The 228955-nt window shown below is 48.9% G+C and overlaps 10 protein-coding genes, 3 long non-coding RNA genes and 2 pseudogenes across 25 annotated transcripts; 10 read left to right on the forward strand and 5 right to left on the reverse strand.

The window, feature by feature from the left end:
* Positions 1–8634: 8634 nt before the first annotated feature.
* Positions 8635–10152, reverse strand: LOC133055619 (protein INCA1-like; annotated as a pseudogene).
* A 17119-nt stretch (positions 10153–27271) lies between these two features.
* Positions 27272–29039, forward strand: HOXB13 (homeobox B13). The gene is made up of 2 exons (XM_061141115.1): positions 27272–27875; positions 28786–29039. The coding sequence occupies exons 1-2, from the start codon at positions 27272–27274 to the stop codon at positions 29037–29039; spliced, it is 858 nt and encodes a 285-aa protein (XP_060997098.1).
* Positions 29040–91689: 62650 nt separating this feature from the next.
* LOC133057369 (uncharacterized) lies at positions 91690–95971 on the reverse strand. The gene is made up of 3 exons (XR_009693009.1): positions 93744–95971; positions 92141–93057; positions 91690–91818 (listed from the first exon to the last, which is right to left on the reverse strand). It is a non-coding gene; the product is annotated as an uncharacterized LOC133057369 (long non-coding RNA).
* Positions 95972–98561: 2590 nt separating this feature from the next.
* On the forward strand, positions 98562–102063 carry HOXB9 (homeobox B9). The gene is made up of 2 exons (XM_061143810.1): positions 98562–99164; positions 101816–102063. Exons 1-2 carry the CDS (start codon positions 98648–98650, stop codon positions 102049–102051), a joined length of 753 nt encoding a protein of 250 aa, XP_060999793.1. The 5' UTR covers positions 98562–98647; the 3' UTR covers positions 102052–102063.
* Positions 99121–112634, forward strand: HOXB8 (homeobox B8). Of its 4 annotated transcripts, XM_061143812.1 has the most exons (4): positions 99121–99164; positions 109777–109945; positions 110225–110696; positions 111480–112634. In XM_061143812.1, exons 3-4 carry the CDS (start codon positions 110273–110275, stop codon positions 111785–111787), a joined length of 732 nt encoding a protein of 243 aa, XP_060999795.1. In that variant the 5' UTR covers positions 99121–99164; positions 109777–109945; positions 110225–110272; the 3' UTR covers positions 111788–112634. The 4 variants fall into 4 exon arrangements, with proteins under 4 accessions (XP_060999795.1, XP_060999794.1, XP_060999797.1 ...); XM_061143811.1 differs by having other exon boundaries at positions 109777–110696; XM_061143814.1 differs by having other exon boundaries at positions 109777–110696; positions 111483–112634.
* On the reverse strand, positions 103255–105223 carry LOC133057368 (uncharacterized). 2 transcript variants are annotated; one of them, XR_009693007.1, is made up of 4 exons: positions 104521–105223; positions 104315–104414; positions 103796–103976; positions 103255–103389 (listed from the first exon to the last, which is right to left on the reverse strand). It is a non-coding gene; the product is annotated as an uncharacterized LOC133057368 (long non-coding RNA). The 2 variants fall into 2 exon arrangements; XR_009693008.1 differs by lacking the exon at positions 104315–104414.
* Positions 112635–113989: 1355 nt separating the features above from the next.
* HOXB7 (homeobox B7) lies at positions 113990–117023 on the forward strand. Of its 2 annotated transcripts, none has more exons than XM_061143816.1 (2): positions 113990–114468; positions 116223–117023. In XM_061143816.1, the coding sequence occupies exons 1-2, from the start codon at positions 114069–114071 to the stop codon at positions 116474–116476; spliced, it is 654 nt and encodes a 217-aa protein (XP_060999799.1). In that variant the 5' UTR covers positions 113990–114068; the 3' UTR covers positions 116477–117023. The 2 variants fall into 2 exon arrangements, with proteins under 2 accessions (XP_060999799.1, XP_060999800.1); XM_061143817.1 differs by having other exon boundaries at positions 113990–114575; positions 116223–116358.
* Positions 117024–119695: 2672 nt separating this feature from the next.
* HOXB6 (homeobox B6) lies at positions 119696–129018 on the forward strand. Of its 2 annotated transcripts, none has more exons than XM_061143825.1 (3): positions 119696–119834; positions 125654–126432; positions 127462–129018. In XM_061143825.1, exons 2-3 carry the CDS (start codon positions 126018–126020, stop codon positions 127719–127721), a joined length of 675 nt encoding a protein of 224 aa, XP_060999808.1. In that variant the 5' UTR covers positions 119696–119834; positions 125654–126017; the 3' UTR covers positions 127722–129018. The 2 variants fall into 2 exon arrangements, with proteins under 2 accessions (XP_060999808.1, XP_060999809.1); XM_061143826.1 differs by having other exon boundaries at positions 119699–119834; positions 125675–126432.
* Positions 119713–174128, forward strand: HOXB3 (homeobox B3). 5 transcript variants are annotated; one of them, XM_061143821.1, is made up of 5 exons: positions 119713–119834; positions 149852–150029; positions 167346–167433; positions 170365–170962; positions 171800–174128. In XM_061143821.1, exons 4-5 carry the CDS (start codon positions 170515–170517, stop codon positions 172630–172632), a joined length of 1281 nt encoding a protein of 426 aa, XP_060999804.1. In that variant the 5' UTR covers positions 119713–119834; positions 149852–150029; positions 167346–167433; positions 170365–170514; the 3' UTR covers positions 172633–174128. The 5 variants fall into 5 exon arrangements, with proteins under 5 accessions (XP_060999804.1, XP_060999805.1, XP_060999803.1 ...); XM_061143820.1 differs by lacking the exon at positions 119713–119834 and adding an exon at positions 147644–147783; XM_061143819.1 differs by lacking the exon at positions 119713–119834 and adding an exon at positions 148686–148825.
* HOXB5 (homeobox B5) lies at positions 129148–132850 on the forward strand. Its single transcript, XM_061143818.1, has 2 exons — positions 129148–130954; positions 131635–132850. The coding sequence occupies exons 1-2, from the start codon at positions 130396–130398 to the stop codon at positions 131880–131882; spliced, it is 807 nt and encodes a 268-aa protein (XP_060999801.1). The 5' UTR covers positions 129148–130395; the 3' UTR covers positions 131883–132850.
* Positions 145407–148752, forward strand: HOXB4 (homeobox B4). Its single transcript, XM_061143824.1, has 2 exons — positions 145407–146067; positions 146892–148752. Exons 1-2 carry the CDS (start codon positions 145611–145613, stop codon positions 147188–147190), a joined length of 756 nt encoding a protein of 251 aa, XP_060999807.1. The 5' UTR covers positions 145407–145610; the 3' UTR covers positions 147191–148752.
* On the reverse strand, positions 171899–176472 carry LOC133057376 (uncharacterized). 3 transcript variants are annotated; one of them, XR_009693010.1, is made up of 6 exons: positions 176302–176471; positions 174834–174996; positions 174566–174637; positions 173039–173099; positions 172576–172626; positions 171899–172037 (listed from the first exon to the last, which is right to left on the reverse strand). It is a non-coding gene; the product is annotated as an uncharacterized LOC133057376 (long non-coding RNA). The 3 variants fall into 3 exon arrangements; XR_009693012.1 differs by having other exon boundaries at positions 171913–172037; positions 172564–172626; positions 176302–176472; XR_009693011.1 differs by lacking the exon at positions 174566–174637 and having other exon boundaries at positions 176302–176470.
* Positions 176473–177798: 1326 nt separating this feature from the next.
* On the forward strand, positions 177799–181146 carry HOXB2 (homeobox B2). The gene is made up of 2 exons (XM_061143828.1): positions 177799–178460; positions 179222–181146. The coding sequence occupies exons 1-2, from the start codon at positions 178088–178090 to the stop codon at positions 179902–179904; spliced, it is 1056 nt and encodes a 351-aa protein (XP_060999811.1). The 5' UTR covers positions 177799–178087; the 3' UTR covers positions 179905–181146.
* Positions 181147–189561: 8415 nt separating this feature from the next.
* On the forward strand, positions 189562–190926 carry HOXB1 (homeobox B1). The gene is made up of 2 exons (XM_061141116.1): positions 189562–190141; positions 190598–190926. Exons 1-2 carry the CDS (start codon positions 189562–189564, stop codon positions 190924–190926), a joined length of 909 nt encoding a protein of 302 aa, XP_060997099.1.
* A 15334-nt stretch (positions 190927–206260) lies between these two features.
* On the reverse strand, positions 206261–207485 carry LOC133056030 (dnaJ homolog subfamily A member 2-like; annotated as a pseudogene).
* Positions 207486–228955: the final 21470 nt, after the last annotated feature.

The raw sequence follows: 228955 nt of genomic DNA on the forward strand, positions 1-228955 counted from the left end.
CTATTTAGCCAACCTTCCTTCCCTCTGGTGGTTACCAGTTTGTTCTTTGTATCTGTGAGTCTGTTTCTGTTTTGTTTGTTCATTTGTTTTGTTTTTTAGTCCACATATAAGTGAAATAATATGGTATTTGTCTTTCTGCGTCTAACTTACTTCACTTAGCATGACACTCTCTAGAACTATCCATGTTGTCACAAATGGCAAGATTTCATTCTTTTTATGGCTAAGGAATATTCCATGGTGTATGTAGAGACTACATCTTCTTCATCTATTTATCTATCAAAGGACACTTATGTTACTTCCATAACTGGGCTATTGTAAATGATGTTGCAATGAACATAGGGGGTGTATATACCTTTCCTAATTAGTGTTTTGATTTTCTTTGGATAAATACCCAAAAGTAGAATTTCTGGATCATTTGGTTAGTTCTATTTTTAATTTTTTTAGGAACCTCTATACTATTTTCCATAGTAGCTGCACCAATTTGCCTTCCCACCAACAGTACATGAGGATTCCCTTTTCTCCACATCCTCACCAACACTCGTTGCCTGTTACTCCCTGATAATTAGTTATGTTGAGCATCTTTTCATGTGTTGACCAGCTATATGTCTTTTTTTTTTTTTTTAATGTCTGTTCAGGCCTTCTGCTCATTTTTTATTGGATTGTTTGGCTTTTTAAAAAAATCACTATTGAGTTTTGTGAGTTCTTTATATATTTTAGATGTTAACCCTTTACTGTCATTTTATGTCATTTATAAATATCTTCTCCATATAAACAGGGTTTTTAAAAGTGAATATGAGGTGTGGGACTGAGGAATAAAGTTCTGGAAGAAAATATAAACAACCCGGGACATGATCAAGAAGTAAAGTCTAGTCCAATTTGGCTGGATCAGAAAGGATAACTGGGAGATGACATTGGAAAGATAGTTTAAAAGAGGGCCTTGGAGACCCAGCTGTTCTTTGTTTCATTATCCTACATTTCATGATGGTGAACTTGTTTGTGGCTGTCTCTCCACTGGACTGTACCATGTCTGTGCTTCTTTGTATCCCCTGCTTTCAGCCTGGTGCTTAGGACCAAACTGTGATTCAGTAAATACTTGCCAAATGAATGGATGTAGTGGAGAGTCTAAAATGTTTTCCTGGGAAATGTTAACCTAATTTAATGGGCAGTAGGAAACCACTAAAGGTTTTTGAATGGGATAGGTTTTATTTAGTGTTAGAAAGGTGAATCTCATCGTAGATGGTAGAATGGATGACTAGCAAAGGGGAGAGAACGAAGCTGGAAGAGAGGTTAGGAGGCTCATACAATGATCCAAGTTTTAAGCCCTTGCAGCCGCTATCAGGATGGCTGACTGTGGGAAAGAAACGGAGACAGGAGAGACAAACATTGTAGAGCTGGGACACAGCAGCTGAATGAATGGAGGGGGAAAAGAAAAGGGAACAAGAAAGATGGCCTCAAAAGAACTGAGTCCCGTGAAAGAAAATAGGAACTTTGGAGCTCTGGGGGATGGAGATCAGGGTATTTGTTTCATAAAGCAGATGGATGAGTTCCTGTCTCCAGATGGATTTAAAAGAGCAGCACTGAAGGACACGTTTCCAAATACAAAAATGATTTCCTGAAAACAAAGCTGTTAAATGCAGCCATGTTGGATCAGGCAGGTTCTCTAGGCTCAAAACTATCTGGGCAGCTTAAAAAAACTATCTGGTGCCTCCACTCCCTCAGACGAAATTAGTCAACTTGGCTGGGGTTATTGGCCTGGATTTAGAAATCTCCCTCAGAGGGTCCTGATACATAGTGAAGTTCGGGAGCCACTCATCTGACTCATCCCACTGGACAGCCGTGGCCACCTCAAACAGGCAAGCTAGCTCTCCCTAGCCTTAAAAGGGCCATTTCAGAATCAGTCCAGTTTTCCCTCCACCCTGGCAGGGAGTGTGAGGCGGGCAGACTGGCAGCTGTTCCAAGTGTCCTCCCCCACCCATGCTGGATGATTACATGAGCCAAATGTAATCATTCACAAGCCTTGTCTTTACAGCTGGTGTGTCACTTAGCTTAATTACAGCACACAGTAGCATTTCAACTCAAGGAATCTAAAAAAGCAATAAAATGGGTTTTGCAAATTGTTAGAAAGGCAATGAAGACCTTGAAACTGCAATTTACTAAGCATTGCTTTCAATTATTTTCCATTCTCCAGGCATGACTCTAAGTTATTAACTGGCAGCCTAGGAAAGCCAATCGGCAATGTGTCCTGCGGAGGATATTCCACGACTCCTGAGAGCACACTCTGTGCTGGGGAGGTGGTGAGAGGCTCCAGGAGCTGCCCTGAGGTGGGAAGGGATCGTTCTGAGCGTGTGTTTTCCCCACCATGCACCTGCTAATCCTGCTTCTGCCATGACTTTTCTGAACCATGGGCCATGACTGGTCTGGGGTGGCCTCAGTAAGCCTCTTCCTTTTTACTCCTGAACATCTACTGTTCTGAAAAAGCCTGAGGGAAAAAAGCAAAACTTAGGACTTAATTTTTTTTTTTATTTAGATTTTGTGCTTGGTGTCTTCAGCTCTCTGATTTCTTTTGCTATTTCCTGGTTCCTTTTAATTCTTGAGTACTTACTCTTTGGGCAGCCATTTGAAAGGGAAAGACTGTGGTATCTCTCTACCACCCTGCTTTCCTGAGCCTAGGAGTCTTAGGAATGATAATAAAAAGAGACTCCACCCATCTGAGAAGGGGGAGGAAGCAGCAGGGAGTCACAGCATCCCCTTGCTGTGAGCAACATTGGTCAGCATGACAATCAGGAGCAGAGTGCCAGCTGCCTCTGCAGTCATGCCAGGCAGGAGAGCAAACACCGAAATCCTGTTGGCAAACCCAGCAGGGCCATCACAACGTGGCCAAAGTAAACAGGGGCTGGGGCAGCCTGCTGAGATGGACTCTCACTTTCCCTTGGATCTGGTAGACGGTGAGACGGAGCCAGCTGAGCTCAGGGGTCAGGGCATCAAATAGCCACAGGGACACTCATACCCATCCCTGGGTTGGGGCAAAACCTGGACCCTTGCTATTCTTGCCATGATCCCCTTTGAATTAGGCACAGGCCAAGGAACATATGATGATGATCAAGCATGTTCCCATGTATTATTGTTTATTCTTCACAGCAGGCTTATAGATCAGTATTATCCCCATCTTGCAGATGAGAAAACTGAGGCAAGGAGACATTAAAGACACAGAGCCAGGACTTTGTCTCAGGGCCTCTGACTCAGTGTCTGCTGCACTTCTCTTCCCCTCTGCCCTTCCACTCTCCACTCCAAGCTCTCCCCTGTCAGTTCCCACAGTCCTTCCACTGGCAGAGCTCTCACACTCTAAAGCGGACTTGAGTTCTTTCTGTTTCTTAGCACAGCGTGCGTGTGTGCTAAGTCACTTCAGTCGTGTCCGACTCTCTGAGACCCTATGGACTACAGCCTGCCGGGCTTCTCTGTCCATGGGATTCTCTAGGCAAGAATATTGCAGTGGGTTGTCATGCCTTCCTCCATGGGATCTTCCCAACCCAGGTATTGAACCCACGTCTCTTATGTCTTCAGCATTGGTAGGTGGGTTCTTTACCACTAGTGCCATCTGGGAAGCTCAAAGGAGGGGGAGGGGTTATCAGGAAACAGCTAGTGGACCCCTGATTCTGTGTGTCACACCCACCAACACAAACAGAGACCCAGTGAGAAGAATTTGTTTACAAATATTTTCAATTATTTGGATATTTCACCAGTGCTTCTTACCCTCACCCCTTATTTAAACAGGAAAGATCTGAATCAAGAGCCCTGCTTTTCATGTTATAATTTCGTTCTGTTTGGACGCCGTCTGAAAAGACCCTCTTCTGACCTGCGGCCTCTCGGTGTCCCTAGGGCCCAGTGAAAATTCACATCCCTTGCTGCCTGGTTGGGAAATATATGTTTCACGGACAGCCACACAGAAGCTATATTCATATCTAATGGAGGGACTAGGCTCCTATTGAAAACAGAAAAGCCAGTTCTTGGGTTGGCTGTTCCCTTCTGGGTCCCCATTTCTCAGCAGATTTCCTGGTTATTTGAAATTTTCTGATTATTTTTCCAACATGACTGAGGAGAAGGAGGGACAGAACCAGTACTTTTCCTCCAACATTTTCATTTGCTCTGTTTCTGGAGACCTTGCAGGGAAAAAGCCATTGTCAGAAGGAGCCTGGGAAAGAGGAGGTGAAGGGCGCGCTTGGAGCAAGTCCTCCAGTCCCTGTCTCTGGAGAGAGGATTTAGAAGGCAGAGTGGGCTGCGGGTCCCCGGGAAAGAGAGAGGCCTGTGCGGAGCTGGTTTGGAACTTCTGTTGGAGAAGATGCCGCCCGGCAAAAGCGCATGGGGGGAATTTGCCTGTTGTTGGAGATTGGGACGTGAGCAGTAAAAACCTCGCTCCCCACCACCCAGGCCCGAAGTGCGGTTCCAAGCCACCCAGGGAGTAGGCTGGCTCGGGGCGCTGAGTCCAGGGGAGAAATGTCCCTGGTGGACCATTTCTGGCTGCCCGCTTCCCAGACACCGCGCCTCACACGCACTGTCCCGCCCAGCGCATCCCGGCTCCGGCGCCTCGGCCACGGGCGAAAAGGCTCCCCGTAGAGAGGCCAGGCTTTCGCCCCAGCGGGGTCGGGGGACGATGGGTCCGGGTTGGAAGTAGGACAGAGGTTGGCCCGGCTGCGCCTGAGATTCCGCTAAGAATTCTCAGGCCAGGGCCAGACCGCCGGTTACCAAGCGCTTCCCCCTCGCTCCTCTCTCGGCTTCTCCCCACAAAGCCTCTGAGGTAACGTCGGGACGTGAAATTGGCTTCCTCCGGTATGGACCAGAGAATCCGTAGGCATCGCTGCTGTTTATTCAGCAATTATCATGTTCCAGGTACTGGGGCAAAGCGCATAACGAGCTTTATTATACCCTCACCTCATGAGGGGGCTGCTATACCCATTTACAGAGGAAGACTGAGCCTGAGAAGCGGAGTAAACCAATACGTGTCAGTTCAAGACTGAACAGTCCATGTCTCCAAACCCAGGGGAGACCTGGGACGCCTGGACCTCGGTTGCTTGAACTTACACTTCGTGCTTGGAGTTAGTTTCTAGTGTTTAGGTCAGTGTAAGGCTAGTCAGGGAGCAGAGCTGTGCATTTCAGCATGGTCACCTCCGTTCCCTGGCTGCTTCTGTAAGGAACTCCCGTGAAGACAGGGTGGGAATGGTGGCAACTCCAGTCTTACAGAACTGAACTCAGCAATGAACGTCCAAGTCGTAGACAGTTTAAAGCAGTTTCAAGGAAGATCTTCTGATGTCCAAGAAGAGTTTTCAGCCTGGCTGTTTTCTTGAATTATTCTCATCCTTGGAGTAAAACACCAGCTGTTAGGGGTGTCTCTGCACTTGGTAGCTTTGATTTAATAGCATCTGCCTCTTCCCAGAGCTATTGATTCTCTTGGTGTGGTGGTGGGCTACAACCTGGACACCTGAAGAAAGGGAACTGAGCTCTCGCCCTTTCCCTCCCTCCCTCCTATCCTTCCTTCCTCCCTTCCACCTACCTTTTCCCTTCCTTCCTTCCTTCTTCTCTGGGGTCTGTGGAGAAGAGTGGAATTTGGTGTTACTTTATTTTTAATTCACTTCTCAGTCACTCTAGTCACTTGGCTGTAATTGGGTGGAGGCAAGTGCCTGAGAATTTTTCTGGGACATGTGTCATTAGGGCCTTAAGAAGGTCTGAGAGGCAGCTGAGGCTGGTGGGACATTTTTGCTGACACGAAGTCCTGGGCTATACACACCGTAACTGTTAGTATTATCCCCCTTTTACAGGCAAGGAGGCTATGCTCAGGGAGACGAAACTGGTGAAGCGGTGAGGAGAGGGATCCAGGTCTATGCTGGGTCTGTTTGATCTCACAGCTTCTTCATACTCCATCCAGGGCCCAAAAATGACTTTGAATTGAGAGTCAAAACAGGCTCCCTTTACGTCATATTCAACATTAAAAATGATAGCCATAGTAACTATGTTCTTAAGGTTTAGTAACCAAGTTTGTCCCCAAGAAATGAGAATTTCCTCTTGTCCTGCCTGTGCCCCTAACCCTTCACAGATGCCCTCTGTCCCTCCAGAGGGATGTCCTTTAGCTGCTTCTGAGGGAATCAGAATCGAGCTGAGACCTGACAGTCCTTTCCCCCATCCCCCAACGCTGGGGTCATTTTCAAAGTCTCATTTCTGAGGCTCTAGAAAACTGATTTTTTTATCTAGCTAGAGAGAAACATCGACAGCGGGATGCTCCTTCTTCGTCCTCCAGGCTGCCCTAATATTCCTGGCAGGAAAAAGAGGATTTCAGAACCTCCTCTCCTCTAAGCCTCTCTCCTTTCCTCCCTCCCTCTCCCAGCCACCCCCTTGCTTTCTTGTCCCACCAGTTTTCAAAGTGCAGAGGATGTTTACCCTCCGGAGCAAGGCCGGAATGGTGCTGAGGTCAGAAGCCTGATTCACCACTGGGAGGCACCCGAACCCGGCCCCTGCCCAACGGCCTCGAATGCAGAGGCGAGGCGATCCAGCCTTGGAAACCCCAGGCTGCCTTGCCAGTAATCGCCTCTGGGACTCCCCAGCCTCCCAGGCATCCCTCCTGAGCCCGCCTGCCAAGCCAGGAAGCACACTCAACCACGGGAAAACTGTGAGGGGGCCCTGGGCGCTCTCCCTCCCCAGGCGCCATCAGAATCGAGGGACGGGAAAAGGGTTTTCATATCCCGCCCCGCCTGACCTCCAATTCACTTTAAGACCTTCCTGGCTTATCTGGTGCATCTTTGTCTAATGCCTAAAGATTTCTGCTCACCCTCTCCCCGCTCCCACTCCCGCACCAGGCCAAGACACTCTTTGCCCTTGGGGAGGAGGAGCAAGGAGGTAGAGGAAAATCGAGAACTTGAACCTTCCCAGAGGCCACGGGTTGAGAACTGAAAGGGTTTGGATCTTAGATGCAGAGAGGAAGGGGTAGCAGCCTCCGGGCTCTTCTAGTCCATGACCTCTGAGGAGTGGTTCCCCCTTCAGAACCCGGGGTGGGGGAGGGGGGGTTAATATTTCACCAGCTACCCCCTTCCTTCCTCCCAGAAGCTCCTAAGTGGACTGTCCCCAGTCCAGCTGCCACGTGGTCCCATGTTGAGTCAGCCTCCTCACCTGTGCAGCCCCGACCCGGGCCCTGTCTGCCGGAGCTTGTTGCCTCGGCCCCCGCCTGACCCCGACACACCGATAAGCCCCCAGACGGCCAAACATCGTTAACTTCTTTGCGTTTCTAGACTTCTCTGCCTGTCCTTTCCATGACCCCAGCTGAGGGGTCGCCCGGTGTGAGCCTGCACTTCCCCCAGGGGCCGGACTCTGGTGGGACGAGCAAGCTTGCCTCGTCCCCATCCCCTCCCCCATTCTCATGCTTCAGGATGGGGAGTCAACTTTCTGTGAAAGCTGGTTGGTCTAAAACAGTGTTCCCTCACTCTCTGTCCTGCCACAACTCACCTTGCCTGTGTGGTTTGTCTTAGAAGAGCTCCAGGAAACAGTAAAAATTGAGAGAGTGAAAGGAGAAATTAACACAGAGAATGTCAACCACAATTTCAGAAACTGGAGCTTAAAATCCCTCTCAGCTCAACCTTAAATATGTGGGGTGGGGCATGAAAAGGACTGGATTGTCCACTGGGTCTAGTAACCACCATATAATGTTCTTGCTTTCTTAATTCCCTTTCACTTTTTGAAGTGCTGCTCACACACACCCTAAAAGGGGATCACACTAAATAGGAGACTGTCTACATCAAAAACAACCAGTTGTTGCAAAACGGGATGCTGGTGGTTTCCCCCAAAACCCACGGGGATCATAGCCTCAGGTTCACAGACCATCTGTCCAGGGTGGAGGGAACCACCATTAGAAACCTGGTTCTTTTCACCCTGGTCACTTGCTTCAAGCACCCTCGCTGCCACCAGGGACACTGGTTCTGCCCTCAAATCCTTGTCTCTCCATTCCTCCTGAGAAAGAGACGACTTCTGGAAAAAAACACCCCAGGAAGACAGGCTCTGGCCAAAGAGGGAGCTGGGGGTGTGGAGAAGGCATCCACAGTGGAGGACAGAGGGTCTCTGGAGTGGGGATGGGGAGCTCTTCTTCCTAGAGGAGCCCCCTCCCTTTCTGGACAGGAGCTGAGCTCTTCAACCCAAGTATGTGGTCTACACTCATTCAAGCAATTGTTTGGATAAATTGGAAAATTTTCTCACCCGAAGTAATGCAATAATGGGACCAAGAAGTTAAAAAAGTCCTTTGATCAGAAATCAAATAAGAAAGCGCCCCCCCCCCAAAAAGAAAGAAAGCCCCTTAGACCTCTCCTGGGAAAGAGGTCTTTTGACTAAGAAATAGATAATGTTATAATCTAATTTTGGGGGGGGGGGCTCCACTTGCTTACTTTTTAATAACAGAAGAAGAAGAGAATAGTGGCAGGGAGCCTTGGGGAGGTTCCTCTGATGGAGAGGGGAAGCCATTGGCACTGTTCGTGCCTAGTTTAGAGGTGGGGACAGGAAGATGGCCAAGGAAAGGATGTTCCAAATACCGGAGATTCCAACTCCCAATCCTGGGCCCCTAAGGCACGGCCAGCGTCTTGGGCTTGGACGGTTTCTCCCGGCTGCTCAGACTAGTTCCGCCCCCCAAGGATGGTAAAAGGGGTTCCTAGTGGCTGTGACAGTGCTGAAGGGACCCATAGAGCCCAGCTGCCTGGAGAGACAAGACCCCTCCTGGCCCAGGGGACTCCAGGGAGACCAAAGCAGCTGGGCCCTGCCAGAAGGAGGAAGTGGTCCTCCTCCTGTGAATAGTCTGCCCTCTCCTCTTCCCGATCAGGGTGTTCGGTGGTGCTGGGAAAGCCACAGCCATCACTGTCAACCAGCAGAGGCCCAGACGCAGCCCCAGAGCTGCCCCACTGGGCCTTCTTCAGCCTGTGGAGACTTAAGGTCATTGATGATTCTCTGTAGCCTCCTTAGATCCTCCAAGTGATGAGTGACCGCCCTTACCCGGGCTGGGATGCCCCCAGATCCCTGCTGCATTCCTCCTGAATGTGGCCTCCTCCTCTTTCTTCTGCAGAGCACCTCAGGAGGTGGGAGTCCCTCAGGGCCATACTGGCCAGGCTGGGAGCAACCAGTGGCTCTCAGCAGGGGTGGGGTGTACTGTTCCTCCATCCAGGTGGGGCTGGGCCTTTGACTAAGACTCTCCCCAGAAGGTGTCTCCATAGCGCTGGGGCGTCAGTCTGAGGCTTTGGCAAAAGAGATAAGGTTGTCTGCATCTTCCTGTACTTGCATGACTGGACTGCTTTGAGATGTTGGATTGAGTCTCCTCATTGGTGCGAGGCGTGAGGAGCTGCTAAGCCTGAAGGCACAATTTGGGGGCTGAGGAGTTGATGTGGCTTCCAGGTGGTGGGCCCTGCGGGGCTGAGGCCTGCTGGGGCCAGGCTGGGCAGGCAGGGGTGGCCTGGGCCGGCACTGCGGGCCCAGTCGAACTTTTCCCGGCTTTTCTGGCGCTGGCCTCCCGAGTCCCGGCGTCCGGGTCGCCCTTCCGCGTCCGCAACTCAGTTCCCCTGTCTCCGCCTGGTGGGTCCCTCAATCCCGGGGACGTTGCCCCTTTAACAGCTGTCCGGATCGCTCCCGGGCTATTCTCGCGGCGGCGGCGCGCGCCCGCCCTCCCATCCGCGCGAGCGCGCCCACGCGCCCGCCGGTCCCCCGCCCCCCGCTCCCGCCCCAGCTCGCGCTGCCCGGGCGGGCGCCGGCTGCTGGCGCCGCTACTGCGGCGAGGGACGGGGGCAGCCCCGGCCACGGATCGCCCCCGCTGCGGTCTCACGCTTCCCGGAAAGTTTGTCCCTTTGCACTCTGCCCAGCCGCTCCGGGAGCCCCGCCGCGACCTAATCTAATTTTAGCACTACCCTGAGGCATTTGACTGGCTTGAAATTCCCCCCAATTTCAAGTCAGGTCAGTTTGGGCACACAGGAAGTGCTCAGTAAGTGTTGGCAGCCACATCCTCTCTCGTGTATATCCGGCTCCTGATGCTGAAACTCTGCAGGGCCCGAATTCTCTCTGGATCTTTTCTCTAACGTTCGGCCTCATGTTTTGGGGGCCCGATTTCTTTTTACAGCGCCCAGGTAGGATCAAGGCGCAAACCATTCTGCCTTCCGAAGAATTTCTGAAAGTGGTGGCAATGAGCGGAATGAGGATTACTTCCCAGAAAAGCGCTGCAAAGGCTGCTTTTGAGCCCGCGGAATATCCAGGGCTTTAGAAAGAGGCTGTGTCTGCGACCTGAGACAGGGGAACCCGCCTGGAGTTTTGCGAGGCGGGATGCGGGGCGGTTGGCTCATTGCGAGGATCCCACCGCTGATGGGGGCCTCTGGAGAGAGCGGTACGCGCGGCCTGTGCGGCTCCTCCGTTCCCTAATACCTCCTAGTCCTCGCTGGCCTCCCTCGTCCCCCAACTTCAGCCCCGCCGCCTCTCCCCAGCCCACGTCAGTCCCTGCTGGTCCAGGTGTCCTCTGGGGATAAATAAGTGCGTGGAGATCACTAGGTCCCTAGAGGGAGCGGCTTTCTCTCATTATCCAGAGAACCGAGGCCGAGTCGACAGACCGTCCTCCCCCCCGTTCAGAACCGAAGGGCCGAATCTCCAAAGGCCCATCTGCCAGGTGTTTGGAGCAGCCGTATCTTAGACTCTACCTCAATTTTCTAGTGTTTTGTAAGTTCTTAAGCGAGAGTCTGCTGACCTGTGGAGGGGTTTGCCTCGGGCTGAGGCTTCGGGGGAAGGAAACAGTGAGTCTGGCCTGTTTCAGCTCTGCCGCAGCAGCGCTGTAGCGGTTTCAGTGAGTCCAACGTGGGACTTTTCGGTGTCTTGTAATCTTAAGGAGAGTCGAAGAAGAAAAGGAGATGATTAAGAAAAGCCAAATCTATCCAATAAAAATGCAGCTCTGCAAGAGAAAATAAAAATGGGCAATAGTCTGAAATCTACACTCCATTTCTTCCAGAAAAGGAAAAAATGGTCGAGAAAACTCTAATACATATAAACTTCAAATCCTCAGTCACAAGTATAATTCTATTGACAAAAAAAAACCATGACCTCACGTTTTAATAAAATATAAAAAACAAATTAGTTAGAAATTAGATTAACAAAAGACAATAGAAAAATAGGACAAGAAAAGACATTTTTCTGAGAAAGGACATACAAATTGCTTTAACACTGTGAGATTAGGTTCAGCTTCCGTGAATATAAAAAATGCACAAAACCTTTGATACAACCCGTTTTTTAAGACCATACCATACACATATACTTGCATAAATACACAGAGTAGTGTATTTTGGTAAGATAGGGGAAAAAGGAAGAGAAAATTGGAAACATTTTATCAATAGTCACCTGGTTGAATAAATTGTGGCACATTCATACAATAAAATGGAACCATTAAAAAGACATTAGTAAAGACACAAAACCATCATTAACACTTTCCTAAAAAAATAAAAGACAAAATGCAAAGCTATATACATATGGTGTGCTGCCACTTTTGTTAAAGGTGCTTGTAAGGATACCAAGGACTCTGGGAATAGTGCTTCTGGCCAGAAGTGATCAAAGAACTACTTTTCTGGTATTTATTATTATTATAAATCTGGTATTTGTTATTTTAATAGTGTACATTATAAATTTTATAGAGGATAAATTTTATCATGAAAAATTGAAAACAGAAAAATTAAAAATGAATTACATTTCTGCTTATAAGATCTGCTTAATGCAATCTTTGTAACAACTAAAATGTAGACTCCACTCAGACACTTAGAACTCCTAAAAACCAGACCGTTAACTTACTCGTTGTAAAAAATATAAGCAAAGGTTTTTTGGTTTTGTTTTCCATAGCAAGTTTGCAGAAAACTATACTAAAGCAGGCACTTAGCTGGTAGTCTGAGTAAAAAGGTTTATTTGGGGATGGGGGGAGTAGGAACTAACTTTTAGCCCCCTGACTAGGTCTATACCTCTGAGATCTCCGACAGAAGAGTGAAAAGGAGACATTATTTGCACCATTCAGAGCAAAAATCAAACCAAACTCTAGCTCTTCAATTTTAAGTTGAAACATAGGTACTGTTGCGGAACTTTCCGCCTTCTCCGGGGTTGGCTTGGCTCTGTTTTAGATCTTCGAACCTTATCGCCCTGGGACCCCCCGCCCCCACCCCGGGCCGCTCTAGGAGATGTTGTTTCGGCGGCCATTCGGCTGAGAGTCGGCGGGCGAGGCAAGCTGGGGCTGCCCGGGTGAATCTGGGGATGCAGACCGGGCAGAGCCAGGGGCACCCTCCTCTGATGCGAGTAAATGCTCCGGGAGGGAAATGCCTTGCTCTGTCCCGCTCGCGGCCTCCCCAGCCGGCCCAGGCAGACGTGAGGGCCAGGACCCAGGAGCGCCTGGTTTCCCAACCAACTTTGACCGCCCGCTTCGGGCAATCTCCCTATGTTGGACGGGCTCCCTCGCCTCGTTCAAAAGAAGGCTGGCCCTTCGGGCAGGTTATCCGAGGGTAAGCCAGCGGGCGAGGTTCTGCCGATCCTTGCACTGATCTGAGGGCCGGGAGTGGGGTGGGGGACGTGGGGCGAGAGCCGGGCGGCTTCTGGGGCGCCTATGGGTCCGTGTCCCTGAAGCGACCAGCGACTGACTCCAATCCGTGCAGGAGAAACATGCATCTGGGGCCCAAATCCCCCTTCCCTAGACCAGCGCCTCGGCTCTCTTCCTGACCTTCCTTGCTAAAATATATGGACACTGAGGCCCAGAAAGATTAAAAGACATCTGCTGGAGCTGGGTCAAGGAGGAGATATTGGGGACGGCTTCTTGGTCAGCAGGATCCTTGGCAAACCCAGAGAATGAATTGTGTGAGGGGGAAAGGACCAGTAAGGGAGGTAGGAGTGGGAGGTGGGGACCATCTGGGTCAGGAGAGGGGTTGCTGAAGGAGGATGAGATCCCACCCTCCTGGAGACCCTACAGGGATTTTGACTTAAGAGACAGCAAGCCAATTCCACCACCACCCCACCACCCCCAGCCAAGTCTCCTCAAAGAGCAGCTGTGCAGAGGCTGAAATGGTCCAAACATGGAAATTATAAATTGATTGGATTTAGCCCCAAACCATTAATTTCCTCTATTTCCTCTTTTTTTTCTCTTCCTGGGGATTCTGTTACCCATTTTCAGTCCTCTCTGAAGGCGCTTCTAAATGAAGGAAAGATCAGAGTCGGCCAGGCAGGGCCCTTGAAATCTTGTTCATCTGTCACATCCTCCCCCATTTGACTGGCCTGGCCAAAATGGAATGGGGGCTTGGAATCTGAATATTTGCCTAAATGCTCCAGCTTTCTTTGTGTAAATGTGGCTGTGACTCTGTCACACCAGGTAAGAGATGACCACGAATAAGACTAAAAATAAAGTAAAAACTTACAGGCTTTGGGGGTCTTGAAAATCATTGGTGGGTCTTTAGTCCTATTTGGTCCTGCTTCTGACTTATATAACCTGATCAAAGAAATAAATACAATTGGAACTGATACAACTTCAGGACCACTCGAGGTTGTTTTGTTTATACACAACCAAAGCATGTCCTTTCCAATACTGAACCGGGAGAGGTGACAGATTTCCCCCCTGGGGAGTGGGGGAGTCTGTTCTTAGATTAGAGCGGAAGTGGCCTGATCACCTCCCTTCAGGAGTTAACAGCTCAGGGAAAGTGAAAAATCCAGCCAATCAATGATTGCTTGGTTGGAGAAAAGCCAAATAATGGCTCTGGCTGATTTCTTCCAGCATTGTCTGAGCTGGCTGGTCCTTAGAAGGCCAACCTAGCCTGAACTGGGAGATCAGTATCTGTGTCAGTACAGGTTCTGGAAGGTCCCAGCCCCCGCTGCTCTCCTATCCAACTCTCTAGGATGTCTCCTCTGCTTTGATGCACTGAAATGTCCTAATTTCGCTCCAGTTTCTATCCCTATTCTTTTCTCTATATGTGCTCCCATCTGGCCCTCTGTCCGTCTCTCTGTCATAGACTACTTTCATTTCTCTAGGGGGCTTTTGCTTTAGAGCTTGTGGGTACCGTCTAGCATGCTTCATGGACTGGACACCTTGTCTTCATGGGGAGGGTGACTCACCTACCTATGTTTATTATAATCCCACATACTTCAACATGATTTCAAAATTTTTTTCCTTCTGAAACCGACAATTTGACTAAGGCAGAGAGGGAAGACGATTTTGATTCAGTTTGGAGTCTCCTTCTCTTGGTCATGTGTGGAAAAAAATTCCAGGCCAAGATTCCAGCCGAAACAGATTTTCCTCGCTATTGGAAAGGACCCCACTTAAGGGGTCAGCCAGGACAGCTTTCTGGGGTCCAGAGGGAACTGAGTGGTGTTTGAAGCCCACCTTCCCTTTTCCTAAAAAAATAAATTCTGGCATCCAAATCAAGGAGGAAAATTAAAGGAGGCAAAAAAGGAAAAGAAAACCAGAACGAAAACAAACTGGAGGAGGCCTCTGAGACAGATCTGGCTCAGTCCAGGTCCCCTGGCAGAGCCTCCACACCCAACTCAGGGGCCAGACCAAGACTAAGAGAAAACACTTCATCCTGCTCTTCTTTTAAAAGTCTCCCCACCAGGGCAGGAATCCAGACACAATGCCAGAATTTCCCACCTCTTCTCTGTGGGTGGGGATGCTTAAAGTCACCTTGGACTCCTGCCCCTCTTCCCTTCTCCCCGCCTCCCACTAGTACTGCCTTGATCTGGGTAAAGTGTTAAAGTGTTAGTTTCTCAGGCTTGTCCCACTCTTTGCGACCCCATGGACTGAAGCCCTCCAGGCTCCTCTGTCCATGGCATTTTCCAGGCAAGTATACTGGAGTGGAGGTGCCGTTCCCTCCTCTGGGGGCTCTTCCTGAAGTAGGGATCTAACCCTGGGTCTTCTGCTTTGCCGGCAGATTCTTTACTGTCTGAGCCACCAGGGGGAGGAGCCTAGCCATCGGGTATCACTGCTCAAAGTAGCCAGACTGCTCCCAGACCCACTGTACCTCCAGACTCTTTTCAAATGAACACATTCAACCCAATCCCTCAAAAAGGTCTAAACAATGTAGACTCCCTGATGGTATAGACCCGCCCTGCAGTGCTAATGGCTCTACAGAGATCCCACACTCCTTGGAAGGAGCCTGCTTTGTAGGTGTCCGGCTTGGAGTTAAGAACTTTTAAGTTAAGTAGAAAGGAGAGTAAATCCTAGATAGCAGCAATTCCATGCTTGCACAGCAGAGATCTTGTGATGTGCAGCAAACATGAATCTTGGAAGATAAACATCAAATTTCAGAGGCCCCAGCGGTGGGAAGACCTGCAGCTGCCAGGTTGGCTGAAGCAAAATTCAGCATGCATTTCTAGTCTGCAATGAGATGGCTTCCCATATCCTTTGCAGACATTGCACAACAAGTGATTAATATATATAAGTGTACATGCGTGCACAAAACACCAGATTTTCTAAGGAAAAAACCCTGTCAGATAAGCAGTTGGGAAAACAAGACTAAATCTCTTAGTACTGCTGGCTGGCTGAGGAAGCTCTCTTTAAGCCAAAGTCACACCTTTATTTCACCCCAAGACCTTCAAAGGATAAATATGAGTTTTGTGTAAATCTCTGGAGAGGATCACAAGCTGCTTGTTACTCAAAATGGATTATGTGAGATTCAGTTTACGAGGGCAAACTGTATTTCACACATGAGTCACCTTGAATAACCCAATAATTAATTAAAACCACGTTCTGCAGTGGAGAATTTATTACATTCGCCGGCTTTTTATGAGCTAGGTGTAGTTTGGAAATGGAAAATGTGAGGACTCTTCAGTATGTCTGTGGTGCATTCTGCACTGGCTCACAGTGACTCCCTCTCTCCGGGTCCCAGAGAGCAGAGTCAGGGGTGTGGGACCTCAGTTGGGAAGGGTAGAGCCCAATTATTGCAGCTGAGTTGGACTCTCTTTCAGTTTTTGTAACCAGGGCCTGGGCCAGTGTTTCTTGGACTTCCTCTTGGAGATAAGTTGGGGCTTTGGGGGTGGTTGAGGGATCCCTGGAAAGAGGAAAGTGGTGTGACCAATAGAGAAGGGGCAATGGGGAGAGGGACGAGACAAAATCCTGACTTGTGCCAGGCTGCTTGGCAATTCCTGGGAAAGAGGAGTGGGCACTGTGGTACTTTTCTCCATGACAAGGAGGTCATAGCTTCTTTGACTGGATACCACCAAGTCCAGATCTTAGTTTGGAAGGAGGTGCTTTTTGTGTACCCAGCCAAAGAAGCTATGTGAGGAGGTGCTTTTCCATAGATATAGGACCAGAACAAGCTTGTAGGTTGGTTCTCTTCCCCTAGTAGAAATCCCACATTCATCTTAGGCACTACCAACTCAGAGCTGCAACTGGTTGGTTATAGGTATGTTGTAATCTTTATACAGCAACTCCACTTCCCTCATCTTTATTGTCTCCAAGCAGCCCTGTGCAGAAGGCTGGGCAGAGACAATCACTCCCACTTTACAGATGGCAAGACAGAGGGCTGGAGAGAGATGGCCAGCTCAAGGACATACAGCTAGCAACATGTGTCAGAGCAGGGAGAGAAATTCCAGCTCTCTGTGTCAATAATCCCTGAAGGGCAGGAAGGAATAAGAGATGGCAAAGCTAGTCTGGCCACTGCACCTTGGAAATAGACGATGCTCTTTAGTTCTCTTGGGAAGCATGGTGGCCTCTGGGGGCACCTCCAAGGAAGGGACTGGACAGTCCGCCCCAGTGGCAGTACTCTTGCCTCTAGATCTGAAGCTGAGTATCAGTCTTTGACACTCTTTGAAACCTGGATGATTCAAAGACTCATCAGAGGGTCCCATTCTTGACTGCCTGGGAGGGGAAGAGAGAGAGAGAGGTCCAAGGGCAATAAGGGAACCAAAGGAAGGCAGAATGTGGTCTGTGGAGGGAGGGGCATTGCCTGGCCCAGCTCCACTTTCTTTGGGAGAAGACACAGGAAACTGTGTAGTTTTCCTGTCCATGGCCGGCTCCCTGGACAGTGGAGCAAAACCTGTAACAATAAGTTTTTTGGTCTAACATAGAACAATAATCTTCCTTGAATATGACCAATACTTTTGGGGCTTCCCTGGTGGCTCAAAGGTAAAGAATGCACCTGCCAGTGCCTGCCAGTGCACAAGAGTCCCTGGAGAAGGAAATGGCAACTCACTCCAGTATTTTTGCCTGGGAAATTCCATGTGCAGAGGTGACTGCTGGGCTATAATCCGTGGGGTCGCAGAGTCTGAAAGGACTTAGTGACTAAACAACAAAATATCTCTGGGAATTGGGTTGACTCAGGTTTTTAAATAAACAAATGGTGTGAAAAAAAGGAGACAAGGAAACTGCTATAAGAAACTTGAGACATGTCAACTAAATGTAATGTGTGACTTTATTTCGATTATGATTTGAGCAAACTAATTGTAAAAAGACAATTTTGGGACAACTGAGGAAACTGAGACATGGATAGTATTAAAAGATTATTGTTAATTTTGTTACGTGTGATAATCACATGAAGGAACAGTTAAAAAAAAAAAGAAGTCTTTATCTGTGAAGGATTCAAACAAAGTATTTTTGGATGAAATGCTGCCTGTGACTTGCTTTAAAATACTCCAGAAAAAAACCTGAAATATGATTGGTTTTGAGTTGATAAGGGTTGACACTGAGTGATGAGTTTAAGGAGTTATTATACTCTTCTGTATGTATGAAATTTCATTTTTACTGTTTTCTGTGTATGTGAAGTTTGCCACTAGAAAACAAATCAACAAGGCTGTGGATCCACATCCCCCAAATCCACACACACACTCAATATCAAGGAGTGTGTCTTTGAGAACCCTCATGGAATCAAGTTCAGAATGTTTAGGCTCATCAAACTCCCATTTTTCCCCAGGGAGAGAGCAGGGTTGGAAAGTATTTTAGCACCAGACTGACTCCATCGTTTTCTTTCTCTGCAGTGCTATAGGGCCATGAGACGCCGAGGAGTTTGAGTCTCAGAGGATTCAGCTACAGGTGAATATTTCCAGGCATAGCTCCCTCCTTGCTCTAATGGACAAAGCTCCAAAATGAAACAGGGTGGCAAGGGTATGGACAAGTGAGTTGAGTTCAGCCCATAACTTTATGGTTTTACATCAACTATGCCTCGATTTCTTTAAATGCTACGTGTTAAAGGAATCCTTTTATTTTGGAGTCAATATTTTCCCCAAATCCATTTGTTTCCTCCTTTTCCCTTTAGTAACTTCCCAAATATCTCATCTATTTGTATAAGGTAGTACTTTTAAATGGGATTCCTTTCCATTTTAAAAGTTGGAAACGACTTGGACTTGGTGTTTAAATAGGAAGAGAACGTGAAATGGTCAGAGCCTGGATTTGGTGCCACAAAGACCAGTGTTGGAGTTCGGACTTCATTATTCATCAGTCTCTAGAAGTTGAACGAATTAATCTCCTAAACCTCAGTTTTCTGATCTACAAAACGGGAGTAACAATTGCCCTTTACGCAGTTCTCTTGCTGTGAGGATTAAAGGAAAGGCACATACGGGGCGCTTACAGTCCCTGACATCCACACACGGGTTACGAAGACGTTGACATTTCTGAAGGGCCGCCCCAAGAAGCCGGAGGAGCAGGGCAGGACCGTTGGGGCGTGAGAAGCTGGCCAAAGCGGTGTCCGGGAGGCTGAGAAGCAAACCGCGAGGGCAGACGCCAGCGCTCCTCCCTCCGATGCTCTAAGCGGGTTTTGGTCCAGCGGGAACTTCCGCCCTGAGGTCAACCTCCGCCTGAGGATGCGGGATTCCTGGAGGGCAAGGTGCACTTAGCGAGGTAGAGGAGGTCTCCGGTGGGTGGGAGAAAGAGAGGGCTCCCCTGCTCTCCAGCTGTGCCTTTGCGGTTAGAGACCTCACCCGCCGGCGGGGCCGCTTTGCCACACACCAGCGGGCGCACAAACCTCGCTGGGTGCGGTGCCTTCCGTTGCATTACTGAAAAATCTGCCCTACCAGGCGTTTACACAAGGGCAAGGAAGGGAATTAAGGCTCTTGGACAAAAGCGGGGAAGTCCTCAGGCCCCCCTCGTCTTGAGTGGGTTCCTTGGGAGCCTCCTAGCCCGCCTAACTTGCACTGATCTCAGGCCAGGAAGGGCCCCTCAGGACAAGATTGCCGTTCATTTGCACCTCCCCGGGTTCAAGGCTTGGCCTGCATCTCTGGGACAGACGATTCCTGAGGCTAGAAAACCATGTCGATGGGGCAAGCTGAGGGTAAATGAACCCAAAAGTAGGCTAATGTGAGGGATTCCAAGGACAGAGAGCACCCCCAATCTGTCTGCATCACCCCCTAAATACACACACACACACACACACACACACACACACACACACACACAACTACAGAGCTGGATTGGGCCTGCAGTGGATCCTGGAGGGGATGGAAATATGCGGTCTGTTTCCCATGACTCTTCCTCAGGCCCCCATCTGGGCCTCTGGGGCTAAGCTCTGTTCATATGAAAGTTTCCAGGCTGATCTCAGGAATAAGTAACTGGAATCCTGGTCTTGTCTAGAGTAGCTGCAACAGTCAGACAAGCAATGCTTCAGCCTGGGAGGGGGTGCTCTTGTAACCAAGCTTTGACCCCCTAGGACCTGGTAGATAAGGAGCTGAGACTTGAAAACCACTCTGAACTTGTGAAGCTTCTACACAGTCACTCAAAAGTCCCTGTCTGACCTTGGGACTCCCTGGGAGAGGCATGGAGATGGATAGTCAGGTATCACTGGAAGTTCCAATGTTACATCCAGCCACCGTAACTGACTACTGAAGGTAGACATCCCTCTCCTGCTCCCACTATGGCAGCACAGAGCTGCCTGGAGTCACAGAATTGGCTGTGGATTTCCTGAGGTCGAGTCATTTTGACTTGGGCAAGACAGCTTCTTTTCCTCAGCATCTGCCACCCAGCCACTGAAGCACATAGCTAACTAGAATTGAATGATCTCTAAGGATCCTCCAAATTCCAAATGCCAACTTCCTAGTTTGGGTAAGTAAGGAATTTGAGGCTTCCTATTCTAACCTTCTAGATCCTTAGCTTCTAATTTAGCTTCTATACCTAGAGCTTCTAAGATTGGAATCTCCTCCCAAGCCCTACCCTGGCCACATAAGCAATGTGAGGGGAAAGTAAAGATCTTCATGTCTCTAGGGAAAAGATTTTTGGCATCTGGGGACAATAACAGCCACAATCCTTTCAAATCATGGATAAGTCTGTGGACTCAATGGAGACCAAATAATAAAACAATTTTTTTTTTTCCTAGTGGGTGATTTTCTCGTTTAAAGTGAAAGGCATTTCATATAGCTTCTCAGAACTCTTAGAAAATCTCTGGCGGAGAGTAGAGGGGAAGAAGTCCTAGTTTAAGTCCAAGTGATCAAGAGGTGAGCAGATTATGAGCCCAGAGCTCTGCTCCAATCCCTATCCTCACTTTGATGGAGTTCCTTATGTGTGGCCAAATATCAGCTCTGGACATCTAGGGTCCCATTGTAGACAATTGGATAGATTCCTCCAGGCTTATAAGGTATCAGGGTCTGAGGTAAATGGCCAGATCAGAACCTTGGGGGCCTGGCTGAGATGGGAGTCCTTAGGTGGTAACTAGGGCAGAGTCCTTAGGTGGTAACCAGGAACTACCTCATATTCATCTCAGGTTGGGATTCAGAAAGGTAGATGGGGTGTGTGTGTGTGTGTGTGTGTGTGTGTGTGTGTGTGTGTGTGTGTGTGTGTGTGTGTGTAGCCAGACACTCTGGGATGCAGGAGGGTTATTTTCAAACCTTAAATGAATTATAAGAAGGTAATCTTTGTGGCATTTTCCCCTCCCATCTTGGTTGTGCTTCTTCAAAGACAGGAACCGATGAGCAACATGGACAGGATAGCTGTTAGAAAAACGGCCATTTTCTTTGGTCCGTGTGTGTGTGTGTGTGTGTGTGTGAGTGTGTGTGTGAAATGCTTGCCTTTCTCCTCTCCCAGCTTTGTTTCTTGGAACATATAATTCAGAGGAAAAGGGAAAAACTCTTGCTGTGGTGGTGGATGGAAGAGGATGACAAGATGGTCTGGTTCTGGGCCATTGGAAGGGTCTCAGATCTCTCAGCCAGGGGAATGGGGGAATCAGAGCAAGAAATCAAATCTATCAAACTGTACTTTCCCCTAAACTTCAAACCTACAGCTCCACTTCAGGCCAAATAGGTGGGTTTGGGACTGGTGGGGCCAGAGCCTCCATGTTGGCAGTCCTCTTGATTTCAGGAGTGAAAACTTAGTGTTTGCCTCTAGCAGAGTCTATATGTGAGTAGCCAGAATTTATCCTAATAATTATCACTTACATCCAACATTCTCTGAGGGGGAAAAAACAAGGTGAAGATGGGGATAGGGGAGTTGTAAGAGACTCAGACTGCTTTCTTGAATTTGCAGGTAGGATTCTTGATATATTCCCCATTCCTGAGCCCATCCAGGATCCTAGGGGCTGAAACAGAGGAAGCTGAGTTTCTGAGGGCCCTGGAAGCATCTACAAACCCCAAAGGCATTGGCTGTGGGCTCCCATTTGAGGAACTCACCCTTGTGAGTGTGTGTAGGCGGTGGGAAGGCTGGAGGGCTCCGGGGAAATACAGGGTGAGGGTTGGAGGAGGTGATCTCCAGCACCAGTTATGTCCCATTTAATGGGCTACTGAGGAGTTTACACCCTGGGGCTGAGTGTCCCAACTAAGTCAGTACATGTCAGTTGCCTCACAGAGGCTAGGTCGCAGGGCTGGGGCTCCCTCAAGGACCTAATAGCTGTGCCGTGCCCTAGACCCGTGCAGAATAATCAGTGGTGAGCCTAGAAGCCTCTTGCTGACTCCCTCCATGACTCGCCTCCTCACTAACGCCCTCAACCTCCAGTAATCTGTCCCTTCCCTGTTCCTGCCTGCGCACCACCCTTGTGTCCAAAGTGAACAGTGACCGCAGACTAAAAGGGAAGCTGATCCAGCCCTTCCCTCCTTACACAGGGCAGATAGGAAAATGGAGGCGCAGAGAGGGGAGATGACATTGCCCACCATGCCAAGCGAGATTAGACCCTTACCTGAGCCTTGTGCTCCCCACTCCTGATGGTTGGGGCCAGATGCCACCGGGCTTTTCTGGGTTGGGGTTGTGGGCAGGTGACCTGGTCGGCCTCCCAGCAAAGCGTACTTCCTGCAAGGAGGCTGGGGCCCCTCCGCGGTGGGCCTTTCAACCTGGCACGCACACGTATGGCAGGCAGGATCAGTCGGCGGGCTTGCCCCGGAGAGCTGCTCTGTTCAGCACCCCCACAGCTTTACTCCCATCCCCCTTCTCGCTCTCTGCCTCCCTCCCTTGGCTCTTGGCCCCACTCACGGTTCCTGACTCAATGCTTCTCTGGTTTCTGGGCGCCATCAGGACCGCGGCAGCGATGTGGCTGGCACTAGCTTCTCCCCTTAGCAGATAGTCTTTGATTGCTCCTCAGATCCACTTGCTGGGTGGTGAAGGCCTAATAGGCTCTAATTTCTGGATCCTCAGCCTCAGCTTCTGAAGCACTTGCGTTTGTCCTGAGAGGGTCCTAATCCCAAGGATGTCGCAGGGCTGACAGGGTGAGAGGGACATGGAGGTGAGAGTGGCCTCCTCCTGACCAGCCAGGCCTCCACTCTTGTAGCTGGAGTGGAGCTCCACTCTTGTAGTTCTTGTAGCTCCCAGACTCTGCCGTCATTTTGTCCAAAACATTTTCCTGTGAGGCCTGGCCAGAGCCTGCCTGATTTCACAGAGAAGGGCCCCAGTTCAGGCTGGCTGGAGATCGGGCTGCAGGACCGCCCTACAAGGTGCCTGCCAAGGTCAGACTGTGGTGGTGGGGAGCCCCCGGCAGGCTCTATGCCGCCCTCAGAGAACAATGGAAAATTGAGAGGGCCAGGAAAGGGGTAGAGAAAAGTGAAAAGGGAAATAAGAGGGGGGGAAATAGAAAAAAATAAAATAGATGAGAGGGAAAGACAGAAAAGGAGGAGGGAAGGAAAAAGGAGAAAATGAAAGAAAGAAAAGTGAGAGGATGAAGAAGCAAACAAGCGAAAAGCAGTGTACGCGAGTTGGAGAACTAGAAAGTAACCAAGGAAAAAACAAAGGTAATCGGCGGTGGGGTGGGGAGAAAGTAAGCAGTAAAGACGGAAAGAAAGAAAATAAGAATGTCCCCAAAGCAAGATAACCAAAATTGAAGGAGAGAAAGGCAGAAAGAAGAACACAAATATAAAAAGGAAAGAAAGATACTGAAAGACTAAAGACAGATTAAGGAACATAGAGACAGAAAGAAAGGAACATAGAGACAGAAAGAAAGGATGGAAGAAAAGCCCAAAGAGAGGCATGCACCCTGTTAGCCCATTTTCATGAGATCAACCTCCTCAAGCAGTTCCACCAGGCCCGCGCAGTCTAGCCGGCCAGCGGAGCCCCGACCTTTCCAGAATCGCTGCGAATTCTTGTTTTTCATCACAACCGACTGAAAGCTGCAGGACCTCGTATATTCCTCCAGGTGGGAGAACGAAAAATAAACCATAATTTAACAAATGCCCCAAGCGGGGCGGGTTGGCTTCTCTCGCCCCCTCCCCCTAGTCGGCTGTCCAGAGCCCCAGCTCCACGGGCGCAGACAAGGAGGTGCCCACCGGCTGGAACCCCTGCGGCCGCGCTCAAAGGCCTGGCTGTAAAGGTCAAAGGCGGTCTGTGGGGCCGCTCTGAATGGGCTCCCGGAGGTAAACAGACTCTTAACTTTCAACTTGGCCTTGACCTTCCTGGAGGTGTCTGGCCCGTATGTAAAGGAGCAGCTGAGGCTTTTCTGTGAGTTTGGCTGGGTCAGTAAACCGGGTTGGGGGTCGGGGAGGCTCAGGGATCCTGAGGGTCTGTCTGGAGGCTCCCAGCAGGACAAAAAGGAATCTGTGGGGCTGGGGGAAGGGCTGGCTCAGCCCAGGCGGGTGGGAGGTCACGATGCCTTGGTTGTTCTAAATTCCGCCCTCAACTCTAGAGGTCAGGGAGGATACTGAGGTGCTGAGCCTCAGGTTCTGTACGTGGGAACTGCAGGCGAGTAGGCTGAACGAGGCAAGTGAGAAGGGACCAATCAATACTTGTTAGGGAAACTGTTCTTTTCTTTTCAAATAAAAACAGGTGGTTTGTAGTTCATTAGAAACGGAAACACATACAGAAACACAAATAGAACCCATTTATTCGGCTTATGAAATGCTTTCATGTGCAAAAAAATCTTCACAGCATTTCTGAGGGGTAGAAATTACTGTGCCTTTGAGAAGACATAATTTTACAGATAAGACTTACTCTGCCTTACTTGACTCCAGTTGAGGTCTATGACAGGTCATAGATGTTTGCAAATACATAAACATGTACAGAAAATGGGAGCACATGCACATATATTAATGTGATATTTGGAACTGTTCCCTAGAATCTACTAGATGCTAAATAAATTGTAGAGTAAAACAGAAACAACCCCCCACCCCGTAGTATTTATTTGTATTGAATTGTATCTGTTTACTTAGAGGTCTCCAGCAAAGTTGGTGAGCTTCTCCAGGGCAAGGTTTGAGTTGCTCTTCTCTGCATTCTACAATGATGCAGAGTTACATGCATTCAGCTGCTTATTTCTGTAAGACATAGACAAGAACATTAATATCCAAAAAGCACAATGGCAGGCAATATTGCTATGAATCTTGAAATTTTTGTATTTAATTATTTTCCTTCTAAAAAATAGAGATAAGCTGATGTAATGTGAAGAAATATCCCATGAACATCTGGAATTTTTACAGTGAACATACCCATGTAACTAGCATATAGATAGAGATCTGAGATCCAGAACATTTCCAGCCTTATGTCACCTACTAGTCAGAAGCTCCCCTCCCCAGGGCAATCTATTCTGACTTCTATCACCATAGATTTGATTTTCGCTATTCTTGGTTGAACTGCATAGAAATAGAATCATACAAAATTTACTCTTTTGTGTAGCTTCTTTTACCCACCTATCGGTGCAATTTATCTATGTTGTGTGTAGCAGTGTTTTTTAAAATTGCTGTGTAGCACTATTGATGAACATTTGGGTTGTTTCTATTTTTGAGCTACAATAAATAAATCTGCTTTAGATATTTTAGTACTTGCCTATTGATGGATATAAACATTCATTTCTTTTGGGTATATTCCCGGGAATGGAATTGATTTATCTATTTATAAAATTTAGGGATCTAGTCATGCCTGTGTTTTCATCTACCAAGCAAAAAGCAGTAAAAAATTCTTAGTCGTTAGGTAAAAATCCTGGTATTTCTGCCTTTCATAATCAGATAAGCAAGAGGCCATAGTAAAAACTGGAAAGCACCAAAGAGACATCGCCTCCCTTTTCTCTTCTGTTGTTTTCAAATACAACAAAATCCAGTGAGGATTTCATGCTTAGTGTCTTCAATTATCAGCAATGATCACTGAAAGTAAGCTATACTCTTCCCTACAGCCCTGCAACTTGGAGCAATTCCGGTTGCATGGGCCGTTTCCTGAAAGATAGCTCAAGTTCAGACTCAGGTTGGTGAGGGGGTATGGCCAAGCCCACCTAGAGTGCAGGGTAGTTTGTTCTATAAAATTGCCATGACCTTGGTGTAGAATCCAAAACTTCCTGTCTTCTCCAGAAAACCTGCGAGTTCTAGAAAAAGTGAACCCAGAAGATTTGATTTGGGAGGGGTAGTGATGGAAAATCTCTGAAGACAGATCTGTGGGGGAAAAAAAATGGTTTGGGGCTTCTGCCTTGCACTGCACAATAGTTCCCAACAGATGGGTCTCAGATAATTCCTCCAGTGGTTGAGATTCCCTCTCTCATGCCCTTTTCCTTCTTAGGAAAGGGAAAGCCTGGAGGAAGCACATAGGGGTCCTGGGTTTTCTGGTCCTAGGCTTGGATTGGGAGCATGCCACGACCAGGGTGAGTTTTCTGGGCCCCGAGGAATGTAGGGGAAGACAGAGAGACTGGGTACTTCATAAAGGCCAGACTTGTGTATTCTTGGGGTCCAGATTCCCCCGAACTAGTTCTTTGCCAGCTAGCCAGGCCTGGTTTTCTGGAAATAATCTTAGATCCCAGAAAAGGGGGGAAGGGTTTATCTTTTCTGACTGGTACTTCAGGATTTTATAACATTCTATCTCAAACCCGTCCTTCAACTTCTCTTCCTTACTGTGTCTCTGGATCACATTTTCCTGGCTCTCTCTCTGAATAAACAGGTCGTATGTGACATCTTTCCGTATTTCTTTCCCCATCCTAAAACGGAAATCCAAACCCCCTTTTACAGGCCAATTCCAGAAGCTCCACTTCCGCGTCAGGTCTGAACCTTTAGCGTCTGCAGTTCTCATGTCTCCTTCGGAGTCCGTGTCCCGCTCCCTCTGCTTTCCACCCCTCTTCGAATCCCGAGCTTTATAGGCTATGCGCGGTATCCTAGGCACTTCCCGAGGTCCAGGAGTAGCTTATTACTGCGCATCCAGAATGGGAGGGGCACCTGGAGTGAACTGGGATGCTAGTACTGGGACCCCCAAGCAAGGAGCTTCCAGAAATACTCCTTAACTCCCATTTTCTAGCCCCTTCTGGCTCAGACGCATTCCTGGGTTTTTCCTTTCAGGCTCAGAGAGGCCTCTAGGCCCCACCCTCAACTCCCCTTCCCCCCGCGAGATGGACACTTTATAGGGAGAGCTTTTTATTCTCTCGTTAAACCTGCCAAAGCACAGGAGACAGAGAGCCAGGGAGCGAGAGGAGGCGACCGAGGTGGGGCTGGCTCCGTCTCTCCTCTCCCGCCTCCCCACCCCCGACGTAGCTGGGTTGTTCCAAACCGGAAAGCGGCGGGAAGACACCCCGTCTCTTTTCTCTCATTTTCAAATGCAATTAAAAAAAGAAAAAAGCTGAGAGAAAGAGAGGAGGGAGGAGAGTGAGAAGGAGGAAGGCGGGGAGAGAAGGAAGGAGGAGGGAGGGAGCGAGGGAGGGTGAGGGGGGGAAAGAGAGAAAGCGCGGGTAAAGTATTTTCGCAATTTCTGCAGAGAAGATTTTATGAGCTTCTCTTCTCCAGGCCGCAGCCAATCAGCCCGCGTGCCCGGGCACCTGCGGCTCCTGCGTCACGACGGCCTGGCTGAGCGAATGCAGGCACCCAGCGAGCTGCCAGCGATTTAAAACGCTTTGGATTCCCCGGGCCTGGGTGGGGAGAGCGAGCTGGGTGCCCCCTGTACCCCCCACCCCCAGCGCCTCATGAGCCGATCCTCGGCCCCATGGAGCCCGGCACTTATACCACTTTGGACGGCGCCAAGGAGATCGAAGGCTTGCTGGGAGCTGGAGGGAGTCGGAACCTGGTCACCCACTCCCCACTGACCAGCCATCCAGCGGCGGCCCCTACGCTGATGCCTGCTGTCAACTATGCCCCGCTGGATCTGCCAGGCTCTGCGGAACCGCCAAAGCAGTGCCACCCATGCCCCGGGGTGCCCCAGGGGGCGTCCCCAGCTCCAGTGCCTTACGGCTACTTTGGAGGCGGGTACTACTCCTGTCGAGTGTCCCGAAGCTCGCTGAAGCCCTGTGCCCAGGCGGCCACTCTGGCTGCCTACCCTGCGGAAACTCCTGCGTCCGGGGAGGAGTACCCCAGCCGCCCCACCGAGTTTGCCTTCTACCCGGGATACCCGGGACCCTACCAGCCTGTGGCCAGTTACCTGGATGTGTCGGTGGTGCAGACATTGGGTGCCCCGGGGGAGCCTCGCCACGACGCCCTGCTGCCTGTGGACAGTTACCAGCCCTGGGCCCTCACCAGTGGCTGGAACAGCCAGATGTGTTGCCAGGGAGAACAGAACCCCCCAGGTCCTTTCTGGAAGGCAGCATTTGCAGGTAAGCTGCTCTGGATGCCCTTGGTGCTGAGTGTGGCGTTCTAGACCCTGCCTGGATGGGTCTTGGGGCTGGTGAGGAGGAGCTTGGTTCTCCTTGGTTGGCTATGAGGGCTCTGAAGGAGGGTGCAGGCATTAGAGAGCCTGGGTGAAGGCCTCAGAGGGTCAGTGTGAGGGGCCTGAGCTGGGTGCTATTTGAAGCCTGAGGCCCACCAGGTCCCTGATCTCCCTGGGAGGCCATGGGACCAGTCTTTCAATATGTCGGAGTGCTTGACTCTCTTTGCTGTTGTTTGGGACTTAGGGTGTTCCTGCCCATCAGGACCCCAGTTTAAATCCTCTCAATTCATTGAGTGTGGGGGTGCAGCTGGGTGGGGACAGAGAAATTGGTTGTTCTGTAACCCCTTTCTCTCAGATGAGTTTTTCAGTTTCCAAAGGGAAGTGTAGATTTCCTGCAGCCATAACTCAGGTGTGTGCATTGGTGCGTGTGTGTGTGTGTGTGTGTGTGTGTGTGTGTTGGGAGTAGGGGCAGAAATGTGTTCCCTCCTGTACAGAATTTGCTTGTAGTATCTTTAAGAGTGGCCAAGAGTTGGAAAATGCATATGAGGGTGGACAAATATAGACGGTGGGCAAAGGTCTGGCCGTATGTGATGGGTGTGTTTGCAGACTGCAGGCGTGAAGGCAGTGATGAGTGAGGGTGGCCTGCAGAACTCTCCTCTTTCCAAGGCTGGGTGGATCAGGAAACCAACCAGCCGGAAGCGGAGGTGTCCTCTTGTGCTTTGGGGAAATGGCAGTGCCTGAATGGTAACCTGAGTGCTCCTGTAGGATGACCTAGGTTGTGGGGCCTGGGTCAGACCCTGGGCTTGCGCCAGGCCGTGGTCTGAGCATGTCTCTCTCTCCCTCCCTCTCCTGCATAGACTCAAGCGTGCAGCATCCGCCTGACGGCTGCGCCTTCCGCCGAGGTCGCAAGAAGCGCATTCCCTACAGCAAGGGGCAGTTGCGGGAACTGGAGCGCGAGTATTCAGCTAACAAGTTCATCACCAAGGACAAGAGGCGCAAGATCTCGGCTGCCACCAGCCTCTCAGAGCGCCAGATCACCATCTGGTTTCAGAATCGCCGGGTCAAGGAGAAGAAGGTCCTCGCCAAGGTCAAAACCAGTGCTACTCCATGAGGGAGCTCCCTGGCTCTGGCTGGGAGGGGGAAGGGGGGAGTTGGGGTATCCTGGTGAGACCAGGAGCCTGCCTCGGCCAAGCTGGGGCCCAGGACTCTGCTGAGAGGCCCCCAGAAGTGACACTCTTCCCAGGCCAATGTTCCTGGGCTGTTCTTCAGGGACAGTCTGGATACCCCATGGATCACAGAGAGCCAGCAAGGCCCAGAGTTACAGCCCAGTCCACCAGGTAACACTACCCAAATGACCTTGTCCCAGTCATAATCATTCATTCTGGCAGTTGCAATAATCACCATAACCAGTACTAGTTGCCATGATAATTAGTATCATATTTTCTATGTAGAGCTCTGTAGAGCACTTTTAGAAACTGCTTTTGTGGATTGAGCTGATCATGAATAAACTTGGAAGGAGACCGGTGACAGGACAGCTTCCTCTGGAACCTCTTCCATTTCCAAAGCCTGTCCACGTTCCAGTGAAGGCAGAGGAGACAAGAAATGGCAGATTTACCCCTGGAACTACATTTCCCATTGCCTCTTTAGCATTTTTTTTTCTAAGATGACAGCTAGGCAGGTTGGCCAATGCTGGAGGGTACCTCTCCCTCCCTCCACTGTACCCCCTGGTCTCAGAAGTCCACATGCCTAACTCTTCAGTTTCCACCCTGTGTGAAAATGAAGCCAATGGACTGCCCTCCAGGGTCTGTTCTTTCTTCCAGAGAAATGGGGTTTGAGAAAGTGCCTGGATAATTCACCACTTCCTCTCCAAAACTTTCCAAGCCTTCCCTTAATGTTTCTGGTGGTTCTGACCAAAGGTGGTAGGTCATGGTTCATTGGGCATTTGGGAGCTGTATGAAATAGACATTTGTGGCCTTGTAGACAGAGCCCCTCTTACGCACAAACGGTTGCAGAATGAGGGGACTGGTAGCCTATCCGTGGCAGGCACATCCCAAACACACTTGTATAGCCTAGAAGGAGAAAACATGAATATGGCTCGTTCACTGCCCATTTCTCCTCTGCTTGCCTGCGGGTGACACCAAGGAGCTTCGGAGTCTCAGGCCTTGGAGTCTCAGGCCGATTCTTTACCGAGTGAAAAACCTAGCAGTGGCAGAAACTCCCAAAAGCCAGTGTCAGAATGGGGAACCGCAGGCCGCCAGGACAATAGTGGAAACAGAACTGTTCCCTTTCACTTTGTGCTGGTTCAGTTCACATACACTGATTCTGGGGGAGTGGAGGGCAGTTTGGCGCCAACCGTGTTTTCCACAACCACGTAGACAATATGCGAATAGTGCGGAGTTCCAGAAACCTGGGGCAGACCGGCTGTTCGCAGAGCCGGGGGAACCTGAAGTCGTGTATCTAGGCCGGGACCAGATGCGATCTTGTCTGCGCGGAACATCAGCCGGGCTGAGCTGGATCTTCCCGCAGCCCGGGCTGGCGGGTTCTGGCAGTCTTCCGGCGATCGAGAGCACAGGAGTGAAGTGGAGAGGAAGGGCCGCCAGACCCACGTTCCGAAGCCTCCCCGCAGCTGGCAGTCGGGAGGCGAGCTCCGGAAGGGGCCCCGGCCGCGTCTCGACGGCCCCTCCATCTCAGAGCGGACTCCTCCTTATCCAGGAAACCAACCGCCTGAGTTTCCTGGAAACAGCCGCAGCCGAGCAATTCGAGTCGTGTGGCATCGCAGTCCTGCCTCTTCTCGGAAGGAAGACTCTTCTAAGTCTTCCAATTTTTTCTTTCTTTCTTTTTTTAACCAAAGAGCATTCTAAAGCTGAGGGGGAAAAAAGGCCCCGACTGGCAGTGCCCTCCCTCCCTGGGTCTTCTTAGATAGTGAGTGTGCTTGGGGAAGGGGAAGATGTCAATTTCGTGATTCACACAGTCTTTCTAAGCCCCGTGGTCCAGTTTAAGCTCCCTGGTATCGCGCCTCGCCCAGAGAAAGTTACTTTCAGCTTTCTACGTTCTCCTTCAAGCGAAGTCCCAATCTTTAGTAATTTTTAATACCGCGGACTCCGAAGGTTAGTGGGTGCAGCCCCCTCCCTTGCCACTTCTGAAATTGAGAGACTTCAGGACAGATAGGCCTATGGGTAGGTGGCGTGTGGGACAAACGAGGGAAACCGCCGTGGTGCTTGCTTCCTACAGAGGGAGGGGAAAGGCTTTAGGTTACCACTCGGAATTCCCGAGGTGACTTCGGAAGGCCTGCAGTCAGGGGCCTCGAGACTCTGGACTCCCGGGGCTCTAATGCCTCCATTCCGTTATCAAGGACTTAAAGTTTCCGGGCTCCTCTGTTATGCTCTCGCAACAATTTTAGAACAAACAAGATGTGGGATTTTAGATTTATTTCTCTACTAACGTGAGTTTGGCCTATTAAAAGGACAAGGGCGCCCCCTTCCGGCAGAATCTCGCCATTTCAGAGAAACTCGCCGGTCGGCTCGGCTTTTTAACAGCTCTTCAACTGAGCCTCTGGCTTCCGAAAGCCTGGGGACTCAGGCCTCCGGGGTTGGAGAATTCGTAGCCGCGTGTGAGAGCGCCCGGACCCGGAGTCGCCTGAAACTGGGCCAGGGTACTGGCAAATGTATCAGCCCAGCGGCGGAGAGACCCAGGAGGAAGGCTAGGAGGGCAGCACAAGAGATCTGTAATAGAGAAAAAACAGGGTGGCCAGGGCTCCCAGAGCAAGGCTGCGGCGCCATCAGCCCTCGGTCCAGGTCTTCATTCCACTGGAGTATTTAATTTATCTTCCTCGCCAGAACAATTCGCGGCAAACCCCTCTCCCCCGCTTCCCCCCGCCCTGAGTAATTTACTTGTATGGAATCTGTGCAAAAAAAAAAAAAAAAATTTCAATTTCGCTTTGTGTTAAACCGTTTTATGGAAGCTCTTTCCAAACACCGATGTTACTACCGAGGCGAATTATATCCCTTTCCACCGAGACCATTTAAAAATCTTTCACTAATTTGTGTCTAAACTACAACAAAATCTATGAATCTACATTTACTTGCCTGCAGCTATTTGCTTTTTAAATAGGGCCACTTTAAGCTATTAATACAAGAAAGAGTGTTTTGCTAAAATTTAGATTGAAATGCGTGAATACAACGTCCTCAAATAGGTAAATTCAGACATTTTCATGGACAAATAAACGCCTAGGCGCACAGACACACAACGGAGGAAACACACCGGGTGTCTTTTCACCAACGAGGCGTGATTTTACTCCGGGCCGCCCTCTGCGCCCTCTCCGTTTCTCTGAGCGGAACTTCGCCGGCTCAGTCTCGGCAAACGTCGAAACAGGGTTGGAGGGTGGCGTCTACGCTGCGCCAGGACCGAAATCACTTCCAATTCCAAATCAGGCGGATTTTATTAGGCCTCGAGAGGACGGATTAGGCGGTAATGGTGGGAAAAAACCATTGACAGGACCTCGGGAAGCTCTTTGCGAATCTAGGTTCTCGAAGCAGCCCCGCGGACAGCGAACCCGGGGCCCCAGCTCCGGGGTCCCTTACTGGCAAGCGGGTCCCTAGAACTCGCGAGGCCGCAGCAGGCGACTGTTGACACCGCCGTGACCCCCGTCCCAGCCGCCCCCCACCCCCAGTTCTCCCTCCTTTCCCAGCTAGCCACCCCTGCTCTGAGTGATTCGAGGACCAGTAGCTGCCTTGCGGCAGAAGAAAGGCCCAAATCAAGACACCCCCCCCCCCAGTTGTCCGAACGGCGCGGCCCCCCTCCTCCAACGCGGAGCTGACGGCCCTCCGCTCCTCCAGCCCCATTGCTCCCCCTTATTAAAGTTTTACTCAAGGGCCTAAGTGCTGCACTTGAATTAGGCTTCCTTGGGGGAACCCTCTATGCCGAGCCCCCTTCCGGTCTAATAGAAACACAGGAGCTTCAAACGTGATTTACACGAACCTGTTACCGTAAACTGGCAATAAAGCGCGGAGGCAACTGCTGCGGAGGGGGCAAAAGGAGAGGTTCCGTTGTTTTTGAAAGAAATTTATAAAGTACATTCTCTCCCACCTGAATACTCCTTCTCGGGGAAAGAGGGGGAGAAAGCAGAGGGGCGGCCCTCGGCCCCTCACCCAGCGGGGCCAGCCCGCCCCTCCCCGCAGGCGCTGGCCTGGGCCGGGGGCGAGATTTGAAAACATCCAATGCGGAACTGATGCCAGCCTTTCTTCCTTTCTCGGCTACCAGTTACTGTCGAGTAGAAAGCGGGTGGGGGTGGTCGGAGCAAACGGAGAAGGAGTCCCTTCCTCCACGGGTCCCCCTCCCCTAAGTGCCTCCAAAATGACGGAGAGGCCAGCGTTCAGTCACCCTCGGGACGATGGGGAGGGAAAGGCCGCGTCTGCCGGCGGACTTGGCCGTTGAACTTGAAGTTTCTGGCCAGTTTCTTTATGGGAAGATGGAGGAAGGTGAGGGAAGGGGTCCCATTTTGGCCTTGGGAAGGAGGGAGGAGGCCCAGCGGCGCTGGCTGAGCCAGAGCGACCGGAAGACTGTCGCGAGACGCCGGGTTGGGGAGGCGAGGAGGCTGCAGCGGAGAGTGGGCACTCCAGCCACGAGGTGGGGACCCGGGGGCTGTGCACCCTCTCCTTGAGCCCCGCCCCAGGCTCTGCTGGGAGGGGGCCCCTTGTGCGGCGCTGCGATCCTTCCTCCTCTAGCCCGAGGTGCGTGAGCAGAGCCCTGCGCCACTCTGAGGTCGGCGCCGGCCCAGCTCCGAGCCTTGGAGCCCACCGAATTCCAGCCCTGGCCTTGGCAGAGAGAGCAAGAGTGTTATGCTCCCATTTCTCAGAGCAAGACCCACTCATTTTGCTACTTTCAAGAATGCGCTTCTCTCTAAAAAGGTAAACCTGCTGATTCGTGGGCCATGGACCTTAAGCTCTTTTCGTCTGGGGACCTGCTGAAGGAGCCGTCGGGGAATGGGGGTGGGGGGTCGTCCCCGGACTCTGGGGGACTCCGCGGTCGCAGCGGGCAGGGAAGGGTGGGTGTCAGGCTCTCAAAGAGGCCATTCAGCTCGTTGTTTCCTAAAAAGGCTGGCAGCCGCCTGGGCAAAATGGGACCAAGAAAGCTGCTTCGCAGCACGCGGGACGCGAGCGCGGCCTCAGAGGGGGAGAGTCTGGCTTGGGAGAGCAAGGCCCGCCCATAGGACCTTGTGTTTGTCTCCGACTGGATGGAATCTTGGTACAGACGAATTTTATTGTTAATGTTCTTATTTAAACTGTGATACTTTACAAAACATTTACTTTGAAAACTGGGTGAAAATTAACCCTGATGATAATGATTTATTAATGCACCCTTAAGGGAGAGGCTGTGGCCCTTTAAAACTAAATCAGTGCGGCTTAGTCTCACACGGCTGCCTTCCTTCTGCCATTCCTATGCCCTGTTGAGCTCTTTGAGTTCTGGCATCTGAGGAGCAACTAGAGGGGCTGCCCAGGGCTGGTAGCCCTGTATTCTGCCCAGGGACTCAGAACTTGCACACAAGCAGCGGGGGGCCACTACCACTGCTGGCTTGTTGGTCTCGGGTGGGGGCGGGGAACCAGGTAATCTACAGATGCACTCCGGACTCACCTAACCCTCCCTGCCCCCGCTGGTTCCTGCCCATGCCCTCTCAGAGCTACTGCTCCCACACAGACAAAACCCACTTCATAAAATGAGGACGTTGAGGCTAAGCCTTAGTTACTTGATCAGCGTCACAGTCTAAGCAGAGCCCCCCAAAGCAGGAGTTCTAAGGGCTAAGCTCTGTGGTCATCAGCGCAAGAGAACAGCAAGCCAAGTCTCTCCCCCACTCCCAACATACCTCTTCTCACAAGGTCTCTCTAGACACAGTTTCTATCTGGAGCCATCCTTTGAGGTCACCGAGCTGCACTCGAACCCCCCCCCCCCCCCAGTTTGGATAAGTGCAACCACAGGGGATTAAACACAAGTAGAAATTTAGTTCAATCCATCACTCATTTATTGAGTGCCTGCTGCACGCAAAACCATCCCTTGAAGTGGAAGGCTGGAGGAGATACAGTGGAAATACTATCTCCCTTCCTACCGATCGCTCTCTGGCGGTCTGCCTCTCACTCGCTGGCAGATCTTGGGTCTGTCGTTTCTTCATATGTGACCCGAAGCTGGGAGACTTGTATTCTGTGATTTCTGACATTGTAAGGTGGGTCAAACGCCTATTCAGGGGGGAACGGAGACCGAGAACGATTCACCCTCAGGGCATATGGAGAGGCTTTCCGGAACGACCTATGCTGGAGGACTTGAAAGATGCTTAGAATACCAAACCGGGGTAGGAAGATGTGAGCAAAACTCGGGAGAGGGTGCAGAAGAGGCAGGTCTCTGAGGGAGAGAGTTCTGGACCCCGACTCTTGTTGGGGTAGAGCTGGGAGGGAAGAGAGCAAGGGCGTCCTCACTGGGTCCTGGACGCTAGGCGAAGCCTGTGAGGTACCCATTCAGACTGTGAGCGCCCGGCTCCCACCCAGGCGCGCACGCACCGAGTGTTCGCGCCGGCGCTACGGGCCGCCCAACGCAGGCTCCAGGCCGAGCCAGCTCTCGAGGAGAGAAATAGGTACCCGGCGTGGACACTCAGCGCCCCATCTTAAAAGGGTTCAGCCTGTCGCCCCCGCCCGAGACCTGAGCTCGGTCTTTGTCTGGTTAAGTTCTTCGCCCTTCCCCCTCCAGGCAGAGTTCTGCCGTTGAACTTGAGCCAGGCCATAAACATTCCTTGGGGGCGGAAGAGGATTGTGGAAGGATCCGGAACGCCGGAGACCCGGCCTTCTCCCACTCAAGCTTGCATTGCTTTTTTAGCCACGGGTTTTGGCTTTTTGTGTTCCGCGGAAACGTCGCCAGATCTGCATTTTAAAAATCCGATTATTGAGGACTTATGGAAAGTTAGACCAATACTTTAGTCAGAATCAATGTATTGTTACTTTTCATTTTCATTCATGTATAATTCATGCTGTCCTATTTTTTGACAGTAAAATTAACCACATTAAAAAAAAAAAAAAAGAAGACCTGGAAAGGCAAATGCGTAAAGAGCAAACGAATAGCTACAGCAGAGGAATTATTAGAGAAGATTGAAGTAGGTCATCCCTAGGCCGTCCCCTCCATATTTTGAAAGCGCCCCTCCTTGGGCAGCACAACTCCAGCCCGCGGCCGACAAGCCCCGCGGGGCCCTGTGTCCTCCCACGATCCGGAAGCTTAGGCTTGGTAAATGGGGCGCCCCCCATCCTTGGCCTGGGGAGCGGTCCGAGGGACCCAGGACTCCTGGCGCGTGCTTCCCTGGCGCCGGCGGAGGCTGCGCAGAGCGGCCTGCTGAGACGGTGTTAGTGTTTTTGTTTGCTCTTTTTCAGAATTCAGGATCCCTAAACGAGGGAGGATAAAAGACTCGATCCCGGGGTCTTTTCCTGGCTCAAAAAGGGGTACTGGGCGCGCTGGGCTTCCCTCCCCGCGAGGAGCCGGGGCAGCGCGGCGAGCGGCAGAGAAGGCTCCAAACCCCGGCGAGCCTACGACAAGCTCCCGGCCTCCGAACCTCAGGCCAGATCAAGTGCTCGGAGGCAGGTCCTCACCGGCAAACCGGAAGAGGGGCGTGAGACAGCTGCCAGAGCACTGGTCTCCGCGTTCAACCGCAGCTCCCCCCCGCGCCCCCACTTGGCTTGAACCAGTCGGAGGACTCGGACCGAGGAGGGGTTTTGTCTCATTCTCCTCCCCAGCCTTCGATCCCCAGGTCTAAGGGGCCCTGAAGGGAACTCAGCCAACCCCTCTCCTTTTTTCTGACTTTTGGAGGAAAGAAGCTTGGACGCCTCGGTCAAGTTCACGGATCTGGCCGGCGTCTCTTAGGACGAGTGGGGCCACCGATGTCATCCGGATCAGGAGGGTCCTAAACAGTCGGGATTGGGGGTGGGGGGTGCGGGGACGAAGCTTCCAGAAAGCCTTTTGGTGTTTAGTCTGCTGTTCGGTTCTCACATTCCCGCCTGCCCATCCCCTCAGCTCTGTAGAGGAAAAATAACTCCATCTGAAAAGAAGCCGTTTATTTGGAAAAATAATTGGCGAAGGCCTCATGGAGTGTGCTCAGAATGGTCTTAAGTCTTTGGCACTTGGGTAATTTTTCGTTAGTTCTGTTCCGGCATTTATGAAAGTTAAGGGTTTACAGTGTTTATTTGGTACAACCTTTTCTTCGGAATCTGATTTAGAGTAAAAGCAGCCACATCTACACTGCGCCCAGATTAAACACGTTGAAATAATTACCCCCAACATTTCAGCCCTTTAAAAAAAAAAAAAGAAAAAAGAAAAAAATCTCGAAGTGGGAAATAAAAAAACCTATTCAGGTGCAGAAAATAGAACATAGGGCTTTAAATACACACAAACTGTAAAAACTCTTAATAAACAACCTTCTGAATTTTTCCTCATTTTGCATTCCAGATCTCATGTTTTATAATTTGCAACCACTGTGATTTGTTACTTTTGTCTTTCCACTCCCCAACTTAGATGTATATATGTATATTCTATCTTGAGTCTAAAAACACACTATACATTTACTATGCTACAAGCAATTCCCCAAGTTATTGCAGTCTTCTAAATGCCACTTAAAGTGCATAACATGAAACGAAATGAGTTGTCATCATTTAGCATTTCCCTAATGCTAGTCATTTAGGTTGTCCCCACATTTAAAAAGAAAACTATTTTTTTTCCTGGTTAGAAAAGTAACACATTTTCATTGTCAAGGATTTTTAAAATATTTAAAAAGTAGTATAAAGAAAATAAAACCACCCCGTATCTTACTATCCAAAATTTACCAAAGTGAATCTTTTGTTGTACTTTCTTTAGTTTTTTTCCTTGCAAATATGTGTAATTTCAAAATTCAGATTCCTTGTGAACATTTTTGAACTTTGCCTTTTAACTTAATATTAGAAGAACTTTTCCCAGTGTCATTAACCATTCTTCAAAAACATCATTTTAATGATCGCATAGTATCCAGTGCTTCTTCATTTAGATAAGCATTTCTCTAATTATTGATCTTTTCCAAGTTTACTGTTTAAAATAATTCATAAGAAAGAGAACATTGTTATGACCCTACGTGTGTTTGGTAGGAAGATAAGCGTTGAATCTCTCTTAAATAAGACTGTTTCAAAAATTTTAGGTTAAAATTTCCCCCTCCTAGGTATCAGGCGAGAGGGAGTGAAACTGGGCCTGCTAGAGTGCTGGAAATATTGTTTTGATTAAGATGGTGGTTCCACGGGTGTGTAGTCATGTAAAAGAATCATTTGGCTGAACATTTAAGATTTGTGCAATTTACTTTTTAATTTTAACATTCCCCCCACTCCTGAGAGCCTATATCTTTTTACATAGAAAAGGAACAATGCAGAAAATAGGTAGGCAGAGGAAGTGAGAAAGGAGTGGGGACCAACTCAAACTGGGACCGTTCACCCTGTGCTGGGATATTTTCTTTAGTTCATAGAAACATGAAGTCAATATTGAAAAGCTAGTGATGAGGAGAAAACAAACAAAAGAAGAACCTGGCCCTTTCCCCGACCCCATGTTAGGTAAAGACTTTTCAATTATACTTTGTGGCTTTGAATTTTCCTTGCAAATAGAAGGTACTAATAAAAATAGGCTAGAAAAGGTTTATAAAGGCAGTTAAAATTAATGCGTAAATAACCAACTTGGCTAACATGGTCATGTGAAATAGAAGTGGGGTGCTTTACATATAATGAAATAAAAAGTTGAATTTCAGAAAGATTCATTTTGGATCTATTTTTGTAATCCACATTTTCACTTTATTTTATTTTTTTAATGTTTAAAGAGAACTTTATTATGACAGTGAGTTTTGACTTGAAAATCATTCCGTGAAGTGGAAGTGAAAGTGGCTCAGACGTGTCTGATTCTTTAAGACCCCTTGGACTGTAGCCTTCCAGGCTCCTCTGCCCATGGGATTCTCCAGGCAAGAATAATGGAGTGGGTTGCCATTTCCTTCTCCACACATTTTCACCTTAAAAGCTGAACTTGGAGGCTGCAGGGACAACTGCTCCCCCAAGGAGGATCTGAGAGGGAGTAGAGTGGTGTCTGGTCTGGTTTTATTGGCACGATCTTGTGTGATGCTGTGTGCTGACCAGAACATATGCTTCATCCTTGGGATGCTAGAGGAGAAGAAAAAACCCTTCAAACTATTTGTCACCACAGTTGCTTCCTGATGTGCTCCAGCTAGAAGACTGCTACAATCACTGCACACTGTTTAGCAGTGATTTTAATTTTTTGAACTGTTTTTTCACTTGGGATAAAGTTGGATTTTTAATATCTGATGAAGAAAGACATCACAGATATTTTTTCATGTTAGAGGAATATACTATGGGTATTTTGGCTCTCCCTGATTTTTTGAGGTATAGCATAATTCAGTAAAGTGCATTAATCTTAAGTGTGTTGCTCAGGGAATAATCACCCAAGTAACCACTGTTCAGAACAAGATATAGAACATTTGTGGCACCTCTGTGGGTTCCCTCCTGCCCCTTTCCAGTATAATATTACAGAGAGAGTTGCTATTCTGGTTTTTGTTGCTACGGATTAGTTTTGCCTGTTCTTGAACTTAACATAAAGAGGCATACACTACAGAGTACAGACCTCTTTTGTGTCTGGTTTATGTCACTCAACAAAATGTGCAATTAATCTGTGTTGTAGTGTGTATCAGCATTTTATTCTTTTACATTGCTCTATGCTATTCCATTTCATTCACCTCTTGATGGACATTTGAGTTGTTTCTATTTTGGGCTATTATGAATATTCTTGAACAGGTCTTTTGGTGGATAAATTGATTCATTTCCTATAGAATTTCTGGATTACAGGGTAGATATATGTTTAAATTTACCAGCTATGTGGTATTTTAAAAAATCAAATTATTGGGAATTCCCTGGTGGTCCAGCAATTAGGACTTTGTGCTTTCATTGCCGCGGGCGAAGGTGGGGGAACTAAGATCCTGCAAGCCACACAGCGCAGCCAAATAAATAAATTAAATTAAATTATCATGGACCAGGCTTCCCTTGTGGCTCAGCTGGTAAAGAATCCGCCTGCAATGCAGGAGACCTGGGTTCCATCCCTGGATTGGGCAGATCCCCTGAAGAAGGGAAAGGTTACCCACTCCAGTATTCTGCCCTGGAGAATTCCATGGACTGTATAGTCCATGGGGTCGCAAAGAGTTGGACACAACTGAGCAACTTTCACTTCACGTCACTTTATCCATGGACCAGTCCCAGTTCCCCACAACCAGTACAAGTAGTGGGGCTTCCCAGGTGGCTCAGTGGTAAAGAATCCATCTGCCAGTGCAGGAGACCCAGATTTGACCCCTGGGTCAGGAGGATCCACTGGAGAAGGAAATGGTGACCCACTCCATTATTCTTTCCTGGAAAATTCCATGGACAGAGGGTCCTGGTTGCAAAAGAGTAGGACTTAGCGACTAAACAACAAGTACAAGCGGTCAGATTTAAGAGCAAGAAAATCTAACGTTAATGGAGTGGATATGATTACTTTTGCTTGAATTTCTAGAAAGAGCTTATTTTGACGTCTTGATGACCTGGATCCTTGGGACAGAAGAGATTTGAATTTGCTGACAGAAGCACATCAAAACTCATGGCTCTGGTTCTTCCTGTAGCCTCCCTCCACTGATCCAGTCACATCTGCAAGTTTTGCCTACGTGGATGTCAACAAACTCCCCCCAAATGCAAGTGCAGTGAGTCAGGGCAAAGAACTATGACTGAGGTCAATGGTCAGGATCAGCAGGGCCCAGGGGTTAGTGCTAGAAGATGGAAGTGATTCTCTTGAGTCCTGATTTGGATGCTGAGTTATGACTTGGGAAATTTACAGCCCTGTGGTCTTTTAACAAGAAGCAATCTATCTTCCCAGGCAGAACTTCCATTACTGGTGACAGGTGCCCGGAGCCAGCTTATTAAAAACCATCATTTCAACCCCCAAAGTGAACGTGCCACAGTTGTGTTGGGACAGAATACTAATTTCCAGCTCCACATCCTAATCTTGGGCATAGAGAGAACACTATAAGACATATTAATATTAAAGAGAAAGGAAACCCAACACTATTTCTGCAGCGACACCCTGAGCCCAGGATCAGAGAGCGTGAGGATCTGCCTGTATTTCCTGGGTCACATGCCCCCATCCCAGCAGGTCAACACAGCTCAGAGGCTCTCACCTACTGCCTTGGGATGGCCCTGTTGTGGCCCCGAGACAGAGCTTACCTTGATGCTCAGCGGCTGTGGTAGAGTGGAGTGAGCACTGGATTCAAGTCCCAGCTGTGGTGGAGGAACAAGGCCTCTTACGTTTATAAGGTGCTTTTTAATTCTTCCAAGTATGTGCATCTTCCTAAAGATGTGCATTCACATCTTTTATCTCATGTGGTTCAGTGATGTACAAAGAAAGGGAAAGAATCTGCTCATTTTACAGAGGAAGTAAATGAATACCCTGGAGGCGGCACTTGTTGTTTTTGAGGTGAGAGGATCCTCTACTCATTGGCTTTTTCCTCTAACTCTCTCTTGTGCAGCTTTTCTTTCTTTTTTTTTTAAATTTTTGCCTGACCACACACATGGGATCTTAGTTCTCCAACCAGGGGTGGAACTCAGGCTTCCCTGCTGTGGAAGCACAGAGTCTTACCACTGGACCCAGGGAACTCCCTCTCCTGTGCAGCTTTGAGAACAACTCTGAGAAATTTGAATGGCAGAAGGGGAGATATTTCACAGTGATCTCTCAGGGTCGAGCCAGTTTTTATGCCCCCACAGAGTTTCTCTACCCCCATCCAATATCCTGGATGATCTTCCTGACTGAGCTATCCACTTATCAATGAACTTTCTCTCCTGCAGAACTGGGTGTGATCTGGCCAAGTCAAAGGGACACTTAAGGACATGGTCTGAATGGTTGAGTCAAGAATTAGCCATGAAGTGAACCAAGTACAGTTACTTGTACAGGAGAGCCTGCCAGAAGAGATCTCATCTAAATGTTTGGAGTTGGGGGCATGGGGGTTGGGGGACCTGGTACTTAGACATGGGAGGGATCTCCCCCAGAGGTGAAGTTGAAGGTTCATTTTCAGCTGCAAAAAATATAAAAAAAAATTTCTGAGTTTTGGTTTCTATCTTAACACCTAACATGAATTTTGCATAGTTGCCATGAAATAGATGTTTTACAACTCTTTTGTGGCTGATTTCATGTAGTGTCACAATTTATATCACTTATATAAAACTGCCCCAGAGTTCCTCTGGGAAATTGGGGGGCATGTGCTGTGTCCATCTTTCTGTCTCTTCTTACTCTGACACTCCACCTGAGACCTTATTTTCTTCAGACTCCTTCAAAATGAGCACATCTAAAATTTCTGTTGTTTTAATATCTCAGGGCCCAAAAGAAAATGATGCCATTGTGTCTAATTGAATTTTTCATTACATGTCTGGCCATGTGGTCTGAGGCATGGGAGATCTGAAAACTTGCCACTGCAGACTCTTGTGAAGTGTGTGTATAGGTGACAATCAAACCAGTTTCATCTCCTTGTCAGCATGGTCCAAGATGGGGCATTCTTGGCCTTACAGACAGAACTACTTCCTAAGCCTTGGATTTAGGAATCAGCTGTCTCCCTTCCTAATGGCACATTCCCGGACATTAAGCCTTGGCTTTAAAACAAAGGATTCCCCATTCATGTGCAAAACAAGTATTTCTCTAGGGGAGCTTCTCCTTTAACCCAATTGTCAGTAACCAGAAAGCCTGATTGCTGTTTCATTTTAGAGATGATTTAGATGATCAATATAAGCTCTTCCTCAACAAAAACATTTTGTCCTTGAGAAAGTTTCCTTGGAAGTGTCTCAATATGCCTCATTTACTATTTTACTGAATGTTTCTGTGGCCCCAAAATTTTTGGCAAAGTTCTCGGGTGAAAGTGTGACTCCAAGCTGGGAAGTCTGCCACCACATTGCCAAAGGGTTTTCTAGCGGTAGTGCTGAAGGGGGCCACCTCTGCCACCCTGACTCATTAAAGAGGCTGATGAGGTTTGCCCTGGGTTTTATACCACACCTCAATCCATATCCTCTGATCTGTAAAAGCAGAAAACTGCAAAGCTGCTGGAACATCTGGGGAGAAAGGAAGTGGGAATGAAGCATTCTCCCCTAGTCTTGAATCTTCAAAAGGAGAACCAGGTATTGATACATCACCAAATCCCAGTTACCTGGAAAAGAATTCTCTGTCCTGGGCTTCACTTGGCTAATCTTACGATCTAAAGTCAGTCCTGAATATTCATTGGAAGGACTGATGCTGAAGCTGAAACTACAGTACTTTGACCACCTGATGCAAAGAACTGACTCATTGGAAAAGATCCTGATGCTTATAAAGATTGAAGGCAGGAGGAGAAGGGGATGACAGAGGATGAGATGGTTGGATGGCATCACCGACTCGATGGACGAGTTTGAGCAAACCCCAGGAGTTGGTGATGGACAGGGAAGCCTGGCGTGCTGCGGTCCGTGGGGTCGAAAGGAGTTGGACATGACTGAGCAACTGAACTGATGCTGTTGGCGCCATCACTTCACCTCTTAACCTGACACTTCTGCGGTCCTCAGTCCTGCTTTGGTTGATCCTTTCTGGCTGCAGGAAGCTAGAAATTCAAGAAAGATGTGAGCACTGTTGACCTTGCGATTCAAGGAAGAGGATGGCTTCTTTCCGGTTTTGGGTTTGCCTTCCCTTCCACGATGTTCCAGAGAGACAGTGGGACAGAACTAAGAGGCTGTGGAACTCAGACCCTCTTCACTCACTTCTCACAGCATAGCTTGATAACTTGACTTCAGGGTCACAAGTCCCAATTCTTGGTAGGTGTTGGATAAATGTTGGTTGAATGGATAAATACAGAAGGGATGAATAAATCAATATATTCAAGGACACTCACAGTTACACATGATACAATGGACTCGGCATTCAAAAGTAAACTGTTGTTCAGTCGCTCAGTTGTGTCCGACTCTTTGAGACTCCATGGACTGCAGCATGCCAGGCTTCCCTGTCCTTCATCATCTCCCAGAGTTTGCTCAAACTATCTTTATAATTAAGTAAAACTTCATTTGATATGTGGTTGCCTTTCATTGGTAACAGAAGATTTTGACCCCACCTTGCAGCACTTAATGGAACACCTGTCCTGCCACTGTTGCTCTTTTTCTCCTCACTCCTGGAAGTCTCTTCTTCATCCCAAACTCTTCAGTGTTCCCTTTTTTAAGGTCTTTGGAATAAAGCCAAATTCTGCCTTATTCCCTGTCTTCTCCTCAGCCCATTTAAGATCAAATTCCTGTTTACCTTTGTAGCCATAACAGTTCACACTGTATAGTCCTTAATTTTTTACAGCATTCTCATTAATATTGCCTCATTTAATCCTTCTAATTTTGCTGGGAGATAATACTTTTTGTTCCCACTTTACAGATGAAGAACCTATTAGCTCACAGTGGCAGAGTCAGGACTTGAACCCAAGTTGTTAAGCCCACATTCTCTATGCTTCCCATGAATACACTACCTCTCCCAGCCCCCTAAGCTGCTACTTTTTACTTCCTTTTCGGTGTCTGATCTTTGACCGCATGGAACCCCACCCTCAACACTGTCCACTTTTCAAAGGTCAGCTCAGATTCTCCCTCTCCCCTGAGTGGTCCTCACTCCTTTGTGCTCTCATTGCCCCTGACTTTGCTGATTTTAAACATTCGGCTTTAAGATACAGTATGGCTGTTTAAAATACACTTCAGCAACCTAATCTAAGGCACAGTGTGGTTATTTGTGGATGAGTCTGCCAGGCTGCATCACTAAAGTGGCAAGATCCTTGAATATATTAGGGGTGGGTCTTACTCACCTGTTTTATGTCCCCCAAGAGCCCAGCAGGTTGTCTGGCACCTGATAATTACTCAATAAACACTTATTAGTAAAATCATGATTTTTATATTATTGTCAAAAAGGGGGTAAATAAGACTATATTACCATGGTAATTTTCATTTGCATAAACACAATCTGGAAGGACGGGTAAGAGATAATCACAGCAGTTTCCTCTAAGGGGACAGACAGGGCTACGGTGAGAATGGGGAGATGGAGACACTGTGGGAGGGAGATTTTTCACTTTATACATTTTTATAGTTTTTTAAAAAACTATGTGAATGTATTTCTCTTAAAAAATCAGAAAGGTTGCTGAAGTGATTTAGCCACTGGGGACTATTCCTGATTCTGTCCCTGCATTGATGAGGTGGCAACATCCACAAGCTGTCATCAGCCCATCACCTCTAGGGCCAGTGGCAGGGCTGCCCTGCAGAAGGTTATAAAACTCCACTTGATATATGGAAGGCCAGGGGTGGGAGGGTAGGAAGAAGAAAAAAAGGGATAAAAAAAGGGATTTTCTTTTCAACCAGCAAATGGCAACTCTGTTTTACTTAAGGCATGTTTGCATTATGTACAAAAATTTTAAATGAAAATCTAGAAGGAATATATAGAAGTCTTTTGCAGGAAGAATTTAACTGACCACTAGCAATGCAAATTTAAGGTCACCCGAACAATTACTCCACTGGACCAATGCCTCATTTGTCAAAGAGAATCAGCTCTGAGAAGAAACTATGTGTTTTGGAGATCATAGGAAAATGAGGGAATAGAGAGAGAGGACAGAGAAAGGATGGGAGAGAGCTAAAGAAAGAGAAGAGACAGGAAAAGGATGGAGGATACCAGAAAGGAGAAAGAAAGCAGATTTTAAAAGATAGAAAAAAGGAGACAGAGTGAAAGCCAGAAAGAGAAAGAGAGACAGAGAGAGGCAGAGAGGGTATGTGCCTGGGAGAGGCTTGGAGGGGAACTCCCAAACCAGGCCAGCAAAGGAATTGTGCACCAAGGAATTGTGAGACCAAGCCATGCGTCAGGGCCCGCTGTGGTCTGAGATCAGGAGGCTCCATGTTCCTGGAGCAGAGAATTTCATCAGAGGTTTGGTCCTGGGCTCCCCTCTAAGTGTGTATACCACCTCCACAGCATGAAGCGATGGAAGGAAGTGGTTTTCCAGGCTTCCTTGGATCTTTTCAGGGCAAATACCCATTTACTTCCAGGAGCTGAATTCCCAAGGGTGGGTACCCCCGACAGCCTGAATTGTGCAGCCTCTGGGGATAATGTAGTCTGAGGGGAACCCGTCCGTCCTGCTCTTGGTTGCAGTTGTGAGACAGTCCAGCGTCCAGCTTCAACTCCCTCCTTAACAACTTGGGGAGGAGTGGCCGGTGCAGCCTTGATTCAGATTCCCCCTCCCTAAGTGGGGAGGGTTCTGGAAAGGGATGGAGGAGGTTAGAGCAGGAGTTAAAGCTAGTGGTGGAGGAACTCTGACCTTGAGTTTAGCTGTGAACCCACAAATCCAGCCAGAGATGAGAGTATAGATGTCCAATTCCAACACGATGATGCTCTCCCCCACTCTGAACTGCTTCCACACCACTGGCAGAACATCTACAAAAGAAAGGAATTCAATAGCATCTTGTAAAAGGAGGAGAAAAACTGCAATCTTTTTTCCAGGGTATCTTTCCTAATTAAAAACAGTTGGGTGAGGATGTTCTATTCCGTGGCCCACTACCTGGGTGAGTCACTTACTTTTCCTGTGCCTGATTTCTATCCCCCTATTTTACCTATTTCTCTCATTTAAAGTCCTATCCACAGGCTTCAACTAGACAGAAAATCAACAAAAGTATGGAAGAATTCAATACCACCATCAAGCAGTAGGACCTAATAGATATCGACAGAAGTGTGCTAAGTCGCTTAAGTCGTGTATGACTCTTTGCAACCCAAAGGACTGTAGCCCGCCAGGCAAGGCAAGAATACTGGAATACTGGAGTGGGTTGCCATGCCCTTCTTCAGGGGATCATCCCAACTCAGGGATCAAACCCACACCTCTTATGTCTCCTGCATTGGCAGGCAGTTTCTTTACTGCTGGCGCCACTTGGGAAGCCCTATTAACAGAAACTTCCATGCAATAACAGCAGATCCTCATTGTTTTTTAGTGTCCATAGAATATATACCAAGATAAATCACATTATTGGCCATAAAACAAATTTCAATAAATTTAAAACAATTGAAATCATACCGAATGTGTTCTCCGACCATAATGGAACCAAAATAGAAATCAGTAACAAAAAGGTAACAGCAAAATCGCCAAATACTTGGAAACTGAACAACATACTTCTAAATAATATATGAGTCAAAGAGGGAATTCTCAAATGAAACTTGAAAGTATAATGAACTGAGTGAAAATGAAAATACAGTTTCAAAACACCACAGAGAAAGAAGTTTATAACACTAAATGAATATATTTTTTTAGAGTAAAATTAGAGGGAAAGTCTCAAATCAATAATCAAAGCTCTCAACTCAAGAACCTAGGGAAAAAAAAGGAAGAGTAAAATTAATCCAAAGCAAGTGGAAATAATAAAGAGCATAAATTCATAAAATTGAAAGCAAAAAAGAGGACAATAGAATGAAACAGGAGATATCACTCCAAACCCTGGTAGACCTGAAAAGAGTAATCAAGGGATAGTATGTAGTAGGCTGAATAATGGCCTATGAAAATATTAGGAACCTGAAAATATTACCTCATTTAGAAAATATGTGAGCATGATTAAGTAAGGATTTTGAGGTGAGGGGGATTACCATGGTAGGCCCTAACTGCAATCACAAGTGTCCTTATAAGAGAGAGACAGAGGGACATTTGACATATAATGAAGAGAAGAAGGTAATGTGACACTGGAAGGAGAAGTTGAAGCAATGTGACCACAAACAAGGAATACTGGCTGCCACTGGAAGGTGGAAAAGGCAAGGAATGGATGCTTCCTCCAGGGAAGTCTTTCCGACACCTTGATTTCACTTCATTAATACTGTTTTGAATTTCTGGACTTCAGAAATGTGAGATAATAAATTTATATTGTTTTAAGCCATTATGTTATATTAATTTGTTAGAGCAGTCATAGGAAACAAATACAGTATGAACAACTCTACACACATAAATTTGACAGTTTAAATGAAATGGACCAATTCCTCAAAAAACGCTAACTACTGCAACTCATCTGGTATGAAAGAGGGTGTTTGTTTTAATAATTCTATAACTATTAAGAAAACTGAATTTATAATCAAAACCCCCTACTTCCTCCATTTCCAAGCCTAGATAGTTTTGCTGGAGAATTCCACCAAACATTTAAAGAAGAATTATATTCTACATAGTCTCTTCCAGAAAAAGGAAGAGGAAGACTACTTACCAATTCATTTTATGAAGTTAATATTACCCTAATACTAAGATAAAGACAGTACCCAAACACAAACACAGAGCTATGGATCAAAGTCCCTAATGAATATAAATGCATAAATTTTTAACAAAATATTAGCAAATAGTATTCAGTAAAATATAAAGAGAAATATACAACATGAACATGAGAAGTTTTTTTTTTTTTAAAGTATTTATTTATTTTTGGCTGCATCAGGTCTTCGTTGTGCAAGCAAGATCTCCTGGCTCAGGAGTTGGGGTGCTAAGGATAGATCCCTGGAGGTATGTGGGATCTTAGTTTCCCGACCAGGGATTGAACCCCTTATCTTCCGCATTGGAAGGCAGACTCTTAACCACTAGACCACCAGGGAAATCCTGAACATGAGAAGTTTATTTCAGGGATGGGAGGCTGATTCAATATTCAAAAATCAAACAATATAATCCACCATCTTAACAGTATAAAGAATAAAAACCACATGATATTATCGATTGATGCCGAAAAAACATTTGACAAAATTCAACATCAATTTTATAATTAAGCAAAAACTTCTCATAAAAAATAGGAGTAGAAGGGAATATTCTCAACTTGATAATGAACACCTATAAAATCCAACTAACAGGGATTTCCCTGGTGGTCCAATAGCTAAGACTTGGAGCTCTGGATACAGGGAGCCTAGGTTTGGTCCCTGGTCAGGGAACTAGACTCCAAGTGCCGCAAGTAAAGATCCTGCATGGCCATCTATTCAATGCATGAAGCAGGGCACGTAAAGCCGGTGCTCTGGGACAACTCAGAGGGACAGGGTGGAGAGGGAGACGGGAGGGGTATTCAGGATAGGGGGGACACATATATACCTGTGGCCAATTCATTTGGGGGTTGGGGAAACAGAACTTAATCAAATATATCGACACTTCTGCAACAAAACCCATTAATATTCATTCTAGATGAGTTAAATAAAGCCTATAACTTGTCTCTATAGATGCCTCATGTCATTTCAAGTCAGATTGTACCACCAAATGAGTTTGCATGAAACTTCAGTAAAAGCTTTTGATTTTTCAGAACTTGCTGAGATTCCAGAACTTGCAGATAAGGGGTCGTGGAACTATTACAGAGTTGAAAAGTAATTCATCGCTGCTCCACTGAAGACATATTTCCAGACCCCTTTTTAAGTAAGTGTGGCCATGTGTTCTAACAGAATGTGAGTACAAGTGAGGTGAGCCACTTGGGGTCTGAACTTTAAGACACTGGGCTTGTGCTTTTCCATAGTTCCTTTCCTCCTCTCCTGCAAGCTGGAATGCAGAAGAGCCATCAAAATGAGAAAAACATTCTCATTTGGTGAACAGAGGAATAAACTTCTATTCTTCTTTAAATAACTGATTTTTGAGCCTCCAGCCCACTTAGTCTTGAACTAATTAATGTGAGAGACAAATGTTGGGCATATAAAGTAAAGATGGACGCTATAGTCCCTACTCTCAAGGGGGCTCTAGTTTAAGTAAGGAAAATCATTCATTTACAGATAATTCCCCTAAACTGTGCCATGCTGATAAAGCCACTGTGGAAACACACAGGCTCACCTAGGGGCCTTGGGGAAAACTTTTTCAGAAAAATAATGCCTCGGCTGAAGTACGAAGGTTGGAGAGAAGTCGTTCAGGTAAAAAAATGGGAAAAGGTATGTTATGGGCTGAACTGTGTCATCCTAAGAGAAATATTAAAGTCCTAACCCCCAGTGCTTCAGAATATGACCTTATTTGGAAACAGTCATTGTAGCTGTACTTAGTTAAGATGAGGTCAGGCTAGAGTAAGGGAGCCTCTTGAAAGGAGGGAAATTTGGACCCATTGACAAGACACTCAGGGTGAACACCATGTGAGCACATGGACACACAGACACAGGGGCAGACAGCTGTATGAAGACAAAGACAAGGACTGGATTATGCCGTACAAGCCAAGGAAAGCCTGGGGCCACCCAGAAGCTGAAAGAGGCAAGGAAAGATTCTCTCCTAGACGTTTTGGAAGATTGATGGCCCTGCCAACACCTTGATTTAAGACTTCCAGCTTTCAGGACTGTAAGAGAATACATTTCTATTCTTTCAAGCCACCCAGTTTGTGGTGCTTTGTTACTTTAGCCCTAGGAAACTAGCACAGGGTTTAGGGTTTAGGGCACAAAGGCAGAGAGCTGGAACAGCATGGTATGTGCAAGGAAACTGTAAACAATTCCCTATTTATAAAGCATAGTGTTCAAGGCAGGATGTGGCCTGTGACATATATATCTCACAAATGATATACATATATATCTCATAGATCAAAAGTATTGAATATATATTTAAATGAATAAAGAAATGCAAAAAATAACAATTATCAACATAACAGCATAGTTATCTTATGGCAGTCAAATTTCAGGCAATGTTTACATTATTCTGTATTGATTGGTACTTTAAATGATCATACTTTAAAATTTTTTTTTAAGTTTTTTTTTTTAATGTGGACCTTTTCTAAAGTTTTTATTAAATTTGTTACAATATTGCCTCTTTTTTATGTTTTGTTTTTTTGGCTGAGAGGCATGTGAGATTTTAACTCCCCAATCAGGAATCGAACTGGTAACTCTTATACTGGAAGGCAAAGTCTTAACCACTGGAGTAAGTAAGTAACCACCAGGTAAGTCCCCATACACTTTTAATATAATCAGAAAATAATCTATTTCATTCAGGAAAACAAAGGCTATCAATAAGGAGAGTTGAATGAGTAGGGGGCAAGACTAGGAGCAGAGATCAACTAAGAAATTATTGCAATAGGTCAGATGCAGGAGGAGGGCCTGAGCTCAGAAAGTGGTAGTAGGATGGAGAAGTGAAATATTCAGAAGGTAGAATCAGACTTGGTGAGTGATTAGATGTATTGGGGTTGGTGATAGAGAAGGAGGATTCTAGAATGACAGAGCTATATCTGGGGTGACTTGGTGAATGGTGGCTTCATTCACTGAGGTTAGAAGAACAGGAGGATATTCAGGTTTCTAGGGGAAGATGAGGAAATACCAATAGGAGTATTCGAATTAGAAGGTCCTCAACTGGTAGCTGTAAGTGTTGTCTGTCCAGCACTCCACTCTAGACTTAACCCGGTAAAAGCCTCCTTCGCCTACTCCACCTCTGTGATGCTAATAGTTGTTCTGTTTATAGACAGCACCAGACAAGTACAATTGATTGGTCAAAGATGGAGGCATGGCCCAAAGTTCTTTTTTAAGTTTTGTGTTTTTTTTTGGAATCACCCCATATAGGTAGCAGTTAGATCCAAAAATGAATGAGACTTCCTCTTAAGAAACCTGTATGCAAGTCAAGAAGCAACAGTTAGAACTGGACATGGAATAATGGACTGGTCCCAAGTTGGGAAAGGAGTTCCCATCAAGGCTGTATATTGTCACCTTGCTTATTTAACTTACATGCAGAGTACATCATGTGAAATCCCAGGCTGGATGAAGCACAAGCTGGAATCAAGATTGCTGGGAGAACAATCAACAACTTCAGATATGTAGATGATACCACTCTAATGACAGAAAATGAAGAGGAACTAAAGAGCCTCTTGATGAGGGTGAAAGAGGAGAGTGAAAAAGGTGGGTTAAAACTCAACATTCAAAAAACAGATCATGGCTTCAGCCCCATCACTTCATGGCAAACAGAAAGGGGAAAAGTGGAAACAGTGACAGATTTTATTTTCTTGGGTTCCAAAATGACTGCGGACGATGACTGCAGCCAAGAACTTAAAAGATGCTCACTTTTTGGAAGGAAAGCTGTGACAAACCTAGACAGCATATTAAAAAGTAGAGACATCACTTTGCCTTCAAAGGTCTGTATAGTCAAAGCTGTGGTTTATCTGGGCTTTTTCCTGTTGGCTCAGATGGTAAAGAATCTGTCTACAATGTAGAAGACCCAGGTTCGATCCCTGGGTGGAGAAGATCCCCTGGAGAAGGAAATGGCAACCCACTCCAGTATTCTTGCCTGGGAGATCCCATGGCTGACTACAGTCCATGGGGTCGCAAAGAGTCAGACACGACTGAGTAACTAGCACACACATGGTTTTTCCAGTAGCCATGTACGGATGTGAGAGTTGAACCATAAAGAAAGCTGAGCGCCAAAGAATTAATGCTTCCTAACTGTGGTGCTGGAGAAGATTCTTGAGAATCCCTTGGATTGCAAGGAGATCAAACCAGTCAATTCTAAAGGAAATGAACTCTGAATATTCATTAGAAAGACTGGTGCTGAAGCTGAAGCTCCAATACTTTGGCCACCTGATGTGAGAAGCCAATTCACTGGAAAAGACTCTGAGCTGGGAAAGATTGAGGGCAGGAGGAGAAGGGAGTGACAGGGGGTGAAATGGTTGCACACCAACTCAATGGACATGAGTCTGGGCAAACTCCGGGAGATAGTGATGGACAGGGAAGCCTGTCTCACTGCAGTCCATAAGGTCACAAAGAATCAGGCATGACTTGGAGACTGAACAACAACAACACTTTGCAATGAGAGGGTGTAGGGGAAGAAAGAAGGCTGGGGATGGAATCTACCAAAGGTTAAGGAGAGAGCAATAGAAGAAGACTTAACGACTGAAGTAAAAGGAAGTTAAGAGAAGTAGGAAGAAAATAAGGAGAAAATACTGCCCTATTTTGAATTCTGAACCCAATTCCAATTGTGTCTGTGGAATTTCCCCCACACAACCAAGCAATTCTCAGGATACCAGCTGGGTGACCTAGCATTCAATTGAATTCTGACAATCTGTACTTGGAGTCCCTTGGACTGCAAGGAGATCCAACCAGTCCATCCTAAAGGAAATCAGTCCTGAATATTCATTGGAAGGACTGATGCTGAAGCTGAAACTCCAATTCTTTGGCCACCTGATGTGAAGAACTGACTCATTGGAAAAGACCCCGATGCTGGAAAGGATTGAGGGCAGGAGGAGAAGGGAATGACAGAGGATGAGATGGTTGGATGGCATTACTGACTCAATGGACATGAGTTTGAGCAAGCTCTGAGAGTCAGTGATGGACAGCAAAGCCGGGTGCGTTGCAGTCCATGAGGTTGCAAAGAGTCGGACACAACTGACTGACTGAACTGAACTGAACTTAGAGATAGCAAGAGATTCCACAGTTAGGGATCCCCCACAACTCAGACAAGAGTTGAAAACCCAGGTTGTCACCTGTGTCTCTGACCCACAGTTTATTAATCAGTGGTTTACATGACCCTCTCTGTGTTTGATTAACTTTTGAGAGTGGCTCACAAAACTCAAAGAAGCACTTTACCTACTAGATCACAGGTTTATTACAAAAGGATATAACTCCTTTTGGAGTTATAGGAACAGCCAGAGGACGGCATGGGGAAAGGGCACAGTGCTCTGAGCATGCCATTCTCCTCACATCTCCACATGGTGACCAACCTGGAAGCTCTCTGAACCCAGTCTTTTTGGGGTTTTTATGGAGGCCTTCATTACATAGGCAAGATTGACTCAGTACTGCTGATTGAACTCAATCTCAAACCCCTCTTCCCTTCCTGGAGGTCGGGGGATGGGACTGAAAAGTCCAAACCTCTAATCCAATGGTTGGCAATCTGCCCCATCCTGGAGTGAAGGCCAAAAGTCACCTCATTAGCATAACAAATAGCCTCTTTCTTGCTCTCATTACAGGAAATTCCAAAGGCTTTAGGAGCTTTGTGTCAGAAGACCAAATATATGTTTTTGATTATGTATCACATGCCCGCATTTAAAGCTGAGATAACTGGAGGTGAGAGGCTATTTGATTCACGACTCAAATCCAGGTCTTTGTTCTTTCTACTATATCACTGCCAGAAAGTCCTACGGATTTTGATTATTCTCTGTTGTTTAAAATTTATTTCTTTGTATTAATTTTTGGCTGCATCAGGTCTTAGTTGCTGGCATGCATGGGCTTAAGTTGCCTCGCAGCATGTGGGATCTTAGTTCCCTGACCAGGGATTGAACTTGTGTCCCCCATATTGGAAGGCTGATTCCTAACCACTGGACCACCAGGGAAGTCCCTGTTTTTCTTTTTTTTTTAAATGAAATTTAACAGAGTCAGTGCAGACAACTTGTTTTACTTTCCAATTTCCTTCTCAGAGCCTGTGACTATTTGTTTATATTTTTAAAAATATTTATTTATGTATTTTTGGCTGCCTCATGAGAGGGGTTCTTGGTTGCAGCAGGCAGGATTGGCATATGGGCTCTCTACTTGAGGTGCCTGGGCTCAGTAGTTGCAGCACACGGGCTCAGTTGCCCTGTGGCATGTGGGATCTTAGTTCCCCAACCAGGAATTGAACCTGCATCCCTTACATTGGAAGGCAGATTTGTAACCACTGGACTAAGATCAGTGAAGTCCCCCTGTGCCTGAGTTTGGAGTGAAGTCTACCTCTGCTGTCCCCACTTGCTGTTGCCATCTTGTATTCACAGATCTGTCCTAGGATTTGGTACTTGAGGCCTAAGGGCCTGATCAGTACCAAGAGCATGAAGTTCCTCAAAAATGCTTTGGGCCAGAGGAGTAGACTGTTGAAGCAGAGATGGAGACCAGGCTGAAGGTGGAGGGTGGCTGAAGGCCTGGAGCCACCTGGAAGAGTATTCCTGGGACACTGGGAGCCACAAGCCCACCACATTTTCTCAGAGATTTCAGTTTATCACGTGTCATTTCCCCACACCTGTTCTCAGTGTCGTAAGTCACTAAGGTGAATCATTAAGCTGATTCACTTAATTTCTCTTGTGAACACACTAATAAGAAGACTTATTGAATCCCCATGACTTCGATAATGGGAGGATGACAGGAGTTTCAGGAGATCCAATAATCCTCTTTAATTAAATTAGACAGTGGCCATTAGAGCTAGTAATTAGTGTCACTTACCTGGTAATTGAATGGTTGGTGTGAAAAATGGCTCCATGTCAGGATCCGTCTTGGAATGAATGTGGGAAGTATACAACTTTTTATATTCCTTCACATTTATTGTGCACTTACTATGCATCAGGAAGTACGTTGAGAACAGACCCAGAGCAGTGAACAAGACAGATAAGGGCCCTATCCTGGAACTCGTATTCTAGTGGGCTTGGTTTCACAATCCCACTAACTGGGACATGTCTAACACTTGAAAAATGCCTTTTCCTACTTACCTTCTTAGTAAGAGAGAAAACCCACCAGGATCCAGGCCAAACTGTCAGAAGAAAATAATAATGACATTTTCACATTTGAATTCTCATTGCAGCCCTGCAAGGCAGGGTAACATGGTAGAAAGGGCCAGATTTGGGTTCAAATGTCGGCTCTGCTACTCCTGTAGCTTCCTCGCAGAATCACAGTTTCTCATCTTAATCCCCGAGCTGATAATATACATAGCATATGGCAAGAAAAAGAAATGCAAAAAGGCAAAATAGTTGTCTGAGGGGCTTTACAAATAGCTGAGAAAAGAAGAGAGGTAAAAAGCAAAGGAGAAAAGGAAAGATATTACCCATCTGAATGCAGAGTTCCAAAGAATAGCAAGGAGAGATAAGAAAGCCTTCCTCAGTGAACAATGCAAATAAATAGAGGAAAACAATAGAATGGGAAAGACTAGAGATCTCTTCAAGAAAATTAGAGCTACCAAGGAAACATTTCATGCAAAGATGAGCACAATAAAGGACAGAAGCAGAAGATATTAAGAAGAGGTAGTAAGAATACACAGAAGAACTATACAAAAAAGATCTTAAGGACCCAGATAACCACAATGGTGTGATCACTCACCTAGAGCCAGACATTCTGGAGTGTGAAGTCAAGTGGGCCTTAGGAAGCATCACTACGAACAAAGCTAGTGGAGGTGATGGGATTCCAGCTGAGCTATTTCAAATCCTAAAAGATGATGCTGTGAAAGTGCTGCACTCGATATGAGGGCAAATTTGGAAAACTCAGCAGTGGCCACAGGACTGGAAAAGATCAGTTTTCATTCTAATCCCAAAGAAAGGAAATGCCAAAGAATATTCAAATTACTGCATGATTGCACTCATTTCACACACTAGCAAAGTAATGCTCAAAATTCTCCAAGTCAGGCTTCAACAGCACGTGAACCGTGAACTTCCAGATGTTCAAGCTGGTTTTAGAAAAGGCAGAGGAACCAGAGATCAAATTGACAACATCCATTGGATCACAGAAAAAGCAAGAGAGTTCTAGAAAAACATCTACTTCTGCTTTACTGACTACACCAAAGCCTTGTGTAGAGAGATGGGAATACCAGACCACCTTACTTGTCTCCTGAGAAACCTGTATGCAGGTCAAGAAGCAGCAGTTAGAACCAGACATGAGACAATGGACTGGTTCCAAATTGGAAAAGGAGTACATCAAAGCTGTACACTGTCACCCTGCTTATTTAACTTATATGCAGAGTACATCATGCGAAATGCCAGGCTGGATGAAGCACAAGCTGGAATCAAGATTGCTGGGAGAAACATCAATAACCTCATATATGCAGATGTCACCACCCTTATGGCAGAAAGCGAAGAGGAACTAGAGCCTCCTGATGAAAGTGAAAGAGGAGAGTGAAAAAGCTGGATTAAAACTCAACATTCAAAAAACTAAGATCATGGCATCTGATCCCACCACTTCATGGCAAATAGATGGGGAAACAATGAAAGCAGTTGCAGGGAGCCAACACACGAGACCCTACCCATGACAAAGTCATGAGGGAGAAAACCTGACAGGCAAGGCGGATCAGGTTTCCAGGGATTCCGAAAAGCTGCCCTGGGAGCTCACCTTAAAGATGACATCTGTCTTTCTGATGCTTGCTTCAATAGACTACTCCCTAATTTCTGTGACACAGGCAGAAGATCTTCCCACATAAGATCTCTTCCCACATAAGAATCAATTTAGATCTTTAATCAATAAGTTTCCCGGGTGGTGGTATTTTATGAGATTATCCAGGGTGAAAGGAGTGTTTTAATTTAAACTCCTTCGCTGGTATTTTAGTTTGTTTAGCAAATGTGTTTATGCCCTTGGTACTAATATGCATGATTGCTTATAATACCCTAATCATAAAATAGCATAAAGAACCTGATTATATAAAAGCCCTAATAGACATAGAGCCTTTTTGAGGGGTGAAGGAGTCCTATTATAAAACATAAGAAAAATTATTCTAAAGGTGGTTATTGGGTTGACGTTTGCTTGCTGTGTTTTGCTTGCTGAGTTTTTGCTCTTAATGTGCTAAGGTTGTGTTATAGAAACCATTGTTAATATAGTTATAGATCTAGAAAAATAAGAGCTTAGCCCTAGTGTGGTAACAATGAAACGGTTGTTAATTATTAGTCAAGAGTGCTAGGCAGAGGCTGCCTCACCAAAGTTGCAGAGTCAGTGTGGGGTAAACTTCTTAGATAAACGCAACTGACAACTTCTGCAGAAGAATTAATTTTTGTGTTAACAGGTTATACTTCTACCCTATGAGACTGCTACCTTTCAGTTAAGGTCACCATAGAAACGGAAAATAGGTTTACATTCACCTGACCTGCATAAAATGTTAATAAGCCCCAAGGCCAGAAGATAATGTGCTAAGATTTACTATAGAATTAGAAAGCAGAAAACATCCTGCTTTTCCTAAAAAACAAAATGATGTAATACTAATCCTGTGTAAGCATGAGTAAGCATCTTGTACCTTAGAAACGTTCTGAGTGAGGGTATAAAAACTGTTGTCAAAAAGTAAAACACAGACTTGGCCCTATCAAGGCTGGTCTCACGTGTCTTCTCTCGCTGACGCCGTTCATCCTGAGGGTACCCCCTGGATCCTGCTGAGTCTGGACCCCAGCAAGCAGTGACAGACTTTATATTTTCTCGGGCTCCAAAATCACTGCAGATGGTGACTGCAGCCATGAAATTTAAAGATGTTTGCTCCTTTGAAGACAGAAAGAAAGCTTAGTCGCTCAGTCGTGTCTGACTCTTTGTAACCCCATGGACTGCAGCCTACCAGCCTCCTCTGTCCATGGGATTTTCCAAGCAAGAGTACTGGAGTGGGTTCCCATTTCCTTCTCCAGAGGATCTTCCAAACCCAGGGATCGAACGTGGGTCTCCCACATTGTAGGCAGACGCTTTACCGTCTGAGCCACCAGGGAAGTCCTAGACAGCATATTCAAAAGCAGAGACATTCCTTTGTCAACAAAGGTCTGTACAGTCCAAGCTATGGTTTTTCCAGTAGTCACGTATGGATGTGAGAAGTGGATCATAAAGAAGGCTGAACGATGAAGAATTGATGCTTTTGAATTGTGATGCTGGAGAAGACTGTTGAGAGTCCCTTGGCCTGCAAGATCAAACTAGTCAATCCTAAAGGAAATCAATGGTTAGAATTCGTAGGAAAGACTGATGCTGAAGCAGAAGATCCAATCCTTTGGCCACCTGGTGCAAAGAGCTGACTCCTTAGAAAAGACCCTGATGCTGGAAAAGACTGAAGGCTAGAGAAGAGGACGACAAAGGACAAGATGGTTGGATGGCATCACCAACTCAATGGACATGAGTCTGAGCAAGCTCTGGGAGATAGTGAAGGGTAGGGAAGCCTGGTATGCTGCAGTCCATGGGGTCGCAAAGAGTTGGACACAACTTAGTGACTGGACAGCAACAACGTTCGTGGCATGTAAGTCATTGGCAGATTGCAGAACAGATGTTACTATTGTTATTAGTCTGTTTTTGAGGATGAGAAACTTGACCCAGAGAGGTCAAGTAATTTGTCCAAGGTCACACAGCTGACAATTGGCAGATCAGGAACTTGAGCCAGGCCACCTCTTCTTTCTAATTTAATTTAGACCACTGTCTGACATGAGACCAAGAAGAAGTATCCATGGAGCAAGTGCTGTATCAGTACGTTTCTGGAGGGGTGCAGGCATCATTACTTTGGGGGGCAGCCTGGGAGAACCAGGAGAGGTGTGGGGTCTGGGCAGGCAAGAACCCAGATAATGGTCGGTGAACAAATCCAGACAGACCAGTAGCAGCAAGACCCAACCAGAGGAACCACATTCCGTGTCCAGCTGGGTCTGCTTACCTGCGGCCAAACACCGCCCCCTGTCGGCTGCCCGAGGAACGGAGGCCGGCGGCTCAGCTCCCGGAGCCTGGGGTTGGAACCACCCGAAGGGCGCTGGACAGGGATGCTCGGCGTACTGCAGTCCATGGCGTCGCAAAGAGTCGGACACGACTAAGCGACTGAACTGACCGGAACTGAAGAGCGCTCACTGCACAGGCAGAAGACCCGGGGACCACGCCGCCTTTCTCGGAACAACCCAGCAGGCTGAAGAAGCGGGACCTCTGTGCCGGCCTGGGTCCCCTAGGTAGCGAGGCATCGCCCCCCTCGCTCACTCAGCTTTTGACCAAAAGGGGTCAGAGCTAAGGATTTTCCCTGCCTTGGGAAAGAACCGCCACCGCGGGCCTCCCCGGAGCTTCACTTTGCCCAGTAGCTCCCCATTCGTTTTGGGGGCTTGGAGTAGCCCGCCGCGTCCGGCTTAAGACGCCGGGCGTCTGGGCCTAGGACGCCCCTAGGGATGAATCCGAGCCTCTGGGCCAAGCCCTACTTGCTCTTGGTCTGAGGGACACTGTGGTGGCAGGCGCTTCTTGTCCCCCTCCAGGCATCACCCTCGCGCCCCCGGTGCGGGGCCGGAAGAGGTTAATCCTGCGGAGCGAGCGTACAGATGGCTCTTCAGGCCTGCAGGTCCCCCGGTGGGGGTTCCGGCTCCTCCCCACTTCCTCCCACCCTCTGCCTCCCGGCTCTCGTCTTTCCTTGGCCCAAACGGCTACAAAATGAGTAAAAAATGTTAGTCTTCTCAGCTTTTAGTGCCTATGTGGCTCCGCACCTCCATTCGCTCTGTGCAAAATGAAGTGAGTTAAACACTCTAAGAACCCAGGTAAACAGCGTGTCTTAATAGGGTCACATGCATTTCTCAATCTAAGAGAAGCTCTTGAGAGAGCAATCTGCAGGAGACCTTGTTTGCAAGGCAGCCAAATATCATACACAGCTAGGAAACCAGCTAGAGATAAGACATGTGCATGCGTGCTAGGTCACTTCAGTCGCGTCCAACTCTTCGTGATCCTGTGGACTGTAGCCTACCAGGGTTCTCTGTCCATGGGATTCTCCAGACAAGAATACTGGAGTGGGTTTCCATGCCCTCCTCCAGGGGATCTTCCTGATACAGGGATCGAACTCACATCTCCTGCGGCTCCTGCAGGAGCTCCTTACCACTGTGCCACTGGGGAAGCCCAGAGATATGGCCTATGGCCATATAATAATGTGAAGTTGGTAAAACAACAAAACACCAGCTCAGTAGCAATCTGGAGGGCAAGGGGTGTGTGTGTGTGTGTGTGTGTGTGTGTGTGTGTGTGTGTGTGTGTGTGTGTGTACATGTGTTGCTGGGGAGGGTCTTAAGTGTCCTATGCAAGGCTTGGCATTTTATTCCATGACTTGAATGAAAACAAAGACAGGCTTGTTAGCAATACAAATCTACTGACTTAGGAGGCAAAATTTTATAATATTTCAACAAGCTAGGATTATCTGTAGAAAGGAATGAGATGTTTTAAAAAATTAGGATTGATGTCAGGTCTTTTATCAGATTCTCTCCAAAGAAAGAATCCCCATCTGGAGACTTCCCTGGTGGTCCAGTGATTAAGACTCCTCGCTCCCAATGCAGGGTGCTCCGGGTTCAATCCCTGGTCAGGGAACTAGATTCCACATGCCACAACTACGAGTTCTCATGCCACAACTAAGACCCAGTGCAGCCAAACAGATAAATAAATAAAAGTAAATATTAAAAAAAAGAATTCCCATTTGGAATAGAAGAGATGTGACTCAACTAAGTTTCCTGTGAAAAAGGAGAGGCCACTGGGGGAGGAGCTGACTGAGCTGACCTGCAGTCCCACTCCCTGCAGGTGAAGGTAACTGAGTCTGACTGAGTAGGTAACACATTCAATACACTGGATAAAGAACTGTCCAGTACATTCTTAGGTCATTTGAATTTCACTCTTACTATAAGGTGTGGCTTCCCAGGTGACTCAGTGGTAAAGAATCTGCCTGCCGAGCAGGAAATCCAAGAGACTTGGGTTTGATCCCTATGTTGGGAAGATCCCCTGGAGAGGAAATGGCAACCCACTCCAGTATTCTTTCCTGGGAGATTCCATGGACAGAGGAGCCTGGCAGGCTACAGTCCATGGGATCACAAAGAGGTGGACACAATTTAGCAACTAAACAACTACTACCCCCGTATAGTAATAAGGTGGGCTGGGGAGTTACTACCATGCTATTTTCAAGTAAGGACTTGGAATTTGAAGCTCAAAGAGGTGAAGAGAAGAGCTTGATGAAGATGGGAACAGCAGACTTCCCTGGCGGTCCAGGGGTTGACTCCATGCTTCCAGCTTCCACTGCAGGAGGATGGGTTTGATCCCTGACAAAAGAAAAAGATGGGATCAGAACACAGGTTTTTGATCCTTTCCAACCCAGTGTCCTGGATGGGATGCTTTCTTAGTAAAGTGTGATGTGCAGACGCAGAGGGGCGATGGCTTTGCTCTATAGGATTAGAGCAATGCAGGCACCACGTCTTCTGCCCCGTGAGCACTGCATTCTGCCAAGGACACCCAGACGCTCGTAACCAATTAGGTCACCACTCAGATGTCACCCCAGAGAGGTCTTCCTTCATTTGTCTAGCATCGTCCCCTTCCTCAATGATACTCTTTCATGTTTGTGTTACCATCACCTGAAAATTTCCTGTGTATTTATGGGTCTCCCCATGAGAATGCAAGGCCTTAGCTTGTGTCCCTCTGTAGCCCTAGGGCCTAGCACACACCAAGTGTTCCATTAAAATGTTTGAACGAAAGAACGAACAGGAGCAGTGGTTCTCAAAGTCTAGTCCGCAGACTCCTGGGGGACTCTAGACACTTCCAGGGGGCTCACAAAGTCAAATAGTGAGTCCTAATTTGTCTTCTCCCCACACTGATTCGACATCACTGACAACGACAGTAAAGCTGCCAAGGCACCAAATTATACTGGACGTCATGCGTTCTTCACCACCACAAACTGACAGCAAGAACAAGACCAAACGGAAGCCAGTTTCATTTAAGGATGTGCTTGATGAAGCAATGAAAATGATTGGGTTTATTAAAACTCAATCCCCGGAGTACACGAAATAAGTAGTTGTACTTCTGCACATGGAAGGTCAGTGGTTATCTTGAGGAAAAGCACTTGTTTCAGTTTGTGAGCTAACCTAGCTGCTTTTAAAAAAAGGAACACCATTTTTCCTTGAAAGAGTGACTAACTGAAAAAGAAATCTATGCTAATTCAGACCCGGGTATTGACAGATATTTAAAAATCATTTTATTTACCTGTATTTTATTTTTGGCTGTGCTGGGTCGTCATTGTTGCACGGACTTTTCTCTAGTTGTGGGAAGTGGGGGCTACACTCTAGTTTCACTGAGTGGGTCTCTCTTTGCAGTGGCTTCTCTTGTTGCAGAGCACGGGCTCTAGGGCACGTGGGCCTCAGCAGTCGTGGCTCCTGGGCTCTAGAGCACCGGCTCAATAGTTGTGATGCACAGGCTTAGATTCGGCATGTGGGATCTTCCCAGATCAGGGATCAAACCTGTGTCCCCAGCACTGGCAGGCAGATTCTTTACCACTGAGCCACCAGGAAAGCCTTGATTTTTTTTTTTGAGCTTTCTCTTTTAAGGAAAACAACTGGCAGATTTCATTGCTAATTATGAGATTCAAGTTTTAAAACAAATATCGATATTTTGGAAAACTTAGATCTACCACCCAGAGCTTATAGCTTCCTCAAACCTAGACTTTTTCATGAGCTTGGTGTTGATATCAATGAATGTGAAATTTTGGTATTGAATCATGAAATGTGTCAGCATTTTAAGTAACAGAATGAAAAGTCTGTTGATATGATTTCAGATTCCACATTGCCCTAACCCTAACCCTCCAAGAAACTACTGCTTGACCAGTTTGGGTATGATATCTAAGAAAAATAGCAATTATTTTAACAACAACAATTTAACAACAATCAAACAACAATTTAAAAACAACAATTTAACAATTTAAACAATATTTAAAAGGCTATAAAATACTCCTCCCCCTAACTACATATCTATGAAATTGGAGGGTTTTTTTTTCCACATATTTCAACCCAAACAACATATTAAAACAGATTGAATGCAGAAACAGATATGAGAATCTGCCTGGTTTATATTAAACTAGATATTAAAGAGATTTGCCAAAATGCAAAAACAATGCCACTCTTCTTGCTAATTTTTTTGGTTCAGAAAATATATTTTTCGAAAACCATTACTCATGGTAACATGTATACAGTTTATTAATGCTACTTTAGATGAATTCACAAATATTTAAAAATTTCTCAGTTTTAATGGTGAATGTCAATGGGTATTTAACATAAACACATAAACAAAACTGAAAACAACACCCATAAACAAAAGCTCTTGGGGGCTCACAATAGCTGTTAAGAACATAGAGGGGTTTTGTGACCAGAATGTTTTGAGTACAACTGAGCTAGAGATGAGAATATACACTTTTCTCTTTTTTTCATATTCAGATATAATTTACATACCATAAAATTCACCACTTTTAAAGTGTAAAATTCAGTGATTTTCAGTATATTCACAACGTTGTTCAACCATCACCACTATCTAATTTAAAAACATTTTCATCATCCCCCTAAAGAAATCTTGTGCACATTAGCAGCCACTCCCCAGTGCTGCCTCTCTTTCGCCCCTGGAAATCACAAATCTCAGTGGATCTGCCTATCTGGTCATTTAAAATAACACAATACATGGCATCTGGCTTCTGAGACAGCATTCTTTTACTTCTTTCAAGGTTCATCCATGTGGTAGTATGTATCTGCACTTTATTCCTTTTCATGGTAGAACTATATATCCCTTCGCATGATATTCCATATTGTGTTTATCTAGTCATCAATTGATAGACATGTGAGTTGTTCCCATTTTCTGGCTATTATGAATCATGCTGCCATGAACATTCATATACAAATTTTTATATAAAGCTTATGTTTTCAATCTCTGAGGCATATACCTAGGAGTGGAATTCCTGGGTCTTATAGCACCCATTTGAGAACATGTTAAACTGTTTTCCACAGTAGTTCTACCATTCTGTGTTCCCACTAGCAGTATATGAGGGTTTCAATTTCCCTGCATCCTTGCTAACCGTTTATTGTCTTTTTGATCAGAGCCATGATTCTGGGTTTGAAGTAGTATCTCACTGTTGTTGTGATTTGCCTTTCCCTGATGACTAATGATATTGTCTTTTCATATGCTTATTGGCCATTTGTATATCTTCTATGGAGAAATGTCTATTCTAATCATTTGCCCAATCTTAAATTGGGTTATTTGTCTTTTCATTGTTAAGTTGTAAGAGCTCTTCATATATTCTGGATACAAGACCCTTATCAGAGCTATGATTAGCAAATATTTTTTTCCATGCTGTGGCTTGTCTTTTAACTTTCTTGATAGTGCCTCAATCCATACAAGTTTTAAATTTTTATTAAGCCCAGTTTATTTTTTTTCTTCTTGTGCTTTTGGTGTAATATCTAGAAACCACTGCCTAATCAAAAAGATTTACACCCGTGTCTCCTAAGCATTTTACACTTCAGCTCTTATGTTTAGGTTTTGGACCCATCTTGAGCTAATTTTTATAGAATGAATGGAGAATTTAGGGATCCAAATTCATTCCTTTGCACTTTGAACAAGTGGATATCCACTTGTTCCAGCACCATTGTTGAAAAAAAGGATCTTTCTTCATTGAATGGTCTGGACACTTTGACCATAGATATATGGGTTTATTTCTGGACTCTCAATTCTAGTCCATTGATCTATACATCTATCCTTTTGCCAGGCCCACATTGCCTATCTGATTACTGTAGCTTTTGAAATTGGGAAGTGTAAGCCCTCCAACTTCGTTTTTTTCAAAATTGCTTTGGCTAGACAATATTAGCATTAACTTTTTGTTTATTCCAGGTGGTAAGTGCATGCTGTTTATCATATTATTCTCTTTACTTTTCTGTATTAAGATTTTTGTGCTAATAAAACGGGTGACAGCTGAATATATGTGATGAAGAAATTACTTAAATGAGTTGATGAATGTAAACCACTTGGAAGAGTACTTGGCACCCTCCATACTGTTAGTTATTGTTGTTATTCTTTTATGTGAAATTTTAAACAAGCATCTTTAAAATATTTTAGTTGTAATATAGTTGATTCGCAGTGTAAAGAACATTTTTTTTTTTTTTGGACCACACCATGCTGCTTGTGGGATCTTAGTTCCTTGACCAGGGATCAAAGCCAGGCCCACAGCAGTGAAAGTGCCAAGTCTTAACCAGCGGACCACCAGGGAATTCCCTGAGGAAGCATCTTTTGAAGCTAGATTATCAGGGTTCAAACAGTGGCCCTGCAACTCCCTAATAGTGTGAACCTGGGCTAGTTATGAAATCCTGCCATATCCTAATCTGTAGAGTGTGGATAATAACCTTAGTCTCATAGGATTATTGTGAAAATTAAATGAGATACAGATATAATTAAATGATGTATGGAATAGCAGGAGGTTATTGAACCCAGTAGACCCTAAACTATTATTTGCTTCCTACAATTCAGAAGGGAGTGATCAACTTGGTAAGAAACCTGGAAATCACTACACATGAAAGACGTGAAGGAAATGGAGCACAAAGCTGTTTTTGAATATCAAAAGCCAAATGTGGAAGAAAATTTCTTTGTACTCTAGAGAAGACCAGGACTCCTGAATTTAAGGAAGGTATTCCAGCTAACCTGCCCCAATCACAGCCTTCTGGGGGCTCTCTTTTTTCCTTTTTTGGGGGGGGCTTTCATAATGCTCAGTGGTCATACATACCAGCACTTGCCAATTTGTAATTATAATTATTTAGGTCTCGGATGGTTCATTTTCACAGATACTTACAAAGTGTGAAAGTGTTAGTCAGTCGTGTATGACTCTTTGCAACCCGTGTACTGTAGCCCACCCCTCCTCTGTCCAAGGAGTTCTCCGGGCAGGAATACTGGAGTGGGTAGCCATTTCCTTCTCCAGGGGATCTTCCTGACCCAGGGATCAAACTCAGGGCTCCTGCTTTGCAGGTGGATTCTCTACCATCTGAGCCACGAGAGAAGCCCTGATATTTACAAAGTGATCACAATATTTCAGACGCTATGTGTGTTAGACCCTGGGGCTTGTCCTTGAGTAAGATGCTGCCCCGTCTTCCAGAAAGTCACAGCCTAGCTAAAAGCCAATTGGTGAAATTTTGAGGGAGCTAAATTTCTGCCTGATACAACCGACTGCTGTGCCTCCTAATTCCTCCAAAGTTCTTTGTTTTAGAGCCAAGGTAGCAGCTCCTTCACCGTTTAATTACCAGACTCAAAGGGAACGTTAACTTCGCCGCAAGCCATCACTGGCAGAGGTCTCTGGGCCTGGAAATATGTGGCTTTCTGAGCGTGGAGCACCCTCTAGTGTCTATCTAGGGTAAGGCAGGTCCAATGGGAAACTCAAAAGATGCCAATTGACTGCCTGCAGTTTCTTTCCTTAGTTTAGCGCTACTTATGGCTAAGCTGTCTTCAGGTCTCCGCTGCAAGACACCACTACTGAAAATTCAAAAATAATAAATAATACGGTTGCCAATATTTGGGGGCACTTACTATGTCCCAAGCCTGTGTTGTCTTACCTGGTTACTCAGGAGGCAGACACTGCTCTTACTACTACTTTTACTATTATTTATTATTATTATGTCTGCTATACAGATGAAGAAACTGAGGCAGCCAGCTAGAGGCAGAGCCAGAATTCAACCCAAGCCGTCAGACTCCATGACCATGCTTCATTTTTTTGGTTTACTGTCAAAGAGAAGCGATAACCCCAGGCAATCTGAAGATAATTCTACTAAAATTTCTCCTGTTTACTTGAGAGAATTGCACTTTATGTAAATCCATAAGATTTCTGTTGAAACATCAAGTATGGAGTGAGAATAAGCCTCTCGGGCTCATATTAAAATGGAAAGAAAGAAATCATCTAGTCTAGGGTTTTCAAATTGTGAGTCACGGCTCATGGATGAGTGGTGTAAAAAATTTAGTGGATTGTGACCAGCACTTGAAAAACTGAAATACAATAGATCAGTTAAACATTAGATTACACAAAGACCCAGTATATATTCTCTCTTTCTCTCTCTCTGTATTGCACACATAATATGTATCAACACACACACACTATATATATACTTCATAACCATACTTCATTTTTTGGTTTACTGTCAAAGAGAAGCAATAACTCCAGGCAATCCAAAGATAATTCTAGTCAAATTTCTCCTGTTTACTTGAGAGAATTGTACTTTATGTACAATTGTACTTTATGTACACTATATATACCTACAGGACTGATCAGAAACATTTGGAAACCACTGATCTAGCTATCTTTTCTGTCTGCCCAAGACTATAGTCAAATCATTTCATCTAGGTGAAGTTGCCTTTTGTTTTGAGATCCTACTAATGTGGCTTCCGCCTCTTTTCCCCCCTCTTAGTCATTACTTTCCTTTGAGTGAGAATGTCATCTCAGGTCTAAATTAAATTCTTCATGCTATACCCATCCCTCTCCCTTTTTTGGAGCCAAGAATTGAGATTTCTTCTTTTTGTGACAGAACCTGTGATTACAACAGTGAGTTTATTTTAAAAAATCTAATTTGCTTATACCATATTGTTTTTCCCTCTAAACCTCAGAGGTTGGAGTTACATTGAGAAATGCTAGACATTAACTAGCCTTAATTTGTATTTGACTTTTGGAGAAGTTAAATAACTTATCTCAGCTAATAAGAGGAAGGCCTAGGATTTGACTCCAGGACAGCAAGCTTTCAACCACTATGTTATGCAAAAGAAATACCACCCCCGACCCAGCATGCAGGGCTGAGATCACAAACGTGATGTCTGGGATGCAGATAAACTGCAGAGACAAGAATGTGTGTTGAGCTGTATTGTAGGAGCTGCTACATTACAGAAATGTTTGAGTTCCAGAGTGTTGGCGGTCCCATGACAATGCGTTTGGAGGTGGGTCTTCAGTGTTTGTACTGCTCTGTTACACTGAGGGTAAATGTGTTGTAGTGTGAGACACTGGATTAGGTCTCAAAACAACTCTGAGATGCTTATTATTATCCTCACATAGCAGAGGAAGAAACTGAGGTTCACGTTGGTCCACAGAGAGTGAACAGCTGGGATGCAAATTGGGTAGTAAAATTATCATTAACACTTACTGAAGTCTCACTACATGACAGCCACTATGTTAAACTACTTCCATATGTTATCTCATGTACTTGTCTCAAAGACTTATCAGCTGAGTTTCCAAGTTAAGGAAAGATTAAGGTGCCTAAGTTAAGACAGTGAGTGTAGGCAGAGCCAAGAGTCAAGCTTTGGTCTGTCTGTCTGCCTACAAAAACCTTGCCCTTCACCACTCTAAGCAGAGAATGCCCGACCTTTTCCTGGATCACAGAAGCAAAGTGAATTTAAAAATAGAAAAAAAAAAATCACAGCCATAAAAGAGTCAGAATGGTGTAGTGGTTAGTACTCAATAAACATTGGCCCTTATTTCTTCTAGCTATCTATTGGTACATAATAAATCACCCACAAACTTGGCATGGTTGTTGATGTCTCCTAGATAGAATGAAAATGGTATCTAGAGGACAGAGCCAAACCTGGTCCTGCAGCATTCCTCCTGAAGGAGGGTGGCCACCACAGTGTTGGAGGAGGTCATCCCTCCCTCACATCCCTTGGTCACTTGGGCAGCTCCTGAGGATCGGTTGAGTGAACAGTTCATATGCTTGAAAGATGCCAGTGCCACCATCACCCCTGATGAAGTCTGCTTTCTCTCTTTGCCTCCATTCCTTACCAGACATCTCTGATAAAGGATAGGACCTGAGGGTCCACACAATTTGCCAAATGTTGACAGTTGTCTTAGCAATAAAGGATGTCTCAGCCACCAATTGGTCCCTTCTGCACATTTTTTTCAGACATTTAGGCCATAGTCAGTGGTCTAGCCATTTGGTCCAACCAATGGCAGCAACAACAACTCTTTATTCAAGGTCGCCTCTTTTGGGATAAAGAACTCTGGGAATGTTCTGGCTTCACAGATGCCTCAAAACAAATCAAAGTCAGACATGTCACTGTACATACTAGAGCTGCAATACAAGGCCTCACCAAGATACTCTTTATCCTCTTCAAAGTTCCTGACAGAATGACCAAGACATTCATTTCACTTCTAAAAATACACAGTACTGAACTCTTGGACAAGGCATTCAATAGAACTTTCACCTCCATTACTGGCTTCTGATTGTAGGCCTCATAGAGTACCATAATGACTAACTTAAACAAGTTCAAATTTAATTAAATGAAATGACACATTTTAGTTATGAGTCAAACATTGGGGGTGAATTTTAATAGGGTCCAGGTATGATAATGGCTTGATCATCTTTTCATATGATTATTGGCTCATAATCTGACCAAAAAAGTAATTCTTAATATTTGTAAAAGGATTCAAATTTCCAAAGTATATCCTCTGACCAAAACAGAATTAAATCAAAAATCAGCAACAATAGAGATGATAAATTATCAAAATTTCTGGAAATTAAGCATAACTCATAGATCTTATGAGAAATCACAAAAGAAATTCAAAAATATCTTGATCTGAATGAAATTTAATAGTACAATTTATCACAATGCAGTAGATGCAGCTAAAGCAGTGCTTAAAGGAAAATAATAGCATTAAATTCTTACCTTAGAAAAGAAGAAAGGGCCTGGACTTCCCTGGTGGTCCTGTGGTTAAGCATCTGCATGCCAAGGCAGGGGACACAGGTTCAATCCCTGGTCTGGGAAGATCCTACATGCTGGAGAGTAACTCAGCCTGTGCGCCACAACTACTGAGCCCATATGCTGCAATTACTGAAGCTCAGGCGCCTTGAGTCTATGCTCCACAACAAGAGAAACCATCACAATGAAAAGCCTGCACACCGCAAGACAGAGTAACCCCTGCTCGCTGCAACTGGAGAAAAGCCCACACGCAGTAGCGAAGACCCAGCACAGCCAAAAATAAATATAAATAAATATAAATAAATTAAAATAAATATAAAAAAGTTATCTATTATTTTTTTAAAAGGAAGAAAAAAGGTCTAACAGCAATACTCTAAACTTGTACCTTAGAAATTAGAAAAAAAATAGAAGAACAAATTAAACCCGTAGTAAGCAGAGGGAAATAATAAAGAGTGGAAATCAATGAAAGAATATGTATAAACTATAGAACGGCTTCCCAGGTGTTGTTAATGGTAAAGAATTCACTTGGTGCAGGAGATGCAAGAGATTCTGATTCCATCCCTGGGTTGGGAAGATTCCCTGGAGTAGGAAATGGCAACCTGCTCCAGTATTCTTGCCTGAAAAATTCCATGGACAGCGGAGCCTGGCAGGCTACAGTCTGTGGGGTTGCAGTCAGACACGACTGAGCAAACACACACACACACATAAACAATAGAGCAAAATCAATGAAATCAAGCACTTTTTTAAAAGATTAATGTAACTGATCAACCTCTAGGCAGTAGGGAGACTGGTTAGGAAAAGAGAAAAAAAAAACAAAACCCTGAGATGACATAAATTACCATGATTGGAAATGAATGATAAAACATCTACAGATCCTACAGACATTCAAAGAACATTAGGGAATATTGTTGTTCAGTTGCTAAGTTGTGTCTGACTCTTTGCAACCCCATGAACTGCAGCACACCAGGCTTCCCTGTTCTTCACTGTCTCCTGGAGTTTGCTCAAACTCATGTCCATTGAGTGATGCCATCCAACCATTTCACCCTCTGGGAATATTAGGACCAACTTTATGCCAGTACATTCAACAATATAGAATTCCTTTAAAATTCCCTAAAAGACACAAACTTTCAAAGCTTGCTCAAGAAGGAATATATAACCTGAATAGTCTTATGTTCATAAAGAAATGGAACTTGTGCTTAAAAAAAAAAAAATCCCACAAAGAAAACTACAGGTCTAGATGGCCTCAGTGGTGAATTCTACCAAACATTTTGGAAAGAGTATCTACACAATTCTACACAAACTTTTCTAGAAAATACAAGAGGAGGCAATTCTTCCAACTTATTTTATGAGGCCAGCATTACCCTGATACCCAAATGAGAGAAAAAAAAAATTAAAAACCAAATCAAACAAAAAAAAAACTACAAATCAACAATCTTCATGAACTTAGATATAAAAAGGCTTAACATTTAAGCAAATTGAATGCAATAGTAAATAAAAAGGCTGATATACCAAGATCAAGTGGGGTTCATCCTGAGAATGCAAAGTTAGTTTAACATTTGAAAAATAAATGTAGCTAATTCCTTGGTGGCCCAGTAGTTAAGACTCCAAACTGTCACTGCTGAGGGCCCAGGTTCAATCCCTGGTCTGGGAACTTAAGCCCCACAAGCCGCACAGTACAGTGCGTGCACACACACATACACACACACACAACCAATGTAATTCAATTCACCATATCAAAAAACTAAAAAAGATAGAGACATAAAAACTACTTGATGAAATTTACCATCCATTCATGACAAAAAACTCTCAGCAAGCTAGGAACAGAAGGGAAATTCCTCAATTTGATAGGGAGCAACTAATAAAACTTATACCTGTCAGTGTACCTAATACTGAAAGTATGAATGCTTCTCCATGAGATCAGGGCAAGACAAGGTTATCTGCTCTCACTGCTAACACTGAATTGTTGGTCCTATGCAGTGAAATAGGCAAGAGAAATAAGAAGCATATAGACTGGAAACAAATAAAACTGTCTTTATTCACAGATCATCTATGTGGAAAATCCTAAGAAGTCTACTTTAAAGACTCCCACTATAGCAAATAAGAGATATTAATAAGGCCACAGAATACAAGTGAAATATATACCAACTATATAATCCAGCAATCCCACTCCTAGGGATTTTACTAAGAGAAATGAAGACAACTATCCACATGAAGATTTGTAGTTAGTGTTTATGGCAACTTCGTTTATAACAGTGCCAAACAAACAACTGGAAACAAACCCAATATCCAACATTTAGTAAATTGATAAATAAATGGTGTATGCCTATAAAAAGGAATAAATACACTCAGTGATAAAAGGAAACCAATTACTGAAACAAAGAATATAAAAAAAAATCTCAAAGTTAGCAAGCTAAATGACAGAAGCTGGACAAAAATACTACTTGCTGAATAATTACACTTAGATGAAAGTCTACAAAAATCAAGTTAATGGTGACAAGATTATAGTTCAACTGTTGCTTGGGGATGGGTTGGAAGCAGACTGACTACAAAAGGGCATCAGGAAATTTTTGTGGGGATAGACATAGTTACAGGACTATAAACATTTATTAAAAATCATTGGATTATAAACTCTAAAATGATAAATTTTATTATATATATACTTCCATAAAGCTGACAAAAAATACTGAAGGAAAAAAGTCCCACTTTCTATGAACGTGAGTCTCTTTAATCTATACAAATAGCTTCAGATTTCTAGAAAATTAGTCTTTAATTAGCCCTATACACTATCTCAGGATCTTTGCACTCCCGTCTCTGCTAGGAACACTTTTTTCCCCTATCAATCCTTGGATTTATTACTAAACCAACACACTAATGAAGAAGAAACACCAACAGAAAGAGAAAAATCATCTTCCAGGGAAACACATCCAACTGTTCAGACAGTAGTGATGTTCTCAGAGTGATATGGTAAAAGGTAACTAACCTTGACACCGTGTGCCACTTCATAGGCGAGGTTCCTTACAGATCCAGCCTTGTTCTTCTACTATGTCTTCTCTTGGAGTTGTACCTGAATCCACTGAATCATGGGATGATTCTTTTGTTTCATGACCAGGAATCACTAGATCCTGAAAGTCTTGTGAAAAGGCATGATGAGGAGCAAATCCAACCACACACAGGATGGTGGAGACAAGAAGAGAGTTGCCAGGAACACCCTTATGTTCTATGCTTCTACCAGATAAACTCTTTACCTGTCTTTCAGGTCTTAGCTGAAATATCATGTCTTTATAAGACAACTTCTGTGAACCTTACAGACAACTTCCATGAATTTTTTCCAAATTCTCTATCATAGAGCCTGGCTTGTTCTTTTTTCAAGCACTTTATGTGACTTTGTTATTAAATGTTCACTTCTAAATTTAATATCTATGTTCCCCCTGAATGTAAATTTCATGAGGTTAGAAACTGTGCCTATTTTTGTTCACAAAAGGCTATTTTTATTATGACAGACAGATAAAAGGCTGAAGATTAATATTTACCCAAAAGGAAGAGCTCTCACTAAATGACAATGAAATGACATCAGGTTAATGCTTAAGATGAGCTTAGGTTTTAAATAGGCAATTTACAGAAGAGCTAATAATCACATGAAAAGATGATCAAACCTATTAACAAGCTTGTACTCTCACACCATATGTACAAATATATCTCAGGTATATTTTAAAAATAAAGAAAAATAACATTTAGATGTTGTGGTAGAAAGAATAATAACCCCTCAAAGATGTCTACACCCTAATTCCTGGAACCTGTAAATATGTTATCTGACACAGCAAAAGGACTTCAGAGATATGATTAAGGACCTTGAGGTCCTTGAGGGAAATTATCCTGTATTATCCAGGTAGGACCAATCACATAGATCTTGAAAACTGAAGAATCTTTCTTGGTTGAATTAGAGAGATGAAGACCAGAGAAGAAGGGGGGGAAATGTGAACATTAGAAGGAACTGACAGGCCAGTGATGGCTTTGAAGGTGAAGAAAGGAGAGAGGCAAGGAATGTGGTTGACTTCTAGAAGCTGAGAATATCCCTCCGTGGAAAACCGACAAGGAAATGGAGGTCCTGCAGTATAAGAAAGTAAATTCTGCCAACAACTCAAATGAGCAAGGAAACAGATTCTCCCTAGAGCCTCCAGAAAGGAATGTAGCACTCACAATGCCTTGATTTCAGCCCAGTGAAACCTCTGTGGGTGTGACTTCTGACCTATTACAAATTGTAAGATGACAACTTAGTGAGAAGTTTTTTATGGTAGTAATAGAAAACTAATACAGGTGACTACATGAACACCTGGTGGAGTGCCTACCTGAACACCTGGTGGAGTGCAGAGAACTCTCTAAATAAAGCCAGATACCTCAATTTATATAATTTGGGAAAAAACAAGTGAAGGATATCTTAACACACACACACAAACTTTAAAAAAGCACAGTGTTTGACTCATAAGTCTGGGTTGAAGAGTAAATATATTTTTCTAATTGAGGTATAGTTGATTTACAATGTCATATTAGTTTCAGGTGTATAGCCCAGTGATTCATACATATATATACTTTTTCATATTCTTCTCCATTATAGGTTATTACAAGATATTGAATATAGTTCCCTGTGCTATATAGGTCCTTCCGTATCTATTTTATATTATTTATATATTTTTATATTATTTATTTTATATATAGCAGTATGTATCTGTTAAGAGTAGATATACATTTTTTAAGTTTGATTATTTATTTATTTCCATTTTTGGCTGTGTTGGGTCTTCGCTGTTGCACTCAGGCTTCCTCTAGTTGCAATGCCCAGGCTCAGCAGTTGTGGCTCATGGGCTCTAGAGTCGTGATGCATGAGCTTAGTTGCCCCCCAGCATGTGGAATCTTCCCAGACCAAGAATTGAACCCATGTCCCCTGCAAGTGGATTCTTAACCACTGTACCACTGGGGAAGTCCAAGAGTAAATATATTTTAGATGAACAGAAGACTGCCCTCTCCTGCCCCACACTCAGGTAAGGGCCCTCTGCAGGATCCGCGGGCCTGTTTTTGGACACTTTGTATGATGGCTTCTGGCCTCCTCTGTTTTCCCCTCTGGAAGGTGTGGCTCCCTGACTACAGGATCTGCCTAAATCGTAGTCATCACTCCTACTTTTCAGGGCTTAGCAGTTAATGTTTTCCGAATGAATCTTTTTAAAAAACAAACAAACCAAACTTACATCAATTATCTGCTGCTGAAAAACAAACCATGGCAAATGTAATGACTTAAACTGATTACTTCTTGTGGTTCTGTGGGGGTGTTGAGGGAATCCTGTGCTTCCCATGGTGTTGGCTGGAGCTCCATGATGGTTGGCATGTCCAGAACGGCTTTCCTTACATGGTGAGGAGCTCAGAACTGTTGGCCCTTTGACTTGATTCTCTCTGTGTGAATGAATGAATTCTTTAATGAAAAGACACAGAATCAGATATCCAAACTGCAAAGAAACATATGAAAAAGTGCTCGACCTCACTAATCTTCAAAGAAATGGAAATTAAAATCACCTCTTACCCATTGGAATGAAAGTTATTTAAAATAAAACAAACCAGGAAATAACAAGTGTTGAGGATGTGGAAAAATTAATGTCCCATGCACTGTTGGTGAGAATGTAAAAATGGTGCAGCCCCTATGGAAAAGAGTATAGAAATTCCTCAAAAAATTATAAATAGAACTATCCAGCAATCCCATTTCTGACTATATACACAAGAGAATTGAAAACTAGGATCTTAAAGAGATATTTGCACAACCATATTCATGGCAGCATTAATTGCAATAGTGGAAAGGTAAAAAAAAACCAGATGTCCATCAACAGATGAATGAATAAAGAAAATGTGGTGTATACATACAATGGGATATTATTCAGCTTTAAAAACTAAGGAAATCCTGTCACATGTTGCAACACAGATGAACCCTGAAAATAGTAAATGAGGCAGTCATAAAAAGACAAATACAGTATGTATGATTCTACATACGTGAGCTAGCTAAAGAAGTAAAACTCATAGAAACAGAAAGTAGGATGGTGGAAGGGGGAGCTGTTGATCACTGGATATTTTGTTATAAATTTTATAAAAGTTATTTATTTTACCACTTTTAAAAAATGCATGCACACACATACAGACATTGCAACATCATTATATATCCCCATAATAACTAAAACGAGCAATACAGATAATGCCAGGTATTGGAAGGGATATGGATCTCTCATACATTGCTGGTGGGTGTATAAATTAGTCAACCACTTTGGAAAACTGTCAGTTTCTATCGAAGATAAACATACTCCTTCTCTATGACCCAGCATTTCCACTCCTGAGTCTCTTAAGTGTAGGTGTCCATCAAAAAACACATGGACACAAATGCTCATATTCATAGTGGCTTTTTTATAGTACTGGAAACAACTCAAATGTCCACAAAGAAAAGGATAAATAAATATATTGGTATATATTCAAACAATGGAATATGGCATTAAATGGAATAAGGCAATAAAAAAGAATGAGGTACTGTAACACAGTGACATAGATAAATCTCACACACATAATATTGAGCAGATGAAGCCAAACATGAAAGATTACATATCATGACTTCATATATAGGAAGTTCAAGGACAGACAAAACTTATCTAAGGTGATAGAAGACAGAATTGTGGTTCCTTCTGAGGGTTATTGACTACAATGTTATAAGGGAAGGTTGAAAATATCTTGTACATGCATACATATGCAAAAATACATGGAGCCACATATTTAACATTAGTAGTTTTGCTGCATTATCAATAAAAGTACAGAAAAATAGACTCATTCACTGAGCAAACTTAAATGTTGTCATATTTCTTTTTTTTTATGTTGTCATATTTCTATACTCATATTTAAGTGGCTTCAGAATAAAATCATCATTTGGATGCCTTTTCAGTGTAAGCTAACCAGGACCTGTGAACCAGTGGAAAGGCAAAGGCAAAATAATTCATCTCACCTGCTCCCCCATTTTACAGAGAAACAAACTGAATAAAAAGTGGGGGTAGGTGGCCAGGGCTTAAGTTAGTGGCAGAGGCCAGGCGGAGAACTCAGATCTGAGACACATCATACCTGCCCCCCACCACCAACCATTTGCAGAAGAGGCTGGATTCTGACTGTCTCCCCAGCCCCATGCTTCCCTGGTGGTTCAGAGAGTAAAGAATCTGCTTGTAATGCAGGAGACCAGGGTTCGATCCCTGGGTTGGGAAGATCCCCTGGAGAAGGGAACTGCAATTCATTCCAGTATTTTTGCCTGGAGAATGTCTCGGAGAAGGCTGGTAGGCTACAGTCCATGCGGCCGCGTGTCAGACACGACTGAGGGACTAACACTAACCAACCAGCCCCATGCTGGCTGTGGAGGAGGGCTTACAGTCTGAGGCCTGGCAAACGGGGCAGTTCCTGGAGACCAACCAATTGGGAGTTAGGAAAGTTAGAACTCAGATTGTGGCAGTTTTCACTGATAATAGGTTAAGCTGAAACCTCTATTGGGGTCTGAGAGAAAAATAAAGAGCCTGTGGTTTCAGGAAGGCGCTCAAGCAACCAGAAAGGGCTAAACACAAAGGAGTCCTAAGGGCCAGGATGGAAAGTGAAACTTACAAGCTCTTCCTTTGACCTTGGCCAAGGTCGTTCCCTCTGGCCTCACCTGTCCTGTTCATTCAATGGGGGAAAGTCCCATTTAAGGCCCAGGGAACTGAAGAAAGAAGGCAGACAGAAGGGCAGCACTCAGTCTGGTGCCGACCCCCAGGCGGTCTGAGCCCTAGGCGGGCGGAGCCGCAGGAGGGGAGCGCGGGAAGTCGCCCCCGGGTGCCGCAGCAGCGAGAGAAGGGCTGCAACTGGCGGGCGACTGGGTGAGGCGGGGGGTGGGGTCGGAGGAGGGGTCCTCCGCCTGTGTCTGTCGCCTCCTGCCGAGGTCAGGGCGCCCCCTCCTCTCCTCAGACTCCTCCGGCCTCGCCCCTCCCGCTCACATTCCCAACTCCCGAAGACAACTTGTCGCTCACTTGAGAAGCCCGGGGCTTCTTCCTGTCCCCCCGACTCTGCTTTCTCCCACTTTTTGTCTATTTCTGCATTTTACCGCTTCTCTGGGACGCTCTCCTCGAATTCTCTTCCCTATAGTCTGTAATACGCTCTCCACCCCCCACCCCACCTCGCCTTTGCCTCCCTCTCTCTCTCTCTCTCCACACACACACTCACGCACACACACTCTCACACCCTCTCTTTTCTCTGCCGGCCATCTCCGGCGCCTCTCCTCTGCGGCCCTGCCCTTCCAGAAGCAGGCGAGGCCCATTCTGGGAACCGCCGCGCTGCGATCCGACGGCGCCCCAGGGAGGAGGGCCAGGTGAGACCGGCGGGAGCCCGGCCCGGGCGGACGCGGAGGAAGGTGGCACCCGCGCGGACCCGCCGCCCCGGCCCCGTCCTCGCCCCCCGCCCCGCGCCCCCGCCACGCTCGCCGGCGCCAGGGGAACCAGGACGCACGGGTCCCTTCGCTCCCCTGAGCCGTCGGCGCCGCCGCCCCAGACCCAGACGCTGCTCCCGGAGGCCTCCCAGGGCGGGGCAGAGGGCGGCGACCGGCAGCAGCCTCACCCCAGGCCCCGGCGCCGTCACCTCCGTCTCCAGGCTCGGTCGTGCCCACGTCCCGGGTTCCTGCAGCCCTGGAAGACGCGGAGGACGGCGCGGTCCGGAGAGGTAGGTAGACGCTCCCCGCCTCCCACCGGCCGCCGGGGGCCGGGACCACGTAGCTCGGAGCGGCGGCGCAAGGAGGCCTCTGGGGATGGGCAGCCCCTCGGCCGCACTTTGAGCGCCGAGAGGCCGCGGCGGGCGTAGATTACCCGGGGCCACCAGCTCACCTTGAGCTCTGGACCGATCCAGCCTCCCGGGTGGGGTCTGGGGCGTACCCGCAACGCCTGCTCCCCAGCCCCCGCTGGCTCCCACCCGACTCGCTCTCCGGGCGAAGGTGTGTGTAAGGGGGCAGAGAATCGCCTCCCATCCTTCCCGCGCGCTGCTGGCTCCCCGCTGCCGGCTGCTGAGTGCAGCCTTGGGCCCTCTCCGCGGGGTCTCCCAGTTCAGAGTCCCGGATTCCAAAAGGAGAGAGACAGAGTCAGGGACTCGCGGCTTCGACCGGTCTTGTAGGTGGGGGTCGCTTGGAAAGGGACAGTGGTTATTCTTTCTCCACGGAAATTAGAAATTGGCCTGAAACGCTGCTTTCGGATGGGAGCCTCCAGGCCCCCCAGATGCAGACTCAGCTCTCACTCCAGCAGCCCCCTTGAAGGGATGAAGGGAGAATGTTTGTGGAGAGTCTTGCTTCAGACTCTCTTGCCACGTAGGGAGGGGACCAAGATTTCGTTGCCCTCCGGACTGTGCTGAGGCTCCCAGGGCCTTCTGCCTAGGAGAGCCTGTGTCTGAATCTGAAGGGATGCTAGGCGCCGCCATCTTACTAGAAATTCACACTCACAAAATGATGCGTGTGCATTTTTGTCCAGGGGCTTGTTGTTTATGGGAGGGGGCAGAAGTCGGAGAAAGGATCTCAATCTGTATGGACTGGGCCAATACAAAATTACTCGCCTCTGAAAAGGCAAGTAGAGAGAAGCGGGCATAAAGGGGCTGCATGGTGGGTATTTCAAGGTTTTCTAGGAATTGGTAACTCTTGGGAGTCAGAGAGCAATCCTGGGTCAGGGCAGCTGTGCCTCTGAGTATTAAGCCATCCTGTAAAGGTTGAGGATAGAGGATTTATGAAAACAAGCAAAAGAGACAGGAAATTATGTTTTCCCAACTGTGCTCAGCAATAAAGGTAGCAGACAGGAAATTCATATTTTTGCCTATATACGCTCCCCTTCAAAAAAGAATGGTACACAGTATATTTCACATATTCCATGTATGTTAAGTGTGGAAACATATGACACAGAATCGTACTTTCCAGTATTAATAGAAGCACAAAGACCCATAATGGGGAGGGGTTGTCCCCTTAGAGAAAGTCCGGATTCTTGGAGGAAGGGAGTTTGGTGGAAACTCCTTTATAACACTGTAGTCAATAGGGAGTTCAGGGCTTTTCCTGATATGACCTTTCCTCTAAATCCCCCATTTCCCTAGACTCTGGAGCCCTTGGCTCCAAGTCCAGAGAGGCCTCCTCACTCCCCCAGCCTAGAAAAATCAAGCCTCTTTCTACTCTCAATCATATCGCCCGAGGCTCCCAGGGAGGCAGTTGCTCTTAGCCATCTACCAAGGTTGTGAGCCACTACCTCAATACACACATACCCCACAAACAAGCAGTGTGCCCCAGAGAAAATGCAAGGAAAGACTTTACTAGACCCAGGCAAGGCACCACAGGAGACCTTGGAGACCCTCTTCCACACTGCAGTTGAGGAGACCCAGACCCCTACCCCTACCATCCCCAGAGAGTGGTTTTGCCTTCTCACTGCCTCAGAGACACAGACCCCATGACTCAGTCAGCTGAGAGCTTAGTCTCTCACCCACCCTGCCTCCAACTTCTCTTCCTAGCCTGATTAAGACAGGCATCAGGCTTCAGATGCTGTTGGATTAGAAAGAGAGGTTGATTATTTTAATCTGTTAGAATCTCTCCCTCATTTTCTCCTCCCTTATCATTCTCGGGTTTTGTCTTCTCTTTCTTCTCAAACATAGCAAGACGGAAGAATCCATAGGTTTTCTGAACTCAGAGGGACTATTTGACCCATCTAGGCAGCACCCAGAACTGATCTGAAGCACCAAGTCCTCATAGGAGACCCTGCCCTGCAGTGCCTTAGAGGTTAATTTGATTCCACAATGCCCCTCATCCCAAGAGCCAAAGGCACCATCTTCCTTAAGAGGAGCTAAGCATTTGGGGCTTCTGCAGTTTTCAAAAAATAGGAAGAAGAAGAATAATTGCTGTAGTTATTCAGGTGGCCAGGTGTAGAGGGAGCAGACCTGGGCTCACAGAGAAATGAGTCCTCAGAGCTGACAGGATTGAGGGGCCAAGCCTGACACAGACTGAGACTTGGTAGGGGCAGGTTTGACTCCTGACCCAGCCGGCAGGGGATGCTGGACTGTTCGCTGGGTGGAGCTGAGATCAGGGGACAGGTTCTTCTCCTGCTTTACTGCCCTAAGGGCCCCAGAGCTCCCAAATCAAGAATAACTGAAAGGAAAACATCCAGACTTGTAATCTGCTTGGCACCCTGACCTCTCCTGAAAGCAGTGAAGAAAATCTGCCTCCATGGCTGACTGGCAAATTTGCATGCTCCATCTTGGCAATATGTGGATGGGTGTCCAGAGTTCAGTGTCTAGGACACCAGGCCGCAGGGTGGGGCCTCTCACCTCCTTTCTCCATGCCCCCCATGCTGCTTCTCCTCCCAGAGCTTCTCAGGCGATGATGAAAGCTTTCTTGTAGAGCCATGAAATCCCACAATTTCAGGGGATTTCAGAGTCCTTGACCATCAGGTCAACAACTCCTATTTGGACTCATCAGAGAAGTTAGTATCTGGAAAAGTCCAAGACCAAATATGGTCAGTTAGGTCTCCACTTCTTTTTGTTTAGCTTATAACTGGGTGCTTACCAGGTCCACCTCCTGTGAAAGTACCCAGGTTAGTGCTCCTCTCTCACCACTGTCTGTAAGGAGTAGGACCAAGGGCAGTGGGGCTTTCTTAGGAAGATGCCAAAGTGGCTGCCCTCAGCCCACTTTCCATTCTTCCTCCTTCTGTCCCCCCTCAGCCCTAGTTACAGGAAAACAGCCTCTACCTTGCAGGAGTAATTAAGGCCAAAGCGCCCCAACCCCATCTCATCTTGGGACGGCTCTGAGTCACCCCCTTTTCATTCCGGGCTACTGTGCAAGGCTGTCTTGGCAGGAGTGGAGGTGAGGGCTTAATCCCAAACTAACTGGATAATAATGAGTAACAATAATGAGAAAAATAACCATGAACTCCTGAGCCTCTACCATCCTGGAAAGTTCCTCCTTAACCTACGGTGGAAGCCCCCGCCCCATTGGACTCGAAAGGACTGGTCAGAATGCCCGAAAACTCTTCTGGAGCGTGGAGTCAAAATCCAGGGACCTTGTCCTTTGAAACAATTAAAAAGGAAGAGGGTCCAAATTTCTACTCGTTAAACCTCTTACCTCTTCGTCAATCCGTTAGCTCCTTGGCCCCGGTGAGCCAGGATTCCGAGCTCTGATGTGAACCAGGGGGAATGAGGCTCCACAAGTTGCCGCGGCTCCAGGGAGAGAGTGCGCACTGCAGTGGGACCAGGTCTCCTGGGGTCTGGGGTGGCTGGAGACGTCGTGGCGAAGGATTTGCCTCCGTTACGCACCTCGGTCCCGACTCCAGACGTATTTGGGACTGCGCGGAACACACCAAGGTCCTATCTAGGGCTCCCTGGCGCTGGGCCAGCGCGGCGGCCCCCGACGGCGCGCATCCCGCGGTGCTCGGCTGGGGATCAGCACCTTCGCCTCCCGGCTGCGCGCGGGGTGGCGCTCTCAGTGCCGGGCGCTGGCCTGGTTGTGGGCTGGAGGAGCGGAAGGTCGCCAGGCCGGGAGGCGGCCGAGCCGGAGCCGCAGGGTTGGCGTCCGGAGGAGGGTCAGGGGCACCTCGGGGTTCCGCGCGCCTCCAGCCGCATCGCCGACCGCCCAGCCGCAGGTTGGCGCCGCTGGGGTGGGATCTGGAATCCTGGGAGGGTCTAGCACCGAGCCTCGGCCCTCTGGAGGCGGGAGCCTGGCTGAAGGATTAGAAATGAGGCTTTCAAACCCGGCAGAAGCGTCCCGAAATGGCATTTTCGGAGCGAAGGGAGGTCGCAATTACAAGGTGACCCCCTCTTCCCCGGGACGCCGCAACGCCAAGGGCCTGTAGGTGCACCACCTCCGCGGTCTAAGGAGAGGCGACGCGGTGGGATGGGGGCTCCGTCCAGCCTCCATCTCAGGGAGCGACTCGCCCTAAGGACTGTTGGCGATCGCACGGACGGAGGCTGGGGCGGGGCGCCCTTTCCGAGGGAGAGTGGTGTTCTCGCTCTCCTGCTCCGAGGGGGAGTGGGTCCTAGTCTCTGGGTCCCCGCGCTCAGCCGCCCCTAAGAACAGTCCATTTGCTCCCTCCCGGCCGCCCGCGTCACTTGCCCCCATTTCCTGGCCCGGGATTTCCCCTCCCCTGCCTTTCCTCACTATAAATAATAAACGAACTGGCAAAACCTGCCGGGTCCCAGCGTTGGGGCACCTCTCTCCTCTCGAGCAGGCTGATTAATTAATCAGAGCCTTAAGGAGATCTAGGAGTTGTAAGAGGCGGTTTAGAACGAGGGGCCGCTCATTAACCTCCCTGTAAAGATGGGAGGAAGACGCGCCCGGCCGCCTCCGAGGCCCCTCTGGGTCCTTCTCAGCACGCGGGTTTCGGCCTCTCCACCTGCGCGCCGCGCTCCAGCACCCGCTTTCCTGCCCGGATGCTTCACTTCGCTCTTTGTGATTCTCCATCTTCTCTCTGGCCTTTCCCTGGTGGCTCAGACTGTAAGGAATCCGCCTGCAATGCAGGAGACGAGGCCCCTTTCTTTGTGTCTGCTTCCGTCTACCTGTCCTGCTGAATCTCGCTCCCTTCTCCACGCCCAACCTGGACCAAGAGAACTTTAAGGTCACGGCGAGTGGCCCCGGCTAGCGGCTGGCGGTGTCGGCTTCCTGGTCTCAGACGATGCACTATAGGCCTGGCTGGAGCTGAGGGAGCTGGAGATCCGGGCGATATTCACCTTCCCAATCCCATCCCCTCAAGAGGTGGGCGTTTGTGAAAGGAAAACAGATCCTGAAACTTTCGGCTCTCTTTCGGTATGGACAAGGCAGCAAATGGCTGAAGATCCAGGCTCCAGAGGAGTAAAGCTCCATTTCATTTTTATTATAGACACACAGACCTTGCACATCCTTCTGCGTGGGCAAGGGTGCACACAAGAGGTGGGGACTGGGTGTTGTGGGCTTCCTGTCTCAGTCCTGGGGTCCTCAATCCCTGTGAGCAGGTACCTCTTGTGGAAGGCTATCCATGTGACCTTGGTACACACAATTGTTTGTCGGCTCCTTTAATTTGTCAGTTACTCAAGTCTATTTCACTGCCTCCCTCAGCATCTTATCTGTGATACTTGTTTGTGAATAGTGAAGGAAATGGCAAGCCACTCCAGTAGTTTTGCCTGAAAAATCCCATGGACAGAGAAGCCTGGTGGGCTAAAGTCCAATGGATCTCGAAGAGTTGGACATGACTGAGCCATTTAGCACAAGCACAAGTGAATAAAAAGTTCCTAGCATTTTGGGGATCACTTGCCCATACTTTAAAATCTGATTAAAAAAAAAAAAAGCTGTTGCTTTCCTTCTCCCCATGGGAAAAAAAATGTGCTGATATAGTACTCACCAAACCCCACAATTTCAGAGGGTTTCAGACCCTTTGGACCCCAGGTTATGAACTCCTATTTAGATCAGTTAAAGAAGCTAGTGTCTGGAAAATACTGAGACCAAATACGGTCAGTTAACCCAGGTCTTCACTTCCCCCTGTGACTGCTGTCTCGGTGTTTGCCAGGCCAGCCTGCTTCCCTCCCCACCACTACTGGAGGTCTTGGCTCCCAGTATAGCTGGTCTTTCTTCCCTCCCTGGATCTGTATGCTTGCAAAAGTGTGGAGAAACTTTGGTGGGGTGCTGGGATGAAGCAGATCTTGGACCCCCCACCCCCCTGCCAAGAGTGGGACCAACTGCTGGAGGGATACCAGGCTTGAGCAGCCTCCCAGGAAATAAGAAACATGCTGGAACTCCTGGGAAGGGAAGGCTGTTTGACAGCAATCCCCTAGATAATGCTGTCTTTGGGCCCAGCAAATGTTCTTTTGTGTCCCTTACTGATCTATCTTTTCGGTTTTGTTGGATATCCCAACTCTGTGGGGCTGGAGACAGCCAAGGTTAGAAGCCGGGGATGGGAGGGGGCGGTGGTGGATACTGGACACTGAGCTAAAAGGGGAGGACGTTGGCTCCCAAATATTTTTGTAATCCTTAGTAGGAGCCAAGAAGCAGGTGGCCCCTGACAAGCTTCAGAGACCTCCTAGTTTCATCTAAACTCACTCGATGTTTGAGACTTGTTTAGACTTTATTCTTTCTCTCCTGTCTATTAAGAGTAAAAACTTCCTGGCCTTCTCTTCACTCCTTTCAGTTGACCAAACCATACCTCCCAGAAGAAAAATCAGGTTTCTTTGGGGTCTGGGAGGTGAAGAAACTTCCTTCTTCTTGGACGATGTTCAGACAAATTAAGGCAACTGGAAATGATTGACTTTATTGCACCTTCCCGCTATACACACACTCCACCCCTCAACTGCCTACACATTTCAAGCAAATGTAACTGTGGGCAGGGAAGATGCCAACCCACTCCTGGTTGCCCCTCTCTGAACTGGCACAACCACCAGCTACCAGCTGCAGCAGTTCTGGGCTGGAACAAGAAGCCAATGTTTGGCTAATAGTATTCAGACCCCTGCCTGAAAATAAAAGAAAAAGTAAACCATTTTCTGCTTGGGACAACTTAAACTGAATAATTCTGGCTGTGAACACCTGACCTAAATGCTTTTAATCAGAGCAGAAGAAATATATGACTGTTTGTTCTCTCCTTTACTAATTAAAAAAGCTAATTGGTGTTCTTAAAAACTTCCAACTGAGGGTCAGGAGCCTGTAGTCATCTCTCCTCCCCTCTTCACGCCCCTCTGCCCCACCCCTCCCCCCACAAGGCCATCCCCACCATGGAGTTGGCCTCTTTCTGACAGACAATGGGAGGGGGATGCCCAGACCATCTGGCTCCTCCCCTGCATGGGGACTTTGGCTCTGAAAAGGCAATGCTGCCATTGGCCAGAAGTTCTTGCCCAGCAGGGTCGTCCCCCTTCCCAGACCTCTGGACTAGTTTCTAGGAGCAGAGACTTCTGGATGACTGCAAGTCAGCAAGGCTAACTGGTGGGGGCAGCTCCCACTGGAGCCCCAGAGCTCAGCCCAGCGCTGGGCACACAGTGGGCACTCAGGAAATGTTTGTTGAACATGGAATGAAAGTTCCCACCAGGCAAAGGTCTGTGGCTTATCTGGGGAGCCTCTGAGGCTGGTTCATCAGGGAGCTCCAAGGCCTCCTGGCTGCCCAGGAAACAAGCAAGACCTGGTTTTTCTCAAGCATTTCTCAGATGTTCTGTTTTAATTTCAGCTTTCTGGGGCCTCTGTTTCTTTTCTACCCGTTCTCTAGGGCAGGCTCTTGTTCACTGCAGCAACGGGAAAAGGCTCATTGAGAAGTCAGATGAGAATATACCACCACTCCCCAGACCTTTCCCCCACCAGATCCAGATACTTCAGGCTAAAGAGAGTTTGAACCTGAAATGAGCCAGATAATTGCCCCAATTCTCTGTTCCTTATTGAAGAGGTAGTTACAGGCCAAGGGGTTCAAGGGGCCTCACTTTTATGGACATGGCTGTAAGTCAAAAGAATACATTATACATATACAGGCTGAGACGCACACCCTCCAACCTAGACTGGTTCTCTGAGAACAAAGCAGATTTCCTCCTCTTTTCCTGGTTCCTCTCTCCTCCACCTCTTTTCTCCTCCTCCTCCTGTTATTAACAGTTCCTCTTTACTTCTTGTTCATTAGGCATTGTGCTAAATCCTAGACATGTTGTACATTAATTAAACCTTACAACAATCCAAAGAGTTAAGACTTCCAGATTTTGCTGATGCAAAGAAACTGTTACTTTTCCAGGCATGAAGCGTGTGCATGTGTGTGTGCGTGCGCGTGTGTATAAAATAATGTTGATGTGATACTGGCAGATCTGAATGCTCAAGTGGCATAATGAGGATGGAAATAAAGAACAATGACAATGAAAAGATCTTAAAAGTTTTTGAAACTTGGAATATTTTCATAGAACGCAGTTCCTCCTGCCCTAAAATGAACAAAGAAGTGCTGCAATTAACTGGCTAATTCCGAGCCCCAAATGCTTCCCCTTGAAATGGGCGGATAATGAGGCCCACAGTATGTTCGCAGTTGAATTCGCCTGATGTTGCTCCATTCCTCCCCCCCCACAACTTTTGCAAATCGATTGGGCAATCACAGTGAGATGCGCAGACGCTACCCGCACAGACTCACACACACACACACACTCACACACACAGGAACGCTGACACACACAGACCCGACTTTATCCTGCCTCCGGAGTCTTTTATGACTCAGCCTCAGGAATGAAAATAGAATTTGGAGCAGAATAATGTGCCCGAGGCCGACTGGGGCGCAGCTGCTCCAGATGTGCGCTCAGTAATTAGGCGTCCGCGAGAACCCCTGCCTGTCTGGGAGAGCAGCGTCCCGGGGGGCCCAGACCTGGGCACGCGCTGCATCCCGCAGTCTCCTCCATGGTAGCCTGTGCCCTTTGCTGCTGTGGCCCCAGTGGCCCCCTCTCTTCTTCCCTCCTTTTCCCACAGGGGAGTCTCTGGGAATTGTCCGAAGACTAACTTTGGAGAATCTTCTCTTAGAGGGCTCTGCAGTATAAAATGATACCTCTGCTTTGGGAGAGAGCAACCCCAGTTCCTGCCAACCTCCTCTTCTCAGGTTCTGGATGTCTCTGAACTCAGGCTCAGAGGGACTGGGTCCTGAACAGGCCTCTTTTCCCTTAAGCATAAGTGAAAGTCGCTCAGTCGGGTCTGACTCTTTTGTGACCCCATGGACTATACAGTCTATGGAATTCTCCAGGCCAGAGTACTGGAGTGGATAGCCTTTCCCTTCTCCAGCGGATCTTCCCAACCCAGGGATCGAACCCAGGTCTCCTTCATTGCAGGTGGATTCTTTACCAGCTGAGCCACAAGGGAAGCCCAAGAATACTGAAGTGGGTAGCCTATCCCTTCTCCAGCATATCTTCCCGGCCCAGGAATTGAAGCAGGGTCTCCTGCATTGCAGGCAGATTCTTTACCAACTGAGCTATGAGGGAAGCCCCTCTTTTCCCTTACCCCCAATAACTGGTCCCATTCAAGCCAAGGAGAGTGGCCCAACTGCCTACTCTAAAAGCCCCTCTCTTTGGGGTTTATGGGACAGTCTTGTATCAGGCATCTTCTCTTAGTCATGGGGTCTCTTTTACAAAGTGATCAGACCTTATAATATCCAGGTCTAGTAGGTCATTTTCATCCAGGCTTTCGAAAGCCTAAAGCACTTGCCCATGAACAGACACAGCTAGGGAGGAGACAGCAGCTTTGAGCTGACCAGTCCTAGAAGAGAAGGGGCAGGACCTTTCTTGGTTCCTAATCCTAGCTGAGTCACTCCTATGTCTGTCTCTAATTCCCTCTGTGTCCCCCCAAATCTCCCCCCCCCCAAATCTTAAATCCAGGAAATACCAAGCTTCCAATATAGACAACGTCCAGTCTGTTATTCTGGAGATGAACTTTGCTTACAAGAAAGAGATTTTTGCTGGGGCCATGATAATTTGGAATAAAAACATTACATTCGGAGTAGAGGACATGTCCTTCAAACCTCCTTCGCCATTCTAAATAGCTGCTCTGATTTGGGGTTAACCACTTAATTTCTACGGGCCTCAGTGACTTCTTTTGCAAGTTATGGGAGGGGTTAAAGCTTCTGGCGCTGCCCCTGAGCCGGCTTCCGGAGAGATCAAAGGAGATTTGGGCTGTGGAAGGCTCCCTAGAGTCGGGGATGGGGCAGGGGGTTGGGAGCGGATGGAGCCATGATTAGCTGTGGATTCCTTTCCCAGCCCTCACTCGTTTAATCGTGTTTCTTTTGCTTGGCAGAGGGCGCCAAAGGCGACACGCCGGCGGCCAGCTCCAGGCCAAGCCCAGTGCGTCTGCAGGCCCCTTCAACCCGGCGCGGGACACAAAGCTACCGGAGGAGGATCTTCTTCAGCGCAGACTCAACGCCAGGCCGCCGCCTAGAGGTCGGCAGCGGCCACAGCCCCATCGGCCAGCGACTTCAGAGCTGCTTCCGCAGCCGATCCAGAAATTGGGGTGGGCAGGGAGCGAATTCAGCTGGGGTTTCAGGAGCACGGCCTCTGGCACCTTTGACTTGTCTGAGACAGCCCCCGCTTAATGAACCCTAGGAAAGGACACGGACCTGGAAGGCCTCAAAATATTTATTCTTGTAATTCTCACTAAATGGGAGGGGGCGGTGGTGTCTCAATTTCTGTTCCTTTGAGGATCCGGTGTTGGGCATCTCGTCTACATTGTCTCATCTCGCCATCCAAATTGTCCACTCTCCACCAACTATGCTAGAACTCTGCTTTATTTTCCAGGGGGGACTGGAGTAGGAAAAAGCCTCCCCCAAATCTAACAGCTTGATCATCTACATTTTCAATTTTCAGAGTAACTTGGAAATGGATGTGCTTTTGGAAAACTTTTGAGGGTGGAAAGAAACATTGCCCAAGTGGCCTCTACTCACCAGTGACTATCAACTAGTGTGTGAGAGACATTCAGGAGGTTGCTTGTTGGCACCAGCTCCCCTGTTGCTGGGTATCTGTGGTGAGCATTTGAAAGGTGACTCTGGAGCCAGGTGACCTTGGGATGAAAAAGGCTGCCCAGCATCTATGGTTTTAGGTGCTGGAGGCCCCACGCAGAGTTTAATTTTTAAACTGAAATCCACGGCCTGGGTTCCTGGGATGGGGTAAAGGGAAACCAGAAAGCCCCCGAAAAGTGTGTGCAAAATTAGTGTGTGCTCAGGTATGTCATTCTAAGGCTGTGGTCTCTTCCGTTTTTCCAGATTCCACAAAGACTGAGGTCAGCAATGGGCAGGGAGCCAGCACACTGACCTGTCTCTACCCTCCTCACCCCCACAACCTAGGAGGGCAGGGGTGGGCAGCAACACTCTAGAATGGTGTGGAAACTGCCGCCCCTCAGGTCTGCCCTTTTTCTGTCACTAATAACTCTCAGAGGCAAATCCTCTCTAATAGAAGGAGTGACTGTTTTGTTAAAAAAAAAAAAAAAATGTACAGCAAGACGAAGAGTGAAAAGAGGGAAGTGGGGCACATGCTGGAGGGGCCGCCCCATGCATATCCTGGAATATGAATGTTGGGATAGAAACAAGTTACTTCCTGTCTTCCAGCTGTTAATGAGCTCCCAGCTTCCTCTCTCTTGGTGAGGGGGAAGGGGCCAGAGGGCATTCCCCACCCCTTGCCAGCTGAGGCAGAGTGGGACTGCCTGAAGTAGAGTTGGCCTTTCAGAAAATTTGGAAACTAAGCCACGACCTCATATTTTCCCTGTCCATGCCACTTTTAATCCATTTTTTAAAATCCCCAGTAATGCTTTGGGGCCTTTACCTGGAGGGGTAGGTAGTGGAGTTCATGCAGGGTCACACCTGTGTGTCTGTGCGAAAAGGTGAGTGTCAGTGCACCATACCCCACCTGCGTCTGCAGCCGGCCTCAATCCTGTACACAAACCTCTCCAGAGCCTGTTAGACCCGAATCCTTGGTGGTTCTCTCCTGTTTTGTTTTGTGAATAACTGTGAGGCACGCTGGAATTCCTTTGCTCTCCCACCCTGAAGCGCACCTAACCAGACCCCTTCATCAGACAAAGTGAGCAAGAAATCAGTAACTTCACTCCCAGTTATCTGGAGCCCAAGGCGAAAGGGATTTTTCTCAGTTTTGGTTCATATGGCGGAACTGCCATTCCAAATCCGGATTCCACAAAGTGTGTAAAAAACAAAACAAAACAAAAAAAATGGCCCAGGGCAGAAAAGAACTATGGAGAGGATTAGTGGCAGGCTGGGTAGTGGTCATTTTCGTTTGATTTTGAGTATTTTAGGAAAGCAGAGAGGAGACGATTTGGGACACTATTAGCCGCTGGCCGTCACTGCCACTCCGGCGAAGACCGGCCCCTCGGTTTCTCCTCTGGGTGCCCTTGCCCGACTCAGCCCCTCAGACCTTCTGACTCTCTTCTCCTTTCCAGCAAGTTCCTGGCAATAAACAGGGAGGGGCAGGGCAAAGATCTGGCGGCTAGAGCGAAAAAAGGAAAAAAAAAAAAAAAAAAAAAACCCGCTTTCGGCGCAAAGATGCAAAGAACCGAGGTCAGGCCGTGGCTGGCTGTCAGAGCCGTAACCAGGAGGCCCGGCGCCTAGCTCTGCTCGCCAGGAGCGGGGAGGCGAGCAGAGGCCTCGGTGCGCTTTCCGGCGGGAGGCGGCTTCCAGACCCCGTGAGCGCCGAGCGGGCGGCGGGGACCGCGGGCCAAGTCCGAGGCCAGACCGCTTCTCTCCACGCGGACACCGGCCGCCCGGCGAAAGAAAGGGGCCGAGCGGGTGCTTCCGCGGCTCGTAAATTTGTTTCCCCTTCCTTTAACCCGCCCCCGGCCGTCTTTCTTTTCAGGACAGGAGGGGATGTAAACCGTTTGAAGTTCATCAACACGGTGAAGTTTTATTGTATTTCCGGTCCCCAAGATTTATACCCGGGAGGGGGAGCGGGCGGCCCCGCAGACTCCTGCGCCCCTTCGGACTTTCCCGTCTAACACGTGGCCGCTGGGACCCTGGCCTCTCGGACGAGGCCGGGAGGGAGCCGGCCCGGGCGGGACAGGACCACTGGCTCCGCGCCTGCCGCCGCTTCCGACGGCCGCTCCCGCCGCCGCCGCTGCCGCCCAGGTAAGTCCGCCGCGCGGCCGCCGCCGGGTGCGGCGTGTGCGCCCGGGCACCTGTGAGGGCGCGGGGTCCGGAGGGGCGGAGGTGGCAGCAGGGGACATCGGTGGGGGCCGGGGAGAGAAGGGTCCAGGCTGAAGGTCCAGAAGGAAGGAGCGAAGTTCCCGGTTTCACCTGTGAATTCAGAATGGGTTGTTTTACCTGGGACAGCTCTGCCTCTGCGGAGACGGGGCAGGGTAACTTCCTGGAGGCTGCTCAGGTCAACCCTCTTGCCTTTCCTTTCAGTCCTGGGCTTGTGTTTGCGCCCAAGTCTTCCTGAGACTTTCTCACGCTCTGCTTTTCCGCTCCCGCTCCGACTGTCAGTTTTTCTCCACTCTCTTGTCTGTGCCCGTTTCAAAGTTGGGGTCTGACGTAGGACTTGAGGATTCGGCTTCTTAGAGCTGCCCTGGGTGACCCTGGAGGATAGGCGCTAGACAGATGGTGACCACACACATACCTTGATAGCAGTTTGAAGTTGAGAGAGAAATCTTTTTGGCTGTGGAGACCTCCAGCTTCAGAGAGAGGCTGAGAGGCAGTGACCAAGCAGGTATATCCGCATGACCCTGCCCAGGCTGGGCCCAGAGTCCCCTCTGACTAGAGCTCCTGAGAGGGAACAAAAGTTCCTGGAATCTGAACTGCCAGAACTAGCTCCAGAGGTTTTGCCTGGAGTCCTGCCTCCAGTTCTCTGGACTTGTTGTTTACTAGCAACTGTGTTCTGTTTGGGAAGAGGTGGAGAAAAAGGAAGTTAGCTGGCCAGCCCTTTGGGCCCACAAAAATGGCTGCAGGGGCCTGTCCCCAGTGAGCCCTTGACCTGGAGCGTGAACTGGAACTGCTGAGTGAATTAGGTAGTTTCATGTTGTTGGGCCTGGATTTCTGAACACAACGACATTAAACCACCCGACTCACGGCAGTTACTGCTCCTCGCTTAGCTGGAGGAGTGGAGGGTGGGCGGGGAAGCAGACTCAGAACTAGTCTCACCCTTGCAACACGTGAAGAGGTATGAGGTCCCTAATCCAGGAGCAGCAATAATGTTCCCCAGAGAGGAGATCTGGGCTGCCCTAGGGTGTCTTCCCATTTATGTATTCGTTTACACGTGTGTTGGGAGGGGAAGGGGCACTGAAGAGTGTTGCACTCTCCAAAGGCACCTTTCTGGGCTGTTCTACAGAGCCAAAAGGATCTGAGTCAGGGCTTCAAGCTAACTGCTTGGGCTACATTCAGACTTTCCAAAGAAAGTCTCCCTAACTGGGCAAGCACTTGATTTCAGCAGAGACACAGGATGACCTTGAGGTCTCTGTAACCTTTTGCCAGGTGGACAGGGCTCCTCTTCCACAGGAGGCTTCGGGTGTCCTTGAATAGGGCTCAGCCTATCCTATTCTGAAAGGGAAACATCAAGATCTCTTGCAGCCTCAGCCTCCAGGCTCCCAGGGTCCTTTCTAGCCTCCTCCTAGTGAGACAGAGGTGGGTCCAAAACAGTCCTCCTTTTCCCCGGCCCTCAGATGGCCTCTCCCTACTGAGTGGCCAGGGTTCCCCTGTAGATCCTTGGGCTGGGCTGTGGGTATCCCAAGTCTGGAGGGTCACCCCCACCCAGAGGGGCCTGTTTTGCAGGCTAGTGGGGACCCCAGACTGTTGGACAGTTCAGCCCAGACTGATGGAGTGATAGGAGATGGGGAGGGGGCAGGGGCAAAGCTGTGATACCCTCTTTGACCCCAGCCCTCTCCAGGCTGCTGGCTCTCTGCCCAGGAAAGGAGTGACTACAAGTACTGGTGGAAGGAGGGGGACGTCCAAAGCATAAGCTAACTTTTGTTCCCAAACTTTTTTCCTCCTGCTTGAGGCAGAGGAAAGGCGGAAGGGGGTCTGGGGAAGAGGCCGACCGGATGGGGCTCTGGCGCCGGGGCTGACTTGGAGGGCGAAGGGTGTCTCTGAATAAGGGGCCCCTGCTAGGGTGGAGGAGGTCCTTGGGAGACCCACCCTCAGCCTGGGAGGAAATGCAGCCCACTGTCCTGACATTTCCTCATCCTCGGGTCTGGGTGAAGATGGTCTGGAGCGTCCTGTTGCCTTACCTTCCTTCTCAGCCTCTCAGGAACCTGCCCAGCCACTCAGAGCCTGACTGTCTTCCATCCCTTGGTGTCCCTTGGCCACCCCCTCCCAGGAACAGTGCTGTAAAAAGAAAAAAGGGGGATGTTAGAGAGAAAGGAGGAAATAAAGTCTTTGGAAAGCAGAGAGTTTTACAACAGCCGCAGGTTTTATGGAAGCAATTCCGTAATAACCTTCTACCTGCTCAACTCCTTTCCGCCCCGCCTGCCGCCCACCCCGTTTGGCCTCCTGGATACGGGCTCCCAAACAGTCAGCCACCCCATGGCCTCCCATATTCCTGGTAGCTGGTTAGAAATTCCCGGGATGTGATTGGGCCACTGACCTCTTTGTCTGTCCTTCTTTTCACCTCTGACAACCTGGAGGGAGGTTAGGGAGAAGATTTCGTTACTTTACAATTAAAATCCCCACGTGGAGGGTGTGGAAGCGCTAAGGGTTGAACCCATGTTTGCAGATCGAATGCAGCTCCTTTTGGAGGTTGTTGTATGTAAAGAGTGAAGGTTCTGGGGACTCTTGATTTCACCCCCTGGAGCAAGTGTCCCCACACCTCATTCTTTCCAACAGTGGGGCTGGACTCTGATCATGGTTCAGAAAAAATAAACTCCAGGTGCTATGGGGACTTTCCTAATTTCATTGTACACAGCAGTCCTTTTGTGTGACCTCTACAGTTACCTGAGAGCTTTCACATTCAACTCATCTCTGACCACTGGTCAGATTCACACTTGTGTGAGACATACTTGTGCACAAGGAACTGTGCCTTCATCCCTGTGTCCATCACGACCATGAAATAAGCATCACAGGATGTATACTCTCCCTGTGGCTTTTGGGTAAGGGATGCAGTAAAGGGTTTCATGGTCAGACAAAAAAGTCACAAAATTTCACAACCTGCCCTGGGCCAGTTTGAGGCATTTCCTTCACCTCTCAGAGAAATATTTTAGAATGGAGTTGTAAAAGAATCCAGACTTAGGTCACGTGTGTTTGTGGATATTTTGCTTGAATATAGTAAAGCTTCTGAATCAGCTAATGTTTTATAGCCACAATTCAAGTACACAGATATGCAAGCTTTTGCCCTATCTATAAGTGTGTGATGGTTATGAAAATGTACACACAAGCTTTGGGGTTATAGATCTTTTTATGTGAGCAGAATTGTAAACCCATCTCATATACACATTTACATGTGCACCATTAGATCTTATATACAAATGCCCAAGCACATTTAGTATTATAGTTGGGCAGATTTATTTATTGCATATTCTGTACACAGCATAGAACACAGCACATTTGCACGCTGGGTTCCCCATATGGAAATATTGATTTGAAATATAGTACAGGAAACACATCTATTCAAATACACATGCATAGATTTCAGCTTAGCTTGTTGATTAAAAAACTTTCTCCCTTTTTCACTTACTGTTTTTCTTTTTTTGTTTGTTTTTCTCCTTGCTTTTATTTCCTTCCCTCTGTCTAGATTTTCTCTCTCTCAGAGTGAAGGGCCCTTCTAAAACAGCCCTTAAACCACAGGCACTCACCGGCTGGTCCTGGCCAGGGCTGACCTCTCATCTTCTCACCTCGGCTTCCTTCTTGGTTCTTGGCTGCTCTGGGCCCCACTGTGGGCAGAAGCTGCAGCTCTTCCCTGCCTGCCCTTCCCCGGAACTATCAGCTACTGGCCCCAGCTGTGTTCAGGCGCAGCTCCGGTGCAGGGAATGGCAAGAGGCTTCGAGAGGGTTTTCCTTCTCTCTCTTTAGGGTTGGGGGGAGGTGGGGAGCATTTTGGTCTCTCAGGGCGAAGTGACCCCCACTCAAGCAACCCTCTCTTAAGCAGCACTAGAAGCTGGGCTCCAAGGGCCGCAATCCTATTTGCTTCTCTCCTTCATGGTGGGTATCATTGTCTGGGAGAGAAAACAAGGTTTTGGGGGGCGGTTCACAGGCCCTCAGAGCACCCAGACAAGGAGCTTCCTCTCAGCTGACCCTTTAATCGTTTGCCTGAGCCGAAATTGAGCTCCAATTTGGAGCAGCAGTGCTTTCTAGAAAGCCTAGCTGATGTGGGACTTACTGCTTGGTGTATCTGGATCCCCACTTGGAGGAGACGAGCTGGGGTGCAGACTCCAGGGCTTGAGTGCTGGTTCATTCTCTTCCCTCCAGAGTCACCTCTCCTGAGAAGATGACAAGACATCCAAAACGTGTCATTTTGGAATTATTCCCACCCTCCAGGTTGTTTGTGAGCAAAAGCTAAGTTTTGGTCCAGAAAAGAGGTCTGAGTCCCCTCCTCACCCAGCACCCCAGAGCCACCAGGGGTTAGGGGCAACTCACCAGATAGACAGCAGTCCACAAACCTGTCTGCTGGGACACTCCACCCTTGTAGGGCACAGGTCATGAGCCTAATGTTCTTCCTGAAACTTCTTCCCTAAACTAAGTGATTCTCTCAACTTCTCTCTTGTCACAAAGAGAGGCAGCGGCAAAGCCAGAGACAGAATGGCAACCAGAAGGGCGGGAGCCCAGCGTCTGCACAGCCTGGGTCTTAAGAACAGCCCCGTGCGCTGTGGCTTTGCCATAAATAAAAAAGTCCCTGGCCACAGCCCTCATGTCCTTTGGGGCCCTAATTTATATATTACGGAAAGTCATATACTCAGCCCCCCATGCTTCATAACACCATTATTTATAGTAGGAGAGGAGTGTTTTCTTTCTTTCTTTCTGAAGAATATCTGTATTACAGGTAAAGCCAACAGCAGACGGCATAGGTCTGGCAAATGGAGAACAGGTGCTTTTCCATAACTGTGATTCATTCGCCCGGTGCCCAGCTTTTTCCGCTAGCGAGTCTGGGGAGCTCCCTTGACTTTCCCAAGCGTCCAAACGCTACTTAGAAGAATTTGCATCGAATTTCTGTTTTCCCACTTGGGTCCCATGGAAAAAGCAGATCTTCACGCTGTTTGGTTCCGGATCTGCTGGGCTGTCGCCCTCAGAGAGCTGGGGTGGGAAAGGAGGGGGCCGGCTGGGCGCCGGCATTGATCTTTAAAAAATCATTTTGAAATCGCCATAATGTGAAGAAATATGGCGCTTTGCCCTCGTATTTCACACGTAATGACACGAGATGGCTTCATTTGGAAAGAAAAGCGGGCGGGAGTGTGTCTGTGCGTGTGTGGAGGTGATCCGCAGCCTTCTGCATGGCAGAAGGGTGCATGGCCAAAAAGATAAAACCGCAAATTAGAATGTTAAAACGACAGGACTGGGACAGCCTGTCTTACAAGAGCCCAGGGTCGGAGACTGCTAAGAAAATCGGCCCCAGCCTGCCTGAAACCCGACCGGAGAGAAGCGGGTCTGTCCAGGGGCCGCCCCTCCCTGAGCGCCCACACCACCAGAAGCAACAGCTCCGAGGACAGAAGCCGGAGGAGCGACGGCTGGAGATGGGCCAGGAAGCCGGCCGGGGCCCCCCGGGGGAGCCCCGGCGCAGGGCCGCGGAGTAGATACCAATCAAGTGGGCTCGTTGGTAGCTCCTTGCAAGGATCTGCAGGAGGAAAAGCGGCGGGAGGGCGGGAGACTGACCCCGCAGGTTCCCAGTCTATGCTGGTGCCCAATACAGCGTGTTTGGAAATCCCTCGGAGCGGGCAATGCTGGGGAAGAGCGGTCAGGAGAGGCGGAAACTCGCGGGACTCACCTCCTTCCCCCACTGAGTGGAAGGGGAGATAACTCTGGACCCCTTCTCACAGCTCTGCTTTGCTGACGCCTTAGGGAACTTCCCTTAACCCTTTCTCTCGTTCGGCTACCCCTGGGCAATGTTAAGGGTCTGTTATTCAGTGGGGGAAAGGAGAAATAGCTGTGCACCTCTGACCAAGGCCAGAGAGAGGCCCAAGAAATTTAAAGCTTTGACTAGTTGTACTAGACTCTTTAGGAGGCTCAACTTTCCAGGGCCTGCCTAATGAATCACTTTAACCTCATACGGGCTCTAATTTCAAGACAGCTAGATTTTAGGACAGGATCTTTGGACACTCAGGCCCTTTTATTCCCTTCTCTCCTCCCTCAGCTACTGAGGGGTCAGGAGAAAGTCCCAGGCCTACAAACCTCCCAAACTAGTTACAGAGTCCCCTCCTATAAAATCCCAACTTCGCCCCATCCCCTTTCGTTCATCTCCAGTGGCTTGCTGCCGCGCTATTGTTTAATAAACATATTGCGTCAAGGGACTGAGAAAAGGAAACGAGGGCCGGCGGGGTGGAGTGGAGGTGTGTTTGTGAAGGGGCCGGGACCACCTCCTCTTTCTTTAATTATGCCCCGGGCCTCTCGGGCCGCTCCCCTGGCAGGGGCTCTCTCCCTCCTTGTGTCCGGCGCTGCCTCTCGGACCCGCCTGGGGAGAGGGCTCCACAGCCAGCGTCCCTCCCGAGGCAGCCCGCTGCTTTCCCTCCGCCTCTCCTCCGCCCCCGCCGCCCCACGTCGAGAACTGCCCCCCTTCCTGCAAAAGCGGGGGTGGGGGCGTGGGGGGCGGGCGGCCGGCAGCTTGGGCTGAGGTTACGTGGCCGCCGGAGCCCTGACGTGATAGCACATTGCATCAGCATAAAACAATCCATCCTCGATATGGAATGCGGTGCGGACGTATGACAGCGAGAGCGCAGCCCCCTCGCCCGATTGATTTATGTCGGAGCTGACGCTTTATCAGGCAGTCGGAAAAACTTTGACCAATCATTTTGCAAGGAGCGCTGAGCCGGGCTGCTCCACTGTACTTTGTTGGCTGAGAAGTTGAGCAGGGGGTGGGGGTGGGAGGGTGGGGGGCTGGGGGGGGTCGCGTCCGAAAGCCCTCACACCGGTCCGGGTGCCACCTCTCCCGGCTTGAGCGCCGCGCGCGAGCGTTTCCCTTCCCCCTGCGAGCGCCCGGATAATGTCTGAGAATGTCCATTTCTGGGACGCTTAGCAGCTATTATGTCGACTCGATCATAAGTCACGAGAGTGAGGACGCGCCTCCAGCCAAGTTTCCTTCCGGCCAGTACGCGAGCCCCCGGCAGCCGGGCCACGCGGAGCACCTGGAGTTCCCCTCGTGCAGCTTCCAGCCCAAAGCGCCGGTGTTCGGCGCGTCCTGGGCGCCGCTGAGCCCGCACGCGTCCGGAAGCCTGCCGTCCGTCTACCACCCCTACATCCAGCCCCAGGGCGTCCCGCCGGCCGAGAGCAGGTACCTCCGCACCTGGCTGGAGCCGGCGCCGCGCGGCGAAGCTGCTCCGGGGCAGGGCCAGGCGGCTGTGAAGGCGGAGCCGCTGCTGGGCGCGCCTGGGGAGCTCCTGAAGCAGGGCACGCCCGAGTACAGTTTGGAAACTTCGGCGGGCAGGGAGGCCGTCCTGTCTAATCAAAGGCCCGGCTACGGGGACAATAAAATTTGCGAAGGAAGCGAGGACAAAGAGAGGCCGGATCAAAGTAAGTTATAAAAAGTGAGGAAATACCCAGGCCGAAGGCCAGGCGAGGGGGAGGGGAGGGGAGAGGCAATAAACTGCGGACAATGTGAAGGGAAACCGCGGCGATGGCCGGAGAGCAGGCGAGGGCGGAGGGAAGACGGAGGAAGGAAGGGAGGCAGCTGTGTGCCCCAGAAAGGGAGGCTGAGGCCGCCGGAGGCGCGCCTCCCCACTCCGTCAAGTCCAGCGGGAACCCGGGGCGCTGGGACCAGCTCGCCGCTCTCTCGGCCTCCCTTCCCCCACGCCCTCGGAGGCCCGGGCTGAAAGCCTGGGAAGAGGCCGACGACCGCCGGCTGGGAGAGGAGCTGGCGGGGCCGGAGAGGCAGCCGGCGAGGCCGAGAGCCGCGCGGGCCAGGGCGGGAGCGCGCCGGGAAGCCGGGCCCTGTACGGCTGGCAGGGCTCCCCGCGCCACGCGCACACCGTAAAAGCCGGCCAAGGGGAAGTGGGAGGGGGCTCATTAGGATTTTATTTGCGATGCAACAGCTTGGCGGAGGATTGTTCCTAGCAGATCTCTCTCAGTAGCCGCTCAGGGTCCGCAGCCGGCGCCGGGAGGGGCGGGGGAAGCCCAGGACCCAGAGACTGAGCCCCCTCCCGGGATGCGCCGGCCCCTCCCCAGGAGCCTTCCCTCCGGTCGCCCCCTCCCCTCCTTTGGCATCCTCGCCCGAGTTGCCGCTTCCTTTCCTGCGGTTCCCGCTGCTCTCCGCAGGGCTCCCTAGCCCCAGCCGGAGCTGTCCGCCTCGCGGGGAGTCGAGGAATCGCTTCCGAACTTCAGGGCCGACCCGCGGCGTGGAGAGAGATCCCGAAAGGACCCTGGGGAGAGGAAGGGTGGGGGGAAGAGAGGCTTGCGGAGAGGCGGAGAACTTTATCCTCGGAAGGTAGTTTTTCACCGTCTCCCACCCCTCCAAATGCACCCGCTCCAGGAACCCCAGTCTGACTAATTTCCAGGAGGTGCTGCTCCCTAACGGGATCAGAAAAAGTCTCGGATTTTTCGTTTTTTAAGGCTGAGAAGGGCAAGTTGGTCGGAGCTCTTAGGCCCCAAACAATAACCTGCAGGCTGGTGGGGACAAGTCCTCACCCCTTACTCTTTTTCAAGAGTGAGGGTCAGATTTTTTAAGTCTCTGCTTGCCCTGCCGCATTTTCCCACTATCAGAGTGGCCCAAGGGTCCTTTGGGGGTGTATTGCCTGCTGGAGGAAAGAGAGCTGCCCTACTCCTTCAGGTCACCTCTTCCAACCTGCCAGGTAGGATCACAAGAGCTGACCTTTGGGTAACACACGGCTCTTCCCAAAGCCTCCCTGCTCACACCCAAGCAGATCCCCCCCCCCACCCCAGGCCCCCAAACCCTGCCTGGAAGGTCCATTATTGCAAGGCAGCAGTTTGGCTAGGATCAATTATTAACAGTTTTTTTTTTTTTCCTCTTTCATATTTAATGTGGCTGCGGGTCCCATCCCAGGCAATCACATTAAGGAAATAGCACTGCAAATTGGTAAGACAGGGTACTTAGTGTAGGATGAACCAGATTAGTATAACTCTAAAAAAATATTCAATGCTTTTCATTTGGGGTGAAGGAATCTAGCAGAGGGTGGCTGCTATTTTTAATTAAACTCTGCTTTATTTGGCAACTTTTCTGAGTTCAGGGGTAAGGAGAAGAGAAGCCTGTATATATTTTTGTTTCCTGTTTATCCCCCACTTCCCCTCAATCACCCCTTTCTCTGTCCCCTCTCACCGGGTGGAGCCAGTTGGATTTAGGTGTGCTGTGATGGACTTCTGTTACCCCCACATGATCCATGGCTCCCCACCTTGGGACTGGAGCAATCTTGCTTCCCAATTTCCCTGAACTTGCTTTAACCAAACTGCGAGATGAGCAGGAGCGGAAACGAGACTATTGCAATCATAAGTTATCTGTGAGCCCCCAGCGCTCTCTTGTCCACAGGCTGGAGGTGATAAATGGTTGTAATTGGGTTGCATGTGAATTGGAGTGTGCTGAATGTTTGCGTCTCTAAATGCAAACCATATTTGTGGTGTGTGGTGTTGGGGGGGGGTGGGTGGCAGATATCACATAGATACATATGCCTGCTGCCATGTGGCCAAGAGACCCAAGCTTGTGATCAAGACAGGAGGGAGCACTCAACTGGACTGGAGGGCCAGGAGGTCCCTCAGTTTGGCTGAGCAGAAGCCACTCTCCTCTCCCCCAGCTCGGACTTTCTCTTACCTCTCAGACTTAGAGCCAGTATTCTTGTCAGCTAGCCACCTGGTTAGTCTTGTAGAGCTGGTGGGGGAGGGGGTTTTAGCCAGGCTGGGCTCTGACCTGAACCCTAACCAGTTCTGACCCAAGCCGAGAAAGAGACTCAGAGAGGGCCTGGGGCAGCAAAGCTTTGGAAGTTGTGGGATGACTGGCACAGGTTTGGCTCTATCCTGTCCAAAACTCTCTCACCTGGAGGTATCTATAGCAACTCCCGGCCCATCTCTGAGACCCTTTCTGGGAGCTGAAGGCCCAGATGGCCCTTTCTCTAATAAAAATGGGGAGTGGAGACCAAAGGGGCACCCTCTTGGAAGGAGAACACAGGGGCCCTTCACCCCCTTTCTTTTCTTTGATTCTATCGCTGCTTCTCTTTCAGCCAACCCCTCCGCCAACTGGCTGCACGCTCGCTCTTCCCGGAAAAAGCGCTGTCCCTACACCAAATACCAGACGCTGGAGCTAGAGAAGGAGTTTCTGTTCAATATGTACCTCACCAGGGACCGTAGGCACGAAGTGGCCAGACTCCTCAATCTGAGTGAGAGACAAGTCAAAATCTGGTTTCAGAACCGGCGGATGAAAATGAAGAAAATGAATAAGGAACAGGGCAAAGAGTAAAGATTCCCCTAGCCCACCCCACCCCTTCTCCATCTCACACTTATTTATAAGTGATGGCTGCAGAGCCAGTGCTGTCTGGGATGTATTCAAGTGAATGGGGAAGGGGATCTTTCTCTTCAAAGTCCTTTTCTGTATCTAGAGGCTCTCTCCTTTCCTTTCCCCTCACCTGTCCTTCTCTTCTCCCTGGATTTCAGGAGGAGTTTTTATTGATTTAGAAGGTAGATGTAGTTGATTCCTAAGAAGGTGATGGGCCACAAGGAAAGACAACCCCTAGTAGAGTCCCTAGTAACCCTCCTAATTTTTCTGGGCAACCCCAGTTCCTCACTTCCAACCTGCCTGTTCCTTCCCACACACCTATCCCAAAGTCACCCGGGGACACTCCAACTGCACACAGCCCAACAGATGCCCGCCTGCATGAAGCCTGGAGTGCACAGTAACAATGGGAAAAGCCCACAGTCAACACTCAAAGTGACACCCCAAGTGTTATCACACCCCACATCTGGCAGAATAGCCCCTCGACTGTCAGGAAAGTCCAGGGTCTACCCCTAATGCAATACACACCAAGGAGATGTCTTGAGACATTCCTGAATGAGGCGCTGCAGTTCAAGGGGCCCAGCATCACAACACCACCCCCACGGAATCCTTAACTATGCCCAGGCATGGACTCAAGGCCAAATGGGATAAACTCAGTTCCCCAGCTGGTGGGCTACAAAGGGCAAGGAAAGGCAGCGGTGGTCTTATGAGAGTCTCTTAGGTTTTATGAAAGTAGTCCACATACACACGTTTTGCTGCAGGAAATGTTTAATTCTGCATGTTGTTTTCCTATCCTTCCAACAAAAGGAGGTCAGATCGTGGGTCATAAGCCTTGACAGTGTCATCCTCCCGTTCATCTGTGCCCTGCTTGACAGAGACTGTGGCTTCTCTTGCTTGACACCGGCCCTGCTGCATTCTTCTGCATCCTCCCCAGCTCTGAAATCAACTCTGTTCGGCCAGTCCACCTTGCACCAGCGAGTCAAGTCGCCCTTGTAGAAACCCCCCCTCCACCCTGCATCCTCTGCTAGCTCTCCTCCTCCTTAGGCGGGAAAGCCAGGTCAGGAGAACCCGATGGAGAATTTATCGTGCATCGATTCCCGGGCTCCTCTCCAGAGCAAGTCGTGGAAGACAGGGAGGAGCAAAAACTCTGGGCTCACGGGAGCTTGACTTACTCCTCCAGTCCTGCCCAGTCCGAGCCCTGCGGAGGAGCCTCGGGCTTGGCAGCTGCCGCTTCAGCGCAGAAGCGCAGAGACCCGCCTGGATGGCGACCTGCGCGCGCACGCTTCTGGGGAGCAGTCCCGCTTGCTAAGGAAAGAGGCCGAAATCGCACCTAAGCATTAGACTAGGGCTTCCTCTCTGCTTCCTTTCCTCCCCCTGCTCCCCCACCTTTCCACGCCCCCCCCCCCTCAATTCATAGACTCTGGCTCCTGCTTCTCCCGACCCTGCAAGGGGACATTCCAGTAGAACTTTTTTTGCTTCGTCGGTGGCAGTCGTGAAATTGTGCTGTGTCTTGTGATTTCTTTGGGGGTGATTGTCTCGCCTGTTTTCAGTTGTCGCTTACAAGGGAGGGTTGTGGGTGGGAGTGGGGAGGGTGAGGGGCTTAGAGCTCTGATTGTTTTGGAAGAAAAAAAAACCCAGAAAAAGAACAAAAAATATATATCACTCTAGACAATAAGCCTCTCGTGTGTCATTCTGTGTGGGCTCTCCTCACCTGGCCAGAAGTAGAGGTGCTAGTTTCAAGAGGGTGGCTTGGAAAAAAAGAGAAAGTCCTGTGCCCAAGAGATTTCTCCTTAGACCTTGTAGGGTGAGCTTCCTGCAGGAGCTGAGAGCTGGTCTGGACCCAAGACCTCTGCTTCAACTGAGAAGAACCTTCCAACAGGAGGGCTGGGAGACTGGAGGGGAAGAAAAGGAAAGAAAGATTAGAGATGGGGTCTGGGTCTGCAGGGAGCAATGAGACCTTCCTCTTAAGTTACACTGGAGACTTCCCCACCACCTCCAGAGCCAGAGGAAAGGCAAGGTTGCCCTGCCACACCTGGAAGCAGGTCCTCTCTCAGCTGGCTGAGAAAGGCACCTTGGTTTGGCCACTTGAAAATGTTACGCAAGTGAAGAGAGCAGTAACTTCTTTCTGCTATTCCCTGCAGCAGAGGGACAGGATGCAAATAGAGGCCTCTGCAAGGCCAGGCTGCTTCCAGCCCTCAAAAAGAGTGAACCCCAGGTTTTCAATCCCCACCTGGAGTCTGAGGCTCCAATCTGAGTCTCGGGGTAGCAGCCTTGGTGTAACGCGGGTGGAGTTTGGTGGGAGTGGGGTCTGGGGAGGCAGCTCCTACAGGCTGGGAGAGACGGTTGTGTGTCGAACAGAAATGGTTGAGGCGGGGCAGGGGGTGGGAATCCCATCCCCAATCGGACCCCAAAACTAAATTCAGTTTCAAAAGGCACCTTTCTGTCCCTCTCAGACTGCGGAGTCCACCACCAGAGCCTCAGATGAGGAGCGCTGTTGTCGGCAGCCAGGCGGTTCTCATCCAGGCGCTGGGATTCCGCTTCTGCCGGGCTGGCTCTAGGGCGCCGGACTCCTACCGGAGCCTCCCACCGGGCCCACCCAGCGGCGCTGCAGTCCGCGGAGACCCTGAGGTTGGGATAGAGGTGGGGACAAAGCCTGGCCCTTGTGAAAGCGGCCTGGAAGCGAAAAGGCCAGGCCTACCCCTCTCCAGCGAACGCACGATCGGAGAGACAGCCGGAGGCAGGAGAAGGCGAAGCTCCTGGTACGCCGGGGCCCCAACCCGCCTCCTCCTCCTCGGGTTCCAGTCGGTATATCAAGTGAATCTGCCTTTAGAGCTTGCGTAGACTAGGCTCCCTCCCCATCCTGGGCTCCCGGGAGCCAGCCTGAGCTGAGACGGAGCCGAGAAGGCCAGATTCCGCCAAAAGGAAACGCAAAAAGTGAGGCAGGAACTGAACGGAGTGCTGCCGGGTAGTGGGGGCGAGGTCGCCCCGGGAAGCCTCCGCCGGCGGCGGCGTCTGGGTCCCCAACCCCGGGTGGCTTCTTTAAAGACAAACAAAGGCGAAGATGCAGAGGCTCGGAAGCCGGAGATGGGGAAATCTGCCGTAATAAAAGAGAGAGATTCAGAGAGGGGGACCGGGAGAGTGCGAGCCAGAGAGAAGCCGGGAGAGGAATTCAATGCCGTGTGCGCGGCAATAAAAGAATATGACCGCTATAAAAGTTTATAGCGTATAAATTTCTGAAGGTTAAGAAACTAAACAGCAGCAAAGCAAACAGTGAGGGGAAACTTTCCGGAGCTGAGAGAGCCACAGCTGGGCCTGTGCTCCGGGCCTGGCGGGCGAATGGGTGGGCTCGGCCGCCCCCACCCACGCCCGCCCGGAGCGCGGAGCGCGGGGTTTCCGGGGGGCCCCAGGGGGCAAAGAGGGGCGAGGAGGGAGGGGCGAGGGAAGAACACTTTGTTGTCACAAACGCTTCACAGAACGCAATTGAGACCCTAGTCTTTGTTCTTCGTAAGCGCCCCCCCCCCTCCATCGGGCGTCATAAAGAGAAGCCCCCTGCACACGCGCGGGCACGCACAAACACACACACACACACACACACACACACACACGCAGGTCCGGCGGGGCCAGACGTCTGGGCGCGAGCAGCCTCTTGATCCTTTTACAGTCTTGTCCCACCCTCTCGGGCCTCCTCTCCCCCCCCAAAGAAAGCCCAATTGTTTTCCCTCAGAATTTGCAACAATCGTGTTGGGTTTGAAAAGTGTTCGGCTCCCTCTTTTAGGGGCCGTACAAGGCGCACTGCTCGGCCATCTCCGCCCGAAATTAAGGGCTTGAGGTGGGGGGTGAGAGAGAGAAAAGCTGGCTTCTTTTCCCCTTCCCATCCTCTCTCTCTCTTTTTCCTCTCTCTCTCTTTTTTAAATCTTTAACGTAACTGCACAATTTCATGAACCATTTCCTGATTTCCGACGCCTTCCCGTTCGCCCACTCTCGTTTTCCTCCCCTTTTAGGCTAATATTCAAAGTTTCTCGGGGTTGTTGGCGCGGTGGCTTGGCTCTCGGAGAGGCAGGAGGGAGCGTCGGCGGCGGCGCCTTTCCTCAACACGGCCGCTAGATGGCATCCTTGCTCCACGTGAAACTCCCCGGTGCGGCGGCTTCGGGCGCCGCGGCTGCACCTCGCACCTCGGTCGGCCCTGAAATCTATGAATTGAGAGCTACCAAAAGTCATGAATTATTTGACCAGAATAAAAATAGGGTTCATTATGGCCGTTTCCCCCATTTTATAGATTTCAGATATAGTGATGTTGATTGACCTCCTCTCCTCAAATGATCTTTTTTTTTTTTTTTTTTTTCCGGATTTCCCCCAGAAGGAGGGCTCAGGGCTTCTCACCCAGTTTCTATGTTCCGTGGGATCACAAATGCATGAAAATGGGGAATAATAGTAATTATTGGACCAGTGGATCCAAATAAAAGAGGAGGATTGGTTCAGAAAAATGAGATTTTCCAGGATGGGGGCGAGAGGAATGCCTGCGGATGCGGGTGAGCAGGTCAGGTGAGAGGGGCGAGCCGGCAGAAGCAGGTCGGATGGAGAGGAAGCCGTCCCAGGCTGCTGCAAGATCGGCGGGAGAGGGAACCGGGTGAGCCAGGCTGGGTTGGGGATAGGGGCATTATGGGGGGAACGGATCCGTGGCTTTGGCGGGGATTCGGAGGTGCCCAGAGCCGGCGTTGCGGCTCGGCAAGGACCGAGGCTCCAGAGCCTTTGTATGTGGCCGGGGCTGGGCGGGGCGGCGCCGGGCGACCCAGGCTGGGGCAGAGGCTCCCCAGGACGGCGAGGTGCGAAAGGCTCGGGTATTTCCAGAGTAGTTCTGGGCCAAGTTGGGCCGCCAGAAAAGAGTGCGTTTTCTGCATGGCTGTGGGGACAGGCGCAGTGCAGGAAGCAGGGGCTCGGGTTCTCTCCGCGTCCGGTGGTTTCCAGGTGAGAGCTCTGGCTCCGTGCGCCCTGGCCCCGGCCCCAGGCAGACCTGGAGAGCACCGGTCCCTTCTCAAGTTAGCAGCTGGAGGCCTGGACTCCAGGCGTTTTTCCTTTGGTGACCCGCGCGGCGCTGTCAGCTCCTGCCCATATAGCCCCTTAGATTCCAAATCTCCCATTTCCTCCCCACCGGGCCCGGCCCGATCCTTGCTCCCCATTTCGGACAAACCTGCGCGAGAAATAGATGCCCCCCTTCTCCTTAAAATTAGCCACTCTGCAGCCTCGCCTCTCCTCCCCCTGGACCGGGTGCGAAGCAGAAAGCGGAGTTTCTCAACTTGAGTTTCTCTAATAAATCTGCGCTCCGTTGGGTGTTTATAAATTATCTCCTCGCTCTTTCTTGTTTTTTCTTATAATAGAAACATTTTCCTTCCATCAGGAATTTCTGGCACGGTGTAGGGATGATTTAGAACAAGCCATTGAATTTCTACCTCACCGGTGAGTCCTCAAATCATGACCATAAAATCCCCTGCACTTGATAAAAATGTTCGCTTCGGCAACAACTTAACTCTGCCTCCTGCTGCCTCACCACCCTCCTCAGCCTGGCGCTGAACATTCAAGACCCTGGTTTGCTCCTCTCCTTTTCTCCTTTCTCCCTTTCCCTATCAGCCCCTCTCCAGCCTTCAGATTCGCTTTTGAAGGATCAAGTGGCTCCACTGGTACCTTCCCCTTAGAAGAGGCAATAGGTTTCATTTTTACAAAGGGGGGGGATGAGTGGAACCCCCCAAAAGACCCCTCCAAAAGCAAGCCACTCTCTCATGAATAAACAATAGACTGAATGTATTTGTAAAGCCTCCACCTTTGTTGCTAGAAAATGTCTTTCTCTCTGTCTCCCTTCTTTCCTTTCCTTGGTCAAGGAGACTCTTCAGGAAGCCATTGGTTCGAATCCTCAGTTTGGGGCCTTCTAAAACTTGGCCATCACTGTCACTAGGCCCAGTAGGCTGGCAAAGGCAACTGGCAAGGCAGGGTGGCATCCAGTCAGCTGGGTTCTGCATTCTGTGTTTCAGGCCCTAGGTCCTTAGATCTGGAGGGAGAGCTAGGTTTAACTAGAGGCGCCCAAGGGGAAAGGAGAGAACATGAGGGGCTCTGGCCTTGCTGTATCCAAATCCCTCCACCCCAAGGTCAGGTGAGGCAGGACCAGTGGCTGAAAGGACAGTGAAGGCTAAAAGGTGCCCCTCCCCACACACCCTCTGCAGTCACTGCCCAGGGCAGAGGAAGCAAGGCACAGGAGGGCAGGCATCAAGGCCAGACTCCCGGACGGCAGCCTCAGTTGCTCTTCCCTGGCTCCGATGTGCTGACGGGCCTGGTGGGGCCCTCTCACCTAGTGGTGATGTGGAAGGTGTAGTGAACCGGCCTGAGAAGGTTGGGAGCCAGTTGGGCATGGTTACTGGGTCCCAAGGCCTGGGCGCAGGACTAGGGCAGCCCAGTTGGTGGTATCCTGCTGGTGGCATCAGGCCCCTCTCCCATCACACAGAGTTGGTCTCCTAAAGGCTTGCTTACTGGGCCCCAGTGCCTTCTAGAGACCCCCTCCTCATTCTAGCACCCCCTTCCCAGGCCACCCAAGGTTGTCTTAAACTGCAGAATGAGTTGTGGGGTGAGCTTTGTTCAGGATTTCTCCACTGCCCATTAACCAGAAAGTTTCAGCTCTTCCTCCGGATGCCTCCTCAAGCCCTCCTGGATCCCTTCTCCAAAGAAAAACCTTGTTTGTTTAATGAAGGAAAGTTGGTGAGTGGCCTGGGTGGGGCAGAGAGGGCTACTTTGGGGGCTTCAGAGAGAGAGTGGGGGCAGGTGCTCCCACAGCTGAAGGAGGTGGAAAATCTCCGAAAAGTCACCGTTTGCGCCGAAAAAAAACTCATAATCATTCTCATTTCGGCTTTGTCACCCCCACCGTGCTGCAGTCGGGCGGCGGGGGCGATCGAAGCTGCAGTTTTATAGCTGTAGAGGAAAGAACTCGTAAAATGCTAACAGCTTTTATGCGCTGCGGCATAAACAACAACAGACTCGGCTTTATTGCGTTTTATAGTTTGTTAAAGAGTTTACAGCCGTTTTTTTGGGGGCCGGTTACCCAGCCAATTCCCTCCACACGATAGTTAAACCTTTATCAATAATAAGGAAATTGATCATTAAAGCTTTAAATATGACTACCTCGTTTGTTTGAAAATATGTTTAGGAGAGGAAGCTGTATGATTTGATAACTTGTATTAAAATACCAATTACATTTATAGGACCTTTTAAAACTCGGCGCAATTAAACCGTGTTCTTTTACATTTTTCCGAAGCGACCCTGACATTTAAAAAGACTCCAACTGCCTCGTTAAAATCGCGAAATTAACAGCGTGCCTACGCCTGGCGCGTTGTGTATGTGTGTGCGTGTTTTTTCCGTGACTCCCCCACATCAGTCTTTGGGGGTGGTCTGCGAAGGTATTTGATTTGTTGTGAGGCAAGAGATATCTCATTAATGTAGGTAGTTAAACAGATTTAATCCGTATTCATTCTCTCTCCCCCCTCTCCTTCCCCCCTCTCTCCCCCTCTCCCCCTCTCTCTCCCTGGGTGTTTTTTTTTTTTTTTTTTTTCCCTTCCCCTCCTTTTTTTTTCCGCTCTCTCCTCACTCCCTGGCGCTCTCTGCTCTCGCTCTCTCTCTCTCGCTCTCACCCTCGCTCTGCGTTCTGTCCGGGAGGAGTACGGAGAAGCCAATAGGATGCGGGGTCTCTAATGGATGCAAATGATCATGAAAAGACAGTGCAAAATATGAAACAACTCATTTGCAGGGAAGTAAATCACCGAAAACTGTTTATGAACTGGCATCCCTTCTTCGAAATGTAAAGCGAGGACCTCTTTAAGTGGCGGTATATTTTTGTGTGGGGGGTGGGGGGTGGGGGGAGGGCGAGCGAGCCGCGGCTGCCATGCAGGCTTAGACTTTTGGAGGCTTCGCTGTCCTTTTCTATTCCTGGAAATCACAAAAAGTGTGGTGGCTTCGAGATCTTCTTCGCCTTTTCTTTCTTTTCTTTCCCCCACCTCCTCCCTTCCCGTCTCCTTTCCTGGCGAGGGTGACTAGGAGCCGGCGAATCCGCGTTTTTTTCTCTCTCTCTCCCTCCCTTTCCCCCTCCCCACCCCCTCCCCAACAGCCCCCAACTACAGCCGCCGCCGCCGCCGCCGCCTCAAAATTCAATAAAATGAGCTCTTATTTCGTCAACTCACTGTTCTCCAAATACAAAACCGGGGAGTCCCTGCGCCCCAATTATTATGACTGCGGCTTCGCCCAGGACCTGGGCGGCCGACCCACCGTGGTGTACGGTCCCAGCAGCGGCGGTAGCTTCCAGCACCCGTCGCAAATCCAGGAGTTCTACCACGGGCCGTCTTCGCTGTCCACGGCTCCCTACCAGCAGAACCCGTGCGCGGTGGCCTGCCACGGGGACCCGGGCAACTTCTACGGCTACGACCCGCTGCAGCGGCAAAGCCTGTTCGGCGCGCAGGATCCAGACCTGGTGCAGTACGCCGACTGCAAGCTCGCCGCCGCCAGCGGCCTGGGAGAAGAGGCCGAGGGGTCCGAGCAGAGCCCGTCGCCCACACAGCTCTTCCCCTGGATGCGCCCGCAAGGTGAGCTCGCGGCGGGGGCCGGCGGGGGGCGGGGGAGGAAGGGAGACCCGGGGCCCAGGCCGGGCAGGGGGCCGGGCAGGCCGGGCAGCGGTGTCCCCAGCTCCTGGAAGACGTGCTCGCTCCGTTTCAGATAGCCTCCCCCTTCGTTCCTTCCTTCCTCCCTTCCCTTCCTTTTCTTCTTTTTGTTTCCCTTGAAGGAGGTCGCTAAGCGACATTTCCTGAATCCATAAACCCCTCACCCTGCCCGACTTTTCTTCTTCCCCTCCTTTTTTCCCCTTTTACTGTTTTATGGGGGGTAGTGGAGAAAGGGTGGTGGGAGTGGGGGCGCTCAACTTTTGCACTTCTCAATTGCTTTATAGTTTAATTACCCTGAAGAAACTTTTCTTCTGGGGCAGAGGCTCTGGGGGCTTTTCAAGGTGGGTCCATTCGTCCCCATCCCGGCTATTTTTATTCTTATTTTCCCCCCTCCTTCACATCCTTCCTTCTAAAGTTTATGGCACTTTTAATAGATTCAACCACCCCCGCCCAACTCTCTGGAGCTGGTTACCAGGGGAGGGGGGACCCCTTTCTGGCTCCCTTAGATTCAGTGGTGGCTGATCCCCCTCACCCCCCCCTCCACTGACCGCGGCCTCCCAGCGCCCCCGCCCCTGCGCGGGGTAGAAGGTCCCTTGCCCTTATTATACTGGTCTCCTCGGCTGGTTCACGAATCTTCCAACCTTCTCCGTCTCTGCCCCCTCCCCCACCCTCCCCTCCCCTCTGTCTCGCCCTTTCCCCTATTCCCAGCAGCCGCCGGACGCAGGCGAGGCCGACAGACCTACAGCCGCTACCAGACCCTGGAGCTGGAGAAGGAGTTCCTATTTAATCCCTATCTGACTCGCAAGCGGCGGATCGAGGTATCGCATGCGCTGGGACTGACAGAGAGACAGGTCAAAATCTGGTTCCAGAACCGGAGGATGAAGTGGAAAAAAGAGAACAACAAAGACAAGTTCCCCAGCAGCAAATGCGAGCAGGAGGAGCTGGAGAAACAGAAGCTGGAGCGGGCCCCGGAGGCGGCGGACGAGGGCGACGCGCAGAAGGGCGACAAGAAGTAGGCTCCAGCTGGGACTGCCAGGGCCGCGGCCCCCCTGGGCCGCCGGTCCCCGGACCGCGCCACCGTCGCCCGCCCCCGCCCGAGAGAGCTCTGGCCCCGCGAGCGGGGCCCGGAGCCTGGCCTCCCACCGCAGCGTCCCCGCCGCGCCAGTCCCCGCTAGTGGTAGTATCTCGTAATAGCTTCTGTGTGTGAGCTACCGTGGATCTCCTTCCCTTCTCTTGGGGGCCAGGGGGAAAGAAAAGGATTTTAAGCATGGACTCCCTCGCCCTGCGAGGGTGAGCGGCTGCGGCCTGGCTGAGCACCCCCCCCCACGCCCCCGCCCCGTGTAAAAAGCCTCCTTGTGCAATGGTCTTTTTTTCCTTTGAACGTGCTTCTTTGTAATGACCGAGGTACCGATTTCTGCTAAGTTCTCCCAACAACATGAAACTGCCTATTCACGCCGTAATTCTGTCTCCCTCCCTCTCTTTTCTCTCTCTTTCTCTCTCTCTCTCGCCTCGTCCTCATTTCCCCTCCCACCCACCCCCCTCCCCGCTGTCCTTCCCAGCTCGCTGGCTTTCTCTCTGGCTTCTCTCTTTTCCTCCACGCCCCCCCTCCCCCCGCCCGCCGCTTTGGTTTGACAATTTCGTCTTAAGTGTTTCTCAAAAGAGGTTACTTTAGTTAGCATGCGCGCTGTGGGCAATTGTTAAAAGTGTTCTTAGGTTTACTGTGAAGAGAATGTATCCTGTATCCGTGAATTGCTTTATTGGGGGGAGGGAGGGCTAATTATATATTTTGTTGTTCCTCTATACTTTGTTCTGTTGTCTGCGCCTGAAAAGGGCGGAAGAGTTACAATAAAGTTTACAAGCGAGAACCCGAGACTGGCCCGACCCGCGCTCCTCATTTGCTCCCAGCGCCTTGCAGATTTGCGGGGGGAGCCGGTTTACCGGCTCTAGCGCCCGCCAGGCCCGGCCGCGCAGAGGAGGGGGCGGAGGCTGGAGGCAGGTGGTGCAGTCCCTCGGCCCAGGGGCGCAGGGGGTGAGGGAGGCGGCTGCGCGCGATTGGAGGAAAGGGAAACGAGGGAGGGGAGCCGAGAGAAACCCCCTCCCTTCGCGTTACGAGGCTGCGGGCCCCGGAGACCCTCGCGCCCAGGCCACGCTGGAGAGATGCGCTTGGGCTGTTGACTTTTTCCCACCCCAACCCCCGCACCTCCCGCTTTGTTTTTGCATGTTCTCTCTTGTGTGTGTGTGAGTGTGTGTGTGTGTGCGCGCGCGCGCGCAAGGGTAGAAGTGCAATACCAAGCTGCTAAACTGGCTTATATTTTTATTTTTCTCGTACTCTGGTGGGGGGGAGAAGGAGAAGGGAGATGCTCTTCCCTGCCTCTCCGTTTCTGAGACTTGGCTACCTTCGCCCAGCGCCGAGGTGGTGGCTCGCCGCCTTCCTTCCTTTTCTCGCTCTGCTTCTCCAGCAGCCACGCTCGACTGAGGCATCCGCCTCCCAGAACCAGAGCAGCATACCGGGACACCCTCCTCCCTTCCTTTCTCTTCCTACCCACCCCACCTTCTTCCTTTTTATATTTTCAAACCTTTTTTTTTTTTTTTTTTTAAGCCATCAGAAACTGCAGCATCCAACGCCCCTGGGGCTGGATCCCGCACCGCTGGGAGCGCCCACGAAACCTCGCTGCATCCCTGCCCGTTCTGTCTGGGCCGCACACACAGCGTGAGGCCAGGCTCACCTCACGCCTCACCTCAGGAGAAACGGACCAAGTCCGGACCAAGTTTCTCCAAAGGGCCAGCAAGGCTGAATCGCTCCAGATTAATAAAGACCTGGCCTGCCCGCCCCCACCCACCAGTTGTGTGCAATCCCTGCGCTTGTTTCTGGCTGGGTAACAGGCTGGGGAGGATGGGGGGGTGGTGACAACTCGGATCTCTCTTAGGTTATTTATTTTCCCTTCCACTCAATCCCTTCCTCCCCCAAATCTCGCCTGCAATATGCCTCCAGCCCACGGGGGTCGACAGCGGCCCTGGAGCCCCCCAGCCCCAATCCACAGGGCCTGGCTTTCCCATTCATTATTGATCATATTTTATAAATCCAACGCCACACAATTTTTTCCACATTACCGGGAGCCGTGGGGAGGCTGCTCGGCCATTGGCTGAGGGGACGTCACGTGGGTGGGGTCACGTGGTCCAGAGAGGAAAAAGGGGGTCCTTTTTGGTGTAAATCTGGACTCTAATTCTGTAATATATCAAGGAATCTCGTAAAACCGACACTAAAACGTCCCTGCCTACAAATCATCCGGCCAAATTATGAGTTCATTGTATTATGCGAATGCTTTATTTTCTAAATATCCTGCCGCAAGTTCGGTTTTCGCTACCGGAGCCTTCCCCGAACAAACTTCTTGTGCGTTTGCTTCCAACCCCCAGCGCCCGGGCTATGGAGCCGGTTCGGGCGCTTCCTTCGCCGCCTCGATGCAGGGCTTGTACCCCGGCGGGGGGGGCATGGCGGGCCAGAGCGCAGCCGGCGTCTACGCGGCCGGCTACGGGCTCGAGCCGAGTTCCTTCAACATGCACTGCGCGCCCTTTGAGCAGAACCTCTCCGGGGTGTGTCCCGGCGACTCTGCCAAGGCGGCGGGCGCCAAGGAGCAGAGGGACTCGGACTTGGCGGCCGAGAGTAACTTCCGGATCTACCCCTGGATGCGAAGCTCAGGTAACGCCGCGCACCGAGCCGTCCCGAGCCGCAGTGGCCCGGGCACATATCCCGGAAGGCGCCCCCTTCCCGGCCAACCGCCCCTCTTCGCGTCCAGAGTGCTCCTGGTAGGAGATCGGCCCTGGGGACGCGGCCCCCTCCCCCTGAGCCGCGACACGGCGCGCCGCCCCCCTCCCATTTTTGCTTGGTGCTCTCAGGCTCGCTCTGCTTTCCTGGCGGATCCCTCTTCGCCGACGCCGCGGCGCTCTGAGCCCCCAGCCCACCCCCAACCCTTCCTCCCGGCCTTTTAGCTTTAAATATTTATCAGCCGCGCCGGCACGGGCTGGAGACGAGGCCGTTTGTCTTGCGGAGGAAGGCTGGGGTTTGCAGAGAATAGCCATTAGGGTCTCCCCCCTCCCTTCTCCCTTCCCCCGCCGGGGATCTCATCTCTGGGTGTGTCCCCTCAGCCCCAGCTTGGATAAGGTCTGGGGGAGGGGGCTGTAGCTCTGAGCAGTTCTCCCCTCCCCCTTTCCTTCCAGCCAACCCGCTCCCCCATTATTCCCTTCTGGACAATTAGAGGTGGGCTCTAGAGGCCTGGCGGGAGGAGGGTGTGTGAGAGGAGATGAGGATTCAGTCAGGGACACAGAGGCAGGTGGAGAGAGGGGGACTGAGGCCAAGAGAGAGAGGCTTCTGACCCCCCAGTGAACTTGGGAAGGGGGAGGCAGGAGAACTAGAGAAAGGAGCAGAGGCCTCATGGGGAGGCCCGCTGACTTCCTCAGGTGCCCTTCCTAGCACCCCTGGAGAACTGGCCAACAAGTTTGCAAGTGTCCTTCCAGAAGGATGGATGTCCTCTTGGGGGAGAAACAAGGACTCCAAGAAGTCAAATCAAGAGTTAGAGAGTGCAGGCCACTGAGGCAGCTACTGCAGAAACCCCAAGAGACCAGAGGCTCTGTGGGGGTCTCCTGACAAGCCTGTCCCAGACAGCCTTCTTTTGTTGCCCTGAACTCCAAGGCTTCTCTCAAGATCCAGGAGACCCAAGATGTGTGGTCAGAGGCTCCCAGTCCAGCCAGGGTTGAGGGCCAAGAGAAGCCCAGCTCTTATTCCATCAGTATTAGTGGTCACAGTCCCCATTACCTGCTCCATAATTCAACTGCCTTTCCAGCTGATTTATTAAAGCCCAAATTTTTCTGCTCATAAACATTTCAGCTTTGCTTTTATCTGACTTGAAATTAGGCCCCCAACCCCTCCTCCCACTGTCTCCTTCCTAGGAGGGCTGGCACCAGCACCTCCCCCAGCACAACCTCCCTCCAGCCTCCTCAGGGTTTGGGGCCTAACCTGGGAAGCTCTCCCCTGCCCGTCTGCCCCCACCAGCCAGGTACTGAGTGTTCCACCCCAAAGCAGGCTGCTGTGTCTCCTCTCCCCCTGTGCCTTCCCAGAGGCCCAAAGATTGCTTTGGAGGGCTGAGAGTCTGGGCAGGTGGGCAGGCAGGACAGCCTGAACCTCAGCCACTCATTGAAAAATAGTCATCAGAGGGCAACTGCCCTCAGACCAACTCCATTGTGCCAAGGAAATCTGCAAATTCTCACCTCCTCCTCATTACATAACAGGATGCGAGAGGGCGTAGACTGGACCTATAAGGCGGTTTGTCTCCTTTTCTTTTTGCGAAAAGCCCTCAGGCCAGGCCTAGAGTCGCACTCCAGGGTCACTAGCATGGTTTTCGTTGTCATGGCTTGTTCTGCACGCACTGATTTTTCTCCCGTAAATACTCTGCGCAGGGACCGACCGCAAGCGAGGACGCCAGACCTACACCCGCTATCAGACCCTGGAGCTGGAGAAGGAGTTTCACTACAATCGCTACCTGACGAGGCGGCGGCGCATCGAGATCGCGCACGCGCTCTGCCTCACGGAAAGACAGATAAAGATCTGGTTCCAGAACCGCCGCATGAAGTGGAAAAAAGAGAACAAGACCTCAGGCCCCGGGGCCGCCAGCCAGGACAAGGCCGAGGTGGAGGAGGATGAGGAAGAGTGAGGGGCAGAGGAAGAGACAAGAGAAAGGGAGAGAAAGAGAGAAGCTCAGCCCTGGGAACTGAACCAGGAAACTCAAGTCAAATAGAGAGGAAAACAAAAAACAAAACTATTTAAATGGAAAGCAGTTAAAATTTTTTTAAGGAGAGAAGGTGAAATTTTGGTTTCTTAACACTGAAAAAAATACTACCTATAGGAAAGTCCGTCGGGTTTGTTTTGTACAATATGGAAAGGACATCATCTACCTGTTCTGTAGCTTTCTGGAATTTGCCTCCCCTTCTTTTATGTCGCTAATTGTAAGGTCTTTGGTAAAATCTTGTTGTTTTGTAAGCCCCCTCTTTGATGCTGTCTTTGTGGTCTGTGAGTCTGGACTCTGTGTGGTTCCCTGCCTTCCTGAGCCCCCTGCCTTCCCAGTAGTGGCACTGAAGGGGCCTTAGGGAGCCCCAAGGACCCACCAACTAGCTCCAGTGTCCCCTGTGTGCACCTGGTCTGCCCGCTGCTCGTTGCTCCTGCCAGCCCTGTGATCCTCTTTCCGTTCTGTGTATATCTGAAAGATGGAGAAATAAAAGAAATTAAAAATAAATGTATGTCCTCTTTTCTGTCTCTCTAAGGCTGGGAGTGGGTGAGAGATAGTCATGCATACCGGTGCCCAGCTTCTGCTGCGGCTCATTTCTTAATGTGCTGGTATCTGCTCTTTTTTTCCTTGTGTCCCTTGCTCTGGCCAGATACCACACATATGTAGTCCCTTTACTTTTTTTTTTTTTAACATACATTGACACACAAACACACACAATCACATCTAGTTACAGGCTGACATTGCACATAAATATAGACCTTGTCATACAGAGTCACAAACACCCATATTCATTATGTTCACAAACAAATATACAAGCATTCACACATCCCAAACCCTTTCCAGAACACATGTATTCACATTCACTCATACAAGTAAACCTACATTCACACTCACTCACAGACACATTTATACATACCAGGGTAACACTCACACATTGGCTTATAAACACACAGACTCACATTTGCCCCCTAGTAAACACGTCCTTGGGTCCACACGCTCAGTCACACACATTCACAAAACCAAGCCAAACCAAACCCCAGAGTTCCACAGACCCTTCCTCATCCAAGCCTTCACACCAGGCTGTGGCTCGGCACCGCCACGGGACACAAACATACAGAGCTGAAATCCAAAGTGCTAGGCCCCAAGCTAAGGAAGAGCAGAAGGAAAGGGAAGGTGACCACCCAAATCCACTCCTTCTCTGGCCGGCGGGTGGGTGGGCAGGCGGCGCTGGGCACAGGCCGGGCGGGCGAGCAGAAACCTCCCGGCCGCCCAGACAGGCCTCCAACCTCGAGATGCGCCCGGCTTTCCGCTCAGCCCGCAAATATTTTCCGCAAGAGCTATTCGGTTATTTTATTTCAATTTATTTTACTTTCATTTAATTGACCTCATTCTAAATTGACCCACGGACCCAAGTAAAACTTAAAATTGGGGGAGAAAAAAATGAGCTCCGGGAGCGAGAGGCTGAGCATTGCGAGTTACCCGCTGCTGTGGCCGCATCCCGGCCTCTCTGAGCCCGGCCGCCGGGCCGCCGGGCCGCCCGGGCTCCGCCGGCTATCGCCGCGCTTTTCTACCCGCTGTCCGCGATGCCGGCAACCTGGAAATCTTCTCCGGGGTACAGAGAAAGAGAAAAAGAAAAACATTTTGCGAGGCAGGTTATTTCCTTTCCTGAATTTGGGCGCTGGTAGCTCAATTCAAAATACCGGCGTATATCAGGGGACCTGGGAAACCCGGGGTGAATTTGGGTTGTTTGGCTCCAAAATATCCCCTCGATTGAGAGAGAAATACCCGGAGGACGCCGTCTAGACCTTCGGAGCTGATTTTTTAGTATTTATTCGATTATAAATCCTGGCTTATTTAAATTTAAAAAACAGGCATTGGGTACGGAAAAGGGAAGAGGATTGGAAGGAAGCACGGTTTAGGAGAATCTGTTTACTCTAAATTTGTAAGTAAAAGGCTCCTAAACCTGCGGTACCCACATTAAGGACCGCAGACCACCCCCTCCCCCCGCAGAGGGCAAGGGGAGTTGTCCTTGGAACCTGGGCAAGTGCACATTTGGGGGAGAGAGCCAAGTGTCCAGGTCCGGCTTTGCTCTCCTCCACTCCTCCAATTCCTGGGGTGCAGAGGCAATCATTCGGTGGCTAGAGTGTCTGCCTTGGTCTCCATTAGGGCCACCTTACTTGGGGCAAAAGCTAGGCCCTAGGGGATCTATGGCCCCCACACCCGCAGTGCTACAAGCCCTCACAGGTGGGGTCCTGCCATCTATAGGGCTAGGAGTGAGGGGCGCACTCAGAGGGGGAAAGGGGACCTTGACGCTTTCATTTTGCCCTGAGGCTAGTGGCAGCTCTGGACATTGGCTGTTGCTCCCAGCTCACCCCCAAATTGCCTTAGAAAAGACCCTGTGTGGAGGTTTTGGGGTGAATTTTTTACTAGAAAAGAAGGACAGAGCTCCAGTGAGAATAGCGAGGTTCCAAAAAGAACCCCCTTCCCAGATGGATGCTTGTGCCTCCTCTATCTGATTCCCCACTCCCCAAATCTCACACCTTCTCAGATTGGGGTTTCCCCAAAAATCGAGAAGGAGAAGAAAAGAAGATGGCGACTGAGAAAAGGGTTGCTGGTGGAGCAGCCATGAAGAAATGCAATAAATTCCTTGTTGTTTTATGAAAATTTACAACTTTGTGATAGAAGTTTATGAGTGGTTGAATCCAGCGATTGGCCAGCGCCGGTCATGTGGCCGGGCGATCGTGAACATGAACTTTTTATCATTTCCCTGGTGGTTATAATGCAGCATTCTTTTGGACACCACACCTAGGTCGGAGCACTGTCGTCCTTCAGGGCTCCAGCCTCTTGATATTTTTATACTTCAGTATCAGCTCGATAAAGCAAGAGAGAGAGGAAAACCGAGGGGGAGAGAAAAGAAGAGAGAGCGGGGGAGAGAGAGAGAGAGAGAAGGAGGGGTGGGAATTACACAAAAGAGAGAACCAAAAATAATTTTAATTTCTAAGTTAATTTGCTTGCTGATCTGGGATTTTAGTCATCATGGAGAGTAAATGGACAATCTGCCCAGGACTGCAGCCTGATACCATTTTTCAAAGCCAGAACTTACTCCATTTTCTATGCAAATATCAGAAAAGCGAAACACCCTCTCTCCCAAGTCAGAGAAGGGGAAACAACGGCTCTCAGGTTGGGACAATATTATCTGGAAGATGAAGAAGAAACCGAACGCTCTTTCCCCCCCCTTTCTCCCACCCCTTTCGATCGGAGGAAAGAAACCCCAAGGTCTGCAAAGGTAAGGGAGATTCTACAGTTTTCTTCTTATTCTTTTGCATCGGTTTTGTAGGGGGTGGGGCTTGGGTTTGTCTCTCTCCCCCTCTCTTCCAAGACAGGGCTGAACCCCACCTCTGGGCGCTGCAGGGAGAGGCTGCCTAGGAAATTCGATGGCTGAGAGAGGGGTGGTTGCTTCCTGGAGGAGAAGCAAGGCAGGGAAGACGGTCGGAGGAACCTAAAGGGGCCACGGAGGCGAGCTCTAAGTGGCCTTTTTAAGCTGGGAGAAGAGCTTTAAGCTAGAGGGCTGTGAAAGAAAGGATAGGGGGTGTCTGGGCTTGGGGTGCCTGCATAAAGCCGGTTGCTACGGCCTCTGAGGGTTTGCGCCCCCTCCCCCTCCCCCTCCCACCATCTCTCCCTGGTTCCGGCCTCCCCCAATTGCCCCAGCACAGTTCTCTTGCCCGGTGTGGGTACGGATATCCGTGGCTTTCCGGCAGTGTTGGCACGAGGGGCGGTGGCGCTGAGAGACGTCCTGGTCTCTGGAGGGCCTGGAATCTCCGTTGAGGCCAGCGAGGGCGAGCAGGCGGCTAGAGAGATACAGAAAGAACAATTCACAGAGAAATCCTCATTATCTCCCTTTGGAAACATGTCTGAAATTAAAGGGCTGTGGGTGGAGGCACCCAAATTGAGGGAGACCCCCTCCTCCCAAGAAGCCTGCCTGAAAATGCTCAGATCTTTGGCCACTCCCGTAGGAGGGAGGCTGGCTCTGCAGGGAGACAATTTTGTGGTTTTTAACGGCGGTAGGTTACAGCGTGTTGGTTTCTGTGTAATACTGGTTCTGTACCTTGCGTTTTATTGGTGTGGGGTGTGTGGATTTCTGTGGAGGAGAAAATTGCCATGTGTGTCTGATGTGGAAACGTTTCAAACTTTCCTGGATCCAAATGTGGTGATTGTGAAGAAGCTGTTTAACACGTTGTTGTCTTAGGCATAGAAACACAAAAGAAAAATAAAGAGAAGAAAATTAAAAGAAATTCCCATTAGGGATTTGATGGTGTCTGGACTAGAAAGCTGCCTGGCACTGAGCTCAGACAGCTAGTCTTGTCCCTCCGGCGCCTGATTCCATTCCTGAGCCAGGCCTGGGGTGGGGGGTGGGGGGAGCCTGGAGAAGAACCGTGGGGAGGGAGGCCGAGATTCCTAAAGTAGCTGGTGGGGTTGAAGAAGGCGCCAGTCGCTAGGTGAAGACTTAAAAATAGAGAGGTGTTCTGGGGAAGCTGCCAGCTGAGAGATAAGGGACTTAGGGCTCGAGAAGCAGGAGAGACTGTGATTTAGTTTGGTTTGCAGAAATAGGTGATTGCTTTCCTCTTTTTAAGGACCAGATGCAGAGATTTCAATCTGAGGTCTCTGGTGGCCCAGGGATTGCAGGGTCTGGATGCGCATAGGGGAATACTGGCCTTCTCAATACTGAGCTGAGAAGAGAGAGACAGAGCCACTTGTGGCGCGGGAGGGGGCCCCTGGTGGCACAGGTAGGTGCCCTCGAAGCAGGCCCAGTATGGGTGCCTGAAGGGACCCCTCGGCTGCGAAGCCAGAGAAGTTCTCGGCCAGCACCCGCGGCACTCGGAGCCTATTCTCAAAGGAAAAATTCCCCAAACGTACCCAGACTAAAGGTCTTTTTCTCCTGTAGTCTTGGCGGGGTATAAATCATCCCTTAGACAGTTCGCTCTGACCCAAATTATGCGGTTTGCTGCCATCTACCGTCCGTTTGGAGACATGCGGCTTCGGCGCCGCAAGCCCAGCGACGCTGCCTGAACCCGGCCCCACGCCCCGAGCCCTCAGCCGCTCAGGTTGGGCGGGATTCTGGGGACTTTCGGCCCAGATTATCACCTTCCGCTGGATCTTGGTTCCAGCTTGCCCACATGTGGATTGGAGAACGAGGATCCCTCTATCTTGTCAGGCCCGTCCCAGCTCCAAACCTGGCGGCTGACTGGGGGAAGCGGCTTTTTCCTAGGGCATATTTTAAAAGGACTAATACTGCATCTGGCGGGCACGGGGCCCTGAATCAAAGGGTTGGGGGATCAGAGTCGAGAGCCCTCTCCCCGACGTCCCCGCCAAACTCAAGAGGGGATCACCAGGGCCGCTAGGGAGATCCATCCGAGGCCAAGGCTGTTCAAGGTTTATTTGGTTTTCTTTTCGGCCAAGGGAGGGGTCCTGCAGGGGAGGCGCCGGCCCGGGCAGTTCCACTCGGTTGTCAAAAGACAAACCGAGTCTGTGTTCTCCGGGTTGACTGGTGGGTCTTGCCAGTTCCTTGGCCGGTTGAGTGTATGGTGAAAGAACTGAACCGAGCTTTCTGGAAATTGTTGGTGTCTGCAAGTGAGTGTGTGTCCCCTTCCCCATTCCCGATCATTTCGAGCGAAATCGACACAAACATGCTTTGGGAAAAAGCGGGGAGTGGGGATCAATCATTAAGGAAGCAAAGCATTGTAATTTCCGTTCCTGCCCGACTCCTCACACCCGCTGAAGCCGACTGCTTTCCCAGGAGGGGGTGGCGAGGGCGAGGGTACGCGCCGCTGCCGCCGAGTTTGAATATTGGCCCGTCTCACGGGTTACTGATTAGCTCGGGCTTTCAAGCCGCAGGAGGAAGCTCTGGCCGCTCCTTTCAAGGTGCTGTGGCCCCAGTTCCTGGGAGGGGGGCTCCAGGAAATTGCCTCTGGTGCCAGGCAGGCCTAGGTGTTACGGGGTCTGGAGCTGGAGGAGCTGCCGAAGTCGAGGGGCCCAGCGGTACTAGGGGCAAACGCGCGGTCTCTGAGGCCTGAGCCTCTGGCGCCTTTCGAGTCTGCGTCGCAGGAGCAGCCCTTTCAGCTCTTCAGCAGAGAGTGACTTTCTGGCGGCTGGAAGGCCCGGCCCGGTGCAGGAGCCCCCAAGGGAGTGCTCCTTGAAAGTCTTGAGCCCCTCGGAGGTTTTTCTTGCGGACAATCGGAAGGACAGATGGAGAGGGGAAGGCGGCTGTAGAGAGGGTTGAAACCTTTAAGGGCTCTTAGGGTGCCCATGGGCCTGGGGAGAGGGAGCTGAGAGCCACTGCTCCCCCCTCCAACAGAGAAGATGCCATTCATTTGCATAATGGAAATGTATTTGTACCTTGCTTTGGAGGAGCCAATTTTAAGGCAGTGTTCCCTGTAAACTGCTCTCAAAGATTGGGAGAGGCCACACTGCTCCTCTGGGAATCTATTTGTTCCCCAAATCCAGAGAATCATAGAATCCAGAGGAAGAATTGGGTTGAGATGTTTGAATTCACCCCACCCCAATCAGAGTTGAGATTGGGGTGGGGGAAGTTGCCCACCCCAACTCTTAAGAGCCGGGCGTGGGGGGAACTTTGCAGCTAAGAGGAAGTGGGAAGCCTGGACAATGTCTCAATACCCCTCCCCTCCAAACACCTACTGGCAAATATCCTCCCTGAGATTACCCGTGCAGAATTCTACTCTGGAGCTGAACACAACTTCGACATTTACCGGGGAGCTGGACTGTGTGTACGTCCACAGGACCACAGATTCACAGCTCAGGAAATTACAGTTATAAAGTCCTGCCAATGGGATTTCTATACAATCCTTCTGTTGTGTACTCAAGACTTAGGACACATTTACATCCACCTCTCCGTACACACACCTCCTCCTTGAGCAAGGAGAGACACCCCAGACCAGCAGATGGCTGTGCCCACTGTGTATTTATATGTTCCCTCTTGGAGACAGACCGACGACGGTGGATGCAACCACAGACAGATTCATAGAGATCTGACTCCAGAAGTCAGGCAGCCTCTGGCCCAGCCCTGCCTGCCTGCTCTTTCTCCCAAACAAACGGATCAGACGAATAAACGCTCATAAATACCTCTGGGCTTAGATAAGAGCGATGAGGCGCTATTTCCTTTCATGCCCGACTCCAGGCGCCCAGGCCCTGCCTTTGCGGCTCCATCTCACGACAGGCAACCTGCAGAGGTGAGGTTAATTTGGGGCTATGACTCTAAGGATAAGGCGATTGTTTTCGTGCTTCTATCATAGGGGAAGTCTTCATCTCTCACTGAATCTTATGTTATCCAGGCTTCATGGGAAAGCCCATACCAAACAGTCCTAGTTGGAGGACACTGTGACCAGAAAGGAGGAAGGGAGGGCTGAGGCCCAAGGCCCAGCCTCAATAGCAAGGAGGAGGGAGGTATACAAGGCACTCTCCCCACCTTGCTCCTCCAGCCCAAATGTTCTCCATTCCTTTCCAGGAGTGGGCCTAATCACAGCTGGATTTGAGCACTTATGACTCTGCATCATCAGGAGGCTAGAGTTTATTTTTTAAATCTTGACAACCCCCTCCCCAAGAGGGGCTAGGAAGTGGTTGATGGGACAACCAGGAATAGCCACTTAACCATGAAGGCACAGCCAAGAAGTTGTCCTAAGTTTAGGGAACCTTGTGGGCCACTTTGCAACAATCAAGTTCCATCCCTGGTCACTAACCTCAATCCTTTACCACTTTTCCTAGTGTCTTGTGTCATCTTCAGTAGGCAGATTTGGCCCACAAAAAGGAGTCCAAAGAACAAGTCAGAGAAGGGTCAGCCTGGTCCCTTCATGATCAGGTTTTGTCCCACATTCTGACCCATTCCTGGCCCCAGGTCCAAAGCTTGTCATCCTTTATGCACATTAGAATGTTGAAAATACACTGTGGTTCAGTCTTCCAGGCTGATTCCAATGCTCATTTTCCTAAAATAAGAGTCAGAGATGTACACACACTCTCACACCAAAGCTTGTAGGCAGCAGGCTGGTGATACAAATATGAGAGGTGGGAGGGATTGTAGAGATGCTGAGAGACAGAAGGGTAGTGAGCATCTGGAGAGGGGATACGGAATGATGGTGGTAAGCTGCCTGCTGCGGCCCCAGGAGGACCCAACCCTCCCCTTTATAAAATGAAACAAAAACCGTCTTGAGAAAGAATTAATTAAAAAAAGAACTGCCAGCTTCTGGAGAGACCTGGAAAAGGAGCGATGGCTCCTCTCTTCCCAGTGGTTTCTGATTGTCTCCAAAAGCTGGAGGGTTTGAGGACCTGAAACTGGAGGAGGAACAATTTTCTTCCCTGTGCTGAGACACCTTGATACCTAAGAATTTGTAGCCCAGGATATTCTAATGTCTTTTGGGGTAGGAAGTTGGGTGGAGGGAGGGTTGCAGGCAGGATAGGGATCAGACAAACCTCTCACCCCTCCTCTCCCTATCCCCTTCTTCCCAGTGCCCCTTCCTGTGCCAAGAGCAAGCAGTACATACTAGAACCAGGCAAGATATCTTGGGCAGCAGCAGCGGTAGCCTTCCAAGAAGCTCTGAGCCTAGCTGCACAGCAAAAGGGAGAAGCTTTTAGGCTCAGACCCTCCTCCCAATTCCCAGTCTTCTGGGTCCTCTGGCCTGCCTCTCAGACCACAAGAGCTGTAGAGAAATAGGAATAATAAGCCCAGGCTTGGGAGTAGATCTGAGAAACAGGAAAAACGGTTTTCAAAACCTGGGAAGGAGATGGTTTCTTCTTCTTTTGCTTGTCGATTTCTGAAAGCGATGCTAATCAGCGGAGAACTCTTCTCTTCTCCTACCAACACAAAACCCGAGAAACCAGCCTTCTCCTTTAGTTCTCTTCTAGGGAGACTGAGATTCGAGATTCGGAGATATTTATCCACCTTCCCTTGAGGGAAAGGGGCTCAAGCAAGTCAGGGGTTAACTTTTCTGAAAACACAATTAACTTTTTCCTATTCTGCGTGGGGAGGGGAGGGATATATTTATTTAATCACTGGAGGATGGGGTGGTCTCAATCCAAGTGCTCCCTCCTCCCTCAAAGGCACAGACGCCTCTTTCGCAGATCCTACGTAGGTGGAACGGGACGCGTTGTGCTGTTGGGGAGAGAGAGAGAGAGAAAGCAGAAGGAGAAGAAGGAGGAAAAAAAGGTTGATAGGTTTGTGCGCGGGTCCCTCGCGCGGGCTGCGCTCCTCCTGGGTGCTATTTGACAATTCCTGCCTCTGCCATTGGTCAGTGTTGGATCAGATGGTTGTATTTCCTTCTGGCCCTCACTGGCACCTCGCCATCCCCCCTCAGCTAAAACCCAATCTCAGATATACTACTAATAGGCGCGGCGCTCGGACTATAAAACACAACAAATCATAAACCCGGCGGAGCAGCAGCGGCCGCGCGCGCCTCCCCTCCCAATGAGTTCCTATTTCGTGAACTCCACCTTCCCCGTCACTCTGGCCAGCGGGCAGGAGTCCTTCCTGGGCCAGCTCCCGCTCTACTCGTCGGGCTATGCGGACCCTCTGAGGCACTACCCCGCGCCCTACGGGCCCGGGCCCGGCCAGGACAAGGGCTTTGCTGCTTCCTCCTATTACCCGCCGGCCGGCGGCGGCTACGGCCGGGCGGCGCCCTGCGACTACGGGCCGGCGCCGGCCTTCTACCGCGAGAAGGAGTCGGCCTGCGCGCTCTCGGGCGCCGACGAGCCGCCCCCGTTCCACCCGGAGCCGCGGAAGTCCGACTGCGCGCAGGACAAGAGCGTGTTCGGCGAGACCGAGGAGCAGAAGTGCTCCACCCCGGTCTACCCCTGGATGCAGCGGATGAATTCATGCAACAGTGAGTGAGAGTTGCTGCGGCTGCCGCGACCCCCGCGGGCTCCCCCCCAGAATCAGAACTAGAGAGCCCCCCTCCCCCAATTCTTCCACGGAGAGAGCCTCTCGGGTTGGAGGTTAGGGAAGATTGGGCGCCTGCCTCGATCTCCCGCGCTGCCCTCACGCCCTCAGGAGTTGCAAAGTTTGCAAAGTCCCAGATGCACTCCGAGCCAGGGGGAGCGAGTGGGTTCTCTGCGAGGGCCAGGCCGCAGCCGAGATCCGGGTCAGGGAGGCAGGCAGAGCCCGCGCAGCCAGTGGCTGGGCTCTCCCTGGCGCCCCCAGCTCTGGCCCGGTCCCCCACCCCAAGACTGTTCATTAAAAACGGAGTACGTCATGGGAAGGGGGGCGGCGTGACGCTGGCGAGGGAGAGTTGAGTCTGTCCCGGACTGGTTTTCCCTGGGGGTCGGGGGCTGGGGAAAGAGGAGGCACCCGGAAAGGGGTGGTAGTCAGGGGAGGGGGGGAGAATAAGGGGAAGAAAGAGAGGGAGCGGGCGGAGTCGGAGAGAGGGAGAAGCAGGCGCCGGGGTCTCAGGTTGGATTATTTGTCGGTCTTAAATCCCAAATTGACGTCCATTAACGGGACACGAAAGTGAGGAGCCCTTAATGCTGACTACGGATCGATCCACGTCATTACAGATTAAGGGCCGGAATCTATCACGGGGTGGTGGGGGAGCCAGATGGAAAGAAAAGATGCGTCTAGGAAGAGACACACCTGGCCAGTGCTTCTCCAGCCCCTCCCCCTAGGCTCAGGTGGGATTTAAAACTGCTCCTCCCATCCCCCCACCGAGAATCTAGACGGAAGGCAAAAGCCTAGGAGGCCCGGAGGGAATCTGGAGGGGGCGCTGGAGAAGTGTGGAAAGGGGGGCCCGCCAGGGAACCAGAGAGAGTGGAGGACATCCCGGGACAGGCTAGAGTCCCCGTTTGAGGGTCGAATGGGGGAGGGGGGTTCTGGCCTTGGTGACCCCAGGCCTCAACATCTCCTCTCTGCGTAACAGGTTCCTCCTTTGGGCCCAGCGGCCGGCGCGGCCGCCAGACCTACACGCGCTACCAGACGCTGGAGCTGGAAAAGGAGTTTCACTACAATCGCTACCTGACGCGGCGGCGGCGCATTGAGATCGCGCACGCCCTGTGCCTGACGGAACGGCAGATCAAGATCTGGTTCCAGAACCGGCGCATGAAGTGGAAAAAGGAGAGCAAACTGCTCAGCGCGTCTCAGCTCAGTGCCGAGGAGGAAGAAGAAAAACCGGCCGAATGAAGGCGCTGGCAGGGGGCGGGGGTGACGCGAAGGGAGAGGCCTGCGGGGAACGGAGGGCAGCGGAGAGCTCCGGGGAAGGCTCTGCGGGCGGGGGAGCCTGGGGACCTGCTCTCCAGAGCGCGACAGGCGGGGCCCCGCGCTCTCCTGGACGCCCCCGCCCGCAGGGCGCTCGCTGGGCGCTGGGAGGCCGCGCTGCCTGAGCCCAGCCGGCACCCCAGCGCCGCCTCCACGCCCGCAGAACCGCCTCGGCCCGAACAGGCTCCCGCGGGAGAACTGAGGACCGGACTCACTTGATGTTTCCTGGAAGCAGAGCAAAATGCTCTTGTCCGTGTCGCGTCTCATTTCGTCCATGTCGCCCGTGCACGGTTCAATGGTAAATTCGCAGTCCCCTCAGCGGGGGCCTCGAAGACTCCCTGACCCCAGACCTCTCTCCCAGCCCCTCCCCAAAGCCACTGGAAGGAGCACATACTACCTAGAAGTAAGAAGAGGAGCCTCAGAAGAAAACAAAGTTCTATTTTATTAATTTTCTATGTGTTGTGTTTGTAGTCGTGTCTTAGCTCTGGACGTGAAATACTTCGGTAATAATATTAATATTATTAATAATGATAATAATAATAAAGACGTAAAACCTCGCTGCTCAGTCACCTCTGCTCCTCCCCTGCCACTCCCCCACCCCCTCCGCCACCCCTGCGTCCCGGTGCCGGAAACTCTGCAGCGAAGGCCGGAGCTCTGGTCGGCCCCAGAGGGCCAGACGCGACTCGGAAGTTCCAGTTGAGATAAAGGCTGCAGCGGTCCGGCCCAGGCTCCAACGCCGCGCCTCGCCGGTGCTGAGGCTCACAACGGCCTCTTCTGGTGCAGAACTGGGGGACGGAGAAGAGTCGTTCCCCTATTATTCTCTAGCTTTTCTTCGTTTGTCCGTGGCTGGAGGGAACGCCACCGAGGCCCCCTAGCCGGGAGCTCCTGCAGAGACTGAGCCAGGCGGGTCTCAGTGCCTCAGCGCTGGGTTCTGTCCGCAGGATCCCTGAGGCCGGTGATCTTTGGCCTGCCCACATGGCCTGATTTCCGCCGGCCTTGGCCCTCGGCTCCTGGCCTAAATTGGGGCCACCGGGTGTCTGTCTCCCTGCCCACAGCTGCAGTCTCCAGGCGTCCCTTCCTGCCTCAAGTAGTGGCTCAGCGGCAAGTAGGGGGATGTGAAGCCGCCGGCAGGCGCCTGGGCGAAGGGCAAGACTTTCCCCTGCTCTTTGGAGACCTGAGGGCAGGAAGCCAGGTGATGGGGCAGTTTGGTTACATCCCATCAACTATAACGGACCCATTCTGTCCCCACCCCATCCCACCCCACCCCCACCCTCACCCAGGCGACAAGATGAGGAGACTGTTTTTCTTTCTTCTTCCTCCCTCTCTTTGCCTTTCTTATTTTTAAAGAAAATAGCCTTCCGGCAGAGGGGGCCCAGCTGTGGCGGTCTCTGGCCGCCAAGCGTGCTCAGCAAGGCGCTGCTGGTCCTCTGAACTCCTTTCCCGGGAAGGCGTGAGCCGCCCGGCAAATTCTGAAACTACTCAGATGCCAGCAAGGGGTCTCAAGTAGGGCTTCCCAAGGCAATAGCAGGCAGTTGGTGAGAAAGCGAAAGGATTCTTCCTTGATCCCAGAATCTCAGGACCAGGTTTACAGCCAAAGCCCGGTCCCTGATGCGGTGGCCTCTACCATTTTTCTCCCATCTAAGCCACTTAGCCCCAGCTGGGCTCTTCCTTTAGGGTCCCTATCCTGTTCTGCCGTCCTTCCGTCTCCTGGGCTAAGGATGAAGAAGAGGATTTCAAACTTCTAAGGGGACCCGGAGAAGCGAAAGTTTCTCCTTCGAACCCTCGCCTTTGCCCCACGGGCTTGGCCTGGATGCTGTGGATGGACCACTGCAGCCGGGTCAGGAAGCAGACCAGGCCGAGCTCACAGGGGAAACCCTTTGCAATAATTGTTTTTCACACACATTTTCCAACCTCTCCCTCATTTCTGCCCCCAACTCGGAGACTTGCAAGGCCCGAGTAAAGGAAGAGCAAATCAAGCTTTGGTCACCTTATCCTGAGTTAAAATAATAATAACGACGACGACGACGACGACAGGGAGAAGTACCGAACGATAGAGAAACTCCACTTACGAGAAAGTGGGTAAAGGCTTAATCGGGTTTCTCCTCTAAAAGATTCAACCCTTCGGGTGAACCTAGGCCGGGCTTCTTTCTAGCCCGGCGGTTGCACGGAGCCAGCAGGGAGGCAGTCGTCGCCGCCATGGCGGTCGGCGGCCCGCGCTCCCGCCGTTCGCCGGGAGGTGGCGCGCTCTGCTCAGAGGCCGCCGCCAACCTTCTCCCTGTTTCTCCCCCTTCTCCTTTTTCCCCCTCTCTCGGAGGCTCGCATTGAATCGGCCCTAACGATTCTCGGATCGTCATTATTTGTAACCATAGAGCATGAATTACCTCTTGAGGTCATCAGCGAGAATTTACGACTGGTCAACAAAAGCACGTGATTCCCCAACGCCCCCCCATCCCCCTTCCAACCCCCCCCCCATATTTGGCCGCATACATAGCAAAACGAAGTACAGTGCATCGCTATAATTCATTAATACATCATAAATCGTGAAGCACAGGGTTATAACGACCACGATCCACAAATCAAGCCCTCCAAAATCACCCAAATGAGCTCGTACTTTGTAAACTCCTTCTCGGGGCGTTATCCAAATGGCCCGGACTATCAGTTGCTAAATTATGGCAGTGGCAGCTCTCTGAGCGGCTCTTACAGGGATCCCGCTGCCATGCACACCGGCTCTTACTACAATTACAATGGGATGGACCTCAGCGTCAACCGCTCCTCGGCCTCCTCCAGCCACTTTGGGGCGGTGGGCGAGAGCTCGCGCGCCTTCCCTGCGCCCGCCCAGGAGCCCCGCTTCAGGCAAGCGGCGTCGAGCTGCTCCCTGTCCTCGCCCGAGTCCTTGCCCTGCACCAACGGCGACAGCCACGGCGCCAAGCCCTCTGCTTCGTCCCCCTCCGACCAGGCGACCCCGGCCAGCTCCAGCGCCAATTTCACCGAAATAGACGAGGCCAGCGCGTCCTCGGAGCCTGAAGAAGCGGCGAGCCAGCTAAGCAGCCCAAGCCTAGCTCGGGCGCAGCCAGAGCCCATGGCCACCTCCACAGCCGCGCCCGAGGGGCAGACTCCGCAGATATTCCCCTGGATGAGGAAGCTTCACATCAGCCATGGTAATTCTCGCTCTCGCTCCCCTTTTTGTCTTCTCGGCTTTTCCTTCTCCGCGTTTGGGGGTGGGGGGAGTCGGCGAGGAGAGCTTGGCTTTTCCTCAAATATAGATTTCTTTTTTTTCGGAGGGGGAGAAGACTCTAAGAGGGTCCTCACAGCTCGGGGGGACAGAGCCAAAAGAGGGCTTAGCTGGGGGGTTGAAGAGGAGTATTTTAAATAATTTGTTCCCAGATTCGCCTTAGGTTTTATTTGCCCAGCTGTTCTAGCTTTAGGATGAAGGATGGGGTTTATGTGACATGGGGAAGGGTCCTGCTTGCCCCCGAAATTTTGAGACTGCTTTTTGCAGAGGAGGGGCGAGCGGTAAAGGGAGCTTTCCAGGGCAAAAGTGCAACCGTTCTCCTCCCTCCCGGGGTGAGTGGCCGCCTGAGCCCAGCGAAGGGTGAGGCGCAGGGAGGGAGCAAGAGACAAAGCCGGGCGCATTCGCTGCGGGCAGAAGTGGGGGCGGTAGGAGAAGGGGGCATCAGAAAGCAAGCTCGGATGCGGGCATCTGGAGTGGGGAGGATCGGAGCTGCGGTGAGCTGGGTGCCGGGGACGCCTGGGTCCTGCTCCACGCCCCCCTCCCACCCAGTGCCCCCTCCCTTAACCAGAATAACGCGGCCTCGCCTCTCTGCTCTGTCTGCTCCAGACATGACCGGGCCGGACGGGAAAAGGGCCCGAACCGCGTACACCCGCTACCAGACCCTGGAGCTGGAGAAGGAGTTCCACTTCAACCGCTACCTGACGCGGCGGCGGCGCATCGAGATCGCCCACGCGCTCTGCCTGTCCGAGCGCCAGATCAAGATCTGGTTCCAGAACCGGCGCATGAAGTGGAAGAAAGACAACAAACTGAAAAGTATGAGCCTGGCTACAGCCGGCAGCGCCTTCCAGCCCTGAGCCCGCCGGGAGGAGCCCGGGCGGCCTAAGAGTTCATGCCGCCCCCAGCCCTGGCCCCTCCAAGCCTCCTCGCGCTGCCGCCGCCCGCTGGGAACCGGTTCCCACGAGCCTGCCTCAGCCCGGGCCTTGTGTTACGATTTTTTCGTTTGGTCTTAGGTCTTCCTGTGGCTCCCTCTCTCCTGGACTGGTTAATCTTGTTATTATTGTAATAATAATGATAATTATTATTTTCCCTCCATGCTCCCCACTCCCCTGCGCTCACCCCCAATCCGCCAGTGTTTCTGAATGTTCGTGTCTGTGGTTGCACTCCTTCCCCCAGGAAAAAAAGAAACTCGCATGTTTAATGTGAACTTTCCCCTCCCCATCTGTGTTATAACTTATTTATAAAAGGATGATCGCTGTATTTTGAGTTTCAGCTGGAAACTTCTCTAAAAGGGGCAGCAGTTGAGGTGGGATAGTGCCGCAGCGCCGGGCCCAGCTGAGCTGGCCTCGGAGACCGGGAGTCCATGACTGTGTCTCTTTCCTCCTTCCTCGTCCTCCTCTCTCTCCACTCCCAGACCCAAGTCTCCTAAGGCTTGGTCCTGAGGTGGGAGGGGGCTAAGGGGGACCAAAGGGGTGATGTTGAAAAGAGGGAAGGTACATAGTGAGATTTAAGTTCCTGCTGCCTGGGTAGGCCCCACAAGGCCTGGCCTGGGAGCCTCGGAAAACAAAAATAATCCTCAGTGTAAGACGTCTTGTGTATTTCTCTGTGAATCCATGGGTCTGGCATAGAGGGCCCAAAGCTTGTAAATGCGGGGATAGTCTGGGTCAGACCTATCCCCTCTTCCGTACCCATTTCGATTCCAAGACCATTTGTAGTGAGCGAGTGGATGCTGTGCTACGTGTGAAATCTGTCTCTGCCGGGCCTGTCTCAGTGATTCGCTTTTGGTATTTGTTTGTAGCTTTCCTTGAAGTCAAATAAATGTCTCCCCTCCTCCACTGCCCTTCCACTTGTCTTTTCTCTGGGGGCCTGCCTCTCCCATCACCAGGCACACCCTAGACCATTCTTGATAGATCTGGGGTGTGGGGAAGGGAGAGTAAGATGCTCCCCAGCAGCCCCTCTCAGCCTCTTAAGTCTCTGCTTAGTCAGCGGTATTTGGGCCAGGGGACAGGCTTTCATGCCTGGGGAACTGAGAGGCCCAGAAATCCCACCTGAAGCTGGAGCAAGGGACAAGGGAAAGGCTGAGCTGGACTCCACCCTGGCCTTCCACCAGCTGGCCAGAAAAGTCTCTGGAAACCTCTTCAGGAAAAGTAATTTGGGCCTAAGCCCTGAGCAGGAGGCTCCTGGTCTTTTGGAAGAGATAGAGGCCTGCCCAGCCCCCTTGTCCCCTAGTCTAAATCCCAATTACCCTGTCACCCAGTAGGCAACCCCCCCTCCAAAAAAAATCAGCTCAATTTCAAAGGTTTCCCTCATCCTCAGTCTCTTCTACATTTATCAAGGGCTTCCTCTCTCCAGGGGCCCAACTGACCTGCCCTCTTGATTAGGAGCTGGGGTCCCTCCTAGAAGACCCTTGGTTTCCCCTTCAGCCGAACTGGCCCAGGGCCCGGGTCCAATCCTCTTCCATCCAAGTCAGCCTCCACCCTGAGTACAAGAGTCAAGTCTGGACACTTACCCGGTCCGTCCCTTCCAGCTTGGCCCAACTTCTTACAGGGCTGGGGGGGAGGGGGAGCTGGTGAGGAGGCAGCCGAGGGTCTTGGAGGCTCTATTGGGCCCTCTTTCCCCCTTCCCCCTTGACTTTGTCCCCCTTTGTCCATAGCAAACTATCCCAAAAGTCGCTATGACATTTAGATGTCAAATGGATAGGGGTTTTATCTTGAAGTTAGATCGTAAAAATCGCGGAGAAGTCAGACAGATACCCCTCACTGGCTCGAGAAAGTCACGTGAGGTCCATAAAGTTAGTTTTATGGTTTTGGGGAGTTGACACCGCGCGGTATATTTCACATTCTCCAGAATGTTAAGTGACACTTTAACTGCTCGCTGTGGTGGGGAAGGGGGCAGAGGTAGGTGAGCGCTCTCCGGGCCCAGAAGGCGGTGGTGTGGCGGCAGCCCAGGCCCAGCTCTCCCGCAGTAAGTTGCTTCCAGCTTTCGCTTTTCCCCTTGAAATTGTGGGGCTTGAAAGTAGGGGAAGGAAACTGTGCCTCCAGCAGGGCTATAGGGTAATAAGTGGGGGAACTTTAGCCTGGTTTTGCACCAAGTTCTGACCAGCTGGGTGTCTGAAGTGGGGCAGTGTGATAAGGCCTCCGCAGTTGGGGGGTGCTTGGTTTTATTTGCAGGAGTGCCTGACTCTTTTGCAGGCTTGTGTGGGTCCCTTCAGTCCTCTTGGAAATTTAGGGGGCAACAAAGGAGGGGTGTGTACTGCTGATAGGAGGGCCCCATGTTGGGGGGGGGGCACTCCACTACTGGGCATCTTCAGATAGACGCCTCCCCACCCCCAGGAAAGAACCTTTATGACATTCATATGTCAGGGGTGTGTGGAGGTGCGCCGCTAGGCACTTTTATCTGGATACATCTGAGCTGAGAAAAAGCCTGGGGAAGGCTAAGCAGCTGCTGTGGGCTGCCTTGCACTGGCGCACTCTCTGGCTTTTAGATCTTTGAACCCATGAAAGGGGGTACCTGGGTTCTCCATGCCTTCATCTGGGCTATCTGGGATGGGGAGCTCCGCGCCTGCCTTTGCACCCAACTTCAGACTTTTGGTCCCAAGCCAACCTGCTGACTTGACTCTATGTAGGGTCCTGAGGTCCAAGTGGGGAGCAGACAGAGGGGGGCATTTCCCTCAAATACAAAACCTAATTCCTGGCCAGGAGCGGGGAGAAGGGGAGAGCTTCTTTTTTTGTCTAGAGGATCTATGTGTTTAAGCAGATCCCTAGCGATCCCTCCAAAAATAAAAGTTGCTGAAGAACACAGATTCCCAACCGTCGGGAGAGTAAAAGGGTCTCCGGAGCTGAGAGAGAAAATTGGAAAGGTGCTCTCTTTCCTCTCCTTTCTTCTTCTCTCCCTACCAGAGCCTAGAGGCCCTTTGTTTTGTGGCACCGCAAACCAGAAGGATTGCATTATTTGACCCCCAGGGGGCCGTTATTTTCTAAGGATAAGTCACCCTCTTTCTGAAAGGTAGAGGCCTCTTCCTCACCAAATTGACCGCTCCATTTTTAAGATACATGGGGATCAACCATCCCCTCATGCCTCTTTTTGCCATCTCTAGATTTAGCTCACCAACTCGTGTTGTCCCTGGAATTGGACCTGTGACAACTTAAGAGGTTTCTGATCTTTGGGACCAGGAGAGGGTCACAAGATCCTCCCCTTTTCACATTAAAGAACATCTGCACTCTCTCCCCATCTCCGCTTTCTCCTGCAGCTGCTCTCTATTCCCTGAGCCCTCAGATCCCTGTCTAGGCCTAATTTACCAGATACCCTTCATGGGCTTTGAGTGCAAAGAGGACAGAGGACAGAGGCTTTGAGTGCAAAGGTGTCCTCCCCTTGGTGTGAAGACACATCTCTCCCAGAATGTTGGGGCATCTGTGCCCCATGGAAAGGAGATTCTGCTCAACTCCCAGAGGACATCAAGCACAATTTAAAATTCTAGTAAAATTTGGAGGCACGACTTCCACAGGTTTCCACCCTGGACAAGGCAAATGAGTTAAATAAGATGCAAAGGAAGAGTTTAGTGGGCACAGACTCTGATGAGGGGCCTCCTGGGCAACCTCATTCCTATGGTGCCCCTGATCTCACTCTGATGCCACCAGCCACCCTCTCTCAAAAACCCCAGACCACCAGGCCTGCCGCTAAAGATTTTTTGGCCCCCTTCCACATCAGTTCTGCAAATCCTGATAAAGAATGTGTGGGGCCAGCAGCCCAAGGACATCTGCTGGGCATATCTAGAGAGATTTTCCTGAATGGCAAAGGGCAGCTCTGGTGGGGTGCCACAAAAGCCAAAACTCTTGGAGGATCTCCTGTTGCTCTGAGCAGATCCTATCTGGGGAAGATCCCAGCCTAGCTGGGCTTTCCTCTTCCCCACTTCAGGTTCTCTGGGTAACTGTCTTCCCTGAACCCCAGCAAGGATCTGTTGGGGGAGAGGATGAGAGCTTCCAAGGGATTTCTCATGCAAAAGAGCTCTCTCTGCCCCAAGCCAGGCTGTGTCCTGCTCTCCAGCCTTCCCCAAGACATTCTCCAAGAAAGCTGTTCCTTTCTCTCCTCTCCCTGGCTGGATTCAGGCCCCAACCTTTTGAGCTGCAGGCTGGAACTTACTAGCCAAATCCTCATGCCCATCTGTGGGCACCTTCCACCTGGGGCAGGGTAGAGGAGACTGGCAGTCAGAGGGTGAGTCTATAGTTTCCCTCTGAGGCCAGCTTGACCACCACTTAATAGACAGTTTAATTTTTTGTCTCACTTGCTTATTTTTTATTATTATTTTTATTTTGTTTCTCTGAGGCTGTGGTGTGGGAGGAAGTATAAAGAAGTGTAAACAGGAAAGCCAGCCGGGCCTGGAGTTCCAAGCGCCCATATTTCATTGGCGGCTTCCTCTCTGTAACTGCTGCAGGGACACTTAACTCTTCCCTGGCTGTGACAAGTATTCACTGGGGTCTGGGGGGGAGCAGGGTGTAGGGGCAGGATCCAAGTATAAGCTCCTCTCTTAGGTTGGCTCCTTTATCCTTGGGTTTGAATGCTGAGGTGGACGCCAAGGATTCCAAATGAGGGAGAAGCGGACCGCTCAGCACAGTCCCCCAAACTCAGTCCCTTTCAGGACAGAGCAGAGAAGGCAATTGTCTGCATGGGTTTCACAGCTTGGGATCAGCCCAGCCAAGCAAGGAGAACAGGGCTAGCAAGAACACTTCCCCTCTTTTAGGGCAGAGCTCACTGGACTGTCCATTTTTTGGAGTTTCTCGGAGTAATCAGATTTCGAGGCTGGGATCTGCCCACAGCGGGATTTATCGATTGCTGCAGCGCTGTTACACATCCATATTAATTAACCTAGACACCGCCTGGAAACCAAGCTGTTTGGGATGGGGGAGGGGAGAAATTGGGGGCCTTTAAGGAAAATGGACATTTATCAGTAATTCTTGCCCTGGGGCTCAGATTGGAGAATCGCTTCCCCACAAGAAACACGTGTCTTCCCCAAGCTCCATGTCCCTTGACTTCTCAGCAAGAAGGGTAAGCCTGACTTACTCTTCACAGTCAGACTACACACTTCTTCAGGGTGGAATTAAACACTTCCTAGGCCGAAACACTTCAGAGTTAGTTTGCCCCAGCACTCCGATGGATGGATCCTCTGGTGGTTGTTTCCAGCACGACATTCTTAGAGGGGTTAACATCCCCTCCCCACCTTCCTTTCAACTTCCCCAAGGTAGAAGCTTTTTATGGCTTTCCGGCTTGTGTTTAGTGTTTGTTGGTGGTGGTAGTGATGGCCTTCTCCTTCCTCCTATCCCTCTCTCCAAAAAGTGATTAAAATCTGTTAAAGGATTTAATTAAGAGAGTTAAATGAAAAGGAAGGAGGCGCAAATGAGTTGGGGGAAAAAACCCACACCAAAGCTATTCTCAACGATTAAATCGCCATTTTAACAATATAATGGAGTTTGCATCCTGAAAGGGGAAATCAACGCTCATATCTCATCAATAATTCATAGAGTTCGGGATCACGCAGAGGTCAGCAGACGGGCCGAGCGCCGGCCTACTTGGGGCTCCGAGCTGCTGCCGCATACATTAGCGCCGCCGGCCGCACCGCCGTCACCTTCAGCGCTCCTACAGGTTTAGGCCGATTTTTTTCCTCCTTCTGGCGAATTTACTGAGACCTAGATTTCAGGCTTCAAGAGGAAGTGGAGGATTCAGGAGACTGGAGAGGATTGGACTTCGGGCCATTCTGGACCTGTCGGACCCCGAATAGATCAGCACATTCCCAAGTTTTAATCTCTTTCTCTCCTGCTTCTTTCTCCTACGATGTTTCAGGCATCTTCTGTCCTATCTTTTCTCTCCCTAAATCTCTTGGCATCCTCTAGCTTCCCCCGCCACCGCCCACGCCCCCGCTGCACGGCCACACTCTGGTCTGAGCCTCCCTAGCTGCGGCCCCGCTGCGGCCTCTCAATGCAGCGACTGACCATCTCTGACCCCCGGAGCTGGAGCCGAGTAGGGTAGGGACGAATGTGTCTAGAGAGGAAGGTACTTCGAAGGCCCCAACACCGCTTGTCCAGTCAAGAGATGACCCAGGAAGGCCTGGTGGAGCGGAGTGTGGATTCAGCCTGAAAAAGGAGTGTTGAGGGGAGCAGAAGGGGGAACGTCCTTGCATGTGGAAACATCTCCTTTTGGGGGCTTGGGGACACGATGGAGCATAAACCCTATATGTCGGAGCTTCTGGTTGTCCTAGTCTCTTTTTCCCTGTATGTGTCTCAACTCTTTTCTGTTTACAGATCCCCAAGGGTGCCTTGGGAAGGAGGAACAAAATCCTTCTCTGTGGGAGTTGGGGGCTTGGGAGGTGATATTTGGGAGCAAAGGAAAGCGAAAGAGGGCAGGTCGCCGCGTGGCCGCTGCACTAGCTCAGGCAGAGGCTGTAACGTCCCCGAGCTGCCAGCAGAGTCCGCCTTAGACCAAGTTCACAGCCAGGCTGGAGCCTTCCGGGTGCCAGCGAGCGGTCCGGCCAGGTGGCTGGGGGGCCCGCTGGGCCTTGCAGAGCCTGGACACTGAGCTCTCTCTCCAGCCTTCGGGGCCCTGGGCCCCCTCCGGTCCCAAGGAACCCTTCCTCCAAGCTCTCTCCGCTCCTTGCCCCAGAAACACCCTTCTTCTTCAGCCCACTCTATGGCTGCCGTATGTCCTTTCGCCTGGCAACGGCCACGGAGCCCCCACTCTGGGGGACACAGGAATGGAGGGGGTGGGTCGTCAGCAGCTCTTCCTGGCATCTTAACATGAGAGATGATGAAAATGCGGGAAGTGGTGCAAGTCGGAAGTGCAGCTGGCATCTTTTCCTGAGGAGGAGTTATTTAATAATGGAAAAAGATTGACTCCTCTTCCCCAAGTCTAAGGCCCTTAGTGGGGGTAGTTGGGGGGGGGGAATCCGGGGGGAGGGGGCGAGGGGGGAAGGGCAGGGAAGATGGTTTGCGCTTGGGTTTCTGCACCCAGAGCGGCAGAGTGAGACCCTGGGCGGTGAGGCCAGTGTTATTGCCGGAGGGGTCGCGAAGTTGGAGGGTCAAAAGTTTACAGCGTGCGTGAGCCGGCCGCGGCGGGGGCGGGGTGGGAGAGGGGAGGAGGCTGTGTGTGTGTGAAGAGAGAAGAGAGCGAGCAGGGGATGCTCGAGGTAAGGAAGACTCGTGGGCTCGGGGAGTGGGGTAGAGGCACTGAGCCGAGAGGCAGATATCTGGGAAAGGAGAACTGAGGGAAGAAGTCCTCCTCCTCCAAACTGGCTCTGGTGGGCTAGGGAGATGCACAAAAGAAAGCGCTCTGGGCATAGCCAATCCTCTACTCAATTTTCTTTCCTAAAGATAACCTTTGAGTCGCCATATAAAATTTAATTAAAACCTACCCAGCCGCACACATTTTAAAAATCCAATTACCCACACGTCCTTGTAGGACGTTTGGTGGGGCCAAGGAAGCCTTCCAAGGGGAAGACCTGATTCCCACCCACACCAGCCCCATCAGGCTTCCTCTAAAGGGGCGAAATAGCTGAATCCCCCAGCTCCTTCTCCCTCCAGGCAGGCTAGTTTTTCAGGGATTCCTAACCCCCAGGTGGGATCCAGGCAGTTGGAGTCCAGTAACCATGGGCCAGGACTAGAGGGAGTTTAAAAACTCCTATCCCTCCTTCCAAAGTGCTTGAGTTTAAGCACTTGGATATTGAAAGAAGGTTAGCTTAATTTTCTCACTCTCTCCCAAACCTACACTTGTGTGTGCTTCCAGAATGCCTCTCTTCCTGTTTCAAGGAGGGAGGGAAAATGAGAAGGAAAAATACTGAATGGCCTCACAGAGATCTTTTTAACTGGCGACCTGAAATGAACTTTGAGTCTATGCATTAAGCTTAGCTCATAAGTATAACGCTTAGAGACACTGTAATTATAATACCAGGACATATGCTTATTTTGGATCTTTAAATGACTGTTTGTTGCATTATGAGATGTCATCGTTCTCTTCTAAGTATTTAATATTGGAGGTGCTCTCTGGGTATTTGTCCTGCCAGAAAAAAAGATTATTTCAGAGTTTTCATATCAATGCCTTTTGAAACATGGCCAGAAAAGAGAACAAATCAATTTGACCCCAGTTGTTTTTTGTTTTTTTAAATTAAACCAACCGGGTATGGGTCCTCATTTCTACTTGGCCTTCAGGCAAATTTTTCTGGGGAGTCAGGCCAGGAGGGAATTCCTGGGTTCCAGAGGAAGTAGAGGTCAAAGCCTGAACTGGAGATTCTATTTCTATCTGTTCTTCCTCAGTCTCTTCCCCTCCACTGAGGGGAACAAGAGTGTTAGCAAGTTTTGTGGAGACTGGGTCCTGGGCTTGGTGGGGCCTCGCAATAGGGAAGGGAAGACTTCCGCCATCCCAAGCCAAGCTGGGTGCCTTGGGATGCTTAGTCCCAACCTCCCCAAACTAGGGGGATACCCCTTTGGAGACACTGCCCTGAGACTTGAGCTGGGTGGAGGGATAATCACCTGATCTACTTTTGCTGGTTGAAATGTGTTGAAATGTGTTGCTGGCATGCCACCCATTTCTAGTCCTGTCCTGGAGGGATAAAGCAAAGATAATCTCTTGAGTATTTTAAGCACCTCTTTGATTTGTTTCTGAACCTCCTGGTGGTGGTGCTGGGGGTAGGCAAAAAAGAGTTATAGTATAGATGAGAAATAATTTTAAATAAAAATGGAGGTGGGGAGGGTATGCTTTGATTTTTAAAGGAGAATTAAAGCCCCTGAAAGCCAAGTCCCCAGGTTTGACCAGTGCAGTCCAGCCCTTCTCTCAGGATTCTATCTTACCCAAACATGCTGGCCTGTGGACCAGATCTCAGCACCAGGAAGTGGAGGTCTCATTCCTGGGGCCCTGGAGCTTCCAGTTCAGGCAGAAATGGGGATCTCTCTGGCACTGAGGGGTGGAAAAAAGCAGAGTGTGCAGTTGAGTGGGAATACAGGCCCTGTCAATGCGGCCATTTATAGGGGTTCTGGCTCAAGTCTGCTCTCTGGGACCCAGATCCCCACATTTCCACTTCTCCAGGTGCTGGTCTCTATCAGGGGCTGCAAAGTGAACCCTTATAGAGTTCTACCCACTCCCTCTTTGCCCCCAGAAGGAAAGCTGACAAAAAATATTGGAATGATGGAATATCAAAGTGGAGGCTGGCGGCTGAGTCCTTATTTGAGTGGGACTTTGAGGGGCAGGAGTTGGGGGAAGGTTCTGGCAAAAAGTAGAGCTAGAGAGGATGAGCTGAATCAAATTCCTTGCTCTGTCATTTTTCTCCCAAATAATGACCTGCGCAAAATTCAATATGACCCAGCGAACTGCGCGAGCCTATTATAGTAACTGCCTGCTCATGGGGGAGGCCCGAGAGGGGGTGAACCGCAGGTCACGGCGTCTAAAAATTATTAAAATGTTCGAGAGCCTGGTGACGCGCCTAGCTGTTTAACAAAGACTGCCAAAGTATGAGATTAATACGAAAACTTGCACTTCAAAAACAACACACCAAAAAAACAAAAGTCTTGTTCCGGCCACCAAGGGGGCCCCGGAGCTCCTCTGCCCGCCGCGGCGGTTCGGTTTTCCGCACACACAATAGTGGACGAGAGCGAGCTTGTCGGGGGCCGCGCGGGCCCGCGGGCGGGCCGGCGGCCGGGAGGGCGCGGGGAGCGGCCCGGTGAGTACTCCCGCCCGCGCCCCTCCGGGCCTGGCGTTCCTGCCTTGCGGGCCGCCCGGGGACTCGCCTCCCCGGCCTGCGAACTCCCTCCCTCGCTCTGTCCCTCCCTCCCCGCCGACAAAAGGTAGCGTCGGTGGCGCGCGCTGGACACGCCCGGGACGGCGGAGGGGCTGAGCAACGAGGTCACTGCGGCAACCTGTGGCTGGCCGGGAGAAGGCGGCCGGCGGGCCGGCGAGCCACCGGGAGCGCGGGGGAGGTGGCTCTGAACGCGCGCGGAGCCTTGGCTTTTTCTTTATTATTTTTAGTATGCGTATTGATGTTAGTGCTCTTCGCGGGTGGAGAGCAGAGGCAGCCTCCTGCTCTAGCCAAGCTCGTCTCGGAAATCGCTGATAAACCCAGTCCTCCACCCCTCGCGGCGGGACTGGCTGGGGTGGGGAGTGCGACCCCTCGATGGGATGGGCAGGTGGCGGCTCCCAGCGCACAGAGGAGAAAAATCTCTGCGGTCTGTCCCCAGGATCAACCCCACAGGCTCTGCTTCCCACCCTCTCTCTTGGGGTGCTTGGGGGCACCTGGACTCCATCTCTTAAGAAAGTGTAGAGCAGCACAGAGGCCCTCTCCCAATTCCGAAAAGCCTACCAGTTGGACGAGTTTTAGGGTGGTGAGTTGAGAAGAACAGGAGGTATGGGGTAGGGGAAGTGGTCTGGCCAGTGGAATGGTGCCCCTGACTAAAGTGGCCTTTGACAAGACTAGGACAGTTCCCTGCTTGATGCTGGGGTGGTGGTCCTATCCACACAATTTGTCTGTGGGTCCAGGGCCAGGAGCCAGTCTTCCTGAATGCCCAAATGGAGGTATGAGATTACTTACTGGACCCTCTCTTGGCAAAAATAACTGCAATATTATTGTGTGTGTGTGATTTTTCAAATATAGGTGTTAGTGTTAGAAATCAAGCTTAGAGGCCAAACCTGGCAAGCTAGATTTGGGATAGAAAATCAGAGGGCTCTGGACTTGGTGGCTGGTAGGTGAAAACTCTCCTCCTACCCACGTGCAAGGGTCCCAGGGCCAGGTATGGGCACAGACCTTTAGAGTATGGTGGTTAGAGGGTTGTTTTTTTTTGTTTGTTTGTTTTGTTGATGTATTTACTAAAGAAATTTTTATTATTCTGACTTATTCACTAGGGATGCAGGTATTCTTCAGACCTGGAGCGATAAGTGAGGAGTCGGTGGAGAAGAGGTTCTGTGCACCCTTCCCATCACCCTCTGAAGGCCCTTAGCTTTCACAGTCTAGGATGCCATTCCCTCAGCTCCATCCTCAGTCTCCCAGCTTAGTTACTGGCAGCCTCAGGAAGGCCCTGCGAAACTGAAACTCCAGATCCCCCAGGTTTCGCAGATCCCCATTTAGGTCCCACTGCCAGCAACCCTAGCAGGTGGCTGAATAAGCAAGTTTGGATGGAGAGAGCCTGCCAGGAGCTAGGGAGGTGGGGGAAATGGGACTCCTTCTCACACTTCAGCTATCATCCCCCTTTTCTGGCCCCAGGAGGTATGGGAGGTTGGGAGGGGCCGGAATATCATCTGGCTGCATCTTTTACGGTTCCTCCTCACCCTCCATTCGGAAATGAAACGCCTTTGATCTTTTTCTCAGGTTGTAAACGGAATTGCCCGTCATTAAATATCTGGGGCCCCATCTGCTCGGTCTCCCAGCATTTTTCTTTACAGCTGTTTCTCTTTTTACCATTGAATTTTTCCAAAAGGACTTTTATGACACCCCCTTCACACCCAGCCGCCTATCCCTCTTCCCTTTGCTGAGAGGCCCCTTGGAAAATATCTAGATTTTCGTTTGATCACAAACTAAAGGCTGCAGAGGGACACGGAGTTGCCGATTGGGGTTTTGTTTTTCTTAAAAAAAAAGAAAAAAAAAGTCCTGGGGGAGGGGAGGGGCTGGAGGGCACCCAGAAGGGCCTGATTCTGACTATGCGGCAGCCTCAGGATGACCCTTCCTCCTTTTGTGCTTAGCTAATGTTTACATCTCATAATTCATGCACTGCCGCGGAGATGCACAGCAGCCCCGAGGTTCGCGTCCCTTTGCGGGACCGGCTGTTTCTGTTTCTCTCTAATAGAAGAGGAAGAGGGTTGAAAACCTTCTAATCCCAGGAATGGACCCACCGTGCCTTTTCCTGCTCCCAGAGCTCAAAACTAGGGGAAAAAAAAAAAAAATCAAAGCACTGAAACCATACCCCAAACGAAGGATGCGTGGAAAATAGGAGGACTGGAAAATTTCTGGGCCAAGAAGATCTGTCTGTCTTCTGTATATACCCTGTAGATCCGAATTTGTGTAAGGAATTTTGTGATCACAAATTCGTATCTAGGGGAATATGTAGTTGACATAAACACTCCGCTCATTTTTTTTCTGAAGAAAAAAATTTTTTTTCCTAAATGAGGACCATCCGGTGACACGAAGACTCCTTTCTTTTTCTTTCTTCCTTTTTCTTTTTCTCCCTCAACTGGTTAGAGATGGAGGAATCACCTACCTGAAATCTACCCATGCCTGCCCTTGGGAGCCTTGGTCCTTTTTCACTTTTCTTAAAAGGTTAATGTTATTGCTGATGTTTTTATTTTGTCCTCTCCCTTTGGTCCAGCTATTCCCTATTTTGGGTTCAGGGAGGCTTCACTGAAAATCTGGTAAAAATGACTATTGTCTTCAGTGGGCGAAGAGAAAGGAAATTCACTTTTCAAACGGATGCAGAGGTCGCTTTTCCGTTTGGGTGCAGAACAAGATGCCCTGGAAACACGCGATTACCAAAGGGTGTTATTGTGTGGGGATCACCCAGGCTCCTATCCTTAGCATCACAAGGATGTGAGATTTCTGCTCGCTGCTGAGGCGCGGCATTAACGGCAATTAGAACATCTCGCCGCCGTGGTTAGCCCTGCTCCGGTGTTTCTGGAATTAGCAAATTGCTATTCAACGTGCTCTCAGAAGTTGGAGGTTTTTCACTCCAGTGTTCATGTTCAGTGTGGGAAACTAACTCGTTTCTCCCGGTTTGGGCCGCGTGGGATAAGGGGAGGAGTGGAGAGGAGAGGGGAACAGACGGACTGACTGACACAGCCAAACTAATAGCGCAGCTAAATGCGATTTGGAAGGCGAGGTCTCCCCGAATTAGTGCATGAATTTCCTATCGATCCGCCCGTGGTTCCATTCATCTCTGACAAGTCCCTCCGTACACCCGCCTGGTTGCTCCGACGCCTCCTCTTTCACTCCCTACCCCTCCCCGTGCGGCTGCAGAGAAAGGGCCCACGCTCGATGCCTCGTTCGCCCGTGTGGGTTCTCCTCTCCAGGCGGAGCCCCTAGTCCGCCCCTCACTTAACGCCCCTGCTTAGATGCTGGGTGCAGATGCTCCTACGCCCCATCGATAAGAGGGACTAAGACCCTAAGGAAGGCCTGGGGGAGAGAGGCAGGACGGGAGGGGCCATATTCAGAGCCCCAACTTCTGAGGGGATCCAGGGATTGCGCTCCGCCCAGCGCCCCAACAGGCCCTCGGGTGGCAACCTGCTCACCCGCTCTCGCTCTCTCTCCCTCCCTCTCCCCGATCCCGGAGAGGCGAGGCGAGGCGAGGAGGCGGTGGCCCCGCAGGAGCCCTATGTAAATCCTGGTGTTGGGTGGGTGGGGGTGGGGGGTGGAGAAGAAGGGGAAATAAACCTCTTTGGCTGGAGTAGGGTCCGGGTGAGCAGATTTCCTTATCCGGGAATCGCAGGCGGGGCGGCCATTGGCTCCGAGGATCACGTGGGCCCCTAACTTTGTTCACTTGACAGTAAGTAGGAGGGCTTTCGGAAACAGGAAAACGAGTCAGGGGTCGGAATAAATTTTAGTATATTTTGTGGACAATTCCCAGAAATTAATGGCTATGAGTTCTTTTTTGATCAACTCAAACTATGTCGACCCCAAGTTCCCTCCGTGCGAGGAATATTCACAGAGCGATTACCTACCCAGCGACCACTCGCCGGGGTACTACGCCGGCGGCCAGAGGCGAGAGAGCAGCTTCCAGCCGGAGGCGGGCTTCGGGCGGCGCTCGGCGTGCACCGTGCAGCGTTACGCGGCCTGCCGGGACCCTGGGCCCCCGCCGCCTCCGCCGCCGCCCCCGCCGCCCCCGCCACCGCCCGGGCTGTCCCCTCGGGCTCCCGCACAGCCGCCGTCCGGGGCCCTCCTCCCGGAGCCCGGCCAGCGCTGTGAGGCGGTCAGCAGCAGCCCCCCGCCGCCTCCCTGCGCCCAGAACCCCCTGCACCCCAGCCCGTCCCACTCCGCGTGCAAAGAGCCCGTCGTCTACCCCTGGATGCGCAAAGTTCACGTGAGCACGGGTGAGTGCGTGGGCACCCCTTCCCCCTCCCACCCCCGGCGCTTTACACCAAAGGGACCTCAAGGCATGGGGGTGGGGGGAGCTAGGGGAAGCCAATTGTCCCCGCTATAAACTCGCCATTGCCGGAGATTTACGGTCGCCTGTTTTCAGAGCCACATAATTACATCCCCCATAAATTTTTATGGCCTGGTGGGCCCCGCGCCTTTGAAGTAGGTTCCCCATCCTCTTTGCCATTCTCACCAGCGACTTTTTCGCCAGGGAGATGCAGTCTCAGTGAAGTTGGAAATTGGGGAGGGGTGTGAGAGGTGGGGGAGGAGAAGGGGGAGGAGGTAATCTGTATTTAAGCGGAGAGTTGAGTCAACTCCCAGTATTTATTTTTTCCTTTCTTTCCTCTAGTCTGGCTCCTTGGCTAGTGGGCAAAAGTTTTTACTGGGGGCAGGCACTACTTGGAATCGGAACATAGAGGGTGGGAACTAACAGAAAGGTTTAGGGAAGCCCCCCCTCCCTCTTTCACCCCTCATTCTCCCATCCCGGGCCCCAGGCCAAGTCGGGGGAGAGATGAGCGATTAAAACCTTGTGAAGATTCCTCACTCCTCCCCGCCCCCTCCCCAAACAACAACGTCGTGACGGCAGAGTCGTCCAAAACTTAGAGGTCTCTCTCTCCTCCTGGGGTCCCGCTTTCTCCTTCGTCCCCACCCCCTCTGGAGGAAGAAGAGGCGGCGGGAGAGGGAGGGAGACACTGCGTTAGCGGGAGGAAAGGGCTCCCCCTCCTCCCTTTCGGGGCAATAAAACTTTCTCTTTCTCCTTCTCTCTGTGTGTGTCCAGTCAACCCCAATTACGCCGGCGGGGAGCCCAAGCGCTCTCGGACCGCCTACACTCGCCAGCAGGTCTTGGAGCTGGAGAAGGAATTTCACTACAACCGCTACCTGACTCGGCGCCGGAGGGTGGAGATCGCCCACGCGCTCTGCCTTTCCGAGCGCCAGATCAAGATCTGGTTCCAGAACCGGCGCATGAAGTGGAAAAAAGACCACAAGTTGCCCAACACCAAGATCCGCTCGGGCAGCACCGCAGGCTCTGCCGGAGGGCCCCCTGGCCGGCCCAACGGAGCCCCCCCGGCGCTCTAGTGCCCCCCTTGCGGGAGCCGCGAACCTCGGGGCGGGGGTGGGTTGCGAGCTCGGGGGTGGTTGGGGGAGACGAGGGAGGGGACCTGGGGCCTGGGCCCGAAAAAGCCCACCTGCCCTCCCCCCACGTTGTCTATTTACACGAATAAATGCGGAGGAGGGGGGAGGGGAAGCTTTATTTATAGAAATGACAGTAGGGAGCCGGGCGAGGCCCCCCAGAAGCAAGGTTCAAGTCTCTTGCTTTCTTCCTTAAAAAAAAAAAAAAAAAGAAGGAGGAAGAAAGAAAAAGACAGAAAGAGAAATAGGAGGAGGCTGCACTCCTCATTTTCAGCTTTGGCGAAGATGGATCCACGTTTCATCTTTAATCACGCCAGGCCCAGGCCCATCTGTCTTGTTTACTCTGCCGAGGAGAGGACGGGCCTCGGTGGCGACCATTACCTCGACACCCGGCTAACAAATGAGGCCCGGCTCGGCCGCCGCCGCCTCTGCTGCTGCCGCTCTTGGAAGACAGTCTGGATTTTCTTTCTTTGTCCCTCATTCCTGAAACCCAGCGAAAGCATCCTCTGACTGCCAGATAGCACAGTGTTTTGGCCACGGTAACAAACACGCGCACACAGCCTCCTTTCCCCTCCGTGCCCGTTCACCCCCCTTCCACCTTGGGGCCGGGGTGGGGACGACAGGCTGGGGACAGGTGGACGAAGGGTGCCTCGGCTGAGCAGGAGCAGGGCAGGGTAATTGAGTCCGAAAGAAAAAGAGGACCCAGAGACCGGGAGGGCCCTCCTTTGGAAGGTCAAGCCATGCCTGGCGGGGTGAGAGGCCAGTTGCCTTCTGGGAGCTGGATACAACCCTCTCCCCCCATCTAGAGTTGTGCAGTGGAGGCCTTTTCTCCTAGACTGAAAGTGAATGTGAAACTAGGAAATACAATACCCTTCCCATCTGGGAGATAAGGTTATAGAGACCTCTCCCATAGTTTATCGTTGCATTGATTATTATTATTATTATTATTATTTTATGTCATGTGCGTCTGTCCTCTCTCCTACTCTCTTTCTGACATTCCAAACCAGGCCCCTTCCTAGTCCTGGGGCTGCTTGAGTCTAGAACCCTTCGTTGGTGTGAAAATGTGTGTCCTGTACAGAGTGACAATAGAAATAAATGTTTGGTTTCTTGTGATCAGCACGGCGTGTTTTTGTTGAAATCTTGATGTAAAGATGCAGACCAATGCCACCCAGTGTATATTTTAAGTACCCCAGTCCATTCGGCCTCACATTAATGTGGTTGAGGAATTTTTTCGAAGGATCCAATGGGAATTTCTATCTCAGAGGACTGCAAATGGTGGTAGCTGGTGTGTTTTCCTTTTGGGGTGGGTGTGTTTTGTTTGGGGTTTTTAATTTTTTCCCTCTAGTCCAAAAATGGATTGAAAGGACTGGGAGGGCTGACTCCAATCCCTAATGGGGAGAAAATGTTTCATTGTAGGACACAAGAGGCTTAAGTATGGCAAAAGCTTTCATATTGTGATTTATTTGTCATAAGCAAATAAAATGCGGTTAAAGCTGTCTCTTTCTAGACAGACGGCTCTTTGCTTATTAAAGTTGTGAGGGAGGATTCTGCGCGGCTGGCCTCTTTCCTCCCCGTAAGAAGGTATCCTTTTCCTCTGAGGTGTTTAAGGCTTTAATGAGTCTAATTTTTTGCACAGATGTTTCTGGGTGTTTGCAGGTTTTCAGAGTATTTTTATATTACAAAGGAGCTAGCCGGTGCCATAGCTCAAACTCTGACAAGCAAATAGATAATCAAGAAGACAAATGGCCTCTTTTGTGAAGCCCTGCTCCTGTATTAATTTTCATTTTCTTTCTCATAGAAAGTATCGAAAGTATGACTGGGGACCAAATAGCTTTCTGTCTCTGAGGTCCCAGTCACCCCTAGAATGGAATGGGGGAAGGGGGAGAGGGTGCAAGTGACCCTCAGAAGCTCTGGGGAGGCTTGGGCCACTTTGGGGTCAAGCCCAGGAGAAGTTCTAAGGCTCTGGTCTCGGACTCCGGTCCTGTGGTGGCCCCGGATACAGCCATCCCGCCCCCCAAAATTTCAGGGCTCTGGAGAGCAAGTGCAATTCAAAGTCGTTTTTCAGTCCCAACTGGCTTCAGAAAATAAAAATAGCCAATTCCACTAGCGCGTTTTACTGTTATTTCTTTTGCATTCCTCCGGTGTGCAGCTCCCGGGTGTTTGAGGCTGGCTAGGGCCCCGGGACAGACCGGCCCAGGGTCCACCGCACGGGAAGGGGTGTTTGAACCGCCCGTTTCAATGCTGTGGGGAGACTCTTAGCAAATCGCATGGACCTGGAGGTTGAGAGCAGCGAGCTTTGTTTTCAGTAGAATCGCTGGTGTGATGTTTAGCTGCCCAGGGATGCAGCCGCCCTTCCCTTCTAGAGGGGGAAAATAGTTCCTAAAAAGCATATTCCACCTCCCCCCCCAGGAATGTCTCTATAGAACCAAATCAAAGCTGCTCTTAGGAAGGTATGAATAGAATAAAAAAAAGATTTCTATGGAGCTTAAAGTTCACAGCCATTCTGTGTAGACAAGAGCTAAGAAAAATGTGAGAATTATACAGAAAACCATTAATCACTTCTTTTCTTTAAATACGTATCCTCTCTCCTTTGTTATTATTCAACAGCAAATCTCCGCAGACCGGCTGTTGGGGGAAAAAAGTGTTAGCCGCCACTCCCGGATCTGCAAGGGGGAAAAAATTTGGAACCATAAAGTTGAAAACTTTTTTCTCTCAGTTTGGAAGAAGCTGTTCGTCATGAATGGGATCCGTGGAGTTCAGGCGAGAGGAGGCGAGAGGCGCAAAGGTAACAAAGCCCCCGCCTGGGTTGGCTTTTTTTTTTTTTTTAATCGTTTTATGAGCTCTTTTTACAAGGGAAAGAAGAAATACTCTCTCGCCTCCTTCTTTTTCTTTTTCAACTATCTTCACAGGGTTTTTATGGTGGATGCTTGGTCCAGTTTTGATGCCTTTTATGATGACAGATGCTTGGGTCAGGGACTGACACCTGGAGAGTGTTTGAACTGACTGGGACTGAGGTGTTAGGGCCCCAGAAAACCCCCAGAAAAGATAGGGAGGCAGTTCAGAAGTGCTTTCTGGTTTTAGAAAATGCAGCAGGGCCTGGGGAGCCCCAGCATATGTGTGTGTGTGTGTGTGTGTACTGAGTTGAGGTGTACATGTGGCCTGTGAGTTCCATAACTCTGCTTGTCTACCCTGGGGGCTGGTATCCCACAGGTCTGTTTACCGGTGAGTTGTTGTCACTGCTACTTTCTGGAAAAATGGAAGGCAGTTTTGGGGGGTATAGGTGGATGTTTTCAGTTTTTCTTTTTGTGTCTAGCTTGGGATTCTGGACAAATATTTGCCACTCTCTGGAGCAGGAAACTGTTCTGCTTGCAGGCAAGGTTCGTTGACGCCAGAATCTTCCTCTTCGACTCTGCCCCCTCCCTTTTTCCTGAAGGCTCAGAGTTTAGTTTGCTTTCCTTTTGCTGTCTTGGTTTGGGGGCTCTGTTCCCCGCTCAGGGGCCCTGCTTCTGAGGGTGAAGGAGCCAGTAGACTCTGCCTCAGACCAGAATGTGCTGGCCTTTCTTCCTTGGGACTCACTGAGGGTTTGGAAGTAGGAGACTGGCAGGAGAGAGAGTTCATGGAGAGGCCACGTTTTCTAGGCGATTAGCTCAGTATTAGAACCACAAAATGACCTCGGAAGCCCCTTGACCTCTCTGAGACTGGACATTGTGTTGGCTCTTGCCTCCTGCCCAGAAGGGAAAGTCACACCTCTGCATCGAGGGGTCCTTGGGCTGTTGCATGTCCCATCTCCACCCCCCCCCGCCACGAGACCCCAACCCCCCTTTTTTTTTTTCTATCTTGAAGTTTCTGGATTATTTTTCTGTTACTGTCCACTGGAGAGAAAATAAGCAAAAAAAAAAAAAAAATAGCTCAGCTGGGGGAGGGAAGTAGGGTGCTGGTTTCTCTTCCTGTGCAGAGCTCCTTTCCTCAGGCAGACTCACCCCTCCATCCATGTCCAGTTCACCCCTCCTCCTTTCCTGTCCCTTTGGAGGGGGCTGAGGGAAGAAAGACAAAGGGAGACAGATATGAGAGGTCCAGGGGCTTCAGAGAGCTAGGGGAGCAAGCCCCTGGGTCCTAAGGAGAGAGAGGGCCCCGTTGTGGTTACTATCTCTCAAGGTCTGTTCTCCAAATCCACAGCTTCTTGACCCATTTTCTGAAGTCCCTTTGTTTAGGAAGCTATTTCTATAATCACTGTCACCCCCTTCCCCAGTCTTCAATCCCACCCCAGCGACTCACAGTGCCCACAGAGTACCTCCCCACCAGAGGAGCAAGAGAGATGGGAGAAGGGTCAGTGTAGGCTGTCTGATCATTTCCAGGGACAGCTGTGCCACATTAACCAAAGTTTCCAACAACTTTTAAGAGATGCATGGAGGATTTGTTAAGATGTGAACTCAACAGAGAGCCTTTCCAAATCTGAATTCTACTTGCTGTATCTTAAAAAATCTATACCAGCAGCCATCCTCTTAGGAGGGGATAGAGACAAAGAGAGAGACAGACAGACTCCAGCTGGGAAAAGGAAATGTTCCCTTGGTTAGGACTAGGAGAAACAGAACCTTGCTGGGATATATGTGGGATGTTGGTTTGCATTTTGTAAATTGTCTCCTATGTCTTGGGGACTGTCTCAGACAAGCAATAACTGGCTTGGCATTGGTTGGTATCCTCTCCTTTGTCCCTGGGTGGCTTAACAAGTGCAGGGGCTGGTGGCCTTGGTAAGAAAAGGGAGCCAGCAGAAAAGCAAGTTGGACTCCTCCTGAAATGAAAATATTTGGGACTCAGGGGAGATGTGCACCCATAACTCCTCAGAGCAGATAAACTGTTGTGAGCCCTCTATAGGCTCAGGTGACAAAGATCTAGTCACCTGGGTCTTTACAACCTACTTTCTGACACGTGAGGATTACAGATCCACCAAAGGGAAAGTGAAGGCTGGGGTTCCTTCAAATGGGAACTGAGGGACTTTCCCCCCACCCTCACTGCCAGACCCCCAACCTCTGTAAAGCTGAGCGCGGCCGGCAGGCTCCCCAGCCCCTTGGGCTCACCTTCTACAATTCTAGCGGCCACCTCTATCCTCGGAACCTTTGGACCGCTCTTCATCCAGTTCGTCGGCCCCCCCATGTTTCCTCCTCTTTGCACCCGCCAGGGCAGAGTGGGGTTGCGGGACCAGCCTGTGCCGGCTGCCGCTGGGGCCGCCCCAGCGCCCGTGGTGGGTCTCCCATGGAAGCGGCGGCCCCGGGAGGGGGGTCTGGTTGGAAAGCGGAGTTGGGAAGTTTCCCAGCGTGAGTTGAGCGCTGACGGATTTGTGATCAGCCATAAAACCGGCGCGTTCAGATTCGTAAATCAATCTTGCCTTTCTCACAGTATAAACGTTCGCTTTATCGGCAGCAAGAAAGCTCTCTGCTCGCGCCCCGGCGCTTGTTTATTTGAACATGGACATTCCCAGGATCCGAAAAGAGTGTGGGCATTTGAACAGAACCTGCCCGGCGTGCCTCCGTGTCACCGGCTTTTCTTTAGCTCGTCCTTAAAATGAATTTACCAGTTTTGAGATTGGTGTCTTCCCATGCTCCCGCATATTCTCTCCTCTCTTCTCTGCTACCCCCGCCCCCGCCCTCTATTTTTCTTGTAGACTTTAGTGGCCTGCTTTTCTTGGGGGGAGGGCAGTTTTAATGGATTTCTCTGGCCAGGACCTTGCAGGGAGTTGCCCTCGCTGGAGTCGGGCGCGCGGCTGAATTCAATACCAGTCTGCGTTTTGTATCTGCACAATCAAAGCCGATCACCCCCCTTCAGAGCCCGGGCCCGCCGGCGCCCCACCCGAGCGTAGAGAGCGGTATTCTTAGGGGATCAGGCCGGCCCAGTGCTCGGCCGGGGCGCGCGCCGCCGCTCCTGCTGGACCCAGACACCGTTTCTTCAGGGGTGGTGAGGGCACCTGGGTCCTCAACTTCTCCCCCTCGAGTTGCTTTTGGTTGAGACCCCTCCAGACAAACCGCTGGCCGCTCCTCGGCCCCCTGCCCCCGCCCCAAACCACATCTGTTCTTTCCTGTCGGCCGGCCCCTGCGGCTGCCCCAGAGCTGCTGAAGATAAGGCTGGAAGTGTGGGCTGGGCGAGGGGCTCCTTCAGGAATGTCTTCTCTGCTTCCCTTTGCAACCCCATCCTACACCGTGGCCAAAGACTCCGATTCGATTCTGGGACTCTGGTCATATCTGGTCTGCTCCTTCTGGCGCCAAGCTGTATGTGAAGGTTTGGAAGGATGTTTTGTTTTGTTTATATCTGAGATGAAGAAGTCTGTGTATGTTTCTCTCTCTAGGCAGAGGGGATGGATTTCTTCTATCAGCACCAGTGTTTAACCCTTCAATATGAAACCCCTCATCTTTTTCCTATTGATCTGTCTCCATTGTCTGCTGATTGGAAGCATGGGGGGTACTAACACCTGGAAAATAGGAACTGGGCTGTCAGGCCAACTTCAAAGCCTCTTTCTTCCCTCTCCTCCCCTCCAGTTCAAACCTCTAGCTATCTTCACTGGTGTGTTAGGGGTGGGGAGGGACTGAGGCAGGGTGTGACAGAAGTACCCAGAGGTTGAGCACCCACTTCTTTTGTGTAGGAATCTTCTTAGTCCAGGTCTTTGTCTCTAGAGCGTATTCTCAGTAGAATTTGGTTCTCTATAACAGTAACAACACAAGGAAAAAATGTCCCCCTTGTGGTTACTCTCTACTCTGGAAGCTCCCAAGTCATCTCTTCACCCTGTCCCTTTTCTGCCCTTTCAAGAGGTACCACAAAAGATTTTTTAAAAAACAGAATTAAAGCCAGAAACCCCCTTCTTTATACACATATAATCTGGATCTATGAAATGTTTCTTTTGAAGCTGGTCCCTTTAGAAATTTTGTTGGTCATGTAAGGAAGAGGGGGAGTATGCCCCCACTAAAATACCCTAGGAGTGAGGGTAAAATAGAGTTGGGGAGAATGTTAATGTTAAAGGATGTAGAGAGAGGAACTGGATGCTGAGAAATCCAGGGGCTTGGAGAAGGACTCTGTGCCCATCCCACCCCACCCCCCAGACGCCCCTGCAGACTATTTCTGCACCTTCACAAACTAAGCAGAAGCAGGAGGAGAAGGGAGAGAGGAGAGGTGGGCTGTGGGTAAGTGTGTGTCTGGGGGGGGGGATGCTGCTTAGGAAGTGTAGAAACAGCAGATACAGATATGAATGTGGGAAAGAGAACTGGCTACTATTCCATTGGTGGGTTGGGGGGAAACCTATTTCACAGGAAAATTTCTCCTCCTGAAGGGGAAGGTCATAGTGGTCCTTTGAGCCTGAAATCGAAAGACCCCCTTCCCCCTCCTGGTCACGTGATTCATTAAATAATTAATGCCGAGGTTGCAGAATAGATATGTATTCGTCAGGAAAATCACAGGCTCGGTCTCCCTGTTTCTGACGTGCAATTCAACTGTCCTTTGAAAAACAAGCCTGTACCCCGAGAAAAAAAAAGAGAGGGGGAGAGAGAGGGAGAGAGAGAGAAAAAGAGAGGGAGGCAGCAATAAAACAGCCCCGCAGCCGGAGCCACACCGCGGGCTGGGGTATTGTAAGTAGAAGGGATTTCTCACTACCTACCGCGTCTTATATGTCCATGTAAATTTATTGTTTGTTATTAATGTTATTGTCGTAAAATGTGACAAATAGCCATCTTCATTTCCTGCCATTTCTCTTCACATGGTGCTCTGTGTGTTTGTACCCATTGAGGCATTGCATAGAGATTTTAGGAATATTCCTCTTCTCTATCTCTCTCTCTCTCTCCCTCTCCTCCAACCTTTTTCTTGATTTATAGCAATATGGGTGTCAGCTTCTCGGCCGGCATGCCAGCCATTGTGTGTGTGTGTGTGTGTGTGTGTGTGTGTGCGTGCGTGCGCGTCTGCGTGTGTTTGTGAGCGAGTTGTGTTGTTTATGGCCATGTCTTCGATAAATCATTTCTCACAGAAAATGATGTGGAAGCTGGGCTATTTCTGCGGCCGGGAAAGAGTCACTCTCGGAGGCACTTCCTCTCTCTCTGCTCTGCTCCCAGGAGTTGGTTATTTCAGACGATTTACAGTAATATATCAGCAGTTAATATGAAAGCTCTATAGCTGGAGGTCTTAAATTACAGCATCTGTGATTATCAATTAAGGCGAGATTTGTATAAATTTGGTAAACTAGAAATGCCTCATTGGCATATAAACCCAGTCAAAGACCACGACCTAATATAAAAATTATATTTGCGAGCCTGATAACAGCCAACATTCCTGCAGCAGCAGAGAGAGCTTCATTTTTCAGCGGTTCCCCTCCAGGAGTTTGGCTGCTCCGATGTTGCCGGGGGTAAAGAACCCAACTCTGAAGGCAGAAGGAGCCTGGGGGAAAGAGAGGTGGAGGCAGGAGAAGAAATTACTGAAGTTGAAGGCAAAGATGTTTGCAATCCATGGGGACCAAAAAGAAGTCCTCTGCAACTGGAGGGGGCTGAAGGGATTTGGTTATAGTGTTCAAGCTTAACCTATAGGACTGACGTGTATGACAGAGTGTTGAGGGTGGGATAGGAGCTACCCAAGCTGGGGGAGACAATGGAGGCAGAGGCTGAAGGGCTGGGAGGGAAGCTGAAAGCTTTGGCTCCCCACCCTTCTGTCTAACAAAACAAGGAAGTGAATTCACACCCTAGTAGCCTTCCTTCGACCTCCAGAAACAAAGAAAGTTTCCTCAGCGGTGAGGGACTGTGTATTGAGGGCTAAAGGAGGGGAAAGTTCTCTAAGTTTTTCTAGAAGAGAAATGTTTCCAGGTGGTCTCAGAAAGTTGGAGAGCATTTCAGGACACAGGGTGTGTTCCTCTCCATAAATCCCCATCCAAAGAGGGAGCAAATGGGGTACAGATTGGAAGGGGGAGAGGTCACAGTACCTCCCCATTGGGGAGGGGTCTGCTGGTTGAGAGCAAAGCCAGAGGTGGCTTTTGGGGATGTTATGCACTGCTCCCCCCCCCCCCCAGCCAAAGTTGTTATGGATGAGGGGCAGAGGGAGCCTTGGCCAAGTTCGGTTGGGGCTGCTAGCATCTCCTTCCCTGGCTGGAACCCGGCCAACTGACTTTATAGCCACTATTATCTGTGATACTTAACTCTGCCTGCTAGTGTAAACCTTTGAGCAGGAAAATTAGAGTGATGCCGCGCCCAGGTGTTAATTATTCATGGCATCAGCTGTGCCTTGGAGCGGCTGCTTAGGCCCCAGTCCACCTAGGAGCTCACTCCCATGCTTTGCTCCAAGTGGGCACTGAGCCCTGTCCTTGTTAACAGACAGCTTTTGGGGTGGATGGTAGGTGAGGCCTCCCAATTTGGGAGTCTGGGTTGAAAAGGGTTTAGTGAGAAAGAGAAGGAGAAGGCCAAGACCCTAGGCTGGGATGAGGTGGGGGTGTTACCTGGTCTTGCTAAAAGGAGCTGGGGAGAGACTGGATTCAAGGGCAGCTTTGACAGGGCTGGAGATCATGGGGAGGTGGGAAGGACTGGAGGAGTAGCAGAGAGACCTGAGGGATAGGGGGCTCCAGACCCTTCAGGCCCCCCATCCTTGGTATTGGAGAAGCCCCCCACTCCTCAATGTGGGAAGCAACTGTTTCCTTCTCCCTCACCTGGGAAGTGATGGGGGCAGGGGTAAATGTGGAGAGGGCGAGTTCACCCTCAATCCAGTGCTTTAGGATTGAGGCTGAAGTCTTAGAATCCCTGAGCCAGGGGGAAGGGAACAGTTGGGTGCTAGTAGCTTCTGAGCTCAGCCTGTTTTGGAGGGTGGGGAATAGCAGAAGGCTGAAGGGTTTGCTCCCTGGGACAGGCCAGAGCCTCGGAGGAGAGCTGAGAGCCAACCTCACAGGCCCTTGCCCCTGTGCTTCCAACTCCCCTTTCTGCTGTCGCCCCCTGTCACGGTGGAGGCCTGATATCCGCCACCCCCCTTCTTTTCCCCTCCATTCTTTCTGCCCCCTTCAGGTCTTTGTCTCTTCTGGCCCTGGGGATACCCCCTCCTCTTCTCTTCCCTGGGAGACAAAAGCAGGAGAGCATCCCTCTCTACCATTATCTTTTAGTCCATCTCCAGCCCCTTACTAAATCTCACTGTGTGAGGCCTGATGCCTTCCATCCAGGCATACAGGCCTACCCTCCAGATCAGGAGGTTTGTTGTTTTTTAAACATTTGGTTCATGTAGCCATGAAGTGCCCTGCCTCACACACACACACACACACACACACACACACACACACTATTGGCTTTTGTGCTGTTCAGGAGATGGGGCAGAATGTATTTGATAGAAGGGGCTTTAGGAAAACTGCTGATTCTTATCTTCTCCCCAGACTCTGCTGGAGTCCACTTCTGTGTATATAATTATAGTGTTTATCCCTGTGCCTTTACGAAGCTGGGCTGCCAATGCTTTAATGAGCTGAGGAGTTAGATGAGGAGAGAAAGTTAGAAGGAAAAAAGAGAGGGTCCCAGAAAGAGAAGCAGCAGCAGTTTCCCTTTCTGAGGAGGGAGGTCAAGGCAGAGCCCAAGGAGAGGATGACAGGGAGAATGGAGACAAAGGCCACTCAGAGGGGCAGGGAGGCTGTCCTGGCAGAAGGCATTCCCCAACTTGGATAGGTACATACACAAGAGTTAAGTGAGAAGGGAAGTGGAAAGGAAACCACTCACTTTGGCCCCCTTCTCTGTAGAAGATGTCTCCATGGAAGAAAGGTGAGTCCCCCCCACCACCCCCAAAAGGACAGGGCCCTGAGACCAAGGGCTCCACATTGCCCAGAGGCCAGCCTATTAAGCGAGTCCAGAAGTGATTTCTGGAGACACTCCGAAGTTGAAGTCCTTAGCAAAGCCCAATTCAAATTCACTACAGACAAAGAGAGAAGCAGAGTGTGAGAAGACAAAAAGACTGTGAGAAAGGACAGAGACCACAGAGATGGTTAGAAAAGGCAGAGGGAGAAAGAGAGGGAGGGAGGGGGAGAGAGAGGAGAAAAACAAATAGAGACATGCAGAGAAAGAGCCCATCCCCTTGGGATGGGCGGCATTGAGGAAAGGACTGTAGGGTCTGGAAGCTCCTCCAGGCTCTCTGTTTTCTCACAGGCAGCTGCCCAAAGCCGAGGCCATCCCAGAGGCAGCATCTCTAGAGTAGGCCCCGGGGGGCGCTAAATCAGGTGTGAAGCAGCTGGGGTAGGAACTGGTGTTGGGAATGGCCAAGATGTCTTGGGCACTTCAAACTCCTCTTCCACCACCATCTTTAGTGACTTAAAGATTGGAATCTTCCCAAAGAGAATCCCACCTTGGGGTGGGCTGCTGGTTGTGTCAGTCTCTCACACCGGGACCCTGGGAATCCTTCCTTGGCCCCTTTCCCCCTCCTGCGTTTGGTCTCTTCTTTCCCTCTTCAGGGGCAGGGAGAAGTTGATCTTCCATCAGCCTGAGAACTTTCCCTTTCACCTCCAATCCACATCTTCTCCCTTGAAGCCCTGGCCAGAACGCATGGATGCTACCCTCCCTAATCTTCTTTCTCCATCTTTCTGGAAAGAAAAGGAAAAAGGGAAAGTTTCCACCAGCCTAAGCAGCTTTAGACAACTCCAGGGAAAATGGAAAACGCAAACCTTGCTCGCCTCTCCAGTCCCTCCCCTGGCCGCCGCTGGGCTCCCCCGTCGCGCCCCCCATGCTCCCGTCCCGTCCAGCTCAGAATTCTCTCCCTTCCCCTCCCTCCTCCGCCGGGCCGGACATATGGAACCCATTTCGCCGGTGACATTGAAGAGCCGCTGCGCGCCCGCCTTCCGCCATGGCGCCCCCGATTCCCCGCGCCCTGGCAGTCGCCGCTCCTCTCGCCCGGCCGCTCGGCCAGCTCACGCCTCGAAGCCTCGACCCCGCTCCGCGCCGGGCCCGCCCGCCTCCCGCAGCCCCACGCGGCCGGCCGCGCGCCGCCTCGAGGGCTGAACAAAGCGGCGGCCGCGGCAGGCGGGCTGGGGGAGTGCTTCCGGGCCTCTCCCCGCGTCGGCCGGCGGGCCGGGATGCTGCCGGCCACTCAGCCCCCGCTGGCGCTCCGGGACCCGGGCCCGGCCAGCCGCCTGCCGCTCCCCGCGCCCTAGCAGAACCGCACAGGTAGGTGCGGGCTCCGGGCCGGGCTCAGGGTGAGCGGGGTGCCCGAGATCCCCGCGCCCTGGTCTGGGAGGACTGTCGGATCGGCGCGAGACAGAGATGGGGGCGAGTTTGAAGAGGCAGTGAGGGCGGGCGGAGGGTGCGGGCCGGTGTGCAGGAATGCGGGGTGTGGACAGGACCCGGCTAGGGCCTGGGGAGCGCTGGGGCTCAGGAAGGGCGGTGGAAGCTGCGGAGTTTTCCAGGGGAATTGGGAGCTTCGGGTTGTGCGGCAAATGTGAGGGGCAGCTGCTGGGGTCGGGGGGCTGGGTCCTGCTCCCAAAGTCCAGCTGCCACCATGGGCAGAGCCTCCTAGCACCTCGCGGGTTATTTGAAGCTGAAACTACAAGGGGCTGCGCTAAGGACGGGTGTTAAACTGAGAAGGTAGGAGACGGGGTGATTTATGGCTTCAGAGAAGCTGTGTTTACTCCCTGCCTCCTCTGGAAACCAAAAACCAAACAGAGCAGAGGCGGGAGAAGCCTCTCTCTTTGGAGTGGAAGGCGATGCCAGGTTGATTCGGTGGGATTTATTTTTCCAGATGTGGGGAAATGGTGGGAGCTGTCTCTTGGCAGGGCAGGATGTGAGTGTAAGGAGAGTGTGCAGGCACACGCACGTAGGTCAGGGTCTGTCGGGTACAGCATCGCTTTACAAGGGAGCACACCGGCAGCTGCACGGAGACCTGGCGTTCTCAGGTCTGGGTACCCAGGACCTGGTTGCTCTGGACATTCTCTGTTGCCTCGTGCCCTCTCCATGGGGGAGTGCTCCTGAGCCTGTGCTTTCTTTCCTCCCACAGCCACACACAGCAGTGCCCACTTGGCCTGGTCCCTGGTCCCTCTGTGTCATCTGCCCACGCCGCCTGATCTTCACTTTGAACCTTTAACTTTGCCATGCGAGACTAAGGAATTAGTGAGCACAGCTGGGTTGGGAAGGGGGGTGGGAGAAAAAGGCCTGAAGTGGTAGGGGCTGTTGGTGGTTTGAGGCTGGTGTGGGCTCCACTAGTACTGCTCAAATTCCCCCAAAATCTCTGTTTGGGAGGGGGGCGGGTGAGCACAAAGGGGACCAGAGGAAAGGAGCCATGCAGGATGATGGGGGTGGGAGAAAAGTATTTTGACCCCCAGATAGTTATTTCCGCAGGCCAGCCAACCGGTGGCTCTTGCATTTCTGTCCAGACACTGGGCTTTGCCTGGAAATTGTTTTGCATTAAATTTTCTCAGCCGCAGAATTATCTTTCCTCGCCTCCAGCTAAACTTGCATTTTTCCACCAGACACTTGGGCCCCGCACCAATGAAATCTGAGAGGAAGCGGCTGGGCCCTAAGTGGCTGTAATTTAATTGATTTTATCATAAATCATCAACTTGATGAAGAACCCGAGGTTTCAGTGAAGTAAATTGATATTAATGGGAGTTTCTTGAAATGCAAACTCGCTGCATTGTTGGGGCATTTTGAGCTGGGAGGTGGATTACATGTGTCCCAAGAGCAGAGAGCCTGTACCTGGAGCCCAGCACAGCTTTAGGGGGTCGGGAAAAGCTAGCTGCGAGGGGCAGCTGCAGGCAGACCGGTTTCTGTAGGGGAGAAGGCAGAGAATGGAACATTGTTGGGGAGGGAACAGAGTCTGACTCCATGAACCCTGGCTGGCAATCCTGGGAATGCTGGTCTCCCAGTGGGGGAGGCAGTTGGGGAAGCTGGTAGGTGTGTGGGCAGAGTTGGGGGTCGGGTGAGAAGGCCAGGCTGGTACAATGGGTGCATTGACTCCTGGTTAAAAATTGCCAGGTTGAAGCCTTCCTCATCTAATTACACAAATTAATTATTTACCGCTCAGGTTGCTATGTCTGAAAATAGTACTTTTGATTTGGTGATGAAGGTGGAGAATAACCCACCCCCGACACAGAAGAGCAGTAAAAATAGTGCACTAGTCTCTGAGGGGACAGGAGTGGGGTTGGCACTCAGTTGTGGGGGTGTAAGCATTTAAATTCCAAGAGGAAATAGTCTGATTTTGGATGAGATGGTGCCCATTATTATCTGAAATCAGTTTATGACTGCTTATTGTCACTCACTGTTACATCAGTACAAAAGAACCACAAACTGTCAGCTCAAAAGGGAAGATCATTAGCCCAAGCCCTCCCCTCCACACATGTGATCTGGCTTTAGGGATGGGGAAAACTGAGGTCCCGTGAAGTCTCTGCTTCAGATTACACAGCCAATCTGGACCACCTAGAATCCAAACCTCTTGACTCTCAAACCTATCCTTTATGTATGACTTTAGGCAAGCCACTTCCTGGCTCTGGACCTCAGTTTCTCTCTTTGGCAGTGGCAGCATTGGGCAGGACACTCCCTGAGTTCTTCCAAGCTCTGACCTTGAGTGCTTGGGAGCAACTCCTTTTTGTTGCTCCTGGGGTTCTGTGGGCATCTTGAGTATAAAAGTCACTATGTGCATGCATATTTGCAGTATACATGAAGTTTGTATATGTCCAGAGGAGTGCATGGTTATTCAGACTCATGCGAGGAAATCACTGGAATCTGGACTATTCCTCCTCCTGAAGGTGTCCTTATTCTCAGCAGAGAAGAAGCCCAAGCCTAGAGCACAGGAGATAGAAGACAGTGGGAGGGGCTAGTTGGCTGGTTTGGGCCGGGATTGGCATTTGGAGGGGAGCTAGGGAAGGAGGGGCTCAGCCTCAAAGAGCAAAGCACTTTCTCTGCCAGGATTCAGAGCTGAGCCTGGAGTTGTTAGGAATACAGCTTTTGAAGTCCCTCCAATGCCAGCCCAGGGACCAAATTATGGTTTCAGAATTTAGATTCTGAGACAGCAGACCACCATCACCACTCCCAGCCTCACTTTGCCCCCTGAGCCTTTGAACACAGGGGACCATGACATTACACCAGGTCTCCTCCCAGGGAAGCCAGGACAGAAGTCCTGCAAGGTGGATGACCCCTGTCTTCTTGCTCTTATTTTCCATTTCTTCTCCCAACTGGGGAAAAAAAGATAAAATTCAAAAGAAGTGGGGGTTTCTCAGAAGTGGCCTGGCTGTGAGAAGGGAGATTTCTTGTAGGATCAGGGATATGGGGACGCTAGCAGCGGAGGGGAGGCTTCCAGAATGCCTTAGGAAGTGTTGTCAGGGATATGAATTCTGGTGGAAGAAGTGAGAAGAGAGGAGAAACAAATTCATTTTGGGGGCGATTCTGGAAATCAGAGTTCCTGGCCAGATAATCCCAAGAGGAAATGTCTGTTTTTGCCCGAGACTTCTTAAAGTCTCACCCCAAACCCTATTTGAGAGAAATAATAAAAAAAGAAAGGGCCAGGAGGCCCAGATTCTGGGCCCATCCCATTCTGACTTTGGAGTTTTATATTTGGAGGCAGTTCGGGAGGCCTTCCACTGATTGGTCATTAATCCAGTGAGTTATTGTCTGCTAAACAGAGGTCAGTGGGAGAGAGGCATCTGATCTGTCAGGAGAGACCTGCGCAGTCAGTCCCTCACGGCAACTCCCTGGGCCCTATTCCTCCCTTGCCAGCTTCTCTCTTCCTTCCCCAGCAATTTCCCCACACCCCCATCCCCGACCCCAGGCCCCCAGCTGGCCAAGATTCCCCCTCTTGCCTTGCCCACGTTTTGTCTCGACATCCATCCGCAGGGGTGGGGTTTGTCAGGCTGGGACAGAGCTGCTAGGTGAGGCGGGACCCCTGATACAGTGGAGCTCATACCCAACTGGTCCGCGGCATAGGGGCACTGGCTCGGCCTCCTTGCTCACTGAGCAGACTTTGCAAGCCCTTGTGGGAACCTTGTTTTGTCTTCCTCCTTTTCTCGCCCCCACACCTGGGGCTAGGGGAGAGTTCAGCTCGGAATTTACTTCAGTCTCGGCCTTTTTCTTCTTTCAATCTCGGCTTCTACTGAGCCAGGTCTACACCGGCCTCCGCCCAGGCGGGAAATCTTCCTTCCTCTGCCCCTTTGTTCCTACCGGCTCAGGCATCTTAGAAAGGTGGTAGTTCGGATCCAAATACCAAGAGCGATTTGCAGTAGCATTTCCCATTTTACACCCCCCAGTCTTTGAAATTTTATTAATATTTAAAAGAGATGGAGATTCAGGGTGTGTGTGTGTGTGTGTGTGTGTGTGCGCGCGCGTGCGCGCGCGCTTTTCACGACTCTCCGAGGCCACAAAGTTGGACAGTGAAGCTGGAAGAGTGAGGGACCCAGAACCCAGACAAGGCCAGAAAGAGATTGCTAAACACCTCACCACCCCCAGCCCCCACTCCCAGGTCTTGGCTTCTCAGGGAGCCTCGTGGGCATAGTCAAATTTGGGGCTGGCTGAGCTGGGGGCTAGGCTGGGGCGGGGGTGGGGAAAATCCCTTGGACATCCCACAGCCGATACCAGAAATCGATTTTAAAGGAACTAGCCAGTTTGTCCTTATTGAGAGGAGAATTTTCGTTTGTTCTTTGATGATTTTTTGGGCACAGAGGGAAACAGATATCTCCAATGGCCTCCAAGGATGGGCCCCCCAGTGATTGCTCAAGGAGATTTTAAGGGCCCGGTATCCTGGTACTGGGTATGGATTAGGAGTGGGGGAGTGAGTGGTCTAGCTCTGGGGAAACAGGAAAGAATGTCTATGAAGGGGGGGCATTTTCTCTGATTTTTGCCTTTATTATTAATTTCTAAGGTTTCTGTGTCTTAATCTCTTAAATTAAAAAAAATATTTCTCTCTCTCTCACACTCACATACACAGACACACACATACACATACGGTAAGTTGCCCAAATTTCCCCGCTTGAAATCCAGGAAGAGATTGTTCCCTCTCCTCTCTCTAGTCTCCCCCTAAATTAGGACTTCACTATCAGGGATGATAAATCCCTCTCTCTTCCTTTTCCAGACCTCAAAATCTTCCCTCCAACCCCGCTATTGATTCCCACCCCAAGTTTCCTGCCCAGGATCCTCACTGCCCCACTCTGTCCCCTGAAATTTGGAAGGTCTCTAGCCTGCAGAGGTACCTCAGACGGAAAGGCTGCCCTGGAGCTGCTGTTCTACCATTCATCCCCCATCCTCCCAGCCCCCAAAAGGGGCTATCTGCCAGCCAGAAATCTCCGGAAAGGAATAATAAGGTCCAGAAGGAAACCAAACTGGGATCTAATTGTGTCTCGAGCATTTGGAAGGGGCTTTGCTCTCAGAATTACTTAAGAAGTCCTTACTCTTATTTCCTACTGTATTTGGGGGTGCATGTCCTCTGAAAATTTGCTCCAGGTTAGCTTGCTTTCTCCCAGCCCTCTTTTTCACTCCCACTCCACTGAACTTCACCTCCTTGTGTAGCCAGAAGGGACCACAAGAATCCACGCTCAGAGCGGGGAGGGGTCCACTGCTGTGTCTGGAAAACTCCTCTGCCCTCGGCTTAGCTCCAGGCTGATCCTCTTGTAGGCCTGCAACTGACTGGATGTCCCTGGGTTCTCCCTTTATTGATTGGGGCAAAGCCGTGCAGGTCCCACAAGTGACCAGGTCCCCCTCTTCTCTTAATTTCACAATGACTCTCTCTCTCTAGTGGCAGTAACAGCTAGAAGAGTTAGAGGGTCTCAGGTACATTCTTGACTTTTTAAGACTTAAAAAAGATCCAAAAGGTGCTGGTCTCTTAAACCTCTAGAAGCCTCGGTGAGTGAATCACTGACCCACCAGGCCTAGGGCTACATAAAGTCCAATCCAACAGGTCTCTAACCAGGGTCTGGAGATCTCAGGACAGACTCTTTGTAGCCTTGACTGTTTTCTCTGAGGGTCCTGGCTTGAGCCCCAGCAGTGGGTCCAGCCTGGGCATTTTCTTTTCTTGATACTACTAATAAACATAGAAAAATGGCTTCCACTTTCCATCTTCACCTCCCCACCCCCCTCAGCCACCAACTCTCTAGGCAGGCATTAGGATCCTAGGGACCTCACAGTAGGAGATTCTTCAACCGGTTCCTTGCTGGAGGTTAGGAAGGCCAGAGTCCCCCTCTCCACTCCAATTTAGCAGGGCCCCAGGAAACTGGTTCCAGCCCATGAAGTAAGCCTGACTTAGTGGGCCTGAAGAAGTGGGGACTGGAGGAGGCCAGGGGCCACACCTTATGAGAGTAGACAGTAGGACCCTTTCTCAGCCCAAAGCAAAGCCAGTGAGTGGGGAGCTATGGGGTGTGAGGGAAGCTTCGCCAGACACCGACACCCTCTCCTGGAAGGGAGACAATAGCTGGAAACCATCTCTCACCTTTGTTCTCCCAGTCCCTTCTCTCCTGGTCCATCCAGATGGGAAAAAGCAAAAGCCAAGGATTGTAACCAGGACGTCACAGGGTAGTAGCTGGCTCTGTCTATGCAGAGTTAAGAGAACAAGATTTCCAAGCTGCCTTCGTAGAAGAGAGAAACTGCTGGACTTCTATTTTATCCTCTAAGCCCGGAGTCAGCAGTTCTGCCAAGTTGCAAACACTCCTGCTTTTGGAAAAGTCCTGGTGCTTTTTTTGTCTTTTTCTTCCACCAGGAACGGCTCTTCCCCACCCCCGCCCCAAATCTGCAGACACCTACATTCTTGCCTCCTGTCTTCCTCCTACAGGCCTCCTAGCCTTTCCCTGCCCTTCTAAAACACACTCTAAGACAACTTGAGCTTTTGTAGTTTTCCTCACTTGTTTCAAGAGTCCTAAATCTTGCAGAGCTAAGAGAAGTAAACAGATTTGTTCTGAACAATAATAATAATAAAAATAACTATCCTTTATCTCTTTTGCCAGTGCATTTAAAATTAAGCCATTTTGCTGGCTCTTCGAATCTTCTTAGAAGTACAAATGTCCTTATCACCTCTTAGCTCCTTCTGCCTATCCGGAGGTGAGAATCTTAACAGAAACTTCTTCGTGAAGTTCTTACAGCCTCTCTAGTGCCAGCAGTGTCTGGAACTCAAGCTAAACACAAGGTCTTCCTTTTGTTACTCTCTCCTCAACCCCCCTCCCCTACAAGATGGTCTGGATTTTTGAAGTAATCACTCACCGCTTGTTGTCTGTTCTCAAAAATGGGAGGGGGCTTTGGAAAAGAAAGGTCTGGTCCCCCCACCCCAGGTTGGAAACTGGGCCAGGAGATTTGCCGGGAGAGAGGGGTAGAGGGTGTGGGGGAGAGAAGAAACAGACTGCTGAGACTCAGCAACCAGTCCCGCAAGAGTGAAACTACTTAAAAAAAAAGTCCTAGTGTTCCCACTGCAAATGAATGCAGAGGGGCACCCAGGAACCATCCCCCCACCCCCACAAGGCCAGGGCCTCCCAAGCTACTTCTCGGCTTAGACAGAATGGTTTACTAGTGGTGGTGGGGAGCTGAGAACTCCACCAGCTTTGCCTTGTCTTTGCGCTCCTCTTCCTCCCCCACCAAAATCTGAATTTAAAAATTTACCTGTCCTTAAAAAACAAAAACTTAAAAGCTCTACCTTCTTTGCTTTCTCACTCTTTTTTTTAAACTGGGGGGGGGGGCGTTCAAAATGCCCCCCTCCCCCATTACCACCATCACCTTCCTTCCTTATCAGGCATCTAAGCTTGCTAAAGGGGGAGAGGTGGGGGTGTGTGTGAGCTCGTGTGTGTGTGTGTGTGTGTGTGTGTGTGTGTGTGTGAGAGAGTGTGTGTGTCTGTGTGGTTTTTTTCCCTGTGCAAAAGCAGAGGCCATTGTTACGGAGAGTAGGGCGTACCAGTCTTATAGGGCAACTGCACTGTGGCGGCTTGGCCGTGCCGGAGCCTGGAGCTGGATTCTCGGCGAGCTGAGCCGCCCGAGCACCTTTCGGTCTTCTATTTTTTTCCCGCTCCCCTACCCCCTCCCTCCTGCGCACCCCCGCTCCTAAGCCGAGTGAATTGAAGCGGACGCCGAGCGGCTCCTCCGGCCGGTCTGCCCCTCGGGCTCCCCAGCCGGGGTGGCTATTGGGGAGGGGGGCGACGCCGCTTTAAACAGTGGTCTTTTTTTCCTTTGCCTTCAAGGAGGGGAGATTTCTCGCCTGCCGCTCGCGCTGGGGCTCGATGTGAATATATATTATGTCTGCCTGTTCTCCCCTCGTCGGTGGCTAAGGTAAGCTGGACTGAAATAGGCTATCAGTTTGTGAATGGCGGAGAGTATGTCTCAATGATTTATGGCCCATATGACTCCAATCTCGGTTCAAGAAGAGTTCACAAGCTTTAAGCTTCCTTCCACGCAGCGACTCTCTCTCTCTCTCTCCCTCTCTCTCTCCCTCCCTCCCTCTCTCCCTCTCCCTCTCTCTTCCTGCTTCTCTCCTTTTCTCTTCTTTTTTCTTTCAGCAGCCAGATCTGGACTGAATTTTTGCCCGGCTGCTAAGAAGAGCCTAACCTTTTTCTCTCTTCCTTTTTTGTTCTATTTCTCTTCTATGGTTTTGTTTTTTGTTTTTTTTTTAAAGTCCTGGAAGGTGGCCTAGCCCCTCTCCCTGGTCTTCCCAGCTATTGTTACTCTCCCAAGCTTTTTTGGGGGGGGGTGCTTGGAAAGGTGGGTTTCTTGGGGTGGCTCACCGCCCTTCTCCAGCGAGACCCTGGGGGGAAGCCGGGAGCCACCGTCTCCTTCCCTCCCTCCCTCTCTCCCGAGAAGCCATATGGAGCCTGGATTTTTTCAACATGGAGGCAAGGGAAATAGACGTGTTTGGCTTGGTAGAACTGCACGCCACCCCCCTTTTCCTGGATCCCCAGATCTCGGATCTCATCGGCATCTCTCCCTCTTCTCACTGTCCCATCAGCTAGGCCTCTGTGTGCGCCCTCCGGCCGGCCAGGCCTGGCAAAGTCCCGGTGTGGAGTTGCTAAGGCGCCTTTTAATTTAGTTACCTTCAGCGCCCAAACTTGCTGCTGCCCTAGGGCTGGTCCTCGGCTGGGTGTGCTTGGAACCTGCCGCCGCTAACGCTAACGGTTTCTGTGTCCTGAACGCTTTCTGTTCGCCTCCTTGGGCCAACATAGCTTGTCGCCAGGCACCATGGCAGCAGCAGCCGAGACAGCCCGGCGGCGACAGCGGCAGCCAGGGACTAACTCCATCCACAAACCTTCCCGGCCCTTTCTCGCTGCCGGTGGAGCCTCCATTCTTTCCTATCACGTCTCTAGCTTCTTGCTTCCCACACTCGCCTGGCCTCGTTCCTGCGATGGTTTGTGAGTTCATTGCAGGGGGAGCGACAGGAATTTCGGCCCCAGGCGTCTAGTCAAATTATTGTTTTATTATAACTATCATCATCATCATCATCATTACTGCTGTAACAATCATTTAGACTAAATAAAGCCAGGGCCCAGCCAGCCAACCCCCTCCAACGTTTTTATTTCATTCTCTTATCTATTAATAACAAACTCAACTGATGCCTGTTAATTAATTCCCCCTTCAACCAGGGCTGCTCCGAAGCTAATTTTGGTTAAATCATCAGAGGCTAATGGTAATAATAATAAAGGGATTGGGTCAGCCTGGTCAATTGAACTCCAGTTCTCCTCCCTGGAAGGACCTGCTGCTTTGCAGACCCCTGTGTGTTTCCCAGAAACAAATTCTTCCCAGAAACCAATCGGAACTCAGAGTTACCCGGCTCCCTTTTCAGTATAAATCTGTGCCATTAAGAAGGGGATTTATGTGTGGGAGGGATTTCCATCACCTGGACTCCCTTATTTTATTTTATTTTCCTATTTTTAGTTTTTCTTGGAGTTGACCAGCTGGGCTGAATGAGATTTAACTAGTCCAAACTCATATGTCAGAAGAGAGGGTCAATCTAAAGATTCTATGAAAAGTGATGGTGAGGCGTTGAGAAGACAGATTTGGTGAGCTTGGGGGGATGCAGTCAGAAGTTTCGGAAGAAATACACAAAATCCTGTGACAGCTTGAACCTTTATTTTCTAGCACACTTTTAAAAGCCTGCATTAAACTAATGATTTTTTTTTTTTTTGTTTTGTCCTCAAAGAACTTCAGTAAACAGGGGCACCCGGTTTCCAGCCCAGATAATATTGCTTAGATTGCTTTGTTTACTTTCTTTTTTCTTAGGGAAAAAAATTCTGTTTTAGAAAACACTTTCCCATCTCATTATAGAAAAGTCCAGCAGTTACCCAGTTTCTTTCTTCTTTTCTTCTTTTGGAAAAATCAAAGGAAGCAGACTGTCAAGGAAAGGGGTGGGTAAAAAAAAATTATGCCTGATGAAAAAAGAGAGTGGGGGAAGATCTAGCCAAATGGTCACAGCACCAACCAGTCCCACCAAAGAAACAATCCTGTTCCATTTGGGGGCCCCATGGGGGCCGCTGGCTGTGGGATCCCAGACTTGGTTAGCAAACACTCAGACTGGAGGTGGTGGTACCTGCAGCAAAGACCATGGAGGTGGCTCAGTTCCACTGGCTCTGGAGGTTAAAAATCTTCAGGAAGTTTTGGGTCAGGCTGCTGCTGCTTGAGGTGGGAGGGTAAGGAGAGGCTCCCTCACACCAGAAGGTTCCCTGCTCAACTTGCTTCTTCCTGCTGCCTCTTCCAGCGATCCTCAGCCTCAGGTTTTTTTTCTCCAGGTTAGACTCTGCTTGGATGAAAGGAACCTAGATGGAGGCAAAGGCAGGAGGCCTCTCAGCTCAGAGGAGGGTGTTGATGATGCTTTTATTTTGGAGTCCCCCCACCTTAAGCCACCCTATCCCAGAGTTGGGGGGGGGGGCGCGGGTGTAGGGAGAGGGAAGAGGAGAGGTCAGGGGCTAGTAGGCAGGCAGGAGAGAAGCCGTGGCCCTTGCCATAGTAAGATTCTATATCCAGGCAGTTCCCAAAGGAGTGGAGTCCTTATTTTTTTAAGTGAAGATAAAAACTGATGGGCTTTTTCTTTTAAAATTATAAAGCACTGATATAAGAAAACTCCATTTCAGGCCAAGCAAGTGGCCTCAGCATCTGCTGTGAAGATGTTGGGTGGGGGAGAAAAACCCTATTGATGTCAGTTCCCTTTTCAGTTCTTAAGATGGATTCGAGCCCCAGTCCTCTTCTCCCCGTGTCTCTTCTCTCACCCCGCAGGTCAACCGCTACGAACAGATCCCGGGAGGAGGGGGGCAGAAAGGGGGGTGGGGTCCGGCGTGCCACGTGACCCCCAGGGGTGCCAATGTCCGGTCGTGAGGGTATCAGGCCCTTGCAAGTTGCCACCCACCACCAGGGCCTCGCCCAGCGATGCAGAAAGCCACCTACTACGACAACACCGCCGCCGCACTCTTCGGAGGCTACCCCTCATACCCTGGCAGCAATGGCTTCGGCTACGACGGTCCCCCTCAGCCCCCCTTCCAGGCCGCCACGCACCTGGAAAGTGACTACCAGCGCTCAGCGTGCTCACTGCAGTCCCTGGGCAACGCCGCCCCGCACGCCAAGAGCAAAGAACTCAACGGCAGCTGCATGAGGCCGGGCCTGGTCTCGGAGCCCCTGCCGGCCCCGCCCGGCTCGCCCCCGCCCAGCGCCGCACCTACCAGTACCACTAGCAACAGCAGTAACGGGGGCGGGCCCAGCAAAAGCGGCCCCCCCAAGTGCGGTGCCGGCTCCAACTCCACCCTCACCAAACAGATATTCCCCTGGATGAAAGAGTCGAGGCAAACGTCCAAGCTGAAAAACAGCTCCCCTGGCACAGGTACCGGCTCCTCTGGCTTCGTCGTCGTCAGCTTTTGTCCCGGCCAGGAATGTCACTGTTATTCTAGCACCCAGCCCCTAGGCGCCCAGGCGGCGGCAGCAGCTGCGGCGCATTTCCCGTACCCCGCCACCACCTGGCGACCCCTGACCCCGCCAGCACCCTCTTCCTCCTGCCCACCCCCCCACCTGAACTTCTGAGAGGTCCAGAAGGCCAGGTGCTCGGCCTCAGCCCTTTGCAAGGCCGCAGAGTCACTAGACGCTGCCAGTAGACGCAGAGTCGTCAACGATTGATTATTATTAAGTATTACTACTGTGGGTATTAATCACAATCGCTCGGGCGGCCCGCGGTCCTGGCCTCCAGGCATGGCAGCCTCTTCGCCCCCCATTTCCGTGCCCTGCCCAGAATGTCCAGACTCCCCCAGGGGCTCTCCTCAAGCACCTGTCTGGGCCACAGGACGGGGCGGGGTGGAGGGCGGAGGAGTGTCTTCTACACCTGGAACTAGGGATAAGGGGGGAGAAAGCATGTGCGAGAAAATCCAGCCCTAAATAAATGGCCATGCGGCTCTGTCTGCGTGACATGATCAAATTTTCATAAGCTGGGGCAGTGAGAGGAGAACAGGTCTCTTAATAAATGCCACTATTATAGAGTGTCCGCTAATGCGGCGGGTGGGGGCGGGGGACGGTGGAGAGGAGGAGGCGGGGACGCGAAGGGGAGGGCGGCGGGGGCTCCGAGTCCAGGCCTGGATTTATTAAGAAACGATGCATTCAATTTCGGCGTGTTCAGTAATTATCTTTTATTTCATTTTCTCCCCTTCCCACCCCTCCCCCTCGGGTCCAGCGGAAGGCTGCGGCGGCGGCGGAGGAGGCGGAGGCGGCAGTGGCGGCAGCGGGGGCGGCGGCGGGGGAGGGGACAAGAGCCCCCCCGGGTCTGCGGCCTCCAAGCGGGCGCGGACGGCGTACACGAGCGCGCAGCTGGTGGAGCTGGAGAAGGAGTTCCACTTCAACCGCTACCTGTGCCGGCCGCGCCGCGTGGAGATGGCCAACCTGCTGAACCTCAGCGAGCGGCAGATCAAGATCTGGTTCCAGAACCGGCGCATGAAATACAAGAAGGACCAGAAGGCCAAAGGCCTGGCCTCGTCTTCGGGGGGCCCCTCCCCCGCCGGCAGCCCCTCGCAGCCCATGCAGTCCACGGCCGGCTTCATGAACGCCTTGCACTCCATGACCCCCAGCTATGAGAGCCCGTCCCCGCCCGCCTTCGGCAAAGCCCACCAGAATGCCTATGCGCTGCCCTCCAACTACCAGCCCCCCCTCAAAGGCTGCGGCGCCCCGCAGAAGTATCCCCAGACCCCGGCGCCCGATTACGAGCCTCACGTCCTCCAAACCAACGGGGGCGCCTACGGGACGCCCACCATGCAGGGCAGCCCCGTGTACGTGGGCGGGGGCGGCTACGCGGATCCGTTGCCGCCCCCTGCCGGCCCCTCCCTCTACGGCCTCAACCACCTTTCCCACCACCCCTCGGGGAACCTGGACTACAACGGGGCGCCCCCTATGGCCCCCAGCCAGCACCACGGACCCTGCGACCCCCACCCCACCTACACAGACCTCTCCTCTCACCATGCGCCTCCTCCTCAGGGTAGAATCCAAGAAGCGCCCAAGTTAACACACCTGTGATGGGAGAGGGAGGGCTGAGGGGCAGGTCCTGGGGTGGAGGAGACCCAGGATGGGCGGGGGCTGTGGAGTTGTGGGGTGCAGTCGGGAGGTCTGAAAGAGGAGGCAGGGAGATGGCAGCCAGGCTTCCCGGGAAGAAAGGGCCTGGAGCTCCTTCCCCTCCCCCTGGCCTGAGAGGTTGCTTTTTAAGTCCTGCAGCTCTTGTTTAGTCTGCCTGCCAACCCATTGGAAAGGAATCTACAGCAGATTGGAGATGACCCCATCAACCCTAGGCCTCCAGCAATATCCAGTTGGAATTCCACCCTAGGGAGTCGGGTAGAGGAAGAGGAGATAGGGAAACAGGCAAAGAAGCACATTTTAAAAAACAGACAAGATGGCTAGGCCATCACCAGCCAACCAACCAACTTACCTTCCTTCTATGTGGTTAATTCCCCCAAATCTTGATATTTTTTTTTTTCCTGGCAATTCTCCTTTAAAAAAAAATTTAAATACATTTCAAAACCAAGGGCACAAAGCATGTCCCCCTCCCACTTTCCTGAATCCTCAGATTTCTTCCCATGATAGGAGAAGGTTGATTGGGCACTCCCTCCATTTCTAGTCCCATATTTTTCTGCTCTAGGACATTAATATCTATACCCCACCCCTATCAATTACAGTCTTCAGAGGGCTCAGGGATGGTGAGAGATCCTGAAAGAGCTGTCTATATTATAAATATATATATATTTTTTTTCTTTTGTGGCAAAGCTGGGAGGTGAGGGCAGGCAAATTGTCAGGACTAAAGTTTTGCCCATTCTGCTGCCTCCCATCTCAGCTCCAGGTCCATCCCCCCCTCTCCACAGAAAGCAGTCGGTGACACGAGGTTCTACACTTTTCTTTTCTTTTCTTCTGTTGCTCTCTTGACTTAACGTGAAAACAGGGTATATTTTGACAAACTGTCCCAGGCGGGGGCTGCAGCTGGGCCTGAGTGCCTTGCTCAACCCTGGACAGGACACTTTTGTTGCACTTAGAGTTTACATTTTAATGGATATAAAAACAACTGTGAGAGATGCCTGGGCCTGCAGGAGTCCAGCATTGCTCAAAAAAACGTGTGTTCTAGTGAACATTTTCATATATATTTATTGGTTATAGCTTGTTAAAATATTTTCTTTTTTGGTATTATTTATCCCCCTACATTATGTATTTATATGAGGGAAAAAGGAAAAAAATTGTACTTTTTTTTTTTTTTTTAGTATTTACTTGTTATAAAGGACGTTGTGTTCCCTGTCATGTAAAACCAGCTATTTTAGTTATTGTACTCTAGAAAAAAGCTATAGATTTATGTTAAACTTGTACTTATGAGCAATTGTAATTAGTTCTAAAAGGCATGAACTCAGCTCCTAATTGTCGCTGTATAGTCCTGAATTTGTAGAATTAGAGTTAATTCCCTCTTGGAACTTTCTTTGTTCTTCTGTACTTTTTTTCCTTACTTAAAAGGGTTGTCATATAATTCTTGAATAAACTTTCTGTTATCAATTTTATCTTGTCTTGGTGGTCCAATTTAGATAGCAGAGCAGCAGGCTGCTGACTGCCAGATTTCCCCAAGGGAAGAAGAATGGTGAAGACCCTATCCTGGCCTTTTTATGATCCCCTGCTCAGGGCCCTACCTCGCCCCATCTGTGTCTCAGGTTTATTTGGTTTTTCTCACACAAGCTTGGAACATTCTGCCAACTTCTTTAGTTTAAGATTTAAGTAACAAGTTTGGGGCAAAGAGAGACTAGGGGACTCTCTCTAGGTCTTTTCTGTTTGGCTTCTTCGCCTCTCAGTTTTTTCTCATTGATTGACCTTTTGTCTTTTTGCTTCTTTGGCCACAACCTCCTCGCTGTCCCCCCCGCCCCCCCCCCACCCCCCCCCCCCCATCAACAACAACAGAAATCTGGCCCATCACTGCTTCTTCAACCTAAACTTCACAGTTCTCTTCCGGAGCTACAAAGAAGTCGTCACGTGACCCGAAGCCCAACCACCATTGGGTCTAAAATGAAAACAAAGGAAAATGATTAATCTTAAAAAAAAAAATTCTGAGGCCTAGACTTCTCAGGTCAAACCTTAAAACTAAAGTGAAATTAAATCACTAAATAAAATTCAGGGCGGAGGGAGAGGAGGCCTGCTTGATTTCCCCTGCCAGGGTAAGGGGAGGACGGTGGGAGAAGCTATGGATCCAAGCGTACATAAACTGGTCCCCAGGCTAATGTGCCGCTCTGTTTCCACGATCCTTGGGAAAACTTCATTTCTTAGTCGTGGTTCCATAAAAGTTTTATCACATTGGAGCGAGGATAGAGAGGGTCTGTCAAAGATGAAATGTCACCGCCGCGTCGCTGGAGCCGATAAGAGCTAGGAGACAGGAAAGCTGAAATATAGAGCTAATTCGTTGAAAGAGAAGCGATGGCTGCTTGCTGAAGAGTTGCATAATTCTAATTGTAAGCGATGCTCTCGCATTGCTTAATTAGGAGCATATATTTGGTGGTAGAGATGGTGGGGGTGGGGGGACATGTCGGTGAGAATCGTTCCAGGCCCTCAGCCTTAAAGCCAGGGCTGATTTTCATTTTTATGTTGGATCCTGGCAGTCCAAGGTTAGTAATTATAGCCTTTATACAACAATAAATAACAATAAAAAAGCAACCTGAATTCTACACCCCGCCCCCCACACCACCACCAAGTAGGATTTTAACTGGACTAGGCTCATCCAAGCAGCAAGCAATTTAGCATTGGGTCAGGCTATAATTTAAAGGCATAAGAGCGTGCAAAGTTTGATTGGGATCAAATAATGCTCAAGGGTTTTTCTTTTCTATCTTTCTCTCTTCCTCGTCCCTGAATAACATTTTCTGAATGATGTAACTAGATGAAGCGCCATGTTTGGCTCTGGATGTAGAGTGGACTGATTATTTATCTAGCAGGAGAGAGGCAGGCCAAGTCAGAAAGTTTAACTTGAGTTTGAAAAACAGAGCCTTGGCTTGAAACTGGAATTGCAAACAAGAAAAATAAGGGCCACCTTGGCTTGGTGTCCCGCTCCCTCTCTCTTAGAGATTTCAGCCCCTAGCTAAGCAGCCAAAGTCGAGGGGAAAATATCTGTACAGTAGGATTCACAGCACAACAGGGGGGCGGGGAAGTGGCGACTCTGGGAAGGAAGGTTCTCTTGGCCCCTTTTAACACCCAAGTTTTCTGCTGTTCTCTAATCTGGCCGTAAAATCTGTCAGCAGGGTTAGAGAGAGCCGTATTTCCTGCAGGGACAGCCGGAGTTGTTGCAGAGAGAATCGCTCAACCCTGCAGCCAGCTGGAGAGGCTGTGAAAAAACTTCCAGGGTTTCTCAAGGGGGTGGCCGGAGGGAGACCCCTCTTAGGCCTCCCTGCACAACCTACAGACAACTACTCTTCTGTGCCTACTCCCCACTTCCATCCCATCCTCACCTCCAAGTGACAAAAATTACTTTCTTTGGAGCCGAGCTGGACACAACGGTCTCTGGCTAGTTTGCTAGTTTCCCTTGGATCTGAGCCCTCCAGAGTCTGCAGCCCCTGTCCCTGCAGCCCCCACGTCCGGCTCCCCCTTTTTCCTCCTGGCTCTCCTCCACCCCCACCCTTCTCCTCAGATTTCTCTGTCCTTTTTAAACACTCACCCCCACCCACACGGATGAATACTTACCACCACCCACGCGGCTGTTACACTGTCAGAAAGTTTCTAGTTCCAGCTCCCAGCCGAGTTGCCATTTCTCTGCTAACCAGCCTTCTCCTTCTTGCTCAGCGGCAGCGAGCAAGGAGGGGGAGGGGAGGCCGGAGCCGTGGGAGTTCTGCAGAAAAACTTTCCACCCAACCCAGCGCCTTTCCTCAGTCCCCATTTCCCATCTGTTTCCCTGCTCTCCCAGAATCACCTTTCTCTTTTGCTAACACCCCCCACCTCCAGGGCTTTTAAAGGGATGGGGAATTTCGGCTGTTCCCTCTTCTTTCCCAAAGAGCCAAATTCTTTGATGCCATCGGAGGGAGCTGTCAGGGGGCTAAGATTGATCGCCTCATCTCCTCTCGGTCCCTCTGACCCACTTATTTAAAAATCTTACCCCAGATCGACTTTTCATTTTCTGCTTTGAGATCTAGTTTCCCACCAATTGCTTGGGGCCGTGAGTCTTGTACCCATTCCCGCCAGTAAATTACAGCACTCCCTAAAGTTCATACTCTCTTTAACTTCTGAAAAGAAATAAAAACAACAATTTCCCCAGGGGCTAGAAAGGAGATATCATCTCTGATCATTATTTTTGCACCCCCTTCATGTTCAGAGAATTCTATCTTGTCGGGGATATTCATTTATACATACATACAATGACAAAAATGGCAAGGGCATTCCTGTGGGGGGGGGAGTACCCCCTCCCAATACATTGACCTGAGGTTTGAGAGTTAAGTCAAATTGGGGGCTACCTTGGTTCTTGATTCTTGTTCCTGTTTCTGGACATAGATGCAGACACAGGCTTGAGGCTTGAGAGGATGCATATGTATCTTAGACCCTGTCTGCTGGGGTGTCATAGAGGAGCCCGATGCCTCCAGGTGAGGAGGTAGGTAGACAGGGGCAGGGGCAGTGCTGCAAATGCTGGGCAGAGAAGGGAACTGAGACTTCACAGCTCCACAGGCCAGAGGCCCAAAAGGGCTCCTCACTATCTATCTCACTCCTCTGTGTCAGCCTAGGAGTGCTTGTCGATTTTCTAAGATTTATCTGTTGCTTTTGGGGGGTGGGTTGGGGATAGTGATGCTGATGATTGTAAATCTCTTCTCTTCCTTATTGCACTGTAACACAGACCTTTCCCAAAGGGGAAAACCTCTTTCTACTACCTCTTCCTCCCATATTGAGATCCTCACTCAGCTTTCTTTTTTTTTTTTTTTTCAGGGAGGGGGCAGGGAATGCTGCTAGCCTTATAAAGAAAGCTTTACTCTATTAAAAATATTTGAAAAAGAGGAAGGCTTCTCCCTTAAGTTCTCTTGTTTCCTGGGCTCCAGAACCTCCCCTCCTCTGAAGGGAATGAAGAAAAGCTTCCTTTAGCTTATCTGGAGAAAGCGGGGCATGGGGAGCAGGCATGTAGGACTGGGGGGCTCATGGTGTCCAGGTCATAGTCCTCTAGAGTTTTTGAATCAATTAAAGCAAATAATGCTCTGTTTTCTACCAGGCCCAGACGAGTGATTGGCCAAGGCGGGTCCCGTGACCATGAATTCCCTGCAATTTCGCCGGAGTCCTGGGTTTAATAGAGAGAGTCCCCATACGCTTGTATTTATCAGCAATATACAATTATAAAGACCCAAAATTTAAAAAAACAAAAAAGAGAGAACAAAATCTTCCCCTCCCAAAATCGCTGCATCACACAAACCTGGGGGGGGCAGGAGGGGGGGTCCCTTCCGATCCTCCCCCCTGACGCCCCCCCAGCAGGCCCCCTCCCCCACCATTGAAAGCCATGAATTTTGAATTTGAGAGGGAGATTGGGTTTATAAACAGCCAGCCATCGCTCGCCGAGTGTCTGACTTCCTTCCCCGCTGTCTTGGAGACATTTCAAACTTCATCAATCAAGGACTCGACATTAATTCCTCCTCCTCCTCCTTTCGAGCAAACCTTCCCCAGCCTCCAGCCCGGCGCCTCCACCCTTCAGAGACCCGGGAGCCAAAAGCGAGCCGAAGATGGGCCCGCTCTGCCGCCGCTCCCCGCCGCCCCCCTGGCCCCCGAGTTCCCCTGGATGAAAGAGAAGAAATCCGCCAAGAAACCCAGCCAATCCGCCGCGTCTCCTCCGGCCGCCTCCTCCGTCCCGGCCTCCGGGGTCGGATCGCCGGCAGGTCGGTAAGCGTGATAGGGGTTGGGTGAGGGGCAGCTAGAAAAAAAGGGGGAGAAGGAGCGATAGGGGAGGTAGAAAAGGTGTCGAGCCTGTTGGGGTTTCTTGCCCCGGTCGATTCCAGGGACGAGGAAGCAGAAAAGACCGCTGTGGTTCAGGCCTGGCCGCTGCCAGCATTTTTTCCTCCCCCTTTCCCTATAGCCCATTTTGGAAGTTGGTTGGGGAAGAGCATCTTTTTCTGCTAGGAGAAAAGGATTCGATTGAGGTTTCACATTTAGCTGTGTGGAGGAGTGTTGTTGGATGGGGTCGAAACTGGAGGCAGGAAAAGATTCAATACCATCAACTCTAGCTGTAGAAGAGGGGTAATTTGAGAGCTGGGGGCTAGGGAGGAGAAGAGGTGAGGAACAATCTTTCTTTACGAATCCTTTCCTCAGGTTGAGTTGGAAAGTGCTGAAATGAGGGATCCACTCGGAGGACCTGGGAGGGGCTCTGAGGTTCTGGGGGCGAAAGGGAGCCGCTCCCTAACCTCTGCATGGTCCGTGGGCGGCTCTCTGAATGCTGTGCGCTGACTCTGGCCGGGTCTGGCGGCCAGAGAGGGACGAGAAAGAAGGCAAGAGCCGTGGGAGCGAGCCTCTTTGGTAGGCGGGCAGGTCGGGGGTGCCGCTGACATTGTTTTGGGAGGATGGGATAGTCTTTTATTTCAGCCGAGTTGAGGTTGGGCTGAGGACACGGCCCCCGTTGACGCCCAGCCCGCTTTCCCCGCAGATGGGCCGGGACTGCCGGAGGCCGCCGGCGGCGGGGCGCGCAGGCTGCGCACCGCTTACACCAACACGCAGCTGCTGGAGCTGGAGAAGGAATTCCACTTTAACAAGTACCTGTGCCGGCCGCGACGCGTGGAGATCGCGGCCTTGCTGGACCTCACCGAGAGGCAGGTGAAAGTGTGGTTCCAGAACCGGCGCATGAAGCACAAGCGGCAGACGCAGCACCGAGAGCCGCCCGACGGGGAGCCAGCCTGCCCCGGCGCGCCGCAGAACACCGGCGAGCCAGCCGAAGAGCTTGTGGCTAGCCCGGGCCGCCCCTCCGTATTGCGGGCCTCCCGAGCAGCCTGTTGTCACCCGCCCGAGGTCGCGCAGGGGCCTCCGGGCGCCTCAGGCCCCCGGCCTTTGGCCGCTCGCGTGGAGGGCGCGGACGCGCGGAGCCCGGGCGGCGCGCTGCGCGGGGCCGGCGTACGGGAGCCCGAGCCGTTGCCAGAAGACGCCTTCTCGGAGCGGCAGGATTCGCCTTTCTTGCCCGACCTCAGCTTCTTCGCGGCCGACTCCTGTCTCCAGCTGTCCGGAGGCCTCTCCCCTAGTCTCCAGGGCTCTCTGGACAGCCCGGTTCCCTTTTCCGAGGAAGAGCTGGACTTCTTCACCAGCACGCTGTGTGCCATCGACCTGCAGTTCCCTTAATAACCCGCTTCCTTCTCTCGACCCCTGCCCCCCCCTCAGCAGCCTGCGGACAAACCCAAGGACCCCCCTCCCCAAGTCGTATGGACTTCTTTATGTGTTTTGCTAAAATTCAGGTATTATTGAATTAGCGTTTAATCCACCTCCTTTCTTTAAAATATTGGACACACGGGCGTCTTTTAAAAATTACACATAAAAAATCCGTTTGGTAGAGTCCTTCCAACGAAATCTCAGGAATAATTAAACTCTGGGGAGGGGGGGGTGTGCTTTCTTAAAAAGAACTAGAGGAACATATTTTCCTCTTTCTCTCTCTCGCTCTTTTTTTTTTTTTAAGTTTTAGGCCGTAGATTATTTATTAAAATTCTTTACTAATAGGAAAAGGGGAAAGTATTTATTGTATATTATTTTCATAGATTAAATAAATGTCTTTATAATACGGAAACGAGTTAGTGTTTGTATTGGGACCCAGCCCCTTTCCTCCCCGCACCCACTAGGCCAGGCCGCCCTCTCTGTCTGTCTGTCTGTCTCTCGCTCTGCCCTGGGCCGGGTAAGTCCGGGTGGTACAAAAGGGGCCCCTTGGAGGGAGAGGGTGTGCTGCCAACTGAAGTGAGAGCAAGAAGAGATCTCAGGCACAGGCTTCAGAGTCGTGGTGGGAGGCGTAGAGGTTCAGCTAGATTGGGAGGGTCCCTAGGGCTTCCTAGGCTTCTCGCCTCAGTGCCCCAAGCGGAATGGAGGGGTTTTTTCCAGAACGCAGGACGCCTGGGGAACCCGAGGTCTGGGGTCATGCGCAGGGCCAAGGAGTGGAGTGGGGTCGGGGGTTTTCTTGAGAAGCAGAGTCCCGTGCCCAGGGATGGTCGCTGGCCTCCAAGTGGACAAGAAAGGAGGCCGTGTGGAAAATGCAGCGGGGGCGGCCACTACTGCTCTTCAGGTCCCTCAGTCACCCTGAGGCTCCTGAGGTTGGGAGGAGCGTCCGAGGAGCTGCGGGGCGATAAGCCTCGGGAGGCCCGGGCAGCGCTGGGAGGCGCTTGGCTTGTATGGAGCGAAGGAGGAGCGAGAAGAGCGGGAGAGAGACAGGGAACCAGGAAGATGCTCAAAATGGCGCTGGGGTCGGGAGGCACGGAGGGGAGGGAAGAGACTGTGGCCGCCATGACAGCCGCCTCAGGATGCGCGCGGCCAGCCCCGGGACCGTCCCCGCACCCACCTTCACCTTTTTGGATCATCCCGATGCCCGTGAAAACAGGGAGCCCGGAAGCCTCCTTTTTTGTTTTTTGTATTATTTGAAAAAGCAGCCCAACAGATGCTGAGGATGCGAGACGGACAGATAGTCCGCGAGGGGGTGGGAATGGGAGAGGGTGAATGGAGGATCTTACTGGCTGGGTGTGCCTCGCCAAATCTGACTTTTGATCCTTCGCTCTGGGATTTGATGCCCGGCCAGAGCGTTCTCCAAATGCAGACCTACCTGTCTTTGCCAACAACTTCATTTGCCGTCTCAGCACTATTTTCTATCCCTCACCGCACCTTAGCAGGTTTCTTGCAAACCCAGTAAGCGGGAGGCAAGGATCGATCTTCCCACCTGCCTCCTGGTTTGTTCCGGGGAACGTGGAGATTTAAAGGGCCCTGGAAAGTCATCCATCCTCCTTAGGTTTATTTAATATTTCTCGGGCTCAGAAACAGACACCGCAGGGCTACCTCCCTAGCAGATGCTGCTGTTCTTGAAAAACAGTTTATTCCCGGACCTCCCAGACTTTCCCCTGAACCAGCAGGATGGGGACTTGGAGTACCAGGTACTGAGAGGCAACAACTGTCAGGAAAAGCCAGGAGCCAACATAGGTCGTGACATACAGGACTAAACAGACCCCTACATATTTTTTAAAAATCTGGTCTTTCAGTGTGGGCAGTACGCACATTTTATTCAGCTGGAATTTAATCCCTTAAACTGTCTTAATATAGAATTCATCTCCTGCATTAAATAATCTTATGCCATGTTAAATTGCACTTATTTCTTTCATAAATAAATTAATATAGAACAATTAGATGTGTTATTATAATATCATGTATCTTATTAGTTTATTTTCCCTCATAAAATATATACATATGAAATAATTTCAATATATTAAAGTAATAATACAGTTTGTTGGCTTGTATGTTTATTTTCCCCATAAATAAGTGAATATATAATATATTAAAACCACACTATACATCTCATTGGGCTGTGTGTTTATTTCTCCATAAAATATGCCTATAGGCAGTGTTTAACATCTTTAAAATCACAACGCATAGCCATCTCTACACCAACAAAATAAAACAGACATTTCAGCCAGGGTTTTGATTTCTATGGACAGCCAAACTAGATAATTTGGTCTAATTAAAAATGCTCTTTCAGTTATAGCAGATTGTTACAAAGATGGAGAATACCAGAAGGATCTTGCTAATTGCCCACCTTTCAGCTTTCTTTGGTCAAAAGGAGAGCACACTTCATCAATGCCAAAAATACAGGCTCTGCTCCGTTGGAGAGAATTCACCTCCTGAAATCATGGCTTGGTCTGTAATACTCAGGGGCCTCTGAGGCTCCAGTTTTCTAAGAGATTTGCTGCTCCATGGACCAGCAGCATCAGCACTACCTGTGGGCTAGTTAGAAATACAGACTCTTAGGCCCCACCCCAAATCTACTGAATCAAAATCTCAATTTAGCAGATCCCCAAGTAATTTACAGACATACTAAAGTCTGAGAAGTACTGCTGGATCATAGTGCCACCTTGCTTCCTGCCTTCCCCCATGTTTAACAATTTTCCACCCACTTTATCTGGTCACCTTCTTCCAATCCTCCCCAACCCAGACCAGAGACCCAAAGGGCCCTGAATTTTAGCTTCTGCCTGAGGCTGCGTCATTCCTGAATCTTCCCTCCCTAACTGAGTGGGAGTTGGGAGGGCCCAACCAAAGGCTCAATCTACCTGCTTAGATCTAGGTACTTTTTGCATCCTGGGCGTGAGAAACAACCAATCCAGGAAATCAGAAGGTCCACTATTTCCCTTGGTTATTAGAGAGGAGTTAGAGTTGTTTTTACAGGCAACACACAGCCTCTGTTTCTTTCTCCTGTCTTCTGTTCATGAAACTCACCATCTCTGATGCCACCAGAGAAGAACAAAGAGGCAAGGCATTTCTAAAAAGAAATGACTTCTCTTTTCTGTTCCATCTGACTTCAAATTCAAAGGAATGCATGGCAATTTAGAATTCATAAGGGACCAGGACTCAGGGTGCCTAAGTTGTGTTCTAAGTTAGCTCCTTTTGTTTGTTTCATCTCGAGGGTCATCCTTTTTAACCTGAGTTTTCCAGGTTGGCTATGGAGAAGGAAGGCAAAGAGGAGAGAGTTAGACAAGGCAGCAGATTGCCCCCCTCCTCAATGGCAGGTTAGAGGGCAGTGCCAGGTGGCTGCATTCAGTTATCCCATCCTGATGGGGTATGGCTCCTCTTAAGTGGTCTGTGGTTATAAATTGGCTGTGGTTGGAGTGGGAAGGCTTCAGTGCTGTCCTGAAAGCTGCTGGTCAGTCTGCCCTACTCTTGGTGAGTCATTTTTTAAGAAGAATGGCCCATTAATATTATGGTGAAAGCAAAAGACCGTTAGAAGTTATTTGCAATCACTCTAACCCTGAGTCATTACATTTTTAAAAAACTTATGCCTGGGTAAGTCTCTTCCCCTTTCTGGACCTCAGTTTCTCCAACTGTAAAATAAATGGAAGAACTACATGACTCTAATGTTCTCTGAATCAGTATATGCCAAAAGTATATTCATTAGTCTAGACAAACAAGGTATCAAGTATTTATTATAGCACCTGGTGTCAGGTGCTTTTAAATGGAGGTGGTGACTTTTGATGTCTGGTGATAACCCACTTCCCAAGTATCTGGTAGAGCCATTTTAAAGAATTTTAATTTGCCTATTTACACCAACAATCATGCCTCAAGCATTATTTAAGTGAGCAGAGAGAGAAATCTTTTCAACAAGTATGTAATTTAGCTGTAGTGCTGTGTGCCAGGTGCCAGGTATTCAATGAATATGAGTATTAAGAAGTAGGACATTTTATTAAAAAAAAAAAGAGAGAGGCACCAAACTTCTTTGCCATGATGTACTAGACTTCATTTTTTTAAAATGTTTATTTATTTATTTAAGGGCTTCCCAGGTGGTGCAGTGGTAAAGAATCTACTTGCCAGTGCAGGAGATGCAGAAGACATGGGTTCAATCCCTGGGTCGGGAAGATCCCCTGGAGTAGGAAATGGCAACCCACTCCAGTATTCTTGCCTGGAAAATTTCATGGACAGAGTAGCTTCGCAGGCTACAGTCCATGGGGTCTCAAAGAGTTGGCCACGACTGAGCACACATGCATTTTGGTCACACTGAGGCATGTGGGATCTTAGTTCCTGGACCAGAAGATGGAACCTGTGGCCCCTGCAGTGGAAGCACTGAGTCCTAACCACTGGGCTGCCAGGAATTCCCAGTGTACTAGACTTTAAAAATCCCCTTTGATCAGTGTTTATCTGGTTGCTAGGGTATAAGAACATAGGTACAAATTATGGGTCTCCCTAAATAGCTCTGCTGAATCTTCTCCCCACCTTTCCTTCAAGTCTCTGATAAACACTCAATGGTCCCACTGTACATCCTCCTGAAATATGCTCTATTGAATACATGTCCTCACTTTGCAGAAAGTAGACTCTCGAGCCCTACATCAGTCTCTCCACCTGTTGCAGCTAAGGTGGCCCAAATCCTCCATTGACCTTTCCAGCCCAGCTCTGCCCTCCTGCTCCCCCACCCCCATCCTTCTTCATACTCAGAAGCAGATATTTGGTGCCTGAAGGAGCTATAACGAACTGCTTCCTCCTCTGAGGAGAGAGTCAGCAGTAAAAGTGCCTTCCTAAAACCTTCTCTGGGCTTCCCTGGTGGCTCAGACGGTAAAGAATCCACCTATGATGCAGAAGACCTGGATTTGATTCCTGGTTTGGGAAGATCCCCTGGAGAAGGAAATGGCAACCCACTCCAGTATTCTTGCCTGGGAAATTCCATGAACAGAGGAGCTGAGTGGGCTGCAGTCCATGGGGTTGCAAAGAGTTGGACATGACTGTGTGGCTAACACACAAAACCGTCTCTAATTCCCAACCACCACAGAAAAATCACAGTCTGGACAGTCATTTGGATACAAATTCAGCTCAATCAGTGTTCAATAAATTTTCCAATGTGGATATTTTGGCCACAACCACTATACCTGGATAAGCCCAATTAAGTAGAAAATTATTTCAACTCTTCATGTCACTCTAATCTTTCCTTTTAGCAAGATCCCAACTCTCTGACTTACTTTTCCTTCCAAATGAAGGTTTACATCCTGTACTGACATCACAGAAGTCAGGTTCAACCCTCAACCCTGACAAGGACAGTTTTCTCCCAAATTGGGAAGGTCAGGGAGTTCTTGTTAATGCCCAACCTCAAATCTTTCTGCTGCAGTTTTAATAGATTATATAATATTAGAGTTATATCAGGTAAGGTTAGGGCTTGTTATAGATTATATAATATTAGGCTTTACTTACAAAAAAAACCCTCTTCAGTTTAAAAGAAAATTCTTTGCCTACACAGAGGCAGCCTTCTGAATTTTCAATGAAATGTGCATATGATAAAGTACATATTACATAATATATGGTGATATGTTATATAAAAATATAGCACATATGCTATTTTCCCATCACATATTTCCATATTTTAATATGTCAGTTATATTAAAAACAGAAGACTGACTCATAGTACTTCAGAATGTGCATGTACATGTTAATATCATACACTTACAGAGTTCTCTATGGTTTATGTTTTCTTGTTTGCTTTAATCCTACTAACAATATAGGGAGGTAAGTAGTATTAAACCCATGCTTCTTCTCTGAGGCTGAGATTCAGAGAAACCAGGGAACTTGTCCAGGATTATAATGCTAAGAAATGGCTAAGCAAGGATTCGAACCCAAGTTTTCTAGGCCCAAAACTAATAGTCTTCCTATTACAATATACACCACCCACAGTCTATGGTTCTCAACCAGATATGTGACATTTTAATGAGCTTGCAATAAAACACACCACTAAATTCAGATTGCATCCTCCCCAAAAACAGCAACAAGAAATAATTTCTTATAGAGAAAAAAATTACAACCCCGAATATCCTTTTAATTCTTAAGTTCCAATCTTATGTCGATCTTGGGCTTTGGCCTTTAAGATCTGGGCTGGGAAAGCAGGCAGAGAGGCACTTAAGGACCTAACGAAGGATCTGTTCTAATTGCCCCTGCCAACCCTCAGCTAAGGCAGCTTCCTCTATTGAAAAGTCCAGAATCAGGTATAAACTACTAACACATCCCTATTCTGATTAGAATGGTCTTGTCTTAATGGTATAGGGACCAGCATCTCTCAAAGATCATATCAGTTTTAAATATGCCTGCGTTCTCCTTGCTCACCTACATGTCTAAATAGACTATAAAAAGAGGAAATCAACCATTTTTAACTTTGGTGTTGAGTCTACCCAGACCATCTCTGGTGAATTTAATCTGGTCAACCAGATAATCCTATAGACCACAGGTTACTTCAGATGGGGATTACTTTGTTTTGGTTGCCCTCAGCTGTGGGCTTAACAAGGAATCCAGGCTCCATAGATTTTCTCCTCAAGCCAGAGGCCAGTGAAGTTTCTTTTAAGTAGGAAGAGACTGGGAACCTAAGAACCCATGTTGCCTTTTCTCTCAGTCCTTTCTGCTGGGGTTGGGAGTTGTTGTTTAGTTGCTCAGTCATGTCTGACTTTGCAACCCCGTAGATTGTAGCCCACCAGGCTCAGTCCATAGTATTTCCCAGACAAGAATACTGTCATTTCCTCCTCCATGGGATCTTCCAGACCCAGGGATTGAACCTATGTCTCCTGCACTGCAAGAGGATTCTCTACTGCTGAGCCACCAGGGAAGCCAGCAGGAAATCTGGAAAGTTTTCATCTTTCTGCTACACAGGAGAAGGTAGCAAGGTTCAGGGATGAATTGGGAAGCTGAGGCTTAAACAGCTACTGCACTTGATAGTACAACTTGAGGCACTTTTGCTCCACCCCTTTCCTTCTGTATTTATAATAGACTATTGGTGACTTCAGCTATTAATGAGGGAGACTGCATTTCCCCAACTCCCAGAATGATTTCTACTCTTTTATCAATCTGATTTGGAATTTACTTCCTCTTTTAGACCTCAAATTGTTTCCTTGATTAGGAGAGCGAGGGATGAGGTGGGGAGGTTCTCCCTGGGAGGGAAATGTGGAAAGTGGAGTCTCAAGTCTCCCAAGAAAAAGGGCAGCTAGGTCAGATAAAGGCCTAGCTCAGACGGGAGGTTTGAAGGGAAACCCTGGTTCCCTACTTCCCTGTTCTCCAAAGGCCTCTGTGGAGGACATCTTAAAGTGAGAGGAAACAGTTGGAAGCATCTACAAACCCAAAAAGAGCAATAGAAATATGCTTGCTCTCACCTCAATACTCCTTCTCTCTTCAATCCTTCTGCAACCATCGCCTGCTCCCAACTTCCACCTCCCACCTCAACCCTCCTTTCCTTTGTCCATCCTCATCACTTGGCACTGAACATTCTCTCACCCTCACCCACTGCATCTCTCTTAAAGGAGTTGCCAACTGGTTCCTCCCCACAACTTGTCCTGCTCCTCTGAAGCTGAGTACACATGAGGAGGGAGAGAAGCAGGGGTCCTGCGAAATGCTTTAAGCCTTTTCAGAGTTGGGGGCCAAGTAAGGCTCACAGTTACTAAGAAAAGGGGAAGGCAGTGCGAGTCTGGTGATAGAGACAGAAAGTAGGAGAGAACATGCGAAGCAAGGGAACTGGGAAACAAAGAGGGAGCAGCAACACAGAGACTGAGACAGACAACGTTGGGCCTCCTTGCAGAGAGATGAGGACTTACCCTGCTCTTTTTGGGGCGGGGAAACCTGAGAAGTTCTGAGGGTCCTCTCCGGGCCTGTCCCACCTGCTTTCCCTTCCTCTCCTTTGCTCAGTTGTTTACAGAGATCCTCCTCTGAACTCTTGCCCTCCTGGACTTGCCCTAGCCCCGGCCTCAGGCCTCAGCCAGGCAGACACCCTGACAGATTACAAATGAGTGTGGGTGTTAGATTGCGCCAAGCTCTTGTCCCCAGAGTCTGGAGGAGGGGAATCAATGGGCCCTACCTAAGAGCTTCCCTCCAGTTCCATCTCGGTCTGAACAGAGTGAAGGAGGCACTTCCTGTTCTCCTCCCCTCCCCCAACCAGAACCCAACAGACACACCCAGCTGAAAGGGGTGAGGCTCCCCTCCTGAGCCTCAAGACCGCCACACGGAAGCTCCCATTCTCTAAGCAAACTCCTTTGATCTATTCTAGAAAATTCATTGGAAACTTGAGTAATCTTTAAGATGTAACTGCTATTGAATTTATGGATTTGAGGCTTGGGATTTTGGGGGAGAGGAGTGTGGGGCAGGAAGGAACCAGAAGAATGCACTACACTAGTTTAAAACACTTCAGGAAAAGAATAAAAATTCCCTCTCTTCACCTGTAAGTAAACATCACCTAGCTCTGTGCTCACTGTGGCTCTCTGGAGAGACACAGGGAGTTATTTGAGTCTGAGTGAGCGAGCCAGCTACAGCTATGGATGGCTAGAGAGAGGATAAATACATCCGGAGAGATGAGTTGATGGATAGGTAGGGAAGGAATATAAATATGGAGAGAGATGGAGGAACAGAGAGATGGATTGAGACAGAGAGAATATAAAAAGAAGCTGAGGGAGAGAAATGGATGTGTGAATGAGGAGAGAGTGGTTATGTGGAGAGGTGGAGAGGGGAATGGGGCATTTCTCATCCTCTTCTCCGCAGTTCTGTCATCTTGTCTTGCTCCTTGAAATGCCAGTTTCCCACCCCTCACTTAATGAATTCTTTCTCTTGAGTCTAGGCCCTGCCTCACACCCTTAGGTGTTTTTGCACCCTCTTTCTTCACAGTCATCCATTTGGTCCAAGACAACATACCTCACTTGGCTGTCCTAGCCCATCACCCCAGATTAGGAGAAAGAAACTCAGAGTGGGAGTTCTGGGCAAAGGAGGCTGGATTCCCCATCTCCTGGTCTACAGACTTGGGAAGGGGGTTGCTCCTTTGTGAGGTGGGGGGGGGGGGGTGGTGGGAAGAATGAAGGGCAGCTGGGTTGAATTTGTCCAAATCTAATAACCTAGGAGCCTATTGAAGGCCTTGGGGACTGAGAGGGGAGGAAAGTCTTGAATATTCCTCTAACTTTTGCCCCCTCTCCCTCCGGTCCCTTCTTTCCAAAAGTCTTTGAAGAAAGATGTTTTTGACGCTTCCATGTCGCCCTCAGATGGATGGGCTGCGGGTGATTGAAGTGTCTTTGTCATGCTAATGCTTGGGGGGTGATGGATGGGCGCTGGGGCTGCCAAACTGTGGCCCGCAGCGCCCATTGGCCTGGGAGAGATCACATGCACCCCTCCACCCCCACTCCCTACCCCCTTCCTGGGGGAGCGCTGGCCCAGGCGAGCTGGGTTAGGCCATGGATGCAAGCTTCGGCGCTGTGACATACTGCCTAAAGGTTGTAGGGCAAGAGGGTGTCTCCCCAAAACGGGCCGACCCTCCTGCGGCCTCCACGCATGGACTATAATAGGATGAACTCCTTCTTAGAGTACCCACTCTGTAACCGGGGACCCAGCGCCTACAGCGCCCACAGCGCCCCTACCTCCTTCCCCCCCAGCTCGGCTTCCGCTGTTGACAGCTATGCAGGCGAGACTCGCTACGGTGGGGGGCTGCCCAGCTCTGCACTCCAGCAGAACTCAGGCTATCCGGCCCAACAGCCACCCTCGGCGTTAGGGTTGCCCTTCCCCAGCTCTGCGGCCTCGGGGTACTCCCCGGCTGCCTGCAGTGCCAGCTACGGGTCTTCTCAGTACTACCCTCTGGGCCAGCTGGAAGGAGATGGAGGCTATTTTCATCCTTCAAGTTATGGGGCCCAGCTAGGGGCCCTGTCTTCCGACGGCTATGGAACCGCTGGAGTGGGCCCGGGGCCCTACCCTCCACCACAGCCCCATTACGGGACCGAGCAGACAGGGAGCTTTGCACCGGCCTGTGCTGATCTCCTCTCCGAGGACAAGGAATCGGCCTGCGCGTCAGAAACGAGCACCTCTACAGCCCAGACCTTCGACTGGATGAAGGTTAAGAGGAACCCACCCAAGACAGGTAGGGCTCAGACGTGGCCAGTCCCTCTCTGGGGGCTCAGAGTGGCTCTGCTGCTTTTGCACTGAGGTGTCCTGGGCTGGGTTCCTGTCTGCACCACCGGGTAGAGGCAGGTAAGAGCACTGTGCTCAGTCTCAGGTCAGGTGGGGTCTCCCCACCCAGCGAGCGCCCAGTTATCCTTAAGAGTAAGTCTCCACACACACCCCCACTTCCTGATCTGTGTGCTCAGCGCAGGCCCAAGACCTGGTGTTCCGAGGAGGGGGAGCTGGGGGGGTGGAAGTGTGGGGGGCTGCTCCAGGTCGCCTGGAGGGGTGCCTGGTGATCCAAGGGAACTTTGAGAGCTGAAGCTGGATAGAATGGTGACTGGGGGTGCAGAGCTGGCGGGGGCTGGGGGGCAGAGGGGAGGGGAGGGAGAAAGAGAAGAGAACTGACGTGGCCCTTCTCTCGCCCCGCCCCTAGCGAAGGTGTCCGAGCTGGGCCTGGGCGCTCCAGGTGGCCTCCGCACCAACTTCACCACTCGGCAGCTGACCGAACTGGAGAAGGAGTTCCATTTCAACAAGTACCTGAGCCGGGCCCGGAGGGTGGAGATCGCTGCCACCCTGGAGCTCAACGAGACGCAGGTCAAGATTTGGTTCCAGAACCGGCGCATGAAGCAAAAGAAGCGCGAGCGGGAGGGAGGCCGGGTGCCCCCAGCCCCTCCAGGCTGTCCCAAGGAGGCGACTGGAGACACCTCCGACCAGTCCACGTGCACCTCCCCGGAAGCTTCGCCCAGCTCCGTCACCTCCTGAACTAAACCTCCCACCCGGGACTCCTCAGCACCGGAGCGCTGAGGAGTCCCCGTCCAGCCCTCTTCTCTGTCCTCCCTAATCTCGGCCTCAGCTCTACTACTTAGGCTGGGGCGCCAGTTCAGAGCTGCCTTTGGGAGGAATGGGGGACTGCTTTCCTCCAGTCTGGGCAGGGTGCTGATGGCTGGGGACCCTACAGGGGACCAGAGGCATGGGAGACCCAACCTGTCTAAAGTGAGGGAAGGGCTTCCCTCTGCCTCTAATCTGGAGATCAGCCCTCGGGTGGGGTGGGAGCAAGTCCCAACCTCCCGGGTTCTCCTTTCCCTTCCAACTTCCATTTGTTCAGTCCAGTGCCTTTGAGCTTCGAGGACTCTCCTCTCATGCACTCTTATCCTAACTCCCCCTTCTAGGCCCAGGACAGAGAGAAGGTTTCCTGTGTGGGAGGTATTTGGGTGCTGGCATATGACCAATGCTTAATCTCTCTAGTTGCCACAGACTTTACAATAGCACCAGCTGCCTTGTGACAGACCAAAAAGCTCCCCCTACCACCCCATCGAACCCTATTAACCCCCTCCTGGCACATTTATATTGCACTAGCGGCCTCCAGAGGTTGTTTTCTGAGACCTGCCCCGCCCTCTGCCCCCCCACCCCCCGCGACTTCGTCTCGAAGCTACCAAAGTGTTTTGGAACTTGGTACTTCAGAGACTTCTGGAATGTTGTTTGAGGCTGGACCCCAGCAAGCCTCTACCAGGAAGGCGCAGGCTCGCCCCCACTAGTTCCTCCCCTATTTATTGCCTCCTGGAAAAGCCAGGACCTTCCTCCTCATCTCCACCCCCATCCCTGGTGCAGCCCAGGGAGGCCCAGGTGCGGGGAGAGCTCCGACCAGCATATCAAGCATTTCTCTGAACCTTGGGACAGTGGAGACACCACTCTTTCCGGAAATCTGAGCCCCAAGCAACCGGGTTCTCTCTGTCCCTCCAGCTACCTCATTTCAATAAAGTCTGTTTTCCCCTCCTCCCGCCTCTTCTGCTCCTCTGTCTAGGGGTAAAGGAGGCTCTCTCTCCAAGAGCGCTGGGGGAGAGATGAGGAAAGAGTAGATGCAAGTTGGTTGAGTTGGAAGCAGCTGAGCTTTCTGATCTCAGTTGGGTAAAGAGAAGGACTTACTGGGTGGGGCCTAGGCAGAACCGGGTCCTAGGTTTTCTAATCTGACAGCCGTCAGCCCTCCGGTCATTGGAGGAACGTGGGAAGACCTAGAGGGGAAAGGCGGTGGGGAGGAAAGAGTTCGGAGACCGTCCTCAGAGGAAGGCAGGAAAGGAGACTAGTGGATCTGTTTGGAGAGAACAGAAAAGGGTGTGAAAAGAGGAGGAATTGGGGAAAGGCGAAGGGAAGGGCCCTCTACCCCTTCCCCCTCCTCCCTCCCCCGTATCCAGAGCGAGGCCTGGCATAGAGTGGGCCTCAGTAAATATTTGCTGGGAAGGCTGTGTACTGTCCCGTTCCCCGCCAGGTCTTGCTTAGAGAAAGTCAGAGGGTGGGTCGCCCGACAAACTTCAGACTGGCACACAGGTTAACCCTTCCACTCCCGCCCCCGGACCGGCGCCTTTCCACCCAACCGGGACATCGGCGCCCGGGAGCGGGCGCGGCTGGGAGACTCTGGCCGTACCCGCCGCCTCCGATGTGCGGTCCATCCGGCTCACAGAGACCGCCCGGGTCTCCAGCGCTGGACGGCGCGGGAGGCGCGGTGAAAAGGCCGAGGGGTCGCTGGGCTGCGGGGGAGGCAGCGGCAGGTTGGAGCCCGGAGGGCCTGGGGTGGGCGGGAGGAGGTAAACCCCAGTCCCGCGCTGACCTTTTTACCTCGAAGCGCCCCCGGGCTTTCCAAACAAGCCGACATCGCCCCCGCGGGGGTAGCAATTGTCTCCCGGCGGGTCCCACTGACCACAGGGCCCCTTTGGTCGGCGGAGGCGGGGGCAGGGAAGGGGGCCTGGGTCGGGCAGCGCCGAGACGGTCGCAAACCGTCAGCTTTCCCGCCCCGAAGTGCAGTCCAGAGAACGCGGGTCTGCGGTTTATTGATTCCGGGGATCCCGGGAGGCCAAGTGCCTTGGACCGGGACAGCTGGGAGCGGGCAGCAGGACCAAGGGGGCGTCTTATCCACTCCATCTATTGATTTCTTGACCTTTCAAAGGAAGACAAGGAGCGAAAAAGACTAGCAGTGTGCTCAAGAAACGCCGAGCATTTGCTTCCTAATGAAATTGGTGCTGTTATAGGAGAGGCCAAGTTATCAATAGTTGCACAGTCCAGCTGGAGAAGAAGACAAGTGGTTTGGAAGAGGAAGCCCAGATTTCCCAGAAGCTGATGCTTTGCCCTCTGTCTTAAAAAAATAAATCTGTTTGCTTTTCTGCATTTAATTGAAATTGCCACCAAGGTTGGCTTCCCCAAAGGGGTCACCTTGACAGAGGGCACAGAGCAGTGTCTGTGGAAACAAAACTCCCCTTCTTGGAGCCATTCGATGTCAGCTGACAGAGCCTTCTAGTTGGGGTATTTCTGGATCCTGCAAACTTTGGACCACTGGGCAGAAAATCAAGGAGGAGGAAGGACCTTTTGTTAGAGCCGGACCCAAAGGATGATGACCCTGGACCTCGACTGGGGCTCACAGGGCCTAGGGGAGGTTGGTCTATCGGGTTTTTGGCCATAGCAGAAGGAACCATTTGATTCCTCCCCACCCCCGCCCCACCCATGGAGGGATGAGGGGCAAAATTCTCTGTTAACAGGCGTCCTCAAAAGAATCCACAATACATCTGAGCGCCCCCCATCCTCTTTGATCCTAACTCCTTTCCTGCTTTGTACTCTTCCCAAATCCTACTTATCTGAGGCCTCAGACTGGTCTACACAGAAGTTATTTACTGCAGAAACAAAAGGTCACTGTATTTTCCTATCTAAAATGACAAAGGAGTGGTTGGTACAAACAATCAAACAAGCAAAAACACATTGTTAAACTTTCCAAAATAGATGACATGCTGCTTCCATCATAGTCTCCACCATGCCTTTCAGATAGGTGGTTTTTTCACAGCCATTGAGGGAGCAAAGGGAATTCTATTTACCAGGAACTCTGAAAACACATTTTCTGCAAAATTTAAAGACCTCTATTCCAACACCTCCATTTAGAAGATCTCCAAAAAGTCTCCTGTTTTGAAAATAAAACTCTTGAAATAAAGATCCACCCGCCGCCCCCCCCCCCCCCACCTTGATTCTTCCTGGGAGGGAAAGTTCTTCTCAGGTTGAAAGTTTGTCAAGGTTTCTGAGGAGTAGCTCCCAACCCCTCCTCCACCATGCAGCCTCCACTCCACCCAACCCTCTGCACCATCTGTTTCTCAGCCCTAAGTGTGAACTTTTCCTCTTTCATTTGCTTTTTTTCTTCAGCGTTTGTTCTTCCAATGTGAGGCCCTTTGATCTAGATGAGAGAGACAAGAAAAAAGAGATTTAAAAGCCCTGAAGTTCTTACTTTTAACGTGGATGTCTTTGTTATGAATATTCCTTGCACCAATACCACTGGGCTGCTGGAGGGGAGTTGGTGGGATGGGGCTTGGAGGAGGTGGGGAGGCTGGGGGCATCTTCTGATGACTAAGAGCACAGAGATCCAGATGAACCTGAGAGGAAGGCCAAGATATATGGGTTCAAATCCTTCAGAGGGTTGGGTGGAGTGGAGGCTACATGGTGGGACCTGCTTCTCACAGCCTTGTGGCCTTGGGCAGGTTGCCCAGTTTAATTTTCTCCAAGATGGGCATCATTTATTTCATAGGGTTGATATTAATAAATAGGTTTATATGTATAAAATATTAGGGAGCAGTCCCTAAAAAACAAATGTGAGCTATGATAACACCTATAATTATTAAAGGGAACATGTCCCTAATCAATTCCAGGGTACATCTTGACCCTTTGGGGTACACACACATTTTCACTTCTCACCCTCATGCCTTGTCTGATCCCTGAATGGTGGATGAGACCAGGGACAGGTTCTGGAGCTAAGGACAGGTAGAGGGGATTCCCTTCTTAGCCGCTGAGAACACTCAGGTGGGTCTGGCTGAGATCCCTTCCTTCAGGTCTCAGCCCACTCACGTGCAGAAGAGGAGAGTTGTCCTGGGCTTCCAGCACTGTCTCTCCCTTCTCTACTGGGAGGGTGGGTCAGAAGTCCTGAAGGCAGACATGGTGAGTTCCTAATTTAGAGTAGTGGAGGGCAAGGGCTCTGCGTAGCTTAGTTTTCAGTGTGGATCCCTTTAGTTTCAGTGTGGTTCTCTTATCAGCTGGATGAGTGAGTTTATGCCAGTTAATCAGTTTACCTGTGCTTCTGTTTCTTCAGATGTAAAATGAGGGAAGTTGAATAAGTGAGATACATGAGACAAGCTTAGAACACTGCCTGGCAGTGTATGTACAGTAGAGGTTTTCTGTTTTAGGTGTTCATATAAGACATTTTTTATTAAGGTGTGCTTGGCCTTGGTATGCTAGAAGCAGACATTCTCTAACCTTCATCGTCCAGCACCGTACCTGCAGACTCATGTGGTACCATAACCATGGAATTTGCTGCTGGGAAGTAAAACAGTCATGAATGAAAATGTTCAGGGTAGCCCCACAGAATACTAGTTTATAGCAAGTGCAGCATCGGAATGAGACATACTTTGGGCCAGACAGTCTCATTGCATAATTCTGGGAGCACATTCTCACTGTTGTCCATGACTTTGGCACTCCCTGCCATTGTACCAGATTTTATTTTGTGATGGTTCGGTCCTAGCTCTATGAACTTCCTTGCATGGCCTCCTTTATATGACTCAACCAGAATATTCCAGATGCTTCATCTTTTGCAATTTCATAGAACAAGAGTTGGAGATGCAAAATATTTAATGTCCATTCCTGGGAGAACAGAATGGCTCAAGCAGCTGTTGACTTCCATTCAAAGTAGGACCTCTTGGCCACTGTCATTCTCTTCACTGGGAAATAAGTAGATCAGGTGCTACAGAGAAGAAAGAATTTTGTAGGAAGTCAGGAGACCAGAGCTTCCTCTACCAAGGGCGGCCTTGAGTCAGTCATTTAACCTCTGTGTGCCTGCTTTCCCAGTCTTTAATATAAGTTGCATTATCTCACTACAGCTTTACTCATCCTTCCTTCTGAGAAGATGTAAGTGAGAAAGAATGTTAAACTTGGTCTGGGATAGGGAGGGGTGGGGAGAGCATCATGTTGGATATAGTCTACAGGCTTAGTTAGAGCTAATCAAAATTACTGTTTCTCCCCCACCCACTCCAGTCAGTTTCCTCCAGCTCTCAAGATCACTGGCCTGGGTCTAGACAGTTCTGAGCCCTATAACCCTCTCTGCCTGGAGGGAGAACGTAGGAGGGAGGGAGCCCCACAAAACATGTGCCTTCTGTTCCTCAGAGGCCCCAAAGCTCCCTTCAGTTTACTCTGGCCTGACAGCTCCGTTTCAACCCCCACCTTGGAGATGAGGCAGCTCAGTATTTACTCAGCCAGAGAGGTTTGCCCAGAAGCCTGGCCTCCCCAGCCAGCTCCTGCTGGCTCTGCTCCGCAGCCCCCACCCCCTTCCCTTCCTGGTTCATGGAGAGTTCAGCCCTGAATGGCTTGCAGCCCCCCACCCCCCAGCCCCAGAGAAGCTGCCTGTCCAGGGGAGGCCAGAGGGCGGGGGAAGGGTCCCGGTCGTGGGGTCATGCCCTGGTCTCTCCACTCTTGCTGGACCAGTGCCTGGGCCTCCCAGAGGAGAGACGGCTCAGCAAATGATTGTCTTTTTGGGGAAGGGGTGTTTGGAGATTGGCTAAAATGGGACTGTCAGGTTGGGGACATGATCCAGGACTGCAAAGGGCCATGTTATTAGTGTCATTGAACTACATCTAATGGTAGAAAAATTTGGTAAATTTGTAATAGCTTGGACTCTCTTCCCAAAGATACTAAAAGCCCTAAGACAATAAAGAAGTGACATGCATGTTACCAGCATCCACATATGAAAGTAGCCTCTAACTTCCTAACTTTTTAGACTGTAAGATCCATGAAAGCCGAGATTTCTGTTTTGCTCATTGCTGCATTTCTAGTGCCTTCAACAATGCCTGGAACATAGTAGATGCTCAGTAAATATTTGTTGGACAAGTGAATACTGAAGCAAATTCCTCTTGTCTAGAAATCGCTCACTCCCCAAAATGGTGTTCTGAAACGATGTCGTTTAAGACGTTTAATTAGTCCAAGAGTGTTACCATGATCAATGGATTCATACGAAAATAATGAAAGTAGGGCAACAGATGGATGGGGACTTAGGAGGCATTTTCTTCCTTGACTTCCGTTCATTCATTAAAGGTATTATCTCAGGCTAATGACAGAGTTTCCTTTGCAGCTCCAGAACAAGTGTGCTTCCAGGGCTCACCCATAGAGCTTTTGTTTGTTTGTTTTGTTTGAGCTTCCTTTACTGTAGCAAGTGTAAACTCAAGAAAAGACTCAATTTTAGAAATGTCAAGGGTTTGAAGGCCCAGCTGGATGTTTAGATTGGTAGAAATGTTGATAGAAAATAAAGAAACTGTCCTTCTGCAGGGATATCTAGGCAGGTGCTTCTGCTGCAAACAAGCCTTCCTTTCTATTTCCCGTCACTCAACTCAACTCCACAGGGTGCAGTGTCCTTTATACACCAATGGACCAAGGTTTCCTTTTCTGAAAACGTTTGGGATGTTCTCCCCTTCTAGGCCCAATAAAGTGAAGTCACACACAGGAGTGCTTAAGTTTGTTTGGGTCTGAAAGAGAACATTGAGGGGAGCATTACTTTTAATGCTTAACGGAAGTCAAGGGCGATAATGGTTACCTACTGGAAGTTTCTCAGAACTCTTGGGAAGATCATCCATTCTGGTGTGGCTAGTTACCATTGTTGGGAATTGTTGGGAATTAATGACATCCTCTCGCTTACTCCCACTGTAGCTCTACACATGTGGATCCTGGTCACAGAACAGGAACCTCACTTAAAGCAAGAAAAAGGAAGTGAGAAGTGTCATGGAAAAGAAAAAAATCTCCTCCAGCTCCTGGAGTTCCTCTCTGGGGTTAGATTTCTAGATCAAGGGCCCCCTAAGAAGAACGGAGTTGGGGAAGGGAATTCCTCAGCAGTGACCTGAAAAAACTCAAAGGTTCAAGGGTCCTAGGCATGGTTCTGACAGTTTTAACCAGAGTTCTCTGATTCTCCATTTCAGACACAGCCTTTGCTGGAAGCTAATGTTTTGGGGGCTGGGGAGTCTGAAGAGGCAGAAGGTGGACAACAAGCTGTGCAGAAGAAAAGCCTCCGAGGCATGTGTGAGGAAACAGGCTGGCAATTGGCAGAAAGAGCTGTCCCACGACGCTCCCCAGCCCCGAGCTTCCCACCCTCCACCACTTCCAGTTACTCCGCTGTCTCTTCAATTAACACTCAGTCATTCTTCAGAAATCAATTTTCAATCCCCACCTTTGGGGCCTGGCGGGAGGGACACTACCCTGAGTTAGAGGAAGGCAAGAGAGCCACGCCTTCTCTGAAGGGTGGGTGGGGTGGGGCAAGTTCCTAATCCTGCAGGGGGTCTGTATTCAGCAATTCAAATTCAGTGATTTGGGTGCATTGGATGGGGATTGCAAAGACACCTTTGAAAGGGTTTGCATGCTTGCCTTGCCACACATTTCAAAACCTGTTGAAATCCACACCTTGACACATTCCCAAAGAGATGCCAACTTCCCTCACACGTTCAAAGACCTAAACAAATATTGTTACTTATGCCTCCGAACTGCATTCAAACAGACCTTGTACACAGTTCTGCACATGTGGCTGCAACAGTCAGAGAAAGACTGAGGGAAACAAGTGTTGTTACCTGCTTGGGAAAGTTCTCTTTCTCTTCACTCTTTGGAATTTATGTTTTGACTGTTAAGTGGTATAAAATGAAGTTTCGGGAAAAGTTGTCTGCATAGAGATGAAAAGGAAGGGGGCCTTTTCCTAAAAATACTTCCCTCTAATCCATCTCTACAGAATTCCCAGGATAGAAATGAAAAGGAAGGAGGCAAGTTATGAGTCATTTCTCCATGTTGGGTGGCATGTGGCTGTGCACTCATTGGGAAAGCAAAAATTAAGAGAAAGCAAAACAAGCAAAACAATCCCAAACAGGACTTGTCCTGCACAGAGTAACAAAGATCTGGAAAGCTGATTTTCCCCCCCCCTGGTTTTCATTTTGGTGTTTGGATCAGAGTTCAGTAGGCTTTACCTGAGTCTTCCCACCTTGAGTAGAAAAAAGAAAAAGAGCTTGTGCTTATCCCTAGAATGTAATGAGAGACAGACACAAAACAAAAGAAAAAAAAAGCATCCCAATATCAGTGCCCAAAAGTGCCAAAAATTACCCAATATCAGTCCTTGCTTTGGGTTCTTCAACATCATATTTAAAAAAAAAAAAAAGTGTGTTAAATAAATCTACCAAAAATAATCAGAGTGTCTTCCAGAATCCTCCCTTTATGAAAAACTCTCTCTGTTTCACTAGAGAAAAAAAATTATTTTTTTAATTCCTCTCTTTGAATACTGTCTCTAAGTCAAAGGGATGTAGAAACTGGAAAAATGTTTTGCTTTACTCTTTCTTTTCCTCCAGCCCTCTTACACGCAGTTCTCTGAAAAACAGGGTCCTAGGTTTGAATTTAATTTAATCAGTACAAAATACTTATTGCTTTTAAGTCTTCTGCATTGGCCAGGGGCTGAACTGCTCCCAATCTCAGATTTCTCCTTTGGAAAACAAGAAACGACTGGATTCTCTCTTTTTTCCCTCTCCCCAGAATTCTCAAATTTAGTTTCCAGTTTTATTTTTGGTGACAAGTGTAAATGTTTGTTCAGTTGCTGAGACATAACTCAGATTCTTCTCTGGGGTCAGGAGTCCTCTTCCATCCTCTCCTTTCAACTGAGGCAGGGCTCCAGACATACATAGGTTTTTTGCAGTCAGAGTGGGTCTCACTCAGCACCCTTACTGCCTCTTTCCATTTCACTTCTCCTTCACAGAGTACCAAAGACATGGAAAGCTGATTTTTTTTGAAGTGAGAGCTGTTTTCTGAATCATAGAGTCCATTCTCTCTTGAGATCTGAAGCTCTTGATTGGGAAAGGAGAGAGAAAAGCTCATGGGTCCCTAATGTGTGTGAATAGTAATCTTACTATGTAGATGAACCTGGAGAGAAAGGACTTTCCTTTTCTTCCAACACACACACACACACACACACACACACACACACACACAATTCTGCAAGCTTAATGAAGGGTTTTTTAAGGTTTAAGGGATTGTAAAGGCAATGGGGAGAGGTGTTTTTGCTCAGAACTCTGGCAGATGTTGCCAAATTCAGACTTAAATTGAAGAAAGTAGGGAAAACCACTAGACCATTCAGATATTACTTAAATTAAATCCCTTATGATTATACAGTAGAAGTGAGAAATAGATTCAAGGGATTAGATCTGACAGACAGAGTGCCTGGAGAACTATGGACGGAGGTTCGTGACACTGTACAGGAGACAGGGATCAAGACCATCCCCAAGAAAAAGAAATGAAAAAAAGCAAAATGGCTGTCTGAGGAGGCCTTACAAGTAACTGTGAAAAGAAGAGAAGTGAAAAGCAAAGGAGAAAAGGAAAGATATACCCATTTGAATGTAGAGTTCCAAAGAATAGCAAGGAGAGATAAGAAAGCCTTCCTCAGTGATTAGTGCAAAGAAATAGAGGAAAACAATAGAATGGGAAAGACTAGAGATCTCTTCAAGAAAATTAGAGATACCAAGGGAACATTTCATGCAAAGGTGGACTCAATAAAGAACAGAAATGGTATGGACCTAACAGAACCAGAAGATATTAAGAAGAGGTGGCAAGAATACATAGAAGAACTATACAAAAAAGATCGTCAAGACCCAGATAATCATGATGGTGTGATCACTCACCTAGAGCCAGACATCCTGGAGTACAAAATCAAGTGGGCCTTAGGAAGCATCACTACGAACAAAGCTAGTGGAGGTGATGGACTCCCAGTTGAGCTATTTCAAATCCTAAGAGATGATGCTGTGAAAGTGCTGCACTCAATATGCCAGCAAATTTGGACAACTCAGCAGTGGCCACAGGACTGGAAAAGGTCAGTTTTTATTCCAGCCCCAAAGAAAGGCAATGCCAAAGAATGCTCAAACTACTGCACAATTGCACTCATCTCACATGCTAGTAAAGTAATGCTCAAAATTCTCCAAGTCAGGCTTCAACAGTATGTGAACCATGAACTTCCAGATGTTCAAGCTGGATTTAGAAAAGGCAGAGGAACCAGAGATCAAATTGCCAACATCCGTTGGATCATCGAAAAAGCAAGAGCATTCCAGAAAAACATCTGCTTTATTGACTATGCCAAAGCCTTTGACTGTGTGGATCACAATAAACTGTGGAAAATTCCTAAAGAGATGGGAATACCAGACTGCCTGACCTGCCTCTTGAGAAACCTGTATGCATGTCAGGAAGCCACAGTTAGAACTGGACATGGAACAAAAGACTGGTTCCAAATAGGGAAAGGAATACGTCAAAGTATTGTCACGCTGCTTATTTAACTTATATGTAGAGTACATCATGAGAAACACTGGGCTGGATGAAACACAAGCTGGAATCAAGATTGCTGGGAGAAATATCAATAACCTCAGATATGCAGATGACACCACCCTTATGGCAGAAAGCAAAGAAGAACTAAAGAGCTTCTTGATGAAAGTGAAAGAGGAGAGGGAAAAATTTGGGTTAAAATTCAACATTCAGAAAACTAAGATCATGGCATCTTGTCCCATCACTTCATGGAAAATGGATGGGGAAACAGTGACAGACTTTATCTTTTTGGGCTCCAAAATCACTGCAGATGGTGATTGCAGCCATGAAATTAAAAGATGCTTACTCCTTGGAAGAAACGTTATAACCAACCTAGAGAGCATATTAAAAAGCAGAGACATTACTTTGCCAACAAAGGTCCATCTAGTCAAAGCTATGGTTTTTCCAGTAGTCATGTATGGATGTGAGAGTTGGACTATAAAGAAAGCTGAGTGCTGAAGAATTGATGCTTTTGAACTGTGGTGTTGGAGAAGACTCTTGAGAGTCCCTGCGCCTGCAGGGAGATCCAAACAGTCCATCCTAAAGGAGATCAGTCCTGAATATTCACTAGAAGAACTGATGTTGAAGCTGAAACTCCAATACTTTTGTCACCTGATGCAAAGAACTGACTCATTTGAAAAGACCCTGATACTGGGAAAGATTGAAGGCGGGAGAAGAAGGGGACGACAGAGGATGAGATGGTTGGATGGCATCACCGACTCAATGGACATGAGCTTGAGTAAACTCTGGGAGATGGTGATGGACAGGGAGGCCTGGCATGCTGCAGTCCTTGGGGTCACAAAGAGTCAGACATGACTGAGCAACTGAGCTGAACTGGCAGATGTAGAGAGAAACACCAGTAATGAGATACCATTAACTACTAACCCAGCTTTCAAATCAACATTGCCTTTGGATATTTTGATGGCCATCTAGCTGCTTCTTAGCTCATAGAGAGAGATGGAATCTGTTCCCTTCTCTCTTTCCCCCACACACTTCCTGAACATAATCCAAGAGTCTTTTGTTTTTTCTTAGGTCAGTGAGTTTCCCAAGATATATCACTGCTGAAGCTGAAAACTGCTGGGCATTCCTTGCTTATTTCAACCTCACTGGTGCCACTCTGCGAAAGACTTAGAGAATTAAAGTGGGACAAATGAAAGTGGGCAAAAGGACAACAAAAAGCTTGGATATGGAAGGAATGTAAAGACTTTATCCTTTATACCCTCATTCAATCTTCACTACAATGTTCTGGAGTTGGTACCACTTGCAATGGGGAGATCACTATTTATAAGGGAGATTCCCCTGATTTTGAACTGCTTTATATACTAGAAAATACTTCTTTATATGGAATAGGAGTTTGTCTCCTTAGGACTTGCATCCATTGAGCTTACTCCTTTGCTGCCTTCTGGGGGCAACACACAGCTCTTAATTGGTTTTCCACAGGCTGTGCCTCCAAATATTTGAAGGGAGCTGTCATGTGTACCCCTCGAGTAATATACATTTCCAGTTCCTTAATTTGTCTCTCCTAAGACCTGATTTCCAGATCTTTCCTCATCCTGCTCTTTCTTCCTTAGTTAATATTTTCTACAAAACAAAGTGTCTAGAATTGAACAGAAAATATAAAGTGTGATTAGACCAGGTCTAAGTAGAGCGGAAATTTATATCCCTCGATCTTGGCACTATATTTCAGATAGGATAGCTTAAGCAGGGAAGGAAAATGGAGCAGGCTGGTGAGAAATGGGAGGAATCCTTTCTCTCTTTCAAACTGTGTCCATCTACTTGACCTCTAGGGCTGCATTAGTCACTGATACTATGATCCACACAAATCCCCAAGGTCGGTGAGGAAGCGGCCAGACTGGCAGCCATTGTGGGGAACAAACATTTGCTGAGCTGAGTCTGTGTAATTTGTGAGAAGAGAAAGGAGCATTAGAGTAGAGAAACAATGTGGAAGGTGAGAAGGAGCAGCCCTCTTATCTCAAGAGAAGGAAGTGCAGATTTACCTAGGCTAAGGCAGCTTCTCCAGTTCTGCTGTCCAGGTAACTCTACTTCTTTTGCAGTGCTTTTCCCTACTTCCCTTCTTGGTGGCAGCTGTTATTATTTTTGTTATCATTGTTGTTGTTATTGACATTCATATAACACTTGGCCATTAGCCTTTACGTCTTATCATATCTCTGGGAGGTGAGTATGATCATTGTTTTCACATATGAAGAGCCCAAGGCTCAGAGAAAATATGTACCCAAGATCACATATCTGAAAAGCAACATATCATTTCCTTTTTCTGCCTCTGACCCTCTAGAATTTATATATAAGTCCACATATCTGGATGCAATGCGTTTAGGATGTCAGCCTGTTTTCCACCTCATCCTACTCTTAATCCTGCCTTAGCTCTCAGACCACCAGTTGTTGTTTATAGAGTCTGAATCACCGCTTTTTTCCTGTGGAAGAAGATAAACCAAGCAAACTACCCCAGTATTCAAGATGACCAGGTTTAACCAGGGAATGTGTGTGTGTGTGCATATATATGTGTGGGTGTAACCCTTAAAGATCAAGAATTCCTGCAAACAGAGTCCAAGTCAGATATTGGTTGACTCCTGGATTCTATAAAAACTCCTCAAGGTCCAGGGCTTGTCCAGTATGGGAGGTTTTGCTTCAGGAATCTTCCACTTGGGGGGTGTCTTCTCCAAGTTTGGAAATACATAGGTACTTTGAACATAATTGACCTTGATGTTGAAGGGTTCAGGTTTGGCATATTACAGCAAGGCTGAGGACAATAGGAAGGGGGCTATTAACATGAATTTGGGAAGAGGTTCTCATTGAGAACCCATTATGATGGGTATGCAAATGCTATGACTTCCTAGGTACTGGGAGTTGTGATACAGGGATGGATAAGAAGTGGGGGTTTTCAGCTTTATTGCCCAGGTGTCTGCTTTCACGTGAATCAGCCTCCCCCTACACCTCTCCTGCCCCCTCCCCCACTCTATTGGAGATCCTGATCATGGTAGATATATAGATCAGAGCTTTGAAGCCTTTGAGTAATAAGCAGATCAAAAATCTCCAACTCCTTCCACCTGTGAGCCTCCCAGCACTGGCTGACAGAGTCAGGCTCAAGGCAGCTGGAAAGGCAGAAGCCTGGAGGCCATGAGGAGCTTCCCTTCCAGTAGCTCAGTCCTGATCCTGGGGACTTACGGAGTGGTTCTGACAGCAGAATTAACATGATGGGAAGTCTAGGGTGAGACAGGAAGGGGAGAGAGAGAAGGGACACAGTTGAATTAGGATCTGGCATCTACTCTCCTGTTTTATGCAAATGTTGCTTTAGCTCCAGAGAAGCCATATTCCAGGACAAGTTTGATGTTTCTTTAAAAATAAACAGCCTTTGCAAGCCATCTGGAAAAGGCTCTGAAGAGGCTCCTGATAAGGGCATCTCACCATATCCCAGCAGCAGGGCAGTAAATCTAGAACATGCAAAAACATCAAAAAAAAGTCCTTCCTTGATCAGATGTTGTAAAGAATTTGCCAAGTGTGCAGATAAGGAGATCACTAGAGAGAGTGCATGTGTGAGTCCTTCAGAGAAAGCCCATTTATTTTCTCCTTCTCTGTTACCTTCTGCTGTCTAGCCAAGCGAGGCCTGCACAACAGGGGGAGGTGGGCAAGCACTGGCTGAGGCTACGCAGCCCAAGTCACATATGGCTTCTCTTCCCCAGGTGCCCCGCTCAGCACAGGAAGGTCTCGTCTTTCCTTATCGGTTTTGAAATACGAGGCACAGAGACTCAACGGCTGCCAAGGGAAAAGGCTATCACAGAGCAAATACCTAAAGGGGAGAGACATATTTGAGAAAGAACAGATAACATTTTCAACATATTTAGAGATCCCAGCCCTCGTCCGGCTTCAGTATCCCTTCACCTGAGCTTTTACCAATAAGATGTGTCAAACAAATTAAACTGTTCAGGGGAGGGCATCTTACCAGTCCTTTTTTCTTGTGTTGAAGCTGGCCTAGAGACAACCATGCTGAAATAATGGGTCTTGGTAATTTCACAAGCTAAGGGACTCCAAGCATGCCTTATTTATTTATTTATTTTAATAAACACCAACTGCTTTTTATTATTCAGTTCCAGAAACCTTTCACAAGATGGTACCAAAAAAAAAAAAAAAAAGAAAGAAAGAAAGAAAAAGAAACATACCCCCACCCAAAACTTTATAACCACAGCTCAGCTAATGGTATTTTTTCCATTGTTCCCAGTCAGCTCCAAACCCATTGTGTGCAAAGCCCATTTTTCCATGCATCTAAATGGTAGAAACAGACTATGAAATTCTTTATTCTATTTGTAGCAGCTTATGCAGGTGCAGCCAAACACAAAGCTTCAGGACAAACTGTACACAAACTTTACAATGTGGGATTTGAATTTAAAATATGAAACATAAAATCTACACAAAACTGATAAAAATCAAACATAGATATCAGGACTGAAACTTATAACCCATGTGTGAAAGGGAGTCTTGTTTCCTTTCAAGTGTTTTATTCTGCTATAGAACAGTTGAGATGAAGATGTAAAGCTTTGTGGTGAGTTTAAATTATACACTCTGTAGATACTATACCAATTTAAAAACTTACACATAGACCAAGAGATGTCCATCAGTTCATCTGGGTTGACCAGATGCTCCAGCTGGATTGCGGAAAACAAACCAGGCCAATGTGGAAAGAAAATCCACCTGTGCAATTTGTTTGCATAGTTTACTGATGGGCACATTGCTCTCCTGGTCCATGATGGCTACTGCTTTCTTCATCAGAGCTATCATTATAGGCTTCACGCCTCTGACCACCTCCTGAGCCCTGAGTGCTATCAAATTCTTGAAGCGCTACCTCCTCTGTGTCTCCAATAATATTTGGAACGTCTGGTCTAGATGGCAGAAGATCTTCTAATTCAGAAAGCTTGTCTAGGTTGATCCAGGAAACTGCACATCAAATTTTATATAAAAATCACCTTTTTCAAAGGGATTATGATATTGTGGCATTCCTTCACCTTGAACTATAAGAACACATCCTGGTTTGATTACTTTGACAGGGGGGCATTTTACCACAATCTGAGGTCCATCAAGGTGCTTAAATGTGAACTGAAATGCACACAGAGCTTCAACAAGTCCTATCTTATATGTCATGTGCAAATCATTCCCATCTCTCTGGAACACCTCATGTTCTTTTTCTTGAAGCAAAAAAACAACATCTCCTGGGTCCACTCCTGGGACCTGGTCTGCTTCCCCAGTAAATGTAATTCTCTGTCCATGTTTCATGCCTTTGTCTACGTGGACTTCAAGAGTCTGGACTTCTTTAATCACCTTCTTCCCTTCACATTTTTTACAGCAGTCCTTTTCATTAATTACCTCTCCTTCTCCATTACAGTCAGAACACACAGACTGCATCTGCTGTACCATTCCTCGAGCCAGCTGTTTGATCATGCCGTGGACACCTCGACCCCAACCAGCACTACACTTCTGAACAGCTCCAGATTTCTCACCTTGGCCACTGCATGCGCTACAGAGTGCATTCTTGCTAAGTTGTAGTTTGGCTGTCTTGCCATTACACAGGTCTTCTAAAAATACTTGAGTGGATGCATCATGTCTTCTCCTCTTCTTCTGCCATTTCGACTTCTGCTCTGATTGACCATGAAGCCAAATAAACCTCCTCCAAAAATGTGAGAGAAAATATCATCCATGCCACCACTTCCACCGCTACCTTCCCGAAAATCTTGTTCTCCATATCTGTCATATAGTTCGCGCTTCTCAGGATTTGATAGTACTTCATATGAAAAACTTATTTCTTTGAATTTGCCATCAGCATTTGGATTCTTATCAGGATGGTATTCTTTGTCTAACTTTCTGTATGCCTTCTTCAGTTCGTTCTCACTGGCGCCAGGCAGGACGCCCTGGATGTACAGTTTCCGGTCGGCCACGTTCCCCATGGCGGCCGGGGGTGCAGCGCTCAGGCAAGAAGGCGGAGAAGCAGGAGGAGCGAAGCCGGGCCCTAAGCAGCGGCGGTGTGGGCGGAGACAGCGAGCAGGCACGCCATATTTTATCTTCTTTGCAGGTAGCCACACTCAACCCCTTGACCATCGGGAGTATCAATTATTGCTGAAATCATTAAATAGTAGTGATGGGGGGATTACAATTCTTTGTTTCTCTCAGTAGTTCTTTATTAAAACTACTGCTGTACACATAGAGATGAAAACAGGATTAAAACTGAATGACCCATTGGAACGCAGAGTTCCAAAGAATAGCAAGGAGAAATAAGAAAGCCTTCCTCAGTGATCAATGCAAAGAAATAGAGGAAAACAATAGCATGGGAAAGACTAGAGATCTCTTCAAGAAAATTAGAGATACCAAGGGAACATGTCATGCAAAGATGGGCTCAATAAAGGACAGAAATGGTATGGACCTAACAGAACCAGAAGACATTAAGAAGAATGTGTGGCAAGAAAACACAGAAGAACTATACAAAAAAGATCATCATGACCCAGATAATCTCGATGGTGTGATCACTCATCCTGGAATATGAAGTCAAGTGGGCCTTAGGAAGTGTCACTAGGAACAAAGCTAAGGGAGGTGATGGAATCCCAGTTGAGCTATTTCAAATCCTAAAAGATGATGCTGTGAAAGTGCTGCACTCAATATGCCAGCAAATTTGGACAACTCAGCAGTGGCCACAGGACTGGAAAAGGTCAGTTTTCATTCCAATCCCAAAGAAAGGCAATCCCAAAGAATGCTCAACTACTGCACAATTGCACTCATCTCACACACTAGCAAAGTGATGCTCAAAATTCTCCAAATCAGGCTTCAACAGTATGTGAACCATGAACTTCCAGATGTTCAAGCTGGATTTAGAAAAGATCAAATTGCCAACATCCGTTGGATCATCGAAAAAGCAACAGCATTCTAGAAAAACATCTATTTCTGCTTTATTGACTATGCCAAAGCCTTTAACTGTGTGGATCACCACAAACTGTGGAAAATTCTTAAAGAGATGGGAATACCAGGCCGCCTGACCTGCCTCTTGAGAAACCTGTATGCATGTCAGGAAGCCACAGTTAGAACTGGACATGGAACAAAAGACTGGTTCCAAATAGGGAAAGGAGTATGTCCAGGCTACCTATTTAACTTATATGCTTATTTAACTTATATGCAGAATACATCATGAGAAACACTCGGCTGGATGAAGCACAAGCTGGAATCAAGATTGCCGGGAGAAGTATCAATAACCTCAGATATGCAGATGATACCACCCTTATGGCAGAAAGCAAAGAAGAACTAAAGACCCTCTTGATGACAGTGAAAGAGAAGAGTGAAAAGTTGGCTTAAACCTAAGTTCGGAAAACTAAGATCATGGCATCCAGTCCCATCACTTCATGGTAAATAGATGGGAAAACAGTGGAAACAGTGACAGACTTCATTTTTGGGGGTTCTAAAGTCACTGCAGATGGTGACAGCAGCCATGAAATAAAAAGATGCTTGCTCCTTGGAAGAAAAGTTATGACCAACCTAGAGAGCATATTAAAAAGCAGAGACATTACTTTGCCAACAAAGGTCCATGTAGTCAAAACTATGGTTTTTCCAGTAGTCATGTATGGATGTGAGAGTTGGACTATAAAGAAAGCTGAGCGCTGAAGAATTGATGCTTTTGAACTGTGGTGTTGGAGAAGACTCTTGAGAGTCCCTGCGCCTGCAGGGAGATCCAAACAGTCCATCCTAAAGGAGATCAGTCCTGAGTGTTCATTGGAGGGGCTAATGTTGAAGCTGAAACTCCAATACTTTGGCCACCTGATGCAAAGAACTGACTCATTTGAAAAGACCCTGATGCTGGGAAAGATTGAGAGCAGGAGGAGAAGGGGATGACAGAGGATGAGATGGTTGGATGGCATCACCGACTCTATGGACATGAGTTTGAGCAAGCTCTGGGAGATGGTGAAGGACAGGGAAGCCTGATGTGCTGCAGTCCATGGGGTCGCAAAGATTCGGACACAACTGAGCGACTGAACTGACTGAACCCATATTGGGATCATGATTGTTGCTAATATCTCTGTTTTTTAATATGCTGTCTAGGTTGGTCATAGCTTTTCTTCCAAGGAGGAAGCAGTTACCATCTGCAGTGATTTTGGAACCCCAAAAAATAAAGTCTGTCACTGTTTCCACTGTTTCCCCATCTATTTGCCATGAAGTGATGGGACCAGATGCCATGATCTTAGTTTTCTGAATGTTGAGTTTTAAGCCAGCTTTTTCACTCTCCTCTTTCACCTTCATCAAGAGGCTCTTTAGTTCCTATTCGCTTTCTGCCATAAGGGTAGTGTCATCTGCATATCTGAGGTTATTGATATTTCGCCCGGCAATCTTGATTCTAGCTTGTGTTTCATCCAGCCTGGCATTTTGCTTGATGTACTCTTCATGTAAGTTAAATAAGCAGGGTGACAATATACAGTCTTGACATAGTCCTTTCCCAATTTTGAACCAGTCCATTGTTCCATGTCTGGTTCTAACGGTTGCTTCTTGACCTGTATACAGATTTCGCAGGGATCATACTAGAGTTCTTTTATAGGTCAAGTTAAAGCTTCATGAGCCTCTTCAGCTCTCACTTTCATCTTTCCCATCATCAACATTTCTTGTTAGCTAAAGAAAGAAAGGGAAAAGGAATTTCAATTAATTGGAGGCAACATTAAAGGAACCCAAGAGTGCTCCACACATGACAAGCTTGCAGAGAGGGTTCTGATGGGAGATCTAAGGCAAGCCAAACAAAAGGAGTACAGAGGAGGTGGGGTGTATTCTGAGGAATCAATAATCTGAAATGTACTACCAGGAAGAGACTAATTCCAGATTCTTATAGCTTCAAATTCTCTTAAAATATGAGGATAGCTGGGAGGCAAGAAAATTCTAAAAACTTACATTCTGAATGAGGTCACCAGTTTAAAGAATGAAAACATATTGGGTTTTATGAGGGGATCTCGAAAAATGAGAAGAAGAGAAGAAAGAGAAAGCTGGGTGTTGAAGTCTCTTTCCTTTTAGAATTGTGATACATATTCCTAATGTTCTTGGCCTTTCATATATCCTTGAGACCTGGTCTTACCTGGTTACATTTCCCTCCAAAACACGGTACTCTTTTCTATTTTGACTTCTAATAAGCTCTTCCATTTGCCTGAATGATTTTCCTCTCATTCTACATCTGGAAAACCTCATCTGTCTTCTAAGATGCAGCTCAAATATTTCAAGGAAGACTTCCCACCATCCCTAGCCAGAGTGAATCTCTGTCCTTATCTTTTCTGCCCATGTCTTTTAATTCCACCACTGGACCCTTTCATTGCATGTGTTTCTTGTTTTTATGTATCTTCATTTTTGTATCCTTAATACCTGAGGGGAAAGACATATCTTGTAAATAAATATGAAATATTGAAAAGATAAGTGAATGAATACAAGGGTAAAGATGAATAGATCGAACATCTGGCATAGGTGACATAATATTAACAATAGACAGATATAACAAACATGTTTAATTTTGAATTTTCTCTCTTCTTCACATAACATAGAAATCTTCAAGATTTAAGTAACAATATCTTTAGCAAGGAGGGTATTTGTCTCACTAACTCACCTCTATGGCATCATTCAGTTCCAGGTGCTATATTTTAAGAGCATCTTAGACTCCCTGAATTGGAAGGGACTGTGAAGATTATCTGGCCCAATCTCATTTTTCTGACAATGTTTTCATCAAGTGGTTGTCCAGCCTCTGATTGCAACTCACCCATCACCAGTCAGGGAGCTAACAACTTCCTGACACAGTCAGTTTTCTCTTCAAACCTTATTTAACATGAGATTTGTTTTAATGAACTTTCTCCTTTTGCTCCTAGGGCTAATCCTTCATCTATCAGAAGACAGTCATAATGCCTTTGCTACCTCAGTCTTTCCCACTCCAGGTGAAACCCTGTTATCCTTCAGCAGCTCATTATATGACGTGACAATATCACCCAAGAAACCAGAGGAATATGCTCTGACCACACCTGGCGCAGAGTATAAACTGTTCTGCATGGTGCCACCAGCACAGAAGTCCACTAGGACTGTAGCATTTTCCTTATTCTTGCAATCCTACCAGCTACTTATGGAGACTTGTTGAATATTCGCTTCTGTTTCAAGCTCTTTACACACAGTGTCTCACTTAATTCTTTTCCCATTTTGTACATGATGAAACAGACTTGTAGAGGGTAAATACTTGCCCAGAGTCACACTATGAGTACTGCATTTCTATTAATACAGCTTGTGATTATTTTTTGTTTTGTTTTGTTGGCTTTTGGGGAGCAGTCATACCCAGAGTTAACTCCTACTGAAACATCTATTTTCTGCATATGTGATGACTTGGTCATTATTTCCACCTTCATAAAGCAATTAAGAAGTTTTTTTCCCCAAATTTTATTATACAAATTTTCAAATATTGAGACATATTGAAAGAATAGTACAATGAACACTGTACATCTACCACCTGAATCCAGTGGTTATCATTTTGTTGGGTTGGTTTTATATAACTTTTTATTTATACATCCATCATTCCATCCATGAATTTCAAAATAGGTTGCACTTCTCCCTTAAATATTTTAGTATACATTTCTTAAGAATAAAGAATATTGTCCTATATAACCAATTGTCACACCTAAAAAAAGTTAGCAATAATACCCAGTCCTTACAAACTCCTTTAACTTTCCCAAAATATCTTTTGCAGAAAATTGTGGTATAATACACATCACATAAAAGTTACAATTTTAATAACTTTTAAGTGTACAGAGCACAAGTGTTAAGCACATGGGTGCAAACAATTCTAGAACTTTTTTCACCTTGAAAAACTGAAACTCTGTATCTATTAAATAATCACTCCTCATTCCCTTTTCCCCCAGCCCATGATAACCACCTGTTCCATCATCTATATCTATGAATTTGACTACTCTGGATACTTCATGTAAGTGAAATCATACAATGTTTGTCATTTTTATGACTGGCTTATTTTACTTAGCATAATGTCCTCAAAATTCATCCATGTTGTAGTGTGGGAAATATAGATTTTCCATCCTTTTTAAGGCTGAATTATATTCCATTGTGGGTTTATATCATATTTATTCATTCACCTGTTGATGGACACTTGAGTTGCTTCTACCTTTATGTTATTTTGAATAGTGCTGCTATGAACATGAATGCATAAGTATCTCTTCGAAGGCTTTATTTGAATTCTTTGGAGTATATACCCAGAAGTGGAATTGCTGGGTTGTATGATAATTCATGTAATTTTGAGGGGGACCTTTATACTGCTTTCCCCAGCAGCTGCTCACTTCTTACCAACAGTGTGCAAGGGTTTTAATTTCTTTACATCCTCACCAATACTTTTTTTCTTTTCTTTCTTTCTTTCTCTTTTTCTTTGATGGTAGCTATTCTAATGGATGTGATGTGGTTTCTCATTGTGGTTTAAATTACTTTTCCTTAATGATTAGTGATGCTGGACATCCTTTCATGTGCTTATTGGCCATTTGTATATCTTCTTTAGAGAAATGTCTATTCAAGTCCTCTGCCTATTTGTAATCAAGTTGTTTATTTTTTGTTGTTGAATTGTAAGAGTTCTTTATACATTTTGGATATTAACCCCTTCTCAGATATAAGATTTGTAAATATTTTCTCCCTTTCTGTGGATTGCCTTTCACTCTATTGATTATGTCCTTTGATGAAACAGTGACTTTTTGAATTCAAAATACCTTTGTTCTGCCTAAATTTCATGTCTTTGAATGTTTTATCTCTACCTAGAATGTCCTCCTACCTTCTTCTGTTTGGATAATGCTCTGCATCCTCTAATACTCAGCCCCGTTGTCGCTTCTTCCACTCCATCTGAGTTGGAAGTTTTACAACTGTATTCCTAGAGTATCCTCTGCAGGAGCCTCTATTACAGCTTTTAGTCTAGTGTGTTATAGCCCTCTGATTACCTTGAAGGCAAAGACCACTTTGTTCGTCTTTATTTTCCTAGTGCCTAGAACAGTGGCTCATAAACTCCTATTGAACTAGCAAATGTTATATTTAGCTGAACACTCTGAACTAGAGAGGTCAGAGGAAGTCACCAAGAATGGAGGAAAGTGACGATGATTAAAAAGCATGTGTGTAATATTTTACAATCATCAAATAATGTAAGCATATATTATTTCATTCCACCCAGCTTTATTGAGGTATGATTGACAAAACTTGTATGTATTTAGGTTGTACAATGTCATTTTTTTAAAAAAAAAGTACAATGTGATGATTTAATATACATATACATTGTGAAATTGTTACCACAATCAAGTTAATTAATACATCCATCACCTCTCATAATTTTGTTTGTTTTTGTTTTGTGGTGAGAACACTTAGTATCTACTCATTCCGCAAATACCAAATATACAAATACACTATTATTAACTATGGACCTTTGTCAGCAAATTTATATCTATGCTTTTTAATATGCAGCCGAAGTTTGTCATAGCTTTCCTTCCAAGGAGTAAGTGTCTTTTATTTTCATGGGGGCAGTCACCATCTGCAGTAATTTTGGAGCTCAAGGAAATAAAATCTGTCACTGCTTCCACTTTGCCATGAAGTGATGGGACTGGTTGCCATGATCTTAGGTTTTTTTTAATGTTGAGTTTCAAGCCTGCTTTTTCACTCTTCTTTCACCCTCATCAAGAGACTCTTTAGTTCTTCTTCACTTTCTGCCATTAGGGTGGTATCATCTGCATATCTGAGGTTGTTGATATTTCCCCTGACAATCTTGATTCCAGCTTGTGATTCATCCAGCCAGGCATTTTGCAGGATATACTCTGCATACAGGGGTTTCCCAGGTGGCTCAGTGGGTAAATGCAGAAGGTGCAGGAGATGCGAGTTCAATCCTTGATTTGGAAAGTTCCCCTGAAGGTGGGCATGGCGACCGACTCCAGTATTCTTGCCTGGAGAATCCCATGGACAGAGGAGCCTGCTGCTGCTGCTAAGTCACTTCAGTCGTGTCTGACTCTGTGCGACCCCATAGACGGCAGCCCACCAGGCTCCCCCATCCCTGGGATGCTCCAGGCAAGAACACTGGAGTGGGTTGCCATTTCCGTCTCCAATGCAAGAAAGTGAAAAGTGAAAGTGAAGTCGCTCAGTCATGTCAGACTCTTAGCGACCCCATGGACTGCAGCCTACCAGGCTCCTCCATCCGTGGATTTTCCAGGCAAGAGTACTGGAGTGGGTTGCCGTTGCCTTCTCTGACAGAGGAGCCTGGCAGACTACAAAGAACCGCAGAGTTGAACACAACTGAAGCAATTAAGCACACACTCATGCATGCACACTCTGCATATAAGTTAAATAAGCAAAATGACAATATGCAGCCTTGTCATACTCCTTTCCCAATTTTGAACCACTCAGCTGTTCTATGTTCCATTCTAACTATTGCTTCTTGATCCCCATACATGTTTCTCAGGAGACAGGTAAGGTGGTCTGGTATTCCCATTTCCGTATAGTCAAAGCTATGGTTTTTCCAGTAGTCATGTACGGATGTGAGAGCTGGATCATAAAGGAGGCTGAGTGCAGAAGAATTGATGCTTTCAACAACCTCAGATATGCAGATTGATGTTGGAGAAGACTCTTGGGAGTCCTTTGGACTGCAAAGAGATCAAACCAGTCAATCCTATAGGAAATCAATCCTGAATATATATTGGAAGGACTGATGCTGAAGCTGAAGCTCCAATACTTTGGCCACCTGATGCGAAGAGCTGACTTATTGGAAAAGACCCTGATGCTGGGAAAGATTGAAGGCAAAAGAAGAAGGGGCAGCAGAAGATGAGGTGATTAGATAGCATCACTGACTCAATGGACATGAATGTGAACAGTCTCCAGGAGATAGTGAAGGACAGGGGAGCCTGGTGTGCCGCAGTCCATGGGGTCACAAAGAGTCGGACACGACTTAGTGACTGAACAACAACAACACGATAATATATACTAGTTTCCCTGAACTTATTCATCTTATGACCAAAAGTTTGTACCTTTCGACCAACATCTCCCCATAGCCTCTATATCTCAGTGCTTAGCAACCACCATTCTACTGTTTGTTTCTATGAGTTCAACTTTTTTAGATTCCACATATATGTGAGATCACACAGCAATTGTCTTTCTGTGTCTGGTTTATTTCACTTAGCATAATGTCCTTCAGATTCATCCATGTTGTTGTAAATGGCACAATCTCTTTTTTAACGGCTGAGTAACATTCCTATGTGTGTCACATTTTCTTTCTCCATTCATATGTCAGTGCATCCATATCTTGGCAGTGAAAGCATGGAGTCCTAACCACTGGACCACTAGGGAATTCCCAGGCTGTTTCCATATCTTGGCTATTGTAAATAATACTGCAACAAACATGAGGATGAAGACATCTCTTCAACATACTGATTCCATTTCCTTTTGATGTATACCCAGAAGTGGGATTGCTAGATCATATAGTAGTTCTATTTTTATTTTTTTGAGAAACCTCAATACTTTTTTCCATAATGGTTGTCCAAATTTACATTCCCATCAGCAGTGTACAAGGGTTCCCTTGTCCACATTTTCACCAACACTAGTCATCTCTTATCTTACAGCATGCTGTGATTCATGGGGTCTCAAAGAGTAGGAAACGACTGAGCAACTGAACTGAACTCAACTGATGTTAACCATCTTAATTGATGTGAGGTGATATTTCACTGTGGTTTTGCTTTACATATCTCTGATGATTAGTGATGTTTAGCACCTTTTCATATACCTGTTGGCCATTTGTATGCCTTCTTTGAAAAAATGTCATCTCAGGTCCTTTCAATCCAGTAATTTTTATTTTTTTGCTATGAGTTCTTTGTGTATTTTGGATATTAACTTATCAGATATATGGTTTGCAAATATCTTCTCTCAATCCATAGGTTGCCTTTTCATTTTGTTGATGGTTCACTTTGCTGTATGTTACTTTGCTTGTTTTTACTTTGACATAGTCCCATTTATTTAGTTTTGCTCTTGTTGCCTGTGCTTTTGGTGTTATACCCAAAAAATTATTGCCAAAACCAGTATCAAGGAGTCTTCACCCTATGTTTTCTTCTAGGAGTTATATGGTTTCAGGTTTTACTTTTATTTTATTTTTGGCTGCACTGCATGGCATGCAAGATCTTAACTTCCTGACCAGGGATCAAATCCATACCCCCTGCAGAGGAAGTGTGGAGTCTTAACCACTGGACTGCCAGGGAAATCCCTCAGGTTTTACATTGAAATCTAATCCATTTGAATTATTTTTTGCCTAGATTTATTTCTAGGCTCTGTATTCTGTTCCATTGGTCTATGTGTCTGTTTTTATGCCAGTATCATACTGTTCTGATTACTATAGCTTTACAGTATAGTTTGAAGTCAGAAAGTATTATGTCTCCAGGTTTGTTCTTCTTTCTCAAGATTTCCTTGACTAGTCAGGGTCTTTTGTGGTTCCATATGAATTTTAGGATTTCTTTTTTTATTTCTGTGAAAATGCCATTGAAATTTTGATGGACTGCATTGAATCTGTAGATCATTTTGGGTAGTATGAACATTTTAACAATATTAATTCTTCTAATTCATAAATATGAGATATCTTTCCATTTATTGGCATCTTTTTCAATTTCTCTCATCAGTGTCTGATAGTTTTCAGTGTACAAATATTTCACCTCCTTGTATTCTATTTTACTGGTGCTATTATAAATTGGACTGTTTTCTTAATTTCCTTTTTGATAGTTCATTGTTAGTGTATAGAAATGAAACTGATTTTTTTACGTTAATTTTATATCCTGCAACTATACTGAATTTTTTCATTAGTGTTTTAGTAGTGTCTTTAGGTATTTCTATACATAAGTTCCTGTCAACTACAATTAGAGAGAATTTAACTTCTTTTCTGATGTAGATGCCTTTTATTTTTCTTGCCTAACTGCTCCAGCTAGGTCTTCCAGTGTAATGTTGAATAGAGGTTACGAGAGTGGGTATCTTTGTCACGTTTTTGACCTTAGAGGAAAAGTTGTCAACTTTTTATCACTGAGTGTGATGTTAGTGGGTTTGTCATAGATGGCCTTCTTATGTTGAGGTACTTTATTCTGTACTTAATTTGTGGAGAGTTTTGAATCATGAGAGGATTTTGAATTTTGTTAAATGCCTTTTCTGCATCTATTAAGGTGATTATATGGTTTTTATCCTTTATTATGTTAATGCAGTACATCACATTTATTAATTTGCATATGTTGACTCATGCTTGCAGGGATAAATCCTACTTGATCATAGTGTTTGATCCTTTTAATATGCTGTTGAATTCATCTGCTAGTATTTTGTTGAGGGTTCTCACATCTATGTTCATTAAGGATATTGGCTATAACTTTCTTTGCTTATAGTGTTCTTGTCGGGCCTTGGTATCAGGGTAATGCTGGCCTTGTAAAATGAGTTTGGAAGTGTTCTCTTCTCTTTAATTTTTTAGAAACATTTGAGAAGGGTTGATGCTAGTTCTTCTTTAAATATTTGGTAGATTTACCAGTGAAGCCAACTGGTCCTCGGCTTTTCTTTATTAGGGATTCTTGATTACTGATTCAATCTCCTGACTCATTACTGGTCTGTTTAGATTTTCTTTTTCTTCAATATTCAGTCTTGGTTGGTTGTATGTTTCTAGGAATTTATCCACTTCTTCAAGGTTATCCAATTTGTTGGCATATAATTGTTCACAGTAGTCTCTTATGATCCTTTGCATTTCTGTGGTATTATGTTATCTTATTTGATCCTCAGAACAGTAGGTAAAGTATATATATTTAATCTTCATTTTACAGAGGAAGAAGGTGAACTTGTGAGAGGTTCATTGACTTTCTTAAGGCTACATAGACGAAAATTGGTGGGGCCAGGACTTGAACCCAAGCCTTTTCACTACCAGTTCATTGTTCTTTTCCTGTAATAGGGCATTGTTGAAGTAACTGAAAATGCTTAGCTTGGAGTAGAAAAGACTTAGAGCAGGTATTATAGACATTTTCAAAGATCTGAAAAAATATCACATGGGGTTCTTGAAAGGGCTTCCATTTATCCTGTTTAGCTCTTATGAGTGAGATTAGGAAGGTAATAGGAAGAACTTTTTGACAATAAAAGCTGTCCAAATTTGAACTGGACTTTCTAATCAGCTTCCTATAACTTGGGGTGTTAAAGCATCAGCATATGGCCATCTGAAAGGAAAGTTCTTGGATAGGAGCCTGGACCAGATGACCCAGAGATCTCTCAATGACTTTAAGATTCCCTTTGGGTCTTTCCCCGTATCTCTTGTGAACATATGTCCTGGGAACATTTGCATGGCTGGCTTAACCACAACCACCAGTAAAGTTGGACATCACCCCTTTGTAGAAGACTGAGTTATACCTTGCTCCCAGAAGCAAATAATGAAAACAATTCTGAACTGAAATAAATATAGATTGATTCTAATCAAGAAATGTGTTCCTTTCAGTGATGCTTAGGATCATAATACTAAGAAAGCCCTCATTCCAGTTGGAACCAAGAAATCAAGATCTCCAAAACTCAGAGGTATAATTGGATGGGAATGAGAGAAACAGGTGTATTAGCGACAGGCCAGAGGGGACTATTAAGCAAGAATTCCTCTCTGTACACCACATTCTTCTCCTGGAACCACTTTGAAAACTTGACCTTGAATTATTTCTGGGAGAAAGGAGAAGTCAGCAACCCGGGGAATCAGAGTAGGAACCAAAGTCTTCGGATATAATCCAGTTGTCAAATGTCTTTCATGCTCCTCTGGCAGCATGAAGTCAGAGGTTTCCAGGAGACTGCTGTCTGCTCGTGCAATCAGGTCATGAAGCCCTAACTGCTCAGCGCAGCACTGAGCTCCTGGGAGGAATGGGTATTGGAAGAACATCAACGTCTTCACGTTCAGGATTTAATAATCTGGACGTGTATTGCCATCACCCTTCTGTGACCCCTGACCTTCCTTTCAAGTCCCTGGCCCTCAGGTTCATTAAAAAAATCTGATCACTAGTGACCTGGGTCCCCTTGTAGCTGACACTGCCTCAGTCCTTTCATTTCTTCTCTGGCCCTGACATGCTTCAGGGATACAAAACAGCTGGGGCTCGGTGGTGAGAAAATAACTTGCTGGAGAAATCTGTCTACAGCAAGAACTTCAGTGTGGAGCTAGGAGATGGGAAAAGGACAGCAGGGAATAAGAGGTTTTGCCCTGCTGAGCAGGAAAATATTGTTTTCATGGGCTACCAGGATGCAGAGGCTGGGGCAAAGATGAAATTCTCTTCTAAGGAAAGAAAAATGAGAGAGAAATAGCATCTCTCCAGCTCTAGCCAAAACAGCTTCAGGGTCACCCTTTGGATCAGGGATCCCCCTCTGGTTTCCCATTGCAGCTTTAAATTCTGGACCTAAGACCTATCCCCAAATAGCTTCTGAAGGGATGATTTCGGTTATGTTCTTGACATGAAAAAAGCTTCTTTTTTCAACATGTAATTTTGAGGTCTTACCCACTGTCTCTGTAATTCTCATTCTGATCCTTAATGGAACTACAGCACTGGAGACTGGACATAATTTGACATTTTCCAGGCCTTGACATTGAACAAGGACATATGGTATAAGAAGTGACTCTTGGTCCAACAGGATGTGTATACTGAGGGATGTACTTCTCTGAGTGTAGGGCTGGAACACATTGAGTGATCCCTGTTGCCTTAGTGACAGTGTTTGCAATGTGACCAGCTAGGCTCGGGGATGCAACCTAAGACTGCAGAGCAGGTCTTTGGCCTGACCTGGCCTGGCACTTAACACAACCTTAATAAATGTTTGCTGAGCACATACTCGGTGCCACCCCCAGTCAGAGGTAGAGCTGTAACAACCAGTACTATTGGCATAGACTTCCTTTTACAAGGCCCTTTCACAGACATCTAATTTCCTCTATGCAAGAGCTCTTTGAAGTATGTATGGCAGGTCTAATTATTAACAACTTCATTTTACAGATGAAGAAACTGAGAATTAAATGAATTAAGTGACATGCCCAAAGTCAAACAGCTAATCAAGGAGGGAACAAGTTTTTAGACTCTAAATCCCATATTCCCTCTCCTATAAGAAAATAATCCACACTGAAGGCCAAAATAGCTAACTCAAAACAGACTATACCTGTGTAGGGGGCATGGATGATATAAGATTGGCCTTGATAGTTGTGAAGCTATGTATTATTGGGTAAATGGGAGTCCATTATATCTTTTTATTTAGGTATATGTTATAATTTTTTCTATAACACCAAGGGGGTTTTGAAAGAATGAACGTGTGTTCTGTGTTGAAATTCTGCCCTTTCCAAACTGTTCTTAGATAATTTTCATTTTTCGATCTCTATGTTTTCTTCCAAAGGTAGAGACCTCATTACCGATTGTAGCTGCCATTTACTGAGTGTTATGTTGTATCACTCAGGAAAGTGCTTTCTTCATTAGTCTCACTGTTTAGTCCTCCTCACAACCACCCTGCAACTAGTTACTACCATCCCCACTGTGCAGACAAGGAAACTGAAGCTTAGAGAGGTCGCATAACTTTCCAGGATCACAACGACCACTGGAGTAAATACCAGAGCGGAGACATGAGCTCGAGCCTGACTGATCTGAGAGCCTTATTTTTGACTCCTATTTTCTACCTTCCAGCCAGAGGGGGAACAACATCCTTCTCTTGGAGGCAATTCTCTCTGAAATGTGCTTTCCTTCTCAGCATTATACAAGAAACTCTGAACATGGAATTGTAGACCTTCTCATCCCCACTGCTGAATAAATATGACTTGTAAACACAAAAGCTCTTTCATGCTCAGCCAGGCTAGTCTGTCCCCACCTCCCTGAGGGGATTCAAGCACTTCACTTTGTTTTGTAATCTCAGGTGGATGAAGCTGGTGTCGACCATCTGAGCATAGGGGTCATGGCTATTTTTTCAGTTCCTGCAAACAAAACATCTATCAGAGAAGTGAGGAGGCAGGTGGAGGACTGGAAGGGGGGACAACTGCCTTCAAAAGGTATTTAGGTTCCATGTCTTTTCGTGGATTCCCAGAGAAGCAGCTCTTGGCAGGCAAGGTCTTTACCCCTGGTTGAACTAAACAAGGTTAAAGGACCCCAAAATCAGCATAGCTGGGATGCCCTCATCTCAAGTCCTGCCTGATTTCAGTGAATCCAGTACTGACTAGGCTCCTCTCCTCTAGCGGCAGCCTTCTCCCACTGGTGAGAAGAGCCTTGGGCTATCATCAGGTGTGGTATCAAATATTTAGCTGGAGAACTTTCGGAACGCTTCAGGGATGCAGGGAACTGTTTAGATATCAGATTCTCTCCTGCCAGGTCAAGCGAACCCCCTGTTGACGAATGGCTGGATTTCCTCAAGCATCTTTCCCAGCAGCCAGTTATCTTATGTGCCCTTTAACTGGCTGTCCAGCTGAGAGGCCCCAGGCTTGCAGAAGCTGTTCTTCTAATCCCCATCTCAGGCTCAAGCTGCTGCAGTGGGCGATGGAAGATTGTTTATAAAAGTTGAAGGCTCACGGCCTTGCACCTGGTTTCTGTCTGGCCCACGCTGACGGGGATGAAGGATCCTTAATTTATCTCAGCCTCTCTTCTCAGGCAGCTCCTGCTGTCATGGCAAGCTAGGGCTGGTGTTTCACTCCCTGATAAGCAACCTTCTGAGGGGCTGGGGAGAGCCACTTACAGGCCTCACATACATACCTCTTTCGAGACCCCCACACTAGTCCAAAGGGCAACAGGGCTAGATGGGGCAGGGGCTTCTGAGGGTTTAAATAGAAGGTCAAGTGGGCCCTGATTCCAGCTATCTGGTGGCAGGGCATTTTGCTCTTTATTTACAGATTTTGGAAAGAGGTAGCTAAATAACCCATCTGCCCTTTTTTTACTTCCAGGAGAATAAGAGAGCAAGGACATCTGCTGGGCAAAGAACAGCAGGGATGACCCTGTTATGTGAAGGCTGGGGACAAAGTAGAGAAAGACCCACTGGGACAGACAACACTCATGAAGGAAGGATGGAATTTAGTGTGAAGAGTGCAGAAGCCTCCTCCCTAGAAGCCCCTAAAGACAGAGAGGCATTCACGATAATAATTAACATTTATGGGGTGCTTACTATGTGCCCAATCCCTGCGCTAAGCACTTGATCTCATTTAAAACCCAAGAGGTAAATACTCTTATTACATCCATTTAACATATGAGGAAATAGAGGCTTAGAGAGATTAAGTATACAGCCAGTAAAAAGAGCTGAGATTTAAACACAGGAGAGTTCGTTCCAAGGTCCCAAGCTCTCAATGACCATGCTGCAGTTGAGAGACACTCTGTGGGCAGCTGACTGTGAGAGGATGGAGTTACGTGGCCACTGACATGTGTTTAGGAACGTGGCTGCCTGGTTATACACGGTGACGACCCTGGTACTTGCACCTGGGGTGAAAAAGTAACCCAGCTGGTGGCTTAGAGAAAGCAGATCGCAAAGAGTAAGTGTGAATTGGTCCCTCAAGGAAGCAGAATTTGGAGAAGGGGACAATGGGGCTCCTGACCGCTTTGGGGGTTTTGAAGAGGCAGAATTCCCATTAAAAACAACTGCTTCAAAAAAAAAAAAGACAAAAACAACAACAACAACAACAACTGCTTCCTTTTGACTTGGAGAAATCCATTTACTGCCTCCTACGCTCCTGGTAAAAGTCAATAACCCTTTGGACATGGATTCTGACAGTAGACAGTGGTAGTACTCTTTGGATAGAACCAGAAGTTAATCATCTCAGTTTTTGAGTCAATTCCAAATAGCTGAATAATGCACTGGCCCTCTAGGAGGGTGTTCTCTCCCTGCTAGGTAAGTGTTTGGAGTTGTCAGACAGGTCAGCACCTTCCTCTGCATTGGAGGAACTGGGTCTGGCCAAGGGATCTTCTTTCTGTTCACAGACTGGACCTTTCAGCCCCCACAGATGCACCTGTTGTCCTGATGATCTTGGAGAAACAGGGAAGAGGGAGAGGATGGCACAGTATGATCGTCCCTGGCTATCAAACAACCCTGTTGTGGGGTTTGGAGCATCTTTACTCTCAAAGGTAGTTGTAATATTGGCAGCTGAGTGGAGAAGAGGACTGAAAGCCTGAGGTAAAGGTTTCAGTCCCAGGAAAGGCTGGTCCAGGACTCAGGATGTGTTCCATTGTTTATTCCACCACTGAGTTACTGTAAGGCATTAAGAAAGAGGCCTCACGATTCCTGGACCTCCTCTTCTGAAACACAGAACTTGGTCCCATTCTCTGTTATTAGAATGTGTCAAGGACAAGTGGGGCCACTTAAAATAGGTGTCCGCTACATTCAAGGCAAGGTGGCTTTGACAAAGGTAAGTCCATGTCTCTGTTGTCCTTCTACCTCCTTCGGCTGAGGTCTGGGCCTTCTTTTTTGGAGCAGCCAAATCATCTCCCAGGACCTTACTGTCTGCGGGCAGAAAGAATTGACTGAAGGCTTCAAGCTTTATTCCTGCAATTGCAGCTCCTATCTGACCCCTTGAGGACAGACAGTTGGAGACAAGGGGAGATTGGGGTGGGGTAGCGGGGGGATGCTCTGTTTCACACTCTTCCAACCTGACGCCACCAGGACTGGGATGGTGACAAGCCTGGACTCAGTGTGCAGAGAAGCTGAGCCTTGTGGACAAGAAGCAGATAAACTGCACCAGGCCTCTTAATGAACCCAGCGCCAGCTTCAGATAAACTGTCACCACTTACCCCTCCCAGGCCTCCCTTCTCCAGGAAACACTCCCCGCTTTGCATCAGCAGCGGGCTTGCAGGAGCAGGAGCCCTAGTGCCTGTTGCTCTCCAGAGAAGTTTTGGAGTCGAGACTTTAGGGAACTCTCATTAGACATGTATTTGATTTCCATTAGCTCCAGCTGAATCCAACTCTCCAGGCCCAAAGAGGAGCTGGAAATTAGCAACTGTTGCAAAAATACATGTAAAAACCACCAGGGGAATGTTAATTTTAAATTGTGTACTCCAGGACCTCAAGAATTATATTTGCAGACAAGTTCTTTAAAGAGGTAATTAAGGTAAAATAAGGCCATTAGAGTGGGGCCCAATTCGATATGGCTAGTGTCCTCATATGAAGAGGCAGTTAGAACATAAGACTATGTGAAGACAAGGAGATGACAACATTTACAAGCCAACAAGAGAGACTGTAGAAGAAAATAACCCTGCCAACACCTTGATCTTTGATTTCTACTCCCCAGAATTTAAGAACATAAATTTCTGTTGTTTAAGCAAACAAAAAACACTCTGTTTTGCTTTCTTGTGTTTTTTTTTACTACTCTCTTTTCATTTCTCTTTTGAATCATAAATTCTTTCTAGCCATAGAAGAGGTATGTACATTACAAGCAGGTAAATTCTGTTTAGAAATGTTGAGAACTCCATCCCAGACAAGCTGGGTGGTAGCAAAGATAAGGCTAAAATCTGAAAGTCTTGCTTCTCATCAGGAATATTTCATTATAATATTTGCTCCAATAATTGCCCGATTTTATGCTTTGTTTTGGCCTTTGCAGACCTGGCTGTGCAGGTTCTGAGAAATGGATCATCTCCTTGTAGGTAACTGGGACAAGCAGACTCAAGCTTATTTCTCCTCTGTTGCACACTACTAGGATAACCCCTTGTAGTTTCTCAGCCTTGAGACCAAAGAAAGAACCTAAGAACAGCGACAGAAACATCAGTAGTTTATTGGACAGGGGAACCTTACCCAAAGGGTCCTGGAGTGATTGACACCATATCATGTGTGGCAGATGGTGGGCTCCTAGGGTAGAAGGAGGCTACCATTTATAAGGGCAACATCAGGTGGGCTCATTAGTTACCAGGGGGTAATTAAGCCCTGTAACTAAGAGAATTGGATAGTCATATGAGTGAAGAAGGGACTGGTCAAAGAGGGGATGCACAAACAGCAAGAAAACAGCCATCTTGAGTGACCTAACCATATACCACATGCACTTACAGGAGTTATATAGATGTTAACCAAATATTAAGCTCCCTAAGAGTGTGAGCAAATGATCATTCTTATTAGGGAAATGGAAAGGCATCTTTTGAAGGCATTTGAAAGAGAGGTAGATGTTTCTCTTTTTTTGTTTATTGAGTAGAGTTGATTTATAATATTGTATTAGTTTCAGGTATACAGCAAAGTGATTCAGATTCGTTTCCATTATAGGTTATTAAAAGATACTGAATATAGTTCCCTGTGCTATACAGTAGGTCCTTGTTGTTTATCTATTTTATATACGGTAGTATGTATCTGTTAATCCCAAACTCCCTCTCCTGCTTTTTCCATTGGTGAACCATAAGTTTTTTTCTGTGTCTGTGAGTCTATTTCTGTTTTGTGAATAAGTTCATTTGTATTATTTTTTAGATTCTACATATAAGTAATACCATTTGTCCTCTGACTTACTATGATAATCTCTAGGACCATCCATATTGCTGCAAGTGGCATTACTTCACTCTTTTTTTTTCTTTTTTTTCATTCTTTTTTTAATAGCTGATTAATATTCCATTGTTTATATATATACCACATCTTTATCCATTTATCTATCAGTGGACATTCAGGTTGTTTCTATGTCTTGGATATTGTAAATAGTGCTGCAGTAAACATTGGGGAGGAGGTATCTTCACAAGTTAGAGTTTCTTTCTTTTCCAGACATATACCCAGGAGTGGGATTGCTGAATTATATGGCAAGTCTATTTTTAGCTTTTTAAGGAATCTCCATACTGTTTTCCATAGAGGCTGCACCAATTTATATTCTCACCAACAGTGTAGGAGGATTCCCTTTTGACTACCCCCACTCCAGCATGTATTATTTGTAGACTTTTTGATGCTAGCCATTCTGACTGGTGTGAGGTGATACAAGAGGTAGATATTTCTCATCTGGAACAATGTCAATGACTGTGAGCACATTGAGATGACTTCTAAAGGGTCTCTGAACACTAGGATAAGGTCCAAGCCCACAACTGGGAAAGCTATGAGGTCTCTAACCTCAAGAATATCTGTTCCAACAGTTTCAAAAGATTCGATGAGAATTTGGCAGGAGATAGTTGCAATCTGTAGGATATGATTTAACAGGATGAAGGACCTCCTGATTTTTATTTCAGTGTTTTATATCCAGAGTAAATATTTTTAACTGAAGGAGATAGAAGAATCCCACTTTTTTTTGACCCAACTGCTAAGTTTGGATGGATTCTTATTATCCTCTAATGGTTTCACCTAAGTAAGCAAAGACACATCATAAATTTCTTGTTATCCACACAGTGACTGTCTACCTCAGTTCTATTCACTTAGTAGGGCTCTGTTGATTTCTGAATGAGTTTTGGATGTTTACTTAGTTGGAGATGTTCCTCAGTGCCATCCTTTCCATTTGATTAGTAAACAGTCCAGTCTTCCCTTGTAGCTCACTCGATAAAGAATCTGCCTGCAATGCAGGAGACCTGGGTTCGATCCCTGGGTCGGGAAGGTCCCCTGGAGAAGGAAATGGCAACCCACTCCAGTATTCTTGCCTGGAGAATCCCATGGACAGAGGAACCTGGCGGGTTACAGCCCATGGGGTCGCAAGAGTCGGACATGACTTAGTGACTAAACCACCACCACCAATAAATAGTCCATAGCGTTTTACCCAAAGTGTGATTTGGATCAGCCTCAATAGCATCACCTGGGAGCCTATTAAAAGTGCAGAATCTCAGGCCTACCCAGATCCACTGACTCTGAGTCTGTAATTTAACAAGATCACCACATGAATCACATGCCCATTAAAGTTTGAGAAGCACTGATACATATTGCATGATCTCATCTGATATTCTCTTCTATCTATGAGGTAGGCAGGACAACTACTTTTATTTTCACTACATATCAATGAAAATTGAAACTCAGAGGTCAGGAAACTTGCCCATGCTCAAAAAAAAAAAAAAAAAGAAAAGAAACTTGCCCATGCTCATACAATTAAATGCAGGGTTTGGAATTTGGACTCAAGTCTTTTAATTTTTTAAATTTATTTATTTGGCTGAGCCAGGTCTAAGTTGTGGCATGCAGTATCTTTAGTTGCAGCATGTGGACTCTAGGTCCCTGACCCAAGGATCAAACCCAGGGCCCCCTGCATTGCAGGTGGCAACTGGGCAACCAGGGAAGTCCCTGGACCCAAGGGTTTTTGATTCCACATCCCAAGCTCTGTCTACCAGGCCAGAATTCAGAAGAAGGAGAGATAAGCAGCTAACTCAGTACAAATGAAATGTCCTGCGACCTAGCCCCTTTGTGCTCCTGTTTTTCTCACATGTAAGATGCTCTCTGAAAGAGGGAGAGCTGTGGTATTGAGCTCAGTTCTTTCTTCAGTCCCTTTTCCCCCAGTTATGTAACAGCATCTCTAACCTGAGCCAACTGCTTCAGAAGGGCAGGCTGTTAGCAATAATTGCCAGCACCTGTCACAGTGCCCGGCATTTAGTATGCACTCAACAAATGTTTGTTGAGTCAAATAGAATTACCCAGCATTAGTGCAAGCTCTCAGCTGTTGATTACCAAGGTGTACCGGTAAAGTAGTGTTCCAGGTTTTGGTGACTCCTCTCTCTAGTCTTAGAGTAACATTCAAATTACAAGTCCTCCTGGCAGGAATTAGGGACACCATCTTCTCAACCTGAAGGGCAGATTTTAAAAAGAAATTCCATTGTCTGTGCCTGTCTGTCCTCTGGATAGGGTCCAAGCCAGGATCTGGGAAGGCCTGGAGTTGTTGAGGGCAGAATTTACATGCTCACACTTGAGAACAGACTCTGCTGCATTTTCTTTGACTGGGAGCTTGGAAAGTGTGGGAAGAGTCAAGAGCACTGGCAGAGCCAAGTTTGAAGCCAGGGGTCAGCAGAAAGAGATTACTGGGTGACAGTTACTGAGATCTGCTTGTAAACATTGGCTAGTGTTTGAGGCTTTCTCTGAGATTGTTGACAATGGGAAAAAGCTAAAGTTAACCACACAGGGGATTTCAGTGCATCTAAACCAACACAGGGCTGAGTTAGAAATGCCTAGCTTTCTTTGCTTGCTTCTCCAAGGGAGCAGAAATGAAGCAAAGCTCTGAGGAGGGTTGAATTATTATATCATAAAATATTTTCTGAAGATCTGAGCTATGAAGATGGACCTCAGTAGTAAATTTGACAGCTGTTCCACTGCTTGTACTTTAGCACTTCACACCAAAGCATAAGTGAAAGGAATGTACTGTCTTTTCCAAGGAAGGTGTCAACCCTCCCCTCTGTGAACAGGGCATGTATTTGGGGGTTCTTCTACCTGGGTATGACTAGTTGTGCTGCCCCGTTCACATGTTCTCACCCAGCCTTCTTGGTGTTTGGTGAAATCTGTGGGCCATAAGACAGATAATCCTATA

Source organism: Dama dama, chromosome 5, assembly GCF_033118175.1.
Source record: "Dama dama isolate Ldn47 chromosome 5, ASM3311817v1, whole genome shotgun sequence".
NCBI lineage: Eukaryota > Metazoa > Chordata > Mammalia > Artiodactyla > Cervidae > Dama > Dama dama.

Coding starts and splice junctions, on each gene's coding strand:
- HOXB6 (XM_061143825.1), top strand. CDS start 126,018: ATGAGTTCCTATTTCGTGAACTCCACCTTCCCCGTCACTCTGGCCAGC. Junction 126,433..127,461: donor GCGGATGAATTCATGCAACA/GTGAGTGAGAGT, acceptor TCTGCGTAACAG/GTTCCTCCTTTGGGCCCAGC.
- HOXB7 (XM_061143816.1), top strand. CDS start 114,069: ATGAGTTCATTGTATTATGCGAATGCTTTATTTTCTAAATATCCTGCC. Junction 114,469..116,222: donor CCCCTGGATGCGAAGCTCAG/GTAACGCCGCGC, acceptor TACTCTGCGCAG/GGACCGACCGCAAGCGAGGA.
- HOXB5 (XM_061143818.1), top strand. CDS start 130,396: ATGAGCTCGTACTTTGTAAACTCCTTCTCGGGGCGTTATCCAAATGGC. Junction 130,955..131,634: donor GAAGCTTCACATCAGCCATG/GTAATTCTCGCT, acceptor TGTCTGCTCCAG/ACATGACCGGGCCGGACGGG.
- HOXB8 (XM_061143811.1), top strand. CDS start 110,273: ATGAGCTCTTATTTCGTCAACTCACTGTTCTCCAAATACAAAACCGGG. Junction 110,697..111,479: donor CCCCTGGATGCGCCCGCAAG/GTGAGCTCGCGG, acceptor CCCTATTCCCAG/CAGCCGCCGGACGCAGGCGA.
- HOXB9 (XM_061143810.1), top strand. CDS start 98,648: ATGTCCATTTCTGGGACGCTTAGCAGCTATTATGTCGACTCGATCATA. Junction 99,165..101,815: donor CAAAGAGAGGCCGGATCAAA/GTAAGTTATAAA, acceptor CTTCTCTTTCAG/CCAACCCCTCCGCCAACTGG.
- HOXB13 (XM_061141115.1), top strand. CDS start 27,272: ATGGAGCCCGGCACTTATACCACTTTGGACGGCGCCAAGGAGATCGAA. Junction 27,876..28,785: donor CTGGAAGGCAGCATTTGCAG/GTAAGCTGCTCT, acceptor TCTCCTGCATAG/ACTCAAGCGTGCAGCATCCG.
- HOXB3 (XM_061143821.1), top strand. CDS start 170,515: ATGCAGAAAGCCACCTACTACGACAACACCGCCGCCGCACTCTTCGGA. Junction 170,963..171,799: donor AAACAGCTCCCCTGGCACAG/GTACCGGCTCCT, acceptor CCTCGGGTCCAG/CGGAAGGCTGCGGCGGCGGC.
- HOXB4 (XM_061143824.1), top strand. CDS start 145,611: ATGGCTATGAGTTCTTTTTTGATCAACTCAAACTATGTCGACCCCAAG. Junction 146,068..146,891: donor CAAAGTTCACGTGAGCACGG/GTGAGTGCGTGG, acceptor GTGTGTGTCCAG/TCAACCCCAATTACGCCGGC.
- HOXB1 (XM_061141116.1), top strand. CDS start 189,562: ATGGACTATAATAGGATGAACTCCTTCTTAGAGTACCCACTCTGTAAC. Junction 190,142..190,597: donor GAGGAACCCACCCAAGACAG/GTAGGGCTCAGA, acceptor CCCCGCCCCTAG/CGAAGGTGTCCGAGCTGGGC.
- HOXB2 (XM_061143828.1), top strand. CDS start 178,088: ATGAATTTTGAATTTGAGAGGGAGATTGGGTTTATAAACAGCCAGCCA. Junction 178,461..179,221: donor CGGGGTCGGATCGCCGGCAG/GTCGGTAAGCGT, acceptor CTTTCCCCGCAG/ATGGGCCGGGACTGCCGGAG.